This window comes from Dermacentor variabilis, chromosome 1 (assembly GCF_050947875.1).
Source record: "Dermacentor variabilis isolate Ectoservices chromosome 1, ASM5094787v1, whole genome shotgun sequence".
Taxonomy (NCBI): domain Eukaryota; kingdom Metazoa; phylum Arthropoda; class Arachnida; order Ixodida; family Ixodidae; genus Dermacentor; species Dermacentor variabilis.
In genome coordinates, this window is record NC_134568.1 from 124,443,519 (window position 1) to 124,731,876 (window position 288,358).

Sequence of the window (288,358 nt, forward strand, 5' to 3'; positions counted from 1 at the left end):
GTTCTGAACTTAACGTAACAGCGCAAACACCTAAGACGACCCACAAAAAGAAAGACACTACATACACTCAAGTGTGTGTCGTGTCCTTCTTTTTGTGGATCGTCTTAGGTGTTTGCGCTGTAGTGCGTGTCGTGTCTTTCTTTTTGTAGATCGTCTTAGGTGTTTGCGCTGTAACGTTAAGTTCCGAATTATGTACCAACTGGGCCCGAATGAAGTGTTACAGTAACATTCCAGTGACTCGCTGGCACCCGATGATGGGGTCCAGTTCGCCGCACAACCAACCAACACACTATTTGTTTTGAGAAACGAAAGCGAAGCCGGAGTTCGCTTTCTGTCATTTCTTCACACACGTTTCGCACCTCAACCGCTCTCGTTCGTCCTCAAGCAACGCCAATGCAGCCAATGCAACAACCGAAGTTCCCATTGCAAACGCCATTTTTTCGAATTAAACTATGGATTGGATCTCAACGTGCGATTCCGCGGCCGCAGCCACCATTTGGATTCAATCCAATCCACCAGACGCACCATGTGAAGCCAGTCTCGTAACCAGCGTATGATCGCTCCAAACTTCAGAACTCCCATCGCGTTCAGTGCCTAGCAGACGACGAGCTCGGTTGCACGATGATTGACAGGAGCGTGTCGTCATTTTGACGTCACTAGAAACGTGGCTGCGCCCTGCGACTGGTGACGTCGGCGCGGAGTAGGCCAATCGCGCGCGCCGGTAACCAAATGAATGCGCCGAACAACTATCTCCGATCGCACCCCAAGGGTGGGCAATAGCAAATACCAATTCCACAGGTTACACGTGCGAGCAAACACAGCTATCCACAGAATTTCGAGGCACGAATCAGTTTCAAGAACGTAAGCTTGCAAACTAGTTTTACTGCAATAAACACGCAGACACTTCGTAATTCTACCCTTTCTTTAAATAGCAAGAACTGACGAGACAAGGACAACTTCTGATTTGAAATCTCTGGTGATAACTAGGTTTCTGTGCTTAATAGAATATCTGCCGAACAAGATTCAAACATAGGAACGCAGGTGATAATGCTAATGAAATAGACTGCAGAGTTTTTACACAAAAATTGACAAAGGAGCCTCCAGGCATTCGAGTTTTCGTCACTGGGTTTTCCTGGGCAGATGCCGCTTTGAAATGGCAGTTACCTCGCCAGTGGTCTGGTTAAAGACGCAAATTTGGTTCTTTATGCCAAGCTTGTCAAACCGACGCTTGAATTTCTCGTCGGGCGCTTGTTCAGTAAAAGCAAAATCTGAGTGTCTTCCTAATAAATTGCATCCTGGGCAAAAAATGCTCTTGAACTAATACAGGAGCCGATTTTAATTGTTTCAGTTTAAACATATCTTTAAGTATGTTGCTTTTGTCCTGATTAGCCGAGTGTGGTCTGGATTTTGCTCCCCTATCCTATGGATACGTTCAGTTTCTCCCATTGCCATTTCTAAATTTTCAGATACAAACTCTGTTAAAATACCTTCCGTGTCCTCCCATGTCTGTGAGTATTTCTCAGCAATTCGTTCAATTCAATTCACAAAACTTTATTAGTGTCCTGAAGCCCGGTCTTTTCAGACCGAGGCGGGCCGCGTCCACGTCGGCACCGCCTGCCGAACCTTATGGCGTTAAAAATGAGGTTATTTCGACGCAATCTGTTATTAAGGTCGTTATCTACTGTGCTTTACTGCTCCAATTACTTTTATTCTATTATTAAATTATGGAGTTTTACGTGCCAAAACCACTTTCTGATTATGAGGCATGCCGTTGTGGAGGACTCCGGAAATTTTGACCACCTGGGATTCTTTAACGTTCACCTAAATCTAAGTACATGGGTGTTTTCGCATTTCGACTCCATCGAAAAGCGGCCGCCGGGGCCGGGATTCAATCCCGCGACCTCGTTCTCAGCAGCCCAACACCATAGCCACTGAGCAATCGCGGCGGGTTACTTTTATTCTACACTTTTCCGTTCGTCCTAGGTGTCCTTAAGCATCTGAACTACCCTGGTCAGTGCCGGAGGTTCCTTTCATTTTAAAAAAATAGAAGTACTTTGCACGTCTTTCACCTTCCCTAGGATGTCTTCTTGAATTGTTTCGCTAAATGCAACCCTATGTCTGAGAACAGTTCGAATCTAGTGCACATTGCCAGAGTCAGGATTCATTTCCATGTCCCCTGCGCAGAGTAGCGTTGTGTTGCACAAAATTCAGAAAACACAAAATAACAAAAGATATATCCATCCTGCCACGCAGTATTTGACAGTGAGCGTAGCGGAGCGCGGCAACACCGCGGGGTATATGTTCGCTTTACTTTGCTGCTTCTCGCAAAAACGGCCTACCCGAAAGCGATACCTGTTAAGGTCTACAGCTTTACAGATGCACACAGTTGGGATTTGCCAACGAACAAATGAAGTATAGACTTTGCGCTAGTAATGCAAACTCACCCAGAACGTGACAATACACAGTTGGGGCGCTATAACCTAAAGCTATATTCCAAATGTTTCAATTTCAATACTGCAATCAGCCCTCCGCGATTGGTCAAAGACTTTTTTGGGCCACCCCCCCTTCACCTCTCAATCACGCGACGTCACGGAAACCGCGTTGGCTCCCCATCTGATATGGCGTGCTCACACTGATTGTGCATGACTGGGCTGAACAAAAGAAAAGTGGGTATTTCTGATTCGACGTCTTTTCGCTAGTAGATCTCGGCTATTGGTCAAAAGATTTAGGGCTGCACCTACTTCACCTGCGTGTCACGAGACGTCAGAAAAGCGCGAAAATTCACCGCGTCAAAGTGACGAGTACGAGTTAAAGATGCATCAGTATGCCGAATAAAACTGAATTTCTTCTGAATAGCCGCAGGCTGCCCCGTTCCGAAATGAATAAAAGATGGCTGCCGCCGATCGCTCAGGCACTGGCTACTCGCACGGGCCGGAGAGCGTGGATTTATTTGCGTGTAACAAACATTTTGCGTGACCGTGTAACGTTTTCGAGCCCTTTTGGCACGTTTACGACCTCGTTCTGCCAACTCTTCTTTGCTCAGGGTCCGTTTTAGCGTCATTCTTAAGCTTCCGTTGCATGCCCCGCGATTGTCGACGAGCCACCACAAGCTAAGTAAGGGAAAGGGGACCAATCGCAGACGCCGGCACCACCCTCTTCATCCGGCTATCGATTTTCAGTGCAGTGGCTCGGCCCCATCGAATCCCTCTCCACTTGAGCGTGCTCCTCACGTCTTGTGAGCCAATTAGATAAGACAAGCCGCTCGGTGTAGACAATGTTATTCGTTTTTCAAGCAAACAAAAGTGACCTCCTATGAATGAGGAAAGCGTTTGATTGGTCTGTTGAGACAACCCTATGGGTGACCGCCCGATGCTTGCGTCGGCGGTTACGCAAATTTGACGTCAGGAGATTGGAATAAAAATATATTGGAATAGTTTTACGTTATATGGCCCTAGATTTCGTGGCCTATGCATGTATTGCTAAATTATGCGTTACTGTGCCTTGGCCGTGCTAGTCATCCATAGAAAAATAGACATGTTGTTCAGTCATCTATGTTGGATGTGCATTCTTTATCAAAAAAGTGAACTGCTTTCCAAACATCTCAGACTGAGTCATTCATTCCAATCGTATGCATTTTTGCAATCTTAAGAAACGTGTACAGGAGCGTGTGTGCAAACGCGCTCACATGTAAGCAGTTGCAGAATTCAAGCTTACAGAAGCAAACATAACGTTTAGTGTAGCGTTCATGGTCGCGGATATTGAAAAAATCTATCATTCGCGCTACACAGCACGAAACCACAACGACCTTACCACTTTCGGTTGTAGCGCATTTCATTTTATTTTGTGTTACAGAGCATTAGTAGTCCTCTTGACACATATATAGCAACGGTTACAACAAGCAAGCAGCCATTTTCTAAGCAAGCGCGAGCTTCTATGAAAGTTTATTTACGTACCTTGCACTTACAGCCAAGGCAAACATCAGCAATCAGCCATGCCGTAATGAATGAGCCTGTTGCCTGACGATAACCACAGTAGCGCGCCGACACCGTGTGTGCCCTGCGCTTAGCAGGAAAGCCACCTGGGAGTTTGCCAGAGCGTCTTGCATTTCCCCAAGACACCGCATTCTGAGATCCCAAGCTCCAGTTTCGTGTTGTAATCCGCTTGAGTCAAGACGCAGACATCCGAGAACGCAACGTTACAGCGAAGCTGTCTATGGCTAGGATATGGAGAAAAAAATGTGTCCGAGATGTTGACAAAAAGACATGATCATGTTATCACTAGCCTGGTGATAGTGAAGAAAGGGTCAAAGCTCAATGGCACATACCCCTGAGGGATCGGGGTCCTGTAATGCACCCTTGGACAACACATGCTTTGGCGCTGCTTGGCGTTGGCCGGTGATGGTTCTCGAGGTGAACAGTGGTGGCTGCGGATGCTGCACAGTGAAGTGCTGGCGGACCAACTCAGGGCTGTCCAGAGGGCCCGTGTGACGGCAGAGGGGCTCGGCCTCTCTGTACCGATGTGGGAGTGGCACGCATCAATCCCAAACTGATCCCTCAGGACCTAAATAAAGTTCTTCATATCATGCCATACCCTTGTCACACGAGGCAACCAAAGAGGTTCCAGGCACAAGGGTAAAGATCATATGTTTTTTTGAAAAAACGTTTTGTACAACTTTTTTAAAAAGGACTGTTAAAAAATTCTAGGCGCCAACCGCGCAAACGTGCTAGTGCCACTGGTCACGCGTTCGTCGTCGTCCGTGACGTCTCCAAACGTCAGTGTATATGTATAAAGAAAAAAAAGAATAAAAATCAGAACATTAAAAAATAAAAAATAAAGCAAATGAAAGAATTTAGAAAGAAAAATACGAAAATAGACAAATAAAACACTGAACAAACAAAGAAGTTATGTTTTTGTGCCTTTATTGAACCAATACAGCATAACCACCATATAGACTCTAATATTGCTATTGAGCATATCTACAGCTTCGCTGTCTTCCATTTTCACATAGTGGAAAGACTGAATTTTTGTGTTGCTTTATCGCAACCGATTATTCCTTGCTCTGAATCATACGCCCCTTAAAGCTTTACACGGTCTTGTACATTCTCTGGCGAAATATTTACGGCTTTTTACAGGCACGTCGCTCAAAATAATTCAATGTAAGTTCTTCCCAGATGAACTTGACGTGCATTGCGGCCCTTCCGGTCTATGATCGACATTAAACCCTTTCTGCTTTGTACTGTGCTTTTACACTACATTTTCTACAGTCAAGATCCAATTGCTGAGGTATCTAAGACAAAATACACCTAAATACTTCAATATCAAGAAAAGCAGGACATTAGCCAAATCTACAGGTGAAGGCGAAACTACGCGCACACATATGCCCGTAGACTTTCGTGTGCACCTAGTGCAGATGGCCGCTCAATTGCAATATTTATCCGGGACCTTCATCAGGAAGATCTTGAGGTCAGCCTTCCCATTTAATATGCGCGCTGGTAAGCCTGTAAGAGAAAAGTTGGACTAGTAAGGGCAACGGCGTGTTTCAGCGGTTACATTATTAAAGTTGTAAATCCATGGTAATTGAACCCGAAAATTGCGTGAGCCATGTATACGGTGCAGATCACCATGCGCTGTTAAATATTCCAAGTTTGGACCCCTGCACATATATTAAGTGTCAAAAGCGTAGTGCTTGCATGTGGCTCAGCACAAGCTGTCCTTGTTATATTATCACTGAGAAAAAAAATTTCTTTACCAGTACTTTTAATTTTGTTTCAAAAAAGGGGTACTCTTAGTTTCATTCTGACCTTCAGCACACTTTCTGAAACATATGCAACAATTATTGCGCAGTTTCATTTATAACCATTGGTTAGGTCAGAAAGTTTCTGAAGCAATAATTTAGGCACTTGAATCCGAACTGACGGACGCGTGTCGTTTCTTTTTCCGGTGAGCGTTATGAATTCACCGGCTAACTACTGTGTTAAAGTTATAGCTTGGTTCTCTATTGACACGTCTACTTGTTTATCTTTCTCCGGTGACTGCTTTTCCCCAGCTAACAAATGTTAAACATTACCGCTCACCACAGGACACGACTGCGTGTATCGGAAGTTTCTTGGATGTTATCGATGGCGGTATTCGTTGTCTGTTGTCATCGAGCCTTGTGTAATCTAATTCTGTGCGCCACGAGAATTATGTAGTACTTTCTGGAAGACTCGCAGACTACAGAAATTACTCTGGAACCCTCGACGACTCATGCATAAGCCGACGCGCTTGACCTGTTGGTCAGTTTTCGACGATCGCCTACTACGTTCACCGCTAGCGTTGCGCTTCGAGTGTCACCGGCTTCTAAGGGCACAAGTTCGCCCAGTAAAGAGTTAGTTTCGTCAATCAGTTTTGCTACTCTTTTCTTGAACGTCATTACAACGTGACACACCTACACGCATCGGAACTTCCCTGAATGTTGTCGCCGATTCCACAGCGAAAAAGGCTTGCTTAATCAGATTGCGTACGTGACACGAATATTGGTGCCCATTCTGTAACGCATACGTGCACCAGCCACTACGCTGCAGTACAGTCTATGCATAATTAAATAGCCGACGCACTTGACCCGTACATCAGATTTCGACGCCTAACGACTGTGCTCGACGCTACCATTGCGCTTCGAGTGTTGCTTGTATTTCATTTCATTTCATTTCAGTTCATTACCTTCAATACCTGAAGGAGTTGCAGAAGGGAGTGGGGAAAAAAATACGTAATTGGTGTCATTGTTGGCGGCTAGTACATACAATAAAATGGTCGACAGCGGATTTAAATGCAAAAACACTTGCAATGGCGACGACGGAGGTGGGCAGGGTGTACCATTCCCTCGATGTCTTCGGCAAGAATGAATCGGAAAATAAGTTAGCATGGCAAAAAGGGGATTTCAACTTTATGACGGTGATTAGCACAAGATAAATAAGACGGTTCATTAAGAAGTTCATTTTTCAGATGTGGATTATGAAAAGTCTTATAAAATAAGGATAAACAAAGCACTTTCTTGCGCAGAGAAAGGTTAGGAAGTTTCAAAATGTGTTTCATTGACGATACACTTGAAAAGCGGGAATAACTTGAGAGACTGAAACGCACGCTACGGTTTTGTGCTGATTCTAATTGATTATTCATAAATTCTTTACTGAGATCCCACAAAGCGAATGCATATTCAAGCTTAGACCTTACGTGTGTTTTGTACAATGTTAATTTAAGAGATCATGGTGCCCTTGAAAAGTTGCGGCGTTAGAAACCTAACGGGCGATTAGCATTGTTAAGGACGTAGTTAACATGGGTTTGCCAAGAAAGGTTAGCAGTCAGGTGAACGCCTTAATATTTATACGTGGTAACCTCGTCTAGTAAAGAGCCATCAATGTGATAAAGAGGAGGGTTACAAGTAGAAGCTTTTCGGGAGATTCTCATTACTTTACACTTTTTAATGTTCAAATGCATTTGCCATGCGTTGCACTAGTTAGTTATAGCGTCGAGGTCAGATTGAAGTGCTGCAAGGTCAGTGTCAGATGATATTATGCGATGAATTACGCAGTCATCAGCGTATAGCCTGATTGATGATTGAACTACATTAGCCAGGTCGCTAATGTAGGCTAAAAATAAAAGTGGGCCGATGGCAGAACCCTGCGGCACACCGTAACTGGGCAGAAAGAGGAATCAAAATTGTTAGCTGTCACAAACTCGTTCTTTTAGGAAGAAAATTTTCAGTCCAGGCAAAAATGTTAGGATCGATGTTTAATTTACTTAACTTTAAACGAAGTAGAGGGTGAGAGACAAGGTCAAACGCTTTCTGAAAATCCAGGAATATGCAGTCGACAAAACACCCATTGTCAAGAGCAGCGAAACGATCATTCGTCAAGCAAATTAGTTGCGTCTCACACGAAAATGATTTGCCAAACTCATGCTATTTTCTCGTAAAATATACACTAGACTCGTAGAAATTAACTAAACATGAGTAAACAATACGTCCTAATAGTTTGCAAAGAATGCTAGTTAATGATATACGACTGTAATTATATGGTGAATTGACGTCACCAGACTTGAAATGCGGTACCACCTTGCCCATGCACCTTCCAATCGCCAGGTAACTGGGCAGAAGCGACAGACTGTGAAAAAAGTTCTGTTAATATAATATAGGAGTACATTGCAGTGTTCTTCAAAAATTTTGTGTTGATACTGTTCCTTCCGCATGACGAAGACAATATCAAGTTTTTCAAGAATCTCTAAGCGCAGGATCGATCGGTGGGTAATCCATTTTACAATACGCCGATGTCGCTTGGGAAACAGCTGACATTTGGGGAAAAGACATTACGAACGTTTCGTTTAACAAGGAACAACATTGCCAAAGTGGAACAGGGACATCGTTATTATTCTTTAATGAGGTTGTACTGTCTTTAGAAGCACTAATTATGTTCCAAAACTTCTTATGATTTTCTATAAGTAATGATGGGCGAGTTTTATTGAAAAAACACCCTTCGCTTCACATGCTGCATTTTTAAATGCTAAAAATGCGAGATGGTACTTATTCCACAACTCAGTTGTTCGATCGCTTAGCTTTGTGAAACATGCGCTTTTTTTTATTGAGAAGGCGTTTTACAGAAGTATTGAACCATGCCGAACTATGTCCGCAAGCAATAATAGGCAATGACACACATTTATTAGTCAGATACTTCACTTTATTTTTAAACAAATGCCAATTATACTAAATGGTTTGTTCAGAAAAATTAGGCATGTAGTCATCAATGGAACGTGATAGTTCCTCGTTAATCGAAACGAAATCAGCTTTAGAATAATCCCGTATATATATTTCATTTTCTTAGGAACTCGCTTAATGTTGCCCTCTAGCATAACGTTTATGAAACAATGGTCCCTTAAGCCAGCCAACATGTTAAGAGAGGTAACAACATCGTGGAAATTAGTGAGGACGAGGTCAAGTACGTTGGCACTTGTAGACGTCGTTCGGGTTAGCTCAGTTATTAGTTGTACAAAGTTAAAGTCATAACATAGATTCACAAAATCCTCTTCTAAACCAGCAGTAACTGAGGGTATTGGATACATACCATACCACATTAATTTAGGGAGATTAAAATCCCCCATTAGAAATATCGGCGAGTGAGGGTACCTGAGTATAATGCTATTCAATGCGTCGTAAAGCTCAGAACAAAAAGATGAAGGTGCGGTTGGTGAGTGGTCATGTCATAATGACTGATGAGGCACAAACGATCATGTCATGGTGACTGACGCGAATACACGCGCCCACTAACTAAAGTGCTAACGACAGGAACGTGAAAGGAGTGAAAGTTATCACACATCGATTAGGACGCCACCTCCTGCTCTATCACTGCGGTCACATCGGTAAAAATTGAAATACTTTTCACATTCAAATATTTCAGCGTTTGATATCGTTCAAGGAAACATTTCCGTTAGTATGACGAGATCAGCCTTGCACGTGTCAATAAATGATGATAGATCATCATGCTTGTTGACAACGCTACGTATGTTCGAAAAAAGAAGTGCAATTTCGCCTTTCCTCACCTAAGAACGAGAAATAGCTTCATCTGTGAGCCGACGTTCAAGCGTTGACGTCACTAGATTGCGCAAGATTACCTGTGACTCAGCCCAGGACTCGGATTGTGTAATCCAGCCCATAGAAGATTAGGTTTTCGCGCCGGAATCGGTCTTGAAACTCGTATAAGCGTGGATTAATGACAGTAGTTGCGGTGCGCACAGCAGTTGACACTAAATCGGAGTTAATGACTGCAGCACAAACTTCTGAAACAGCCGTTTTCTCTGCGACGGTGATAATACCATCATTAATGTCGGTTATTTGCTTTTCTAAATTCAATTGAATTTCTTTCGCTTAGTTAAGTTGTGATAGAACCTCGGCGTGATTTCTGTCAATTTCTGGGCAAAGTTGACAGAGTGAAACGCAGATTTGTGACGCACAGTTATCGCACCGTCTAGTTCTTCACCTTCACTACAACGTGACAATAGTAACGATTCGAGAAACAAAACGAAAATTGGAAGAAAATGTTGTGCATGTAACGGTGTAACCTATTCTCTCTCTCGCCGACTTAAATTGGAGAAAAAGCTAGAAGCCTTGCCAGTCAGTCAAGGCATGCGAGCGCATGGCCAAACAGTAGCATTCCGTATAAGCTTGTTGATCCGTGGTCGTGTCCCCCACTGGTGAGAACGGAAGACGTTTAAGTATAGACGTAGTTTGGAAGTCCGCGTTGGAAGAAGTATTCCTTTGGATGACAGCCGCTCGCGTTCTTTTTTTTTTATTTTATTGTGATAGCAACGGACAGTTGAGGCGCGCTTACGCAGTCGTGCTGACACGGTATAGCAAATAATTAGTGGCCCCATGTGCGCGCGGCGGGTTTTGCCCAGTCGGCTCTGCGGAGGAGCCAGGGCAGTGTCCTGTCTCGGCATGAGCGTTATAAGCGCCCTTACACTTTTCTGCTGAGTAGTTGTGCATACCAGACCATGGTGCATACATCGGTCTGAGCAGAACGGACCATAAACGTCACGCTAAACCTTCATCAAAATTTATGGAGGTTTACGTTCGAAAACCACACTCTGATTATGCGTCACGCCATAGTGAGGGTCGCCGGAATAATAATGTGCTCCGAAATCTAATTACACGGGTGGATTCGTCTGTCGCCTCAATCGAAATGCGGCTGCCGTGTCCGGGATTTGATCCCGTGATCTCGTGCTCAGCAGCCCAACATCATAGCGACTAAGCAGCCACCCCCCCCCCCCCCAAGCGGGTGCTAAAACTTTATTCCTTTCAATGCGCGCTGAAAAACACCTCGTGCACAAACAAGGTGCTACACCTGCAACGCCGTTGCCGGCGCTCCCCTTAAGGGCAGCGCAGCGCTCCAGCAGCGTTCTAGCAACCCTAGTACAGCGGCTGGAGCGCTGTGTCTGATGTGCAATAGCAGTGGCCTCGCATGCTGCATCGCACTAACATGCCGTCTCCGCGTATTGTTAGATTTCCCAACGAGGAGTTCAAGCGCAACGCTTAAAACTGATTTCAATGCTTCGCCATTCGGACGGAAGTGCCAATTTTGTCAAGGACGAGATTCATGACGCATTTTCAAGCTTAACGGAGTGGTAAGCACGAGACGGTCGTTTCAGGAAAAGCCCGACGTTTGTGAGCAGGCGCGAGTAAAATCGGGTGCGAGAGCTAAAATATGGCGGATTTTGCTCCTTGAATATCCCACTTCGCCTAGGTATACTACAGAGAAGTTTCCTTGCTCCTTTTGCATGCGTTTGTCCATAGGCGTGCCGGCATAGCGAAGTGAGGTCGCGTGTCTGTGTGTTGATGCCGTGCGTCGCCTGCAACCTGTCCTCGTACGTCTCCTTGGATGTTGCTCGCGCAGTGCGATGGAGTGCACATTAATTAGCGGGATTGCGCGCGCTGGCCCTGCCCATGTGCGAGTTTGTTTACGCTCTGACGCTGGCTCCTGGCGCGATGAACCATGTGAAGCATAATTTTTGGTGCGACGAGCCACGCGAATTATGCTAATGAGCGGCCATGTGCAAATTGCCGCGAGACTGGCCGCTCGAGGCATTTTGCCTGTATTCGCGGGCTTCTTTCACGCTAGGTGAAACACGTTTATGTAACACGTATTCAGCAACACAAAGCTCTGTCGGGAGTTTTCCATGTTGCTCTACAATTTTCTCATTGACACTTTTAATCTAATTATAATACTTGAGAAGTTGATCAAATAATTAGGAATAATTATGCAATTAAGCGGAATGCAAAAAATAATCTGGGTGTCTCTAAGCGACGGCAAACAACCTTAGCTTGGTTCTGTCCAGCTACATGGCATTTTCGCATTATTAAATCTTGGTGTATGATGCTTGGGACACCCTGTATAATGCCGATGTAGTTATGCTAGAGCCCCGGTACTACTCAAGCAACTTCAATTACCTATAGAAATTCAGGAACAAATGCTGCCTTCTTTTCATAATTTAGAAACACTAAGCTGAACGCATTTTCATTTCGTTGGACAATAAAGGCACATGCAATTAAGGTACTCTTAATTAAGGCACTGAAGCGCACGACCTTTGGTGGGAGTCGAACCCTCGACTTTTGGTGTTAATTATGGCGAAGATTATTATTATACATTTCATAGGGCCGCTCAAACGCACGACCTTTGGTGGGAATTGAGCCTTCGACCATACGAAGTAACAACGGACTCTAATGAGAATGTGAAATAATTTAATGTCTCGTGAATGCGTAGGCTTTCGCCTTCATCCTCTTTAGCGTGGGCTAACGTGACTTTCAACGCTTTTGTCTCGGCATCATCTTCAAGTTCTTGCTCTAGGGTTATGTCAATTCGGCTTGTATAGCCAGGCAGCCCGCCCTCGAAGGACGACTGCATAAAATTTTGCCGAGAAAATGGAGAGTACAGAGGGTGAAGGAGCTTTTATGGTTGGTTTTATTTTTGATACAATGGGACCGAACGCCAAAACAAGCTGCATGTTCTTTTTCTTTTTTTTGCTGAGAACAGATACTACGATAAATATATCGAAAGGTTTAAAGAGAGGAAGGTGCAGGACTCCATGGTGCGCTTCATTCTCCCGGCAAGACTCAAACACACCTCATCTGTTGAAGAGCGATGCGCAGCTCTGCCAATTTCTCAGCCCGCGTGCACCTTCACATTCAAGCGACAAGAGCTAATTCTTTTCCGGTTGCGGACCCTGACGTCGATAGAGAGACTAGGTGACGCATTAAACGGGGCTTTCGAGGCCAGTTTTTCCGGACCACCTGGAGTAAGAACATTATCAATAATGTCCGCTTTGTTGTTGTTATTGTTGTTGTTTCTTTTTTTTCTTTTTTTTTGTAATCCGCAGAAGGTCGTACCTTACGTCAGACCCAGAGTTAAGCAAGTCGATGTTGCTTCTGTCAGCAATAAACCATGGACAAGCAGCTGGAGGGTGTGTTGTAATCGTTTAACTGCGGCCTTATACCTAAGCAGGTAGTAGTGCTTAGTTCGTTCGCTTTGCGCCCAAAGACCCGCGTCCCCTAGTTCCGGAAGACGTTTTATATACTGACTTAGTGATATTCGATGCCAAAGGGACAATTGCAGGGATCTAGCCGCTGGGAGTGAACAACCTTAGCCTGCCAGAATCCGCAATACAACCCAAACACCTACTGGGATGGCGCGCTCCCACCGAAGATCGTGAACTCGAGTACTCGTAACTTCGTCGTCTTTGGAAGTTTCAATTTCTTGCCCCACGCCTAAGTTCACGAGCGCTGATGAACCTACATGGACCGTTGCCACGGTTATCCGATGGCTGGCCTCATGGTGAAGGCTCTTTATTTGACGTCACGTTGAGCGTGAACCCGCTGTCATTCTGGCCAGCGTCCACAGCGGATATGGTTGAAGGGTGTCTTCAAGAAGCACTACGGCTCCACTCTTGACTTCAGAAGGTGACTTTCAAATGAGACTATCATAGTTTTTGATCCTGTACTTTCCCCCATTGCCTCAAAAAGTCTTCGAGGCTGCCTCCTTCTGTAATTTGCTCACGTCTTACAATGAAATTCACATCAGCTCAGATGACTTGGGGCTTAAAAAATGGGAGAAGCCTAGGAGGCTGTGAGGAACTGCGCTGGTGTAACTGGTTCCTGATCTGCGACATTGCTGCACAACATTGTAGCTGACCAGTGCTACAATTTTCGTTGCAGCGCTGGCAACTTCACCTTTTGTCAGACTATTCAGTTCGACTTTCTTCTTCAAGGCTAATTGAACAGACCTGACTAGGCCTCATAGATTCCTCCCCATCACGTTGTCCTATCAGTCATAAATTTCCATAATTTTTTAAAGCATTTACAACTTGTCCAAACTGAACAGTGTTCCATATCACGAGTAGCTCCATGTTACAGCGCTTGAAGGTGAGGGCATTGTAAGTGTATACTGAGAAATCTTATTCATGACATAGAATGAAGAAACGCGCGTAAAAAGCTGAGTGGAGACATAAGTTCGACTAACTATATTTGAATAGCCGTGATCACCGCGCATGTGAAGGGTGTACATGTAGGCCTTCTTGAACGATCGTGCAGTCCTGATGAATAAAGGCAACGCTAACCACTGGAAATGCTTCGGCCTCATTTAGGCGATGTGGTGGCAAACATAGGGTTAGTTCAATAAATGGTTTGCCGTGGTGCCAACGGCACACTGCGCATTCACTGATTCATTTTACTTACTTTGTTGCGTCTGTTTCAGCTGGTAGCTGAGACTCATTAGTATCAGTGACTACCTCATTTAGTCAGTTATGTTACTAACTCCATCGTTACCAACTGCAGTTATACCAAGGTAGCAAACGGTGGGACACTAGGTAGTACCTACTACGACTTTTTTTTAAGAGTGTTGTTCTTAGAAGTTGTACCACTCCTATCTGAAGACGAGCGGCGCCAGCCCTAGCTACATTCTGGAAACATAGTCGTGTGTTTCCAGGTTTTAGTTCAGATGGGCCGAGCTCGACCTCGTAGGACTGGTACAAATTCTCACGACAAGCCTGGTTCCTGCTTGGTAGTGAAAGGGTTAAATCACGCCCGCACAACAGGCAGTGGTTCCCTAAGGAGCACAAACTACTACTTGCAGAAAGCACTGATGTGAATCAACTTAATGCAATCCTGAGAGACGAATGCAGTGCAATACTCGGAAGATGCAATGCCTGACGAAAAATTACTTTATTCAGCATGTCCGCGCGTTTCGTATACTGTACGGTGCAGAGATGATAACTACGAAAGCCTGAAAAATTTGGAATCTCGAACTAAGCCTTACAGTGAAAAGGAGAAATTAGGTGAGCAAAATCTAGTGCGACATTGAAACGAGACAATAGTAATCTTACGTTTGGTCATCACTAGATTCCTGTGTTCACATATGCTAGGGTTCCTCACTCGTTTGGGCTCACCAGAGGCGTTGGTAGAGTTTGCTAAAGAACTGTTTCTTTGTTAGGTTATCGAGTCTGACATGCGTTTGCCCTTGCCAAATGCGTATGCAGTGTTAGCCTGACAACTGAGCCCTCTTCGCGTTATCGTGTTTTCGTCAATAGCGATGATCCGGACTGTTCTCTACAGCTAATATTGTCTTAGACACTGTTTTTAGACTGCTGCTGTCAGTGCTTTATATGGTGTGAGGGCCGAGGCTAAGGGCTTGCCGGGATTCTTAATGGACAGCGCAAACAAGCTGAAAGAGAATATTGCACTTTTCCTTTACACTAATGATTATATAACTGCTTCGCTGCGACTCACTTCGGGAAATACTTGGGCGGTATTTCCCGATCGCCAGATAACCTCCGGAAACGACCAGACGTCTAAGTAATGTGTCAACGATTTCTTGCCTGTTTCATAGAAGTTGCTTTCTTGTGCATTTGCTTCATACATACATATACATATACATATACATATACATATACATATACATATACATATACATATACATATACATATACATATACATATACATATACATATACATATATATATATATATATATATATATATATATATATATATATATATATATATGCTTGATATTCCTTGATATTTCACTCTAACGCCAGCTTTCTCAGCACACTTGCTCATTCGGTGTCTATTCTGAGCAGTGCTAACATGATTTCTTTATTTTTCTCAACTAAAGAATCATTGCGAATTTAATATTTTTTTTGGGCTGCAACCGCCAAAGCGTTCCTATCGACGGGGAGTGCAGTGAACAGCCACAGAGCAAACCACTGGCTGGTTCCTTCTCGCACACAATTGGCACCAGCGCATTCGCTTTGGCTATAATGCGAGAAAATTCAGTATGCTTCCCCAAAAGCCAGTTACCTGCAATTGGCACATCAGGAAGCGCAAAGCGATATTTTCTGCCCCTTCGCAACAGCTACCCGACCTAGTGGTCCTCAGCAAATTTCTCTTTACCTCTTTCCCTATTGTCAGCCTCTTTGTAAGGCTTCCTGGCTATATATTTAACGTTCTAAAATTTAGCAGTAATAGAAGGTCATTCGAACAGTGTTGTCTTTTGGCAAGAATCTGCTGGTCTCGATAAGAAAGCTGAAAACCATTTGGTGGTAAATGCTTTCCACCATTGTCCGGCCACCTGCTCTAATATTATGTGGAACATCATGATTGCCTTGCTATCTGCTCCTACGAATAGTTGTAGCATAAGAACCTTTTTGCGAATGCCTGTCCACATCCTTAGAAAAGCTAGTTCCCCTGTAGAAAAAAAAGAGTGCGTCACCAAAGTTCTGCGTGAATATGCGAGCAGCGAAGAAATCTGAACTCCACGCAAGCGAAGGACTTCTCTGTGCTTAAACTCACGGAAGCGAACAGGCTCATAAGACTTCCAGAAAGCTAAGCGCGTGAGATTGCAACAGCGTCCGCTGTAACACGCCGGCGCTGAAAGGGCTCTTGTATATACGTCTTGCTTTTTTTTTTTTCATCACAGTGATTGATAACTTCTTCATATTTCCGACATTTCCATCTATTTTCGTATACACTTTCACCATCCTTGAGTAGAGAGACGTGAGATGTAGCCGTGGTCGAAACCGTAGCCACTTCCCCTTCCTCGGAGGTGTCCCTCTCCAAACACACGCGTATGCCAAAAGTCTTACGGCATATTCTTGAACTCCGGTCGTATTTCGTCACAGGCTGGACAAACATAGCGCCAACTTTCTTTTTGTTTCACTTAGTTTACGCACCTTAGGTGATGCATACGCTGGCAGGAAACGGCTGCGTTTCCCGCGCCCCCTGCGGCGAAACAGCGGCGGATTATATCGCGCTATAGAATCGTGTTCCCACCCTGCCCTTCCGAAAACACAATGACATTAGCCAACTAAGATGTGCAGCTGTCGATGGATCGGCATGCACTAATGTGCGAGTGACATTATCCAGGTCTTCATCGAGTCACTACAGATGTATATTTTGCCAGGGAAACATAACGAAAGTGAATGATGCTTAAGCCCTGGAGCATTGAGCTATGCTCCTTGAAACGGGCTGTGCCTGATTCTGTAAAGAATAGCGTGATGTCGCTGCGATTTAACTGTTCATTCATTTCGCGGCTGCAACACATTATGCAACAGCAAAGCACTCGATTTATGAATACGAAAGGAGGCTTGCCCTGCAGGGGTCTCCTATGGACCTAGCATATCTTGTTTTATTTCTTTAGAATCTCTCTCTCTCTCTCTCTCTCTCTCTCTCATAGATATATATATATATATATATATATATATATATATGCGTATTTGTGTGTGTGCTAATGCGCGATAATCATTACTAACTAATTAGCTGTGGATACAGTCGACTGGTTCGTACCTCCCTTCTACTAAGTTTGCAGCGATGCAGAGCCCTTTCGACACTGCATACACCGAAATCATGCCCAAACCTAACGCTCCCTCCTTGGAGAGCAAACGGAGGAGGCGCGTGACCAGAATTCTGCCCGATCACGGTCGCACTCCCAGCTCGAAGGTGACAGCGCCTCCGAGAGTTCGGAGCTGAAGTGTGGCCCTCTGAAGGAACCAGGCGGATGTGCTCCTAGCGCTCGATTTCGACTTGCCGGACACAAACAGCGCCACAAGAGTCACCTGTTAATCTTTTGCGAAAAATGCGTTGCTTTCAGGTACGCAAAACGTTCTTGTAAAGACGTTTTTACTACTTATTGGAATGGCGAACATTGTTGTACCGCGTTACTTGTGGTTAGGAAGAAAGCTTCAACGAGGTGTTGCTTGACTGCCCGTCCTCTAACGATCAAAGGCTTGCCCTCGCACCACGTCAGTTAGAAGACATCACTACAGAGGAGACGGTAACTGCACACTGTTGTGTCATGGGTCCTTGAAGCACAAAGCTGCAATAACGTTAGTGTTTTTTATTCACTTGTCTATATGACCGCTTATGAGTGAACGGCGAACATATGAGCGTACATGTTTGCGTGTGCGCGCGGCTGGCCGTCTCGCCTTATTCGAATATTTTGTTGCCATTATTTTTATGTGTTCGTTTCTCTTTTTCCGTTTTGTCTTTTTTTCCCGATGAGCTAGACAACTGGGCTAAGCTTGGTTATCCACCCTAAACCCCCCCCCCCCTTTCGCTTACCTGATATTTCTTTCTCCCTCTGTAGACTGCATAGGTCGAAAATTTCAATGCATTTGTAGCGCACAACGGTAGTCGCATCACTAATCTACCTTACTGATTTCATGAGAGTATTTATTCTATTGAAGCAGAAAAGAAATAGTAAAGATCCAGGGCCCGTATTCACAAAACGTTGTTACGCGAAAAGTGTTTGTGCTAACCAATAGTGATGTAGGACATATTATTAGCAAAGGCGATCAGCCAAATAAACACAGCACTTACTAACGAAAAGCTTTGTGAATTTAGCCCAGGTTCTTCTTCCTCACGAGTGTACGGGTGTTACTTCTCCACTTGGGCATCCGAGACTCACCGCCAGCGACGGTCTACGCAAATGAGGGGTACTCCAGCTAAGGATGATGGCGATAGGTTCGCTGGAGGCTTCGGATGTATGGTAGCAGACACAGATGAAATATGAAGAAATCTTTTATTTACAAATTTTTACAAAAATCAGCCAGAAATATAAGGCGGAACTGGAGCACATAAGGCGACCATGTATCGGCAAAGCCGATGGTGCATGCCATCGCAAGTTGAGTCCAGAACGCTTGGTCGGGGCAATGGGGCCAAGTTTTCTATCCCTCGCTGCCCCGTCCCAAACATTCACAGCCCAATAACCACCGGGTGGTTTTGAGTAGCGTCCGCTGGCACACCAATCACCAATCCTGTACAATGATCGCCATGTGACTGGTCCTCCGGTTATTCAAGCATTGGGCTTCGTCTACGCTCGCTTACGCTTACCTCAGTTCCAGGTGTTTGTTCCTCTCCCAAAAACAACATAAAAAAGATGCAACAAGGGAGAGAGTCACAAACGCATAGGAATCGTACCCCGTGCAAAACCACATAGCCCAACACGATGGACACGAAAAAATACTAACAAACAGGTTAGTTTGTTAGTATTTCTAACATGTTTACTACGCATGTTTCTGTTCCGCGTGGAATTCCGGGCCCTCATGCCTGACGGGTACACAGACTACGTGTGGCGTCGCTATCACGCGCAGGTACTTGCAGATCATTGGACTGGCGTACTCCACGGACTGTTCAGCGTGTGGCGTTGGTGAGACTATAGACCGTATGCTCGTGGTGTGGCCTGCGTACGCGAAAGGCTGACCCTGGCGGCTACCTTGAGGCATTTAGACAGCATACCACTATCGGAGGATCTCCTGCTAGGCGCAAGGCCGGAGAGTTGGTAGACTATAGAGGAGGCAGTGCGTGCTTTTTCACGTTTCTTAGGCGACACGGGCCTGGACTCGTGCTTGTCATGCTAGCACTTATGCGATGTGTTTTTTCATCTCGTTTCTCCCATCATCATCCCCATTGTGACCCTCTTTCTTTCTCTTCTTCCCCTTCCCTCGAGCAGAGTAACAGGCCAGATACTCCACTTTCCAGCTGACCTCTCTGCCTTTTCCAGTTAATAAACTTCTAGAAAACAGGCAGCACCTGCTAGCTTAGGCGCCATGGGGATAGACCTATGCTATGTTGCCCCGTCCGCCGCTCGCAACCGTGTACACCCTTGGGAGATACCGATAGCGTAGTAGCGTAGTAATCGCGGAGCATAAACTCAAGCTATCAGTGAGACAATTTAGGCTCACGTACACTTATCAAGTAACCTAAAAGGTTATGAATGCTAGCTAGTTGGTACGAATCCATGGGTGAAAAAAGAGCGCAACATAAGCAAGGACAAGGGAGGAACACTGGACGAACACTGACTGCCAACTATACTAGGGTTTATTGTGCGCATGCACAAATGTACCTTTAAGTAAACACTCTCTCTGAAAAGGGTTCCTAAAACGGTCAATTGGCCACGGTCTCAGAAACGGCCGGCTATAACGGTTACAATGGGAACGGCGCGCGCAGTGAACAATAGTAGGGCGTTCACGCGTTCCGAGTCGATGAGCCGCCTGGCCCACGCACATCAGGAGCCAGCAGCGGTCACGGACATCTTAGCTTTCGCTGTCAGAATGACCGCATGAGACAGACGTGGCGAAGCACTGATATTCGCTCTTCTTGATGCCAGCTTTGCGCCCTAATGGGCGATAATCACGTCGTCATGCCTCCCCCCCCCCCCTTGTTTGCTCCGTGCCAGCCGGCTAGCATGTACATCTGGTTAACGGTAATCGCTTTCGTCCTGCTTGACCCCAGCTGAAAGCGCGCCGCCACCATGATGTGCACCCGTCGCCAACAACCAATAATCCCATTGTTTTTTGCTCGTTCAGCAAGGGCCGTCGGCCACATACCGCCAGCCGTCTCTTTACCCTTCCTTTGCAGCCGTTTCTTCGATGGGGCCGAAAGGGAGCAAAAGGCGGCTTTCAAGCTTCCAGAGCTAAAATGAAAGAAATCACTCGCGCTTTGCAGCAGCAGACTTCCAGAAAAGTTGACTATTTTTTTTGTTATCTTAGTAATAACTACGCACTCACTGCGACAGTGCAGAGTCACAGCGCCATCGAACAGCCACACGCACTGAATAATGACGAAAATGAACACCGGACAAACCAAAATAAAACTAAGCTAAATCCTGGCCTCATACATAGGCGCATACTTTCGCCGTCGGCTGCCTTTTCCTTTCTTTCGTGTTCTCCGTGTGACAGGTGGCTAATAGATTTATTTTCTAGCATATCCTAAGTGAGGGACATGCTCTGTGGAGCGTAGAGATTCAGAGGCAAATTTATTCCACGTGCCTGAGTCTAACCCAAATATGGCCTGTTATGGAAAAAAATGTATGCAACGCTCTACCTTCGGGTGGCTTTGTATAAGTATTATAGGCGGGGCAGTCTTTCTTCGAAGCTTTTTTTGTACCTTCCAACTAAATTAACAAGGCTGCAGGCATAAAGAGCAGAGCGTCTTCATTAAAAGGAACCGCTGTTCTCCCCCCGCCCCCAAGCGAACTCGATAGGCCCCTCTGAGAAGTTACGTAAAAAAAGTTATAACGCATGCTTCTGATGGCGTAGTTTACATTTTTGATGTGCTGGCCAATAATTTATTCAAGGAAAACTTGGCAGCTCCAGAAAAGGTTGAACGCGACGTCCTTATGCAGTATAAAGATTGCCCTTGTTATATCTCGAAGGATGACTGCCGAAAATTAATTAAGTATGTTATCAGAAGGAAACGCTAACATCTTTTTTTTACTATCGGTGAGCCATCTTACCTCACAAGGACAAAAGTTGAGAGCAAGCGAAAATAATGATACCTTGCTATTTATCCCATAATATTACCTCTAATGAAAACCATTTTTGGCGCAGGCTCTACGAGCATAAGGAAATACGCATCGAAGGTACTACGTAAACGAATGTTATTGATGTTGAAGGTCGATAAATATGCCGCACTTCAAGAAAGAAGGTTCGCCGTCAATCAATGTAAGCAAATAATGGTTTACATTTATATTGAACACATATCATATCCCTCTTTCAATCGGCAAACGTGAGGCCTAATATTTGTTGTATGCCTCTCGCAATCGCAATAAAAGGAGTTACTTGATGCCGCGTTAATGACCTGACATGTATATGTATTCTCTTCCTCCTGTGCATGCTTTGGAGTCCCAGGTTCAAAAAGAATTTCAGTAGTGTGACAACTGCCCCTACAATCACGCCTCCTCTCCCCCCCCCCCCCCCGGCCCCCGACAGAAAACCAGCAGTTAAGCGACCCGTTGGAAGAACCTTTCCTGTGCCACTCAACAAAAGCGTCACATTTCTTTCGCTTTGCTGTGAACAACATACAAGTGGCCTTCACGCGTGTAGAGAACCGTAGCTTCGTATGATAACTCGGCGAAAGTCGAGTTGCAGGCAAGAAACAAGATTTCTCCTGCTCGCCTGTTGGCGAGTCCTTTTTTTCATGCTTGCTGGCCTGGGTGACATTTCTACTTAATTTCTTCCCTCATCATCGTGATTTCTACGGTTCCAATTCAGCATTGTGAGAAGCATTGTTTTTCTCGGGGCTGAAGCTTGCGGAAAAGCTTTCCATTGGAAGTTGCAAGTGTTTTTAGATTTTTTTACCACTACTAGTATCGTCCACATTGACAAAAAAAATTCGCGAGATGACGGTTTTGATGGGAAAGTGTTGGTTAACGTATACCGTAGCTCATCAATGCATGCTCCTTTAAAGTCGAGAACTTGAGAGAACCCCTGCATTGAACGCAATAACAGTGATACGGTGTTGCATTTGGCTCTTACAATCATTGCAAATAACCACCACCGTGCAAGCAATTGCACAAAGTGTTTTCTATTTATCAGAATCAGAATAAGTTTTTATTGAGATGATTAGAAAGATTACAAGATGTCAATATACAGAAGGAGGTCCCGAAGTCAAAGACCGCAATGGGACCTCCTTTACAAAGTAAACGTAATAAAACACAAATTACAACAGTTTCAACAAATCTTTAACATGGAAGAATTACAGGTTTTCATATGAACAGCATGACTGAGGAATTACATGTGCATAAATGTCATGAAAAAAAAGCGCTGTAACATAATCTCGTTGACAACTGATAAAGTTACAGCGTAAGTGACGTGACGAACACAGTATAGTTTGCTAACTCGAATGTATATACTAGGCAGAAACAGAAACCTAATGGTATGACAATAAAAATGGAATGAAGGCACCCTAAAGAATGGTTGTGAGTATGAACTAGGCATCATTATTCGACAGAATGTAATCTTTTAGTTCGTGAATTTTAAGTGTTTTTATATCTAATGGTAGTGTGTTCCAGAATGCGATATATGAAAAATGGACGCTCTGTTTGCCAAAATTATTATGTATTTTGGGCAAAATGAAGTTCCTATGTATTGCAAACCTGGTAATATTAGTATTTATTACAGAATATTGTGGTCTGAAGTTATCACATCGTGTGTAATTGATTTGACTGAACAAAAAGGCACCTAGGTTATGTTTAACGAGTCGTGTGACTGAAAGAAAATTATTAGTTCGTAAAAGATATGAGGCGTGGTTGTTATACCGACTAAATGTAATTATCCTAATAACCTGATTCGGTAGGATTTGCAAAGAGTTTAAATGGATTACGTAAGTGTAACATAACCCATCAAGTAATGCAATAGTTAAAGCGGTAATTAATAAATGAAAAGCTTAATGATAGTAATATATGATGGTTAAATATGTTTCGTGCTTTTAGAAGTACCCTAATCCCGTAGGTAATCTTCTGTTTTACTTTGGTTAAGCGTTCAATAAATTCAAGATTTCTGTATACTTCTATACCAACATAATTACATGAAAAACTTGCAGGGATAGGACGTGCACCAAGAAAAATAGGAGGAATGGAGTGAAGTGTTCGTTGGTGGGAAGTGAATACAAGAAAATTTGTGTTCAACGGATCTGTGGCTGGTTAGTATGGAACCACTCCAGCAGTATATGTAAATCACCACTAAGGTTAGATACTAAGGTTGAAAGACATTTATCGGAGTTCATGATAGTAGTATTATCTGCATAAAGTATACATTTCGAAGAAGAGAGGCTTATCATAAGAATAAAAGCGGACCCAGTATGGAACCCTGGGGCACACCAGTATTAGTGAACATGGTTTTAGAATGAACGCCTGAAATAGTTGCTACCTGCATTCTGTCTGTTAAGTAATTTTGTAGTAACAGAAGTGCTGGGCCGGTAATTCCTAATGATTGAAGCTTACAAAATAAGATGTGATGATTTATTTTCTCAAACGCTTTGCTTCAATCTACAAATACTGAAGCTTCATAATTGCCTTCATCGATAGAGAGTTTTAATTGATCGGTTATAGCAACAAGAGCAAGTTCGGTCGAGTAACCCGAGCGAAAGCCGTATTGGAATGGTGAGAGAATGTTAAATTCTGTAAGGTAATTAGTTAAACGTTCTTCTATAAGCTTTTCAATTACCTTGCTAAAAAAAGTTCAAACATAGATGGGGCGATAATCGAAAATTAAAGAGCGGTCACCTTTCTTAAAGATTGGGGTGATCTTGCCTTGTTTTAGTTCCTGTGGGAAACTGCCTGATTTAATCATGATGTTGATTATGTCTGCAAGGACATCAGTTATTAAGGGGGCAAATAATTTTATATGGGAAAGGTGTAATTTATCGATGCCGGTGCCGGTTATTTTCATGTTTTTATAATGTTTACAACTTCCTGGGATGTAGTTGGAGATAAAAATAAAGACTGTGGCAGGCGCTGGGGCACGGGATATTCATGCGCAGGTCTCTGTAGTTCGCTGTTGAAGAAGAAATCAGCAAACGCGTCAGCTATTTCTTTGGCGGTCTTGTACACTTTACCCTGAAAAGCAATTTCTCTTATAGTTTCACGATTATTTGCCCTATTTAAGAAGGAGGTAACAATTTCCCATTTCTCTTTTACGTTTTTACCGCATTCCAAAATTTTTCTTTCGTACCATGTTTTTTTTTTAGCTTTTTTCAATGTGGCAGAAAGTGGGTTAGAAAAGTTCTTGTACCGAATGGCTAAATTCTTGTTAAATGGTTGTCGCTTGCTTTTCTTTGAAATATTATCCTTCTTGGGGAAGAAGAACGCCTGCAGGTCACCAACGCAGCATCGAGCTCTTCGAGTGAAAAGAGCCCGTTCATTTCTGGTACACGTGCCTCAGGGATGTCATTCAATGCTGCGTCAGTAATGATGGCCACGGACCCAGCAACCCGTGCACAGAACTCTTCAGCCACTTGAAGTTCCGAGCGGAGTTGGTAGAGGGCCAGAGCAGCAAAGGGCTTCCTTTGATGCGGAGATGAGCGGAGGCCCCTAACCGTTCGCCATATGTGCGAGAGCGATTTTCGGGGATCAAGCGGCTGACAAAGTTTTCCATCGCTTGTCTTCCAATTTATCCATACGACGCTGGATTTTCTTCTGTATGCGTCGTGAAGCCCTCAGATCCAAGACGCACTTCGTACGCCGATACCTCCTCTCCGCCTGTCGGCGTGCCGCACGCAGCCTCTCCAGTTCCATATCCAAGTCTGTTCGCCTTGCTGACCTTGTGAGCGAGCAGATGGATGTCTTCAATGCCTCTGCGATTGCATCTTCGATAGTGTGTGGAAGGCCTTCCCGACATGCGTTATCCATATCCTTCTTAAACTTTGTCCAATCAACTGTACGCAAGACAGTAGAGGAACGTTGCTCAACTCCTCTAATCTTTATGTATGTTGGAATATGGTCGCTTCCATGCGTTTCAATGTCCGTAAACCAGTGGATGCTCGGGGCAAAGCGCCGTGACACCAAAGTTACGTCCAAGCAGCTGCTATTGGCGGCGAGGAGTTACGGAGTCGCCATCTATCGGAAGTGCCTCGCTGGCGTAGTATGAGGGATCACGCGGCGCGCTCCTCATAGGTTTTGCTGTCAGCGCTCACTCAAAACACCACGCGCGAGCTCTCCTGGACATTTCTGGAAGTACTTTCGAAACGAGAGAAGTTGTTTAGTGTCTAAATAATAATCTTCGGCAAACTGAAAGCACACAATCGTTTACAGACTCTATCTCTTTACCGAATACGTACAGCGAACGCCCCTGCGCGCGGTCGCCACGATGGAGTCTCCCGAACCGGCTTCTTGCGTGAAAGGTAGGTAAGCGCTGAGAGCAAACTATGTGAAATATGTTCTTATAGTGTTTGTATAACTAAATGGAGCGTAATAGAAAGAAGCCTCAATGCAGCGATCGCGCAGATTCGCAGCGATCGACTGCACGTCTGCATGCTTGTCCGCGCACTGTTTCGCTTTCTCCGCGCGCGCGTTCTCGCACCGTGCCATGAGCTTTAGGCCGCAGAACATGAGCATTTGACAGTATACAAGCAACCACTGTTGCGTGGGAGCTATCAGAGCTGTTCAAAAATAACTTCATTGTAGAGACTTCGACGCCTACAGGGACTATGATGTGCTTTTGCGACGATTCAATCTTTTTTTTTTTCTTCTAAATTCTTTGACTTTTCAATATTATTTTTCGAGTTGCGTCGCACTGTATGTTTATCGGTGTTCTCAGCGTGCAATTTCCCGCTGCTCCTTTTTTGTAATCCAGTGCATTAATTCATAACGCAAACATGACCATATATGCCATGCCTTTTTTAAATGTGCTTCTTAGCGCTGCCTTTCCACTCCACTGAACTTGCCAGTATCTACAGCATCGACAAGTTGATAGACCAAACCGACATAACATAAGTCGTGCAGCAGACTCGGGCGAGCGTCTCATTGCGCGTTTTCAGAACATCGCAGACCGGGTGCCGTAGCAGAAATCTTCCTCGCGTCGGTGCTTGCTGCATAACCGAGTTGTAGCCGATGACTGTTTGCCGGTTTTATGTTTCGCGAGCCAAGCTTCACGCAGCTTCTTGTCCTACGGCTACGTGTGAATAAGGCTGACACCGGCCTCCGTTACGTGCGTCCGGCCCTGCGGCACCGAGCAGTAGCCTACCATGTTGCGCGCCTTCAAAGGCAGCCACTCCCTATTGTAGGGCTTTCAAGCGTTGTAAAGGAGACACTCGAAGCGGGAAAATTTCGCCACTAAATGAGGACCGCAGCGTACGAGGGAATTCAAACTCGTTTTCAGCTCGCTTCGGCGCTCCCGAAGCAGCCGACGCGGCCGCTATGTCCACGTGATCCCTCCTAGCACGTCACGCCGACGGTGGCGCCAGCTTTTCCAGTGGTGGAGCTCGAGGCCAATAGGTCGTGCCTCGCAAAAACGTAGGGCTGCCGTCATTCACACAGCACAAATCATGGTCGGCAGCAAAGGAGGCGAGACTCCTGCCTTTGGAATCAATTTTAGTGCTTCCCCATAGCTGGTGATGCGCGTTGAAGTCACCTGTGATAATCTAGGGGCCATTGTTCTTCAGTAATATTTTCTTGAGTCGTTCGCCGACAAAATGACCCGCTGGGGATATGTAGGCTCCAATTAGTGTGAATGACACATCCTTCTTTTGGATATTCAGGCAAACATATTGGTTGTCGTCATGAGGCTCTACCGCATTAGCGACATATATAAAGTCCGTGAGGATGTAGATGATTACTTTCGTGCTCGCACCGCATGTGGACGAGACGAAAGATTCGTAACCGGACAGTCTGAGTGGAGTTGGTGTATTTGGTTCGCAAATGACCACTATGGGAAAGCGATTTGTAATAAATTGGTAAAGGACCTGATGGCATCACGTATGCTGCCCTATGCCACCTTGGACATGACGCACGTGATGAGCTGCTCAGCTACTACAATGAGTCTTAGCAGAACGGCGCCATTCCTAGACAATGGAAAACGAGCCGCTTGATCCCCATTCTGAAACCTGGAAAGTCTCCGCTTGAGCTTTCATCATATCGTCCGATTGCGCTTTCGAGCTGCGTCGGTAAAGTGATGGAAAGAATGATTCTTGCCCGCTTGGAATGGTACCTAGAGCGATTCAACATCTATCCGGACGCCATGACAGGCTTTCGTCGAGGTCGCTCGTCCATTGACAACGTCATTGACATCGTAACCTGGGTCCAAAATCAAAAAATCCTCAAGCGCCTATCAGTGGCACTTTTTCTAGATATAAAAAGAGCATACGACAACGTCGCCCATGAGGCCATACTGAACTCACTTGAGGCTGTTGGAGTTGGTGGCCGGATGTATCAATGGATTCGGGACTATTTGACTGAGAGGTGCTTTTTCTTACAGACTGAAGACGGCCCAACTTCGGAACATTACACCTGCCGTGGTGTGCCGCAGGGTGGGGTGTTGAGCCCCATTCTGTTCAACCTCGTCTTGGTAGGACTAGCGGAGTACCTACCGCAGTCAGTTCACGTCTCAAATATACGCCGACGACATTTGCATCTGGGCTTCTGCGGTGACTCGCCCTCAGGTACGAGCCAGGCTTCAGCGGGCCGCAACCATGACGGCGTCTTATCTCCGAGAACAAGGCCTCAGCGTATCTACTGAAAAGTGCGCATTGGTTGGCTTTACGCGCAAAGAAATGACATCGTATCCTGTTTCAATCAATGGTCAAGCTGTATCCTATGCTAAGACACCTCACTTTCTGGGTGTAATCATTGACCGCAACCTCTCGAGGAGCCCCCACTGCGTGTATCTAAAGAAGAAATTAGTTGCCATTGCCCAGGTCTTTAAATTTCTCTGCGAGAAAAACTGGGGTACACGAGTCCGTTCTATGATGCAGCTCTACAGGGTACTGTTTCTCGGACTCCTACGTTATAGTCTACCATTGTTGTCAAATGCTTGCAAGACGAACTTTCGCGCTTTGGAGAGCATGCAAGGTCAAGCCCTACGCACGTGTTTAGGGCTGCCTCGGTGCACGTCAACAGCCGCAACAATTGCCATTGCTGGGAACCATATGACCCAGACACACGTAGCTGTCGACTCTCTCAGAGCGCACATTCGCCATCTGTCAAGGATCCCCGACCATCATTTGGCCTCCCTACCAGCCGAGACACCTCAAGCGACCTTTTCAAGAGTTATTAACGCTCATAAAGAGTGCATACCGTCATATTTTACACCGGCGACGAAGCCTTCATCTCCCCTGTGGTGCCTACGACAGCCTCAAGTGAATTTTGCTATTCCTGGAATTACAAAAAAAGTCCGATCATCCATCGCCAGCTCTGAAGCAACTTATGCTCCTATACTGCTCCAGACGTATCAGGACCACATACACATATATACCGATGGTTCGACCTCCCATACCAGCTCAACTGCCGCATTCGTCGTTCCAGCCAAGAAGGTTATAGTTAAATTCAAATTGTAGCATACGACTACATCTACATCGGCAGAGCTTGCAGCTCTCCATGCCGCTATGATGTACGTCAGCGAAGAGCCAGCAGAGAAATGGGTCGTATTTTGTGACTCTAAGGCAGCCCTTCACAGCATCAAGTCTGCATTACGTCACAGAACTTACGAGCAGATGACATCTGACATCAGGGAAGCGCACCACCATGCTCTGGAAAGAGGGCACACCATCATATTTCAATGGATTCCTGCTCACTGTGGTATCGTTAGCAACAACCTAGCTGACAAGGCTGCCCGGTCTGCCCACGAAGATGCCCAGACGCGTTCAATACCTTTGGCGAGGTCGGATGCTGCCAGGGAACTTCGCCTACACGCACGCAAAAAGTCGCAAGATCTCTGGAGTTCAAGTGCCTACAATTGCCGATTATATAAACTGGACCCCACGCTACGGCTACAACTGCCATCTAGCCTTTCCCGAGATGAAGCAACCTTGCTGTACCGCTTGTGGCTGGGAGTAGCGTTCACGAACTCATACTCTTATCGTTTGGTAATGGCCGAGAGCCCGATGTGCGATTCCTGTGGGTGCGAGGAGACCATCGAGCACTTATTGTGTACCTGCCCCCGCTACGATGTACAACACCTCTCTCTGCGGGAAACTTTAGGCCGGCTGGACTTAAGACCGTTCAACGAGTCAAAGATACTCGGACCGTGGCCACAACCGTCACTGGCACGAAAAGCGAATCATGGATTAGTGCAATACTTGAAGTGCACCGGCTTACGAGACCGTTTATAGTGTCCCTGTGCATAGTGTCCCACCCACACGCACTCAGTGCTCACTTTCTACCCTTTTCCTCTTTCTATTCCCCCTTCCCCCACCCCCAGTGTAGGGTAGCAAACCGGATGCTCTTCTGGTTGACCTCCCTGCCTTTCCCATCCTTGCTTTTTTTCTCTCTCTTATCCTTGCGCATTAAAGCTAGGAGCTTATCTGTTATTCATGGATTCTGAGGCGATGTGAATTTCTTTTTGCATTTAACTTGATGGGAATGGCCGTCCAAACAGGACTTAAGTATGGAGATTGCTGTCTCTTAGCATCACGATATCACACGAGTAAACTTTCCCCTTCTGGGTTCTATACTGATACGTCTAAAAATGTAGACGACCAATTGCGAATTCACCTACTTATTTGGCTACGCTGAATTACTGCTCCTAGCTTCATTTCAGCAGTGAATATTAGGGTGTAATCTAACCTACTACAGACTGCAGAATGAAGAAGCCGCTTGGCTGCGTAAAAGTACTTATGTTGTCCACATATAGCTTGCGCGTATCAGTCACGGAAACATCTTACTCAGCACAAACAGTCCACTACCGGCCTTTGAAGAAATTATTAGGGGAAATAAGCTTTGGAACGCGTTTTACAAGTTATTTTGCTTTGGCGTGCTCTCCTAAAGCATATGTACACCAAGCGGACCCGTTTTGCGGAATGGGCGCGCCCATTCCATTCCAATTACATTCGGGGGAATGAGAACTTGCCGCCATTCCATTCCTTTCAATTCCTGGGAATGCAAAAACTTAGCCCATTCCCACTCCGGGAATGGCAGGGCAGTTCAATGCTCTTCATGTAATTCCACAGTGTAGGAAAGGTATCTTGGTAGTTTTATCGAGTTACCGATGAATGCATCCCTAAGCTGATGTCATCAGACGCGTTAGGAACAGCAAAGTTACGCCAAACACGTTACGATGGTCGAGGGATAGTAGCCTGGGGACATATCTCGTGCTGTACAACCACCCTACTACATCCCATAGGGGCAGTTCTCCCGCTACCTATAGTATTTGCATTGTCAGCATGTTTTAACGGCTTGTAATGTTTTAATATTGTTCAAGCTTAAATTTTTTTAAATTCTAAAATGGCTACATAACGTATTTTTGCTTAGGTGTCCTCGTGATTTTTAAATGCTGCAATAAAGGTCCCAAGCAGTGGAAGGTGCAAAAAGAAGCTTTATTTTGGGTTTATTCATCGAAATTTTGCAACGAAATGTCATGAGCTATAAATGGGCACTTCGCCGTTTAGTTTTGAAAACCCAAAATGCAAATGAGCGCTGCTTCAACGGTTAGTTCTAAAAACAAAAAAAGTGAGATAGACTAATTGCCTTCTACCTAACTATGTGTTGCGCTTCACAAACATGAGTTGCTCGAAAGAGGTGCTTGACAGCCAATTTCGCTTCGCTGTCATAATCAAGGAGCCGAAAACACACGTTCCACGTCAGCTGACGTCGCACTTACAGTGAAAACTGCCCTTGTGACGCGGGAAAGCGAGGGAAAGCGGCTAGCGTTCACTTTCCAATAGGTCAGGGGCTTAATCGTGTCTGCGCAAGTTCCCTCTGTAAGGTAAAGAGAAATTTCCCCTGCAGTGGATCCGGGCATATTCTCTTGGTGGGCATTTTCATTTTGCCTGATGTTTTTAAACATCAGTCTACTTGGCCCTGCTTCAGAGCTTGCATTCGCGACGATGCTGGCGCTGTCCTGCCCTAATAAAATAGGCCCCCTCCCCAGCCAAGCAGAACGCATCGGCTCGGCTGTTGCAGCTGAACTCCAAGAAGACTTAAACGTGGTTCTACGTCCGCATGCTTACGAACCGATTCTCTGGGCTACGCTGTAGGCTTTTAGCCGCCTCTTTGCAAAGAAGAGTGCCTTTGCTTAAGATTCTCGCAAGAGGAACATCGATATTTCGCAACTCGGGAAGCAAAAGCCAGGCTGTCTCGTGCCTTTTCTGCAGCAACTCCGTGACTTCTAGAGGGGAGAGAAGCTCAATAAAGTCTGTCGTCAGCCCCAGTTCATGTTTAGACAGTTTAGCCTGCTGAATGACTCGAAAAAGTGGTAACGAGCTTTCTCATCATTCGCGGCTGTGAGTTCCATTTCGTCGCGTTGTGAGATTCCAAATGCAGACCGGCCACATTACACACTTCTTCCGTGTCGGCGGTGCTCTTGAGTAAAGATGCAACGATGGCGCCGCATTTTTGTACGAATTCCTCGGCATTTGTCTCCTAAAATAAAGCGAGGACGACAAGTGGTGCATATTGCCACTGCAAGTACAGGTAACGCAAACGGCAAATATGCAGTGCAATAGAGTTTCCGAAAGAGAATGATGACATATGTAATCGTACGGTATTGCACTCGACGACACACTGACACTGTTCAAGACGGCATTAGAGAAAATAAAGTCGGGACATACACAGCCGTTTTCTCCAGCCCTACGATAAATTGAGTGCCCACTAATGCATAGGCTGCACCTTCATGTTCTTTAGGAATAAATGTCGTGCACATAGTGCCATCGCTATGGCACTATTCCAATAAAAATTCAAATAAACATACTAGCAGAAGAGTGCCGCCTCGCTGACTGGTTTTATGTGCCAGGCAATTGTGTTCACGAGCAGAGCGATTTGTAGTGGAAGGAGTGGCGTACACACCATTTCATTTTCCCGGGCCGGGGGATGTAATAAAAAAAATAAAGGAGAGAGATATCACGAAAGGAGAAAAATAGCAAGGAGCACAAAATACAATAAGATAAAAATAGCTTGAACAAGGAACCAACCAAATCTAAATATTTTAAAACGTAACTTCCGGACACCGTGGGCGTTCTTTACATGATGTGGCAGTTTTGTTTTTGTTTCCCTTTAGGGGTATTTCAGAATGGTTAATTGACGTGGTGAGAACAGACCTCGAAGTCGTGTAAGCTTGGTGCCTGGCCTGCAGTAGAAAAATGATCCACAGCCATTATTTGATGGGAACCACAGTTCGTGACCTCGGCAACGGCAGCAAATGCACCACGAATCCCCAAGATGAAACAGCGAAGCACGCTCGAAAATTCGGCTGAACATGAGCTGGGGGCTCTTGCATAATAAAGCTTTAAATCATCGAAACTGTTATAAGCACAGTTGTCTGCCCTTATTTTTGAAACTGCAATTATTATATCCATACATTTTTTGCCCGTGCATTCATAGCAAATTATTTAACAAAACTTGGCCCAAACAATTGTTCATGAAAATAGTAATACATGAACGACGTATAAATGCACATAAGATGAAACCAATATGTAATTTAATAGCCCATCCCTGCCGAATGGCGTCTTTTACGGCAAGCTGCAGGTTGTGGGTGGTGCAGCCAAATCAAAATTGCTCGAACTGGTGGAACTGACCTAAAAGCTCCTTGGTTAAGCGTTCCGGGCAGCGTTTCTACAATTGCTAGTAGGCAGAGTGGGGCGTGGCGCTTTTCACGGCGCTCGACGTTTCTGTGCAGGCGCGAGCAAGAGCGGGTGTGAGAGAGAAAATTTTGGGGCCTTTGCTCCTTGAATATGTGAGTTTATCTAGGCACAACGGAGGAGGTTTCTTAACGCGTGTTGTATGCGTTTGTCCCCTAGGCATGCCGGCCTCGCGGAGTGCGCTGCAGTTTGTTTACGCTCCGCCGCTGGCTGCCCGCGCGGTGAGGCAGTGGGCACGTACACCGCATTTGGTGATCGCTGTGTCTGAAGGGGCAAGGTTCTGACTGGTGTTGTATAAGTTGTGGGTCGCTTTTTAGTCGCGACGATAGATTGCATTTTTTACAAGCACTGCTCCAGGAGGGCACATGTAACCGGCCAACGGAGGCCTCGGGAGAGCACCTGAGGTTATATTAAAGCAGGCGGCGCAGGATCTCCGGGGCACCCAAGAGGTAGCGGGGGGATCAAAGCTGGAAGCAGGGTGGCCCGTGGGTTGGGGTCACGGAGGCCGAAGCGTACCAGGGGGTGCTCGCATAAAAAATTGGCTGTCCGCTATCGCGGACAGCCGACCTTATACTTCCCTGGCACGCGCAGGCCTCTGCGAGCCCCAACCCACGAACCAGTCCGGGTTCTAGCTTTGATGTCCCCGTTGTCACTTTCGTGTCCTGGAGGCGCCGCCAATAAGGCGAAATAATGACACGTTGTTTTAATTGGTAAAAAACACGATTGAATAAACATAATTGCGTCGAGCCGCCAACTTGCGATACTAAGTTTTGCACTACCACGGCCCGTGACTTCTGCCGGCCCGCCTAGGCACAAACGCATACAACAGGCGCTAAGAAACTCCGCCGTATTGCCTAGACAGAGTCGCATATTCAAGGAGCAAAAGTCCCCACATTTCCTCTCTCGCACCCACTCTTACTCGCGCATGCGCGCAAAAGTCCGTCGTCTCCGCAAGTGTCACGCGCCTCTTTACCTACTAGCAATTGGAAATACGCTTCTGGACAGTCGTCGAAATTGTCATCATCATCGTACTCTTCAGCTTGCCACCTGGTAAATGCAAATGCCTTGGCCATGATGAAGTGTTATGTCACCACGCGAAGGACCTGGAAAATGAAATAAAAACAGTAAACGGAGGCGAAATTGTACGAAAATACATATTTCGCCTTTTCAACGATGTTCCACTGCAGCAACATTGTGTCATACTCGGGGCGGATCTGAGCAGCTGTGTGGCTCTCCGGCAGGCGAGTGAAACTGAGGAGCCGTGAAGTCGCCGTCCGCGAATGTTGATGCGGTGGGCGAGGCTGTACAGCGTTTGCAGGAGTGTCCCCTATGACCTCCTTATAGAGGCCACACAGCCGTCCCATGTGTGATGCTGGCCGGGAGCGTAGGCGGGTCAGGAGTGCTTGACCATCTGCGGCATGGTGTAGGCGATCAATGTGTCGTAGCCCCTGTTGTAGAAAGAGTAATGACAGGGGCAAGGCACCTGCCTCAGCTAAAGTGGCGGCCACCACCTTCACATCTTCGTCGATGGATCCGTGATACCGGAGACTGGCTCATCCACAGCAGCCTGCGTTGCACCGGCCCTACGAAAGAGCAAGATGTGCTGTCTCCCGGGGCACGCAAGTTCTACCGCAGCAGAGTTAGCAGGACTCCACCTTGCTGTGGACCTACTTGCAGAGGAGCTACCAGCGACCCCGGCAGCCATCTTCTGCGACTCCAAGGCGGCGATGTTCTGCCTGCAGAACCCTGACAGGGCTAGCCTTGGGGTAGCGCTACTCTCCTCAAGACTGACGGCCCTTCAGGACGCAGGATGCTCAGTATCTTTGCATTGGCTACCGGCACACGTGGGGATCCCGGGCAATGAAGAGGCGGACACTCTGGCAAAAAGTGCCCACCATTCAAGCATCCCCCTCAGCCCTGCTGTAACGGCCGCAGACTTCTCGAGGCACAGGCTGCGCCGGCACATCATCGCCTGCCATCCGGACAAACGGGTATCCCTGGGCCGGCCTCCACGGCCTCTTCCACAGCACGGCCTCCTACGAAGGGATGCCTCGTTGCTGCTCCGACTGCGAGTTGGCTGCTACTGGACGGCAGCCCGCCGGCACCGCCTTGGGAAAGCCACCTCGCCAGCCTGTGACTCCTGTGGGGAACCAGAAACTCTGGAACATCTCCTGCTGGCCTGCCCGGCTCACCTGCAGCACCGCGGTCGACTTCTGCAAGAGTTCCACCGCCTGGGGCTCCCATGTTCACGACAGCAAGATATCCTCTTCCCCTGTCGTAATCAGCTACCAGCCTTCCTAAGTATCGTCGAGTACCTCGACTCGTCGGGGCTCTCGGCGAGACTATAGGACATTTCTACAAAGACGGATGGCCTAACGGCCATCCCACCATCTCGGGCTTCCTGATCGGCCACTACTTCGCTTCCATCTCTACGACCCTCTACCTTTCTCCCTCCTACCCTCTCTCTCTTTTAACCCCATCGCCGCCACCCTGCTGGCGCTGAGCCGTGCTCCCGCATGGGTTGCAGAAAATAGCGCTAACCTTTTCTCCTTCCCCTCAAGAACCACTTCTCACTCTCTCCGCGAATGTTGCTTCGACAGCCAGGAAACCTCTGTACACGGCGACGTCCACACTTCTAGAGCGATAAAGACGTACTCCCCTCCCACCAAAGACAATATTTAGGTCTGCAGCGCTGATACTTTCTCGGGATGGAACTTCTCTCTGATGTCATCCCGCGATGGCAACTTGTAGCTCGGGGCGGCGACCTGCATTTGAAAGAATACAAATCAGTTACTTTGTTGAAAGGCCGGCTTATAATATTGTCAAACTTACCGTTACGAATTTTTGAATCCCTCCCTCTCAACAACACGAAAGGGCTCCATGTCAGCGCAGATCATGTTGATTCTGGCGTCGCCAAGAGCAGCCTTTCGATGAAGAGGCACACAGCTACACCCAGTGGTTAAGGCTAACGTTACTTTCCGCTGGCTTGCCAGCCCTTTCTCTTCTTGCGTGTACTCACTTTCGTGCTTTCTCTTTAGGTTCCGAATCAAATTAGATGAAACTCCGATTACAGAATGCATACTTTCGAAGCAAACATGCAGCGTGCAGCTTGTTTGTTTCCTTCACAAGTAATGTTTTTTTTTAATTTCCAATGTGCATGTTAGCAGGCTTACTTCGTGCATGAGCCGCTGGGCACAAGAGCTAGTGTGGCCGTGCGTTATCGAAGCGCTTTTTCTTTGCAACAGAACAGAGCTCTGTAGCACACAGCGAACGTGGGTTTTATTCGGCGCGTATCGTCGCATCGGGTCTCGGGGAAGCACCGCCGTGGCCGCAGTTACGCGGGCTCTCCTGCTTCGGCTGGCTTCCCGCCGAACCAGTGCTTTCAAAAGCTTATCCTCTCTCTCTCTCTCTCTCTCTCTCTCTCTCTCTCTCTCTCTCTCTCTCTCTCTCTGTATGAAGGGAGTGGGCGCACAGTTCATCGTACGACGGTGCGCCGCGTTGACCTGCAGAGCTTCGTCGACAGCGTTTCGGGAAAAGGTGTCCGTGTGTCTAAACAGGGGGGACAGTATTGCAGAAAGTTTGGGCGGCGGGGGGACTGTGTTCACCGGTATCGTTGTGCTTTGAGTGTAACTTGATCTTGTAGGCACAGGTCCACCCAATAAAAAGTTGGTCAAACGATTGACAGTGTTGCTGCTGCGTTTCTTGACCGTCAGTACTACGTGACAATATATTTTGTTTATCTTTACAAAATCAACTAGTGCCAACTATATTTAGTCCGTACCAAGTTAAAGCTTATCCTTTATCAAACGTTTATAGACACCTGTTTCAAACTTGGTTTCAACTCCCAAACATTAAAATATGGTCCTACAAAAGTCGATAACTGTGTTTCAACCTTTTTTAAGCGCCCTGCAAAAATTTTGAATATTATATTAATCCATGAAAATCCCTGCATCCAAAGAGATGTGTCGATTACAGGCTAAAGTTATGAACTATTAATCGCTAATCGCATAAAACAATTAATTGACCACCGCTACTCTCGTTTGGAGCCCTGATAATACACCTGTCATATTCTGCCACCATTCTTTGGGTGAGGCCTTTGACACCTGTCTCCTCTGGTATTTTCTAGAAAGCTGGAGCAAGCGAGGTGCCGAGAGATACGAACCAGGTTAGCAAAGGGTAGTTCGCATTAATGTTGGCGAGCTGTCCTAAATAACACTTGGTTTCCCGCTGAAAAACTGCTAGAGAGAGAGAGAGAGAGAGCAAATGATAAAGGAAAGATAGGGAGGTTAACCAGGACTGAGCCCGGTTGGCTACCCTACACTGGGGAAAGGGAAAAGGGGTTAGAGGTTAAAAAAACAATATGGAGAGAGGGTGCGTCTCGTAGTTTAACCCTCTTCTCGCATCCTTGCACACCGTGCACTTTGACGGGCAGGCGACAAGAGTGACGTCAGTTTTAGAGCACACAGACTTCAGCGCCGTTCAGCACACCGCAGCATGGTCCGCGTAGACGGTCCACGGTCCACTTCCAACACGAGCGCTATATAGGACCGAAGCTCTTCCTTTATTCTAAGAACATAATTTCTTTCCGCCAAAGCTTGACGACCTGAAATATTAAAACAGAGAAATACGCAAGATTTATAGCGTACAAAGCTGGCATGCATCGAGAATGATTCGGTCGGGGCAACAAAACGAAGAAAAAAACAACAAGGCGAGGGAAGCGGGAAACTAAAGCCTTTCTTCCCGTACGTTTTCGCTGGCCTTCTTATGTATAATTCAATCCACATCTCGAGTTCCCCGTGTCACTGTGACAGCTGCGCTCGGTTTGTTTTCCGTCCAAATCAGGCGGTTGCATTGCGCGTTCGGGGCTCCCATGCCGAGAGCTCGGCTCTACTTCTGTTTGTTTTCATGCAAATCTGCAGTTTATATCTCGCTTTCCCTTCAGTGGCTGGGAACCTGGCAAATCCAGTGGAGGTTTCGCCGCTTTCGCTTTCTTCCAGGAAGGCGGTGATGGCGCGTGTACTAGCGCTGTGCTCCAAGAGTGCCTGGCCGTTCGATTGTCTTGGAAACTGCGCCTCTCCCGAGAAAAGATGCAGAGAATCAATATTCTTTAATAGCACAAAAACAACAACAAAGCCGCGCTTGAATTCTCCATTCGTTCTCAGACATAGTATTTGCCGTCAGCGTTCCAGCAAACAACTCTACTCAATAGCGGGTGCTTCACGCTGCAGCGGTGTCATTGAGCAGGATCTATCAACAGATTCTTCACGCAACTGTACTTATTGCTATTACTGTTGTTGTAAGTAAGTGTCTCTTTAGTCTTCTGTTAGCTGTCCGCCTCGGTGAACGTGTTCTTGTGGGTCACACGCCTTTGTCGTTATCGTCACATTATTATTTTGAATTTTCATTCATGCTTTTCTTGTATTTTTTTTGCTTTGCGCTCTGAATACTATCGGCAGCCTACAGATAAATGCGCATTATGCCCCTCCAGTTCGCGTTCCTGAGTATTATCGTTGTTTTCTGCTGTTTTGGTTCATGGCTTGCTCCAAATAAAACTTTATTACAGTGTAACCTGATGGGGTCCTTCTATATCCTAAATCCGTCGATAAGTTTGTCTTTTTTTTTATTTGACGATGGTGAGCTTGAAATTCAACTGCTCCAGTCCACAACATCTGCAGGCTTGGAGTGACGCTTGACACCGGCAAAAGATGCCGAGAGCGAGTGGTGCTATACTAATCCAGGTACAACCAAATTAGGAAGGTCCACTAAGCTTCAACAAAGACATTTCCTCACGAGAACAGGAACTAGCCTCCCTGGTGCAATATTGGGCCACTACTTCCCGAATGATTCCTACAATTAACCCATTTCCCCAATTAACCCAGCTACCTTAATTCTACACAAGAAAAGAAGGAAGATACCTATAAAGAAAGGGGTCAGCCAGGGAGACACAATCTCTCCAATTCTATTCACTGCGTGCTTGGAAGAAGTATTCAAGCTATTAAACTGCCAAGGCTTAGGAGTAAGGATCGACGGCGAATATCTCGGCAACCTTCTGTTTGCCGATGACATTGTTCTATTCAGCAACAATGCAGGAGAATTACAACAGACGATTGAGGACCTTAACAGAGAGAGTGTGAGAGTAGGGTTGAAGATTAATATGCAGAAGGCAAAGATAATGACGAATAGCCGGGCAACGGAACAAGAGTTCAAGATCGCCAGTGAACCTCTAGGGTCTGTGAAGGAGTACGTTTACCTAGGTCAATTAATCATAGGGAACCCTGATCATGAGAAGGAAATTCATAGAAGAATAAAAATGCGTTGGATCGCATACGGCAGACATTGTCAGCTTCTGACTGGAAGCTTACCATTATCATTGAAAAGGAAGGTGTACAATCAGTGCATTTTGCCCGTGCTCACATATGGGGCAGAGACTTGGAGACTGACAAAGAATCTTGAGAACAAGTGAAGGATCGCGCAAAGAGCTGTAGAATGAAGATTGCTAGGCATAACGTTAAGAGAAAGAAAGACAGCGGTTTGCATCACAGAGCAAACGGGTATAGACGATATTCTAATTGACGTTAGGAGAAACAAATGGAGCTGGGCAGGTCATGTAATGCGCCGGTTAGATAACCGTTGGACCATTAGGGTTACAGAATGGGTTCCAAGAGGAGGGAAATGCAGTCGAGGACGGCAGAAGACAAGATGTAGCGATGAAATTAGGAAATTCGCGGGTGCTAGTTGGAATCGGTTGGCGCAGGACAGTGGTAATTGGAGATCGCAGGGAGAGGCCTTCGTCCTGAAGTTGACATAAAGCAGGCTGATGACGCTGATGACGAACCTGACGGATCAGCAATTTTCAGCAATCTTCAGCAATCTCTTATTAACATTCATTTTGAGCCTGTCCATGAGCCTGCTGAGCTTGAGGTCACGAGTTCCATCTCGGCTGCGGCAGCCACATTTCCATGACGGTGAAATGCAAAAAGGCTCGCACACTACAGTGTGCCTCAATCATATCGTGCTTTTGACAGGTAAAGCCCCATAATTTGATTGTTTTTCAACGTCACTCGGCTAGCGTAATCCCTAACACAGTCGTTGCGAATCGCTACCACAACCACTGCCAATTTACGCAGATGACATCTGCGTCTTGACTGGCCTTCAGGTGAGACTCGCAGGCAGGTACGCGCAATATTACAAAAGGCGGCAATGTTGACGTCTGCCTATCTTAAGAGACGAGGTCTCACTATGGGAATAGAAATTGCGCGTTAATCGGCTTCACGCCAAAATGGATGCCATCATGCCCGCTATCTCAAAATGGCCAGCGTTTTTTGTACAAACGAAACCAATTTTTAGACCTCATTGTCGGCCGCGACCTTCTTTATGATCTTCCTACTGGAGGAAGAACCTTATCTCGGCCAATCAACTATTTAAAGTCGTTGCTGGAAAAACATGACGATCATTGATTTGGTCTATGCCCCAACTCGCCGTGGTTGCTCAGTGGCTATGGTGTTGGGCTGCTGAGCACGAGGTCGCGGGATCGAATCCCGGCCACGGCGGCCGCATTTCGATGGGGGCGAAATGCGAAAAACACCCGTGTGCTTAGATTTAGGTGCACGTTAAAGAACCCCAGGTGGTCAAAATTTCCGGAGTCCTCCACTACGGCGTGCCTCATAATCAGAAAGTGGTTTTGGCACGTAAAACTCCAAATATTATTATTATTATTATTATGCCCCAACTGTACAAAGTGCTCTTCATGGGTTCCTCGCGGTAGAGCATTCAGGCGCTAACTATGCAAGCCCAGGCTTTGAAAGCCTGTCTAGGTCTTCGGCGATGCGCCTCAATAGCCTAAACAATTGTCATTGCCAGGGATCGTGCCATCATTGCGTATACAGGGTGTCCGATTTATCACGCACCTAGATTTCAAAATATACAGATGTCACGTAGCCGGACAGCACCAAGGTAATGATGCTTGCCGTCGCTTGGAGATAGATACTCAGGTTATTTTTGCATTCCGCCTAATTACATAATTATTCTGAAATAATTATTCATCTGCTTCAGTATTATACCTAGATTAGAAGTGTCAATGTTAAAATTGTAGAATGACATGGAACACTTCTCATACAGCTTTCTGTTGCTTACTACGTGCTAGATAAAAGTGTTTTTCCGAGCGTGAAAGAAGCCTGCGAATACACGCAATATTGCTGTGCGACTGGCCGCTCCAGGCACCGCCGCCGTGCACGTTCTATCTTCGAGGCAATCTGCGGCGGGTTCGAAGGCTAGCCGACCTGAGCTATGTGATGGCTTCATCTGCGCTGTGTTCTCGAACGCATGGTTCACGATGAAACAAGAGGCAGCACAAAGGGGAATTTGCTCGCCGCTGCTACCGCTCTTTATCAGTGCAGACGTTCTGAGAGCGAGTGCCCACCGTCATCGAGTGAGAAGTGTTCATATTTGCCTGTGCGCGCGTCCACGATACTTGTTCATTTGGTTAGTATGCGAATGCTTACAACAGTTTACACAGCCAATAAAACTAATTGCCTTACTGCATAGAGCTGCCCAATAATTTGCGCAATCAATGCTTTGCTTATCGGGTGAAATTGTGACATTGTTTTATTTTTAAACAAGCCTTTTGTATCCACTGTTTGATGCATACTCCAACTGAACTCACATTTATAAAGATGGCTAGATGGCCCTTACCAGTTCCACTGGTGAGGTGACTAGTCCGTCGACACGGACTTGCAAGAAGTTAACGCTTAGCCACGTCACAACACCGACAGGGACCCAGCTTGTCACCCTCCATAGCACAGCCCTTTATAGGAATTCGCAGTCATGAAACCTATGTGCTATATTCTGCGATTCAAAGACAGCTTTATGATCTCTACTGTCAGCTCTGCGTCGTGGCAAACACGAACAAATTGTGTCAGAAGTTAGGTTACACTAACACCAATCAGTGCACAGATACCACGAGTACTATTTCAGTGGCTACCGAGGAACTGCAACGTCAATGGCAATTAAAGTGCCAACAAAGCTTTCCGTAAAGCAAACTGAGAAAGCGAAAGCATTTCAATTACATTCTCGACAACGGATGCAGCGCGGCACCTCAACAGCCTTGCCCGTACACAGCGAAGTTCCCTAATCGGCGCCTGTATGCCATAGAACCATAAATGAACTTACAACTTTTACCCGCTTTTACTCGACCGTAAGAAACTTTACTATATCTTCTGCGAGTAGGCGTATCTTTTCTGAACGTCTATTTATTTCTCATTCAAATGGAGTTCACTGCCAAATGAACCACACGCTGTGTTGAAGAAACCTTGAAGCATCTCCTGTGTTATAGCCCATCACACAAAGATGAGAAGCTTACCCTTCAGACAGCTTTAGAGCCTTTAGATCACAGGCCTTTTCTTTATTTTCGAAGAGATGTTGGAATCGTGGCCTCGTGCGTTTGCTATGTGCAAAGCCGTAAAAGCGCTGTTGCATTTGCCGAAATGTACCAGGCTATATGACCACTTGGGATGACCTGAATAATTTTTATTATATAAATTATGGGGTTTTACGCGCCAAAACCACGATTTGATTATGAGGCACACCGTAGTGGGGGAGTCTGGAAATTTGGAGCGCCTGGGGTTCTTTCACGAGCACCTTAAATCTAAGTTCACGGTTGTTTTCGCATTTCGACCCCACCGAAATGCAGCCGCCGTAGCCGGGATACGATCCCGCGACCTCATGCTTAAGAGCCCAACACTATAGTCACTAAGCAACCACGGCGGGCGACCTGAACAATGAAGGCTTCATTTCGTGTGTGTTCGTGCATACCGTGAATTGCTCTCCTTCTTTCATCTTTCAGTCCTTCTCCTCCAGTGCCGTAGCCAACCAGACTCAGCAGCCTGGTTAACCACCCTGTCTTTGCCTTATCACTTCTATTTGTCTTTCCTAATTTGCCAAAACTATTCTACAGCCTTCCACTACAGTGTCTCTAATAGCCCTGGTGTGTTGCTGTGAGACAGTAGCCCCCGAATATACGCAAAATGAAAGAAGCCCGCGAATACACGCAAAGTTTCTCGAGCGGCCAGTCGCGCGGCATTTTTGCGTACATTTGCGGGCTTCTTTCGCACTCGGAAAAACACTTTTAAGTACACGTATTGAGGAACAGAAAGCTGTATTATGTGTTTTTCATGTTGCTCTACACTTTTCTCATTGACACTTTTAATCTAACTTTAATATTTCAGAAGTTAATTAAATAATTAGGACTAATTATCTAATTAGGCGGAATGAAAAAAAAATAGTTTGAGTAACTCCAAGCGATGACAAAGAACATCACCTTTGTTCTGTGCAGTTACGTGGCGTTTGCATATTTCAAAACTCTGCCTAAAGTTAGCTGGGTACATGCGTACAATAAGCGCCTTTCGCTTGCTTCCTTCGTGCATGACTGCGGCTGCGCTGCCACTACTTCTGTTACAGTGTCTACAGTCGCCTACAAAGCGGATCACGACTCCTTTTCACGTAATAGTAATAATAATAATAAGAAAATATTATAATTTAGGAGTAACGTCACAGGTTGGGAAGTTTTAGAGCACAGTTAGACATAACATTATTTGAGGTGCGCATATCGTCCTAGAGAAACTGGAACGTATAACAGCACTTAAGGCGACGACAGGTTACACCACACACTATACCGAATCCCGACACATGCTCGTGTACACTGAGTTCCGAACGTACGCAAGGTCATCATATGTGTTCCAATACCAACAAGAGTACAGAAAAAGAAAATACGCAAATTTATTAATTAATTTATTTATTTATTTAGTTAGTTAGTCAGTCAGTCAGTCAGTCAGTCAGTCAGTCAGTCAGTCAGTCAGTCAGTCAGTCAGTCAGTTAGTTAGTTAGTTAGTTAGTTAGTTAGTTAGTTAGTTAGTTAGTTAGTTAGTTAGTTAGTTAGTTAGTTAGTTAGTTAGTTAGTTACTCTCAGGGACACTAGGGCGTAAGAGAGAGGAGTGATTACACTTGAATAACGCAGAAATGGCGGTCTTGAAAGAAGAGCCGGTGGGATTGCTGGCGATGGAGGCGGGGAGGTGCTTCCAGTCAAAGGCAGTCACCGGTATGAAGGAATTCGCGCACTAGTGTGTGCAGCAGCTGGGCACATGGTCTTTCAGGTTGCAATCAATGCGGAAGGAAATGAACAAAGGGGCAGCGACAAGTTCAAGGCCTGGAGTGCGATAAAAGATTTTATGAAAGAGGCACAGGGGAGCCCCTTTCCGTAAGACAGGTAGTTGGAGAGAACGTTTGATTGCTGACGCTTTTGCGTTGCGGGCGTAGTTGCGCACAATAAAACGAACGCATCGATTTTGAATTGATTGATGGGAAGACGATAGGGTAGAGCAGGGTCCCAAATGCATGAGCTATATTCGAGTTTTCACGTGACGAGAGTTTTGTAGAGAGTTAGTTTTAAAGAGATCGGATCAGAGGAGAAATTACGGCGAATGAAACCGAGGCTACAAGTAGCGTTACTATTTACGTAATCAATGTGCACTTTCCTTGCGAGGCTATTCGTAATATGGATACCAAGGTATATTTATACGAGTCAACTGAATCTAGGGGTACACTGTGAAGCACATACGGGTTAAGACTCGAGAGGCCACCTGAGTGCGATATTCTGATAGACTTGCACAATATTCAGCGTCATTAGCCATTTAGAACACCAATGCGAGACATAGTTAAGATCGGTTTGAAGGAAGACGTTTTCGTCGGGGTTGGTTATTTCGCGGTAAGTAACACAGTCATCAGCATATAATCTGGCAGTTGACGAGACTTCATCAGACAAATCATTAATAAAAGTAACAAATAGCATTGGTCCCAAGACCGAGCCATGTGGTGCTCCGGACGTGACAGAACAAACGAGTGAATTACAGTCATTAGCAGAGGCAAACTGCGTGCGAGAGGTTAGAAAACTTTCGATCCATTTTAGCACATTTGAGTCGATGATAAGTTGTGCTAGCTTTAATAGAAGAAAGCGCTGCGAGACACTGTCGCAAGCTTTCCGGAAGTCATGATAAATGCAGTTAGTAAAAGAGCAATGGTCTCTGAACATTGTCTCTAAGGAACAGTTCTAGCGAAGGAAACTTTTTATGATTACTCGACTTGTCACTTCGTTTTGTTTCGGGGCATTGTTCCTACGTCCTTGTCAGCGATTCAGCTCGTCCGTCACGTGTATACGTGTATGTAATGTAATAAGATGGCACCATTAGGAGTGAAGCAATGCAGTAGGCCTTGAAACAATATATATATATATATATACTTTAACCTTATGCACTACGCTTTCAGTAGCAGACATCAGCGAAAAATTTGCATGGCGAGATTGTCGAGACTGGCGACGATGTTGATTAGTGACGGCATTTAGCTAATGGGGATCCTCCTGCCTCTCTTCTTTCTTTCTCTCTCCCTATCTCTGTCTTTCCCTCCCTTGGCTCTAATGTCTTTTCCACGTGGCTTCGTAATTTCATGTTTCCTTAAGTTCTCCTAAGACCCCTCCTTAATGATCGTACACGAACATTTACTCTATTAGGTTCACTGCCTCTAATGCGCTCTCTAACACAATATGGCTTCACTGCGCGCCTGAAAAGCAGCGGCACGAAAGTGTTTTTTTTCTAGAATTCAGTTCAGAAATGTTTTTACTCGTTTCCCTACTTTTATGGATTGTTTTTGACCGGCAAAAGCACGTTCCCATTCTCCATTTTGCTCTTTCCCATATGCTAATTAGCTGACGGTACAGAAATGCAGCAGGCTGTAAGGTGCAGCTGCAGGACGGTGAGGATAACGACGTCATATGGATGGCACAACGAAAGGGCAAAAACGCAGAAAATGCAGCGGAACGCGCCGGGACACCCGTTCAAAAGTTCAATGAATGCATGTGAGATGGCGCCCTATCAATTATTGCAGGATGACAGCACACTAAAACAGCGCACCTCCTTCGATGTGCTTCGATTATTTTTCACGTGAACCGATTAATGTTTGTGCTGAAAACGATCATTCCTTCGCTGTCGAGAGAAACGGAGTTATAAGAGTCCTTTATCATTATTACAGCGTTATAAAATAGCTCAACCATCAAGGTGAATGCATGCCGTTCTGCTACTGAGCGTTAGTTAGCTGGTTTGGTTACCGGCGATGGTTACCAGTAAACGTAATGCAGCCACGGTGGGGATAGAATGGAGAAAAGCTTCTTTAACAGACATTATGTGCACGTTAACAGAACCTCCAGGTGGTCCAAGTTATTCCGCAGCCCTCCACTACTGGCATGAAAGCCCTTGGGCTTCTTTCGAACGTTAAACGCCATGAATTAGTCAATAAGTATGGCAATATATACAACTCCAGTAGGACAACGAACCTGGCTCGTACTGCTTTTAATTGTCACCACGTGTAAAATCAGAATCTTGCCTGCCTTCACAGAATTCTAGAAAAAAAAAACAACGAAAGAACTCTTGTTCATATTTCTTGTGTTACTCTAGCCAACGGTATATCCGACGCACCTGTTAATAATTGTTAAAGATACGTTATATGAATATGGTTAATTTTTACGCATGTAGAACGTTCATCATAAAGGGGGCTACTTTCGAAGTGTTTCATACCAAGATACGTCAGATGTCCCGCTCAACTTAGAGCTACAGTCAAGAGCAAACGTTTTCGGATTTATGAATTCCCGAAAAAGTTGGGTTTTCTTTTCACTTCGCTACTGACGAGAAAAATTAGACGAGCAATAACGCGGTCACAGTATATATATACGTGGGGAGTATCCTCTACAACCTTTAAATATCGACAGTAACTTAACTATCCTTACGTGGTTTGAAGGTTAAAGCATTAGTACATGTCTAAGTTGTCATCTTAAATTAAAACTTCGCCTTAATCGAATTTAATCCACCTTAATCTAATTTGTATTGACCTTAATCCGCATTAATCCACCCTAATCCATTTTAAATCACCTTAAGCCACCTTAATGCACTTTAAATCACCTTAATCCTTGTTTAATTCACCTTAATCCAATTTTGGGAGTGAGCCACGCTGTCCATCCGACGCCGTGGCTGCTTACCGTGGGATTTCGCAGTTCGAGCAGCAGCAGGTTCAGCACCGGGAACGTGACGTCATCACTTGGCCACGTGTTTTAGAGCGCAGCTCTTTGGCGTCCGTTCCTGGGTTTCGCGTCGTCGTCGGCGTCGTCGTCGGCGTCGTCGTCGGCCTCGTAACCAGCTCCGCCCCCCTTTCATCCCCCCAGCGCTAGCAGCGACCGACTGATACCGCTGGATGCCGCTGACGCCGCTAGAGAGTCAAGATAACGTGACTGCATAGAACACCGTCGCCGCCATGCAGAAAGAGGAGGAAAGGGTCCCCCCCCCCCTGTTCTTGTGTGGCGGATAGCTGGGGTTGACTCACTATCGCCGTCAGCGGCATCAGTCAGTCGCTGCTATCTCTTCCCTCCTCCCTTTATCGTGTTGTCCGCTTGCTGCGCGCGCTTCTGCCCCCATCGTTTGCCGCTGGGTGTTCACGCCGCCCCCCTCCGCTTCCGCTTACTGCTGGTTGCTCTCGACGGCGGCGATGAGCCTCCGCTTCGGCGGCGCGAACTGCAGGGTCTTCTCGGCGGCGGCGATGAGCTTCTGCTTCAGCCTCGCTTACTGCTGGTTGCTCTCGACGGCGGCGATGAGCCTCCGCTTCGGCGGCGCGAACGGCAGGGTCTTCTCGGCGGCGGCGCTTAGCCTCTGCTTCCCCCACGGCTGTGACAACCTCGCGAGGCACTTGTATAGATCTCGTCTTTGAGAATCAAGCATTGGTGTACCAAGTCGAACATATATCAGTCTATTTCTCCGACCACAAAGCTTCCTTCATGACTGTCAAGAACTGTTAGTGGAGTCTTTGTTAAAGGAATACGTGTGAAAAATAAAAAAAAATTATGTGATAGCGCATACATGTGTTGCTCGATTTCTTTGCCTCAATCTATCCAAAAGGTGAAACAGCTTATTTGCTGCGCTCAAATTTCGCATTAGGAAGTAACGTAATCGTCGGTAATTTTTTTTTTCTTGCCATTCGATGTTAACGCCGGACGCTCGCAGGATTTTCTACTTCATGGGACAACAAGGGTTTCGCCTTAAAAGGAAGACGGATGCACTGAGTGCTATGAAACTTCGCTTTATGCCGGAAGCTCTGCTTTAGCACCTTTGCAGTATGGGGTATCGCAAGTATCAGTTTACTTTTTGAATAAGGATGACGGGCGGGCCTCCCAAACAGGTCCCGTTTATGTCTAAGTAAATAGGGGGACACATATATGTACAATTAAAACTCTATCTAACGGAAGCTGATTTTAAGAAGTTCCCGATCTAACGAAGAAATTTTAACTCCATGGCAGATGCCCATAGGGTTCAATGTTTTCACCAACCCGAATTAACGAAACTAACTTGGCCGAACTCGATTTAACTAAGGTTTTTCTGCAATAAATGAATAAAAAAGATGTGATTTCTAATTTTGACACAGGCAGGTTTTTTTTCGAGCGTGCGCTCTAAAGCTATTGCGTTAAAACACCTAGGTGCCCTAGTTACGGCCCTAGCTTTATTTTCAGGAGGCTGCACGCCGCGGACTCAACACTGCCTCGGTAGGGGCGGCGGCGGTTGCTTTCGTTATTTCATAGTTTAGGCGAGAGATGGCAGGATTAGCGGCAAATACAATACCGCGGTAGCTTTTGCGTGTCTCTATTCCGAAAAATTCCTTTGTAGATTTCACGAACTTCCCGATTTAACAAAATAATTCGAGCATGGTCATCACTTCGTTAAATCTAGTTGCAACTGTATTATGCTTATGGTGCACTACATTGCAAGATATTCTGTCGTACGAGACCGCAAGAAGCAAAACGCAATATATGGACTCGATTCATGGAGTGAGATGGTATTCGAATCAGTCGTGACTTAGTGCTCTGGGTAGGCCCGCACTGAGCCTCTGCAGCTTGTACTCTTATATGGTCATCGTACGACGGCGTTCGACTGCCTGTACCGGCATCGTAATGTTGGGTGCTGACTGTATATTCGTTGTACTGCTGAGCTTGAGGTCGCGGGCTCGATCCTGGCTGCGGCGGCCGCATACCGATAGAGGCTGAATGCAAAAATGCTCGTGTACCGTGCACTGGGTGCGCGTTAAAGAACTCCAGGTAGTCAAAACCAGTCCGGAGTCCCCTACTGGCGTGCCTCATAATCAGATTGTGGTTTTGGCAAGTAAGACCCCAAAATCTCAGCTTTTTTTTCTTCTTCTTTTTTCTTTTTTTTTCAATTACTGCATATCGTGCTCTATCAGATAATGCATGTCGACAGAGGCCGGTAGAGGAAACTGCTAATTCGAGGCTTAACCACTAAACACTAACACTAAACCACTAAACAGGAACATTTTCTTCCGCCTGCTTCGCGCACTTTTGAGGCTAACGTCCTCGTAATGGTAACGGCGGATGGCCCCCGGAATGATTCGAACGCCATGTTATTACTGCAAAACAAACACTGCCTAGATGCGACATCTGTAGGTGAAACCGACGTGAGTTGTAGTTTACTTTATTTTATTTTATTTTACAAGTACTGCCAGCCTTGTTACCAGGCAGGAGTGGGCATTTGGAACAAAACAAAAGCATGAAATAAGATCAAACAAGATTGCAGACACTGAACAAGAATCTGCATAAAAAACAGCATAAAAGAAACCTTTTCACAATCATGATTTGACGGGTAAAGACGAGGGACGAACGCTATGGTTCATTCAACAAAATGCGGAAAGAAGGGATAAAACCGTTGGACAGTCAACAGTTGTGGCAGGTAATGCGTTCCATTTGGAAATCATGCGCGGGAAAAAGGAATTTTTAAATGCGTTGGTCCTGCAGGAAAAATCTCTAACCTTTTTATTGTGATAGGAGCGCGTGCAGCAGTGGCTAGCCGGTAGAATATATAATCTTTTATCTATTCCTAATTAAGTGTTATAAAGTAAGAAGAAAAATTTCATTCTTTCCCGGTAACGCCTTATTGCATAGGTTTTCCAGTTCTGCAGCTTTAAGAGATGATGGGGATGGTGCGCCAGCTGTACGAATTGAAAATATACCTGGCTGACTTTCATTGGACTTTCTCAATTTTAGTGATGTTGGTTTGTGTGTGCAGACCTCAAGCAATCGCAGTGTATTCTAGAATGGGTCGGATGAATGTTTTATACGCTAAAAGTTTTATTTCAAGTGAAGCGTTTCCTATTGATCCCCTTTGAAAGCCTAGTCGCTTCATTGCATTATTATTAATGTATGTTACATGTTTATTCCACCTAACATCTGGTGTTATTACTACTCCCAAGTATTTGTACGTAGACGCGACTGATAAAGACTGGTTTTAATGCTATAAGTAGGGGTTAATGGATTCTTTTTGCGAGTAATGGTCATTGCAACAGTCTTTGCTAGGTTAATAGTCATTCAGAGGTAATAGTTGGGGCGCGCGGCTGATCAAACGATTGCAAAGAGGGGCCAGGTGTGTCGTATGACCCGTCGTTCTGTAAAGCGCTCTTTGTCACACGGAGGCATCTAACAACATAGATGAATGAGTGGTTTCCTGACGCCAGCGCGCTTCCTCAGCATGTTGCGTCTTTTCTTGGGCGAGCGCCGCACCTTACGCAGCCTGGTGTGCTCATAAAAAATGAACGACTGTTGTGTAGCGAAGTCCTACTTCCCACGGCTGCTTTCGTGAGAAAAAGTGAGAAAATTATTATTTCATCTTTTGTGCCTCATGACGCTCAAGTATAAGAAGGTCTCCTGTTCGCAACAGGGGAGTCTTGCGCAAGGCGAGATACCGTACCGTTATATGTATACCATCTGACACAAATCCACTTCAGCGATGGGTGTAAACGCGTCCGTGTTGCATTTGTTTCTGAGAGGATATTCAGCCGTGAGCGTGTCAAAATGCAGAGACTAAGGAGAAGGGACGAAACGCAACGCTACAGCACCGAACCTATTATAGGTATAGCACTGCTCAGCAGTACGTCGCTAGCGACAGAGACCTTCCTCGCACCGCTTGTTTTGTCGCTAACACCTGGATCCCCCCCTCACACCTTTCTTTAATGCGAATCATTCATTGCCTCACGCTAAACGCGTTGAGGGACCAAATGGAGGGCCTGCGTTCGGACATCAATCTGCTAACCACTCCTTCCTACACTTTAGTGCTTTGAGCTGCATTCATGCCATGAACTTAGATCAACTTCCCCAAATCGCTATCCTAGGTCGGCAGGTAGGTAGGTATTTGCTGCCTCGCCACAATTCCGACCTCATGTAATAAAAATAACTTCGTGACCGACGGCGGAAGCGATCTTTCTACTGCTGCCTTCGAGCATAGCAGCCTCTGATCACCGTACCCCGTTCCATAGATAGCCGTCAACGCTGTGGAAGCTACGCAGAAAGTTCGGTAAAGAAAAGTTATCACTCCGCACGTTCCGTCTACGTTTCGCTGGGCGTTCCGTCCACAATTCGCAATGCGCCAACAGCATTCGCTTGCGCGAGCTTGCATGTGACGCTCCTCGCGACGGGTTTCAAATAAAGAACCGGAAAAGAATGAAAAAAAAAATAAAACTGATCTAAGACAACGTTTTAGCAGCCGGAAACCACAGTGTGTTTGTTTCTAAGGATTTAAACTTGTTTCATTCAATAGTGAGCCTATATAAAAAACAGTTGGGCACAATTGCGGTCAGAAAACATCGAGCTATGTCCAAGTGCGAACGAAGCCACTGTAAGAAGTATCTCCAGCCTCCACAGCATTCACTGCGATGTATGAAACACAGTATAGGTCACAATCGCACTGATACTGCTCTCGTGCCAAAACAGACTAGGGCCAAAACAATAAAATCCTCCTTACCTCAGTAACGAAGCCTTCAGTGCTTTGAGACCACCTTATATCACTCTGAAAGCTTCCTTACAGAGGGGCCCTCGGTGAAGGCTTCCTCGGTGCTTCCTTAGCGTAAGGTCGCTCCGTAGCTACCTTCGTGCGTCTTTACGCTGCTCCTAGCCCTGAACGAGCGCGTCACCTCAGTGCTGGCGCACGTGATGTTCACTAGCGCATGCGCGCTGTCGCCCACCTACGGAGAAGCTCGAGCGTTCGTTTCAGTCGCACGTTCGGCGTGAGTTAGGCATGAGTGGCGTCTCGCAACGCCGGCGTGCTAGTGTTCCTGGAACATATGAAGTTTCGTGCACGACTGCGCTGATTTCTGGCGTTGAGTAAATAAAACTGGAAGAAAGCGTCCACGCGTCTCCATATTAGCGATTCAATTTAAAGATTATGCGACCATCCTTGTTTCTTTTTATTGAATAAAGTCGTTCGTATAAAGCTTATAAGAGATGCTCTCGAATCCAGGCGTATACGGCAACCGTTACTTACGGGAAGACGGGCGAATGGAGCGTTCTCAGTATGCTTGCTTCCTCTATCGGTCCTTCGCTGTAAGGAGGCCTCACGTAACGTTACGAATAGGTCGACGGAAAGGAACGTTTCATTGTTTGGGCCTAGCTGTTTCATAAGTTTTGCGTGTCTGTCACGTGCTAGTTTCCCGTGTTCTTTCCTCTTGACAGCTGGCGCTTTCAGACGCTGCGTTAGACTGCACCCGTCTCTGGCATCGGTCCACATTCCCCAGTACTTTCTTCGTCGCAGCTAACGCTGCGTAGAAGCTGTGCCTGCGACGCTGCACCGTCTTCATGAACGGTCCAGGTAGAACCGGTTTTAATGTTTCATCGTCCTCTTTACACCACATGCCATAGGCATACATACGATTATATATCACGTAGTCGCCGATGTCGGCACAGTCCATGTTTCTCTCGCCTGCGCTCGTGCAGTACCTATATGTGAAACCCAACAATCGGCATGTCGTAAGCTCGCGTCGAACGGCGTACGGTTTGGGTATCGTGGTCGCGGAGACTGGCGTCGCACAGACGGTCGCGCTATTAGAGTACGCCGCCGGTGCGCCTCCAAAACGGGTAGCATGGCCTACTCTACCCGGGCGTCACACGGAGGCTCAGCGTACCCACGCCGTCGTCCGTATACCTTCTCGACGAGAGTTGCTTGCCTGGTGAAGAGTACGAGGTCGCTAGGTTGGAGGAACGGAACAGGAGGATTATTTACATAGGAGAATTAGAGACAACTTATTTACAGGTAAAGTCATACTCGTACTGGCAGAAAAACAGAGCCCAATACATGTTAACTCCTAGCACTCAGCTACATCCTGCAAGCTCACCACATAATGACAGAGCAGGCCGAATCATTCTGGGAGCACACTGCACACGTGCACTCAAGATGTCACTTAAGCACCCTTAGTCTTCCCTCGATGACTTGCTAGGGAAACAGGTACTGTCCCAATGAACCAATCCGCTGGGCCGTTATCAGCGCAAAACACCGCCTTCGAGTAGGAGAAGGTCCACACAAAGCCCACCCGCCGCCCCTGAACTGATCGCGGAAAGGGAGAAGCAAGTACACCGGAAAACAAACATTGTTTCACCGACGACCAGAAGTAATTAAATGGCACAATCTCGCCAGATAAGTCCGGAATTAAGGACATCTACTAGTGCGGAGAAGCCGACCCTTGGGCAATGTGGTCGACGTAACTCTATGGGGAGCATCTCTTTCTTTAATTTATTGCTGAGGTATGCCTCATTTTTCGCGATTCACACTTTAGGCACCTTATCCCGACAACGGCCACACGGTGTATGTCGAGTGTAATTTAATTCCGCTGTTTAGATTTTTTTACTTGGGCACTTTTGTAGGCTTGTTTAAGTTACATGGGGTTATTTAAAATTCCAATCGCAATGGAGCGAAAACTCATCCGCTAATTGCACTTTAGTGCCCCATACTGTATATCTCTCTATATATGTAGGTCTAGTTTCGCTTTATTCCGCTGGCTGATTTTTTTTTTCTGGGGCACATTTCTTTGGTGACTATGCAGCGAAGCATCTCTACAAGGGCAAAAGATTTCTCCGTCGTTGAATTGATCGGAAAGGGCTCGTGGACTGTGTTAATAATGGACTCGAATGTGCAGCTGGGATGGACATTCGCACTCGGACGTATAAGGAAAGATGATAATGTCAGATTCTGCAAGAAGAAGCGGACCAAATGACTTTATGGAGTGACATCCAAGCATTGAACGCAGCTGCGCACGCCACTTTTTCTCAAGTTTAGGCGCATGGTAAAATGCTTTATTTGGTATTTAGGAAACTTAGGTATTTCATATTTAGAAAGATCTACTATTAGAAAAATTTGTGACACAAAAGGACATCACCAAATAGTTGACTTTTTACGCGTGCTTAGTTGATAGCGCAATGTGCCGACAATGGCAAGCTTTGAATATTATCAGTGCTGAAAAAATTCAAAGGGAAAACTCATGATCTATAGAATGCGTGACGGAACGAAATAAAGGGGAAGCGAAACTCCCCGTGTTATAGTGAAAATCTGCAGCTTCGTCTGGTTTAATAAAGGATGTCTTTAGTTTTTAATAGTTTGGAAATATAACTAAAAACACATGTGCCTCTTGAGTGAGGTAACACACAAACTGTCATAAAACTCACGTCCAAAACGGAGAACATGCTCCGGCTGATCCTCAGGGTGACGAACCGCAGAGGAGGGCTCAGCGAGAGCAATCTCATCAGACTTTACCACGCCTTCCTCATGAGTCACGTAAATTACGTAGCCTCGGCGCTAAAATGGACCACGAGAGACGCGGCCAAAATAGAGACACTGATGCGCAAGAGCGTCAAAAGGGTGCTAGGTCTTCCGATCACAAGCACGGAGCAGCTCGATCGGTTAGGGGTCCACAATTCACTATCAGAAATCATCGAAGCGCAGACCAAGGCACAGGTCGTGCGGCTGTCGACCACCAGGGCCGGCAGGCGCATCCTAGAAGAAGCAGGGATAAATGCCGAGGCAGAGTGCAACGCACACAAGATTGCGCTCAGCGCTGCGGTAAGGGGCACTTTCAAGGTAGAACCGCTTCCGAGAAACGTCCACCCGCAATTCAACGAGGGGCGCCGAAAGGCGAGGGCCCGAGCACTGCTGAAATCGACCGCCAACTGCCCGGGCCTGGCGGCATTTGTAGACGCGGCCCAGTATGGGCGCAGCGACCGGTACGCGGCCGTCTCGGTACGCTGGGATGGCACGATAATTAACGCAGCATCGGTCAAGGGGGTAACGTCCGAAGTGGCCGAACAGGTAGCAATAGCCATGGCAATGAGAGACCCCGAACGTCCTTACGTCTACACAGATTCGCGATCGGCGGCAAGAGCATTCGCCGCGGGCTCGATATCCCGGGAAGCGGCGGCCGTCCTCGGCAGCGAGGGAGCCGCGGGTCAGCACATCGTCAAATGGTTTCCGGCCCACATGGGGGCCGACGTGCACCCCGAATTTCCCAACGCCAACGAGCTGGCGCACGGACGCGCGCGAGGACTCACGCACCGCGGCGATCGTGGCGAGCGGGGTGGCGGGGAGGGAGGGGAGCACCGAGACCCGCTGCTCACCTTTAACGAAATAACAACACACTATGAGCTGTCGAGGAGGACCTTCCCACTCCCCCACGCTAAACTCACTAGACCACAGTCATCGATATTCAGAATGCTTCAGACAGGGTCGTTCCCCTCGAGAGGCAGACTGAGCCGTTATTCACCAGAAGTACAGCCGCAATGTCCGGATTGTGGCGAATCTTACTGCTCGCTAGAGCACATGCTCTGGCAATGCTCCGCGTTAAGCGGCACCGTGTTCACTAAAGAAGAAGACTGGGTGGACGCCCTGCAAAGCGACGACCACCAGACCCAGCTCCGGGCCGTCCAGAGGGCTCACGAAAGGGCGGAGGCTCACGGGCTTCCCGTCCCAACGTGGGTGCGGCCCGCGACCCCTGCCGCCCACTAAAGCAAGAGTGGGTGGGGAGGGGTTCCTCAGGACACATTAAAGTTATTTCCTCCTCCTCTTGAGTGTAGGAAAATCTCGCACGTTATACGCGAAGGTTAGGTTCGGAAGCTTTGAGAGAGTGAAGCCACAACTGGTGAACTACACCGGGCCAATTGTGATAGTGCCTGCTGTTAGGCACACGTCTGCTTAACTGCGCAAACACGCCACCGCTTCACAATACTTCTCGCACCACCGCCTTGTCGGGCATAATTCCTTTCGCAAGGTATCTGTTGCAATGTCCTCGTAGCGCAACAAAACAATGGTTGGAGAGTCAGTCGGACACAACTAACTTGATTCCGGACTTTTAAATGCTGTAGCACCAAAACGGCTGAAAATATTAAGAACATATATAATGAGTTTGTTTCCCCACAAACAAGTTCATGCTGTGGGGAAACAAACTTCGAGTTTACGGCAGCGTTTTCTGCAGACAATGTTTTATTATTATGATAGCAACTATATGGACACTCCAGGCATATCTCCGCCGACGCCATCGGCGTCATTTTCTCTGTATGTTCCGTGTTAAGTCCAAGTGCGATAACATCACCGCCGGGCCCCGTATGCTGCCGGTGCGAGTGAAAGAGTGCGAGGTTGAGCCAAGAAGGCTGGTGGCTTAATCTCGGAGGTTATAAAAAAGGGCGCACAACAACACCTCAAGCAAGCACACCTCGGTGTGTATTTTGTGCACTGCACACACAAACAGCAGTGGTGCACGCATGGTAACGTTTAACATCGACTCACCACTCACGCATTGCACTAAATGCTGAAGAAATTAAACATTCACCGTCACCATCCCCGTGAATTACCATCAATCAAAGCAAACAGCACAGAAAACTTCCTTTACATTGATTCCCACATCATTTTATTGCGATATCGATTATATGGACACCCCAGGTGCATTTCCGCCGTCGTCGTCAACGTGATGTTCCGTATAAAGTTCAAGTGGGAGAACATCGTAGTCCCGTGCTGTGTGCTGTGGGGGAAGGCGAAAACGTGCGAGGGTGAGCAGAGAATGCTGGCTCGATCTCGCGCGCGCAAGGAAGGAAGGCGGAGAGGGAGCCTGCCGTCTTCCATCTCGCACAAAGTGGCAGGGAAAGTTGGGGACGTTTTACTTCGGCGGCGGCTTCGTATGGCGCGGCTGAATGTGGCCCCGATCTTGAAAGCGACCTGCATTGGGTACAAAGTCTAGGTGCGCCGACGGCTTGGGCCCTATAACGTAAAAATACTCCACTCTGTTCGTATTCCGATCTCCTGACGTAACCGCCAACGCAACTATGGGGTAGTGACTTGCAGCGTTGTTTGAGAGGTCCAACAAAACGCTCTTCCCTTTTATGGGAGGTCACTTTTGTTTGCTTTCGAACGAACAGCTTTACCTTACATGACATAGAGGGTGTCCCACATAGCTTGAGCCGAGAAATTAAATATGAAAGGCGTGTAGGAAGCGAATTGAACCGAATGCATACTATTCGCATCGCCTATATTAACTCGGACAATTTCTTGTTTTCCCCCGTAACTCACTAATTAAGTTTTCTTACCCAAATTTTTCATTATTGGCTGAGGATCCCAAGTATGATACGCAGATTTGTAGAACACCTTCAGAAACTGCTAATCGACTTGTTTCCTCTACGATGCGTCTCACGTACTCCTTTTATATGGGTTACAAAAGAAGCCCGCGAAATATGAAAAAAGCCACGTGACGGAGCGCTTGTGAAGTGGTATCTCAAGCGGGCGTTCGGTGAACAAGGTCTGATGACGGCGAAAATGCATGCTGCTGGCCGGGCACTGCCGATGAGATAAAGAACGCTCTGCCGCTTCCTCATCGCCAGTCACTATGCAGCCAACCTTGTTCACTGAACGCATGCTTGAGAGCACCACCATACCACTGCGCAAACGCTCTGTCACATGACGTTTCAATGACTTTGGTTAAAACACGTTGGCGGGCTAGTTGGTTAGAATCCATCATAGAATGTATAAGCACGAAAGAACGAGCACGTAGAAAGAAACAGATACACAGAGACTGCATTTCGCTTTCAACGGTAGATTTTATTTTCGCACGCATCGATAAATATATACCGTACGAGCGGAAACAAACGTGACAGCAAAAAAGAACATTCAGTAGTGCATTTAGATTAACCGTACACGTGTGCAAGGCATGGTGTATGTGTATCTTTCTCTATCTATCTATGTATCTATCTATGTGTATCTGTGTGTGTGTAACGCTGTCTCTGTGTATCTGTTTCTTTCCACGCCCTCGTTCAGTCGCGCTTATACACTCTATCCCGTTTTTCATATTTCGCGGGTTTTCTTTGCAACCCGGAGAAAAGAGACTACGTGAGGCATATCGTAAAGGAAAGAACTCGATCGGTAGTTTCTGAAGGTGCTCTACAAATCTGATGATCATACTTGGAGTCCTCAGTCAATAATTAAATCATTGGGTAATCAAACTTAATTGGGGAGTTATGGGGAAAACAAAAAATTGCCTGAGTTACTATAAACTATTGCGAATAGTATGCGTCCGGTTCAATGCGCTTGCGAAGCGCCTTTCATTTTTAAATTGTTGGCTCAAGTTATGTGGGACACCCAGTATATTTCTTATGTCATTGGCTGACCGAAGTCGAGGAGCACGCAGAATTGGAGGCGGTAAGGTTGGACCGGGGCTAGCGCAGTGAAAATAAATAACTTGATCAAGAAGGTGGTGCCGGCCGTCTGTGATTGGCCTGCTTCTTCCTGCTTAGCTTTCGGTGTCTGGTAGAGAATAGCGGGGGCGTGCCACAGAGAGGTAACAATGCAGCTAAACGTAATCCTCAGCGAAGGAAATTTGGCACAGCGGTCTCGTTTACGGGCCGAAAGGGCTCGATAACGATATAATGCCGCGCGAAAATGTTTATTATAGGCAAATAAATCATTCTCCCTGGCAGCTCCGATTACCCAGTGCCAGAGCGAACAGAGAACACCCAACTTCTTATCGTTCAGCAACGGGACAGTCTCCGGCTATTCCGAAAAAAAATATTCACTTCTGATCGGCGTAATATTGCATCTTTGATACGTATAGGCCACTTTCACGCGGTGAGTGTTCGCGGTTTCTGGACGTCAAGTGACAGACAGGCGAAGCGGGCACAGCCCGAAACTTGCGACCAAGAGCGGAGGGCTGATGGTAAAAAGGCGTAGAATAGGAAAATGTTATTTCTTTGTTATTTGGTCTCATTATGTATAATTAGTGCTTACACTTCATATAAAATGAGTAGCTTTCGCGGTTTTCTTTACGTCGCGTGACATAGAAGTGAAGTTGGGCTATTGTGGAGGCCTCCCAGGCAAAAAATCCGTCAGAGCTGTCTTGTTGGACAGGTAGAATTTTTAAAGGTCAGTCAGGAATTTCTACTGGCACACCCAAATACCATCAAGATTCTTCACGGTCACTCCAGAATTTCTACTGGCACCTTCCCAACACCATCAGAACTCTTGATGGTCGTTCAAGAAATTCTACTGGCACTTAGACATCACCATAGGACTCTTGACGGTCATTCAAGAACTTCTACGGGCACATTGCCATTACCATTAGGACTCTTAACAGTCCATCAAGACGTTCTACGGGCGGCTTCCGAACATCCTTAGGACCAACAGAGTCAAATGAAGATGGCGCCTGCTCTGCATGTAAAGCGGTGGTCGGGCTTGACACGGATCCGATGGGCGAAAAATTTCGACGTCAACGGTCGGCCAACTCGCCGGCAGAAAGCCTCTTTGAAATACGAGTTTGCCACATAGCCAGACGAGCACGCCGACGCAACCGACGTTTGGGTGTCGCCGCAGTTCGGCCTTCGAGCCGATGGATACCTGCATGCAGATCCGGCTGTCGGTCGATCGGCCGGTCGCCGTGCGATCGGCCTCCGTGCTTGGCGAAAACACCGCGCTGACAGCGGCTTTTCCGCAGCGCCTTCGCCTTTATGCCTATTCAGGCTTGCTCAATATTGCGCAAGGCATTACTTCGAAGCTAACATACACAAACTTCAGTCCTGGCAGCCGATGTCGATCCTCTTCAGCTGAAGTGTAAGCCAGCATGCTCAACGAGTTCGTACGCTATAGCTGTACTGGCAGATCTGAATTGAGGGTTACGCCATTCGGTAGAATTTGACTGTTCTGTATATTTCAGTTTTGTTTCCGACGAGCTAAAATCAAGCCACTCTTCGCATGATGTGCACACAGGAAGCGGCGACACGGCAGGCTATGCCAATACCGGTCAATAATGCCGCTCCCGAAGTATACGTAGCGATCGGCGGCTGTTCCCTTAAAGAAGTATTTGGCTCATAAGATGGTTAGATGTCTGAACGTATTGTAGCCAAGGGTTTGACGGGAAGCCGCCATGGCCAAGTAAACTGTTTGCAGATATATAGTAGAAACAGTATGGAATAGTTTTACGTTAAAGCGCCCCTGGTGTCTTCGTGTGCAATGTGTCCGTGCCGCTTACTCTACACTACGAGGGAAATGGGAGGCACTGCTGTCCAGATCGGCCCTCGACGACCAGCTCAAGCTGATCCAGAGAACTGAGAAGATGGCAAGAGCCAGCGGAAGCCTGGACTAGGAACCCCGAACATTAGCGATTATTCTGATTGTTCTTTCCATAAAGCTTAACTATCCTATCCTAAGCACGTTGAACCTATAGAAGCAACACGAAGGACAATCGGTTCGCTGCTGCTGCCGCTCTCCCTCACGCCAGCGTTTTGACAGCAAATGTCCGCTTTGATCGAGGGAGACGCGTTCGTGTGTTATTGTGTGATCGTAACAGCGTGCTGGTTAATTTGGTCAGTAAGCGAATGTTCACAGCAGCTTATGCACCTGAAAGCCGACCAACCTTTGCGCAGCTGTTAAATAATTCGCTGTCGCAATCAGTGGTTCGCCTGTCGCGCGAAACTGTTGTTACTATTATTATTATTATTATTATTATTATTATTATTATTATTATTATTATTATTATTATTATTATTATTATTATTATTATTATTAATACTTCCGCTCAAGCCAGGCGCCGTACACACGCTAGTTTTGAATACAGGATTTTCAATCTGACTGCCAATGAGTGCGGATAATTTTTTTTTCGAGCAAATGAGGCGGAGCGCGTCCTTTCCTGAAAGCAGCTGGGTGTCTGCCACTGCAGATACGGTGGCATAGAGAAGCTCAAAAACTGGTTTTCTCTTTGCTGGCGCAAATAAACACACAGAAAGAGAATTTTGGGTGGTGGGTTCATTGCCTGTTGGGAAAATGGATATTTTCTTTCGCGCACGCCTTAGCGTTAGGAGTGCATCACAAGTACAAGTGCCCAAAGAATGTTGCCTTCAGGTAGTGTGCGCTCCTTTCCGTCTCCTGCTGTTTTCTTCCTTTTTGTTTTGCGCAGCGTCTCGGTACATTACCATACCGTAACTGTCTCGTTCGATGGAAGCACTTAAACTTTTTTTTTTTTTGCAGCAGGTAAAGCCATCTGCTTTGAGCGTTCCTGGAAGTAGTCCCCTTCCAAGGTGATCAACGAGCTCAATGCTACTTCATTTTTCTTTTCTTTTTGTTAAACGTGCGATACGTAAATTCAGTGCGCGAAGGCGAGCACTAAAAGCTTTTGCACTGTTGTCGTTTTTGTTCAAAGTTACATTTTGTTTATGCGAATACCTGCAGCGCAACAAGGGCATTGTAGCAGGAGGGCACTACAGAGATACATTAGTACAGGAGGGACTGACTTCGGAAAGAAAATATACCATATACAAAAAGCTCAAATAAAAAAAGAGTGAGACTAACATCAGCAGGAAAACATACGCATGCAATGGCAACCGAGAAAACAGCTAAGCGAAAAGATAAGTTATTGCAACAGGCTAACCATAGAAGAAGACACAAGTTCAAAAGTGGAACAGGCTAATATGGAGCTATGAAAAATTTTACAATAAGAAAGATTTAAACTCGGAACAGGTATTACATTGATTAGTGCTCTTGGGGAGCCTATTGCATAGAGCTGAACCGTACGGGAAAAATTTATTGCGGAAAGCTTCAGTGCGACAGTGCAATTCAAGAACTTTATAATCATGATCGCATCAGTGAGCGACAAAGTGGGGAGGCAAAATGTACAGATCTTTGTCTATTCCGGTGACACCAGGGTATATCTAGAAAATCAGTTGCAGTTTTGCAGTCATTCGACGATGCGCGAGTGATTTCCAGCCGATATTTTCTTTAATTACTGAGACCCTGCTCCGAAAGGCATAAGTGCCAGAAACAAACCTGGCAGCACGGTTTTGAATTCGCTCGAGTTTTTCAACAAGGTACGAGGTTTAAGGGTCCCACGCTTCACAACCGTATTCAAAAATTGGACGCACATTGGTAACGTAAAGTTGTTCCCTTACATTTATAAGCGCCTGATAAAAATGACGTCTAATGAGGTTAAGAGTTCTGGATGACTTTAAAGCGAGATATTCGATATATCTATTCCACTCTAAATTTTCTGGAAAAACGACGCCAAGATATTTAAATGCTAAACCATTTCAAGAGGGAGGCCGTCCAAGTTATACAGTGATCTCACCCGCAGACGCTTTCGGGTAAATGACATGAACTCACATTTTGAACTCCTCAAAGACATGTCCCATTTTCGGCACCAGGCATGAAATCTGTTGAAGTTCCTTCTGTAAGCCGGAGACATCTTCTATGTTTTGCACATTTCTATAAACCACAATATCATCTGCATATAAACACGCTTCGCATCCATGGCCCTCCGCAATATCATTTATGTAAATTAAAGATAACCGCCCCATAACTGAACCTCGTGGTACACTGAGGTTACGGTGACTTGAGTTGATGAAACTTCATTTACCAGAACATGCCGAGTGCGCCCAGTTAAGTAACTACTATAATCCAATTCATAGGGTGTATCAAGAGGCAGGATAATTTATGTATTAGCAGTGCATGAGGAACGGTATCAAAAGCTTTCTTAAAATCCAAAAATATGGAGTCAATTTAAAATCCTGAATCGTAAGAGGAAAATAGATCATGGAAGAATTCTACTAGTTGCGCCATGCCTGGCAATCCAGGCCTAAACCCATGTGGGCAATTCGAAAAGAAATTACTGTTTTGAAGATGTTTCATCACGCCAGTGCAAATAATATGCTTAATTGTCTTACAGCTTGCGCAAGTCAGAGATATGGGCCTGTAGTATTGCACCGAATGTTTAGGACCGCCTTTATGACTTGGAACCATATTAGCTACCTTCAACTGGGCAGGCAGTGAACTGCTGTGCAATGATTTATTAAATAACACAACTAGGAAGTGGGCTATTGTTCCAGAACAAGCTCTTATTACATGAGACCGTTTACAGTCATGACCACAAGCTGCTTTCGCTGTTACGTTAGTAAGCAGCTTAAGGACACCACTGTACGTGACAGTAACCATAGGCGCTCTCTCACAGGGCATTTCACGTATTTCAGGTAAGTCAGTGGTGTAAGCAGAAGACGGATTTAAAATCGGGATTCAAACAGCAAGCCTTCTCGTAACAGTTGTACCACGGTATTCCCACCAACTACTAAATTAGGGATTGTGGTCCTCTCCTTACTATTCGCTTTCACAAATTTCCAAAATTCTTTAGGATATTCTTTTAACTTCGTGCCATGCGTATATATATAACTTTGTTTAGATACATTGATCTCTTATTTAATGTTTTTTGGCCATTTCTCGCGATGTTTTAAAGATCGACTGCTTGCGATTCACTATGTATATAGCGTACAGTCGACGTTTCTTACTACTAAGTGCTCTAATTTCCTCATTCACCCATGGTTTGTCATTTCGGTGTCTGCTTGGTAAAAGTTTTGACGGAACAAGTTCTTCTAATAAAGCAAGTAGTTTATCTCTAAAAAGAATCCAAGCTTCATCTATATTCAGAGCCCGGCTAAGATAACAAAATTGAGGGAAAGAACAAGAAAGTTCTCGTGATAAAGACATGTAGTCACCTCGATCATAAAAAAAAACATACCTTTCTAGGGTAATTGCAGACTGCTTTAGTGAAAGCCTGTGTGCACATGGCAACGACGCAATCATGATCACTGATACCAGGGATGGCTGATGCAGTATAAACGAGCGACTCTGCGCCAGCAAAAAGCAAGTCTAACGTTTAAGTACAAAAGCAGTCTCGTCTTGTGCTCTCGGGCAGGAATTGCGTCAGGTCGCTGGTTCTAATTAACTCAGAATATGCTATAGATAGGGCAGCAGTGCCTGTAAACACAGGTTTTCCATTGTCCCAGCTAACGGCTGGCATATTAAAGTCTCTACCAAGTATATAGTCAAAATTTGTGGTAGTTAGAAAGTTTGATATTTCATTAAAAGATTCAGGATTAGATTAGTTAAGAGGCCGGTAAAAGGACCCAATAGCAAAGTAGGTGCCATTGTTCAGTTTAACCTTGCACCATACAGATTCATAATGTAAGGAAGTTACCAGTTGACAACTTACAAGCGATTCACTAACGAGCAAAAAAACAGCCCCACTATGTGTGTTTCTATCACATCTATAAACTTCATAGCCAGACCGAAAATCTTCAATATTAGTGATTTATTCATGTAGCCAAGATTTAGTTCCAATAAGAAACTGCGAATGAACAGAGGGGATCAAAGCAGCAGTCGTCTACTTCATTTTTTTTTTAAGCTTCGACAGTTAAGAAGCAGGATACGAAGTGGAAAACTACCTGAATAATTGTAGTTTGCTCTCTCACGCAAGGGTATAGGTTTCGAAGAATGTTTGTCGCGTAGCTATCTCTTGATTTCCTTTACGGTGCCTTCTCTGCTATCTTGAAGGTGAAAAATTTAGTGCAAAACCCAGGACAACCCACAAAGAAAGGACAAGACAAGCACTGGCGCTGACTAATGACCGATTTATTTTTCTTGCGAGAACGCATATAAATGCCCTTCACCCCTAGACCACGCATGCGTGCACAACAAAAGACACAGAAAGTCACGTCACACTAAAGCCAGCTACCGAAGACGTGCGCGCAGGAAGTTATATTTGGCTGAGTATAGGGACACGGAAATATGACTTATACAGTCATCCGCTTTTTCCTTTATGTGGAAAGCCTCCAAGGCCAGCCGCGCATGTTCATTTGTGCTTCTGCCGAGAATCGACGTCCCATCAAATCGCGGTTTACAATTGCAGCAAGAATTAAGATGGCCAACAAGGTGTGCCGCTTTGTCTGCATTATTAATTACTTTTTGCTCATGTTCCCCTAAGTCGCTCATTGATTCACCACCCTGTCTGCCCGATGTAAGTCTTTCCACATGAGAGAGGGAAAGCATAAACCGCACCGGTGTAACATGGGATGTAGGATATCCCATGCTTGATTTGGCACCCTCGCTTGCTTTCACCGCAAGTACGACGCCGAAAACGCCTGGAGGACACCATGCCTGCTAGCAACTCTCTTGAGTTGATTAGTGGCCTTATGAAGATAAGGCACCACCACGGGTCTGAACGTTTCACGTTCAACGGTCGCCCTCTTTTCGCTTTTTCTTTTCTGAATCAGGGCCTCGACAACTGCAGTCAGGAGTAGCATAGGGAAACCTGCTGCCAAAAGTCGGCGCATCTGATGATCAAAACTATGCTGCATTTTATGCACACACGATTTTTTGAGAGCCGATTCCATACAAAAGATCGCAATTCCTCGTTTTAAAACTTTGGAATGAGCCGACTTAAACGCCAAGAGCTCCTTTGCTATCATAGAAGAAAATTTTGTTGGCCATGTGAAGTTTGTCAAAGCGCAGTTTTAATTAGTAATTCGTGGATTCAGCATATTCGGAAAGTTTGGAGCGCGCTCGTCTGGGAGCAGGGTCATAATCCTGGCGAATGCTGTAATCCTTATCCTTCAACTTTGATCCATGGGATAAAAGCTTATCTGTAACTTTGGACCTGCAGTATTTAGTAATGACTGGTCGCTTCTTATCTTCACGGAATTAGCCAAGCCTGTGGGCACGTTCAATGTCTTCAGCTGTAATAGTCTGGTCGAGCTGACCTTTGAAAAACGTTATAGAATTTTTCTTAGATTCATTCGAGTTTTCGTTTTCACTGTCAGAAAGACCAAACACTATCAGGCTAGTTTTAAGCGATATGTTGTGTGCATCGACAAGGAATACTTCTACATAGACCAGTCTACGCGGAGTACCTGAAGAGCCTTATTTCACAGAAAGCAAATCAATTTTAACAACATTGTCTGTGCTCTGAAGTTCCTGTACCGAGATAGCAAGGGTGGCCTGATGCTTCTTAACCTCCTCAAGTTCAGTAAAAAATCGTGTCTGACCTTCCTCTAGCCTGCGGACAATCGCATAAATACTTTCAATCAAAGCATTTTTATGAGTTGTCAGAATCCTGGCCAGGACCAGGGTTTAACTCAACATCTCCCGAAAGGAGTAAACGCAATGCTGTAAAAGCACGTGTGGCTAGAGCATACAAACTTATACATTTTTTCACACACTCAAATAAGCTGTTGGGGCATGTGACTCGCGTGACTCCACTCTCGTGTGGTCGTGACATGGATTGCCAGGGTATGGAATGCCAGCGCTACAACTTTATTTTCCCGCTTAAGAACTAACCCCTCGCCTGTCAAATAAGAGTGATTACCTGACCACAAGGAAGACAAGCTTGCTTTGTGCTTTTGAAAGCGGATAGCGTCAAACTGCTTTCTGTCTTTTTTGGATCTCAGCACGTGTTGTTTTTCTAACCCACGCTGCGCTAGAAAAAGTTGGCGGAGTATTTTTTTTCTGGTTACAATAAGCTTTCTGTATAAAAGTTGTTAAAATTTTTATCAGGACTTACCTTTTCCCTCAATTCGAACTGTGTGGTGGCGTTGTGTAGAGCTTCGGAAAAAAAAAAGCACGGTTAAACGCGATAGCCAATATCTGATTGAAGTAAATGAGATGCATGTACTCTCGTTAAATGCTAAAATGTTTTTGCGTGGCACGACACCTTTTACACTCCCTAATATTTTTCATTTTCCTGGCACATGAAAGATTAGTGCTCACAAAATCAAGGCTCAATGCAGTAAGTGCGGCATTGATTTACTTTTTCTGTGCCATTTTCGCTACTAAGCTTGAAAATGCCGCTAGTCATACATAATACAGCATAGCGACGAGGCACAACTGCACGTGACGTGGTCTTATCCTTGCAAGAAATTCGCTATCGAGTCAAATCATGAAGCCAACAACACCTAAATGATATCCATGTCACACTAAAGGAATGAGGCAAAACCCAGGAGGACACAATAAGTTCGAAAATCTTATTATTAACAGGTGATTCAAGGGTGACACAAGGCGAAAAACGCTGCATATGACGGCGTGCATACGACTAAGCGATCAATAGAATAATACAACTTTGTCAACTAAGAACGAAAACGCAGACACTGAAGTAAAGTTTTATTACAGGAACACATTTTCAGCATTGCTCGCACCAACTTAATCCTTGAAGCGTGTGCATATTTGCGGCGGTGTATATTTGTATTATTGTTGCTTCGTCCGTTTTGGTTATTAGCCTTCGTAACACCGAGTACCACGAGGATTCAGTCACCGGAATAGCTTTTTGTTGATTTATTACACCATCCTATATTCGTTCGAGGAGAAATATAGCGGCGGGATGTATACACGCGCTAAAAATTTTTTTCAAGATAGGATTATATAAAGTGACATCCAAACCAAACAATATTTGAATTGGAGGAACAAAACACAGAGCGCTCACGAAACAGTAGCATATAGTAGTTACAATGAGCCCAAAATAAACAGATAATGAAATTAAAGCCGCGCAAGATTGTTACACTAAGAAAAGAAGGTAGCGGAACAGCGCGTGAATATGAGAGGAACATTTATTGTTCCTTTCCCTGTCATTGTTCCATAATGGCTCTGTTATTGTTACACTCGCTGCATCGTTCCGTTATATGAGGGGAGAGTGAGACATCGGACAGCACAAAGGATGATGCTCCTTGACACGTGACCTAGGCCCCGGTACTGGGTGACACCACTGCAGGTCCTTGCGCCCGATGAGAAAATAATTTATTGTGGCCACCATCACCTTCCTTGGGTTTCGAAGTCTCGTGACGAGCTCGGGTCTAAAGGAACGAATTGTATGCATGCGATCTCGTGATACCTCCTTTTTTTAGGCGACAGCCCGCACTCCAATTTTCGTTGCAACAGCATGATACATACGGGCTCTGACAAAGCGGAGAAAACAAAGACACGAACCTTTCTGTAGTCCTGCAGATGCGTAATTTTTTCAGTATCCAGCACTTCAGTATATTTCATAAATCACGACTTCTGACTTGCAGAAGATTTAAAACTTGCACAATGAAATACCTTGCCGGCAACGAAGAACTCGACCATAGTGGGCTAAAAAAAGCTGAAGACCTTTCAAAAATGTGTCTACCGAACATATGAAGAAATTTTTTTCATATCCTTTTTAAGTACTTTTTACGCTTTTGCGATAACAAGAAGCGAGAAATTCTGAAAAATTCGGAACTACTCCGAACAGGGATCCTGCGCCGAAAATTTGTGTTTTTTGTGGGCTAGTCACGGTCATGGCAACAGTGCAAGTATCTGTCCCCAATTGAAAGCATGTGTGCCATTCGAAGGTGAATGTTTTGTTTCTCTTTCCTTTTTGCAACCCGCCGTGGTTGCTCAGTGGCTATGTTGTTGGGCTGCTGAGCACGAGGTCGTGGGATTGAATCCCGGCCACGGCGGCCGCACTTCGATGGGCGTAGAAATTGAAAACGCCCGTGTACTTAGGTTTAGGTGCACGTTAAAGAACTCCATGTGGTCGAAATTTCTGGAGTCCTCCACTACGGCGTGCCTCATAATCAGAAAGTGGTTTTGGCACGTAAAACACCATAATTTAATTTTTTTTCTTTTTGCTGACACTGACAGCGCACGACCATTACCTTCCCTCGCGCCATTGGCTCGAGTTAACAGTGCGCTCGTGCGTATTATTTGCGTTAAGTGCCATAATTGTTCTTCGGGAAAATATCCCCCTGTTTGGAGAGGTGTTCAAGAGTTCTTTATTTATTTATTTTTTCAAGAGTTCAAGAGTTCTTTATTTGCATAATAATAAGGTTACAAATGGGGATTATACATACATACAGAGGGAGATCCCATAGCCAAGAGACTGTACAGGGGACCTCCCATTACAAATGAGTAGGATATATAAATACAAAGCAGCTTTATGAAAACACAAAAGACACCATATTAAGTTAGTCACTAGCTTACGCTGTAAAATATTTAACGACACAAAGCACTTATTAATAAAATGATAACGATCAAATTGTTATATTGAGTGCAAAAATTTACGAAGGTTTGATTTGAATGTGTAAAAGTGAGAGGATATCTTAGTATGACACGGTAATAAGTTCCAAAGTAGTGTTGCTGAAAAATGAGTAGTAAATTTACCATAATTAGTTCTAGGTTTTGGTAGTAAATAGCTGTTGGTAGAAGCGAAACGGGTAGACGTGGAATATGGATACTGGCTGGTAGTAATTATAGGGAATGGAAGCTTTCCGTTAACAGATTTATAAACAAGTATTCCAAGTGAGTATTTATTTAGTTTCTGTAACGATAAAATGCCGTTAGATCTGAGTAATGGAGATCCTTCCGATGTGTAGCTGCTACGTGTTATGATGCGAATTGCTTGATTTTGGGTATGCTGTAGTGGAGATAAATGTGTGGGATACGTGTTTCCCCATGATGATATGCAATAATTAATATGCGTGTCAATAAAAGCCTAGTAGAGGGAGTTGAGTGTCTTCATATTAAAGAAATTGCGAACTTTAATTAATATTCCAATTCCATAGGCTGCCTTCTTTGTTAAGGATAAAACATGCTCGTCAAATTTTAGGTGTTTATCTAATATGACGCCAAGAAACAGTACACTATCAGTAGGATAAAGTGCACTGGAAGCAAAGGTTAGCGATGGATACACTGAGATATGTTTTTGTTTAGCTGAGAAGATCACGAAGTTAGATTTGGCAATATTAATGTGTAGTCTGTTTAGTTGGCACCAGGTTACAATATTTGCCGCGTCGTGATTAAGCTTACACATCAATGAATCAAGACTTTTGTCTGAGGAGAAGATGGTAGTGTCGTCAGCGTAAAGGATACAGTCAGAGGACTTTAGGTCCTTTGGGAGGTCATTAATGTATATTAAAAACAAGAGAGGCCCTAATATAGATCCTTGTGGTACACCAATGTTAGTTGTTTTAGGGTGCGAGTAAGTGCTGGAGATTGATACAGCGTATTCTCTATCTTTCAAATAGTTACGTAGTAATTGCAGTGCCGGGCCAGTTATACCAATAGAGTCTAATTTAGCAAAAAGGATGTTATGAACAAGTGAATCGAATGCTTTAGAAAGGTCAATAAATAATGCGCCAGCGAAATTTCCAGTGTCAATTGCCTGCCGAATCTTGTCTGTTAGAAATATTAATGCCAAATCAGTTGAGTAACCTTCCCGAAACCCAAATTGATTTGGTGATAGGATGCAAAATTTTGATAAATAGCTTGATAAGCGTGTTACGATTAGTTTTTCGATAATTTTACTGAAGAATGAAAGTATAGCTATGGGGCGGTAATTAGCTGTTAGACGCTTATCTCCCTTCTTGAATACAGGGATTATTTTGGCTTTCTTCAAAGAACTTTGATAGATTCCTGTTTTAAAGATAAGGTTCACTATGTGACAGAATATATCAGATATTAGGTACACTATCGTTTTTATGAGAGATGGGCTGAAGTTATCGCGACCAGGTCTTGTATTTTTTAGACTGGAAATGACTTTGACTATGTCTTCAGGGGTTGCTGGATGAAGGAAAAAGCTATGTGGCACACGGGGGTAAGCCTCGGTGAATGAATCTTCGCACTCTTCATTATCAGCACAGAAGGAATTAATGAAGGAGTTTTTGCAATGTCCAAGGGATTATCAAAGAGAAGATCCCCCGATTGTATCACAGTTATTTCAGAATTATGATTCGACCAACCTAAAAAATAGTTTAATACTTTCCATTGCTTTCTGACATCATTACCTGCAGACTTAATTTCATTTTCATAATACGTCGTTTTAGCCTGTTTGAGTAGTTTTCCTAGTAAGTTAGAATATTTATTATACCATTCGTGAAGTGCTGTGTTAAATGGCTGTTTCTTTGTTTTTTTGTAAAGGTTATCTTTCTTCCTTAAGCAATTTAGCAAACTAGTGGATAACCATGGGTTACGAGGAGCTGAAAACGTTTTTTTACAGTTCATTAGTACCGTGGAATCTGAAATAGCATTAGAAATTATTTGTGAGAATGTATTATAGGCAGTTTCAGGGTAATCACATGCCATTACTGGGGACCAGTCTGCAGCGGCAATTAATTTAATAAAAATTGACCAATTAAACTTCTTTCTGGTGAAGCTTGCATCGGTAGTGCCAGCAGTAGAAGTTAAGCGCACGAATGTTGGGTAATGATCGGTTATTGAAGCTTCGAGAACACCACAGTCAGGGTTAGTAAGAAGATTGGATACTATGTGGTCGATAAGCGTGCCCTGTTTATCTGTGGGACAACGAGTTGGAAGAGTAATTAGGTTTTCATATCCGAACCCATTGAGGCAGCTAACGTAATCATTAGGTAATGTGTTGGATGTATCTAAAAGGTTAATATTAATATCGCCCATGATAATGACATTTTTCTGTTCGAATGTTAAATTATGTAGCAAATTACCTAGGGCTAAGCAAAACGCGCTTCCAGATGATGAGGGTGAACGATAGATGCAGCCAACTATTAGGTTTTTCTTATCTTGTGAAAAGAATGTATCATCAAATTCGACCCAGACAGATTCACAGTTCGCCACGTTGAGTGTCAAGTCAGATCGCCTGTGAAAACGCAACTCTGAGGACACAAAAATAGCAGCCCCACCATGATTACTTTTATCACGGTGGCAGTATTCGGCTGAGTACGAGGGAAAGCAATACAAGTTATTGTGGGATGCGGAGAGCCAGGTTTCACTAACGCAAATAACAGAGAAATTATGACGGGTAGATGATAAAAAATTTGTGATGCCATCCATGTTTTTTTGCAGACTTCGCGCCTTGAAATGGATTAGTGAACGGCAGTGCGATGAAAAATAAGCCTCAAGTTTTTCAGGTAAAAAGTACGTAGCCGTTGGACAGAATTTAAAAATTTAAAGTTGGAAGGCTTATGCAAAGTTAGGTAATGATAGATAGATCAGAATCAGAAGCGATGCGAAATACCCGACTATCGGGAGATTTCCGCACTTTGATGTGACAGTTTTCCGTCCAGATGAACTGCCAACCCTTTTCCTTCTTTAAGGCAAGCGTCCTGGAGAACAAACGCTTATTGTCTGACGATAGATGCTCATTGATGAATATCGCCTGCGAGTGCTCTCCTGAAAACCCTATACTTCGGGTATTCAGTCGGGCCTTTCGCGCCTTCTTCATGAATTCAGTTTTTTTTTTTTTTTGATCGAGAGCAAAACCGCACGATTATATTCTTTTGACCAGACTTTGCTGGTACGCGATGAACTGTGTCGACATCTGTGGCTGAGACTGTGCAGTTGATTTTGTCGGTGATGGCAGTCAGGATTGCGGTACAATCCTCCCCCTGGGTACAGGGCACCCCCTTTATTTCTAAGTTATTTAATCTTGAGTATTGCTCAAGGTCAGTCACTTTCCTATGAAGGGCGTCGTTTTCTGCTTTCAGAACGCGGTTTGCCGCAGATAACTCAAGCTGTTGAGATCGGGTTGACTCGACTACTTCGTTTAGAAGCTTTAGGCTGTCGTCCATGCGACCAACTTCAGTTCTCATTGCACCGACGTCTAATCCTGTGTCCTGAAGCTTAGTTTTTATGCTAATAACAAGCCGGTCTACTAATTCATTCAACCGATGTTTGAATATAGCTTCTAGCTCGTCCATTCGCTTACAAAGTTCAGAATTTGTCCGCATTACGAGGACGGCTAAATAGTGAACACAATGTGAGCACAAAAGCAGAGAAAAACGATAGCAGCAACAACAGTAGCAGCAGCAGTTGCAGGACTTGAGAAATTCTAAAAAAATATCGAGAGTAATCAAAGCAACCGACCTGTGAAACCAAGGAAGTTTGCTTAGATGCGTGCTTGAGAATGCAACTGCTGCTGCTACAATAGTGATGCTCTCGTCGGGACGGCTTTTATGGCAGGAATCCGGACTGCGTAGAGTGCAGCTTGGGGGTGGTTTCAGCGGAGTGCGCGCCGAGATCAGCAGGGTAGTCAGTGCCGCGCAGGCACGTGTACGATGCAAGGATGACCAGCCAGGTAGTCACCGCAGCTATCCAAGGGACAGCCGATGCAGCTAGCCTGTGAAACCAAGGAAGTTTGCTTAGATGCGTGCTTGAGAATGCAACTGCTGCTGCTACAACGATGCGATACAGCGATGCGCAGCAGACCCACATGTCTGCATCGACTGGACCCCTGTCTTCAACTTCGTACTCCACATGGACTATCCCGACCCAAGACAACGATTCTTTACTGACGGTAGCTTAGTGTCGCTTTTACAAAATCATTTCCTTTCCGCGTTAAAAGGGAAGACAGTGCTGCGTGTGACCACTGCGGCAACTAGGAAGCTATCAAACGCGTTATTTGCCATTGTCCCCGAGATATTGAACAGTCGGCGTTTGCGAAGTACAAAGTATTTCAAGCTAAAACAGATTAAAGATTGCGTTAAACCAAAACTGACCACGCGCCGTGGTCGCTTAGTGGCTATGGTGTTGTGCTGCTAAGCCCGAGGTCGCGGGATCGAATCGCGGCCACGGCGGCCGCACTTCGATGGGGGCGAAAAGCGAAAACACCCGTGTACTTTAATCTAAGTACACGTTAAAGAACCCCAGGTGATCGAAATTTCCGGAGTCCCCCACTACGGCGTGCCTCATAATCAGATAGTGGTTTTGGAACGCAAAACCCGATAATTTAAATCAAAGCACACTGAAAACAAAGCTGTAATTTCATTGCAGGCGCCGTATGACATTTCGGAATTACCAACGGAGCCCTCAAAACACTCCTGCAAGCGGGAAGTGCAATGATTGCTGCTTTAAGAAAATGGCTCACCAACACTGCCAAAGATTTTCCACACGTATACAGAAGATTTTTTACGTTTAGTATTAATTCATACAAGAATGTTTTTGCGTTCAGAAGTGCTCATTTGAGAGCATCAATGGCAATCAGTGGCGCGCTGAACGCCGCCAGCGCAACAGTAAAGCTGGATACACACGAAAGTCCATGCTGTAACGTTTCTATGTGTGCCAGTGAGAAATTTGTTCTTTTGGGGACTCTGGACAAACACGGCGAAGCTGTGTGAGATTACATAGTCGTAGTGCACAGCAAAATGTTGAGTGCCCTAAAGTGCACAGGTACAAATTAACGGAGTGTCCGCTAGATTCCTCTGTCTTGGGGAAAGTACGATGTAGCACGTACTATCCTATGCTTAAGTTGTAGGAAAAAGAGAGACAGTTTCTAATGAAAGTTGGAGAGAGGGGCAGAAAAAGTAAGGAGGAGAAATGAAAGGCAGGGAGGTTAACGAGGACCGAGCCCGGTCAGCACCCTCTAGAGAACTTAAGGCCTTCTGGTCGTACCCTTCCCCCTTGAGCTACGTCATGCAAGAGAAATCTACATAGAAGTTCCGTGCAGCGTGCTGCGAAGGTACGAGCGGCGTACCTGTGTTGAAACTGAAACGCGGAAGTTATACAATTGTTAATCCCGACTATTCGGAGAAAACCGAGGGACGACGGCGGCGACAACAATTCGATTAGTTCCAGGAGCCCTGCCACTCCTTGAATAGCTTCGGGGTTAAACAAGTCCCGGCATGCTCGGCCATACTGTTGCATGCTTCCGAACGCACATTTTTTCTAGACCTGACCAGTGCATGTAGTCTGAACACTTGTGCTGTGCTTGCGATTGTGTGCACCGCGAGTCTTCATTGCCCAGGAATGTGCAGGGTCATGCCAAGATATGCCTAATAAGTGCTGCGTGCCCAATTGCAGGAGCAATTACATGTAGAAATCGGGGCTGAAAAATCATGTCTTCAAGTTTCCGCAAGATGAAGCCCAGAGTGCCTGGGTTAGGGCGATACCACATGCAGACTTCGTTGTATCACCACACTCCAGGGTAAGGTGTTCAGAACTTCTTTAAATAGTTACTTTCGAAAGATACGGGAAAGTTAGTTGCTCAATTACAGAAAGTGCCTGTACAGAAGTTTTTTTTTTTATTGAAGAACTACTGCTGCAAGATGAATGACAAAATATTGGATGTCAGTGCTAAGGCAACGAAGAGAAAAACTGAAACTCTGAGCAATAAGGCAGCTGTTTTCTTGTAAATAGCTGCACGAATGTTTCATATCCCCTTTCTAAACTTATTTGAGTTGTTGTAAATTAGTGGACTGCGGTAATTAGTGCGTCGAAAGCGAATTTATTCGTTTAAGCATACTCTAGATTGGAATAAGTACATGTGTCCCCAATAAGATTGTTCATACGCAATTGTGAAGCTGAATGCGTTACATTCATCATTGCCGCGCCATAAAAACCATAAGTACAAAAATACGAAAGAAAAAGTTGTTATGGATTCAATTTATTTGAAGCAATAGGTATGAAGTATGGGGTATAATAAATAATAATAATAATTCACGAAAAACGTACATTACAAAGACGACAAAGCGCAACGCTGTAAAGAGTTGCTGGCATCAGTACCTGCACAAGCGTTACAAAGCTGTTTTGTATCTGTGCCCCTAAATAAATGCTTCGTAAGGTGTCTGCTGCTCATTCCGCAGTTTCGACTGAAGAAAAAGTGTGGAGTGGTCAATGGAAGCATACTGCTGCTAGGTGAACAAAGCCGCGATCCTTTCATTCAACCCGTATGCCCAAGCGCGCCGCCGGCCTCTTCTCCGTGACGTCACTCGCCGAGCACTCAGGCCTTCTTGTCTAGGGGGCGTTGGCCCGGTTGGGAGCCCTGCACTGGGGGAAAGGGAAAGGAGACGAAGATATTGAGAGAAGAGGAAGTTCACTGTTGATGTCACCGACGTATAGTGAAAATTCTCAGCGCTGTGTCACAAACGGCCGCTAAGTCTTGTTGCCTTCAGAAATCGTAGCAGTGCTCGTGTGGCCTTCTGCAGCTGTGATGTGCGAGATCACGGCCTATCGATTTTGCCTAACGAGAAATGTTTTCCGTTTAGTTAGTTTAGAATGGTTCGGAATGTCTTACAGTTATTCGCCACAATAGAATGACAGCTGGAAGTGTTTGCCTATCTGACGGGCATGGCATGCTAGTGTGGGTGTTGGGTGAAAAATACAATATACACCGGGATGAAACAAACATACAAACGGCACATACAAACATAGACATGCACACACATTCAACTTGCTTGTGAAGTCTTATTAAGGCCCGTAGTTCTAAAAAAACTATTTTAGGCGCAAAATGCACTGCTATTTAATAGAATAAGACCGCATAGATGATGGCTTTCGTCCAGTTCCAAAACAGGCTGATGTATCCAACTATTTCATAAAAGCGTCATTATATTCTAACACTTCGAGCAAGACGGACGCGACAGTACCTCGTTCGCAAAGCCCCCAGAGAAAGAGCTCATATGTGTTGAAAACATGGCCAGATGTTAGATCTTGTAAAATGTGCCTTATCATGAATTTGTTTATTACCGATTGTGTCTTGCGCTTATGTGATGACTGGTGTGTCTTCTTTACTGTTTTTACATCAATTGTTAGATTTCATTCATATGCGTAGTACTGATGTCGTATTGTTTATTTATTTTTTATCCAGTCGTTTGTTCCCCTGCGTACGTTAGAACTGCGGTGTTATAATGGCATGTAGCCTTTATACACATGGCGGTGTTTTCCAAAGTAAAATGATAGCGCACTGTGCATCTTTTACTTATGTATTTGCTCTTCAGTCACATTAACGAAAAGCCAATGCAGTTTCCCACTCCTGTTCAAATTACCTTGTTCTACTTGTCGTAGGACGCAAACAGAGCTGTTGAATAGATCTCTGTGGTATCCACAATGAAGCCTTTGTTTGCTCTTATAACACATGCCTTCTGCCCAGAGTATCTACACGCACGTGAACAAAACGAACTAATGTTTCGTAAAATCACATGCTGACGTGGCTATTCTTCTTTCTTGTTGCTGAAGGCGCATAGGGGCTGCTACAAACCGACGTCACAAGAAAAAAACAATGACAACACCATTGGGACGTCAGAGGAGTTTGGTACGTGGTTTCTCGGTATTGCCATTCAGTTTTGATCGAGGGACTATACTCGGCTAGGAACGAGTGCTACGATCATTTAGATTTCTCATTTCTGTGTGCAAAGAAAAAGAACGAAAAAATGAAAGAACGAAAGCAACAAAAAAAAAAAGAATAAAATGTAAAAAATCGGTAGGTGTTGATCACGGTGTACACTTTCTTTCGACTACACTTGTTTCTTTTTCTTTCAGGCATGCTGTGAATTCAACTATGGAATCTCGCGGGCTACTTTGATCAAAATGGCCTAAATCTTACGCAGGATAAAACAGGTGGTTCTTCCTACAGTTTATGCCCCTTGGTACAATTGAGCGATTAGTTCTGGAGTGACGTCCTTTCACTTCCCGTTGCCGTGTTCTCGAGGAAATCACTGCCACTCACGAAGAGCTTTCGTTGTGCCTTTCTTTTTAATGATTATTGAACAGCCAATATAATGGTTGCGCATCAGCGAAGGAGGGAGCACAATCAACGGAAGTAGTTGTGATGGATGGCGGGGCCTTAATTTCACTGCTCCCATAGCTACTACCTTGATTTGTCTCCTGCTCGAAAGCTCCATTTTCATAAACGTGCTATCTGGGAAAAGTAGGAATAGGCGAATAATTTTTTAAAACTACAATCACTTAGCTCTAGGCTGTTTTTAAAGACGCGTTGACCTTCATTCTTATTTTACTCTGCTGTGACCATACTGATCCATCAGGTACCCGCATATATAACAGCGGCGCGAGTTCGCTTCTTAAATTAGAAATTAGAAAAGCTCTCGAATCTGAGCCGTATATGTAACACCAGTCATTCATGCTCGCCTCTAAAAAATGCGCTTTCTTACGTGTGTTCGGCTGCGGTACGGTGATGACCGCTTACTTTTCCGAACTTCTTTGGGTGAGGAGGCGACGGAGGGAGGTGGCGAAAGTTATTTCACGACAAAATACACACTTATAGTTGAGAACGAAAGATTTCGAATGATTGCGACGTTCAGGGAAGAGTAAAATCAGATTAGATTCAGCCTAGTCTACAAACTACGTTTCTTTTTTCTTTCTTTGTTCGTGGGTCATGTAGGAAGTTCGTCTGCTTTCAATGAACAAAAGAAAAAGAACTAAACACATCATTACCATGAAAATAGAAATTAAATACCCCGGATATGCTTTTGCTAAAAATGGGTGCCGTAAATAAATTTCTACGCGGAACGCCACACTTATATTTCAGTCCTCTAAGTGACGCGGTCTGCTTCGATCGGAGTGACATCTGGCTGTGACGACGGTGTTATTTCTTCCGTCTTTTGAAAGCTTCCGTTTTTTCTTTTAAATAATTTCGCCTGGTTTACTCCGTCAAAACGAAACCACGTTCAAAACAGAGCGACGCCCCAAAGGCGACGGTGGTCAGGCGCCAGCTTCTCTCCCATTATTTGTGATTCGTTCCGCTTCTGCTTTCCCGCGATCCTTCTGTCCTACTTTAATCTGTTTTGGTGCTTTTCTGTAGAATGGCCTTCGATGTGGGATTTGGGCGTCTGAAGAAGTGCGTGTCGTTCCGTTCGGGCCTTCATGTAAAGGGCAACCGGCAGCTGTTGCGAGACATCTTCACCAAAAGCAATATTGCAGCACAAAGACATTTTTTTCGGCTCACGGCTGCATTCGTTCTGAGGCGAACGAAGCGACACGTCGACATCCCGAAGCGATGCCGGATAAAACGGCTGACGCAATGCTACGCAATTGGCCCACGCAAGGCGGGTAAACCGCCTTGCATGTCAACCTTGTCGATGTTGAAGAAATTACGCATCTGTTATAGATACAAGAAGAAAATTTCGCCCTCTATTCGGGCAATACAACGTCAACGAAAACACTGAAAGCCAATACAAGGACTTTATCTGATTTCTGGGCCTTTACCAGGCAGGATATTGCCTGCCAGGAGCTCGAAATCCTGTCCAAGGAACAGCGCAATCGACCATGACTCCTCTAGGGCTGCACCAAGTCCAGAAGCTGAGAGCTCCGATGTCATGCATTCTGTCGCGCCGACCTTGGCATCGGAAATAATGCAGTCGTGCGAACAGGCGAGAGCAATAGGCTTGGCTTTCATGCACGCCGGCGTCACTTTTCACGGCGTGGGCAGTCAGCGTACTATAGGATCGCTAACTTGACCTCCCACTACAAATTTTCGGTCGTTCGTGTCCTGCACTATCGTTCCTGCAGGATGCACTGGCGCGCCGACTGAAGATTGGCGCGTTTGCGATGCTGCGCGCAATGTTGCGCGTGGCCTTGCACTGCGCAGCGTGTGGTAAACCCTCGACGAGTTGATTCGTCTGCGCTGATGAAAACTATGTTAATACAGCAATTCACTTCTGCGTCGGTCACCCTCTGCTCGGCGGCACAGTTTTTCGGCCTTGGTTACCCTCCCCCTTCCCCTGCCCGTCCCTTCGCAGTTAGCTGCTTTCTGTATTAAGTTGCCATAATTTTCATAATGTGTTAATGGGAGATGGTTCATCGTACAGTGTTGCCAACGGTAGAGATTGGCCCCTTCATTTAGAGTTTTTTTTTTTTGCCACTATTTTGTGAAGATATAGGGAGGTTGACGCTAGCCGTCTTGTGGTAAAATGCAGGGACATTCTCATTGCTTCGTATTTCAGCAGGAATAAGAGCGACTGATTATTTTTGGAATGATCACCACTTATCCGAAATAAACGTTTGGTACATGAAATAACTGCGAGTTTGATTCGTTTTCACATTTGATGAAAATAAATATTTTTTGTGAGCACTTCCGCACTGATATTTTCTTTGCCGCACTAGAACCCCGCTAAATTGGAAAATTTTCTCCGACCTCAATAATTTGCAGACAAACACGTGCAACAACTTGGGTGCGAAAAGTGAAATCCACTTTTGATTGCAGCAGAAAGCGTTTAAATGTGGATGTCGGACAAAATCTTAGTCTGCACTTCAAACGCGTGCATAAAAACTTGAAAAGCAGGGACATATGCACTTCTAATTGCTCCATGAATATTTGATTGGTTTCTTTTAGTAAACTAGATATTTCCCGATATGCATTGTCATTCATTGTCAAAACTTAAAGAAGGTTGCTAGAATGCCGAAGGAACAATTACTTCTCATTTTCAAAGCTTTCCCCGCGTTGCAAAATGGCCTTATAATAAATGACCCAGGAAGTGAAAACGCATGCCTTGTTTTATGTTGCTCCACTCATAAGCGCTAACTGCGCTTGCCCGGCTAGTGTGCGCGATAACCAGAACAGTGCTGGCAACGCAACCATGCACACTGATGAGCAGAAAGTTATCCATGAATCATTACGATTTTGCAAGGGAATCGCATCAATACGCACCCTTCTCCGAAAAACGTCGTCGTTACACGACCTTTATTTAGCCATGTTCACACACGCACCTTGTGTGAACGTTTAAGCGATTCCACATCCATCTTCAGCCCTCTGTCGTTTCAGCTGGGAACACTTTCACAATTGTAAAGCGGCATTACGAAATAGGTGACGTAAATTTAAGTGGCAGGAGTTAGCGGGTGGAAGCACATGCTTTCTGAGAACAAGCCCCAGGTAACACCATTAGTACGCAATGTTCGCACGAAGAAGCCATTAAACAACCACCATAGTGCTAATGGATATATTTTGGCATCTCTTACCGTGCAAACAATGTCTGTCATTTTTCACCGGTAAGACACAAAGAACTCACTGAGCATGGACAAACGGCGGGATCCTCATACTTTCTCACGTCTTTATTACCGTATACATTCGTGTAACGGCCGCATTTTTTTTTTTTTTGCGATTAGGACGCTGGTTTTGTTGACATCTCCACCTTTTTTCTTCTTGCTTTTTCTCAAAAAGTGAAGTGAGGCTCTTGCAGGGTGATGAGCCATTTTGGTCCAATTTTTCCGGATGTGCATAATCACCGTTATCGTTTTTGTAACAAAAAAGCGAACGCTGTCGTCTTCAAAATTGTTCATTTGTTCACGCGCGCGCCACACACGTTGTGCCCTTCTAGTTTTCACTGATTTCGTTGTCGGCACTGCTCAGCTCTAATTCGGCAGCCCAGCACGCCATCCATGTCGTTAGACATGCCTATAAATTTGCTGAAGCTTTTATTAACAATTCCCCAAGATCCTGCACGTCACACGCTCAGAATGCAAGAGCAGACAAGATTTCTTTTTTCTTTCTTTCTGAGCTGCCAAGCTGAGGGGCTGGCTCATACTCAAGTGCGACCCTTACACGAGTGTATGCGCTATAGCCCTGCCACCTATTCGTTTGATGCATGACAAGACAGATGAACCTGTCGGCCTAATGATCCCAAATTTCTTAACGGTTACAAGCAGTATGTAAGGTTGGGCTAAGGAAGTTACCGCAACGGCTATTGCTATTTATACTTCGATTGGCGTTATCATTAGGTAGGCAAAAAAAGGTGCTGTTCTTTTTATTGAAAGTGACATCACGGGGAATCGGCAATGATGTGTACTTTCACAAACCTTTATGACCGCGACGAGAGAGTATAAAACTACTAAGGCTTTCCGCTGATAAAAACAAGACCATGCAGCGCGAGTATACTGTGTCAACGTCACTTTTAAGAGCAGGCAGCTGTGACTATGTGTAGCTGGGGCTACGTGGTGGTGACCGAAATTGAACTCAAATCACTGCCGTCGAGGTATATAGAGGACGGGACTGGCGGATGGAGCTATATACAGGGTGTTCCAGCTAACTTTAGCCAAAGTTTAGAATACGCGGATGCAACGTAGCTGAACAGAACCAAGATAATGTTGTTTGCCGTCGCTTGAAGATGCTCAAATTATTTTCTTTCAGTCCGCCTAAATTGATAATTAGCGTTAATTAATAATAAACTTCTCAAATACTATAATTAGGTGAAAAATGTTAATGAGAAAATTGTAGAGTGACAGGGAAAACTCCCGATACAGTTTTGTGTTGCTCGATACGTGCTACATAAAAGTTTTTTTCCGAGAATGAAAGAAGTCCGCGATTTCACGCAAAATTGACGCGCGACTGGCCACTCGAGGCCCTTTTGCGCGTATTCGTGGTGTGCAGTGTGTCGACAAATCATTTATCAGGTTATAGGTAGGCCTGCTTCCGCGGCCTTACATAGACTGCCAGCTGACGCACTGTGCAGACTGGGACAGCCCTGCCTTCATCCTCCCCCAGACAGGATCTGTTACGCTTAAGTCAGCGCCACTCCAGTCTCCGTCAGTCACGCAAAGTCAACAGTGCGATTATGTGTCGAGTGCCATTAAATCAGATCAAGTACGTATGCGCCCAGTGCTTCACGAGAAATCGTTCTTGGCACATTTACAGCTGTCCTCCCATTTGAGACCAGGTCTATAACTGGTCGTAACGAATATTTCTCGGACGCCAGAACCAATGCTTCCACGAGCAGCATTTTCTGCTGCTACTTTTATCCTCTTTTTAAGAGAGACGCTAGTTCACTGACCTCCAACACAGCAGATAATGCCCCCCCCCCCCTCTTGTCGTCCAGGCGCCTTCCAGGAAAAAAAGAACCTACATTGACACGTCAACCGGTTGACACACGACGCTACCTCACGTTCCTCCACCGACGTTGAATAGCACAACTTTCTTTTCAGTTATACTCCCTCGCCGCTAACACACCCTTGATCGTTGGCTCGCCCACCCGCCTTGCCCCCTCTCCCCTTTAGAAGAGCCGTATCTATATACAGGGTGTCCCAGCTAACTTTAGCCAGTTGGTTATGATACTCGGGTTCCTCATGAATACTTTTCGAATGCTCTTAAATAACCTGCTCATTCCGTCAGGACCAAGCGCAAGTGCTGGATGCTCTCAGTTCAGTACTTGCAAGTCTTCAGTGAGCATCATGGCTCAGCCGCAGAATTCTATTCGCACTCAAGTAAAAAGGCTGGTCTTTACCTTAACAATCTACTGCCACGTACTGCAACGTACTGCTGCCGACCACCGGCTCCTTGGTTTTTAAAAGGTGACTTCAACGTGCACCACCAGCTATGGGGAAGCACCAAGATTAGCTTCAGACAGCAGAATGACGGCAGCCTAACGTATCGGCAGAGCACTTGCTTGGAATTTCCAGGCGCTTTCCTGCGTGCACACAGTGTTCCCTCTATCCCGCTTTCCTCTTCCTGTTCCCCCTTTCCCTTCCCTCAGTGTAGGGTAGCAAACCAGACGCTCGTCTGGTTGACCTCCCTGCATTTCCTCTCTTTGCTCTTTCTCTCTCTCTCTCTCTCTAGCCAGAGTTTTAAATATGTGCCAATGCCACGTAGCTGGACAAACAAAGGTAATTTCATTTTCCGTCGTTTGGAGATATTACAATGTTTTTCTCATTCCGCCTAATTAAATAATTAGTCCTGATTAATTAATTAACTTCTCACTTATTGTAATTAGATGAAAAGTGACAATGAGAAAATTGTAGAGCAACATGAAAAACTCCGGATACAGCTTTCTGATGCTCAATACCTTCTACATAAAAGTTTTTCCGAGCATGAAAGAAGCCCGCAAACGCACGCAAAATTGTCGCGCGACTGGCCACTCAAGGCACTTCGCGTGTATTCGCGGGCTTCTTTCTTGCTCGGAAAAACACTTTTACGTAGCACGTATTTAGGGGCAGAAAGCTACAGAGAAGGCTCAAGGAGTGACCGAAAATCAACGCCAACCACTTCGGCGAAAGCGAGCGCCCTCCCAATGCGCTCCACAACACCACACCAAACTCCATGAAAACAAACGCTCTAACCCCGTCTGTGCTCTCAACAGCACAATTATGGTTATTGTACTAAACGCGAAACAGGCACCCGATAAAGAGCCCGGGATACAGACCTCTACAAATAGTGCTCTCAAAGAAGACACATTCAAAGAGAATTTACAGCTAAAGAATAGTTTGTAAAGCAATTCCTAACAGTCATTCAGGCAGGCCAGGCACAGCTGAGGCGATCGAAGAAAGTTTATATTTTGCCCTGTATCACTCCGAGTGAAATTCTGTCATTTGGTTTGCAATGATAGCCCATTCGAGTGGCTGCGGTAGGCTCTTGAGTGATCCAGAAGCTTATTTTAATCGGTGACACTAACATTACGATAACCTTCACTCAAGTGTGGGTCGTAAGTGATTATCAATCAACCTCAATGTGCTAAAATAACTGAAGAGACAAGAGTATACATGATAACGTAGCATTAAAACTTTTAACTTCTAGGATAAGCTCTCGGATACGCATAGGCTGCAGCTTAAAAGGCTCTGCTAAGTCCGTCAGCATTTGTATGCCGCTTCCGAAATGGTTCTGTGATAATGGGTGCGAATTTCATTGGGGCCTTCCACTTGTCGTTAGATTTACCAACTCGCTGACATGCGTCGCGTGACTGAACAAATGTTTCAACCTCTTTCCAGCATCCTGGCCAATAGAAATCTTGCGCTAGCCTAGCCTTTGTCTTCTTCATACCGAGGGGACCCGCCCAAGCATTCCCATGCGCCAACTCTAAAAGCTGTGGTCGGTATTTTTCTGGCAGGAGTAGTTAGTTGTATTTCCGACCCTTGGAATCCTGATATCTCCAGTACTTGAGGCCTGACCTAGTGTAGAACGAGAGGTTCTTTCGGGTCACTCCTTCATTCACATTAGCCTGCAGCACAGTTAGCGAAGGGTCACTTTTCTGTGCCGCGATAAACGCCTCTCGTTCAACCCTACTAAGCTGCTCCCAGCAAAAGGATGCGGGACTAAGCAGTGAACCTTCTACTTCAGCCCTAGGCGCCCCGTTTTCCCAAGTCTCCAAAGGCTCCTCACCCACTGTCACTGATCCGGTAATTGATCCATCACAAGTCTGAGTCCTCTGCTTTTCATCAGTCGTATCGCCTGGCATAGGCTGCCGCTGTGAGGATGTTACATTGTCAATTTCCTCGTCTGAAGATGAGCTTTCACGTTTCTTTGAGAGGGCGCGTGAACGCGATCGCGTTAATGCCATGCAATCGAGACTGGCAGAGAACGACCGGCCCGCCTTTCCTAAAAGCTGCTCCGATTTGTTCGAAAAAAGATATGAAAAGTGTTCGGGTAAACTTGGACTCACGGCTGCCTCCGTTTGCAACCTTCCAAAAGCGCCCTCGAAGGTTACCCTGGCAACTGGCAAGCACGCGCTCTGCTCTTCTGAGACTTGTCTGATCCAGGCGCATTTCCCTGTATAGTCCCCGGGAGAAACACAGGACGGATGAGTAACATCCATGGTGGCGGCAGAATCGCGAAGTGCCTTGCGCATTTTCCAAAACGTTTGCCACGACACCCTGCATATATGGCTCGAGCAGGCTCAGAATTTCGTCTGACTGGATAATGCTGGCGAACGCGATTCGCTCCTTGCAATTTGAGGAAATATGGCCTTCCTTGTGGCAACAGAAGCAGATAATTGGTCTCCGGACCACGAACGCGCGCTCTACGTTTGACTTAGCTTTAGCTGCCCCAGCCGACTGGGCCGTCTCTGCTAGCCCTTCCCTCGCCACCTCAACCTTAGTCGATACTCCTTTGCTGAACTCGTCGCTCGTAGATGATTTCTTATTAGCCAGAATTGGGTTGCGAGGGGAAAACCACTTTACAAAATAGTCCTTTTTTTGTAGCCTATCTTCCTGCATAGGTTTTTCTTGGAAGTTTCGGTACGTGTAATATTACTCCACGAGCTGCGCTGCCTTCTCTGGGTCTACCTCTGGGAGCCTGTCCTGCAGCCATAGACTAACTTCTTCTGGAAGAACTCGGTAAAACTGCTCCAGTGCTATGCATTCAAGCACCTTGTCGTGGTTGCCATCCACTTCTGCACTTTTGAGCCATTCTTTTAAATGAGACTTTAACTCGTACGCGAACTCAGTCTGCGACTCGCTGCCCCGTTTTGCCTGTCTAAACCGCTGTCGAAATGTTTCGGCAGAAAGGCGGTATTTGCGAAGAAGCGCAGCTTTTACCTTTCCATAGTTCTCGTAGTCTTCTGTAGACAAGCGTTTCAGAACTTCCGCGGCCTCTCCAGCAGATACGCCCGGAAAGCAACCATAACCGCAATTAGCACAAATATGATAATTTTATCATGATATACGGTGCGTTTAAAACACCTGCAACTTTAAACTGGTCACGAGTACGTTCCTCCTAAAACAAACATATATTCTTACCAAGTTTGATCTGTAGTGGCTCAATATTTCCAAAGTTACGTACCGCTCAAAACCCAGTAGAGCACCAAAATGCATCGCGGGAAACATCAGCTCAGCTGCAATGGGATGCCCAAACGGGCACCAGGGGGCGCACGCGCTCAAGGAGCCCCGCACGGTCAAGACGCCGCACGCCGTCGAAGGGCAGAAGCCGCTCCAGATCACGTGAAGTGCAAGTGCGCTTCGAAGAAGGAGGGCAGACGCCTGGCGACAAGACGACATCTGGAATAGCCTAGGCCGACAAAGTGAAAGGTACTGTGAGGGCTGCAGAGAGCGGTGCTGGACGGCCGGTCGGAGATAATGATGCCAGGATAGAACAGCTAATTAAAGAAGTAACATATCTGAAAAAGGCAAATGAAGAACTCACTAAGCAGGTTGTAGAACTTCGCAAGAACTCGCAGACTAGCTCCAAAAAAGTAACAATAGCCAAACCGGTGAATAATGACAACAATCAGGATGAAGAAAACACACCAGCCCCAAAGCGGGCAATAAGCCCAGTAGAAACAACAGTGTGCTCTGCTTTGGAAGAGATCAAGGAAGCGATTAAACAACTTAGAGATGCCATAGATAAAACTACCTTCAAAGTTGAGAAGTTATGGAAATGGAGACTGATGGCTGAAAAGAGGCTTACCCAAGTAGAAGCGCAAGGCGAGGACGACGAATACCTACTCTCAGAAGCAGAAAGCGTCAGATCGCTCCCTGGCGCGTCGGGGGGTTCTACGAAGCGTACTCTAGCGGGTAGAAGTAATGCTGGTTCCGTAAGCAATGGCTAGCAGGGGGAGCTTTACCGTGTGGCAATGGAATTGCCGAGGATTTTATCACAAAAAAGCACCTCGCATGCAGTTAATAAAAACCTCTCCATACAAACCGAAAATAATTATGCTGCAGGAAACCTTGGCGGATGAGATCAGCCTATCCGGATACAAAGTGACATGCAGGGGCAAAGAGCCGGGTAGGGGGCTAGCCACGCTCGTAGATAAGAAAACACCATACATAGAACACGATTTGCGCATTGGACTAAACAAATTAGAATACTTACTTGTGGAAATAATTTTGAAAAGGAATAGAAGCAAACCGCAAAGCCTCTTTTTGTCTCAATGTTTATAGCAGCCCTAGCGACATGATACAGAGTTTCAGCGCACTTCTTAATAAGGCTATGGCTGTCACTAAGCACGCTCCACTCATTATTGGAGGGGATTTCAACGCGCCACATCAAACCTGGGGATATCGCTGGAATACTAAGAAAGGGGATGGACTCTGGCACCTAGCTACAGATCTTAATCTCTCCCTCATTACAGACCCAGCTTATCCCACTAGGTGTGGTACATCTACATGCAGGGACTCCATCCCAGACCTTACTTTTGTATCAAATTTAGCGAACACTCGCTGGAATAACTCCAATATTGATTTGCGTAGTGATCATTACATATTACAATTTCTATTGGAAACACCCAGTAATTAGATAAAGCACCTTAACTACATTGACTGGGATCTTTTTCGGAAAGCAAAGTAAAGCAGAGCTGAGACAGAGACAGGACAAAAGAAAACACTCCAAACTTGGACCACTCAGCTCAGGGAAGATGTAAAGGCGGCAACCAAGGATATTACCACAGAGGAGGATATCGAAATCATGGACAGTAGGCTGGCGCACTTGATTGAAGCCAAACAATCTATGTTAAAGAGATGGAAAACTCAACGGCTGAACAGGAGACTCAGGAAGCGCATAGCATTGTTGAATAGGGAGATGGAAGAACACTCCAGAAATTTACAGAAACAACAATGGGATGGAGCTTTGTAATTCCATAGATGGTCGAATCAAACGTGGTGGAAATTGGAACTTACTTAGACATTTGCTTCATGAGAACGACACGAAATCTAATAGGAGAACAGCAGTAGCACGACTCGTCCATCGTGAGAGACAGGACACAACGGAGGAGGACATTCTGGATCGGCTTGCAGCTAAGTAGTTACCATTTAAGGATAGCAATGAGAGTACAGACCAGCCTGAATATACAGGAGAAGACTGTGAGCCTATGGATCAAGACTTCTCAGAAAGCGAAGTTCGCGCAGCCCTATACGACCTCAACAGTAGATCCGCTGCTGGTCCAGATGGCATTTCCAATAGGCTGTTGAAAAATCTGGACGATGACTCTATAAAATATTTAACAGAGTATTTCGACGAACTCTGAAAAAACGGTGATTATCCGAAGGAATGGAGAATTGCTAACACAATTCTTATTCCCAAACCAAGCAAGCAACTCAATCTAGATAACCTAGGACCCATATCGTTCACATCATGTCTGGGCAAAACCATGGAGCGTGTCATACTCAATAGACTGACTAAGTATGTAGAAAACAGAAATATTTTTCCGCATAACTTATCGGTTTCCGTCCTGGACTTTCGACTAAAGATGCAATGCTTTTAACCAAACATCACCTTATTCTTGCTAGCCCGCTACATACGAGAGCTCTCCTAGGCCTAGATGTAGAAAAGGCCTTTGATCGCATCAAGCACAGGGCCATATTGGATATCTTCTCGGAGATGGGATTGCGTAAGCCATTGCACAATATAGTCAAAGCCTTTCTCGGGGGCCGTTCTGCTTGTCTCAGGTTAGGCGAACTCCAATCGACAACCCTGGAACTTGGGAATCGTGGGACACCACAAGAGTCTGTCCTATCTCCCATGTTATTTAATTTGGCAATGTCAAAAGTGTCTCGAGGTCTCGCGCAGATTGAGGGTGTCCACTTTGCAATATATGCCGATGATGTAAAAATCTGGAGTGCCGAAGGTAATAAGGGACAAACAGAGACCAAACTACAAGAAAGCATTTATGTGGTGGAAACAACACTTGAGGGTATGGGACTGAACTGCTCTGCTAAACAATCAGAACTATTGGTACTACGGAGCAGTAAGCGTGGGTGCAAGCCGAACGGATATATCCCAGAGGAAGAACCCCGCATTGACATATACGCCAAGAATGGAGAACCAATCAGGCAGGAAGAGACTGTTAGAGTGCTAGGACTTCTGCAAGCGAATGGATCTAATTGCAGGATGATACAACATAAACCTAACAAGTCAGAAGAAGTCATTAGGCTTCTGCGTAGAATTACCAACAAGCACAAGGGGCTAGGAGAAGACAGTGCCATAAGATTGGTACATGCATTCGCCTTTTGCCACTTCTTACGTGGCAGGCATGCTACAATGGACACAGGCTGATAAGAACAAGCTAAACACTTTAATCGGACCACTTATAAAAACTGCACTAGGACTTCCCATCAGCACGGCCAATGACAGCTTATCGCGCCTAGGGTTGCATAACACACTAGAAGAGATAGCTGAGGCTCAACAGGTGGCCCACTAGGAGAGACTAATGGGGACACGAGCTGGGAGGGCGCTACTTGAAGAAATTGGCGTAGAAATTAACAACCACACCAACGGAGAAGAATTATTAAACGAATTGCAAGCGGGACTACGAGAAACAATAAGGACGACCCCGTTCCCTAGGAACATGCACCCGACACACAACCTCGAGAGACGGAAGGCAATGGCGAAGGCACTCCTTCAAGACATAGATCAACATAAGCAGCAGGCGGTGTTCGTTGACACTGCCTGGCTTAAAATAAGGATGCGTATACCTCCGTTGTGGTAGACACTCAAGGTAACATACGGGATGCCATCACCGTCTATACCTAGGACCCAACAGTAGTAGAACAAGTAGCAATCGCCTTAGCCATCCGGGCTAATCGGTGGACACATATTTACAGCGACTCTAGAACAGCCATGCGTAACTTTACTAACGCATATGTGACACGGATAGCAACAAGGTTACTAGAGAAGGTCAACAGTGAGAGGATCGAAATCCGCTGGTTTCCTGCACATCTGGGGGTGGTGGACGGAACTCGGAGAAACCTCAATGAGGTGGCAAATGAAGCAGCACGAGGACTTTCTAGCCGTGCTCTTAAAGACCGAGCAACTTACACTTCACCCGGGGAACACAGCGATCGATTATTAACATATAACGAAATCACGAAGCACTATTATTTAGGCAGAAGGGAATACCAAATGCTACACGGTAAGCTTTGCAGAGCCCAAGCGGTCACATTACATTTGCTACAGACAAGGGCATACCCAGGTCCAGATTTTATTAACAGGATCGATCCGGAGAGGTAAACTCGAACCAATTGTATTAAGTGCAATGGCATGATTACTCTTGACCACATGCTTTGGCAGTGCCCCGCGGTCTTCACAGACTGTGTCAAGGAACAAGAATGGTGGCGGCAAACGCTACACAGTGAATCACTCTCTGACCAATTACGGGCAGTCCAGAAGGCCCGCGATGTGGCTTTAGGGCTCGGCCTGACAGCCCCAACGTGGGAGCGGCCCGCGTCAACCTAGGGTTGACCTTCAGGACCCAATAAAGTTATTCATACCATACCATACCAAATTTGTCTTTCTACGTAAGCGCGATTAACTAAATTTGCTCAATTACAGAAAACGTGCTTTATTACAGCAAAGCGGCTGATATCTTTTGCAAATTTCATTGTTCTACGTCCAATGGTTGTCTCGATAAATTTGTCGGAATTCGAAGCAGATGTGTGGCGCAAACTTAGTCCGCCGCGCCTATAGTCGCAGGAAGAGCTTAGATATAAAATTAAAGGCACGCACAAAGTACAACACCGTTATACGTGCATGCTGAGAATCGCGGGCTGCACTAGGTCTGACCTGTGCCGTCTAGCGTGATTACAATGACAAGAATCGGAAACATTCGGAGACGAGAAACCCTAGCAAAATTTGCTTTGGGGCTCATTTAATAATAGATGACGTTACTTCTCAACTGTACGTGCGTTCTCGAGAAATTTCTTTTTGTCAACTTTGCTCAAGCACTTCGGCTTTAAGGTCGTTCCCTCGGCAAACAGCAAGAACGATAGCGAACAATAGTTGGGGGCTTAAACAAGGGAGACCTCCAATCAAATTTGGTCAAATGGGTCATACGAGCAATATTTTTTTCTTGAAATGCCTGAGGATTCGGGAAATTTTAGTATGCAGAGAGCTGCAGAAAGGGCTCACATACGAAAAGATTTTAGTTTTAAAATCGTACCACCACGCTCCTATGCTGTCAACAAGCAGTGTATTGGTATACTTTTCTGCTAATGGAAAGACGCAAAAGGACTCTAGTTGTGTTGCGTTTGTCGCTCGCAAGAAACACTATATGTAAATAGAAGGAATGGCGCACGGCGTCCGGTGTTTCGCAAACTTCGGCGGGGGAAGTTTTGATTTTAGCACTGTCACGTTGTTTGAATACTGTTATGATCGACCTGTATTCCACCTCTCAAGTGTCGAAAACATTCCAGCGTGCTTTCCCATGTCGAGGTAATTGCCCTCGTCCCCGAAAAGGCTGTTATGATCGGCCTGGGTTCGACCTCTGAAATGTGGGAAACATTCCAGTGTGTTTTCTCATGTCGAGATAACTGGCCTCATCCCCGAAAAAGCGTCACCCATCTACGCCTTGAGCAGACACAAAGGGGAGGGCCCAAAGAGAAGACATGAAGGGAAATATATATATAAATACAAATTACGGACAAAGCGATGCATACACCATAAACAAAGCAGTTCCGCCAAGGAAGTCTATTAAGTCCACTTCTCTTCAATGCCGCAATAGCAAGTTTACCAGCAGTACTTCCAGCAGACATAAACCTATCTATGTATGCTGATGACGTTTGCATATGGACATCGAACAAGTCTCTAGAAGTTGTCAAGCATCTGCGGCAGGAAGCTTTGAACCCAATAGGTGATTATTTAAGAGAACGGGGCATCAAGATATGCCAAATCAGCGGTTCTGTCTTTCACAAGAAAAAGGTTAGAAATTTTGGTCTTTCAACGGAAGGCCATGAGATCGAGCTGTTCGGAAACAGCAGACCATCAACTTCGATGGACTCATCATTTGACCGCTCTGGAGGACCAAATTAGTTGTGTTTTTAATGTTCTCCGCAGAATCGCAGGCACGAAGTGGGGTGGAACAACTGCATCCCTGCTTCACGTCCACTCACCACTTGTGCGTCAGAAAATTACTTACTCCGCCGCTATATTGCACAAATTATCCGCGACGTCCCACCATCGGCTACAGCTGTTGCAGGCTCGGAGTTTACGAGTGTGCCAAGGAGTCCCGCAAGCTCACCTCACTATTGAGTCACCTCACTATTGCAGAAGCGTGGGAACCACATTTCACGGTGATTCGCAGCATGGAAACATGCAGACATTTCTTCAGAATTTCTACTCAGCATTCTGCACACCCCCGTCTCTCTCCGATAGAGAACCGTCCGGGCGCACAGATACACGCCATGTTTAACGAGCACAAATCACGACTCCCACGATCACTTTTTTGGCAACCAGAGCACTGCTCCCGCCATGGCTTCTGCAAGCGCCCAAAATGGAAACGTCAATTGAAGGGCTTAATTATAGAAGCGACGTTTCCACATTAGCAGCGATACAATTAGCCTTACATCACCTATTTGACAAGTACCAGGAATCTATTCACGTCAACACGGACGGTTCTGTAATCAAAGAAAGTGCGACTGCGGCTGATGTTATACCATCCTTACAGGTAGAGTACGCCTGTCGACTAGGACGCACGTCGTCACTAACAATAGCGGAATTAGTGGCGATTCTCCAAGCCACTCATTTTATCAAAAGATATGAGACACCAACAAAATGGATAATTTGCGCGGACTCCCTATCGGCTTTATCATGTCTTGAAAATATTAATGACAGCCAACCACCCGCACGAATAACGCTGTGCTCAGGCTAATGAAAGGAAACATGAAAAGATGTTACAGTGGGTCCCGGGCCATATTGGTATAGCAGGCAACGAACTGGCGAACTCATTGGCAAAATCGGCCCAAAATGACGCAGAAATTCAACTCATCCCTTTATCACCAATGGACACAAAACGGATATTGAGAGTACCAAAGAAAGACTTGTGTATGTCAACATGGTTTAATGAAAACACTAAGGAATCAATTCTTTACGAAGTGGACCGTCAACTCAAATACCAGCTGGATGTACAACTTTCTAAAAGTGCTGAGAGACCAAATCATCGACTGCGCCTTGGGACAGCATACACCAAACGTTTCCTATATCGCCCAACACCACAGCCACCAAGCAATCACGGCGTTTTTTTTTTTCAACATAGAACTTCATAATTTTTTGTTCATAAGTTTCCCAGTCTTCATTAGCATGATTTTCCAAACCAATGACGATGGTGACATGAAAACTATGACCACTGCTTTTCTTTTTTCGCGAAGGGGCGGCAGGCATCCCAACCTGGTCTGATTCCTCATCGGCAAGATGTGGTACAGGGTCTTTCGTAACATCAACTGTTATGAGCAAAGGACTGGTGAATGTAGGCCAGTGCCGAAGGCGGTGCAGTCGTGCAGTCTAACACAGTGTGTCATTGCGTCAGCTGCGACGAGGCAATTAAGACAGGAGAAACTGGCATGCTCCGGCTCGTGACGCAAGCTGTGAACGGTGGTAAGTCTGCCTATTTCTCCTCCTCCTCCTCCTCTCTAACCGAATGGCAAGTGGCACGTGCTCTCAACATGACGCGTGCCCCGTTAGTCTGAAAGATTCAGTTGGGATGATGCGTGCAGTCGCGGCCCTAGTGGTTATATGCAGTTGGGTTATTAAACACCGATGTTCCATGCCAACAATGAATACTAGATTTGTTTTAAAAACGAAGTGTTTCTTGGCGACTTACTCGCAGAATTCTGTGTGGGGTATGTGTGTTTTTAAACTATTTCGTGGGTGCCGCGCAAATAGTCGCGCGACGCTTTTTTTGTTTTGCAGGCTTTCTGCAGGCTTGGAAAAAAACTTATTTCGTTCCATGTATTGAGCAACAGAAAGCAGGATCGATACTCTTTCAGGATAGTCTACAATTTCTCCATTGTCAATTTTGTTCTAGAATATAATGTTTGAGCAGCTGATTTATTAATGACAACTAATCACATAATTGCGCGGGATACCGAAAAAAAAATTGTCTCACATCTCCAAGCGACGTTAAACATGATATTGGTTCGGCCAGCTACGTGGCACTTGCATAATATTAAGTTTTGACGCAAGTTACGTGGGACAGATCATAGATCTTAGACCGCATGCTCACCCCCCAACGCGCTCAAGAAGACTGTCTTTCGTCGACGTCCACGACACGCTGAATCGCCACACGTGGCAGACGGCTGCCTTCGCCAAGCAACGATTGCATATTTCTGAATTCTTGTGATGGAAGAAGAAAGAAAATCTCAATAAAAAAATTAGTCGACCAACTGGCATTGACGTTTCCTTGATGGATATCTCCCGCCACGAGCTTCGACGCGAACACACGACTGCTCTCACAGCTCGTAAGTTCCAGAACGATGACACCACAGGCACACTTGAGCGCCTCGCTGATAGCAGCAGCATGGACACTGCAAGCTGTGACTTGCTGCTGGTTTCTGTAATTGTTATTGTTGGTACTGTATTGATGGCTAGCTGTTTTTATAGTTATGCGTGACGTAATTATACTCTGCGACTATAGTTACCCATGCCCGAAATGTCATGGCACGAATTATTTGCGCTGACGTTGTAGTTATGTCAAATACATTTATTGCGTGCGCCTTGATCATGCCAGCAACAAGCGACAACCAGCACCCTATAGAACACGCATATGTGCTGTGGACGGCGGAGAGCTTTGCGCCATGATATACCACGGCTGCGCAGTTCGAGACACGGCGCCGACGCTCGCGCTATTCTGTGGACAGAAGGACTAGCTGAGTTGACTTTAGTGGGGAAAAAAAGGGGCGTGAGCTAACACCGTTTCATACTGGATAGGCAACACTGCTGAAGTTATGCAAGCGAAGAAATTAAATTCTGGAGTTTTGCGTGCCAGAACCACGACCTGATTAGACGGCACACCGTATTGTGGGAGTCTGGATTAATTTTGACCACCTAGGGTTCCTTGACGTCCACCCAATGCACGGCACACGGACGTTATACATTTCGCCCCCATAGAAATCCGACCGCAGTGGCTGGGATTTGTCCCACGACCTCGTGCTTAGCAGCGCAACACCAAAGCCACTATAAGCAACCACGGCGGGTAGTTATGCAAGTAGTGCAGCAATACAAGTCAAGCTCCGAGGGGGGCGCACTGATTTGCATGTGCGTGTGGATGCGCGCGCGCGTGTTTGTGTGTATATTTGTTTTTCAGCCTAACAAGAAAGTGGCAACTCCAGATCTGGAGAGATACTGAAATTACTTTTTGCTCACCTGAGCGTACGCGCATGTCTGGGTCCCCAAGAAACACGAGAGCATTCACCTCTGCACACGACGCCCAAAGTATATTGTCACTGTAGTTCGTTGTGTGTGCATTTGCGTGTGCGTGTTTGTTTGTTTTTCAGTGTATAAAGAACCCAAACGTCATTCCCCATAAAGGCAAGCTAGAAAAACGTGTTCATCTTTACTTCCGTCCATGGTGACATTGAAGAATATACATTCGTACCAAACAAACAATGAAATGTTAGTACTGTTAAATTAATAAGTGTAGTAGTTATATATTATTCCTTTGTTTATTAATACTTGTTTTTCTGAACTACCCAAACCTGACACATCACTCAAACGTGTATTTTTTCTTTTAAAGCGAAGCTGTTAGCGTCTCGTTGGTCGGCGTTTTTCGTGTCGTCGTCCGTGGGCAAAAATGTGGGCCAATCTCGGAGCTTGTGTAATACCGGGCCGACCCACGGCAGAGGTGAAGCAGGCTTCAAGCACTCAGTAAAGTGAAGCGAAAAGTGCGCACATTCTTTGGAGTCACGCATACAACATACAGAACAGCATTCGTTTCAATAAAGAACAAGTTTAAATCACGCATCCGAACCATATAATTGATGATAAGGCGCTCCTGATCACAATGCGAAGCACATAGCGCTTCGCTGTTGAGAAGCTGCCGCGGTGAAGGCAGCTTTCAACATGGGGCGTGACGTCACTAACCTTTCGTATATAAAAGAACCAGCCTAACAACAGACTCCGTTGTAGTTGCAGCACCGCTGTGGGTATGGCATTGTATGAAAAACTTTATTCAGATCGTTCAGGTCACGCTAGATTCCTAGCCGGAAGCGGGCCGCTCCCACGTAGGCAGCCACAGTTAGGACTTCTGAGGAGCAGCGTGAATGTGAGCAGCTTCAAAGGGAAACAGAAACGGCAATACAACGAGCGGCTGCGTGCTGTCAACATTACCATTACTCCCATTACTGCCATTACACTAAATTGCCATTACTATCATTACTCTAAAGCAACAAGGGATCGCCTACCCCCCCCCCCCCCTCAGTAGTTGTAGCGATAGTTTTCAACAGCTTCGCAGGAGATTCACTTTCGCGGCACTGGGTTGGCGAGTTTGTTTGTTTTTCTTTTGTTTTTGATTTATTCCAGTGTCTAGCATAATTAAGCGACCGTAGATCGGCCCCTAGCCATTACCGTGCTGAGACGACAGAACGCATCACGCGCTTTGAAAATCCAGCATTTATTCGCTCCACTTCTCCAGTCTTACGATTCTCTCGTTTTGCTTTTGGGGGTGTGTAAAACCAGCAACGCACATTCTTAGATGTTTCGCAATAAGAAAAATAGAAAAAAATAAAGAAAGAAGAAAACATTTTGAGGTTCAGAAGCGTCAATGGTGTCTGTCTATCCTTACCGAAAGCTGCATTCATATTCGTGCTGCAAACAGAAAAATAAATAAAGAAATAGATGTATTTTTCAGGAAATAAAAAATAGAGCAAAGAAAATCCCTGTAGATAAATATGGAACCCAGAATGCAATACCTTGAAGTCGTCCCTGTTGCCAACTTTTCTTTGCTGTCTTCCACGTGCCGAAACGACTGAACGTAGAAATTGTCAGCACCTATTCTTTGTTACGCCATCGGCGCTCTTTAACTGCTGCACGCAACTGTCTCGAAGCTCCCGCTAATTCCGCTAGTCGCCGACGTTTAATGACCGGTGAATGACGACCGCACCACTTTAGTCAGCACTTGAGTGCTGCTTCATTGCATCGCCCGCGAACTGTTTCCTTAAGCGAAACTCAACACTTTGGCGTCTTGATTGGGAAGCTGCTCGGCCTGCAGAATCATGCCGCTCCATAAATAATCTAGAAGTTTTCAAATGCGAGCGCGTTTTCATTTTCACTGCAGGCCTCATCGTTTGACGTCTGCGAGGAAATATGTTTAGAATCTCGCTTCGACTTCAGGCTGTCGGCCTGATACACTGACATATAAGCGCGAGAGCGAGCCACCAAAGGCGCTATATACCGGGGAATCTATACGTGCTTCTAATTGAAGCAGATCCTTTCTCTCTTAATTTTTTAATGTTTGTTCTTTCACCACGGCGGATACTACACAGCAGAGTCACCCTCACAGTCCGTTAGATAAATTATTTAGACTGCTTATTACCTTTTTAATTACTGGTTTTAAAGCGAACGTAGCAAAGGTAGTACTGGAGGAGGACGGCACACCAGACAAGAGCAATTTACGCGATTTTAAAAGCGTCATTCGTCGTCGAGAAACGGGTCAACGAAAATTCATCCTTGCCCGCTTCGACACCACAATCGATCGTATGAAGAGCCCCAGAAATATAGCGCACATGATGCTTCCCGCCTCGTTTGGTTTCGTTTCGTCAGCAAGTTGAACCCAGTCGGCGCCTTTTATCGTTTTGTCTCATATCTCGGTGGCCTATCTTCGCTTGCTGTACAAACGCGCCACGACGAATTGGATGCCTCATCAGGACATCACAGCGAGCTGCTCTACATCATGACAGCGTCGAAAATAACGTGGGAAGTGTTTTCAGCACTGTTTGTGCACTCTGTTTCGGAACCGCAGCGAAACAAAGCGAGTTTTTGACGTGGACGGTTTCAACAACGGTTGAGTGACGAACAGTAGCTCAACAAGGAATGTCGTTAAGCCAACGTTTCGACGAGGAAACTTGTCTTCGTCTGGACCCTGTAGACACGCGTTGTAGACGCTCGAAGTACCTGGCGATAACAATTCCTCATGTGGAAACGTTGGCTTCAGCGACATGCATTGTTCAACTACTGCTCATCACTTCAAGCCTCCATCTTTCTGGAAACTTCTGTCTTGTTTCAACAATGATTGGTGCTTTTAAAATCACATACATTAATTTTTTTCTTGTGCGGCCATCACCTCCAATGCTATAACATTTCAGTGCTGACTGTAAAACAAGTACGCAATTATAAAGATAATTATCGAACCCACTATGATGGCTACTCGACCATCTAGTGTACGCGCGTGCTTAAAGAACGAATAGCAAAAAAAGCATGGTGGCTGTGGTGTCAGAACAAAAAGTCACCGACAGCTTTCGTCGGTCGGAAAGGTGACGTCACCTTCATCGTCATCATCAACGTCTGCGTCGTCCTATTTCACGCGACTGCGAGACAAAGACCTCTCCCAGAGCAGAGATATTTAAATAACCTCGCATTGAGTCGGTCGAACCTTCCAAGGGCACGGCACCGCGTCTGAGATGATGAATTCACACAAGCTGCTCTTGCAGGCTACCTGTTCCTGGGTGCTTTACTGTGGCCTGCTGAGTTCATGTCCACGGGATTCTGGATTTCTGTCTCTGCCATGGCCAGATGCCGCGCCACCGGTACCGATTTCGGACGGATTCAGGTACCGCGTCTGGCAACAAGGCACGGCTACGTTCTGGGGCCGAATCTTATAACGGTTCGGTTGGGGAACCGTTCGTTTGGCCTCACCTGATTGGCCAAAATTTTGGTTACGTCACAGGTCGTCAGAGGCAGCGAGGCGGTATCGCAATTTATGAATACGTCACGCATCTGTCAATCATCTTCAAAGCGAATCGGTCATAGGAACCGGCGAAAGGGTAGTCCGCTTTGGGTTCCGTTGCTGTGGCTTGGCTGTTGGCTTGCGACCCTGGCCGCGCGCGCCGGTCGCGCGACCCCGGAGACACGGGGCCCTCGCGCGCGCGTGCGTTGGTTACTGCGGAGGCTATTCGTCGTCTGCTTGGCGTTGCTCTTTCGGTGTCGACCACGGCTGGGAGTGCGATACGCGTTCGAAGAAGTGACGGATAATGAGTTGCACCGCCCTTGCCAGCTTTCTATGTAGACCTTTTGCAGGCTACGCTATTAAATGGAGGAGACTCGGCTCCAAGCATACCAGTGGTCATTCCACGCAGCGGGAGGAATATTGCGCGCTGCGGTTCATCGCCACCGGCCTGCAGCTCCCACAGGTCGGTCGGACGCGAATAATTTATCGGAATTGCCTAGATCTCTGCTGCCGACACTGTCCACAAAGTTGCTCTCGCAATTACTGTGTTGGCCGTAGAATGGGCTGGGTCAGCTTTCCCGTGACCTCCGCTTCAAAGCCAATGCCAAGCAGATATTTGCCTGATGAGATCGAATTCCCAGTGCTATCGCCAGCGTCAATGGCTCGCAGATCGCCGTTCAGCAATCAGAAGAGTTCAACCTAGGCTGGTCCAGCGCTTATTTCGTTAGGCTGGTAAAACTATATAGTCAGGACGAGAAGATATTGTGGAGATCTCTTATTTGGTTGCCTTTTTTTCTCTAGTTCCAGGAGTGCCGCACTTTGTTCCTCAATTTCACGGCACAGCACGCACCGTCAGCACCGCACTCTTCGATTTTACTTCGCGCAGGCAATGCAGGGCCCGTATATCGTAATGTTCGATTTCAAGTTCCATTGCTTCTATCACGCGATGCGCCGTGGAGCAGATCGCAGGGATAGCGGCAGCGTGGCGGCGAGCGAGTCATTTCCGAGCCGATGACGAAGGGCGAAAAAAGAAGAAAAATTGATATAGTCGGCTAGTAAAGGTGTCCCTTAGAACCAGTTCACGGTTTTGTGGCGCTAGCTACTTAAGAAGGGCTGGCAGTGCGTTCCTGTCGCGTCCATCGTGCGAGCTCCTGGTAGCAGGCGACATAGCGCTGCGCTCTGCCAACTCATTTACGCTTCCGATACCGCCTGCCGGCTGAGAATGAAAAAGAATGACATTATTAAATTACTTCTGCATTGCGTAAACGCGCTGCACCCCACGTTTATACTTCAGAATTTGGCGTAGAATATTTAATTTATATTTTACATTTATTTAGCAAGCAGAAACATTCTGCAATTCCTTGATTAGCTCCTCGTGTAATGACGTACACTTCAGATGTGGCACCCTCTCATCTATTGGTCGCGTCCTCCCCTACTCCCACCGGCTTGGGAGAGGCACATCTAGTGACGTAGGCGGCGAAATGAACGTTTCGTATTCCGAAGTGTTATAAGATTCGGCCCCCAGGCTTCACTACCGGCGGCGGATATAAAAGCCATCGAGACATCGGCGGCTTCGGCCACGGCACCGCATCTGAGATCATTAATTCACACAAGCTGCTCTTGCAGGTTAGTTACCTCTCTGGTGCTTCATGTGTAAAGACCAGCGATTGCTATACTTGTTAAAGGTGTCGTGCCCTGTCGATCTGCTAGATGTACTGAAACGAGCGCTGGCTACTTCATCTGATTTATGTTGTGTATTGCTGGCATTGTTGCTCATGCTTTCTGGTGATTAGCCCAATTCTGGTCGAATGACCAAGGCTGAGGCCGAGGCTTCTGTTAGCGTCGTTGATAGAATTTCTAAACTGGAGGAAGGGCATGCAGCATTCGTTGTTGAACTCAAAACCGCTAAAGATGGGGAGGCTGCTGCGTTAGCAAAAGTAACCAAGCTTGAGCAAGGCAATGTTTTACTACATGCTGAACTAAAAAGTGCTAAAGACGAGCTATAGCAGCCGCTAAGGGCGAAATCGAAGTTCTTAACGCAAGGGTAACGCCACTAGAAGTAAGCGCTCCGTCGGAGCGCTCGGGCGATTCAGCCACGGGAGCCAATCTTCTGCATGTTGTTTCTAATCAGCTCGTAACAATCACCTCTAGGTGCGATGAGACGGAGAACAGGCTGCGACGCTCTAACTTGCTTTTCTTTGGTATTCAAGATGACTCAGAAGATGATCTAGCAGCATCGGAGATGAAAATAATAAGGTTTTGGGCAGAAAATCTGAAAATAAACACAGCTGGCACACAGTTTGAACGTGTACATGGACTAGGCAAATACAATGCAGACAAGCACCGGCCCCTCAAAGCAAATTTCACATTTTTTTTAAGAGAAAGAACAGGTTCTTGCAGCTTCACGTAAGCTTAAAGGCTCATCATGTTTCATACGCGAAGACTTCTCGTTTACCACTCGCTAAGCCAGAAGAAAACTGATAGAGTTTGCTAAGACGCAAAACAAGCCGTACAGGTTATCTGTTGTTGCGTATCTGTACAGCGACATATGTATATGATATTGCTACACAAACTGTTGTGCGGTGGAATAAATAGCATGAGAGGCGCACGTGCACTCAAGACCGTCAAGAATCGCGATCTTTTACCATTATAACACCAATATTACTATCGTTTACTAACATCCGAAGCCTAATATCAAAGCATGAAACGGTTTCTTCCGTCCTCGAAGATGCCGATTCTGACATAGTCATTCTCACCGAAACCTCGCCGCATCCAGATATTTCTGATGATGAAATTTTTTCCCTCGCCAGCACTTACAATATCTACCGGCATGACCGCCTTGAGAGGCGAAGTGGTGGCGTCATCCTTCCGATGAAAAAAATCATTACATCTGATTACGTTAACTCGATCAAACTCGAATCTCGAGATCGTTTGAGCCGCCTACCTAACCCGTTCCACGAAAGTACTCATTGGTGCGTTACCGTCCTCCTGATTCACACCAAACCTTTGTCACCAACCTTCGCAACAGTATTGCTGCTGCAATTAAGGCCTGCCCAACGGATATAATTTATCCATTAGGGGATGTTAATTTTCCACACATCGACTGCGCAAAGCTAACCTCTACTTGTCCAGTGTCATTAGAATTCATTAGTTTAACCCTAGACTTCAACTTCACCCAGACTGTCAACCAACCCACTCGCGGTCCCAACATCTTAGATTTTGTACTGACAACTAACCCTGAAACAGTTCAGCAAATAACATACTTGGATGGTTTTAGTGACCATAATCTACTCCAATTAACCCTTAATATTCCGTTATCATATAAGATTATAGTAAAAAAACAATTCGAAACTATAATAAGGGTGACTACACTACCATTAATGCTGACCTAGATTTTTTTTCAACAATGCATTTGTTCCTTCCTTTTACAGTAGAACGGTCGAGGAAAACTGAATCGAGAAAAATTACGTTCATTAATAAACCAGTACGTCCAGTAATCACAATATCCAATGATAAATCGAACCCATGGTTCACCTGTTTCCTTCGGCGGCTTCGAAACAAAAAGAAACGCTTATACAGTAGTGCTAAACGATTGGACACTCCATCGGCTTGCGAAAAATACAATCAGTGTTTAAAAAACTACAACTCCGCTTTATCCGCTGCTAAAGATAAATATTTTTCACATGACCTTCCATCTCTTCTCAAATCCAACCCTAAAAAGTTCTGGCAGATTATCTTTCCGAACCGCGACACTAATCACATTTTTTACATGATAGCGACCACGTACCCCTTTCAGACAATGAGTGTCCTTAATTCTTCAACGCATATTTTTCATCTATATTTAGTACCGAAGATCCCTCCACCCTACCTGATGTTCCCGATTTGGCCTGTCAGCAGATGGCGCCCATCGACATTACTATCGACGGCATTGTATCTCTTCTAAACAATCTTAAGTTATCTAATTCTTATGGCGTCGATGAGATTAATTCCAAACTACTAAAGAACACCATTATAACTTCTAGCAAAATATTATATCACCATCCTCAGACACTCACTAACTTCAAGAGTGCTCCCGTCAGATTGAAAGAGTGCGAAAGTAGTTCTCATATACAAAAACGGTGACAGGTACTAACCAGATAACTACCGGTCAATTTCACTCACGTGTATTTGTTGTAAAATGCTCTACCATATAATTGCTTCTCACATATACAACCATCTGGAATCAAACAACTTTTTTTGTCTAATCAGCATGGGTTCAGGAAGGGTTTGTCATGCGAGACACAGCTTTTAGAATTCACGAATGACCTGCATTTAGACATGGACCCTAATGTACAGGTTGATAGCATATTCCTTGACTTTTCCAAGGCATTTGATCGTGTAGCCCATTGCCGCCTGATTTCAAAGTTAAACGCACTAAGATTGGATTCACTGGCACTAACCTGGCTCCGGAACTTTTTTTTTTATTGAAGTGAATGTTAGGAGAGGTTGGCGCCTTTATGTGGTGGCACCGGCTACTCCTTGTCACTTGGCTGACGAAACAAATTTGCGCAAAAAGGGAGAATAGCGACACTAAATATAACACTCAGTAGAACACCGGATCAATAAAAGATATACAGTCCAACAGTACATGAGTCGCAAAGTTCTGTGTATGAGTTCAGTCCACGTACGTATATAAGAAGTCCGATGTTTTGAACAGCCAAAACACACAACAACACTTGTAAGACACTCCAAGTACAGGACAGAATTATACGTATTGCGTAAAAGTTGCGATCACCACATAAACCAACTACGCACCACGAACAACGTTTATGTCACTCATTTAGCGTATTCGGATCATCCAATACTTAATATTTCCCCAAAATGTTGGTCTCCTCTAAAAACTTTTTCAGAGCAAGAAGCGCTCTTTTTTGAAGGCCCGCAGTTGGCCATGGGCCCAGTATCTTTTTTAGAGTGAATGGTCTTCTGTCTAATATAAACAAATTAGCTCGCAGTACCGTTCTTTGTGTATCGTATTTCGAGCACTCGAGAAGATGATGCACATCTTCGTCTGGATGGCCACAAGAACACTGCGGACTAGAGACACGTTTTATTCTGTACAAGAAGTGTCTCGTAAATGCAGTACCAAGACGCAGCCGGTGTACCAAAGTTTCAAATTTTCTGTTGTCTCTTAGAGTTTCCGGCATTGATATGTTTATACATGGGTCTATTCAGTATAACTCCGAGTTCTTAGTTTGCTGGTCAAACCAGGTAGTTTTGCTGAGACGACAAGAAATCTGTCTCAGGATCAGACGGACTTCACTACGCAATAGGGGAAGATTGGTTGTCTCTGCGTTATTGTGCGCTCGATTCGCAGCTGCGTCCGCTGCAGTATTACCAGGAATATTGCAGTGCCCAGGAATCCACTGAAATGCAATTACGTGGTTCATTGCGCTTGCTTTTGTAAGTTCTTTGAGCGTCTCATACAATATCGAAGTGTTCAAAGAATTTTTCTTATTGCTCTGTAGTAATGTGAGAGCGGCTTGCGAATCGCTAAAGATAACCCATTTTTGCGAATGTTTTTCTAAAGTTATGAAACGCAAAGCACACAGGATTGCAAATAGTTCTGCCATGGTGGAAGATGTCTCCCGGGATAATTTAAATGTTTGCTCTAGCGCTAAATGTGGAATGACGAATGCGGAAGTCGAGGAATTTTTATGACACGAACCATCTGTATATACGTGGATGTACTGGGGATATAATGAGTAAATTTGGTAGAGTGCCAGTTGCTGTACGGCTACTATGAACATGTCTCTCTTAGATATAATCCCGTCAACCGATAACTCTATTTTAGGGTATGTTAACATCCAGGGAGGGTAACTAACATCCACTTTGCATAATTCAAATCTTGGTAATAATGCTTTATGTTCTCGAACAACATCGTGAATTTTGCTTTTGTTTCTTTCGGTGAGCGCGAGGTTTAATGGATGCTTCTCGTGTTGGGTTAAGATGCGATAAATATGTCGGCATGTTTCAACCGTTCGTATGACTGGAAATGGGGGGGCGACGAGCTTCAGCAATTACTAAAGAACTCGAGGTAGCCTGCGGAACCCCAAGACACACTCGCAGCCCCCTTGCTAGTAAACGTTGAAGACGTTCCTCAGAAGTTTGCGATAAACCATGGAGAATAGGTGCCGATACGCAATTTTTTGTTTTATGAGTGCGTTATGAATTTGTAGTAGCGAAGAGACTGATCCCCCCCACGTTCTGCCTGCGAGTCGCCGAAGTACGTTTATTACTGCATTGGTCTGTTTTTCAATTGCGCGGATGTGTGAAGCCCATGTAAGTTGGCGGTCAAGAATAACTCCAAGAAATTTATGCTCTTTCACAAACATCAAAGCTTCCCGTTAAGCCTAAGTTGGAAATTAATCAACTGTCGTCTAGGGAAAGGAAGTACGGCTGTCTTTGCGTATGAAAGACTCATGCCTCTTTCTTTTAAAAAGGTGTCGATACTATCAAGGCCCTCTTGCAGCGTTGTTTGAACGTCTTGTATATTAGAACCAGAGGCCCATATGCAGATGTCATCTGCGTACAGAGAATACCGTAGACCAGACGGGAGCTTTTGTGGCAAGGCTGCCATGACACAATTGAATAAAAACGGACTGAGAACACTGCCCTGCGGAACGCCCTGCGTGATGCTGTGATAATTACTTTCTCCTTCTATTTTTTCCATAAATATTTTTCTATCTTTCAAGAAGTTTCACACCCATCGCAGCGTTCGACCGTGTAGGCCAAGCTCTAGCATACCAGCAAGGACGTGTATGTGACTTACAGTGTCGAATGCTCTTTGAATGTCTAAGAATACTGCTACTGTCACTTTTCCGCAAACTAGTTAGTGTTCAACGCATGTGGCAATGTCCAATACTGCATCCATTGTACACGGATTTTGTCGAAAACCGATCATGTGGTCGGAAAACACATTTGTGTGTTCACACCACCATTGCAGTCGACTGTCTATCATCTTCTCCATTAGTTTGGAAAAACAGCTTGTGAGACTGACGGGTCGGTAGGAGTCAAGACAAAGTGGAGCCTTTCGTGGTTTTAGCACTAGAATTACCCGAGCTAATTTCCATGAATCCGGAAGAGTCTCTCTTCTCCAGATATCATTAAATATCTCCAAAAGAGTAATTCCTCCTACTGGACCTAGGTTCTTTAACATCACATACGTAACACCATCTGGGCCTGCGGTTGTCTTTGTACGGCATGACGAAAGAGCACTTTTCAATTCATTTAAACTAAACTCACAATCAAGTTGTGGATGTTGTGACATAAAGCACGCACGAAGCTTCTGTTCTGCTAGTGTTGTCGAACTTGCAAATTGTAGGCAAGTAAACGGAATTCCTGGTCTGGATATAAGTTGACAAAATTCGTCAGCAACAGATGTTTCCGGAGTGCTTCGAGCTACGGCAAGGGCTCGAAAGGGATGGCTCTGGGTAACTGGACCACTAAAAGATCGGAGAACGGCCCATATTCTGGGAACTGGAGTAAACGGAGACAACGACGCGCAGTATTCTCGCCATTTTCTTGTACCTAATTTTTGTAAGCGTCTGCGCGAAGTTGACTGAACTTTCTGTGCCATTTTGTAGTCGTCCAGCTTTCCACTGCGGCGGTAAGCCCGTTCTGCGCGCCTTCTAATTGCTGTTAGGCATTCATATTCGCCGTCGACTGCAGCGTATTCATTTGGAACAATGACTTGCTTTGTGCAGTTCTTGTAGGACTCACACAATGTATTTGCAAAACTTTGAAAGTTCGGATTTTCACCCAATGAATTACTTAAATGGTGCCGAAAACTTTGCCAATTAACATACTTTTAGTAGCGGCGGGTCCCTGCACTCCGTATGAGACGATGTTTGACCAGGATCGAAAAATGATCACTACCGTGCGTTTCTATGTCCGTTGACCATTCAACACCATCAAGAAGGTCTTGGGCGCAGAGCGTAACATCTATACAGCTTGAGTAACGAAACCCCCGCAAGAACGTTAGAGAGCTGTCATTTAACACAATCAGATTACTTTTTTTTATGGCAGACTCTATAATGCTTCCACGGGAATCATTATATTCACTGCCCCAGATGACGTTATGTGCGTTGAAGTCCCCACAAACCAGCACATGTGAGTTTGCGGTACCAAACACATTCACCAAGCTATCTAGTGATATTTTGCTAGAACATTGTAGATAAATACTGATCACTGTGACGCTTGTATTTCTAAAAGATATCTTGCATGATACGAACTCCGGTATATTTAAATCGCTCGACTGTATTAAATAGGACGGCAGGTCTTTTCTAACGCATAACATCGCTCTGCTACTTCCAGCAATGCGCGATGATTTATATATAACATAGTTCGAAAGACGAAAGTCATCTCGTACGCGTGCTTCCTGTATGCATAAAACAGGAAAGTTATGTTGAGCTAGTAGTTTGCGAAAATCAGCTGACTTATTTCGAAGGCTATTAGCATTCCACTGAAATATGAAAACATTGTTATAACGATTATTCATTGTAAGCCTGCAGTGGAGCTGTTGGTGGTTGTGGAAGCACCAACGATTCCATAGAAAGCAGTGCTTTTACCTCTGGAAGGTTGTTTGCGTGTGGAATGGCACTGAGAATTGCACGCAGAGCTGTGAATAGCACGGGCAGGATCATCTGTGCCACGGGTAAAGACGCGTAATCACCAAACGCCGCTGAAGCTCCATGTGTGCTCGAAGCAGGTCGCTGAAGAGCTGACTGAGATGGTCGCTGGGATGACAGGTGTGGTTGAGGCGAATGTTGAGGTAGTCGCTCAGATGTTAGGTGAGGCTGCTGTGTCAATGGTACAGGGCGTTGTTTAGAAGGTCGGCTAAGTTCACTCGAAGCCTGGGCAAGATGAGTAGTGTTCTCTGGAGGTGGATCGTGTCGCTCGCTGCCAGAATGTTGTCGACCTGAGTGCTTTAGAGCTGCAGAATAGTTCATATTGACCACTTGCTCTTTCTCTTTGTTGGCAGTTGGAGGCGCGCATCTTACAGCATCAAGGTTGGGTGGGGGCGCATTACGAGGAGGCAGCCTTCCGTATTTCGACTCATGTCTGCGCAACCTTGAGGCAGCTCTGCTCTGAGGGCACCCGGAGAAGGAAGCTGTATGGTTTCCGCCACAGTTGGCACACTTTGGCTGACACACAGACTTGCACTCTGAATGGTCGTGGTCTTCTGAGCATATCTTGCAGCGACGTGGACTGCGGCAGTTCTTCGATAGATGTCCAAATCTCTGGCAGTTGTAGCATCTCAGAGCAGGGCCGTGATATTCTTCTACGGGATGACTCGTGAAACCTAGATGCACTCGTTGCGGCATTGGTTTATCTTCTCTGAAATGCAGAATGACAGATCTCAGAGGGCGTGATTCTACCGCTCCATCTTCTTGGCGATTGTAGCGTGCCTGACGACGGGCAGATGTCACGCCAAAGTCCTTCAGGAAGTCAACCAGTTGTTCTTCTGTATACTCAACTGGCACATAGCGTATCTTGCCGACATTCTTGGTATAAGATGCCGGAATGAATGGTTTCACTCCCAAACCAGCCACTTCGCTCATCGACAGAAGATGTCTCGCAGATGAGACTGAAGTAACGTTGACAGCGAAACTTCCATCTCTGTTCACGCGGAATGACTGTACTTTTTCCTTTGCCGCGGAGACAATTTCCGACGCAGCGCGGTTTGGATTCACTTGCCAGAAATTGCGCCCTTCCTGTGAGGGTCGAAACACAACTGGAATTCCCTCAGGCCGCTTCTTTTTATACGATACCAAGGAGAACGGCGTGTCATCGCAGTCTATGTCTTCATCTTCACTTAGCTCATAGGTAGATGTCTTGTCGTCGTCAACCCGTGGTTTCTTGGCTTCACTTTCGCTTGTCTCAGCCATATTCACTGAAGGTGCACTGGAAGGTAGGGCAGCGTTGAAAACTAGTGTCGCCGGCTTGATGACATTTGGCGCGTGGTGTGGCACTTCCGAGTGCGGCGCCGATTCTGCGGCACTCATGCGCCTAGGAATGCGCTGTCGGACATATGGCTCGTGCCGGTGTTCTTTGCCACCCACCGCCGTGGCAGGCGTAGATGGGCTGCGGAGCGCAGCAAAACCACGCGATACTGTGCGCGATCTCCAGCACACAGGTATCCCACGGGATGTCCGTTCTCTCTGGACAACAGCGAAGTCTCGACACAGCACTAATTCCTGAAGAAAACAGAAAACAATATCTCACCGAAGAAGCAGCGACCGCTCGGAGGGACTTCTTCTTCTTCTTCCTTTCTAATCACAGACGATTTAGAATCGTTGACAATCTTTCTTCGCCCCTTTCGTATGTCACTTCCGGCGTGCCACAAGGTAGCGTTCTTGGACCGCTACTATTCTTAATATACATTAACGATCTTCCTAATAACTTAGCATCCTGAGTGCGAATATTCGCAGACGACTGCATTATTTACCGCCCTATAACCAGCCCCGATGACCACCTCACCTGGACCATCAGGTCGCACCATTCCTTTCCTGGACCCATCACGTTAATACTATATGTGCTAATGCTTCAAAATCAGTGGGGCACTTAGGCCGAAACCTATGTAATTCACCCGCCAACATCCGCAAGCTAGGTTATCAGACGTTTGTTCGCTCCCAGCTCGAATTTGCCTCTCCAATCTGGTCACCCCATCACAACTTAATCAGCTTATTAGAATCAGTTCAAAATAGGGCCGCCAGGTTTATCTCAAGTAGCTACACCTACAATTCAAGCATCTCACAAATAAAACTTGATATTTCACTTCAGCCACTAAGTGCTCGACGTGATTTATGCAGCAAAATGTGCCCACAAACATATCGCGGCATGTTTGCAGCGACACACGCCCTACGCTCTTTCACATATCGTGGGGGTGCGGGGGCAAACCTCAACGCTTAAAGACGCCTAGCACGTCATTTGAGCGGTGGGAGGTACAGCTGACCGGTGATACCCTGGCGGGACAAGAAGCTCTCGTCCAGCAAGTACGTCGAGCAGCCTAATATGTGCAAAACCGACCCTGTTATTTTTGCACAATGCTTTAAGGCTTGTAGAAGATGTGTATACATTTTCCACTGTCTATTAATAATGTATGTCTATTATGTTATATGCCCTATACACTATTTCAATCCTTCTGTAACGCCGCCCTTACCCAATGCCTCATACGAGGCCTGTAAGGACAGGTTAAATAAAATAAAGGCATGCGGTGTGAACTGGAACTTAGATAATTTAATTTGCACGTGTAGATGTTTTACAACCTCCAGGGCTCGACTCTCTTGATGAACGCTTCAGACAACACTTAGACATCTGCTACGGGACGTTCTTTAGCCATGGCAATGTCCGCAATCTCAACTGCGTCCCACTAAAGCGCTTATGGCATTCCTGCGGGATACAGGACTCAATTAGACTGTAAATAACTTGTGCGTGCATGCGTGCGTGCGTGCGTACGTGTGGGTGTTGTGGCGGGTGGGTGGATGGCTGTGTGAGTGCGTTTGCGCACGTGCTTTGTTTTCGTTTTTATTTCCCTCCCTTTATTTCATTTCTCCCTATCTTACCTGAAATACCATATTCCAGTAGAGGATCGTTATAGTGAAGTAGTCGGAACTGAAAAAAAAATATTCCCTATAGCCGTAGTTCACCACTTACTATTTTTCTCACTACAGTAAAATTTTCCTAATTACAGTAGGTTGACTCTCAATCAAAAGATCACATAGTTCATCTTTACTGAAACGCATATTCGTGCGGATTCTGCCACCGTATCCCTGATAAGAAAGCTCGGTGAACACCCTTATAAGAAATTAAGGCAACCTGTTTACGTATAAATTGTTGTAGTTACTGAAACGGCGCGTTTAAACCAAGGTACATATTATCCATGGATACTCAGGAATTCATATTAAAGCGAATAGTTTTCTACCGCTTTTTTACCCGTTTTCATGTTAGCTTGTTTTCGTGGCCTGCGATTGGTGGTCGGGCTTTCAGCGCCGATGCAGAGGCGCCGATGCTAAGGTCATGTGCTCAACCCAACAGAGTTGTAAGGCGTATTCTTCACCGAATGCCAACAGCAAACGTTGTAAGAGTTGAGGAGGACTTTGGGATGAAAACTGGAGGTGTATTTACATTATGTACAGTTGGAGTAGAAAGAAATTAACAGTCATAAAGTCATTACGGGCCGGCAGCAACTCGGACGCTGCGGCCCGTGGCAAGAAGCTCGAAAGAGATGAATGAAGGAATGCTGTAGGAATGCTACCGATCTCTGGCTTTTAAGCCCTTCGGTGTCTCGAAGTCACGTCACGTTCGGCCAATCGGCGAGCCCGCTCAGGTGACGCCATTTTCGGCCAAACGGCGAGCCCGCTCAGTTGTCGTCATTTTCGGCCAATGGTAGGCGCCCGTGCGATTGTGTCACACCCGGCGGAGAGGGTCGCTCCTGGGGCCCCAGTTTTCCGAGGACTTACTTCTCTCTGCGGTATTGCCTTCCCGGCTTGCAATGCGCCGTCACAATAGGCGGATGGGGGCGATGCTGCCAGGGTTTCACGGTGCATTACAGCCGTCTTGCTTCGGGACCCACTTTACCTGGAACAGTGCCAGGCTCTCGCTTCACTTTCGGGAAGAGTCAAGCAGCGAATAGCTCCACTTGCGGCACAAGAGGTGGGGGACGCCAACTCGTTTGCACGTGCCGCGCCTCGGGAATGTGGTATACGTGCTTCTGCGCCCCTTAATTAGCTGTAGCGCGATTCGATGGGGTCTGGTGAACTCGAAGGAGGCTCAGGAAAAGGTCCCGTATCTGACAACGTATAAGACTAAAGAACTTTCAATGCGGATGTAATTTCACCAGCCTATGATTTCTACATATCGTATTTGCAATGGTAAAATAAATATATTAAATGTTATTAAACTTTCACGGCTAGTGTGTAGGTTGAGAAAATAGGGAATGGGTGAGAATTAGCTGGCTGAGCTCGGCCCCATTTTCGCCATGCCTCTGTAACATCGTCTGTTAAGCGTAACAGAGTTGTGCGTGCGCATGGCCGGGCCTGCCGGCACGTGCTGTCGCGTGACAGCCTTGCGTATGTCCGAAGGTTTGGATGCTGCGGTGGAGATCGCGGGCTGGACTGCCCACCTTCTGTCCCGCTGCGCCCTCTCTGTTCTGCACGGAAATGCGCAATGAAACAACAAACGGTACCTAAATGTCCTCACGGCAAGAAGCACACGCCTTCAAGCGCATCCTTCCTGTAATAAAGAATATATTTTTCTAGAAGCTTCCGGCGATTCGCTCACATTGACATTCATCATCGATAGTTTCTGCATAATTTTTCTTGACCTTCTTTTTTTCAGTATTGTAGTTTTTCGTGTCTCTTTTTCTGTTTTCGTTTCTGTTAAATTGTATTAAAGTGTATTTTTTCTTTGTATGTCTGTTTCTTCACAAGGCCAATAAGAAAATACACGGATACCTATGAAAGTGTAATCGAAACCGGCGTTTCTTTTCACTGCAGCTGCTCGTTCACTATAATTTGGTTCTACTGTATCATTCTACTTTTTCCTGCCAGTCTCTCTCTCCCGTCTATATACGCACACATTTCCTAATCTCACGTTACTGAAAGCCAGCCATGCAAACGCGCACACGCAAGTAGGAACGAAAAGAACAACACAATGCAATAACGCAATACAAAGGGCGTTTGCGATGTCCTTTTCATTCCCTCTTATGTTGACGTTTCCGCGGCTGCCTTAGACGGACAGACATGCCTACCAAGTTTCAGTCGTTCTTTCCTGATCTTGTCGCACTGCGTAATCCTCTGCCGTCCTCAACTGCGTTTTCTTTCCCTTAGTACCGATTCTGTAACTCAGATAGAGCGCCGGGTAGTTGACCTGAAAAGTATGTGACTTGTCCGAGCGCGCACATTTTTTTTTGCCCCTTTTTTTTTACCTTAGCCATACTGTCTGACGTAATAGTTCTGCGGAAACCCGCAAGGTAGAGGAGATAACTAATCAATAAAGGGAAAATGAGACATCCACCCAATCGTAGCAATTACTACAAAGGAAGCCCATACGGATTCCTCGAAAGAAAAGCCTCTCAGTTGAAGTTTTTTTTTCTTCTTTCAACTGCGAGGCTTTTCTTTCGAGGAATCCGTATGGGTTTTCTTTGTAGCAATTGCTCCAATTGGGTGGATGTCTCATTTTTTCTTTATTAACTATGTCACGTAACAGCGTTAAAAGTCTGAACTGCCGTTCTTTATTTCTGTCTCCCGTAACTCCATAGCACTGACGCTTGATAGCGGAGCACTTAGCTATGAGCAATGTACACACATTGCTGCAGGATGCGTATATACTGATTACGTGCCTTGACAGCACGACCGCACCTATACTGCTACGATGGGCCGTGCGTGGCGTTCTGTTTAACGGCGCGTACGCGCGAACTTGTCGCAACGCACAAGAAGAGCGTCGGCCTGCTAGGAGTAATAGCGAGCACTTAACGTGAATGAATGGGTTATGTTAGTGGCACGAAAGAAAACCTTCCCACAGCCGTTTATTTATAACGTGGGTGTTGAATTATAAACTTAGTGAACTGGGCCATTACGTCCTATCTAATTTCTTGAGAAAGGAACAACAAAAAAGAACGGTTGCGAAGAGGAATTGGGCGAAAACCCGGGTAGGTGGAGGAAGAAAACAAGCAATAAATTAAGCTGAAACGCTAAAAGTGATACGAATAAAGCGGGCTGGAAAAAAGACAGAGAGAGAGAGAGAGACCTGGCACGACCCCGCTTCGTCTTCTCAGAAAACCACACCGGATAGCAGAATCAATTTTGACAAATATATAAAAAACTATTAATAAATAAAGAAAAATATGGCGCACGGGGGGAGGGGGTGGGGGGAGAGAATAAATAAAACTGCTGCACGCTTTATGAGTTCAGTCAATTTCCCTCTACATTCCACTCTATTTATGCAATAATATTAGATAGGACACTCGCCGGCCTTCGTCCTTGGGGTGAACGCAAAAAAAAAAGAGAAAAAGAAAGACGAGCTGATCCAGAGAATGCTATCGCACTAAAGTCGCTCAGGTGCACACCATGAGACCCAGTGAGGTATATTTCTTTCTTCTGTTTTTTTTTTTACTTTTCTTTTATTACACTGCAATGCGGGCTACCCTATAGAAATGTTCGTGCTGCTGTTGATTTTTTTTTCGCCGCTTTATTTTCCTCTCCGTGACATGGATATTGTTGTCAAGTGTCCACTGAGATCGCTCAATGCGGAATTCCGGTTCTCAGTGTGACGTCACTAGAATTTAACCAGATTAACTGGAAGACATCTCCGGTTAGCTACCTGTGGCGACGCGCTCTCTGCAACATTTCTGCCCAGCCTCCGCCTCGTCGTCGTCCACCCCGACGAAGCAGGGCTGCGTGCTGCACCCCGTGGCCGATAAGCAACACCGCCACCGCTGCATCACCGCCCACCGCCGGTGACAGGGAAGATACAAAAAGCAGGCTGCGGGTTGCTTGAAGAATACACTTGCTAACCGGATGCGTCAAGCGCCGGTCTGATCACCTGCTATACTGCTGTGGATGCAATAAACTGCCGTCATTTTTCCAGTGTGGGCTGTTGCGTTGACTGGGGAACGAATCCCAACATAGAGAAAGAACAGCGGTTTAGAACAGCGGCTTGGGTACGTGCGACACCACGTACCCGAGCACACGAGGGTTGGACCCTCCCGCGGCTTAGCCGTGTCCGGGGAAAAGGGGATCCTGGGGGTTGAGCCGATGCCGGGTGTTCGGACCTTAAGGCCCCCCGGCGGAGGCAACACACCTCTTTGGCTTCTGCTTCACGTAGACGGCACCCCCGGACTGACCCATCCGGAGGAAATCGGCAGTCGCCTTTTCCTGTCCCCCTCTTCAATATATTTTCTTTCCTATCTTCTTTCTTTTACTGTCCTATCATCTCTTCTCTTCCGTCACTTCCTAATTTCCTAGGGTGGCTAGGGTTAACCTTGTGTATGTGCCCTCCCTTGGGTATAATATATTAGGTTGTAGTGGCAATGTACGGCTGGCGCCTGCAGCCTTACGCGTTAAGTTCTGCAGCGTTCCCATGTTGGGATCCGTGGTGGGTGGCCGCCATTGCTGCCGAAAACAAACCGAAATATCATGGGAACACCCGCATTTCCCCGCCTACTTGATCGTCACCCTCAGAAGAGGGGACGCACCGAAGACTTCAGCACATGTTTGACCCGCACAAAAGAGACCTACCCGAAATACCATGTTGTACACAGCGAGAACGCTGCAAAACAGGCCAGACTCATCTCACCATTCATAGTTTTCAAATCTTTGACCGAAGCCTTAGGGTCAGGTTATAAGGTGACAAAAATGGCAAGCGGAGACCTTCTCCTTGAGATCCCTCAAAAAAAATCAGTACGAGAAGCTAGGCAGTCTGGTCACATTTGGTAACATACCAGTCGTGTCAGAGGCAGACCTTCAGGATTTGACAGAAGCTGAACTCCTGGAAGGGTGGAAAGATCAAAATGTGACTGATGTAAAGCGAATTATCCTTAGACGCGACAACAAAGAAATTCCGACCAAACACCTCGTCTTAACATTTGCATCAAGCGTCCTTCCGGAAACCATTGAAACAGGATACATTAGGCTAACAGTCCAACCATATATTCTAAACCCTAGACGTTGTTTCCAATGCCAAAGGTTCGGCCATGGCTCGCAGAGCTGCCGTGGCCAAATAACTTGTGCAAAGTGTGCAGTCCAGGGCCGCCCCTCCGACAACTGCAGTGGCACACCTCACTGTGTGAACTGCAGTGGTGACCATCCAGCCTACTCACGCACCTGTCCGAACTGGAAGAAGGAAAAAGAAATAATCAGCCTCAAAGTCCAAGAAAACATTTCGCTTAAGGAAGCCCGTAAGAGGTGCTCACCTTTCCACAGCACACCTTATGCTGATGCGGCGCGTCGGGGAGCAGCGTCGCAGCGGCCATTGCCAAGTGCCCTGCCCGCGTGCAGCGAGCAGGTACCTTTGGCTCCTGCCCCCAGGGTGGAAGTAGGTCAGCCTACTACATCCAACCAGCAAACAGGCCAGCCTACCCTTGGGTTGCCGGCCCCACAAGAGTTATCTGCGGCAACCTGCGCTGCACGCAGCGATCCCGCAGGACCGATAGCGGCCCCGAAGGTGGGCGCAGCCGAGGCTGCCTCAACCTCCCCGGCCCCTTACAGCGCTGGCAACAGCCGGCGCAGCCAAATCCCACAGGGAGCCCCATCGACCTCCGGGCTGGTGGGCGCAGTGGTCTTGCCTTCCGAGGTTACACTCTCTCGAAAAACCTCTCGCTCGCAAGAGCGCGTGTCCGGCGCCTCACAAGAGGCAATGGACGCAACACCTATCCTCACGGCGCACCAAACGCCTAAGGAGCGGCGAGGCTCCCTCGAACGCTCCAGAAAAGGCAAAACCCCGGTTACAGGGCCTCGAAAGAGCTCTGTAATCTAATGCATCACATCCGTTTCCGCACACACAGCACCTATTTACTTCTAATATGGATACACAAATTATTCAATGGAACGTCAGAGGTCTCCTTAGAAACCTTGATGATATACAAGAACTGATTCACCAACACAATCCAAAAGTGCTGTGTTTACAGGAAACACACTTAAAACCAAAACACACAAATTTTCTTCGACAGCACGTTACTTTTCGCAAAGATCGCGACGATGCTATCGCATCATCGGGTGGTGTCGCCATTGTAATTCAAAAAAGCATAGCTTGTCAACGTTTACAGCTACGAGCGGCCCTCGAAGCAGTGGCGGTTCGAGTTGTCCTGCTAAACAAACTCATGACTATTTGTTAGCTTTACATAGCCCCACAATACAAATTAAACAAACCAGAATTTAAGTCCTTCATAGATGAATTGTCAGAACTTTATGTTGTTCTTGGCGATTTCAATGCACACAGCAGCTTGTGGGGAGACTCTCGTATCGATGCGCGAAGTCGTCTAGTTGAACAGTTCCTTTTTTCTTCCGGAGCGTGCCTTCTCAATATGAAAGGACCGACATACTACTCTCTTGCAAACAGAACCTTTTCGTCAATAGATCTTAGTATAGTTTCCGCGTGTATACTGCCCGAACTCGAATGGGAAGTTACAAGCAATCCTTACGGGAGCGATCACTTCCCTGTACTGCTAAGAACATCTAAATAAAATGAATTTCCTCCACAAGCTCCTAGGTGGAACATAGATACAGCCGACTGGGAGAAATTTCGAACTCTCACTAGCATCTCATGGGCTGATATGTCTTCGTTAGAAATTGATGCTGCTGTGGAGTATTTTACAGCGTTCATAATAGATGCCGCATCTAAATGCATATCTGAAGGAAGTGGCTCGGCATGCAGACGGCGCATCCCGAGGTCGAACGACGAATGTAGAATCGCTCGTAAGAAACAGAACAAAGCGTGGGGGCTGCTACGCGCTTGCCCCACTGCAGAGAATCTTATCAACTTTAAGAAAGTAAGATCCCAAGACAGGAGAACCCGCAGGCAGGCCAGAATAGAAAGTTGGCAGCTTTTTATCGAGTATTAATTCGTTTACAGATGAGGCCAAAGTCTGGAACAGGGTAAATAGAATTAGAGGTCGACCAACGTATTCACTCCCTCTGGTAAATACACAGGGTGATACACTGCTTGATCAGGCAGACTCACTTGGGGAGCACTTTGAGGGCGTGTCAAGTTCCACGAATTATTCAAAACCATTTCTCAAATATAAACAAATAGAAGAATGTAAGTCACTCATAAGAAAGTGTCGGCAGAATGAACCGTTCAACCGTCCTTTTAGTATTGCAGAGTTGCGAGCTGCCTTGAGCGCATGCAAGAACTCTGCACCAGGATCTGATAGGATCATGTATGAAAGGCTCAAAAACTTACACAATGATACGCAAGTTACACTACTTAGACTTTTCAACACTATCTGGGATGCAGGGTACCTTCCAACCGCATGGAAAGAAGCCATTGTGGTCCCTGTTTTGAAACAAGGCAAGGGCCCTTCCTCAGTGGCAAGTTACCGACCAATAGCCCTCACAAGTTGCATTTGTAAGTTATTTGAAAAAATGGTAAATACGTGACTCATCCATTTCCTTGAAATGAGCAAAATGCTTGATCCCTATCAGTGCGGCTTCCGAGAAGGACGCTCCACAAACGATCTTCTGGTAGGTGTTGAAGGAAATATTCGTGACGCATTTGTACACAAACAGTTTTTCTTGTCCATATTCCTCGACATGGAGAAGGCGAATGACACAACGTGGTGCTACGGCATCTTGAGAGATTTGTCAGAAATGGGCATTGATGGTAATATGCTAAACATAATAAAAAGCTACTTGTCCAATCGTACATTCCGCGTAAAAGTCGGCAATGTACGGTCACGTCCTTTCACACAAGAAACGGGTGTTCCCCAAGGAGGCGTGCTCAGTTGCACACTCTTCTTTGTTAGGATGACAACACTCCGTGCTTCCTTACCACCCGCCACTTTGTATTCTGTCTACGTGGACGACATTCAAATGGGTTTCAAATCCTGTAACCTCGCAGTGTGCGAGAGACAGGTACAGCATGGTTTGAAGAAGGTGTCCCAGTGGGCAGAGAAAAAATGGATTTAAAATCAATCTTCACAAGAGTTCTTGTGTTCTGTTTACAAGAAAGAGAGGCCTGGTTCCGGATCTTTGCTTAGAACTGTGTGGACAACAGATACCTGTAAACAAAGAACACAAATTTCCAGGTGTTATACTTGACAATAGACTCACTTCTATCCCACACATTAAACGTCTTAAAGAAAAATGTCTGAAAACAAGGAACCTACTGAAACTTCTATCGCAGACTACGTGGGGTAGTGACAGGACGTGCTTAATGAATCTCTATAAGAGCCTGATTGGGTCACGATTAGATTATGGTGCCGTGTTCTATCATTCTGCCACCCCGAGCGCGCTAAAGATGCTAGATCCGGTCCACCATCTAGGAATCCGCTTAACCACGGGCGCTTTCAGAACAAGTCCCATTGAAAGTTTATACGTAGAATCAAATGAGTGGTCACTTCACCCGCAGAGAACACACATCAGCCAAACATATTTTCTGAAAGTGCACTCTAATCCTCAACATCCGTGTTCTAATAGCGTTAACGATATGACATATGCTACAATCTTTCGCAATCGACCCTCCGTAAGACAACCTTTCTCGCTGCGTGTGAGGGAGCTTAGTCATGAAATGCATGTCCCACTCCTCGAGCTTCGCCTAATGCATTCAGCCTAGCTGCTACCTCCTTGGGAGTGGCAGCTTATACAATGCGATAAATCTTTCACTCAAGTGACAAAGCACGCTCCAGAGATTGAAATCCAAATGCATTTCCTGGAACTCCAGTACAAGTACGCCTGCACCGAGTTCTACACAGACGCATCGAAGACACGCGAGGGGGTGTCCTATGCAGCCGTCGGTCCATCCTTCTCGGAATCTGACGTACTGCATCCGGAAACTAGTATCCTTACGGCTGAGGCCTACGCACTGCTGTCGGCCGTAAAGCATATAAATAAATCAAAACTCCAGAATTCAGTTATATATACGGACTCCCTTAGTGTTGTGAAGGCCTTGATGTCTTTCTGTAACCACAAAAATCCGGTAATTAATGAACTCTACTCCGTACTGTGTAAAGCATATATATCTAACCAACATGTGATTATATGCTGGGTGCCTGGACATAGGGGCATTGAGGGAAACGTTCTAGCGGACCAGATGGCCACATCAATTTCATTGCATGCAGTTAATCCTACTGCTTCGGTCCCTGTCACAGACCTGAAGCCTTTCTTAAGAAGGAAACTTCGAAACCACGGGCAACGTATGTGGGACGCAGAAGTAAATAACAAACTGCACGTGATAAAGCCACAGTTAGGTTATTGGCCCTCCGTAACAAAATCGCGGCGAACAGATGTCCTATTCTGTCGCCTCAGAATAGGACACACATTTGGCACGCATAACTTTTTACTCACTGAAAATGATCCTCCAACCTGCGGTAGATGCGGGGAGAGGATGACTGTCCTCCACGTCCTCCTGGAGTGTCGGGCAGCCGAATCTGAGAGAAGGAAACATTTTTCCCTAGCATACCGGCAGCACATCCCCCTACATCCCGTAATGCTACTCGGCCCAGAACCTTTATTTGACACCAACGCAGTCCTAAGTTTTCTGAAAGATGTCTTGCATGTTGTTAGCCCCACATGTTCGTAGCGGGTCCTCTCTTCAGAGGATGCCGCTGTGATAGCTCTTTCGTATAGCACATGCCTCTAGGCCCTTGTGTTTCAAGGGCTCTGGCGAGGCAGCAGTGCTCCAAGTAATTTTACCATCTCATATATTTTCTATTTTGCATCATTCTTCTACGATGGATTTTAATGTTCATAGTATTCGTCATTAGTCATCGCCATAATTTTATAGCACGTAGATTTTACGCACTTTACAGCGACTATTTTTAGGCCCCTTTACAGCCAAGTCACATCTTCTTCACAGAACTCATCATTCCACCGCGAAATCACTAGCACTGTCTTGGTGCTCTTTGGCCATATCTGGCCCTTGCGCCACTAAACCACACACATTCATTCAAGATCGAATGCTGCGTAAATTTCAACTCTCGTTACGATGGCCAGTGCGCGCGTTTGCATGAAACGAGGGGCAATAATAACACAATAAAAGTTATAACCGAATGCGTCCTCATGACGTCACAGGCAGAATTATTACAGCCAGCAGTGGGGAAGAACGCTGCTGCCAGAACTGCAAAAAAGAAAAAAAAATTGGAGGACGCTTAAGCTTCGCCTTCAAGAGTGGAACGCGACAGCGTTCCCATCGACCCGCCAAGGGGTGTAAGACAATGCGCTACGGCGTAGGGATCACTTACGAGGCGCCCCGCATCGGACTTTGCGGCCACCTATCACACGGAGAGCGTCGAGCAACGCAGCGTTCGGCGCGGCAACGAAACGTGCGCCTGAGCAAACGGAACGAACCAAAGAACTCGGTGTCTCGGAGGGGGAAACGATCTACGCCAGCCAAACGTCGTGATCGGCACGGGCAGAGAGATAGATAGATAGTGATCTAAAGAAAGGAACGGCGCTTGATTCTGCAACCCGCGTGGGAGCACGGCGAAGCGTCGTCAGGGGAGAGGGAGTCGGAGCCGCGACGCGCCTGGCACCGGTCCGCGCACAGCCCCAATGCGCGCATGGCGCGCCACCTGTCGGGGCAGCGCCGTACATTGACAGGAGGGGGTCTTCTGTGTTTGCCGCAAGATGGCTCTGCGTGTGCGGTAAGCGCAGAAGAAATGTAGCGGAAACTTACTTCGCTACTCGTGTAAATGCGACTTCTGTAAGTTACATGCTCATAATTACCGATATAGACCGCAGTATAACTTTCTACGGCACGTTTTTAAGGCAGCACCGCGTTCACTAGAAGCGCGTTTGTACCGATTTCAAGCGTCGAACTCGTGGCTGAGTGGTAGCGTCTCCGTCTCACACTCCGGAGACCCTGGTTCGATTCCCACCCAGCCCATCTTCGAAGTTGCTTTTTATTTATGAAGTGCCTGCCGTGATTTATCGCTCACGGCCAACGCCGCGGACGCCGACGCCGACACCGACGCCGACGACACCGGCTTTTCTGCGACACGAGCTCCTTAACGCTATCGCGTTAAAAGACGTGCACAGGCCCGCAGTGAACAGCGAAACGCATGCACAGCTATGAGTAGAGCTAGGCGAGCCGCACGAATCATATCGCATGCCTGCGTATCTGCTCGAGACGTCTGTGTCCGGCGGGGATGCTGCCATTTACCCAAGAACTGACCCCTGTGTATTATCACAAATTTAGGGTTCCGACAATTTGAGCTTAAAATATTGGTTTTAGATCTTTTGGCGTCGATACTAGTTCCTGCAGGTGAATTGAGTTTCCGTAGACGGAAGGAACTTTGGGCTGTTATAGCTGAAATTTCTTAGTCTCACGTGCAGAACTGCATAGAAGGTGCTTCTATGTGGCGTCGGAAAATAGGCATGATCCAGGCAGACAAGTTTTCAGTAACTACATGAGCAAAAAGGAAAAAAAGATAAAGATAGCCATCCCCGAAATCTTATGCGGCTCTCACAGAAGACGGAAAGTGATAGCTCAGGAATATTTGTACATTTACATTAGGCGGTCTCAACGACATGCCCAAGAAGCTTTGGGCTATATTGGCATTCAGGGCCTTCACTGTATCGAAAATAATGCGAAATATATTAACAAACTAAATGAAAGGTAAATAAAAGCCAGTGTGCCATTTAGGAATGTTAAACCCCATTATTTAACAGCTATTTCTGAAATGCACATGAGTCCTCTAACCTGACCTGATATTAATGTACGCATAGTAATGTATTAACAGTGCAATTGCTGACGTAGACAAGAAGGTGACGACTTCCAACTACTTCATATATATATATATATATATATATATATATATATATATATATATATATATATATATATATATATATATATATATATACACTTCAAACAACATGAAAAACTGATACGCGACGACATGTGATGAACCCTGTCAGAAGAAGTTTATTGACTGGAAAAGGCCGAGATTTCGGCCGGAAAATGAAGTAATCAACCCTGTAAGGCAATAAAAAAAACTAAAGGCAAAAGCTAAAAAGATTAGATATCCGTTTAAGAAAGCTGAAGCCCCTGCGTGTTGAAGTTTCTACAGCGAACAAGGAACAGGCAGCTGAAAAGAAAAAGCTAGCCGTTGTGGTGTATATTCCCAGCATATCGCATGGGCTAATAGAGATAGGCGAACGCGTTAACATGCCCAAAATGTTCTCCGCTCCGGAGAAATTGATGAAACTGTGCGACGGTAAACATAATCATGCCGGAAAGGTTAGCAGCTGCCGCACGAAACATCGTGCGTACTGTGTGCGGATGCGCTGCGAGTGTGGTGATTAAAATCCCTCTGACATGCAGAAAATACTATGTTGGGCAATGTGGCCGCCGCTTGAACGACCGGTTGCGCAAGTACATGACAATAACACAAGGCAGAGTTTAGAGGGACATTTGGCCACGTATTGCCAGCGGTGTGGTTGGGAATCCGAGTCTTCGTACTGCTCTATCGTTGGCAAGTTGTAGAAACAGACTCACAAGGAAAAGACTAAAAGCTGCTGAGATGTCGAGTTGTGCCACGTTATGCGTCCGTGTTCCCTCACTTTCTTTATATAGCAAGGAGCTACAATTTTTTAATGTTACACGTGCAGGCCATACAGATCTTTCTGGGTTTTTACCTTTTCCATTCTGTTTACCAAACTTAATTGATTACGTGTCTTTGACGCGTCAGTTTTTCATGTGGTTGCCATTATAGAGGATGTTGATATTTAAGATATACAAAATTTTTTAAATATCGCCTGTGGCGGATAGCGTAATTATTGGCCTTGAGCTGGAATATTCAAAGAGGCAGACACTATTAGCACGAGAAATCGAAACACATATTCAACTAATTAACAAAAGTTAACTAAAACCCTTTCTAATTCATTAATTTACGGCACATAATGCAATTCACAAATTGTATCCGGTGAGTTTGCAAGATATGTACGCTTGAAATAAATTTCCGGCGTGACGCCAGTTCCGAGATCCATATTACTTCCCAAATTGTGGGCGAAATACATGGGCGTTCCAGTTACTTTCGTGCTTGAATGCGTAAAACAGTGCCTTGGTAAGAAAGTAAGTGAAACAACAGAGCATTTTTACGGCGAGTTTGATGGCGCATATCTGCAAGCTTGTTTCATTCTTTCATTTCATTCCAAATGGATACGCCTCGCAAACTCACCGGCCACAATTCTTAAATTTCGATATGTCCCGTAAGGTAAATAATTAAGAAGTTAGTTGGTTATCCTTTTTAATTAGTTGAATATGTGTTTCGCTTTCTCGTGTAGTGTCCGCCTTTCTGAGAAATCCAATTCAAGGGCTACAACTAGGTTATGGGCAACAGGCGATTTTTAACATTTTTATCAATCTTAAAAATGATCAGCCCCTATATACTCTAAGGCATTTGGAAGTCAGCGCCCGTCCTGTCACATTTCTTGTCGTCACTGGTAATTGCTCTGTTAATCTGTTATATGTCTTACGGACTAGTCCGAACCAGCACGCTCCTTAATTAATTGAAAGTTAAGGACGATGCCATGTAAAAGTAGAACAGAAACATTTAAAAAAATAAAATTTTCGATGTTTACATAGCACAGCTTCAGTTTTCCTTTCTTCAAGTTGTACGCTGGCAACCCACTGCCCCAGAACATGTTGAAGCATCCGCCGTGCTTGCTTAGTGGAGGCTGCTAAGCACGAGGTCGCAGGATCGAATCCCAGCCACGGCGGCCGCATTTCGATGGGAACGAAATGCGAAAATACCCGTGTATTTAGGTGCAAGATAAAGAACCCCAAGTGGTCCAAATTTCCGGAGTCCCCCCTACGGAGTGCCTCATAATCATATCTTGAAAGAGCGTAGGTTAGGGCGAGTTGGTATTCCATAACTGAGGTTTTTAGCGCACGAAAAGGAACGAGAGACAGAGGCAAGACGCTAGGTCTGTGTCCGCGTCTTGCCTCGTGTCTCTCGTTCCTTTTCGTGCGCTAAAAAACCTCAGTCATAATCATATCGTTCTTTTGGCACGTAAAACTCTGTAACTTAATTTTAATATGTTCAACCACTTGAAAGACACTACCTCCATCACACGCCAGTTATTACGTACGTAATGACGTTATCCGCACATTCTCAAAGGCAATGACGTCTCGCTGTTTATTGCCAGCAGTTAAATCACACATGGTATGTGCGTTTATTCCATTCCCGCTCCAGAAGCTTTTCGCAAGCGTTATGGCGGTTGCGCAATGTCTACCTGCAACGCCACGCTACTTTCAACGAAACGAAGCTTGGCAATTTGTAGAACCGGAAACGAATGATAGAAAAACAAACTGCGACTTGATTTTTACTCGGCGTCAGTTTATCTGTTCTTGCAGATGGCAATCGCTTGTGTTAAAGAAAGACAAAGAAAACGAAACGCATATTTCTGCATGATACTCCTTGAAAAATGAGCTGGTTGTATAAAAAAAAGAACATTATCACCTCAGGCCTCGGGCGAAAGTGACCACTTTCCAATTTTGTTACTCGAAGCTCTGGTTACATCTTATCTCGCCGCGGCGAACGTTGGTACACTGACCTTAGATAACAAAAAAAAACGTAGTCGGAAAGAGTTTTTCATAAGAATTGAAAGCAAGCATCAAAATTTATTAGTCGTGGCTGAGCAAGAACCAGCCCGTGTGTTTCCACGCCGCTCTGCTCTCGGCTGCTCCTGAGAGGGAAGGAGCAGGATTTATGGAAATGCGACAGCTGCATGCTTTTTACACTGACACGGCTACATTTCTTATATTTATGCCAGTAAAATTAGTCGATTGGCTTTCTTCCTTAGGCTGTTACTCCAATTAATTATCCCTGAGGGAGAAAGAAAAGGAGGAAGGGAAAATATGGCACTTTCGCACTGACGCCGCACAAGGAACACTACAAAGACACGAAGAACTCAGCACGTGCGCCTTACATAAATTTCATAATATCCTTTGGAAATTAGGACGTAAGGAAGTAAATAAGATTGTTGCGCAAGTGTAGAAGCTGCAGTTTGCTTTCATTTGTTGGCTTGTACTTTAAGGCGTGCAAGTAAAGTTGGCCGGTCACAAAGGTCGCGATGCGGGAGCGTTGCTTATTAGATTGGCGCACTTCTTCGTCTATTTCTTTCTTTTTCTGCTGGTTTTCATTTCACGCGCGTGCCAACTCGCTTAGCACCGGCAGACGTGGCGGTTTCGCGGCTCGTATTTGTATAATGGCATGTGCAGTCCCTCACCGCTACCCCCCCCCCCATTCCGCCCATTAGCTTTTCCCAAATAAAACAAACTTGACTTTATCGGTGGCAAGTCTGAAGGACAGCATTGCCAGCTGCGGCCATGTACCCGGTGAATGCAGGTCAAGCCAACTTCTCTGCATAGCTTACAAGCGACGGTTCTCCATACCTTTCCGGCGGTTTCGCTGTCACGCTTTAGAACCGATGCCATGTGCCTCCTCCTCGCCCATCGCATGCACAGGGGAGAGACGTGGAGCCTGCGCTGGCCTCGAACCAGAGACAGGCACGAGAAAACGCATATTAAATGTCACGTTGAAGAACAATAACTTAAGCTGCGTGGGCAAATTTCACTTATGGAATGTCATAAAATGTCACTTATATACCGGGAACGGGTGTTTGGTTCGCGACCGGCCCTTTTACGCATTTGACGCATTGACACTTGCCGAAGCGTGCCGACGCATGCCAGTGGTTGGGCCTTAAGAGGAAGCTTTAGCTCGGGTGCGCCTATCTAAATACATTTAAAAGGAGAATTCGTTTTTCTCGGCAACCACTGCACCAAACTTCACGAAGTTTGTTGCATTTAAAAGAAAAACTTAAAATCCAGTGAATGTTGGTTTTAATTTCTGATTTAGGTCGTCAATGGTGAAGTCATTCCAATGTCGAGGTCAATGTCAACGTCGTCAACTGGCGAAATCGAAAATTTTCAGAAAGCGAAACTATCAAGTTTACAACACTGTAAATCTGCAACCAAAAACGATACCACAGTTTTTTTTTTTTTAGATATGGGGTTTTACGTGGCAAAACCACTTTCTGATTATGACGCACGCCGTGGTGGAAGACTCCTGAAATTTTACCACCTGGGGTTCTTTAACGTGCACCTAAATCTAAGTACCGCGGGTGTTTTCGCATTTCGACCCCATCGAAATGCGGCCACCGTGACCGGGATTCGATCCCGCGACCTCGTGCTCAGCAGTCCAACCCCATAGCCACTGAGCAACCACGGCGGGCAATACCACAGTTTTGTGACTCGCATTTAATAGCACATTTAAAGCGGACAAAATTCATGTATTACGCTTTGAATCTCAAAAAAAAACATTTATAGTATATACAGCTTTTGCAGAACACTTGTAAATAAGGTAACAAATTCACGTAAGATGTAAACTCACATATCGAATTTGTCCGCTTTCAGTGATCTAATGGATACCGTTTACAGAACCGCGATATATGCTCTTGATGCAGAGCTAGTAATTTGTAAACTTCGGGCTTTTATTTCTTTCAACAATTTTGTTACAAAATTGTTGTAACAAAATTCAGGCCCTAAATCGAAATTCCGCTTCCAACAGTCACTAGAATCTAACTTTTTCTCTCAACTGCAACAAATTTCATTGAAATCGGTGCAGGGGTTATTTGAGAAAAATGATTTTGCGTTTTACATGTATTTGAATAGGCCGCGCCGGAGTTTGGCCCGAGCTAAAGCTTCCTCTTAAGTTAAAAGCTCGCTCCACGGAAAGCGAGTGTAGGCCGGCATGTTCAGTTTCGCGCTCTTTGCTTGCTGTGTGCTTGTGCAGCGCGGTTTTTTCACGAATTGCACCGTTCGTGCATCGTGCTATGGTTCACAAATACTTCAAAGCAAGTCCTGCAAAAGATTCCTAAACGCAACAGGTGAGCGTGCAGTTTGGCTCCTGGTTTTCACTTGCGCTAATTAATGTGCGCAGACACACATAGCTTTTATGCAGTGAGGCAGCTTGTAACTTTGCAAATATGCCTGATTTTAGAAGAGCACGCTGTTGCAGTGCTACTGTTATTCCAATAAGCAGCGAATATAAAACATTTGAGACTAGTTTCCTTCACTTCTGTTCATTTTCTGAGCGTGTATCGAACCACATTCTATGAAAATGTTGGTTTTCGGAAGCGAAGTCAATAATATGAGGCAAATATCTGGTGTGTTGTAAGTGCAGTTGATGTTTTGTATGTTCTGGCACGTGCTGGCATGATCGCAGCAATGGACAAGACTGCGTGCATGCAAACACACAAAGAGCGCACGCCACAGCACGCGCGAGTACACAAACAATGCCAATACGCGGCGTAAAGCGCGCGCGATAAAAAAAAAAAAAAACCAAGACGTGCCACGTTTAGGCAAAAAGCAAAAGGGAAGGAGCTATTAAAAAAATTTGTTTAATGGTATAAAAATTTTAGGAACACTTGACTGGATAGAAACAAAAGAAACGTTGTGACGCCTCGCCGTGAAGAAGCGAGCTACCCTCGCCGCAGCAGAAACTCCCTGCCATTGACTCAATCAGCGCCCACAAGAGACGATCCCCTCCTGCGTTCTCCCGCATCGAACAGGAGGGCCTATGTGACCTGTATGCCACGGCTGTTATACTAAGAGCGAATTAAGCTTTCCTTGCCTGTTCTCCAGAGTTTTTGCTATATTTATGGATATATACGGGAGGGGAGATTTGTTATATCGCTAACATAATGTTTAATGATCACTCGGGGCATGAAGCGAAATTCTACTGCAGAGCTGCGCATCATTTGCACGAGAATTAAAAATGAATATTTGACTAATTAGCCCTTTTACGACGGCGTCCATTTTTTTTCAGAACTCAGGATTTCTTTTGCGTGGTATAAGTAAATAAGGTACTTAGAAGTAGTTCACAGATACTTTCACTTTTATACCACCAGCCACTTATTTTTAAAAAAGTTGGACGTGTTTTTCCCACAGACCTTCCATGGTATGAGTCAAAAAATACGTGTAGCCACTTCCCTCCCTTCTTTTATTATATGGTATTTAGGAGATGTTGTCGCCTTTAATTGGGGGGCGCCGGCTACTCCTTTTCACGTAGAGATTTAAAAAAAAAGGAATGAATCATAACAAAGAAAGTGAAATCATAACACAAATTCCGGTAACATACAGGTACACTAATGAATGAGAAGAAAAGGGGTTAAACGAGGGGCCTGATTTTTATTAATCATATCATGAGAAGCCAACACAGACACCAAGGACAGCACAAGGGAAATTGCTTGTATTTACTAATTGAATTAAAGAAATGATAGATAATTGGAAATGAAAGTGGACGAAAAAATAACTTGCCGCAGGTGAGGAATGATCCCAACTCTTCGTCGATGAAAAAACAACTTGCCGCGAGTGAGGAACGATCCCACGTCTTCGCGTAATGCGAAGGCGTGGGATCGTTCCTCACCTGCGGCAAGTTGTTTTTTCATCCACATTAATTTGAAAGTGTGAAAGCTTATTTAACATAGAGAACGTACACAATTGCAAAATACACACTTTTGGGACCCAAGAAAAATGTTAAAGGGTCCCTACCGATTATTATTAGGAAAAAACACTTCTATGGCAGCTGCTTTCTTATACTGTAAAATCACATAAATCTTGTATTGGTTAAATAAGTAAAACAAGAAAATACAGTACTAGGGAAAATGTCACAAATGAGGCACAACTTCTTAAAGAATTTTTTTTTACATCATCAAAAACGTCGGCACAGGAAAAGTGAGGACATGTGCAAGCATGCGCAGTGTTACGCATTGTCAATAAGTGACTGGTTTAATTGTTTAAGAAATGTATGCAATCTTCTTAGAGTGGTTAGGTTACTATCAAGCCTATTCCAAACTGAGGTCCCTGTAAAATGTAGTGTAGAGCGACCGTAGTTAGTATTTACCTTAAGCAATAAAAAACGACGAGATGCGTTCCCAACATTGCGAAGTGAAGGATGCAGCGAGACTGTTGCCAAGGCTAGTTTTTGATTAATTATTGAAGTATGACGGAGGCGATGTTGTATGTTGTGAAGTCCTAGATGTTCAGGGTTTTAAACAAATCTTCAATCTTAATATGCGTATTCTGAAGCGCTATAATGCGAAGAGCTCTTTTCTGAAATGTAAACACCGGTGACACATAAGTTTTGTATGTGCGATCCCAGATCGCTGAGCAGTAATTAATGTGAGTGAACAAATGCATAGTAAAAATTGATAAGTATGTGGGCAAGGAAATAGTTTCGACATTTCGACAGCACATGCAAGCCATATGAAGCCTTATGAACTCAGTGGCTAGTTGGTCAGTGGCTATAGTGTTATGCTGCTGAGCACTAGGTCACGGGATCGAATCCCAACCACGGCGGCCGCATTTCGATGGGGGCTAAATGCGAAAACACCCGCGTACTTAGATTTAGGTGCACGTTACAGAACCCCAGGTGGTCGAAATTTCCGGAGTCCTCCACTACGGCGTGCCTCATTATCAGAAAGTAGTTTTGGCAAGTAAAACCCCATAATTTAATTTCTTTAACTACGGAACGCACATGAAAGCGGAATTTTAAACGGTTATCAATAATAAAGCCACGAGATCTTGTCTGACTAGATTGTTTTATAGGATATTTACTGTAATGGACCTCTGAATGAATACTTGTTTTCCTTTTTTTCAGAGTGAAATAAGATAAAAACTGTCTTCATTCGGTTAAGGTGAAGGGAATTCAGTGCAGACCAACGGTGCAAAATTTGTAATTCGCAGTTGAGGTTAATAATCAGGTTGCATTCCTCATGATCAGCTATTATCGTTAGTATAGTCTGCATAGAGTACAGGGATAGCACACACAAGCTGCGAAGGGAAGTCATTTATATAGAGTAAAAAAATAAAGCTCCGATATGGACCCCTGTAGAACGCCGAGGTTGATAAGGCTGCTGTTGGACTGAAAATGGCCTAGTTGAACAATTTGTTGCCGATTTTCTATGTGACTGCGAATTAACGTCAAAGTTATTTCATTAATTCCGTAACGAAATAATTTATCACTGAACACGAAATGATTGAGAGAATCGAAAGCTTTCACAAAATCTATGAACAGTTCCGCGACTAGATAACCACTGTCTATTGATTTTCTAATTAAGTCTGTAGATGTTGAGACTGCAGTTTTCGTGGAAAGGCGGTTTCTAAAACCGAATTGCTGCTGGGAAAGAATGTTGTGCTTGTGTAAGTAGTCATTAAGGCGCTTCGACAATATCTTTTCAGGTATTTTGCTGAAGAACGGTAGCACTGAAATTGAACGGTAGTTTTCTATACTATACTTGTCCTTTGAGTTGTAAAGTGGCAACACCTTGGCAATTTTCATTCATTCTAGAAACACACCCATGACAAATATAGTTTTGACGATATGCGCGAGAACTGGCGACACGATATCAGTTACAAGTCTAACGACATGCGCCGAAACATTGTCAATTCCAGAGGCTGTGATTCGCAAATTAGAAATAACTAAAGCCACCTCAAGCTCACCTGCAGGGCAAAAATAGAAAGAAGCATTTGTACGAGGAACGAACAATGGCACGATTCTTTGCGGTGAAAACGAATTGCCTATCTTTAATTTGTAGGCCAAGGCGCGGTTCCAGGGCCGCCCATTTGATGACGCGAATATTGTTGTATTTTCGCTTGTATGAGCTGTTTCCGAAATCTCTCAGGCTCAGGCTTTGGTTACATGAAATGCCTATTATTTATTTCATAATATTTGAAATGATGGCAAATTTCGTCCCTGGCTTTTCCGCACGATTCGATTTCCAAACGAATGGGCAGAAATAACACGATGAAATTATTAGATAAAAATACACTGATGCAATGCAATCATTCCTTAATGATGAACAAATAACCAATCCTGAGCAGTTGCTCCCAATATCTATCTGGTAAAACTTGTGTCATGAGTCCGAGGTGGCGTCAACCCAAATATTCGTTTTTGTGTTCTTTGGTGACTTGTATCAAATTTACGCTCACGATGAGACTTCCCTTTAGAATATTTCCGATATGCAACCTACTAGAGTAATTTGTGATAACGTTTCTTTCAAGCGTCCGTTTTACGTATCACACAAAATTTTAACGTGGCGCCCATGCTATAATAATTAAATACGACATACAGAGTTTATATCAAAGGATTATTTATGTGCTGTCATCGGCACCCCCATTTGAAGCGTGCGTGCTTATACACAGTAGTTACGTGCATTATTCACATTCTTATGCATTTCCTGTGCAGCGCACAATAACGCCTTTGTGTTTTTAGTACTGTGGCATTTTGCGCAACACGCTCCATAATATACCCGGTAGTGCGCTCGATAAAACAGTCACCTGACTACTTGCCTTCATTGTTTTCTTTTTCTTGCTAATTTGCTTCATGTCCTCCTTCACTGAGACATTATTTTCGTTTCTCAATGTAGTGGAATCCTGAAAGCACTGTGGCTTATGTCTTGATGCATAATGGGTCCCCAAACGACGTTAACGGCATATACGTGCCCTCGGGTCCAAGCCTTGAAACGAGCACAGCCAGCCGCACGTGCACTGCATTTCAAACATGCGTGTGTGGTTCGGTGACGCGCGTTCCGACATATTTCAACTTGCAGCAACGAAGAGAAAGCGCCCATTGACGCCTGCGGCAACCTACAGCTGGAGTGGCCAGCTCTAAGTTTTCTTGTACTCTGGTATCTTGGTTTACGAACGCTTCTACATGTTCACGAACAATTTGGATCGCGAATGGCACCATTCGTAAGATTTTACCTCAGTTCACAAACTTCCTAACAGGCTCTCGGAGAAAGCTCGTGCGTCTCTTGGATGATGTCACTTACTTATTGCTAAATAAAAACAACTTCATTAAAAAAATATTACCTTAATATTTATTTTTACGCTCAATGTATAAGTTATGTATTTTAGGTACCAGTTGAAGAAAAAGTTTTCAATTAATAGCACTACAAAATTTGAAAGAACCCCTGTCGCCAGAATGTGTCACTAAACGTGACGCTGAAGAATCTGATGGGAGGTAGCGGAGGAAATTGTGTTCATGGTGTAGGGTCTGGATGTCGCTCATGGAGACATGGATGAACTTCTTGATACGGAGGATTACAGGGAGGCTATAGTAGCGGTGCCATAATATCTATTCCGAAAATCATTTTAATGAGTACCATGACTTCATTAAGATGCACCATCCCAACATAACGGTAACAAAGTGTTGGATCTGATGAACGACAACGTTATGTTTAATTTTGGGAGGTTTGTGCAACTCCGGACAAAAAAGGCCGTATTGAAGGGTTTCCTTATTTCTTTGTTTCCAGGCTGAGCTTGCAACTAAGATACAAAGAGCGGAGGGCACCCCTGATGGAGATTCCCACCATGTTCTTCACGAGAGTGACTATACCTTCACAAAATTTCCGGCTGAACCCATTTCAGGATGACTATCAACATTAATACGATTAGCATACAAGCAATGTATGGCATGCCATATTGCTGAAGACACCTTCATTTAGAATGTGTACAACGACACACTTCCCTCGGGCTTCACCGCTGCATCTAAACCATTGATACCTCCTTGGTGTCTTATCAGCCCCACAGCCCATCTCAGCGTACCAGGAATCGAGAAAAAGTCTGAGCTGTCGTCGCCTGTGCTGAAACAACTGTCTCTGCTTCTTCTGCACGAGAAGTACGCCGACAGTGTACATAGTTATACTGATGGTTCCACAAACATCCAGTGTTCGTGCGGTGCACTGGTCGCCCCAGCAAGAGCTATTACCATCAGCTTTAGGACTGACCACCCAACGACATCGACATCTGCGGAACTAGCTGCTCTTCACGCTGCATTTTGTTTCGTCAGTCGGGAACCACCTCGACAATGGTCAATCTTCAGTGACTCAAAGGCAGCCCTACAATCTGTGCTATCAGCTCTGCGTCGCGGGCCATTCGAACAGCTCGTGTTCGATATTAGATGCCTACTCCATACATCACATGAGAAAGGACATCACGTGACGTTTCAATGGCTCCCAAGTCACTGCGGCGTCATAGGAAATGGAGAGGCCGATAAAGCCGCTCGGGCACCTCTTGAAGACACACAGGAAGAGGCCATACCACTTTCATGGTCCGACGCAGCCAGCAGACTTCGAGTGCTTGCACGGGAGATCACGCTCTCTCTATGGTGCACACCAAGCAGCCAGACCAACCGGAGCAATCGTCAATACGACCTTTTTGATGTATCTCTGTATGCCAACTGGACTCCGTCGAAGTGAGGCCACCCTGCATTATCGCTTATGGCTAGGGGTGGCCTTCACGAAATCTTACTCCTTCCGCATTGGAATGGCCGACAACGTTCTCTGCAATGCCTGTCTTTGCGAAGAGACGCTGGCACACATACTGTGTGACTCTCCTGAATATAATGTTCAGAGACAGTTCCTGGCGTCCGTTCTAGTGCACCTTGACAATAGACCATTGTCAGTTGCAACTATTTTCACATATCGCCGACAGAAGACATCGCAGCTGAAGGCGACGAAAGGACTACTTCGGTTTATGAAGGGGACAGGCTTGGACAAGCGGCTGTGGCAGTGATGTCACGTACCGCACAAGAGTGACAGACTGTAACTAACGATGCGTGAGCCGTGTTATGTGCTCTCTCTATCTGTTCTCCCCATCTTTCGTCCCCCCCCATCCCGCTCCCATGTGTAGGGTAGCAAACCGGTTAAGCTAAACTGGTTAACCTCCCTGCCTTTCCTTCTCCACTTTTTCCTTCCTTCCTTCACTTAGAATCTGTAGTGGTCCTTTTAGGATTTCCATTACGGTGGGCTATCAGCGACGTACACTTTCTCCAACTTTGCTGCGACACTCGTTCGCCAGCGTCGGCCATGACCATGACGACGCGACAACACGACACGACCCTATGTCGATGACGCAGGGACGACGATAGAATGAAGAAGAAGAAGGAATGACGTCAATAGAACAACAACGAATGCAGTATGGCAACGACGCCAAGACGACAATGAGAGGGCAAATTTGAAATGATCACGATGACTGCGTGAGGACAATAGGATGACGACAATGGTATGACGAGAATTGGATGATGAGGCTGGAAGGACGACTGTGGAATGACCACGACGAGATCACAATGACGGTATGACGCGTGCATGACGACGACTGTACGACGGCGACGCAATGGTAACGATGGCATGAAAACGGCGACATGATCACAATGAAATGATGACAGCATAATCACGATGTAATGACGAATAATGAATGACGCCGATGGTAAGACCACAGTGTGACGATGACGGCAGGACGAGAGTGAATGACGAAGCTCGAATGACGACAATGAAACTGCCACGAGCATATGCCTATTGCCCAAACTGGTAGACAACTTTGTTCCCTAGGTCGACGTAATAGAAGACATGATAGATAGAATCGAAGTGCCCGAAGTAGGCAAAGAATCCTAATCAAATTAATAACTGCCTGCTACCCATCTACCCATCTGTCCCTCCCACAAGGAATGTGTGAATGCTCTCTCTTCATACGATAGCTTTACTTCTGGGTAAAGAACTGAGCAGTAAAGTGGTTTTCATATTGTTGCGCGTAAATAAATTTAGTTTATGTCCCTAGAGTATGAAAGGATTAACCACAACTTTGTGTTTACTTTTGTGTACATATGTTACAGGACCTTGTGTTGCTGTGTTTCTGAGTTCGCTTTCAGTTTTAGTATGGCATTAGCGGACTTATGTTACTGAAATTTGTGTTATTATGATTTTATTATTGTTTTCTTATGATTTCTTGTTTTTTTTTTAAATCCCTATGTGAAAAGGAATAGCCAGCACCAATCAAATGCGACATCTCCTAAATATCATATGGTAAATAAATAAAAAAAACACATTCACATCGTTTCCTTTGGGAAACTCTGCTTCGGTTCACTACCAAATCGGTTCGCTACTAGCGTCACCGAGCTAATTTAAGTTCGGGAACCGAAGTACCGCTGTATCTATATTCTCACTGTGCAGTGAGGGTTAAGTAGGGGTTTAAAGGAATGCGCTTCCCGCGACTCCATTTCGGTTAGGATGAGAAGTTTTAGATAAGCAATTGTAGTGAAGGCGCATTATTCGATCAAAGTTCACGTGCTCAATAGTGGAGCAAATAACAGCGCCATCCCTGTCTGTTTCGATTCATAGCAAATCAATGGAATTCCTTTAATTATCTACTTACTAATTTCATCACTTAGGGTAGCAATGGTGACCTTTATAAATGTCTTATACACATTTATTTGCACCGTTTCGCGAAATGTACTTTCTAACCTTCGGCAGCGGTGTCCACAGCCTAGGTCAGATGTCCGTCCTGCAGCATGGGCCAGCGCAATAACCGGTTGGTCTTTACAGAAATACTCAATCGAATACAAAATATGTCACTCAGCAGTGCAGTTGCCCTAGAAATAACACCCGTGTGGACAACAGGTTCTCTTGCGCAAGTGCACTAGACCAGCGACGTGCAACATTGAATGCCATCTCGCGTGAAGTATGTCGTGGGATTCGATCCATTTGCGAAATATGATAATACCTGATAGCAGGTACCTGATGAGTACCTGATAGCACAGTACGTGTTGGATTACGTGGGCACCTAACAAGACTACACTGGAGCTGCATAGGATAGGATAGCAATAAACTTTATTCGTCCTGTGGTTATTGCTGTTGGTGTCCGGGGCTAGGCTGCCAGGGGTCCATCGCCCGAGGAAAATCTTCCGAGATCCTTGGCAACGACCCTGGCCCGCTGGACAGCCCACTCCTAGTCTTCGGGTGCCTCGCTGTGGAGGGCGGTTTGCCATCTCTCAGCGAGGCGCCCCGCTTCAGAGTCCTGCTGTTGTCTTCCCCCTTCCTCCTGGTCCTTTTTCCTCATGGCGTTGACATTCCCAAAGCACATGGGCCATATCGGCCCGTTCATGCTCGCATCACGGGCAGCCGGGCGAAGGGTGCACCGCGGTCCACAGGCGGTGCTGGTGGTAGGGGTTGGTGAAAGTGCCCGTCTGCAACCGTCTCAGGTCGACCACCTGGGACCTGTCCAGCCGCCCGTGGGGTTGTGGATATTCGTTATTTCCTATAGTCACCAAGCACTTCTTGGTACGTTGCCGGAAACTCCTCGAAATCGCAGTCGGCATCCCCGTGATCCCCCACTCCGTCCGCCGCGATTTCGGTTGTGTTGGTAACGACAGCGGCGGCGCCTAACGGAGTGGCCATCGCCGTCGCTCCTCCGCTGGGGTCCCGCACAACAACGGCAGCGGCTGCCCTCTGGGTGACCGCGTCGCGGCGGGTAAGCTGCCTCGCGCTGCAGGTGCGCGTTTGTTCGACAAGCCAGAGAATGAAGATGACAGCTTCGCCTTTTAATCAAATGGCCCATTATTGCGCACTAAAATCCTTCATGGATTCCGCTGTAGCATCTCACTGAATATTGTATACGGCTTGATGAGGCAGATATTGAAGGTGCCGAATATCTTTGCCTTATCTTCCAAATATCCAAATATGCAATAAACGCAAGAATGAATGAAAATTGCACAAAATATACTGACATGTAAATTGAACTATGATGCAGCCGAGTTGATGTCCTATTATTTATATTGTTACCGGCGTGCCTCATAATCATATCGTGGTTTTGGCACGTAAAATCCCACCGTATAATAAAATATCGTTAACACCTTCTGATAATCGTACTAGTTTTCTTTCTGTATATTGGTTAAACAGAGCTACCGCGAAGACTTAGTCCGCTTGACATTGAATTAAGAGACGTGCCGATAAACTCTGGTCGAATATCATAAAAATCAACTGTATGCGAGCAAACTACCTCATGTCATAGTACTATTGCTAACATAAAAGACTGAGGGCAGAATAGGAAAGGTCATGCAAGCCGTCCGTTAGGCATACAATCGCAACAAGTGTTGGTAACGCTTATATGCCCTTATTTGTCGACAACTGATATGGTTTCAGAGGGAAAGAGAAAGCAAAGAGAGGAAAAGCAAGCTTCCAGTTTGTTACCATACTGAACGTAAGGAGAAAGATAATAGAAAGAGGAAAAGGAGGATAGCGTGAACACTAGGTGCACGCGGGAAAATGCACGGGAATATAAATGGTTGCACAGGATGGCGCACATCAAGATCTTCACTTGGGCATGAATAGCTCTTTTTGCGCCAGCGGCGAACGTAGCGACGGTCCGAGTATATTTGATTCAGAAAATTGTCTCCAGTCGAGCCAGTTTGAGTTGCCCGGAGGGAGAGGCTTTGGACGTCGCAGCCAGGACAGATACACAAAAGGTGCTCACTGGTTTCCTCGCACATGCAGGAATAACAAGTCGGGCTGTCGGCCATTCCAATACGGCAAGAGTTAGCGTTCGTAAAGGCCACTCCCCGACATAAGCGGTGTAGCAACGTTGTTTCACAGCGTGAGAGACTTAATGGCACTTCTAGTCGTAGCGAGGGGTCCCGCTTACGCAGTCGGCAATCGGGGGCGGCATGCGAAAATAATAACGAAAACAATAACGAACTTAAGAACGCGTTCCAGTGCGCACTAGACGTTGTCTAGGGAACATATAAGAACGCGTTCTTAGATTCGTTATTAGTTTCGTTATTAAATGTTCGTGCAAGCCGCCCCGGAGACACTCGCACTCCGGATAACTTGAGCCTTCTTGCGGGCAAGCAGACGAAGTTCCCTGGCAGCGTCCGTTCTTGCCAAAGGAAATGGGAGTGTCTGGGAGCCTTCGGTGGGAAGACCGCGCGGCTTTGTCAGCAAGAACGACAGAAATCTGAGCTAGTTGGCAAGGATTCATAATGCAAAAAGAAAAGTGCATGCAGACACGGACACAAGAGAAGAGATGTGGACAACACAAACGCCGACCTAATGCCGACCAACACAAACAACACGAACGCCGACCGAATTGTGGCGCCAAGTTAGGTCGGCGTTCGTGTTGTCCACTTCTCTTGTGTCCGTGTCTGCGCGCCTTTCCCTCTTTTGCATTTGTCAGCAAAATCGTTGCAGACGATTAGCCTCAGGTCGCTGAAAGATTATGTTGTGTCCTATTTCTAGGGCGTGACGGTGTATATACTAAATGTCGGATACTATCTGCTCGTATGTTCTGTGATGTAAATTCAACTTGATACTGTGAAGAGCTGCCTTAGAGTCACAAAACATGGCTTATATCTCTGATTGTTAGTAGGTGACGTAGTTCAAAGTTCGGCCGCAGTAGATGTCGTTATGTGTGAAACCTCAAAATTAATTGAGACCTTTCTTGATTATTATTGAAACGATTTATTAGGATAGCTTTTCGCCTTTATGGCGTCACCGATTACTCCTTGTCACTTAGCAAAGGAAACAAATATGCGCAAATACAGTAAGTAATGTCACAAAATATGACACTCACTAGAACACCGGGTGCATAAACACAAAATAGTCCAACAGCACATGAACCACATTGTTTTGTGCGTGAGATCAGTACACATATGAGCATATAAAGCCGAATATTTTGACTGCCCAAAACACAGAACACAAGTATTTACACATAGCGTAAAAAACACCATCACCACAGAAATCAATTTTGAAACCATTTATATCACTTATTTAGCTTATTAGGACAAACTGAAATTGAATATTTCCCGGAAATGTTTATGTCTTCGAAAAACTGTTTGAAAGCAAGAAATAATCCTTCCTGAAGGCCCACTGTTGGCCATGGACCAAGTATAATTTTCACAGTGAATGGTCTTCTGCCTAAAAGAAATAAGTTTGCTTCGCAGAAAATATTAAAGCTACTGCTGATCTGGTTGAAGATGTCAAACCGTCTGTGAAAATATCTAAGTGGTCTCGGTATGTCCAGTACAGCAATTGCAGAGTCAGTTAATCCAGAGCCAAGGAAGAATGATTGGCCTCCTTTGTAATTCCGAGAATAGCTATGTTCAATTGAGATTGTCATAGCCCCCACCTCGACACCGACAAGAATTGTGATCGCGAGAGACAATAGATACAGACGCATCTAGCTGTTGACCCCCTCAGAGAGCACATTCGCAATCTTTCGACAAGGTTTCAGCGAAAGTGCACAAGGTGACGGTATACACTCTTCATGAGCGCTAATCACTCAAGGTCACTTGAGGTCTCTCTGCTGGCATGAAAGCTAAGTGATGGTCGGGGATTGTCGAAAGATTGTGAATGTGCGCTCTGAGGGAGTCAACAGCTAGATGGGTCTGTATCTATTGTCTCTCGCGATCACAATTCTTGTCGGTGTCGAGTGTGAGTAGATACTCTCCCGAGTGTGAGTAGTCTTGCGTGCATTTGACAAGACCGGGACATTGTAATATAGGAGTTCCGGGAAGAGTGCCTTGTACAGCTGCAGCATAAATTGCACTGGTGTATACTCAAGTTTCGCCGCAGAGGAACTCGAACATAGCAGCAATGTAAGAAGCTGTATTGGAGAAATTTGGGTTAATTTTGACCACTTGGGGCTCTCTAGCGTACACTCAAACTCAGTAAACTCTAGAGACTTTGCATTCCTCCCACAACGAGTACACGGCCGCAGCCGGTAACTGAACCCCGGATCTCATGCTCGGCTGCACAATGCCATAACTGCGTAACCACCGAGGCGAGTGTTATCATTTGTGAAAAAATGGGAGTACCCAGACTCGTTGCTCGTACTCACCTTATAGCAGTGATATAGGTTACATGCCAAGTATATTACATACCAAGTACGTGTTACATACGAAGTATGCGTGACAGTCACTCGTGACGAGTTCTGGTGCGCCAGCCCCATTTTTTGCGGATGAGCGCTTTACACGGAAGCATCAAGCAACCCTGATTTGTTCTGTAACACGCTTTTTATCTATTGAATCCTACGACGATCTCGTGATTACGAGAGTATGTGTGGACTAGCACGTAGATGCTCTTGAGACGAGATCATAATCAAGCGCACTTTCTGGCGAAGATTGGATAGTTAGCAAAGAATTAACCGACATTAAGCTATAGAAACACGAATCAAGAATACATTCAATGTACTCCAGGCAGTGATAATAATTCTACTGACTTAAGGCTAGAATACAGGTGACACCCATGTAGGAATGTTCTGGCCCCAGGTGAAAAACCTGTAGGTTTCAAAGTGACCTTAAAATTAAAAGCACCGCAAATAGCTATACACACGAAATGAAAACTGGCTTTACTTGCACTAGTTCCGATGTAATTTATATTCTTGAATGTTCCCTGTTTAATAAACAATATATCGGCGAAACGGTACTATCAATGAACGTGAGGTTAAACGGATATCGCGCGAACACAGCTAAAAAGCTTCCCAAAGCCCTCGCCTAGCATTTCAACCAACCAGATCATAACTTTGATGAACTGAAACTGTAGATCCTACACTCCAATTTTCGTTCTGCGCGTGTCAGAAAATAGAGAGGATCATAACTCATCCATAAGTTCAAGACATTGCACCCCATAGGCATAAGTGCTTCAAAGTCAGCTTTAGAATATATTTGCTATGCTAAATTTCAAACTATGGACAACAACGCCTAGTTATTTTAATTTCTATTTCTAATATTTCTAATCGACGAGAAGAAAGGGGGTTAACCGAGGGGCCCGACTTTTATTAGTCATATCATAAGAAACCAACAAACATTGACACCAAGGACAACATAGGGGAAATTACCCCTCTGTTGTCCTTGGTGTCAGTGTTTGTTGGCTTCTTATGATATTTCTAATCGAGTTGCTCACTTCTTTCTTTCCAATTCCTTTCTTTCGCTCTTTTATTTGTATATTTATTCATTTTTTCCCACGAGCAGCATTCTGTGCCACTATATTTATTCTTTCACACACACGATGGTTCACTGACCTCCAACCGAGCGGATAATCCCCTCCCTCCCACCCCCCATCCCGTCCCATCCAGGCCCCTTCCACTGAAAAAAAGGAAATTACAGTGACACGCCAACCAGCTTGCACACAATGGTGTCTCACGTTTCTCCACCGACGTTGAATAGCAGACTTTTCTTTTCAGTTATACATCCTCACCGCTAACACCCCCTAGTTCGTTTCCTCGCCCACCCGCCTTGTCCCCTGTCTCCTTTAGAAGAACCGTACCTATATATACTGCGCCGAGGAAAGCAGATGTCGCCTTGAATAAGACAAATCCACTTTTCGAAACGTTGACTCCAGTTCTCAACGGGTTCTCGTTTTGCTCATCGTCTTGAATTTACATCTCCCATCTTCCACAAGTTTTCCCTGGAACTCTCACTGTTTGTCCTTTAATAGCCGTCTTTGTAGCTTGCGACACCTATGGCCCAAATTTTGTAACCTTACGCAGCCTAGCAAGGAAACCTTCATGCAGTTACGACACGCTGCTTCAATTCTGAACGGCTTCCTATTGAGACGCCCTTAATAATGACACCCTTGCGCTTGGTTCCGAAGGTAGCCCTGAAGCCACCTTCATGCCTCCTTTCCTCCTGAAGGAGCGCTTCTCCTCCATACTACTTTTCGTTGCTTGTTATACGATTAGATTTTTCTGCGTCATTTCTTTGTCGGCGGCTCAATGCTGCTGTTAGAGTTCGTCACCGTCCGTTTGAGTACATGGCTTGTTACGTCATATGCAGGGTGTCCCAGCTAACTTTAGCCCGAGTTTAAAATGTGCGAATGCCACGTAGCTAGACAGAACCAAGGTAATGTTGTGTGCCGTCGCTTGGGTACACTCAACTTATTTTATACATTCCGCCTAATTTGATAATTAGTCTTACTTAATTAATCAAGTTCTCAACTATTATAGTTAGATGAAAAGTGTCAATGAGAAAATTCTAGAGCGACATGAAAAACTCCCGATACAGAGAGAGAGACAGAGGAAAGGGGAAAGGCAGGGAGGTCAATGAGAGGGGAAGATCCGGTTTGCTACCCTACGCTGGGGAGAGAGGGGAGGGGGAAGTAAAGTGATAACAAAGTAGAGATAAAGAAAGAAAGGAGCGTAGACATACAATCACAGTCTGTCACTGTCGCCACATACTACCACCGCACAGCACAGTAGCACTTGCAGCACTATCAACATCTGTTCAGGCTACAGCCGCTTGTCCAATTCTGTCGCCCTTAAAAGCCGCAACAGTGCCCTCGTCGCCCTCTGCTGCGATGGCTTCTGATGACGGCATTTTAAAATAAGTTCCTCTGTTAGAGGTATTCGGCCAAAGCGCGCTATCGCGATTGCGAGTGATCGTTTCGTAAATTATAGCGAGGACAGTCACAGACAAGGTGTTGAAGAGTCTCCTCGTTACCACAGTCATCACACAAGGCGTCGTCGGCCCATCCGATTCGGAAAGCAAAAGACTTGGTGAAAGCCACCCCTAGCCATATTCGACAAAGCAGGGTAGCTTCGCGACGGCACAGTCCAGCTAGAATGCAAAGGCGTAGAGAGGAGTCAAGATTGTGGAGTCGGTTGTTTTGAAAACTTCCTGCGTTCCACAAGGAGAACGTGATATCACGGCTGAGCATTCTAAGTTTTCTAGGGGCATCTGTCCTTGAAAATGGCATCGGCTCCTCTTCGTCCCCTTGAAGAGCCGACTGAGCAGCGTTATCGGCGTGATCGTTCCCTATGACTCCGCAGTGACTTGGAAGCCACTGAAATTTCACGTGGTGTCCTTTCTCAGTCAAGGTATAGATTAGTTCTCTAATCTCGAATACCAGTTGTTCGCGTGGTCCGCGCCGCAGGGCTGATAGCAAAGATTGCAGTGCTGCCTTCGAGTCACTGAATATTGACCATTTTCGAGGTTGTTCTTGGCCGACGAGACGAAGTGCAGCGCGAAGAGCTGCAAGTTCCGCAGCCATCGGTGTCGTTGGGTCACATGTCTTGAAACTGATGGTGGTGGCTTTCGCTGGGAAGACCACGGCTCCAGAGGAACACTGGAGAGTTGCCGATTTATCAGTGTAAATATGTACGTGTTCGGCATACCTCTCGTGCAAAAGAAGCAGAGTTAGTTGTTTAAGAGCAGGTGATGACAGCTCAGATTTTTTCCTGATTCCTGGTTCGGTGAAGTGCACTGCGGGTCGAGCCAAACACCATGGAGGAATCGATTGCTTAGTTGCTAGGGTGAAGCCTGATGGAAGGCAGGTGTAATACTCCGAAATCGTAGTACAACATGTTGCCTGCGGCCTTTCTGACGGTAGTGTTGCCAGATGGTGGGAACGGGCATGGGCAACGTGCCTAATGTGCACTCTGAACACTTCCACCGCAATGCGTGTTTGTATACGTTGGTCCCGGGCAATCGCAATATTCGCTGCTGTCGATGTGCATTTTGACAAACCAAGACAAACCCTGAGAGCCCGAGCTTGAATAGCCTCTAGAGCCCGAAGATTTGTCTGGCAAGTGTTGGTCAGTACGGGCAAACTATATCTCAAGAAGCCCAAAAAAAGAGCCCTGTACAATTCCAACATTGCATGCACTGACATTCCCCAAGTCTTTCCAGCCAGAAACTTGAAGAGCTGGGAGATTGCTGTCAGACGCTGTTTCAAGTATGTCACGTGTGGGCTCCATGAGAGATATTTATCAATGATTATGCCAAGAAATTTGTGTCTTCTCATAAGAAATTATCTGGTCATTTATTGAGATGGCGTAGGGTGTCATTGGTTTGCGAGTGAACGCCATCAGTGCACATTTGTCTGACGAGATTTCAAGACCTTGGTTGCGGAGGTATATAGCTGTTAGAGTAGCAGCTTTTTGGAGTCTTGCACGTATCCGAGGACGTGTCACACTTGAGGTCCATATACATATGTCGTCTGCGTACATTGATATCTTGATCGCTGCTGGCAGATGATCAACGCGACCAATGAGCGTGAGGTTAAATAGGGTAGGGTTTAGTACACCGCCTTGAGGAGCACCTGGGTAGGTGTAGTGTCGTGCGGTTTTACCATCACCGGTACAGACAAAGAACGATCTCATAAAAAGGTAATGAGAAATCTATTGAAAAACTCGACCACCTAGGCCAACCATCTCAAGAGCATCGAGGATAGCCTCGTGAGATACGTTATCGTATGCCCCCTTGACATCCAAGAACAAAGCTGCAGATAATCTTTTGTGTAACTTTTGATGCTGGACGTACGTAGCCAGATCAACAACACTGTCTACTGAAGAGCGATCTCGACGAAAACCAGCCATGCAATTTAGTAACGTGTTGTAGTGTTCCAGGTACCACTCCAAGCGGGCAAGGATCATCTTTTCCATTATCTTTCCCACACAGCTGGCCAGCGCTATTGGGCGGTATGAGGTGAGTTCAAGTGGGGACTTGCCTTGCTTCAGGAGAGGGACCACGTCGCTTGTGTTCCATTCCTCGGGAACCATGCCATCCTGCCAAGATAAGTTCTAGAGATGTAACAGTTCTCTCCGTGCGCCATCACTCAGGTTGTTCAAGGCGCGATAGGATATTCCATCTGGTCCCGCGGATGAAGAACGCCTGCATAGAGCAAGAGCCGCTTTTAGTTCCTCCATTATGAAAAGAAGATCCATGCGACAGTCGCGTGAAACAGGGATGTGACGGGAGGCTGGAAAGCCTGGACCGGTTGCTTGGTCAGCGATCCTGGCACAAAAGTCTTCAGCAACATCAGCCTCTAGCTGCTACTGGAAGAGCGCCAGCGCTTTGAATGGGAAGCGTCGTTCAGGGAGGGAACGTAGACCGCGTATGGTTCTCCAGATGTGGGAAAGTGGCTCCCGATACAGCTTTCTGTTGCTCAATACGTGCTGCATAAAAGTGTTTTTCCGAGCGTAAAAGATGCCCGCGATTACGCGCAAAGTGCCTCGAGCGGCCAGTCGCGTGGGAATTTTGCGTGCATTTGCGGGCTCCTTAATTTTCCCGTTCGAAAAAACACTTATGTAGTACGTATTGACCAACAGAAAGCTGTATTGGGAGTTCTTCATGTCGATCTAGAATTTTCTCATCGACACTTTTCACCTAATTATAATATTTGATTAGTTAATTAATCAATTCAGGCTAATTATCTAATTAGGGGGAATGAAAAAAAATTGAGTATCTCCAAGCGACGGCAAAAAACATTACCTTGGTTCTATCCAGCTGAGTGGCATTCGGATATTTTTTTTAAATTCTGGCTTAAGTTAGCTGGGACACGATGTATACGCATACGGGTTAGAAGTAATACGGAGCCAGCTGCTCGAGAATTTTTACATGCGTTGGCATCGCATGTATAGACTTTGCGATAGTCTCACTTTGTGAAACGCGTATAGTAACCGCACTCAAATGCGGGATGAATGAAAGCGCACTCGTTTACGTCTCTCAGAAAATCAGTGGGCTTGTATTCAGCCGCAAATGTAGGTTAGACAACTTGTGAGTAACTTTGTAGCATCGGCATTATGCTCGGTGTCACAGGTTGCGTCTTTCCAACCTGAGCGCCCAAATGATTCATATATGAAACTGTCAGCACAAATGTGGATGTGATCGATGCACAGACGTCACGTTCACTATAGCGTCTGCACGTAGGTGATAAATGTTTATGGCGCTTTCAGAGCTCTAAGGAAAAAGAAACTCTTGAGGAAAGAACAAATCACGACAGGACAGGAAGGAGGCTGATCTTCAACTAATTTGAGTACATGAAACAAAAAAGGCGCAATTCGCGTGGGAACGCAGAGAAGGGTATAATCATGCCACATGAGTTCCACCATTGTTTACTTCTTTACGCGACAGAGCTGTACAGCTGTGGCGCCTCTTTGCCGACTCTGGTAGCCTTAGAAAGAGCACGGTCGTCCCCCAGCAGTCACACCTGTGATAGCACTGCGCGTATACGTTGGTGTTTGGGTAACAGCCATCGTCTGTTTGGATAACAGCCAGCCATGCCCCGCAGTGGTAGACCGGCGGCTATGGCGGGGCGTGGTTACTGGCTACTGCTGAACGCGAGGTCGTGAGTTCGATCTCGGACACAGCGACCGCATTCTGATGGGGGCAGAATGCGAAAATGCTCGTTTAGCGTACGCGTTAAAGTATTCCAAGTGGCCAAAATTGTTCCGTGGCCCTCCACTACGGCGTACCTCGTAATCAGATCCTGGTCGCGGCGCGTAAAACCCAAGAATTTGATTTTATTTATAGGCGTGATCGCCTTCGAAATCGGTTGTGGGACGTGGTACTCACGCATATCGTAAAACCAGCAAAATGGCAGCCGCTGCGTCGGAAATGCCAGCACAAGCTAACCGGAATACTGAGCCTGTTAGAGAAGGCTGGTCGAAGTGGGTCAGCTGGGAACGCTATTCCCGGTCATCCGCGTAACATGCTGCGATGTTAAGGCATAGGTATCAGAAGCACTGGAGCAAGAAGAAAAAACATACAGATAGGACTGAAAGAAGGAAGCAAGCGTCTCCATATCACGCAAATAGCCTTCGTGCCGTCATCCTCCGCCCTTTTGACGGTGATGGAGCAGCCGTTAGGGAAATAAAGCTACGAGGCAGCGTTGTGCGCGCACAAAGCTAACGGTTAAGGGGAGAGGGGTATCAGGGTTCCCGGGGTCGTGACGACGTTGCGACGCGAGCTAAGTTCCCGCTCTGTCGGATAGCTGCGGCTCCGTGGAGGATAAAATATTTTGTCCACATCAATGTTATGGCAAGTACTTTTCATGTTTTTGTTTCTTTCGGCGCATTCTAGCTTTATGATTACTCGCAACCCACCATGGTCTGTTTTCTTTACACAGCAATATGAAACGCTGAAACACTTCCGAGCAATTATAAACTAACGAAAAGTAAAAATAAATAAAATATGCAGATCCAGCGAATATGTTGCAATCTATATGAAGCGAATTCGGTTTATTAAAGCGGTTAATTAATGCCTTACAACCAACGACGATGCGTACAATTTTGTTTACTTTCATATTGTGCAATGATTAGAGAGCGAGAGAAATGGAGAAAGAAGGAAAGGGAGGGAGGTTAACCAGATGGACGTCCGTTTGGTGTCCTGCACGGGGGAGAGGAGACGGGGAATTAAAAGAAGAAAGGAGAAAAATGATTAGAGAACGAGAGAAATAGAGAAAGAAGGAAAGGGAGGGAGGTTAACCAGATGGACGTCCGTTTTGTGTCCTGCACGGGGGAGAGGAGACGGGGTATTAAAAGAAGAAAGGAGAAGGAAAGAGATAGTTCACTCGTACCGTAGTAAGCGCAAGCGACTTTTCAAGCCCATTGGTTTTAGAAAAATGAAGAGAGCACGCATGGCTACCTGGGTTACGAGGCCAAGCACCCAGAACCTACCTTTGTAAAGGGTTGGTCGTCCAGTTTAATCTCATAGAATATTTATGTTTATCTACCACAAAGGTCACAAGTTTTGTGTCATGCAATTTTAATCTTTATGCACTGCATTCATCGTTAACAAGCTATGCCGAAACGCAAATCTAAATTCAGGCGGTTGCACAGCGTGAGACGTTCAACAGAGCTGCTTGTTGGCCTAGTTGGTGCTTGCTAAAAGGCATGTTTTTTGCTGCAATTGAACACTCACAAAAGGAAGACACATAAGTAGATTAGTAGAAGTAGATTTCAAACAGCACGTGAGCAGATGGAAGCCTACTATATGAAAAAAGAAAGGTACAAATTGCACAAGTGATACATCTATCGTGCTCTATAGATCGGAAACTAGATTGTTTAACCGCTGGGTTACGTAGATCCGTGAACAGCCAGCACATGCGTGAATATATATATATATATATATATATATATATATATATATATATATATATATATATATTCTTGGGTCACAGCCCAAAATAAATCAGTTGGAAGTGCCACCCGTGTTGTCTTTATGTGTCTTCCTTTGTGAGTGTTCAATTGCGGCAACAAACATGTCTTTTAGTGAGACGTATAAGAAGCCATGTCACAAGCTCGATGGCGGTTTATGTTGCTTGTTGAGGGAATAAGGGTGATGACAGGTATATAGACCAACGAGCCGATCATACTTAATCTCAGTTGAATGTTTTCCCCTTAGTAACGTCTTGGCTGCCTGCAAAAATGAACCGAGCCTCTTTAATCATGTCTGGACTAAAAGCGAAGTGAAGCGCAACAGCAAGGCGAAATGTGAATAATTGGTCTTTGTTTAATAATATTCGATCACATTCGGGCGGACTGTGAAAAGAACATAAAAAATGATGAGATAGCTCGTCCGGGATTCGAACCCGGTACCTTCGGCACTCTAAGCCTGAATCATACCGCAAGACCAACCATCCGAACACACCTTTCGCTTCATTTCCATGATTACAAAGTACAACAGTGGAACCAACAAAAAAATGCGAAAAGCGCCAAACAGTAGCTTGTTGACGTGCCACAACTAAAAACACTTGAATGACACTAGGTCATTAAGTACAGGATACCACGTTGGCTATTCATCTTGGAATTGGTACATATCTCGGATATAGGCAATGCTAGCAATGAAGTTTTCTCTTACCGATTTTACGATAAGCTCTACACGCCTGACAGCCATTCTTCTTTTCCAAATACTACGCAGGCTTAATACCATGAACATGTCGTAGGGCACACGCCCGCCATTGGTTACCGCAAGAAAATAAATTCTCTACGGTGTGAGGGGCAAATCCTTTTTCAGCGTTCTCTGGAGAACGTCCTAACGAAATATCGAATCTAAACAGTCCAGGAATGTATGTGTTACTGCTTCTTGCTTGCGGCATAAAATACAGTCAACTGACCAGGAAACAAATAAGATCTTCTCCTGCAGCCCAGGTTTGACTGCGAGCGTACCACTGTGAAGATGAAAAACGAAAGTTTTCACAGACGATCGAACTGGCATTCTTTTTACTTTTTTTAAGACGTCCTTAACCGGGCCATCAGAAAGCATGTCTCGATATAATAGTATTGGAAGTATGACATCACGATCTTTATACAATCGTTTCTTTGATATTATGATGAGATAATCAAACGAGACACGAACTTTAATAATTTTGAAAGCGCCTACGACTTCGCGTAAATACCCGAACAGATCGCTTCCTACAAGGCCAGACAATGACACAATAAACTCAGGGAGAGCATTCGGCAGTCTGACTTGAAGCACTAAACTCTAAAAGGGGTCATGCTAGTCTCGCAAGAAAATGGACCGTGAGACAATCAGCCTCGGAAAAACACGAGTTAAGCCAAGCCCTCCTCTTTTCTGGGAATGAAACAAGTTTAGACGACTCGTGCGCTCCCATGTTGAATTTCATACAAATGTTGCAAGAATTCTATGAAATTTCTGGGCACTAGCTTGTGACATAGCGACCTGCATCACATACCAAATTCGCCCAACAAGGAACGTATTGCAAATCGTTGACCTGGTAAATACGGACAAATTTTTCTGCCCCATTTGGTAGTTTTATGGCGCATTCTAACCTCTTCTTTTCAATATTCTGAAGGCTCATCATGCCAGTTTAGTGGGGCTCCTAGATATTTTTCAGGCGACACTGTCCACTGTAAGTTTTCAAGAACGTTGCGCTTCTCATCCCAGCTGCCGTGCCAAAATTCAGCACACTTTTCCCAGTTAAGAAAGCTTCCAGGCTCTTTGTAATACGTTCTACCTTGTTTAACAGTTTCGCGAACACTTTCTTTATTCCCACAAAAGACGGCGACATCATCTGCATACGAGAGAATTTTGACTTCACTCGCCATTAAACGGCGACCCCGTATTTTCAAACTCTTTATAACTTTTAAGCAAAAAAGCAAAAAATCAAGTAAATTTGGAAGAGAAACCTCGAAACCGGGCATCCGTCTTTTATGCTTCTACAAGTAAATTTGGAAGAGAAACCTCGAAGCCCGGCATCCTTCTTTTATGCTTCTACATATATCAATGTTGCCAGAGAGTTGTTTATGTGCTATTAGGTTCGTGCTACACCCTTCGTAAGACAGTTTTAATCATTCTGATGTAATGTTTCCAACCTTCACGTGCTCTAGAATAGAAAAAAGCACACTGTGCACAAGATGGTCGAATGCCTTCTCTAAGTCTAGTTGCATCATAGCAACTCTGCCCTCCCAAGCATGGCAGCACTCAAGAATACTCCTTGCTACATGTATGTTATTAAGTGTCCGCCCGCCTCCTATGCCACTACTTTGGTGTGGGCCTACTATTGATGTCATCACTGACTAACCTTCTTGCTAAAACCTTCATGAATATCTTATAATCTGCATTAAACAAACATATGGGGCGATACGACCTTACTAAGAGCAGCTTTACAGGGTCATCGCTTTTCGGAATCAGCACGGCATGGTTTTCTTTTGGAAAGAAGGGGGCATGTATTTTACTTTTACTAGAACGCGGTGTAAGATTGCTGCTAGTTCATGCTTAAATGCTTTATAGAAAGCCGTGCCTAGGCCATCGGGTCCGCACGCCTTTCCTGGTTCTAGTTCATCAAGTGTAGTTTCGATGTCGCTCAACGTAATCGGTTCCTCGAGGCCTGTCTTTACGTCATTATCTAGTCTCGGCATTAAAGGCAAGTATTTCCTATCAAAGCCAGCTTACACTGGTCCTTTGCCGCTTAACAACTCTCGGTAGTGTTCGGCGAAGGCACGCTGTATTTTACCACTATCGCTACTACGCACGTTGCCATATTCGATTTCTTTTATTTCATTTTGTGATGCGTATCTTTTCATTCAGCTGAATGCCGGCCTTTTTATTCATTTTATTTATTGATTGATACCTCAAGGATCCCAATAGGACATTACATGAGGAGTGGGAACGTAAAAGGCGGAAATGATGATGATGAAATTAGAAGTATGAGTCGGAACAGTCGATGACAGATCTAAAGCGCGCTGTATCGCGTCTGAGTGCAGTTCGTCTGGGAAGGCCATTCCAGTCTCGGGCAGTTCGGACGAAGAATGACTGCAGGAACGTAGCCGTGCGGGCTTGTGGTGGGATTACCGAGTTCGGATGGCCTGTTCGACGAACACGATGAGCCAGCTGAACCAACTGGCTGTCAGGAGGTATGGAATGAAAAAACCTGTGATAGAGGCATAGGCGAGAGATGCGACGACGAGAGGCAAGAGGCGGTAGGTCTAGTTTAGATTTTATTAATGAAACGCTAGTGTGATATGAGTAATCTGAAAGAACACATTTATAAGCACCGTTCTGAACAGATTCAAGGGCTTTAGTGAGATTAGTTTGGTAAGGGTCAAAGATAGCACATGCATATTCATGTTTTTGTCACACGAGCTTTTTATAGGCAACTGATTTCACGGGTGGTTGTGTGCCATGAAGAGATTACGGCGAAGATAACCAAGAATTTTGTTAGCTGAATTAAGTATGTGGCTTACGTGATTTGTCCAAGAAATTCTTGGAGAGGTGAATTCCTAAGTACTTGAAGGAGTCGGTGGTAGATATAGTACAGTTGTTAATCTTGTAGGCTGGCGGGATGCCGACGATGGAGTGAAATGTGTACAGTCTTACTAATGTTCAGGGACATGAGCCATATAGCACACAAGTCTTGAACATGAAAGAGATCCTCCGGAAGGGAAGAGACGTCAGCGACGTTATTGATAGGGTGGTATAGGACACAATCATCAGCGAAAAGACGTGTTACAGAGGTTGCAGTGAATGGCAGGTCATTATTGTAGAATAAAAATAGGAGTGGCCCAAGAACAGTGCCCTGAGGTACACCAGACAGAACAGAGGAAACGAAACATGTAAAGTTGTTAGCATATACAAACTGTTTTCGGTTAGTTAAAAAACACTGGATCTAGTTAAGAAAAAGTGGGTGGATGTTTAGACGTGATAATCTTAGCAAAAGACGAGAATGTGGAACCTTACCGAAAGCCTTTTCGAAATCTAAAAACAGGGCGTCAGTTGGAATGTTACAGTCGAAGTTTAATGAATATCATGAACAAATAAAGCTAACTGCGTTTCGTATGAGTGATCTTTCCTGAAGCCATATTGATTAGGGTGAAAGAACTTCACTGAAGTTAGGAAGTTAGCAACATGAGAGTATATGACCTGTTCCATGATTTTGGAGCATACGCTAGTGAGTGAAATGGGACAGTAGTTACCTGGGGAAGACCGATCACCTTTCTTGAGGGCTATAATGACCTTCCCTATTTTCGAATCTATCGGAACAGTGACTCTGTCAAGTGATTGCTGAAAAATGATACAGAGGATCGAACTACGGACATACTTCGTATTGTTTAACACTTTGGCATTAATAGCGTCGATCCCATAGGATGATGGGCACTTCAGGCAATCTATGACATTAACGATGCTTTCTGGCCTAAAATTAATACCTTCCATTGGTGGAAAATCGAAAAATGGTAAACCTGGAAGTTCATTGGCAGGTTATTTTGTAAACATTGAACAAAATGCAACGTTAGAGGCATCAAGAACATTTGAGTCAGAAATGGGAGAGCCAGAATTATCACATAGAGAAAGAGAGCCAATATTTTCAGGTTTGATCGTTTTCCAAAAACTCCGCGGGTTAGCGTGCAACATCCAAGGTCGATCCAAATAGGTCGCGAAGCTTCGGGAGAAAAGCGGTTCAGTACAGATTGTCACCGACATCAGCAAGGGGGGTTATGGGAGCAGCGATTGAAGCGCGACTATGTTTGGAGGGAACAAACATTGGGAAAGAAAAAAGCGTTTTTTTTTTAATTCAAGCGAGACACAGTTAGATTCATTCAACAAAAATAAAATTCCTGGTCAATTTTATATATTCTTGACGAGTTAACAAAATACAATTTTATTCAATTTTAATATTATTAATAAATGCATTTATTTTCGGGGCCCATCGTTACAGGGGGCGTTGATTGACGCCACTATCACTCGCAATGCAATGCACGTCTTGAAATGCGCAGAAAGGCGCACTCGTAAAGTTCGCCGGTTGAAATACGCCCCCCTCGCAGTTTGTGCTTTCTTGCTTGTCTATGTTTGTCTGAATTTGGTGACGCGGGTAGCTTCATCGCTTCTTAATCTGTTCAGTCAAAAGTAGTGAGTTACGACCGCCCGATAATTGTGTAGTTGTTCTCGTACGACAGCGCCGGCCCACGAGCTTGGCGTCCGACGATAGGATCAGCACTCTACACCTAAAGCTTTTGTCGGCCTCCGAAGAAAGTATGTTCTGTGCAGGGGTGCGATTTCGGCAACCGTACGGCTGGCTTTTCCTGCATCGCTTTCCGCGCTGAAAGCTCGAAACGCCCATCAAGTCGAATGGCGGGGCATTTGAATATATAGCTCCAAAAGCAGGCCAACAAAAGAAATTTCGCGCCTTCGAAAACAAAATGACGTCACTTCTGCTTTTAACGGACAAGTCGTCACACCAATTTTTCTTCCGCCGGAAGTGTTCCCACCACATACAGATGGCGCTAAGCCCCATGAACCGCTGATGGACCGCCATGTTTTGAACGTATGGGCTCCTATGGGAGCTTCGCTACCAGGTACATTTACCTTGCAACATCTTTGGGACGGTAGTAGAAAATAAATTACATTTTGTTTATGTTTTTAATTAATTATATTCTTTTGTGCCTTCGTTATATTTTTCTCAGGCAGAAGGAGAACCTGAACATTTGGCTACGCAAAATACTCGTTTTTTTCTTATTGTTTAAGCGCCTTAAATTAGTATTGTACAAGGGGGAACGCACGCTTTCATTTATCATGATAGTCGGATTGTAGAGACTTATTAAACGCAGCATTTCTGTTTTGCAAAGTGCCCAGTTACTCTCGGTCGACTACTGATGATACGTAAGGGCAAGTTCCCCATGAAAGACAGAAGGTTCACGATTAATACTTGAATAATCGGCTTTATCATATAGTGTTAGTACTTTCTTTGATATTTTACTTTTGAGTATATTCCAAGGAAACGTGGCATGGATGATGGTGTGATCGCTACGACCACTGACGTACGTAATCATTCCAAATCATTTCTAGAGGTGTTCTTACATTTACAAAAGAGCACTTAAGTTGGCGATGCGTAGCAATAGCCACAGCGCCACCACAGGTTCCATCTCACCTGTCTTTGCGATAAATGTCAGACTATGGTAGATCAGGAAGGATTTCGCAATGAAGTATTGTAGTAGTTAACCATGTTTCCGTTAGTCCTACAATGTTACTGGACAGTGGGCCTTGTGGGTGTTTCGCCCAGCCACAAATGATCCGCACGCGCACGTATCCCTCCTATATCTCTTGTCATTAATGATTTCACGCTCATTTTTTTTTTACGTTCTCTATCTCTGTTGACAACTCTCCTGGCTGTGAACATTCTATCGACAACAATATGTTAAACTTACTTCGCAAATCGTTTTTTTCTTTTAATTTTTCATCGTAGCATAATATAGAGGGCCTCGCAATGTCTCTTATTTTAAATTCCTGTTTAAACTCTTCCAACATCGCTATAAACCCTCCGGATTAGCAAGCAAGCATCTCTCGTATACATTGTTTTACAAACACGAGAAAGGTTGCGTCGTCCAGACGCTTGACGTTGAATTTCCGCAAGTCCCAGTTAAAACGTCGGTTTTCTTTTGTCGAGCGAGAACATAACTGTAGTCGGGTACAACTTTAAAAAAAAAAAGAAGTGGTACCCGCCGTGGTTGCTCAGTGGCTATGGTGTTGGGCTGCTGAGCACGAGGTCGCGGGATCGAATCCCGGCCACGGCGGCCGCATTTCGATGGGGGCGAAATGCGAAAACACCCGTGTGCTTAGATTTAGGTGCACGTTAAAGAACCCCAGGTGGTCAAAATTTCCGGAGTCCTCCACTACGGCGTGCCTCATAATCAGAAAGTGGTTTTGGCACGTAAAACCCCAAATATTAATTAATTAGAAAAAGGGGCGTTTACTCCTTGAAGGCGGATGCACACGAGCCTCCACCAATGGGCGCGCATTCTAGACTGACGTCACGAGCCGGACGACTGCAGACCCCGCCGATAGAGAAGATGGCCGCCCGCGCTTCGAACTGGGCCGAGTCGCGTCAGTCGTGCGCGTCTGCCCCTGGTCAGAGTGAATATCCAAACTGTTTGCGGTGGACATGCCGGAAATATAATTGCGACGTTACGATGCACCATTTGTGCCGCGTGCGTTTAACCTGAGCCGTGATTCGTGACGAAAGATTGCAGCGAGCATCGCTGACGCTACGCTACGTGAACTGGCGGCACTGCAGGCTTGCAAAAAAAAAACGTTAAAAGGAATGAAAGAAAGAACTATCACATTCATGAAATTAATATTGTGGAAACACAAAACCAAGAAGATAAATCGTATGCTATTTAAAACCTAGAGTATTTATTGAAAACGATGAATCAATCCTTTCTATATCTTTCCCTCCTCGATCGCATTCTTGCCCCAGGTTTGTGATGGTTTCCATAAATGCACTGTTTTTAAATTACTTCTTAAATAGCAATTGATTCCTTTTAAGCTCGGAAAACGAGCAGTAAATGCGCCATGTACATGCGAACCAGCGCTAAAGCCACGCAGAGCTGCTCTTTCTACTTATGTCCCTTGCAACCAAGCTAAGAAGCAGAGCACACGCAGCGTTGTAGAAGACACGGGGTTATTTTTTTCTCGCGATCCGGCATGTGCTGTAGCATTACAATCACGAGGGCTCTACCAAACCAGTCATCAAATTCAAAAGTCTTTATTTATACAGAGAATTACGCGTTTTAGCAGCGCGGTTTCTTGAGCGGGACTATTTTAGCCGCGGAGGCAATCGGCTATCGCTATTGGGTCGTCTGGGCGGGGCCTCCCCTTTTCTCTAAAGTTTTACCCGACTATAGACTATGGTCGCTGAGTAATACGCACCTCACGTCATAGCTTGTGCACAAAGTAACCAGCCTCGCTGATACATATGCTCGATCTCATCTCGCGTGACTGCCCCGCTGGAAATGGGTAAACACAGTCTGCTTTCCACTGCAAAGCACTGCACCAACATCTTAATTCACACTCACCACCAATTTGAGCTTCACCACCGACTCATCCAGAGTGCACAATAATTTCTAAAGATTTCGGCAAAAACAAAATGCAGCCGCTGGAATTGCCGACAGCATGGGAAATGCACGCACTGTACCGCGCTCTAAATGGTTCAACCATTCGGTCTATCCGTTCTCCACTTTCAATTTTTGATTCCTGTAGAGCGACCATGTCCAAATCATTTTCTTGAACTACCCGGCTGATCTGGCACTGCAACCTTTTGGCGCTGAGGCCTCGGACATAAAGCGCACCAATGCGTAGCGTTATGTGAGATTCTGAAGGCATTTCTTTTTCTTGAAAAAAAAACCGGTCTAATAGGTCAATAAAACCCCTACATTTTGCCGTTTCGCATAACGCGCAAAATTCCTTTCCTGGGCAAAAGCGGTCGAACTATCCAAACGTACTCTGGAGCCCGTCCCTCACCTCGAAGTAAAGGCATAGCAGAGCAACGACCTCGTTATTGTGCAGGCGCCTTCGGTACCGTCGGGTTGAGATCCGGCGGAACGTTAGGCTTTGGCTTGAAAGAAGGACGGCGGTATGGTGTTTCATTTTTGGGGGGCTCCGGTAACCTTCTCGCTGCCACCTTCGTCGCCTTCGAAAACTTGCGCATGGGCCGCTTCGCAGACGAGCTACTCGGGACGTCCAGATTTTGGTGGTCCTTACTCGGCGTGGCCGGACTGATATCAGACACGTCTTTGACAGCGAACGTTGGCGTAGCGGTCAACACTTTCAACACTTTTCACATTTCTTCTCTCGGAAGTTTCAACAGCTGTCCACGTAGGTTCGCTGTCCTTGACTGCCTCAGCCTCTGCTGCGTCCACCTGGCCCATGATGTGCTCTGCGGGGCCGTCGCGGCTTCTTTGGCTTGCTACGCTTGAGTAAGTTTTAGCGCACTGACTGTCATCATGTCCAAACCGCCGACAATGCTTACACCGTGGAACGCGGCACTTTCGGCCAATGTGCCCTTTTCGCTGACACCGCAGGCAAAGCTACGGTCCTCCCGGTACCACCACAAGGGCCGTAATACCAGACACTTGTAGCTGGTATGGCAGGTCGTCCAAAGTCACGCCAGCCTTCAGCTGCAAACTAATCGTCCGTGTCGAGGAGCCCCTATCGCCGAGTCCTAGCAGACGCCATTGCTCTCTGCAAGTATCCGTCGCCTTCTCATACGGTGCAAGAGCAGCGCACACGTCTTCATCATTTTTGTAGTAAAGCAGCCAATAGAAACATAGCCGGACAGTATGGGCGCTCGCATCTATCACGAGGCATCGGTGACTCTTGACAGCCACGTTAGTGACTGCGAGCGACTTTTTCATTCCTTCCGCACTCTTGAAGGTTACCGCCAACACGTGGTTCATCTGAAACGTCCCCAAAGTAACCACACCTCAGGGAGCAGTTCCAGACGATCCAAAGTGTCTCGGAAGTCATACGCTCGAAAATGCCGGGATTTCACGCTGCCGTTGAGGAAAGCATTACTTAAAACATACCAGCCTGATATATGTGGCAAAATAATGTCATAGTGCACCTTGTGCACCTGTCCTGTTAGTGCAGCCCTTCTGGGACGCATTCGCCGCTCCAAGGAAGCTCAACACTACATGACGATGCACTACAGTGGCTGGAAGTGGAATGTAGAGCTGAATACAATTTCAATTGCATGTTTTCACCTTAGTAATATATCTTGGCCGCCTGCAACAATTAACCATGAGCGCCTTTGATCAAGTCTGGACTAAAAGCGAAAGGAAGCAAAACAGTAAAGACAAATGTTAATAATTAGCCTTTTTTAATAATATTCGACCACATGACGGCGCATTGTGAAAAGGAACATAAAAAAGGCATCAGTGCGCTCATCTGGGATTTTAAGCCGGGACCTCTCGCATCCTAAGAGAGAATCGTACCCCTAGACCAACTAGCCTTTTTCCTTATTACCGCCTTGGCAACGTACAAAGCGAGACATTTTAACAATACATAACTGCCACGATAAAAGTATCTGCCATTGGGTAGCTGACACGGCGGCTAAAAACGCTTGAAGTTCACAAGCTCAGTCATCACACTGAGCCATGTTGGTTTTTCGTTTTGCAAACTATACTGACACGTGTACCTATCTTTATCGGGCGACCACGTTTCGCCGTTTAACAACTGTAATCGCACAGCGAGGGACGCGCCTGCATGTATCCGACGTTTCTGGAAAGTTATCGATGCTTCTACCCGGCTGTCTGTTGTCGCCGAACCTTGTGTTATTTGATTTCATCGCGTAACGCGAATGGTGTAGAACTTTGTGGAAAGCACGCGGGTCCGAACGATTAGTCTGGAACATTCGACGACTGCTCTATAAAAGCCGACGCGCTTGACCCGCTGATCAGATTTCCGACGATCGCCGACTCTGTTCGCCGCTTTCGTTGTGCTATAAGTGTAGCCTGTTTTGTGGGCACAGGTTCGCCCAATAAAATCTAGTTTTGCCTTTCACAGTATTGCTACTGTGTTCTTAACGTCACCACCACGTGACATCTGGTGGAGGTGCTTGTGCGTTCATGTACCGAACGCCCCTGCAAAGCCGCGATCCAAGCCCGAAGCCCGAGGACAGAACCAACATCGCCCAAGACCAGCGTGCTAGCCGCAGACTGCAAGGACTGCGCCCAGAGCACGGACTTCTACCTGAGACGACAAAGAAGATCGTGTTCAAGACAACCCCAATGGCTGCCCCAGCGTCCCCCGTTATCCTACAACAACCTCGGGACCCACCAACCTTCCATGGAGCAGCGACTGAAGACCCGGAATCATGGCTGGAGACCTACGAACGAATCGCAACATTCAACAACTGGGACTCCGACGAGAAGCTGCGGCATGTCTACTTCGCCTTAGAATGCACCGCCAGAACTTGGTTTGAGAACAGGGAATCGACCTTGACAACGTGGGACCTGTTCCGTACCGGCTTCCTACGCACCTTTACAAGCGTCGTGCGCAAGGAAAGGGCTGAAGCTATGCTGGACGCCCGAGTGCAGCTGCCAAACGAGAACGTCGCCATCTTTACGGAAGAAATGAGCCGTTTGTTCCGCCACGCCGACCCGGATATGGCCGAGGAGAAGAAAGTCCGCTTACTGATGCGTGGTGTAAAGGAGGAACTTTTCGCCGGGATGGTAAGAAGCCCACCGAAGACTGTCGAAGAGTTTCTTCGTGAGGCGACGAACATTGAGAAGACACTCGAGATCCGGAACCGGCAATTCGATCGCCGCACGAACTATACAAACTACGCCGGGGTTCAATCACTGGCCACCGACGACCTACGCGAGACTATCCGAGCTGTCGTGCGGGAGGAGCTACAAAAGCTGTTCCCATCATCACAGCCTCAAGTGGCTTCGATTGCCGACGCCGTGCGTGAGGAGCTCCAACAACAGCTTGGAGTAGCCCCTGAATCGCCGCAGCTTGAGCCGCAAGCGATGACCTACGCCGCCGTCGCGCGCCGTCAAGGTCCCCCTCCTCGACCGCGCCAGGGCCCTGTCACGCCGCAGTTCCGTCGTCCGCCGCCGCCGCAGCCAGCACGACCACCCGTCGTCCAGCGCACCTACGCGAGGAAGACGGACATTTGGCGCGCTCCTGACCACCGCCCGCTCTGCTACCACTGCGGAGAAGCGGGTCACGTCTACCGACGATGTCCATACCGGGAGATGGGACTGCGAGGTTTCGCCGTGAACGCTCCGCGCCCGCAGCAAGGTGAACGCCCTCGCGATATCGCCGACTACCTCGCCGCTACTCAGTGGAGCTCTCGACGACCGTCGCGTTCGCCATCACCAGGCAGCTACCTGTCGCCGCAGCGCCGACCATACACTGGCCCAGCCCGGGGCCGGTCAGCGAGCCCATATACAGAAAACTAAAGGTAGCAACCGATGGAGGTGCGGTTGCTGTTCGTGGAACTGACGAAGATCCTCCGCCGCCGACGAAGACGCCGAAGAAACCATCTCGACGACATAATAACGACACGCCGCCGTCCCGAGGAAGTCAGGAAGCCAAGACTACACCGACGAAAGACCACTTGACGATGCGACGTACCAGCTTCAGTTCAACACGACGCAGCCGTGATCCGACGCCAAGACCCAACTGCAATGCAAGACAAAGAACCACCGACCTCGACGTGCTTCTAGACGGCAACGCAGTCACCGCCTTAGTCGACACAGGCGCCGATTACTCAGTCATGAGTGGACACATCGCCGTCCAGTTAAAGAAGGTTAAGACTGCATGGGAAGGCCCTCAAATTCGGACCGCTGGAGGACACCTGATTACGCCGACAGGAATGTGCACGGCAACAATTAGCATTCACGACCGCACTTACCCTGTCACCTTCGTTATCCTCCAACAGTGTTCACGAGACGTCATTCTCGGCATGGACTTCCTCAACCAACACGGCGTAGTCATCGACCTGAAGTCGAAGTCCATAACGCTGTCGGAAGATCATGCGATACCGCCGGAGAGCCCTCATAGTCACCCCGCCTTGAGTGTGCTCGAACATCAAGTGAGCATCCCGCCTCGCTCCAGCATTGTTATTTCGGTCGGCACCGAAACACTCGTTGACGTAGAAGGCGTCATCGAAGGTGACCAACGTCTACTGCTAGACCGTGAAATTTGCGTCGCAAGAGGGATCGCTCGACTGCACGGAGGAAATACGAAAGTGTTGCTGACAAACTTCAGCCAGGAGTTCAAGCACATCAACAAGGGCACGACGATCGCATACATCGAGGAAATTCTGGAAAACAGCAATGCGTTTGTCCTCTCGGATTCCGCCGCATCTACCCCGACGACCTTAGTTCCCGAGCCAGACTTCTACATAAATCCAAGTCTCCCCGCAATTAAGCAACAACAGCTCAGAAGTCTACTTCGACGATACAAAGAGTGCTTTTCGACGTCATCAAGGATTCGACGAACCCCAGTCGCAAAGCATCTCATAATAACCGAAGAGGGCGCTCGACCTCTCCGCCAGAGCCCATACCGAGTTTCGACGCGAGAACGTGAAGCTATAAGGCACCAAGTCGACGAAATGCTGCGCGACGACATCATCCAGCCGTCCAAAAGCCCGTGGGCATCTCCTGTAGTCTTGGTGAAAAAAAAGGACGGAACCCTGCGTTTCTGCGTCGATTATCGTCGTCTGAACAAGATCACGAAGAAGGACGTATACCCCCTCCCACGGATAGACGACGCACTGGATCGGCTCTGCAACGCTAAATACTTCTCGTCAATGGACCTCAAGTCTGGCTATTGGCAAATAGAAGTCGACGAAAGAGATCGCGAAAAGACGGCCTTCATCACCCCAGACGGCCTCTACGAGTTCAAGGTTATGCCATTCGGACTGTGCTCGGCGCCTGCAACGTTCCAGCGCGTGATGGACACGGTTTTAGCAGGATTGAAGTGGCAGACCTGTCTCGTTTACTTGGATGACGTCGCCGTCTTCACCGGAAATTTCGACGATCACCTGAGGCGGCTTGCGACAGTACTAGAGGCCATCAAGTCATCAGGGCTCACTCTGAAGGCGGAAAAGTGCCGATTCGCTTACGATGAGCTTTTGTTTCTCGGCCACGTCATCAGCAAATCAGGAGTACGCCCCGACCCACAGAAGACAGCTGCCATCGTAAAGTTCCCGCAGCCAACCGACAAGAAGGCAGTGCGCAGATTCCTTGGCATGTGTGCCTACTATAGGCGCTTTGTCAAGGACTTTGTCAAGGACTTTGTCAAGGACGCGGAACCGCTAACACATCTAACCAAATGTGATGTGGAGTTCAAGTGGGAAACGCCGCAGGCCAAGGCATTTCAAGAACTCAAACGACGCATGCAGTCGCCGCCGGTACTTGCACACTTCGACGAGGACGCCGATACCGAAATCCACACTGACGCCAGTAGCCTAGGCCTCGGTGCCGTCCTAGTTCAGAGGAAAAAAGGACTTGAACGGGTGATATCGTATGCTAGCCGGTCGCTGTCAAAAGCGGAAAGCAATTATTCTACGACTGAAAAGGAATGCCTCGCCATCATTTGGGCTACAGCTAAATTCCGCCCTAACCTCTATGGCAGGCCATTCAAAGTCGTCAGCGACCACCACGCGTTGTGTTGGCTAGCTAACTTAAAGGACCCTTCAGGACGGCTGGCGCGGTGGAGCCTCAGACTACAAGAATATGACGTCACGGTAATATACAAGTCCGGAAGAAAACACTCCGACCCCGACTGCTTATCACGCGCCCCCATCGATCCCCCGCCGCAAGAGGACGAGGACGACGACGCCTTCCTTGGGATAATAAGCGCGGAAGACTTCACTAAACAGCAACGAGCAGACCCGGAGCTAAAAGGCCTCGTCGAGTATTTGGAAGGGAACACCGAGGTTGTCCCTAGGGCATTTAAGCGCGGGTGTTCTTCGTTCACGCTACAAAACAACCTACTCGTGAAGAAGAACTTCTCACCAGTCCGCGCCAGCTACCTTCTTGTTGTACCCTCAGCGCTGCGTCCAGAAATACTGCACGCCCTACACGACGATCCAACCGCTGGGCACCTGGGGTTCTCCCGGATGCTGTCGAGAATACAGGAAAGGTATTACTGGCCGCGTCTGACCGCCGACGTCGCCCGTTACGTCAAGACATGCCGAGACTGTCAACGACGCAAGACACCACCGACAAGGCCAGCAGGATTACTACAGCCGATCGAACCTCCTCGCCGACCATTCCAGCAGATTGGGATGGATTTGTTGGGGCCGTTTCCGATGTCAACATCCGGGAATAAGTGGATCGTCGTGGCGACGGACTATCTCACCCGCTTTGCTGAAACTAAAGCTCTACCAAAAGGCAGCGCAGCCGAAGTGGCGAAATTTTTCGTCGAGAACATCCTGCTGCGACATGGTGCTCCAGAAGTCCTCATCACCGACAGAGGAACGGCTTTTACAGCAGAGCTCACCCAGGCCATTCTACAGTTAGCCAGACAAGCCACAGGAGGACAACTGCCTACCATCCGCAGACGAATGGTCTCACGGAGCGCCTGAACAAGACCCTCGCCGACATGCTAGCAATGTACGTCGACGTCGAGCACAAGACGTGGGACGCGGTCCTGCCGTATGTAACCTTCGCTTACAACACGGCAGTGCAAGAAACAACACAGAACACACCGTTTAAGCTGGTTTACGGCAGGATCCCGACAACGACGCTCGACGCCATGCTGCCCCACGTCACTGACGAAGAGAATGTTGACGTCGCTAGCTATCTGCAGCGCGCCGAAGAAGCCCGACAGCTCGCCCGCCTACGGATCAAGAACCAACAGAGGACCGACAGCCGACACTACAACCTCCGACGACGCTTCGTCGAGTACCAGCCCGGCGACCGTGTTTGGGTTTGGACACCTATACGCCGACGAGGTCTGAGTGAGAAACTATTGCACCGCTATTTCGGACCCTACAAGGTCATTCGACGTATTGGCGCACTGGACTATGAGGTCGTGCCAGACAGAATTTCGCATTCACAGCGGCGCCGCGCACGATCTGAAGTGGTCCACGTGGTGCGTCTGAAGCCCTTTTACGGACGCTGACGAACTTCCTTATTTTATTGTTTTCTTTGCTACGGGTGTTTTTCTTTATTACTTTCGTTTGTATGCAGCATCGGCTCGATGCTTCTTTAAGAGGGGGGTATTGACACGTGTACCTATCTTTATCGGGCGACCACGTTTCGCCGTTTAACAACTGTAATCGCACAGCGAGGGACGCGCCTGCATGTATCCGACGTTTCTGGAAAGTTATCGATGCTTCTACCCGGCTGTCTGTTGTCGCCGAACCTTGTGTTATTTGATTTCATCGCGTAACGCGAATGGTGTAGAACTTTGTGGAAGGCACGCGGGTCCGAACGATTAGTCTGGAACATTCGACGACTGCTCTACAAAAGCCGACGCGCTTGACCCGCTGATCAGATTTCCGACGATCGCCGACTGTGTTCGCCGCTTTCGTTGTGCTATAAGTGTAGCCTGTTTTGTGGGCACAGGTTCGCCCAATAAAATCTAGTTTTGCCTTTCACAGTATTGCTACTGTGTTCTTAACGTCACCACCACGTGACAATACAATTCCTTAATATAACAAATGTTTTCGATGAAGTATTATTGGCCTTAGTGAGATTAGAATAACTGATGAGGCTTATATATTGCTGAATAACGGCCATGTCCTCTGCTACAGAGGTCTCCTAGATAAGAAGCAATACGGGGTAGGATTCCTAATCCATAAGGAAACAGCGGGCAACGTTGACGAATTCTACAGCATTAATGAGAGGGTAGCTGTAGTCGTAATCAAACTTAATAAGAGGTATAGATTAAAGGTAGTACAAGCCTGCGCTCCAACATCCAGCCACGATGATGAGGAAGTAGATCAGTTTTATGAAGATGTTGAATTGCGATGAGAAAAGTGCAAACTCAGTGTAGTCTAGTAATTGACGACTTCAATGCAAAAGTGGGGAAAAGGCAGGCTGCTGAACAAGCAATTAGCAACTACGGCGTCGATTCTAGGAACGCTAGAGGAGAGGGGCTGGTAGAATTCGCAGAAAGGAATAAGCATCGAATAATGAACACCTTTTTCAGCAAGCGTAGCAACAGAAGGTGGACCTGGAATAGCCTCAATGGTGAAACAAGAATTGAAATTGACTTCATACTTTCTGCTGATCCGAGCATAGTGCAAGATGTAGAAGTGATAGCTACGGTAAAATGCAGTGACTGTAGATTAGTTAGGGCTAGGATTCACCTCAACTTGAAGAGAGAAAGAGCGAAATTGGTCAAGAAGAAACAGGTCAACCTAGAAGCAGTAAAGGTAAAAGCAGACCAATTCACCTGGTACTTGCAAACAAATATGCAGCCTTAGAACAGAGAGATGAAGATGACGTAGAGCTAATGAATGAAACGGTAACTAGGTTGGCTTCAGAGGCAGCAATTGAAGTGGGAGGCAACGCACTAAGGCAAGCAGTGCGCAAGCTCTCCCAAGTAACGAAGGACCTAATATAAAAACGACAAAAAATGCCAGTGTCCAACTCAAGGCATCAGATAAAATTCGCGAAACTGTCAAAACTGATCAACAAGGCGAAAATAATTGATATTCGATACAATTAGTTGAGAAATACTTTTTAATTTAACTATGGGGTTTAAAGTGCCAAAACCACTAGCTGATTATGAGGCACGCCGTACTGGAACACTCCCGAAATTTTGACCACCTGGGGTTCTTTAGCGTGCACCTAAATCTAAGTACACGGGTACTAAACTAATCTAAGTAAGAAGCCGTAAAAAATGGATGCAGCCTGAAATCCGTGAGAAAGAAACTTGGCATAGGACAAACCAATATGTATGCACTAAAAGATAAGCAGGGTGATATCATCAGCAATCTCGAAGATATAGTAAAAGCAGCGGAAGAATTCTATACTGACCTGTACAGTACCCAGAGGAGTCAGGATACCTCCATTAGCAACAGTAATGAGCAGGATATAGAAGCTCCACCTATAACTAGCGATGAGGTCAGAAGGGTCTTGCAAGACATGAAACGAGGAAGAGCGGCAGGAGAAGATGGAATAACAGTCGATTTAATCAAAGATTGAGGAGACATAATGCTTGGAAAACTGGCGGCTCTTTATACTAAGTGTCTATCGACTGCAAGGGTCCCAGAAAACTGGAAGAATGCAAACATTATACTAATCCACTAAAAAAGGAGACGTTAAAGAATTGAAAAATTATAGGCCCATTAGCTTACTCCCAGTATTATATAAAATATTTACCAAAATAATCTCCAATAGAATAAGGGCAACACTAGAATTTAGTCAACCAAAAGAACAGGCTTGCTTTAGGAAGGGATGCTCTACAATGGATCAGATCCATGTCATTAATCAGGTTACCGAGAAATCCGCAGAGTACAATAAGTATCTCTGTATGGCTTTCATAGATTACGAAAAGCCATTTTATTCAGTAGAGATACCATCAGTCATAGCGGCATTACGTAATCAAGGAGTACTGAACGCTTACGTAAATATCTTGGAAGATATCTACAGAGGTTTTACAGCTAGCTTAATTCTACACAAGAAAAGCAGGAAGATACCTATAAAGAAAGGGATCAGACAGGGTGACACAATCTCTCCAATGCTATTCACTGCGTGCTTAGAAGAATTATTCAAGCTATTAAACTGGGAAGGCTTAGGAGTAAAGATCGACGGCGAATATCTCAGCAACCTTCGGTTTGCCGATGACATTGTTCTATTCAGCAACGATGCAGATGAGTTACAACAAATGATTGAGGACCTTAACAGAGGGAGTGTAAGAGCGGGATTGAAAATTAATATGCAGAAGACAAATATAATGATAAATAGCCGGGCAAAGGAACAAGAGTACAGGATCGCCAGTAGGCCTCTAGAGTCTGTGAAGGAGTACATTTACCTAGGTCAATTATTCACAGGGAACCCTGATCATTAGAAGGAAATTCACAGAAGAATAAAAGTGGGTTGGATCGCATACGGTAGACATTGCTAGCTACTGACTAGAAGCTTACCATTATCCTTGAAAGGGAAGGTGTACAATTACAATCAGTGCACTTTACCAGTGCTCACTTATGGAACGGAGACAGAGACTGACAAAGAAGCTTGAAAACAAGTGAAGGGCCGCGAAAAGAGCTGTATAACGAAGACAGCTAGGCATAACGTTAAGAGACAGAAAGACAGCGGTTTGGATCACAGAGCAAACGGGTATATACGATATTCTAATTGGCATTAAAAGAAAAAATGGAGCTGGGCAGGTCATGTAATGCGCAGGTTAGACAACCGTTGGACCATTATGGTTACAGAATGGGTACCAAGAGAATGGAAACGCAATCGAGGACTACAGAAGACTAGGTGGAGCGATGAAATTAGGAAATACGCGGGCGCTAGTTGGAATGGGTTGGCGCAGGGCAGGGGTAATTGGAGATCGCAGGGCGAGGCCTTCGTCCTGCAGTGGACATAAAACAGAATGATGATGATGATGATTCTCTAACAGACTACAGGTTTGGTACATCATTTCTTACGGCCATTCCAGTTTTCCATAAATTATGCAAGGACAACAGCATGAACATGTCATATGGTACACTGTCTTCATTTGGAGTAGGCAAGAAACGAATCCCGTATGGCGTAATCAGCAAGTTCTTTAGGGATCCCTGTAAAACATCCCAATGGAATACCGCATTCTAGTAGTCAAGAAAAATGTGTGCCAATTTTTGGGGTGCCTGGCATAGTAAACACTTGGTACTCCAAAGCACAAAAAGTCCTTTATCTTCTAGTCATGGTTTGGCCAGTAAGGTATTCGTGTGGAGCTGAAGAAAGAAGGAGGTCAATGATGGACGTACTTGAATTCGTTTTACTCTTTTTAGCACGTTCGTTTCAGGTCCAATGCAGAACATCGAGCGATACTATGGTATCGGCAACATTGCACCTATCAGGTCCTTATATAAGAGTTTTAGTGGTACCCGATTTAGGTATTCCATGGAAAACCGAACCTTCATCCGTCGAAAAGCCCAGACTGCTTCCTTTAGGAAACCCAGGACTCTGCATTGACTACACTGATGAGGCGATACAATTAATTATGGTATAACTTCCCTCAATCTTACCTGAAACGTAGTTAACAAAAATGGGTCCTTTTGTTTCCGCAAATAAACAAACCTAGAAACAATCTGCGATATGAACTACCGTGCAAGACCTAGTCCTCCACTTCTAACGGTACGACACAAATACTGCCTGCACATACGCAACTTTCTTTTAGTTACTTTGTTACTTACTTTGTTTGGTACTTTGTTGGTTTGTCTTGCGCTTTTGCGAATTTCAGTGCTTAAACAATGTTGTATTTACTGGTGTATTGTTTTGATGTTGCTGAATATGTTTCCATTGGGAGCACCTGTATTTTAACCCCCCTATGATAATGCCGTGCAGGCTATGTAGGTATACCGAATACATAAACAAACAAATTGGTACGACTGGGGCGTTCCCAGCTTGAACCCAATACAAAGACTGCAAGTACTCTGTGTAATCGTAAAAAATTTTGGCACGGCCAAACAGGTTGCAGACCGCCGCGCGAGCAAACATTGAGAAATTGCAGCCCCCCATTTAAGTGTACGCTCACGAATCCTATCAGCTTCGACATTCCAGTAATCCACTGTATCGTGGTAATGCTCAAGCGGCACCCCGAGATATTTTTCCATCGTGACGGTACACTGGATATTTACAAACGTACTTGGAGGGTCTTCCCAGTTGCCGATCCATACTGCCAGACATTTATCAAAGTTCATAGCACTTCCGGTCATTCTGCAGCACGATAACGCTTCTGCGACCGCGATTTCAACACTTTCTTTATCCCGACAGAACAACGCGATGTCGCCCGCATATGCAAGCACTTTCACTTCTGCGGACTGTACTCCTACTCCAATATTGTATTTTCATTCTTGACCTTCCTACAAAGCGGTTCTAGGTATATTGCAAATAAAAGAAGGTGCAAACCACACCCCTGGCGCACGGATGACCGGACGCTAAAGCTTTTGGTAACCTGTTTGTTTATTACGAGACTGGCGGTACAGTTTTGATAGCACGTCTTTACCCCATCCAAGAACAATTACCTTACATTTACATGTTCTAGAATACAGAAAAGAATTTTATGGGCCATGTGATCGAAAGCCTTCTGCATGTCCAACTGTAACTTGTCTCTGTGTTCACCTAGGTCGTCACAGTATTCTGATATGCCTCTGGCAATATGAATGTTTGTGATGCTCAGAGGCCACTCAAGACGCTTTTTAATATCTTCCTCTAATTGCAGCAGGTTTGACAAAAAGTCCCTCTTGAATTCTTCTGGGATGTCTTTAACCATCCCGAATTATTTGCGATAATGATCAAGACACGCCTGTTCAATTTTTTGAGGTTGCCTCGTGATCTCGTTCTCGTTTCGAATCATTTTGATTTCATTTCGGCTCGCGTACGCCTTTTCATCAGATAAGGCTCGTTTTGTCGGTGTCTCACCTAGCCAAACCCTTTCAGCTCGTGCCCTTATAACTGCTCCTTTGAACTTCTCTTCTTCGATAAGCTCAAGCTGGCTTTTCAGTTCTTTTATTTCTTTTGTTCGGCACCCAGGATTCACGCTTTCCACGGTGTACAAAAAATCGAGCTCGTGTTGCATTTCATTTTCTTTTTCCTTTCATTAAATTTCTCTTTAGTGGCTTCTTCTATAGCGCTGATCTTGATTTCTTGTTTAACGTTCTCCCATAATTCCAGCACGTTGCCATTTTCGGTCTCGATCAAATTATCTAACTTTTCTTTCACGCTTTCCACAAGAGGATTCGGTCATTAATAGCCCATCGTTAAACTTCCACAACTTCCAGTTATATCTCGAGTTTCTTTCTTTAGTACCTACACTAAATGTCACAAGGCTGTGATGGCTGAACGAAACGTGTTTCACACTATAGCTACCGCACATCGGAACAAGCTCCAGTGCGACATACCCTCTATCTAGCCTTGCGTGACTTTGCCCTTGAAAATGTGTGAATGCAGGCGTGCCGGTAGTACGCAAGAAATGACCGACGTCATCCAGATTAGATTCTTGCACTAGTGTGTTTAAAAGTAAAGCACTTTTGTCACGCACTGGAAGGTTTTTCACTCGATCGGCCGCGAAACATACACAATAAAATATCCTAGCAATACAACTTTCCTGTCACACTCTAAATGCTGACTTACTCTCTCAAAGAAAGGCACACGCTCGTTTTCGATGTTGGGGGCGTAGACACATATCACGCGCCAACCTACGCCCAAAAAAGAAAAATCCACAAAAACCAGTCTCCCACTTTTACAAGAAAAAACCCCTTCTTCTCTAATTCCCAGGATGTTTCTAATGAAGGTAGCTCACCCCGCAGAAGTCCCAACAGCATGTGATACACAAACAATGTATCTATTGCGGAACTGCAGCACCATGCGATCCGTCTGTTCATCGCTTTCTATCTTTGTCTCCTGCACCGCTGCTATATCAACATCTGTTTCCAGCAAAAGCCGGCTAAGCTGGTATTGCCGCTTTCTGGCACAGAGACCGCGAACATTTATGGTAGCAAAACAAAATGCAGTGTTTTCAGCCATTGTTATGTTTTATGAAGGAGGAGGAGGAGGAGGAGGAGGAGGAAAAAACTTTATTCTTGTCCTGTACAAGGTGTTGCCACCCGCCTGGCTAGTCCCATGTTGGGACCGGGAGGTCAAGCCTCCTAGCCCTATCACGGGCCTACTGGACAGCCAGGACTTGAGGGATATGATCTGGAGATCTTATCATTCCTAAAAACCGATTTCGGGAAATGCCAGGGCCGAGCGACCCACACTCCCAGAGCATATGTTCAAGCGTGCATATCTCCTTTTTGCATGCTTTGCATATAATATTCATGTCTGCAATGTCATACCATTCCTTTATTTGTGCAAGTGAATAATAAGACTCTGTTTGTAATTGCCTAAGTGTAACTGCTTGTGCTCTGTTTAGTCTATAGTGAGGGGGTGGAAACTCCCTCCTTCCCATGTAGTAATGTTTTGTAATTTCATTGTATGTAATGAGGGTATCTCTCTGTAAGTTCTCCAATCCAGCAGAATCAAAACCATATGTAGAAGCGGCCCGGTCTGTAAGGTCGCGGGCGACGCTGTTGGCCGATTCATTTGGATTGACAGGAATACCATCAAGTGAACCAAGGTGCGCCGGGAACCAATAAATGAAACGCGTAACATTTGTTTGCCTGTTGTTAATTATTTTCGCAGCCTGTGGGGCAATTTTTCCCCTATTGAAAGCTCTAATAGCTGTTTTTGAGTCGCTATAAATTTCTGTAAATCTATCGTCTGTTAGTGCCAATGCAATGGCAACTTGTTCAGCGACTTCAGGTTTGCTAGTGTAGACCGTGGCGCAGTTGGTGCAATTGCCCTGATGATCCCCTACTGCCGCCGCGAACTTAGTTCGATCGTTGTAAGCAGCCGAATCAACAAAGCAGGCTCCTCTGCCCCCTTTATCCATTTTCTTGATTAACGCCCTGGCTCGCGCAACTCTCCTGTTGATGTTATGTTTTGGGTGCATATTCCTGGGTAGCGGTGCGACAATTATGTTGTCTGCGAATTCTTGATTAACTTTAGTGTACTGTGCTGGATCCGTAATCGGGTTGATCATAATCTTGTCCAGGATTGATCTTCCCGTGCTGGTTGTAGATAGTCTCGCTATTTGTGATGTTTCTTGAGCCTCCGCGATCTCCATGGTCGTGTTGTGTATTCCTAACTTGAGCAATTTTGCAGTGCTGGTTCGAATTGGGAGCCCCAATGCGCTTTTAACAACTTTCTTGATCGCTGCGTCAAGCTTCTTGAGTTGAACCTGCGTCCAGTTGTACATGGCAGCGGCGTATGAAATATGACAGAGCACGAAAGAGTTGATTAACCTGATGAGGTTATCTTCTTTCATGCCCTTGTGTCTTCCTGCCAGGCGTCTGATCATCCTGCACGCGTTATCAGTTTTAAGGGTGATTTTCTTGACCTCCGTATGGTTTCCACCGTTTGCGTCAATGAAAAAGCCCAGTACCCTGATCACGTTGACTCTGGGTATATTGGCACCATTTTCTGTATGTAGGTGTATATTGCTTTCCGATAGAGGTTTCCAGCCCTTAGGCCTGCCCCCTTTTTCACGTCTATAAAGTAGCAACTCCGATTTATGTGGGGAGCACCTGAGTCCAGTGGGTCTCAGGTATTCTTCCACCGTCTTGATCGCTTCAGTCAGTGCGTCCTGTATCTGCCCTTCACTGCCACCAGCACACCATACAGTGAGATCATCAGCATAAATGGTATGGTCAATGCCCTTAATGTTGCCCAGCTTTCTGGACAGACCAATCATGCACAGGTTGAAAAGGACGGGAGAGATCACCGATCCTTGGGGGGTTCCTCGATCTCCGAGCTGAACCACTTCCGAGTTTGTGTCTCCGACCGTTATCATCGCCGTGCGTGCTTCAAGAAAGGATTTGATGTATTTAAACATCCTCAACCCGAGTCCAATGTCTTCTATTGTTTTGAGGATGTACTCATGCTTGATGCTGTCGAACGCTTTTTCCAAGTCTAATCCCAGTATGGCCTTAGTATTTCTAGAATATCCGTCGAGTATGTGGTGTTTAATTTGCTTCATGGCATCCTGCGTGGAAAGTGCGGACCTAAAACCCAGCATGTTGTGGGTGTATATATTATTATCCTCTAAGTGGTCCTTTAGCCTGTTAAGGATTGCGTGTTCAGCGACCTTCCCCACGCATGATGTAAGTGATATTGGCCTTAAGTTGTCCAAGCTTGGAGGTTTACCCGGTTTCGGTATTAGTATAACTTGTGAAGTTTTCCATTCTTCTGGCACTTCGCCTGAGATCCATGCTTCATTGATGAAGTCTGTCAGCGATTCAATTGACGGCTCATCGAGATTGCTAAGTGATCTGTTTGTTACTCCATCAGGACCGGGGGCTGACTTTCGATTTAGTTCACTTAACACCCTCCGGATTTCGGATGTGCTGAAGGGTTGGTCGAGTTCAGGTTGAGCGGCTCCCCTGTATTCTGATTGAAGTGGCTGGTCCTGCTCATTTCTAACTGGTAGGTATTTGTCAATTAGCTGTTTGGTTACTGTTTCGATGGGCTGATCCTTAAGGGCTATGTGTATAGCTCGGGCAAGGCTGTGTCTCTGGTTGGATTTAGTGCCTTTTTCATCCAGCAGATGCTTGATCAAGTTCCACGCCTTGCCGTTCCTTATTTGCCCATCGATTGACTCACAAAACTCGTCCCACTGTTGCTGGCAGAGGGTGTTACAGTATTGTTCGATTTGTTTATTAAGTTCTGCGATTCTTTTTCTCAGTCTACGATTTAGTCTTTGGGCCCGCCACCTTCGGGTTATGGCTTCATTGGCTTCTATTAAGTGGGCAAGTTTCGAGTCCATTGCCTCTACATTAGTGTCTGTAACAATTCTTTTGGACGCTGTTTTAATGTCCCTTCTGATGCCCTCACACCAGTCTCTGAGATTGAGTTTGGTGGTTTCTTTTCCGCTTTGGGCTCTTAACTTACGAAAAAGGTCCCAATCTACGACCTCGAATTCTCGAGTTCGGCCTTTCTCTACTTCCAGTGTGACTTCTATTACGTAATGATCGCTGCCAAAATTCATGTTTGTGTTAGTCCATGAAACATGCTCTGTGTTCTTAATGAACGTAAGGTCAGGTGTGGTGTCTCTGCAGGCAGAATTGCCAACCCTTGTAGGATGTGCCTTATACGTGATTAAGACCAGGTCTAGCTCATCCGCGTGGTTCCACAGATTCCTGCCCTTGGCATTCGTCGTAACGTAGCCCCATAGCTCGTGGGCTGCATTGAAGTCTCCCAATATAATGAGAGGTCTACTTCCAGCTAGATTAGTAGCCTTTTCGAATAATCTCTTGAAGTGTTGTTTCTGGTGTTTCGGATTGCTGTAGATGTTGAGTACGAATAAGCTATTGTTCCTTTGATTTTTATGTGAAGTTGGTACTACAACCTCAACCATGAGGTACTCTAGGTTTATGTCTACGATGCCTAATTCATGTGGGATGTATGTAAGCTGCTTATTTACAAGCACGTATAGGCCCCTACCGAAGGTTTGACATTCTATGGCTCTGTCTCCAGTGAGCGTGACATATCCATATCCTGTCTCTTGAAGTGCGATAATATCCGGTTTAGACTGAAGTGACCTAAGGTATTGCTGGATGATGTTACGTTTGTTATTGTACCCCCCGCAATTCCACTGCCATATTCGAAATTCCTTCTTATTATGAGCCATATTGTATATTCATCTCCCCCACCTGGGGAGGTAGTGTAGCTCTGAGGAATGACGACCCGCATTGTTCCCTTACGTCCATTGACATAGTCATCATTTCCAGGGTTTTGATTCGTTCGCCAAAAGCTTTCAGTCCCTCCTTAGGGTCATTCAGTGCCGTCTGTATTTGGCCTACATTCATTGTTAACTGTGAGACACTGTCCATAAGCATCTGCATGTTGTCTTTGAAAGACGCCAGCGCTTGTTTGACTTCCTCCATCTGTGTTTCAGTGTTCTTGAGCTTACTTTCAACAGCCCTACGCTTGGCTGACATGGGTCCCTCACCAGCAGGCGCGGGGACTGGGGCTTCCTTGCGTGTATTAGTGCTATCTTTGTTTTCTGCTTGTTTAGCCTCGCTTAAGAGTTTCCTTATTGCCGTCATCTCTCTAATCATGTTCTGATTCATTTCCTTTAGTTCTGCATTCTCTTTCTTGAGTCTTTCTATTTCACGATCCTTACTTTGCTCTGGGGGTGGGTCACAAAGCATGGCACTTACCGGATCGGTACGCGCGTCGTCGGCCCAGATAAGTCTTGTCTTATTGGTGTCCCGGTGAGGAGGCGTCTTGTCCGCTATGGCTGTTCCCTTGACTTTGTCGGCCCACGTGGATCCGTTGCTTCCTTCCCCGGGGTTCGATGCAGCCTGTTGACTCCGATGTCTTGATCCGGATGGCGCCCTGGAATGGGATCTGGATCTGGGTCGGGAACTGGACACGCTTCTTCCCCTGGAGCGCGAGCGACTGCGGGACCTGGACCTACCACGGGACCTTGATCTTGGCTGCGGGTCGTTATTGTCCTTGTTGATGTTGGTTACTAGTGCTCTTTCATTTCTCCGTTTTCTGACCACGTATGGAGTTGTATAGCGCTGCTTACACATTTTGTCCGCCGTTGGGTGTGGGCCACCGCACAGTTAACACCTGGGTTGGCACTGATGTTTGTCAGACGGATTCACTGCACCACAGCCTCGGCATATTCTCTCTTGCGGAGACGGGCACACGTCAGCTCTGTGACCGAGCCGACCGCAAGCGTAGCATACGTCGACTTGTTTCCTGTATAGTGAGCACCTTACAAGGACCGGGCCGTATCTGACGAAATTCGGAACCTTGTGTCCATCAAAGGCGATGATCACCGTACCGGTATTCTTGATTCTTTTAACGGCGAGAGCCAAAGGGTTTCTTGAGTTTACTATGTTCTTCTCCAGCTCCGTCGGGCCATCTGATAAGTCAACGTTCCTTATCACTCCCTTGCACGTGTTGTGAGGTGCAGCCTCATATGCATTGATCTCGAAGCTGCATCCATCCAGGTTAATTGACCTTATTCTCACATATTTCTCAGCATTCTCTCGTTGAGGCGTACTGGCCACAATTATGTTTTGGTTGACGTTCGGGCATATGATGTCTGATGCAATGTGGTCCGAGCTTAGACCAGCTGCTTCAACGATGGTTTTACCTATCTTGGTGGAGCCAATCTTGCTTATATTGAGGCCGCCGCGTGGTCGGAGTATGATTTTAAAGTGTTCTTTCGGCAAGTATGGCATTCGGGACGCCCTGGCGACCCTGTTCTTGACTCGACTGCCGTTCTCGTATGTTCTAGGCGACGTAGCCATATGAGGCCTAGCTCCAGTTGAATTGCCGCTAACAAACGAACAAACGAACCGCGTGGTACCTACCTCATGCATATGGGGTCAAAGCTACCTTGGCATCTTGCACGAACCTTCCGTAGCTGCCATGGCAGCCTTCGGAAGGCACAATTTATGTCCCTGTCCCTTCAGTTTGGCTTGGTCTCTTAGTAGACTAGAAGAGACGCCGCGAGGAGCACGCTCTCGTGACTACGTCGGCGGCGTCTCTGCCGCCTCCCAGTCCGGAGGTATATTCGGCCGCGGTCTCAGCAGTGACCACCGAATAATCGCCGCCTTTTGCGGCATTCCTTCAGAGTTCCTTACAGCCAGGGCCTCATGTTCGTCCAGCGTAGCGTCGTGGCCGCGCTTGGAGACTGTGGCGCCACTTGTTCCCTCACTCACTTCCTTGACTGCCGGCTCCTCGGGTGACGGCGACTGCGCTGAGGCGCCCTGCACTTTCACGGCACCGCTGGCGTCGCCCGCTGTGTCGGTATCTTTGGGCTTTCGTTGTTGACACTTTAGTATTCGAGCTTGTCGGGTGGTGCTAACGTTGCCACATCACGTCGCTCGAGCTTCAGCGTTGCATCGCTTGCGGCTTCTTCAGCGTCAGCCTCATCCATGACGAGTTTTGTGGTGTGCTCTCCTCCGACCGAGCCTCCAACAATTGCGCACGTCTTCACGCACTCAGTTTCTTCGTGTCTAAAAGAACGGCAGAGCGTGAGGCGAGGAACTCGGCACTCACGTCGGATATCACCTTTGCTGTGACACCACAGGCACAGTGGCGCTTTCTAGGCGTGACTAGAAGGGACATGTCACCGGCGATGCGAAGCTGGTGTGGAAGGTCGTCTACCATTGAAGCCATCATGTAGCTTGAGGCGAACGAGACGCGTCGTCGACCCCTTGTCTTGGATTCCTTGAACTCTTCCCTTTTCCTTCAAGACCTCGGTGATTGTCCCAAACGGAGCAAGCGCCACACGCACATCTTCGTTGGCTACATTAAACAGAAGCCAACGAAGTTTCAGATGCACATTCTGGTTTGTGGGATCTATGACCAATGTTGACCCTTCACCTTTACTTCGCCACAAGCCACATCTTTCTTCGTGCCTTCCATGCTCTTGAAGGTCAGCGCCAATACGTGGCTCATCTGATATGCCCCTAACGATATCAACTTGGGGAGCAATGCCCGATGTGCCAACATATTCCGGAAATATTCCACTCGGTAAAGCCTCGACCGGACATCCGCATGCAAAAATAAAATGTTCAAAACACTAAGACCTGAAGGCAGCATAGGGAAAGTAACTTCATATCCCTCGGCATCCATTTCGTCGATCCTGTTACTGCGGCTGCTCGCAGCCGGAACCACCACTCCTTGGGAGCACATGATAGGCACGTCCATACCCTTCGGTGGCCGGGAGTGGAATGATACCAACGAGCCGAACGCACTTAATCTCAGTTACATGCTTTCAGCTTAGTAACATATACTGACTGCCTGCAAAAATGAAGAACCACGGGCGTCTTTGATCACGTGTGGACTAAAAGCGAAAGGAAGCTAAAGAGCAAAGACAAATGTGAATAATTGGCTTTTTTTTCGTAATGTTCGATCACACTCCGGCGTACTGTGAAAAGGAGCATAAAAAAGAGATAAGTGAGCTCGCCCGCGATTTGAACCCGAGACTTCTCGCACCCTAAGCAAGAATCATACCCCAAGACCAACGAGCCGAACACTTTTTTTTTTTTATTTCCAGACAATCGACAAATACATCAATACACACTGCTGCCACCATCTGACAATGTTCACTTTCCCACCGCTGCGCTTGCAGCTTGCGGTTGAGATTACAAAACTATCATTTTGGCAAGGGCATCCATCAATAACAACAGTTCATCGTCATACGCTAACTTCTGAAACACTTCCCGTAGTTTACTGATATTTGCAGCAAAATAGGAGTTTACTGTTCTCACTTTTATATCACAATTCCTTACAGTTATGCAGTTTCTCCAGATACCGTGAAGGTCGAGAAGAAAGAACATGTCATAACGTATACTGTCTTGTACTGTGGCTAGGTAACGAATACCATGCGCTGTTAACGGCAATTCTTTTTTAATAATTCTTTGCATAATATCCCAAAAGAAGACCGCACTCCAACAGTCTAGAAAAACGTGTTCTATAGTTTCTGGTTTCTTGCAAATCAAACAGTTAGCCCCCCATGGCAAATAGTCCCCTCTTTCTTCTAGCCATGTTTTCACAGGCAAGGTATTAGTATGTAGTTTAAAAAAGAATGTTTTCACTCCCCCTGGTACAATCATTCATTTCACACGTTTTAGCACAGTTTTCCCTTGGCCTTCGCGGTACATTAATCGGTATAATGGTTCTGGGAACATAATATCTATTAAATAACCTTATCCTCTTACGACTAACTGTAGCCAAAGATTCTATGGAAAAGTGGTGGTTTCAAAATCTAAATGCTACGACCACCTCACGTAAGAATTTACTCGTTGCGTAACACCCACCCTGCCTCACCGAGACATCAAAGTTAGGTAAGACATTGCTCAATCGGACTTGAATAACTGTTCGCAAGAAAGGATTTGTCGTGTCTCGTAAGAATAAAAATCTACAAACCAGTTGCTTTAAGTATAAATTCCGTAATGACAAGCCCCCTGGCACAACTTGTGCAAAAATTGTTCCTGCTTGTTCTTTCATATTCAGACTGCCACACAAAAACAGCAAATACTCTATGGAATTTCTTATAGTTGAATCGGGAACAACTCAGGACTCGCATGAGATACCACAGCTTGCTCACCAAGAAGATTCTGCAGATAGCCGCACGTGCGCATATAGAGAGGTTACGTCCGGTCCACTTATCAGTTTGAGCTTTTAATTTCTGCACTTTGCCATTCCATAAATCTTTAGTGTCTCGATGTGTGCCTAACGGTACACCAAAATAAATCCCAGGCCTGAGCTTCCACTGCATACCTTCAAAAACACGCGGCGTTGTTTGCCACCAGCCATGCCACAAGCCGACACACATATTCAGGTTTATATTGCTGACCGTCATGTCACAAAACTCACGCATAATTGTCATGGTAGCTAGAACACTCTCCTTATCAGCACAGAAAACAACATCATCAGCGTAAGCTAATAAACTCACCTCACACACTTTTAGGCTGAATCCTCGCACATCCGGACTATTAATAATTCTTTTACAGAAAGCCTCTAGATATATTGCGAACAAAAAAGGTGACAGGGGGCACCCCTGACGAACATAGGAACGCACTTCAATCCTTTCAGTTAGCTTATGGTTGACAATCAGGTTAGGTGCATTTATTGTATGCCATTTTAACTCCCTTTGTTATCCGTGATCCAACCCCGACATAACCAAGAATTGTCAACAGGAGATTGTGACATACTCTGTCGAATGCCTTTTGTAGATCAATTTGTAACATAGCGACTTTCCTAAAACGTGCTAGGACGATCGTTCGAGTTATTGATACTGGGCTGATAAGAGCGTCGTCTTTCTGAAGGGGGCCATTGGAAGAGCTCTGTTGGAGGACATTGCACATTACGCGAAAGGGGGCAATAATCGACATTATACTCATTTTCAAGGCAATAGCCATTCAAGGTTAGACAGAGCTTATCTTTCGCAAGAAATCGCCACACTGTGTGATGATTACAAGGTGCTGAACATACCATTTAGTGACAATTGTTTAGTAGCCTTCACGATAGGGAAAAAGATCACCGCGAAACCTAGAATGAAATGGGAAACATGAAAATTAAACGCGAAACTCTTAAAGGACGACCAATTTCTTGAAAATGTACGCACAGAAATTGCTAAAGCAAATAATTACTGTGAAAAAGGGTGGGGTGAGCGATGGTAGCGATTTAAAGAAGTCATAAAAATGAGCGCCATAGAGCGAGCAGTAGAAATACGTTTTGAAGAGCGCCAAGAGGAAAATAACCTTAAACAAATGCTTCATGAGTTGGTGGATGCTGAAACTGCCACGCCAGGCACCTTTATGGAAGAAATAAGGGAAACAAAGCATAATATTGAGGGTATCGATACGGAAAAATACCGTGGCGTACTTATTCGCGCAAGGATGGGAAATATCTTGGATGATCAAAAATCCAACAAAGCGTTCTTTGGGACCTGAGAAAAAGTATGCGAGGAGAAACGAAATAGTTGAGATTGAATACAAAGGGAAAATATCTAGAGATGCCGAAGAAATCAATTATGCGTTTACGGAATATTACAGGGAACTCGAAGTGTAGAATACCAAGCAAGACTGGGTATGAAAGCCATTTTCTAACCACTCTACCTAGCTTAGACGCCGAAGAAACAGAGAGATTATCAGAAGATATCACAGCAAAGGAGATCGAAGTGGCCATTGAAGACCTTAACCCTGGAAAATCGCCAGGACCTGATGGCTTAACAGCAGTTTTTTACAAAGCCTTTTGCTCGAAGATAGCCATCGTATTAGAACGTGTTTTTGTGGAGGCATATCAAAAAGGTCGTCTGCCACGGTCCTCTAAAAGGGCGTATACATTCTTGATACCAAAAAGCTATGACGCGAATAAACTTAACAAAGTAACAGGCTACAGGCCAATTACGCTGAGAAACGTAGATTATAAAGTTTTAATGAACATATTTGCGCGGAGACTACAAGGGGTTGTTGGTGCTTTAGAAGGACCGCATCAGAAAGCGGGATAAGAGGGAGGTCTATATTTACTAATATCTACGTGGCTCGCAGCATTTTTGAAACTTGTGATGCCAATGAGCCGAGCACACCATATTTTTTTTCTTTATTGCCACATTTAAAAAAAACATCCGCTAGCCTGCGTAAGGCCAGTTTTGTTTGTTTATGCATTTTCAACTGTGTAAGGGCATCCAATATTTGAAGTACTTCCCCTTCAGCGCCTTGGTGTTTCAACGCATGTCTGAGTTTCATGACATTCTCAACAAAATGAGCATTAACAGATCGTGCTTGGGGATCAGTATTTTGGAAATCCATACGTGACCGCCATATGCTACGAAGACCGAGAGGCATAAATGCAAAGTGAGGGACGCCATTTCCTTGAACAAAGAAAAATTCCATGCGCATTTATTCGAATATCCTTCTGCAGTCTCCTTTGAAGGGCATCCCAGTAGAAAACAGCGTTCCAACAATCAATGACAACATGTTCCACTGTCTCTGGTTTCCTGCACGACGCACAATTACCTCCCCGCGGCACAAACATACCTCGTCGTTCGAGCCAAGTTTTTAGCTGTCAGTATGCCCATGTGAAGTTTAAACAAAAACGTTTTGACTCCTGCAGGTACTAACATGTTTTTGACATGTTTCAGAACATCATTTCCTAATTTTGTCTGATAAATCCATCCATATATGGAGACCGGAAAGACGGTGCCTACCAGATCCCTTAGGAGGCGCTTCCTGGGCACATTTCTTAATTACTCCACAGAAAACCTGCTGATGAGAAACTTGTCGGATAGGTAGAAACAGGTAGAAACAACTTTGCATAGGTAAAAGGGTACTGGAGGAGACGACAAATTCTGGTATGGCTCCTATTAAAATTACATGAATGTATGTACGGATAAAAGATCTTTCTGATATCTTAAGAACAAAAACCTGCTGGTCATCGGTTTTCAGAACAAGTGACTTAAGTCATGAGAACAAGTGACTTAATCCCCCTTCGTGGACCTTACGCAAAAAAATTAGTTTGCGATGTTCGCTCGTACTTGGAATTCCAGGCAAATGTGGCAAAAGCTCTGTGAAATTGCTGGATTGGTTCTTGTGCAATACAGTACTTGGAGGACATACCATATTTTAATTACTAAGAAAACGTTTCATATGGTGGCTCCCGCAAACATTGATAAATCTCGCACCATCAAGCCTAAAGTTTTTGTTTGCATTTCATCAGTTCTCTGCGTCCAAAACTGCGTATTTTCTCTATACCTATCTTGCGGGATACCCAGGTATGTGTTGGGTACTGTGCTCCACAGCATATGCTCAAAAACAGCTGGCTACTGAAGCCACGCACCAAGCCATAATCCCCAACTCTTGTGCCTGTTCAACAGGCCACCAGTTTGGTCACAGAAACTTTGCTTGATCTGTAGTGCACTGCCCCGCTTTTCCTGTCGGTGCATATGATTGCAACATCATCCGCGTAGGCCAGGACTCGTACTTCACAGGACTACAGCCTAAAGCTTTCTAATCGAACAGTGTTATTTATTTTTCTACATAGCGGTTCTAAATACAAAACAAAAACAATGGTGATATAGCACATCCCTGCCGTACAGAACAATGAACATCAATGCGCTAAGTTCGCCATTCACAGCCCGGCTAGTTGTGTAGTTTTGATATGTCATTCGAACTCCTTCACATAATATAGAACCCAAGCCAACATGCTCCAATATTCCAAATACGATCTCATGACACACCCTGTGAAATGCTTTTGAAAAATCCACTTCTATCATGTCTGCTCTTTCTAAATGAGCGTCACAGTATTCCAGAATGCTCCTTGACATGTGAATATATTTAAATTGCTTCTGCCTTTAATCCCGCAAGTCTGATGCGGGCCTACTATATATGCTTATACACCTTGCAACCTAGCAGCCAAAACTTTCATAAGTATTTGCAGTCCACATTTGTTAGCGTTATCGGCCTGTAGCCTTGTACCAACCGAAGCTCAGCTTCGTCAATAGACTTCGGAATCAGCACCGTATGTGCTCGTGCGAACGAGTGGGTAATCGCTCTCTTTGGAAAGCTTCAGTAAATACTTGCTGCAGGATCAGTGCAAATGGCCGCTAAAAAGCCTTGTAGAAGGCAGCTGTTAAACCGTCTAGACCATGCAATTTTCCGTTATTGAGATCCTCTATAGCCCTCTCCACTTCCTTGACATTGATGTCTCTTTCTAATGAGGTGGTTTGATCGTTGTCTAATTGTGGCACTTCATGTAAGAAATCTCTGTGAAGGTTTGGAAGGCTTCTGATATGCAAAGTGATTTCTGTAGTAATCCAGAAAGGATAGCTTAGTTCCATTTTCATCTCGAGATACAGTGCCTGCGTATTCTATTTTCGCTATTTCGTTGCCTCGAGCACAAATCTTCTCGTCTGAGAGGGCACGTTTTGTTCCCGTCTCACCTACAAGAAGAGTCTCGGATCTAGCACGAACAATTGCACCTTTGTATTTTTCTAGCTGTATATTGTCTCTATTTCTTTTACTTTGTTTATGCACAACCCAGGATTACTTGCGTCTTCTTGAACCAAAGTTTTCAGATGAGACCGCAAGCATCTTTCTTCCATGCGCATTAAAAACTTCAACTGACTTTCTGTTGCTTTCATCTTAATGTTCCGTTTAAAGTTATCTCATTCATCAAATTCGCGTTGCTTCTGCTGATGAACCAAACATTTGACTTTACTCTTCAGGTTGTTGAGAAACTTCCCATCCTTGAGCAGATTTGCATTAAACTTCCAAAGGTCCTCTTCAATTTTTCTTTTCTTTTTGTACCCTATCTCAAAGATGAGCAAAGTGTGGTCACTAAATGATACGTGTTTAACAACACAATTTTCAGAATATTAAGCCAGTTACTTCGAAAACACTCGATTGAAATTACATGCATTCACCTTAGTAATATCTTGGCGGCCCGCAAGAATGAACCATGAGCGTCTTTGATCATGTCTGGACTAAAAGAGAAAGCAAGCAAAATAGCAAAGGCAAATGTGAATAATTGGCCTCTTTTAATATTATTCTATCACATTCTGGCGCACTGTCAAAAGGAACATGAAAAAGCATGAGTGGGCTCGTCCGGGACTTTAACCTGGGTCCTCTCCCGCTCTAAGCGAGAATCATACCCCTAGACATCCAACAAAACTACAGCTGAAGCTAAATTTTCTTTCTTAATAGAGTGACCGCATAAGTAATACTTTTATTTACTGCGCATCCCCTACTAGGACAGCGAGGATTGTATTTTGTGCCTTCTCGCCTTCTCGGGACGCCCTGTAGTAGACGACGCACGGGATTCGCAATATTACACACCCGCGTTGCGGAGAACGCTTGACGCTGGGCAGTTCCCGCCCTAACAAATGTCAGCTTGCGTAACTTGCATCATGCCCAGTTTCTTGGGTCCACTTTGTCTGTTTTCGAAAACACAATCGGATTGCTACATTTAACCTGCGGGCGAGGGAGATGTCCAGATGAAGTATTATAATCAGCCGACTGGTGTGCCTTACGGCCTGAAATCGTTGGATTATCATATGATGGAACTATTTGATCGCTATTTGGAGATACGATGGAGGCGAAATGCGAAAACACCCGTGTACTTAGATTTAGGTGCACGTTAAGGATCCCCAGGTGGTCGAAATTTCCGGAGTCCTCCACTATGGCGTGCCTCATAATCAGAAAGTGGTTTTGGCACGTAAAACCCCATAATTTAATTTTTTTTATTTAGAGATAGCCTATGAAGCATTGCAGTCTCAGTATCTTATCAATATCAAAAACCTAATCAAATTTCTTAGAGGTATAGCTGTCAAATGTCAACGAGTAAGCATGACTTATCGTAGATATGTTCGTAAAAATAATCTTGGTGAAACGTGCAGAGCAATTTCAATACCAATAGAACATGACTGGAATTTTTTCTAAAGGCATGTGTCACTTCTGACTTTGACGATTTCATTTCCAGGCTGTCTCTAAATAAGAACTATACTATTACTAGTTTCTCGGTAGGATAAAAAACAGCAGACATTTCGTATTTCGGATTTCGAAAACATGAGGGCCAATTTTGGGTGACGTGTACCGAATATTCGCACTGTGTAGGTTGCTTATGCGCTCTGAAAACATTTACTGATTATAGTCGCTTTCTCCCTATCCTTATGAGTTATACATGGCATTTAGTTGCTTTCCCCTGGTATCCTCGGGAAAATATGCGGGGCACGGTGTTTAAATTTATTCGAAATGCCAAGCCATGTTCTGAATGACGAGCGATATATGTTTGTTCTGTGTAGGTTCGTGACTGCCTTTGTAGAAAGTTACTCATTGAAGCATTCCACGGTGTCATACTGCCGCTGATCTAAATATTTCCCCGACTCCGAAAACAACAGCACAAGAGAAAGTTGACATTCCATGAAAATAGAGAAAATTTTAAACGCAATGCGTTGCGAAACTTTCACTTTCCTTCCTTAAGTGCAAGTGTTGCAGATCATTACTAAACCACCGTTTTTCCATGTGTTTTCGTGCATTATAGGAGATTCGTAGTTTGTTTCTCCGGTGTTCTCGGTGAACTAAACAAGGCATCGTGTTTATATCAGGGGAATATTCGGGGTGTGGTATGCGTAATGTGTAGGCAATCTTCGAAATGGGTGGCTTGAATGCACATTTTCCAGCAGAATACATATGCATTGATGCATAGCGTTATTAGTCTTTTACGAGCGGTGTAAAACTTAGACAGCCGCGCTAGAATAATTACAACTAAAACTGAGGTCAAATTTTACGAACATAAGAGGAAGAATACCCCAAGGTTATGTTCGATGGTAAATGCGTGCTTATCAAATACAGCGTTAAAGAATTGTAAGCAAGTGTTTGAAAAAAACACGCTGCTGCTTTTAGCTTTCCAATGTCCCAAGAGAACTCTCCGTTTCCGATGTATTAAATTTCAAGGAATGTGCAGCATTTAAGTGCAAAGTTAAGGTTTCTGGCCTATTTAGAAGTATTACGAATAATTACTGAACCCTCGTTTTCTTTCTGTTTGTTTTTTAATCCGTGTTATGTTAAGTTCTCCTGGTTTCCTCATAGAACTAAAAGAGGCAGCTTCCTTATGCTCGGTGACTGTAACGACAAGTTAATGGGTGAAGTGTAGGTGACGTTCAAAATACATGGGTAATTGGGGCTTTCGCAATAAATTACGTATCCAAGCACTCTACATTGTTATGAGCGTGTCTAACGAGCGGGGAAGAATTGAGCCCGTGGCCCTGGAAAAACTATAAAAACCACCAGGACCAAATTTCGTGAATTGATGTTAGGCTATGGAAACTCTCTGAGCGAGGTATGCCTGTATGAAACACGGCTTTTGTAAAAAGAACTTCTTATTCAAGTGTTAAAGCGTATGATATGGCCGCTATCAGCTATATGCTTCCAAGTATACCGACATAGCTGTAGGTTACAACAGGTTTATGGTTTATATTTTGAGGAAAAAGGAGGAGAGTCATGGTAAGTGCCGTGTGCGACAAAATTTTTATGTTTCTGGTACATTTAGTAGCGTTGCAAATGATTACTGAGCCGTTGTTTTTATTTCCCTGTTTTCAGGCGTCATAACACGTTCCGACTGCGTTTCAGTGAAGTCCTCTGTGAACTAAAGAAGATATGTTGTTTATAATTGGCGAAAACAAAATGTGCGTTATGGGCAATATGCAGGTAAACTTCAAAGACAGGAAACAAATTATGTCATTTGTAGTAAATTACGCATGAGAGAGATCCTGAACTCTATGAATGTGTCTTGCGAACAGAAAATTTCTCCCGCCGTTGACCTGGGAGGACTGTGAACTCAACCGATATCAAATCTCGCAGAAATTGAGGGGGGGGGGGGGCAGCAGGCAGGGAGGGAGGACACCATGTTAAACGTTTTGGCGAAGTAACATGTGTGTCGACGAATTACTGGCTTCTTTGAAAATTCCCAACAAGTGTTCCAAAGCATTACATGCGGGCGAGGTTTCAAAGCGAAGTTATATATATATGGACAACTTTCTCAATTATGCAATATAGTTCCAAGAAACTGAAACCTTTATTGCAACTGTTCGAAAGAAACAGCTTCGCTGGAACTTGGGTTGTAATTCTGCCAAGGTAGCGCACATCTGCTGTCTTTTTTTTTCTTGTGAATACTGCAAGTAGTTTATGTTACTTGTAACTCGTTGGGTACAACCTCAACTACACTATTACCTTAATTAGCGATACATTTATGCTGTTGACTCAAAGATCAAGTACAATTCTTTGTTTCATTATTAAAATTGTTTGTAGCAAATGCACATGTTTTATGTATGCGCACTGCTTTTACTTGGCGGAATCCGGGGCCTCTGTGTGGCACTCACTGCCTTTTGGCCCTGTGTCACCGTGATAGTCTCAAGAGATAAATGCACATGCAAATAATTTTGCGGGCCCCCATGGTACACCGTGTGATTGATAAATAGCTTTATGTCTGTTAAATACACGTATAACTGACAGACGCATTCACAGGTGCTTTCTCTAATTGTACTAGTAATTCGATATATATATATATATATATATATATATATATATATATATATAGGACGTGCCAGTCGAAGTGACTGAAAACTTACTTGGTTTTCGAATCGCCGATGACGGCACAATTTGGTAAGCTGCGCGGGAATTTCCTGTAGATCTGTTTCCCTGTAGCAGGAGCCATGAGTAGTAGTACGCAAAGAGAGTTCAGTCACTTTGAGTTCGAGAACAAGCATTATGTGTAACTCAGCGGAACAGCCATGGGAATGAAGATGGCGCCAAAGTACGCAAATATCTTTATGGCATTGTTATAAATCCCCTTCCTCGCAAATTCGGCCATGACACCAATATTTTTCAAGCGATTCCTGGATGATATTTTCTTTGTGTGGACCGACAGTGAACAAGGTCTCTTGCACTTCATTTCCAATTTCAATTTTTTACGCCCGTCAATTTGCTTTACGTACCAGTTTTCCCAAGACACTGTTCACTTCCTCGACCTCCCTTTGTCACTGACTGCGGTCGCATTTCCACGTCCCTATACAAAAAGCCAACCGATCGTCAGCAATATCTGCATTTCTATAGTAGCCCCCCCCCCCTCCCAACCACATTGCAAAACAAGCATCCCCTACTCCCAGGCTCCCAGATACAGAGGAATCTGTGCCGAATCTGCACAATTTGAGAGACACGCGGAGGAACTGAAATCAGCTCTTGTACGTCAAAAATACCCTCCAGAAGTAGTTCAAAAATTGAACGCGCCTGCAGCTTAGATCGAGCACATATAATGGGAGAAATGGTGAGTAATATCAATACCCAATCTGATCCGAACTTGGTCCTCACATACACTGCTGGTGGTCCATGGGTAAATGTCATTCTCAACCGCCATTTTAACATCATAAAAACAGAGTATCCGGCTCCCTACTATGTTGGAGCGGCGGCCTCATTTCGTATATAGAAAAAACAAAAATTTAAGGGATTTGTTAGTGAGGGCGAGGACACAGAAGCCCAACGCGCACAAGCGTTGTCGACGGTGTGGGAAACATCGTTGCAAGGCATGTTGTCACATGACAACAAAAGAGACAGCTCAGGCGTCGAACTCGTCCTTCGTATATAAAATTAACGAAAATCTTGACTGTGACTCCACTAACGTCGAGTACAAAATTCGATGCGAGGTGCGTAAGCAGGAATATATGGGACAAACAAAGACCCCTATTTCGCCTGCGGTTCAACAATCACTGCACGCATGTGAAAAGCCTCCCGAATTTACCCTGCTTCAGGCATGTTCGACTCCCAGATCACTCTTTTGAACGCGTGAGCGTCGTTCTCTTGCAGTCTGTTTTCCAACACACCCGTGCACGCGAGCAGAGAGGATCTTTTGCATCCGTAAATTTGGTACGTACGCTAAAGAAATTAATGAGGGTCCGGGGCGGCGGACGTGCCTCCGAGATATGCAGTAAGAGTGCATGGGGAGCGCGAATACATGTTCTATACTCGAAAATTGAGACGCTGGCAACTGCGTGCTGCTTCCACCGCGTGCGCCACAAGGGCGCGAGCGAAAACCCAATAAATCCAGTTTCCTCCGCCTTGCCACTCAAGCAGTCATTCTGAGTGAGTTATTGCCCCTTCTGGGAATCTGCACGAGCTGGACGTGGTGTCAGTTGACCGGTAAACGTTCGAAAACTTCACCACACGGAGGCTCCTTAACTCGGCTCCCTAAAACTAAGCCCGGGGACGTAGTCGCTTTGCGAACCCCGCGTATATATTCTTTCTGGAATTTTTTTCCGCTCCTCAGCTGGAGCACAAAGTTGCCGGAACGGACCTCCGTGCCTTGTATATGTGGATTGCGTCACTGTGTTACTTTCTAGAAGTTGCGGCTCTTCTGTCTTCCATCCGGACCCCTTCTCTATTGTGCCCCCGCCGACCTATTCAATTTGCCCTCCCTACCGCTACAACGGCGGCACGTGCACTGGTGCTGCGCAGCCACAGTTTTCTCGTTCCTTGCCTCATATCAATGGGAACCTATCTTCCGCTACTCTCCACCACTTCGTTCTGCGACTTATGTCTCCCTCCTCCTCCCCATTTTTTTCTTTCCTTTTTCACTGGACTTCTTGCCCTACATATATGGGACTCCGTCTTCCTTTTGGCCTGCATCGTTGCCGATAAGGCAGCTGTAAGTCTGCCAAAGCGCCGAGAAAATGTCAATCACTGTCACAACTGTCCCTACGGTTTCATGTATCTGAGAACGTCCGGGTACCGGGTCAGCTGCCTACACTGTCAGTGCCGAACTGCCATTTTCTTGTGAACCCTGATGAAGATGGGTGCCCCAGTCGAAATTGTTGAAATGAAATACTTGTTCTGTTTGCTTTCTGTTCTGTTGTTCTATTTGCTCAAGTTCTATATATATATATATATATATATATATATATATATATATATATATATATATATATATATATATATATATATATATATATATATATAACTTCATATATATAACGAGAGATGGAGAGATTGAGAGAGGGGTCAGATGGTGTTCGGTTTACCTCCCAACTCGAGAAATAGTTGGTACGCCACTGAAAAACTATGTGAGCGTCTTTGATCAAGTCTGGACTAAAAGCTAAAGGAAGCAAAACAGCAAAGACAAATGTGAATAATTGGCCTTTGTTCAATAATATTCGGCCTCATTTTGGCGGACTGTGAAAAGGAACATAAAAAAAATGAGCGGGCTCGTCTGAGATTTGGGCCCGGGACCTCTCACATCCTAAGCGAGAATCATATGCCTTGGCCAACGAACTTTTTTTTTTATTGCCGGTCTTTCGCAAATTCCGATAATCACAAAACAGAACAATCTTTGTTAAAAACGATCGCTCAACTTCTGCGGACGCAGATATGCTAAAATTATCTCATCGCCAATAATAATTGCACACGTGGCAACCACTCTGGGATGCATTCCAGCAACTTTTGTTCATCAACAAAGTTCCTTATGCTTTCTTTCAAATACTGAGAAGTCGCTCTTGCATCGTGATCAGCGTGCGGTACTGCCATTCTGCATTTCTACATGATATGCAGGGCCACCAGTATGATCATGTCGAATGGGGTACCGTCATCACATTCTATTGTCTAGAAGCGAATCCCATATGGGAGAATTCTTTTTTGATTGTGCGCTGGAGCACATTCCAGAGTAAAACAGCATCCCAACAATGCAGGAATACATGCCCGATTCTCTCCGCCTTTCTGAATATTATACAATGAGTGCACCAGGGAATAAAGAAACCTCTTTCAGCCAGTCACGGTTTGACAGTCAGCGTTCCGGTGTGCAAATTTAAAAAGAAAGTCTTAACACCTGACGGTTCTAGCATCGCCTTAACGCGCTTTAAAACATTGTGCCCACGACCTGCACTGTAAAGGGACCGATATAAAGGCACGGGAAGAACTGCATCACAAAGGTCCTTGTACATTTTTTTTCCCCGGTTGACTTCACTCAGGTATTGAAGTTAAAACCAGGCTGAGAAAAACCTGCAAGAAACCACAACTTCACGAAAGAAAACCATAAACACCACCGGGCAAACTGCCAGCTTAGACAGCCATATTGGGCAAGTGTTTGTTCAGGCGAAGTTGACTGACAGTGTAGTGTGTATAGGAACGGGATCTGTACGTCCCTGAAGAAAAACAAACCGATTGACTAGCTGTCTCAAAAACAAATGGGACAAACCATGTCCTTCATTTCGAACTCCGAGAAATAAATTGGTGCGAATTGATCTTTGCCAAGACGATGCCCCCACGAACACTGCGAACACCCAGTGAATTTTTTGGATGTTTACCCATGAGCAATGCAAGAATTGGAGGATATAGCAAAGTTTCCTCACTTAATATAAGTTGCAAACTGTGGCTCTAGAAAACAAGGAGCAATTCCAGCCATTCCACTTATTTACTCTGTCCCGCCGTTTATCCACTGCACTCTTCTAGTATGATTCGCTGTCTTTGTAGCACTGAAGGGGAACACCTAAGTATTTAACCGGAGTCGTAAGGAAATTCATGTCGGCAAAAGTGTCTGGGGCCCGCAGCCAATCCCTGTGCTAGAATCCCAGGCGCTCGCCCCAGTTTACCGCGCTGCTGCTCGCGCACAAAAACTTTTAACAGATTTGATAGCCTGCGTTATACTGTCTGAATCAGTGCAAAACACGACAATATCGTCCGCATAAGTCAACAGGCAGACTTCAGCCTCATGCAGTTTAAACCTGCGGGAACAATCATTCTCTACGACACTCAAACAAAACGACTATCTATATGCAAAACCACAGTGTCGAGAGAGGGCAACCCTGACGCACCGAACGCTTGACTTGGATGCGCGCTCCGACTATCTTGTTGACAGCGTTGAGCAGTGCCATGGCAACCTCCTCTCTAATTATTCTACCGAAATTCACAATATCTAGGATGCACCAAAGAATTTCATGAGGCATCCTGTCGAACGCTTTCTCAAGATCAATGTGGAGCATTGCCACTCATGCACTCATTGTATTGCAACATTCGAGTATACTCCGTGCTACGTGTATATTCGAGAAAATAGTTCGGCCTTTAATGCCACACGTTTGAAGCGGCCCCACGAGCTTCGTAATTAATGTCTATAGCCTCTTAACTAAGATTTTCATTATCTTATTGTCTCCATTAGTGATACAAATTGGGCGGTAAGAAGTTAGTCTGCGCAATGCAACGCTATCTTTTGATTTCGATATAAGAACAGTGTGGAAAGATGAGACGGACGGGGGTAATCCTTTGAGCTCAGACCATCAGAGCCCGGGGACTACCCCGGATGCATATCTTCAAAAGCACTTTTCACTTCCTCTTGTGAAATACGTACCTCCAGTATTTCTTTCTACTGTCGCCTAGCCTTGGCATCAACGATAAAAAGTCCTCCTTAAAACGATCAGTGTCAACTGAGCAGTCTGCGGAAAAACCACTGTAGTGCTCGGAGAAAGCGCGCTCAATATCTTCTGCTGCGTCGCTGACTTTCCCATCTTCAATTTCCGCTATCTGATGGCGCCCCGCATGCCACTTTTCTCAGCCCAACGCTGTTTTTGACGGTGCTACTCCCATTATCAGCTCTTCAACTTTTGCCCGCACCAGAGCACCGCGGTATCGTTCGATATGGAACTTCTATTTTACGCTTCAATGCGCGAATAACGTCCATGAATATGCCGGGCATCCTGTATTCTTCACTGATCAATTTTTCCAGGTTCCTACGCGTCTGTTTTTCTTCCGTTCCTTTTACTCTGCATATAGCACTCGCGCGCTCTAATGCTTTGATTTAAACCGCCTGCTTGAACTTCTCCCATTTTTCTCCGCATGTCATGTTACCCACAGCATTCATTTCTTCAATTTGCTTCATTACGACCGCCGTAAACATTTCATCACTTAGTAATTTCGAATTCAATTTCCAAAGTCGCCACTCGAAGTCCTTTTTCTTTTCTTTCGTGCTTGCTACTAAAATGCTGACCAAGCAGGGATCACTAAATGAAATGGTGGTCACATGGTACTCCTTGAAAAAAGGGTATCAAATCAAAGCTCACATGCGCTCTGTCAAGACGGGTGTGGTTGGCTGCCTGAAAGTGGGCGTACTGTGTAGTCCTCCCACCACCAAGATATACAGCCAAGTCTTCCAAGCCAATGTTCCTTATTATCTCGCTTACGGTAACGATGCTTTCATCCTGGTACGGTCGAGCGCTACTTTTCTCATGGGCTGAAAGAACTCAGTGGAAATTACCGGCAATAGTGAGGAGCGTAGTACACTGGGTATATTGTTTTAGCTGTTCGAAAAACCTGCGCATTTCCTTTGCAACAGTCGGCGCATACAAACAAATTACACGCCATTCCTATGACCATAACAAAACATCACATACAATAAGCCGACCTGAAGGGCATGACCTCACAGCTTCTATACTTACTCCAAGACTGTCGGACGTACAAAGAACAGCCCGAATAAGTTCCCACAGCATGGCACACTATATCACAGTATCGCGCTAAAAATTGGCGCACCATGCCCCCGGGTTCCTCGTCGCCCTCGACTTTCGCCTCCTGTACTGCTAGAATGCCCAAGTCAAATTCGCTAACCAGTGGGTACAGTTAACTCTGCTTCCTCCTGGAGGCAAATCCGCGTGCGTTTAAAGTGGCCACGCGAGTTGACTTATCCATTAACATCATTGCAAGGAGGTGAAAACCCGGGGACATGACGCTTACCTCAGAATTGCACTTTTTTCCAGAGTGCCTTGTCACAGTGCAGTCCTCACGGTGGCAAAGGCGACGCGTCCGCCTTCTAGCGCTCCATCGAAGTGTTCGACCGTAGCCGAAAGGGAGGACGTCGCAGGGGAGTCGTTTTGGCAGGCGAGCCGCCTGCCGTTGTGACAGCACTAGGCCCATTCTCCTTTTCGCCAGCGTCGTCGGGCTGCTTTGCAGTCACACTGGCACTGTCGCTATCAATCACTGTCATCGGCGCTGGATCGGCGTGAGTCTCTACGGTTCCGCCGGAACAAGTGTTGCCGGTACTACTTGCATCAACCTTTTCGCTTCGGCCTTCTAGGACTTCAAGCAGAAGGCCGGCTTCAGGCTTACCTGTTGCTTCAAGAAGGGCGTTCTGTTGCATGTTCGGCGTGCCATCTTGGGTAGACGGGTTTAGAATTGATCCTGCTGTTTCCTTTGAGTTTGCCACATCTATGAGGTGATCCAATGCGTCGTTAACGTGGACTGGTCGTACCACGCTGGCGTACGTCTTTGGGCAATCCGCGTCATCGTGGTTGAAGCGGTAACAAAGAGTGCAGCGCGGCACTTTACAGTCACGATGTATGTGCACGGTGCTCTTGCAACGGAGACATAGCGGAGCGCGGCCCGCAACAACAACGAGAGTCAGCTGTCCGGCTATCTTGACAAGATCTAAAATGTCGTCGTATTTGACGTCGCCATGCAATTTCAGTCCCACTGAGCTAGTCGTCGAGCCCTTTTCAGTGACACCTTAGGCCCGCCACTTCTCCCGCGTGACATCCAACACTATCCCGTAGGGTATCAAGGCCAGACGAACGTCTTCATCGGTCACGCTGTGCAGCAACCAATGTAGCTTTAAGCGAACCTCCCGGTTATTTGAATCGATGAGCAAGCAGGGGCCACCCTTTACCGTCACGTCGACGGCAGAGAGCACTCTCTGAGCAGTGACAGCACTTGTCGTTGTCACGGCCCAAACGTGGTTCATATGATACGCCCCCAACGCCAAAATGTCGGGGAGCGCACCAAGATTGGCCAAAGTGTCCCGGTAGTCTTCGACACTGTAGGGACGGGCTCTTGTGTCGGCGTGCATGAAAATGGTGTTCGCAACAATGCATCTGCATGGCAGATTGGGCAAAATAACCTGATAATCATCCGCACTACAAACAAAAAACATGTTACCGCGGCCCACATGGGTCGCAAACAGCGCTCCGTGGGAGCCAGCCATCCAGCGACTGCTTCGCTCGAAAGGCGGAAGTGGAATTAGACCAACGAGCCGAACGCACTTAATCTCAATTGCATGTTTTCACCTCAGTAATATGTCTTGGTTGCCTGCAAAAGTGAACCATGAACGTCTTTGATCACGTCCATACAAGAAGCAAAACAGCGAAGACAAATATGAATAATTGGCCTTGAAGACAAATATGAATAATTGAAATAATATTCAAACACATTCTGGTGGACTGTGAAAAGGAACATAAAAGGTGAGTGCGCCCGTCCGGGATTTGAACGCGGGACCTCTCCCACCTTAAGCGAGAATCATGCGCGTGCACCACAGGCTGTGCAACGCTAATAACATGAACATGCCGTAAGGCACTCCTCCTTCGTTTTCCGTTGGGAGAAAACGGATGCCATAGGGTGTTATCGGCAAGTCTTTCTCTATAGTTCGCTGCAGAATATCCCAGTGAAACAAGGCGTCCCAGCAGTCTATGAATATGTGTTCAATTGTTTCTTGCTTATGACATATTAAACAGTCTAGAGACCAGAGAATAAAAATGCCTCTTTCCTGAAGCTATGGTTTTGCTGGTAGTGTATTGGAATGTAGTTGAAAAAAGAAAGACTTTGCCGATGGCCTGACAGGCATACGTTTTACCCTTTTCAGCACATTTATTTCAGTACCTAAACTGAACATCGATCTGTACAGCAGTACTGGCAGTACTGCATCAATTAAATCTTTATAGAGACGTTATTTAGGAACGTGACTGAGGTATTCCATCGAAAAGCGTACGTTCAGAAACCAAAATGCCCATGTCACTTCTTTCAGGAATCCGCTCATAGGGCCACTGTTTACTACACAACTAGATATAATGAATTCAGGAAGAGCCGTACCTAGTCTCAGTTGCATAACATTAATGAGGAAAGGGTCTTTTTGGTCTCTAAGAAACGCAAAACGAAACACTATCTGTTTCAAGAACAGATGTGCCAGTCCAAGTCCTCCTGTTTTGACGGATCGAAATAGATTTGTTCGACTGGTTCGCTCCCACTTTGACCCCCATACGTACACTGCCAGTACCCTATGCAAACTCTGCACGTGCAATCTAGTCTTAGACAATGCTTGCAATACATAGCACACTTTTGCAACGGCGAACAGGTTGCAGACCGTCGCGCGGGCAAACGTTGAAAGACTACGGCCACCCCATTTAACTGTTTTTTCTTGCACTTCCTTTGTTTCGTGTTCCCAGATTTCCGCAGTCTCCTTGTAGTGCTCAAGCGGCACCCCAAGATACTTTGTCGGCGCAAAGTTCCACTTCGCATTCACAAAAATAGGTGGGGTGTTTTCCCATGTTCCATGCCAGATTCGTAGGCACTTATCAAAGTTTATGACGCTACCCGTCATTTTACGTCCATTACCTCGTCGCGACACTTTCCTTATCGCTACAGAACAAAGCAATATTATCCGCATATGTTAGCAGTTTTACTTCCGCTGACTGTAAACGAAAACCTATAGCACTGTTGTTATACTTTTCCTGCAGAATGGCTCAAGGTATAACGCAAATAATAAAGGACTTAAAGGGCACCCCTGGCACACACTTGAGGTGTCGGGCAGCTGAGCACGAGATCGCGGGATCGAATCCCGGCCACGGCGGCCGCATTTCGATGGGGGCGAAATGCGACGACACCCGTGTGCTTAGATTTAGGTGCACGTTAAAGAACCCCAGGTGGTCGAAATTTCCGGAGTCCTCCACTACGGCGTGCCTCATAATCAAAAAGTGGTTTTGGCACGTAAAACCCCATAATTTTTTGGCACACACTTGAGCGTACGTAAAGCTCTCACCTAACTCCTTATTTATTATAAGATAAGCGGTACACTTAGCATAACACATCCTAACTCCATCTAAAAGCACCAAACCAACATTTACATAATCAAGAACTGCGAAAAGGATATTGTGGGATACACGATCAAACGCTTTTTGTAGGTCAAGCTGCAGCATTGCTACATGCTCGCCCCACGCATCGCAACATTCTAGAATGGTTCGTGCAACATGAATGTTTGTGTAGATTGATCTACCTTTGATTCCGCATGTCTGATGCGGTCCTACAATTCGTGTTATAACTCGCTGTAGCCTCCTTGCCAAGATTTTAGTAAATATTTTATAATCAACGTTAGTGAATGCTATTGGGTGGTAAGACTCTACTGATAGCAATTTCCCTGAGTCTTCCGTTTTGGGAATGAGTGCTATATGCGACCGGCCAAAGGACGGGGGTGCATATCATCGTTTATAAGCTTCAGCAATTACCTGATGCAAAACTACGCTCACATCTTTTTTGAAGGCCTTATAGAATGCCGCTCCCAACCCGTCAGGTCCAGGAGACGTCCCTCGAGCTAAATTGTCAATGGCCTCTTCAACTTCTTTCTGGCTGATCGGTTCTTCCAGACATTCGCGGTCAACATCATCTAGTTTTGTCATGTTGGCAAGGAACTCTCGTTCGAACTCTTCCGGAACATCGCAACTTCTTCGAAATAATTCGTTATAGTGCTCTAAAAACGCTCTCTCTCTTTTTGCTTGTTCGTCAGTGACTTCATTCTTATAACTTATTTTCCGAATTACGTTTTGCCCAGCGTAAGCCTTTTCATCTGCAAAGGCTCGCTTTGTGGGCGTTTCGCCGAGCCATAGCTTTTCGGCTCTTGCTCGGATAACCGTTCCTCTGCACTTATCTTCGTCGATAAGCTCCATTTGGCTTCTAAGTTCATTGATCTGCTTTGTGGACGTGCCAGGCCTATCGGCTTCCACTCTGTACATAAAATCCAATTCTCGTTGTATTTCTTTCTTTTTCTTTCTCGTATTTCATTATACTCGCTTCTTCTATTGCACAAATATTTATTTCTTCTTTAAAACGTTCCCACCGTTCTATCACGTCATATGTCTCGCCAATAGCTGTTCTAACTTTTCCTTTACGCACTCTACAATTGATTCATTATGCAGCAGCTTGTCATTAAATACCCACAATTTCCAATTAAAGTGTGAGGCCTCTTTGAGCGTCCCAAGCGTGACTAACACCAAACAATGGTCACTGAATTACGCATGTTTAACGGCATAACTATGGCACGCCGCTACTAACTGCAGTGAAACGTATACCCTATCCAGTCTCGCGTGGCTAGCACGCTGGTAGTGTGTAAACACTGGTTGCGACCCATTAGATAATATATTTCCTATATCTTCTAGATTATGACCTTGCACGATTGCAATCAAGCGTGAGGCACTCTTATCCCTTAGTGGGAGATTTTTCACTCGATCAGCTACTAAGCGAACACAATTAAAATATCCAAGCATAATTATTTGTCTTTCACATATCAGGTACTGCTCGAGCCGTTCAAAAAACACGTCTCGTTCATTTTCGGCGTACGGCGCATATAGGCAGATTATTTGCCAGCAAGACTCTAACATAAGAAAATCCACTATAACAAGTCTACCGCTTGCGCACACAAGCACAGTCTCAACAACTATTCCCAAATTGTTTCTAATGAAAATGGCACATCCGCCTGACGTGCCGAAAGCGTGAGAAACACAAACATCGTTCCTTGCTCGGAAAGGCAGCACCACGCGGTCAGTTTGTTCCTCGCTATCTATTTTCGTCTCTTGTACAGCTACTACGTCCAAGTCGTTGTCCAAGAAAAGGCGATTGAGCTGGTATTGTTTCTTTCTAGCATTCAAGCCTCGAACATTGATAGTCGCAATTCTTAGTGCTGTGTTGAGATTTCTCGCCATATATTAAAATTCCATCTACGCCATGGTGCATACCTCGTGAGCACAGGCACACCAGAAAACTCGCAGCTTATTTCCGAGAAGCAAACCTGTTCCCGATGCCTGCAGTCCAGGAGCTTCGGCTTGGGTTGCGCGGCAAAACACTCCACTCATTTTCCTTATTCGATAGTTGATGTGCGTCGACATAGTCCCTAGGGAACCACAGAGCGTCAAAGCTCGCGGCTACGTTGACGGATTCAACACTGCTTTTCTGTCTGGTGGAACATTGGGCTTGGGCTTCAATGACGCGCGTCGAGTCAACACCGTTTTCGTTGGTGGTTCCACAGCTCCAACGACGTCTTGTCTGTCCGCCTCGTCCGTTGTAGCTTCGCGTCCTCGTTTGCCGACAGCGCCTCCGGTGGATTGTACCGTGACGTCCATGCTTTCCGAGCGTTGGCTCGCTGGTTCCTTTGAAGGTTCACCGTATTCTGCGCGCACACTTGTCTTTTTAGGCCCGTCCCTCACGTCGGGCTTTTCTACAAGGCTATGGCCTCCTTGCTGTTCGTTTTCTTGCGGATACGAGGGCGTATCTACTGGTCGCATCTCCTTTTGAGTCACTTGACTCGACGTTCCTGCAGCTTCTTCCGCTTCGGCTTCGTCCATGACGAGCTCTGCTGTGTCAGTTTTTCCAACTGGTCCTGTTACACTTGCGTAAGTCTTCACACACGAACTCTCGTCATGCCCAAAACGACGGCACCAAGCACATCGAGGGACACGGCAGTCGCGTCGTATATGTCCCGCGGTGTGACACCGCAAGCACACTGGTGCTCTTCCTGGTGCAATTAGCAACGCCAGTTCCTCATCAACACGAAGCTGATGTGGGAGTTCGTCAACCTTGACGCCTGCATGGAGCTCAATGCTCACCGTCCGCGTCGTCGTGCTTTCCTCGTGGATGCCATTCACACGCCCCATTCACACGCCCCTAGTGCAGCACGTACATCTTCATCGGGAACATTGAAAAGCAGCCAGTGCAACTTCAGGCGCAGGGCTTGGTTCGCCGGGTCAACTACAACGCAGCGGCGACCCTTCACCTTCATTTCACCGATGATCAGAGCCTTCTTCACGCCTTCCGCGTTCTTGAAGGTGACGGCCCATACGTGACTCATCTGGTACGCCCCCAAGTTTAGCACCTCAGGGAGCAATGCCAGACGGTCCAACGTAACCCTGAAGTCTTCAACTCGATAAGGCCTGGCCTGAATATCGGCACGTAAAAATATGGTATTCAAAACTGTGCGACCTGTAGGCAATGTAGGCAAGATGACCTCGTAATCTTAATGTTCAGCAGGCGCCGCATTCCTCTTACCGCGGCTATTCATTGCCGCAAACACCGCCCCATCGGAGCACATGATAACCACGTCCGCTCTCTTGGACAGACGGAAGTGGAATCAATCATACCCCTAGAACAGCGAGCTTTTTCTATATTGCCGGAAATTTCCCGTAGCAAACAAAAAGGGTATCATTTTTTTAACAAAGAACGCAATACATAATTATACACATAAATGCACTTTCGAGCTTGCGCGCATACATATTGTACGGTAAGACAGATGGTGGCTGGCCATGCCTTCTTTAAGATTGTTTTCATCTTGCGAGGGGCTCAATCGTCTTCAGCCAATCCGGAGGGGATTATTGATCTTTAATTATATCAGTCAACTTGGAAACACCATCCCGGAAAAGAAGTCGTGCAGGTCGGCTGTCAGGCTGACAAAAAAAACGGCCATTCGATCCCGCTATAAACAGTGGAGGCCATTAGCACAATTAAGTCCAAAGGCAGCCCATCCTCATTTTTTACCGTCAAAAATCTCCCTACACCAGCGAGCCTTGATCTCAATTACGTGCTTTCACCTTAGTAATATATCTTGACTGCCTGCAAAAGTGAACCATCAGTGTCTTTGATCCCGTCTGGACTGAAATCGAAAGGAAGCAAAACAGCGAAAACAAATGTGAATAATTGCCCTTTAATATTGTTCGATCACATTCCGGCGGGCTGCAAAATTAAACACGAAGAAATATGAGTGGGCTCGTCCGGGATTCGAACCCGGAACCTCTCGCACCCTAAGCGAGAACCATACCCCTAGAGCAACGAACCACCACGCTTCTTCACGATTACGTGCTTTCACCTTAGTAATATATCTTGGCTGCCTACAAAAGTGAACCATCAGTGTCTTTGATCCCGTCTGGACTGAAATCGAAAGGAAGCAAAACAGCAAAGACAAATGTGAATAATTTCCCATTAATATTATTCGATCACATTCCGGCGGGCTGCAAAATTAAATACGAAGAAATATGAGTGGGCTCGTCCGGGATTCGAACCCGGGACCTCTCGCACCCTAAGCGAGAAGCATACCCCTAGACTAACGAGCCACCACCCCTCATATCGATTACGTGCTTTCACCTTAGTAATATATATTGGCTGCCTACAAAAGTGATTTGGCAAGGCGCAGAAGACCAGGACTCGAGAAGAACACAAACGACAGGACCGGGCCACTGGCAAGCTGAGACGGCGATCAGGTTGACGCACAAAATGGCAGGATCGGTGCGAAAGCTTTGTTGCGCCTTGCCAAACTATTTCAAGCATGAACCAACTAGCCCAAGCAAGAATTTTACTTGAGCATATTTCTTCTACATTGGGCCCTTTCTTTCAAACCTGTCGTTTGTGTTCTTCTTCTCGAGTCCTGGTCTTCTGCGCCTTGCCAAATTACTTCAAGCATGAACCAAATAGCCCAAGCAAGAGTTTTACTTGAGCATATTTCTTCTACATTGGGCCCTTTCTTTTAAGCTGTCGTTTGTGTTCTTCTTCTCGAGTCCTGGTCTTCTGCGCCTTACCAAACTACTTCAAGCATGAACCAACTAGCCCAAACAAGAGTTTTACTTGAGCGTATTTCTTCTGCATTGGGCCCTTTCTTTCAATCTTGTCGTTTGTGTTCTTCTCGAGTCCTGGTCTTCTGCGCCTTGCCAAACTACTTCAAGCATGAACCAACTAGCCCAAGCAAGAGTTTTACTACAAAAGTAAACCATGAATGTGTTTGATCCCGTCTCGACTAAAAGCGAGCGGAAGCAAAACAGCGAAGACAAATGTGAATAATTGCCCTTTAATATTGTTCGATCACATTCCGGCGGGCTGCACAAATAAACATGAAAAAGCATGAGTGGGCTCGTCCGGGATTTGAACCCGGGACCTCTCGCAGCCTAAGCGAGAATCATACCCCTAGACCAACGAGCCACCACTCTTTGACTCGATTACGTGCTTTCACCTTAGTAACATTTCTTGGCTGCCTACAAAAGTGAACCATGAATGTGTTTGATCCCGTCTGGACTAAAAGCGAGCGGAAGCAAAACGGCGAAGACAAATGCGAATAATTGCCCTTTCTTTAATATTATTCGATCACATTCCGGTGGGCTGTAAAAATGAACATGAAGAAATATGACTGGGCTCGTCCGGGATTTCAACCTGGGACCTCTTGCACCCTAAGCGAGAATGATACCTCTAGGCCAACGAGCCGAATATGCTTTCCTTTTTTTCATACTTTTATTCAGAAAAAGGCAAGTGCATACGGGAAACCAGCGTTGGTCTGCTTGACCAGTGCGGTTGATTAAAATTTATTCATTTTAAAACGAAGTCTTCAAGTGCGGAAAGCCAGTCTGGTTGCTCGGCTAAAGTGTAATAGACCTGGCACTTGTAGGTTATGTTCGCTATAAAGTTTTCTCTTGCTGACTTTGCTTTGGGCTCGGCGTACCTGACTGCCATTCTTGTGATCCAAAGGCTATGTAGCCCCAGTATTACAAACATGTTAAAGGGAAAGCTATTTTCATTCTGTACGGAGATATCGGATTCCGCATGCTGTTATCGGTAAATCTTTCTTCGGGGTCCGTTGCATGACATCCAAAAGGAAGACTGGATCGCAACAATTAATGAATGTGTGTTTGATTGCTTCGGGTTTCTTACACAAGATCCAGTTGCTTAAAATTAAATTATGGGGTTTTACGTGCCAAAACAACTTTCTGATTATGAGGCACGCCGTAGTGGAGGACTCCGGAAATTTGAACTACCTGGGGTTCTTTAACGTGCGCCTAAATCTAAGTACACGGCTGTTTTCGCATTTCGCCCCCATCGAAATGCGGCCGCCGTGGCCGGGATTCGATCCCGCGACCTTGTGCTCAGCAGCCCAACACCATAGCCACTGAGCAACCACGGCGGGTAAGATGCAGTTGGTCGTCCAAGGTACAAATATTCGTTTTTCATCGAGCCACATTTTTACAGGGAGTGTGTTTGTGTGTCATTTTAAAAAGAATGTTTTAACAGCTCCTCTAACAGTCACTCTTCTATCTCTTTAAAGCATCTTGCCCCGAGCCTCCATTGTTTAGCGATCTGTATAACGGGACTGGCAACATGACATCGATTAAATCGTTATATAGTTTCTTCCTCGGTACAAGGCTCACTTACTCGAATGAGAAGCGTGTTTTAAGTATCCTAAATCACGTCACAAACGCTCTGAAGTAATCTTTTACGCCAGCATCCATTGTAGTCGCACTAGACATAACAAATTCAGGCAATACATTCTTAAAGCGCATCTGCGTCATTTCTCTCTAGAACGGGTCTCTCTGGTCCTGCATGAACATAAAATGCGACACAATTTGCCGGATAAAGAGATGGCAGAGACCGAGGCCACCGGTCTTTCACAAAGCGAAAGAGATCAGTGCGGCTGACTCTCTCCCAGTTGGAGCCCCAAATGAAAACCTCAAATATTCGGTCCAGTTTTCGCACATAGACGCGTGACAGTGACAAAAACTGCAACACCCATAGCATACTTTGGCAATAAAGCACGCACTGGCCCGAGAAAACATCGATTATTCTCGGCCTTGTCATCCTCCAACTTTTTCCTTCACCCTTGGCGTCACGTCATCCCAGTATTCCGCTGGTTGGTTATAACGCTCGAGAGGCAAGCCTAAATACGTTGAACGACTTCTTGCCCACGTAATGCTCGCAAATGTGTCTGACTTAACGTCCCATATTCCGTTCCAGAAACCGACACATTTTTCTCAGTTTATCGCGCAACCTGTCTGTTTGCAAAAATCTTTGGGGACGCTTATGGCCTCTTCTGTGCTTTTGCGGTCAGTGCAAGAAAACGCCTGCGTTGTCAGCGTAGCCAAGAATTTTCTCGTGATGCGTCTGAAGCCTGAAACCATGTACCTTCTCATTATTAATAAGACTGAGGCAGACGAGTTAAAGATAAAGAGCGAAAAGCAATGATGACAACGCCCATACTTGTATAAATGGCCGGACGTCAGTACTCTGGGTGTGGTTCTCGTGAACTATAATGTATACAGTACAATCATTATACGCCATGTTTAAACATTCTGATAACACTTTCCCAACATTGATATGCTGAAGCACAGAAGAAAAAGACATCGTGTGCGGTCGAAAGCCTTAGCGAGATCGAGTTGTAACATAGCAACTCGTCCCGAGATGGCATCGCAATATTACAGAACACTGCGGGGTATGCAGATTTGTACATATCGAACGCCCTTTCATTCCACAGGTCCGGTGCGATCCACTGAGAAGCACAATAACACTTTTCAAACGTTTGGCTCAAATTTTTCCATAAATATTATAGTGCACATTTGTAAGAATTATTGAGAGATAGGCCTTTACAGATCAAAGGCTTGTTAGATTATCCATCTTAGGCATTAAAACCATATGAGCAGCGCAAAAGGAAGGTGGTAACTTTTTTCTCACAGGCCGTGCTAATAACCTTATGCAAAATTGGGCTGATTTCCTCGATGAACATTTTTTAAAAGGCTACTCCTATTCCATCTGGCCCAGGTGCTTTTCTTGGAGCCCATTCTTTAATGCCACTTCTCACTTCCTCTATAGTGACTGGCTGTTTAAATCGCGTTTAGCTTCATTAAGCGTAGGCAATAAGATTATATAAAAGATTATATATACATATAAGAAAATCGAGTTAGCAATGGAGCTCTTTTTCATTACTTTTTAGCTTTTGACTAATGCTTCCCCTTTGAATCGAAATGAACTTGACATCGTTCTTAAAATTTGCCCACTCAGCTGCTCACCCATGTGGTTCCGTGGATGCTATTCATTCAATTCAACGCTTCGTAAACTTTTCATCCTGTAAAAGTTTCATATTGAATTTCCATAAAGCCCAATTAACACGGCTCTTTCTCAAGTTGCTTTCTAATGTAGCTATTACAAGGCTATGGCCACCAAATGACACATGTTTCACTTCATCGTGGCCACAATCTCTGGCAAGATCAATTGTAACATATATCATATCCAGCCTAGCACAGCTTCCACGCTGGTAATGGGTATAGGTAGGGCTATTCCCTCTTAACAATAAATAACCGAGGTCTTCTAAATAATATTCCTGGAGGAGTGAAACAAGCACTCGTGAACTTTTATATCGTACAACGGTGTTCTTGGCTCGATCTTCAGCCAAACATACACAATTAAAATCACCAAGCACAATTAAGTATTTATCGCTTTTTAAAAATTGTTCTAAGTCTTCAAACAACACAACACGCTCATAATCGACGTTTGGTGCATATATACAGATAACACGCCATTCCCTTGCGCAGTACGAAAAGTCAAGAACAAGCAACATTCCCGCCTCTCACGCAACTACTTTTTCACCTTCGATGCCTACGTTATTCCTTATATAAAGTGCACAACCTCCGGATGTGAGTATCGCGTGGCTAACACAAACATTGAAGTACCTTCGAAAAGTTTCCACCATGCGCTCCGTCTTCTCCTCACTTTCTATTTTTGTTTCTTGCACAGCTACTATATACTGTGTTTCAGCGAACACTTCCAAAAATATTTAAAAGTTGCCTGTGGCTGATATTACAATTCTAGTTCATGAGCTGCTCTACTCGAAGCGGCAGGCAATACTTCCACAAGAATTGAGATGCAAAATATGCTAACTAATAAAAACTCACTCATTAAGTTTTTAACTTATTACGTTATGGCCCATATTACAATTTACAAATTCTAGCCGTGGAGCTCATAGGGCGGATCCATTTGGAACGAATTTTCAAGATGACATCAGTTTCGAGATATAAATTCCCGAACTCTTCGGAGAAATGCATTGGCGTTCCAGTTAATTTGTTAACAAAACGTCTTTTCATGCCCTGAAGTACACAAGTAACTGGAACGCCAATGCATTTCTCCGCAAAGTTCGGGAATATATATCTCAAAAGTGGTGTCGTTCTGACAATTCGTTCGAAGTGGATCCGCCAAGCGAAGTCCACTGATAGAATTTGTAAATTCCAATATGCGTCATAACATAATTACCTAGAAAGTTAATTAGTCAATTCTTTTTAATTAGCCGATTTTGCATTTCAATTTTTCGAGCAAGTATTGGCCGCCACTTCGAGAGAATCTTTATTGTCGGTGTCGCTAAAAGCTGCTGAGGTAGCGTTCTCGTCGGCAGCTTAGTTGCCTTTTATGCCACTGTGGCCAGGCACCCAACAAACGATGACTTCTTAGGGCTCGCACTACACTCAGTGAGTCCGTAAACGCAATAGCCCCTGTGAAATTTGTTTGTTTAATGTGTTTAACTGTAGAGAGGATCGCGTATGCTTCCGCCGTAAAAATACTGGTATATGGATTCAGTGCGCCGGATATCAAAAACGATGGTCCTAGAGCTGCGTAAGCAACACCATGAGAGGAATTCGAAACATCTGTATAAAATTCATCACAGGAACACTTCTCCTTAAGCCCAAGGAAATGCGAATGTATATGTATCTCAGATGCTCGTTTTGAAATTTCTAAGAAAGAGACGTCACACTCGATAGTCTTCCACTCCCAATGTGGTGAAAGACGGACCGGAGCCATTAGGACGTTCTCTAAAAGACGGACGCATGTTTCTTCTGATAGTGCTTCCACCCGGAAGAACAGAGGAGGCCTAGTGGCTGGGCGATTATGGGACAGCCTAGCCGTGGACAAGTCTTGAATAATTTAATGGCGTGGATAATCTACAGCTGATTTTACCTTCAAGGCATACGAAAAGCTTAGATATGTCCTTTGGAAGTATAGAGACCATTCGTTAGATTGAACGTAAAGGATTTGCACAGGGCTAGTCCTGAAGGCACCTGTAGCAAGGCGGATGTCTAAGTGGTAGATAGGGTCTATAGTTTTAAGAACACTAGGCGTAGCAGAGTTATAGAGTACTGCTCCGTAGTCAAGGCGTGATAATATTAGACTTTTCTGCAAGCTCATAAGACATCTCCTGTCGCTTCTCCAGGTTGTGCGTGACAAGAGATAGTAGGTTCGTAGTCTTAAGGCATTTTACTTTAAGATACCTTAGGTGTGGGATAAAAGTTAAGTTGCAGTCTAAGATCATACCTAAACATTTGTGTTCACGGATCACAGATAGGCGTTCTCCATTGAGATCTATTACCGGGTCCGCCAGTATAGCTCACTTGCTAGAGAACAAAACGCACGTACTTTTTTGAGGGTTCAGTTTAAAACCGTTTTTGTCGTCCCACTTAGACAAGTTATTTAAGCCAAGCTGTACTTGTTGCTCGCAGATACTTAGATTACATGATTTGTAACATATTTGGATGTCATCCAGATATACAGAATAAAATATAGTACGCGGTATGACAATGTGGAGCGAATTCATTTTGACAATAAGAAGAGTGCAGCTCAGCGCACCACCTTGTGGAACACCAACCTCTTGCGTAAAAGGACGAGACAGAACGTTGCCAACCATGGCACGGAACGTGGGATGGAGAGGTAACTCTGAATCACATTCAGCAAGTTGCCTCGGACTCCCCTTCCAGACAGATCACGGAGGATTCCAAAGCGACAAATTGTGTCGTGCGCCTTTTACATATCTAAAAATACTGACAAAAAACTGTTTGTGGACAAAAGCTTCACGAATTTGTGTCGCAGTACGTGTAAAATGGTCAGTGGTGGATCGACCCTCGCGAAATCCGCACTAGTATGGGTCAAGCAGTTTGTTTGATTCTAGAAAATGTAGTAGGCGTAGGTTTATCATTTCCTCGAAGAGTTTGCAGAGACAGCTTGTTAGTGCTATAGGCCGGTAACTCGAAACAGACGACGGATCCTTGCCCTCTTTCAGAATAGGAATTTTAATGGCCCCTTTCCAGGCAGGCGGGATCTCGCCGGAAGACCATACAGCATTGCAGAGGGAAAGTAGGGCTTTTTGTGTTTCAAAGGGTATATGCTTCAAGATTTCATATATTATACGGTATTATACAGCATAGGCCCTTAACGTTCTCTATGCTGTATCCCCAAGCCCCGTGTGGCGCGTTAAAATCGCCGACCACGACTAGCGCCTGTTTGTGCGCTACGCTCAGCGCTTTGCGGAAGAGTGGGCCGAATTTGGGCTTGTGTCGGGGTGGACTGTATATGTTAAGAATAAATGGACTTCCCTCTTCTTTATGGGACGGGATTATTTCAGTCAGGACGTGGTCTATCGCGAATACCGGTATCGTGCTCGACAGCCGAGGGGTTTCTGTGTATCAGCGTCGTGACAGTTGCCTTCTCGCCGGAGCCACTGTAAGATTTATACCCTGATAATTTTGCCATCCCCCGGTCTCCTGAAGGGCGGCGACATCTGGCGTCTCCTTACTTGCTACGAACTGCTGCAGGTTTCCTCGCTTGCGACGATACCCGCGGCAGTTCCATTGCCAAAACGCGTATTGGTTACGCGGCACCATGTTGATTTATCTGTTCTTCCCCGGTGGCCTTGCTATTTTCTACCACATTCGGTCTGCTATACGGTTTGCTTCTAACCGGCCCTGCGCCGGCCGGTTGAATATCCTTTGGTGTGCTTTCTAGTGCCGCTACTCTATTCTCTAATCCATCGAATTGTTGTTTAATCTCTACATGCATGCTTGTGATTTGTTGCTGTAACCCATCTAACATTCATTTAAACGTCCCCATAACCTCGCGGATTGCAAACGCACTCTTTTCTTCAACCGTTTCTTGCGCCCTCCGTTTGTGTGGTGGTGCTTCCCCGTTCGCTTGTGTGGGAACGGGTGTTAGAGCTCGACTAGGCGGCGACGTCGTACTGGAGGAGGGTGTGTTGCCATTCTTTTTTTGTAGCTGAAGCGTCGCGTTTTCTGCCCTAAGCTGATTGAGCTCATCTTTAAGCGTTGCATTCTCTCGGATAATCTGTTTTAACATGTTTCTAATCTGTGTCATGTCAGGTCTTCTTTTTTTTCTTTTTTGCGAATACACCGCGCAACTTTATGTGAGCGCAGGTGACCCAGCAGAACTTTATGTGCCCACATGTCTTTAGACTATCTGTTGATACAAAAGAAGGTCCCTACGACACAATCCTTGGCGTCCGTGAAGTGTGATACATCCATCGGCCGTTAGTTATGCAGCGGACCACCACACTTGCTTATTGCAAAAAAATTTATTAGCTATAATAATTCATGACTGGGTTCCCCTAGACATGAAAATGTAGATATTTTATTGGTGAGTCTGCAGACTCTAACAATTAACGATAGCCGCCGGATAACTATCTAGTATGTTTTGTTTTGTGCTTGACGGGCGAGAAATACTTATAGTTTGTGTGATTGTTTGCATCAAATCAATAGTTTTCACCTTGCTTATCTCATAAGTTTCTAGAATGTCTCCACGAGTTCACTGAGAAAGCCTCTTCAGTGAGCCAAATAGCCAGTTCGGGAACGTGTGCGCACCGATCGTTGTACGACGGAAAAATGGGAGCGTAATGAGCTCTGCTGACCGCCTACGTTCTGGTTATCAGATTTTCGCCAGATTCAAGCGGTGATCTTTATATTTTATAGCCGGATTGTGGCTTCGCACGAGCTTTGGGAGGACTTAACTGCGAAGCATGAAGCGTTGGAGTTCAATATCCTTGGCTGCCGCCATATTACCATCAGCTGTCGTGGACTAATTTGGTATCTACCGAAAACCAGAGAAAACCAGTCGTCTAGTCGCACATTATGAGGCGGAAGTCCAGCAACTGTGGTGCAAGACCCGTGGCATATAAAGACCAACACAAACTTCCAGCGAGCACTGAGCTAGATGAGTTACTATGGGAGACCCAAGCTCGGCGAGGTGACGCCACTGGGCGCTACTGGGCCCTAGGCTCACTGGGAAAATTTTCAGAGTACCGCTAAGGTATGCATCATGTCGGAAACATTGGGTGGTGGCGGTCATATTCCTTCCAGGTCACCGACGCACTGCTGGTATGCGTAGGGTAACAGACGGAGTTTTTCGCGCCTTGATCTCGTGTTCCGTTCGGCAGAACTGAAGCGCAGCTCTTAGGCGCCCATTCCTGCATTGAGCGTCGGCCTCGGCGTAGGCATAACCGGCAGAAGGAACGAGCGGGGCGCTGTGAGGGATCAAATGCGGCGATAGGGAAGCGAACGCGAGAAAGGAAGCGGAAAAGGAGGCTACAGCGGAAGCATAAGGAGGACAGAGGAGGATGAGAGCATGGCGAAAGGGCGAGGAGGAAAACGTAGTGCCGCACGAGATGGGCTCCATAGCAGCAAGCACGGAGGAAGGAAAAAGACAGCGGGGAGCATACCGCAACGCGATTGAAGCCAACCTGGTGGCCCAACACGCAATAATCACGTCAAAGTGCGCGGTTGGTTTTAGTGTTCCCGCTCTGTAGGTAGAGCCACGGCAAGGCAGCCGAACAAACGCGCACCGAATAAAAGCTACTGGCATAGCTAATGAGAACCAAACGTCTCAGCAAATCTCGATGCTTCCTCCGTGATCTCGACGAAAGAGTTTACGTGTTGGGCCACCACCGTGGCTTCACGGAGCGTTCGCTTGCCAAGGCTGACTGCGGGATGTAATGCTCCCTCCTATATTTTTCCTTCCTCCATGGCGGTGAGCCGCTGCGAGATGGCGCCATAGTAGCGCGTCGTCACCCGGTCACCGATGACGTCATTACTAAGCCATGCTATATGGAAACAAAGCGCTGGCGTGCCACATATGGAAACAAAGCGCTGGCGTGGATAGTGTTGCCAGGTTTGGCTATATGTAGCCAAACTGCGCTACAAAATATATTTTTGGCGTCGACTTGGGCGAGATGGCTACGTGGCTATATTTGGGCTACTGAAAATCTGTGGCTTGGCTTTGTTTGGGCTATAAGTGGCGCCTTAATTCTCACTCCAGAGGTGAGTCCCATCGAGTAGAAACAAATCTCGAAGGCTATGTTTTAACTGGCTGAGCCGGCAGCGCGGCTGTGCGTGTGTGCGCGAAATTCCTTCCTTCCCCCTCAGTGCATCGTTCGCTGAGGGGATGGCTTTTATCCTTGACGCACTTAAATTTACACCGCGCTTCACCATGCTAGCATTTACGCCAGCAACGTCGTCTCATCATCATCATCATCATCATCATCATCATCATCATCATCAGCCTGGTTACGCCCACTGCAGGGCAAAGGCCTCTCCCATACTTCTCCAACAACACCGGTCATGTACTAATTGTGGCCATGCCATGCCTGCAAACTTCTTAATCTCATCCGCCCACCTAACTTTCTGCCGCCCCCTGCTACGCTTCCCTTCCCTTGGGATCCAGTCCGTAACCCTTAATGACCATCGGTTATCTTCCCTCCTCATTACATGTCCTGCCCATGCCCATTTCTTTTTCTTGATTTCAACTAAGATGTCATTAACTCGCGTTTGTTCCCTCACCCAATCTGCTCTTTTCTTATCCCTTAACGTTACACCTATCATTCTTCTTTCTATAGCTCGTTGCGTCGTCCTCAATTTGAGTAGAACCCGTTTCGTAAGCCTCCAGGTTTCTGCCCCGTAGGTGAGTACTGGTAAGACACAGCTATTATATACTTTTCTCTTGAGGGATAATGGCAACCTGCTGTTCATGATCTGAGAATGCCTGCCAAACGCACCCCAGCCCATTCTTGTTCTTCTGATTATTTCCTTCTCATGATCCGGATCCGCCGTCACTACCTGCCCTAAGTAGATGTATTCCCTTACGACTTCCAGTGCCTCGCTGTCTATTGTAAATTGCTGTTGTCTTCCGAGACTGTTAAGCATTACTTTAGTTTTCTGCAGATTAATTTTTAGACCCACTCTTCTGCTTTGCCTCTCCAGGTCAGTGAGCATGCATTGCAATTGGTCCCCTGAGTTACTAAGCACGGCAATATCATCAGCGAATCGCAAGTTACTAAGGTATTCTCCATTAACTTTTATCCCCAATTCTTGCCAATCCAGGTCTCTGAATACCTCCTGTAAACACGCTGTGAATAGCATTGGAGATATCGTATCTCCCTGCCTGACGCCTTTCTTTATTGGGATTTTGTTGCTTGCTTTATAGAGGACTACGGTGGCTGTGGAGCCGCTATAGATATCTTTCAGTATTTTTACATACGGCTCGTCTACACCCTGATTCCGTAATGCCTCTATGACTGCTGAGGTTTCGACAGAATCAAACACTTTCTCGTAATCAATGAAAGCTATATATAAGGGTTGGTTATATTCCGCACATTTCTCTATCACCTGATTGATAGTGTGAATATGATCTATTGTTGAGTAGCCTTTACGGAATCCTGCCTGGTCCTTTGCTTGACAGAAGTCTAAGGTGTTCCTGATTCTATTTGCGATTACCTTAGTAAATAGTTTGTAGGCAACGGACAGTAAGCTGATCGGTCTATAATTTTTCAAGTCTTTGGCGTCCCCTTTCTTATGGATTAGGATTATGTTAGCGTTCTTCCAAGATTCCGGTACGCTTGAGGTCATGAGGCATTGCGTATACAGGGTGGCCAGTTTCTCTAGAACAATCTGTCCACCATCCTTCAACAAATCTGTTGTTACCTGATCCTCCCCAGCTGCCTTCCCCCTTTGCATATCTCCCAAGGCTTTCTTTACTTCTTCCGGCGTTACCTTTGGGATTTCGAATTCCTCTGGACTAATTTCTCTTCCATTATCGTCGAGGGTGCCACTGGTACTGTATAAATCTCTATAGAAATCCTCAGCCACTTCAACTATCTCATCCATATTAGTAATGATATTGCCGGCTTTGTCTCTTAACGCATACATCTGATTCTTTCCAATTCCTAGTTTCTTCTTCACTGTTTTTAGGCTTCCTCAACGTCGTCTCATCTTCGTCTTATCCCAACACCCAATCCCCGGGCATCGGGATGAGTCTGGGAGTGGAGAGTTTTTCACAGTACACTGTACTAACATGGCTATGCTCCGAAACCGAGAGCAATGGAGTCGGGGGGTCGTGGCGCCAGCATGAAAGAAGGGAAACAAGGGTAGATGACACGCTCCACTGTGTCCATGGCGAAAGCGTCTGGTTGAAGTGTGGCACAGGGCACAGCTTTGTACCTACTCTGGGTTTCTTACGGTAAGCTTTATTGCTATTTTCCTTTGCGTGCGAGATGAACTTTAACGCGATAGCGTTAGGGGCCCCGTGTCACAGAAAATCCGGCGTGTGAGAAAAATGATCCCGAACCACGTAGGCCCTTCGGCTGGCGCTTATGCGTTGCTGCAATAATTGAATTTCTCAAAGTAAAACGCGCCAGGAAATTCGTAAAGTACGACTTACACTCAACCTGCAGACATGGTAGCTTCTAATTGTAATTGGTATATACGAGAAAACATATGTTTATTACGCGGAACCTCGAACACAAACACTTTTACGAGCTGCCGTTCGACGTCTTATTAGGAGTGTGGTTTGGGCTAGTCGGTTTTCCATGAGACTTTGTGGTGCAGTGCTAAGCGGCACAGGGGACACAGAAAAAAACAAGGACAAGCGGTTACTGCCACGTAGGAGCGGCGCGCCCCGCTCGGTCCCTTGCAACACCATCCAGACGGCACTCGCCTCCGCGGCACCTGCCGTGAGGGTGGGATGACAAAAAAACAACCAGAAAGTTCGCTTTCGTGCATATCGCTCGCCTCCAGCGTTTGCAGGTAAACATTATGGTTACATAAGCTGCAGTTGTCGGGAAGCGTGGGAAGCATTGATCAGGGATCTTTGAATGACATCGCGTTCCAATTTTAAAGGTGAAGATTAAACGGACTGAGACGCAATTTTCATGCTACCTATATTTTAATCAATGGAAAGCTTACCGGTTGGAGTGTCTAATCAACAAGTGGTAGCGCGGAACACGCCATGGATCATTTTTTATCAGAATTTTTTATCTCCAGTGCGGATCTAGTCGTTCACTGAAAGCTTGCTGAAAGCGGTGGTAGGTCAGCGCGGTAGTGATTATACGCCGCCATTAGTGGGAGGCAGACAAGTGCGGCCGTAACTGTGAGGAAGTATTTTGTCCAGCAATTCAACGTTTCTGCGCTTCATGTTTTCCGAAGAGTTAAGCATTTCTGAGGTAACAGCTACGTGTTTTCATTTTTTTCTGTCCAATTGCTTTGGTATTTAACTGCTTCCCTACCATGGGGAAAATAGGTGTATTTTGCAGGTTACGCCAGATTTTTTTTTCTGACGGAAATGCTGCACTAAATATTTTACGTAACACATAAACAAAAAGCAGAATGAAAGCACTTTTCACGCATAAAGGTTTTATTGACGAGATGTATGTCATAAAAAAGACAATACGCCAGAATCAAGATTGTGGGATAAAATTGAACAAAATTTGTAAACACACGCTTCTGTCTACTGAGAAAAATATGAATAAAGGGAAAATCAGACATCCACCCGTCCGTAGCAATTGCTACAAAGGAAACCCATACTGGTTCCTCGAAAGAAGAGCCTAACAGTTGAAGAAAAATTCGTCCTGGTCCAGGACTCGAACCCGCGACCACCGCCTTTCCAGGGTAGCCGCTCTACCATCTGAGCTAACCAGGCGACTATCAGAAGGCAGGGCGAAGTCGAATTTGTCGACAACACGAAGCAAAGGCAAGAGTTAGACGTAGTAGTTCTGCGGAAACCCGCAAGGTGGAGATAAGTAATGAATAAAGGGAAAATCAGACATCCACCCGTTCGTAGCAATTGCTACAAAGGAAACCCATACGGGTTCCTCGAAAGAAAAGCCTCATAGTTGAAGAAAAATTCGTCCTAAATTCAGAGTGCGAACTACTGGGACACAAGCAAAGGCACAAAAGAAGACAGGGCACGGCGCTACTTGCAACTGAAAGTTCATTCGGAAGGTTAGAGACTATATAAACCCGACATGTCCTATGTCATCAAACGTCATCAAACGACATAAGAGCACAAAAAAAACAGTCCCAGTAGTTCACGCTCTGAATTTAGCCATGCTTCCATACCAACTCGGCCATTTTTTCACTTTTGATCTCTTCCGTTGACAATCATCGTGTATGGTTTCGATAAAGCTTTTATTTATTTGAAAGTGCGTGGTTGTCATTTCCTTACACATTGATTACAGGAATAAGCCATTTTAATAACATAATCTGTTTTGTAAACATGTTAACAGAGCTAGATTCACTCGAGGCGTAAGCGTATTTTTTCATATGGGCATAAGTAAGTGTGTGCACGCATGTAAATTTAATACGTATTTTTGCTCCTTTCATAACATCCGATTGCAGTGCATTTGCACATTTGGTACTCTGTTCTGGAAGATCGTTTTGTTGTTGACGTTTGCAGTGCGTAAACAGGGGTGCTTATTTTTTCAAGCAAACCTCTCTATATTCTTATCAAACGGGCTCCTTCCAGTGCAGATGGCCCTTTATATCTATCAGATAATTAGCAAGAAAAAGGAAGAGTGCTTTATATGGATGTCTAGGGTGCAGAAAACCTGATATGAAAAACATATGTGAAATCTGCAATCATAACATTCTCTGCAGAGTGTACGAACGAACGAACGAACGAACGAACGAACGAACGAACGAACGAACGAACGAACGAACGAACGAACGAACGAACGAACGAACGAACGAACGAACGAACGAACGAACGAACGAACGAACGAACGAACGAACGAACGAACGAACGAACGAACGAACGAACGAACGAACGAACGAACGAACGAACGAACGAACGAACGAACGAACGAACGAACGAACGAACGAACGAACGAACGAACGAACGAACGAACGAACGAACGAACGAACGAACGAACGAACGAACGAACGAACGAACGAACGAACGAACGAACGAACGAACGAACGAACGAACGAACGAACGAACGAACGAACGAACGAACGAACGAACGAACGAACGAACGAACGAACGAACGAACGAACGAACGAACGAACGAACGAACGAACGAACGAACGAACGAACGAACGAACGAACGAACGAACGAACGAACGAACGAACGAACGAACGAACGAACGAACGAACGAACGAACGAACGAACGAACGAACGAACGAACGAACGAACGAACGAACGAACGAACGAACGAACGAACGAACGAACGAACGAACGAACGAACGAACGAACGAACGAACGAACGAACGAACGAACGAACGAACGAACGAACGAACGAACGAACGAACGAACGAACGAACGAACGAACGAACGAACGAACGAACGAACGAACGAACGAACGAACGAACGAACGAACGAACGAACGAACGAACGAACGAACGAACGAACGAACGAACGAACGAACGAACGAACGAACGAACGAACGAACGAACGAACGAACGAACGAACGAACGAACGAACGAACGAACGAACGAACGAACGAACGAACGAACGAACGAACGAACGAACGAACGAACGAACGAACGAACGAACGAACGAACGAACGAACGAACGAACGAACGAACGAACGAACGAACGAACGAACGAACGAACGAACGAACGAACGAACGAACGAACGAACGAACGAACGAACGAACGAACGAACGAACGAACGAACGAACGAACGAACGAACGAACGAACGAACGAACGAACGAACGAACGAACGAACGAACGAACGAACGAACGAACGAACGAACGAACGAACGAACGAACGAACGAACGAACGAACGAACGAACGAACGAACGAACGAACGAACGAACGAACGAACGAACGAACGAACGAACGAACGAACGAACGAACGAACGAACGAACGAACGAACGAACGAACGAACGAACGAACGAACGAACGAACGAACGAACGAACGAACGAACGAACGAACGAACGAACGAACGAACGAACGAACGAACGAACGAACGAACGAACGAACGAACGAACGAACGAACGAACGAACGAACGAACGAACGAACGAACGAACGAACGAACGAACGAACGAACGAACGAACGAACGAACGAACGAACGAACGAACGAACGAACGAACGAACGAACGAACGAACGAACGAACGAACGAACGAACGAACGAACGAACGAACGAACGAACGAACGAACGAACGAACGAACGAACGAACGAACGAACGAACGAACGAACGAACGAACGAACGAACGAACGAACGAACGAACGAACGAACGAACGAACGAACGAACGAACGAACGAACGAACGAACGAACGAACGAACGAACGAACGAACGAACGAACGAACGAACGAACGAACGAACGAACGAACGAACGAACGAACGAACGAACGAACGAACGAACGAACGAACGAACGAACGAACGAACGAACGAACGAACGAACGAACGAACGAACGAACGAACGAACGAACGAACGAACGAACGAACGAACGAACGAACGAACGAACGAACGAACGAACGAACGAACGAACGAACGAACGAACGAACGAACGAACGAACGAACGAACGAACGAACGAACGAACGAACGAACGAACGAACGAACGAACGAACGAACGAACGAACGAACGAACGAACGAACGAACGAACGAACGAACGAACGAACGAACGAACGAACGAACGAACGAACGAACGAACGAACGAACGAACGAACGAACGAACGAACGAACGAACGAACGAACGAACGAACGAACGAACGAACGAACGAACGAACGAACGAACGAACGAACGAACGAACGAACGAACGAACGAACGAACGAACGAACGAACGAACGAACGAACGAACGAACGAACGAACGAACGAACGAACGAACGAACGAACGAACGAACGAACGAACGAACGAACGAACGAACGAACGAACGAACGAACGAACGAACGAACGAACGAACGAACGAACGAACGAACGAACGAACGAACGAACGAACGAACGAACGAACGAACGAACGAACGAACGAACGAACGAACGAACGAACGAACGAACGAACGAACGAACGAACGAACGAACGAACGAACGAACGAACGAACGAACGAACGAACGAACGAACGAACGAACGAACGAACGAACGAACGAACGAACGAACGAACGAACGAACGAACGAACGAACGAACGAACGAACGAACGAACGAACGAACGAACGAACGAACGAACGAACGAACGAACGAACGAACGAACGAACGAACGAACGAACGAACGAACGAACGAACGAACGAACGAACGAACGAACGAACGAACGAACGAACGAACGAACGAACGAACGAACGAACGAACGAACGAACGAACGAACGAACGAACGAACGAACGAACGAACGAACGAACGAACGAACGAACGAACGAACGAACGAACGAACGAACGAACGAACGAACGAACGAACGAACGAACGAACGAACGAACGAACGAACGAACGAACGAACGAACGAACGAACGAACGAACGAACGAACGAACGAACGAAACGAAACGAAACGAAACGAAACGAAACGAAACGAAACGAAACGAAACGAAACGAAACGAAACGGAACGGAACGGAACGGAACGGAACGGAACGGAACGGAACGGAACGGAACGGAACGGACGGACGGACGGACGGACGGACGGACGGACGGACGGACGGACGGACGGACGGGCGAGCGAGCGAGCGAGCGAGCGAACGGACGGACGGACGAACGAACGAACGAACGAACGAACGAACGAACGAAACGGAACGGAACGGAACGGAACGGAACGGAACGGAACGGACGGACGGACGGACGGACGGACGGACGGACGGACGAACGAACGAACGAACGAACGAACGAACGAACGAACTGACGAACGAACGAACGAACGAACGAACAAGTGCGCGATAGTCCCCTTACCCCTCCCATCCCCCACCCCGCGCCTCCCCGCAACTCCGTTGAGCGAGATCGCATGCTCGTACCGTCGGCGCTTTCGCTTTGAAAGTCCTACCACTCACCATAAGCCACCGCCGACCACCCATCACCGACAACCACGATAACAGGCACCACGTAGAACGACTTCCCTGGTCGTCCTTCGCGCATGGAATGCAATAAAATGTTTTTCCAGACTCCGTTACGTTGCTATGCCCGAAGGCGCAGCGACCAGGCATGATGGTGAAGTAATTTCTGGCGCCTCTGTTTGCAAGAGTTGAATGAAGCTGAAAAGGGGCTGCTAAATGTCCGTCCACGCTACATGTTCAACTTGCGCGCACCGTAACGCTTGGAATTGATATGGCGGTGGGAGGTCACGTGCCACAAGCGACCCAATCACGGCGGCAGCGATGCGCAGAAAACAAATACGATACTCTGACATTTTTCCAGTGACTGTACTTGGTGTGCAAGCATTGACTGACGGCTTAGTTGGCTCATTATCAGAGAAAAAGCAGCGCATCAAGACGGGACACAAGGCAAGAACCACACACAAATAGCGTTAACAACTGAGTGTTTATTATCTTGCTGCGCCTGATGCACAGAGCACTAAGGCAGTACCAACAAGACCATACAAAGAAATCACACAAGGGACAAAAAGAAAAAGAAGGAAAAAATTGAGCAGCCATTCCATCCTGTGGAGGTGCTTGACCAGCGAAGCTGCTATGGGGGTATAATTATGTTGGCATAGGGTTTTGTTGGTAGGTAACTATACATGTAATTATGTATATGTGACTTATGCGAAATACAAATAAATATCAGGCGCGCATTACGTCAATGCACTACGTCATACATACACGTCATACATACACGTCTCGCTTACGTATCGTGCTGAAGGGCTTTTACGACGCCGCTCTAAAGACGCAGGTGTTGTCGACGCAGCTGCGATGTGGCGCTGTTTAGACGCAAGTAGCCGTTAAACCGAGCCTCCACGCGAGCAAGGATACGCGTTCACCGGGGCGCAGTCTACAGGAGTGCACGAAACAAAACACGCTTGTGCGTAATTTGCGATTGAGCATACTTCCTAGTGCATTAGCTGAAGGAAACTTGCAAGCGGACGAACACGGGGTTCTCTGTTTTCACCCCGTAGAGGCCCTTGTATTGCCAGCAGACGGGGATTTCACAATATCTACAACTTCACTGCGCACTACGTAATTACAGAAACTAAATCAAACTCGGTGTAACGTTAGAGTCGTCTTAGCGGCTGATTGTCATATAAGCTGTTTCGGAATAGTTTGGATAAAACAAGAGTTACAGTCGTTTCCTGTAACTATACTCCCTCCGTAGATGTCAGTGTATTGACAGCTGACGGGAATTCGGTGACGCTTACAACTTCACTGTGAACGAACTAATTACGACAAGCACATTAAACTCGGCGTAGTGATAGAGCCGGCTTAGCCTCCAATTTCAGTACAATTTTTTCCAAGATACCTACGTTAGATAGAGTGCTACAAAGCATTCGCGAGAAAGTTGGCTTTGCCGCAAGGCGTTTTCTGTTCGCCGCCCCGATTTTTCCAGAGGGTAGCCATAGACAGCTTCGCTGTAAAAACTTTGCGCCCAACGCATTCTTGTTACAGCTACTGCAATGCAACAGCTGCATGAAGAACAGCAGCTATAGTGAGAGAAACGAGAAGACAGCGCCGCGAGAAGCGCGTTTGCTTCGCGTACAAAGCGAGCGCCGACGCAAAAGGCGACCGTCGTTGTAACTTTTGGCCGTAAGGGCGGCGACCGTTGATGCTGTAGCGCCGCCACCAAATTTCAGCTTGTCTTTCCTATATTCTCCTGCAGACACAGTCACGAGCTTAACGGGTAGGGCGACTTCACTTTCTTGCGATGCGGAGGGCACAGTAATGAATTGAAATCGGGGGTTTTACGTGCCAAAACCACGATTTGATTATGAGGCACGCCGTATACGGTGGGGGACTCCGATTAATTTTGACCACCAGGGGATCTTTAACGTGCCCGTAATGCATGAGACACGAGTGTTGTTGCATTTCGCCCGCATCGAAATGCGGCCGCCGCGACCGGCATTCGATAACGCGACCTCGTGGTTAGCAACGCTACACAAAAGCCGCTAATCCACCGCGGCGGGTGCGGAGGAGACAGTAGCATCGGAGCAAGTATAGAACTAACTGGTAAACAGAAAATGGGGGGAAATATTTCCCGTCATGACGTTCATCGACAATGACGACAAGGTTATTGGGATGTGAGGCATTGAATCTGTCTGACGTATGCAGCATGCTACATATCCCCTCGGTGTCGTTGGTTTTACCTAGGCCTTACCTCGCAAGCTCTCCAAAGGTGTCATATTTCTTTAGTTTTTGTTCACTTTTTGTAAGCTTTCGATATGACAAAATGGTTACCCGCTCGTCTGTGCAGTCTTGCTGCATGATTATTGTTCTTGTCCTATCTTTATGTATTAAGAGGCGCCGGTGCACCAATACATCAGTATCCCGAGAACCTGAGGGACTTCCACTTTCCTTTGCCTGGCCGTTTTCTGTCTGGCGAGCCACCTCCATGCAGCGAAACGTAGCTCGAGTGTGAAGTGTCGACATTACGAAACCACGCAACCGTAGCTTGCTAATGACCTTTCAAGTGGTGTCAATGTCGCCCTTATTGCTTGGAGTTTCCAAAGGTAACAAGCTGGCGTTGCGTTACGCTAGTAATAGAGGGTCACAAACTACACACGGGTGCTCGTTAAAACACTACACAAAATGATGTTGGCACTGTTACAATAACCCGTATTTGTACTTCCATGGTTGCCAAGCAGATGCGGTTGTAAGGACCCCATCTTCTCAGCATATGTGACCCTTACAACTACACAGATTCAATTTCGCAATTGCAACACGCGTCGTAAAATGAGTAATGTCAAAGGTTATTTAGCGAATTAGTTTATTTAACCACCTGGACAACGCAATTTGTCCTGCAAGTAATGCCTGCCTCTTTGAGTAATCCGCCAGGGCCGGCCGAATGGCGCTATATGGTCGATTAAACTTTGAAGAAAGAAATCTGTTAGATCTAAAAATAGCGCACTAAGAACATTGTATACAACACGGTCATGGTATTATGGCATGATTGTCGAATTACGAAATAATTATTCATTTGCTAACACTTTCAAGCGCGGAACTCTCACCATCAGCAAATATATATTTAAGTTTCATTTCTCCACAACTCTTCAGCATACCATTGTCCATTCCAAAAAGAAGGAAAAAGGACAACACGGAAACAAAGAAACTTTACGCGTTTCTTCGCGTGTAAGAAGCGAATGCCATATAACGCGGCGCGAGCCGCAAGAGCGTGAAATGCAGTTGCCCAACGCGAACGTAAAAACGCCACATACCCGCTGTATAGAACGAAATCGCAAAATCCCGTTTCACAATGAGAAAGTGTGAAATCTAATTTTGTTGTAAGAACGCAACCAGCATCTCCACACTGACAGAGTCTGTTACTTAAACATATGAGGCTGCACAATGCGCAATTTCAGCTGTGCGGAAATTTTATTTAAATCAACTAACGATTATGAGATGATCCACAATCCTATTGGCATGTTGAGCAGGAAGACCATGTCAATGCTGGGGCGACGACGGGTGAATTTCTCTGGATCAATGAAGAGCTTACGTCCGAGTTGCTGCGTGTCTTTTGCGAGAGAGGCATGACACAGGCTCTTTAACGCAAACTCGGGAGGTTTGCCCGACGACAACGCTCCATACCATCGCCTTCTAAAAAAGAAAATAGAAAGCTTACGGCCTCGAAGGCGCGAATGATGTGTAACGGTCCTATAGCGTGTCTTGCCCGAAGCAATTCGTCCTTCCAAATGTCCATATTGCAGGCGCCTGTATGTAACATAAATGGGTTGGTTGATTTGTGCTAAACGAAAGTTTCTTTCACCAGCTTCCGCCATTAACATATTTTTTCATCTTATAAATCCCGCTGTCTACGACAGATTTAGCAAGGTTGCTCCGCATATTTGCACGCAGGTACACCACATTGGAGTGGAATGAACGACGTTGCATGAATGCTCGATTATATACCCTCGATCCAATCTTGTGCCTTCGACTTCCACCAAGACATCGCCGAAGAATCCAGACTCTTCTGTAGGCTATTGTTGGCCGTCGCGCTTGCCAATGCCTACGCGTCCGGCATAGCAATATCCGACACCGCAGCATGTGGCCATTGCGGGGACGAGGAAACAATCCGCCATGTTCTGTGCCAATACCTGCAGTACATAGTGCAGAAACAATCGATTTGCGTCGTCATAAACCAGCTGGACGATCGGCCTCTGTCGGAAGAAAAAATTCTATATCGACGGGACTCAACATCGCATCAGAAGGCCGTGCAAGCGCTACTGTGCTTCTTAATACCCATCGGCCTCTGTGAACGCCTCCAATAAGAGTATCCTTCCTGTTACTTTTTTTTATTATTCTCTCGCTGCCCCTCCGTTCTCATTCCAAACACTATTCCTCCCACGCTAGTGCAGGGTAGCAATCCGGAAACTCTCATCTGGTTAACTTCCCCTGCTTTCCCTTTCTTTCTCTTCATCCAAGTTGTATTCGGTTGACTACGTAGGTGAATCGATTTAACACACGGTTGACTGCGTATGGGGAAAGTTCAGGAAAATAAAAAAAAATCGGCAGAACTCATCTCATGGTGACTGTCTACGGTATTGCGTTTACATTAAATCAATAAAGTGACACTTCGTATTGCCACCATCGAAACTAGTTATGAGGCGAGTGCTGCAGCGGGACTCCACTTTCGCGCTTCCGTCAGAACATTCAGCACCATCTAGCGGCGCCACCGCGAAGCCTAGGGTAGCCTCTGAAATGCCTGGAACGTCGGTGCGTGCAAACGCTGAGAAACGCGTCATGCGGCAACCAGGTTCCTCTCTCTCGCTTCTTTCTGGATACGCGGCGCCATCTAGTGGCGATGCCGAGAAGTCCGTGCATGGCCTCCGAGACGAGAAGTGTGGCACGGCAGTGCGTGCGAACACTGAGATTTGTTCTCTCGCTTGCCACACATCCTGTGGCATATACTCAGTGACCCAAGTTGGAGAGAGGTTCGTTAAAGATCGGCACAAACTTAGTACATTCATGGCACAGCTAGCTAAAGCGTGGGCGTGAAAGACGTTCATTGAAAGAGAGAGAGAAAGAGACAGAAATAGAAGACAGGAAAGGCAGGGAGGTTAACCAGACGCACGTGCGGTTTGCTACCCTGCACTGGGGGAAGGGGTATGGGGACGAAGAGAGAGAGAGAGGAGATAGAGAAGACACAGTTTCGCGCACAGGCGTTCATTGAAAAGCGCCACATACCCATTGCATTTGTGGCTCAACCTGCTAATGCGTAGGGTTGCTATTCTTGAGGAACCCTTGTGACGTGGGTTTAATTACAGCCATGCATCGGATAATCTTAAAGGCTCTTTTCTGTCATTCTAGAGCAGCGCATCCCCAGTGTCACGTACCTAGTTACCCAAGTTGGCGTCAAAGACGTTTATTGAAGAGCAGCACCGACCTACTTGCACATACCCAGTGACCCAAACTGGTATCAAAATGTTCATTAAAGACCAGCGCAAACCGAGTCGCAAACACCCACTGTTCTGGGTCGGTGTCACAGAGTCTCTTCGAACAGTGATACCTACCCAGTCCCGCATCTACAATGACCCATGTCAAACCGACATCACGCGCGAGCGGCCGCCATGAACGCATTGTGCAGGTTGTCCCACATAACTTGAGCCAAGAATTTAAAAATGAAAGGCGCGTCGGAAGCGAGTTGAACCCAACGCATATTCACAATAGCCTATAGTAACTCAGACATTTATGTTTTGTTTTCCTCATAACTCACTAGTTAATTAAGTTTAGTTATTCAACTTTTTGATTATTGTCTGAGGACCCCAAGTATGATACGCAGATTTGTGGAGCACCTTCAGAAACCCCCGATCGAGTTGTTTCCTTTACCATATGTCTCACGTAGTTGTTTTTTTCCCCGGGTTCAAAGAAAGCCCGCGAAATATGAAAAAAACCACGTGACGGAGCGTTTGCGCAGTGGTATTGTGCTGCTCTCAAGCGTGCGTTCGGTGAACACAGTCGGCCGCATCGTGACTGGCGACGAGGAAGCAGCAGGGTGCTCTTTATCTTATCGGCAGCGCTCCGCAAGCACCATGTATTTTCGCCGTCATTCGACGGGAGCCCACTTTGTTCACCGAACCCACGCTTGAGAGCAGCCCGATACCAATGCGCAGACGCTCCGTCACGTGACTTTTTTAATATTTTGCGGGCTTCTTTGCAACCCGGAAAAAAGGACTACGTGAGATTTATCATAAAGGAAACAACTCGATCGGTAGTTTCTGAAGGTGCTCTACCAATCTGCGTATCATACTTGGGGTCCTCAGCCAATAATTAAAAAGTTGGGTAATTAAACTTAATGAGTGAGTTACAGCGAAAACAAGAAATTGTCTGAGTTACTATAGGCAATTGTGAATAGTATGCGTTCGGTTCGGTTCGTTTCCGACGCGCCTTTCATTTTTGCATTCCTGGCTCAAGTTATGTAGGACACCCTGTATCATGGCGGCGACCTTAATAAAAATGTCACTATCTACTATGCTAACATATGGACACAGTCAAATCTCAATTTACTTAAACCAGATTTTAGAAAACTTTTCTCAATTTGCTTTTGATTTGCTGACACCTATCCATAGAGCCTAGTCCATTGAAAATCTGGCAACAACGAAGTAAACTACCATTATCACCTGATCTGATGAAGCTTTAAGGAAAGATATCAGTAAATGAACATCTCACAGGCAGCCTGTCGTGTTCAAGATGCATTTATTCTGCCACTGCCATCGATTTCAGTCGGAAAGACGAACATTATCTATCGCATTGCGACGACTGGACGATCAGCCGTAGCCCGTGCAGCTGCTACTTGAAGACCGTCCCCATCGCTCGTTGGCCTACAAAGCTGTGAAGGCACATTTGTCTTTCTTGAGGGTGACTGGCCAATGTGAACGCCTTTGACTTAGGCCCTCCGCGTGCGTGCGCGATCTCACCGCAGCTTTCTTCCCCCTTCCCTCCCTCTTTCTCTTTATATTCCCTCTTTCCCGTCCCTCACAGTATGGTAGCCAACGAGACGCATTTCTGGTTAACATCCCTGCCTTCTCTCTTTCTTTCCTCCTCCTCCTCCTTCAAGTTGCATCGGAGTTAATTTACGTGCTGCAACAGCAAAACATTTACTATGTGGGTTCGAGAGGGGCAGTTTCCCTATTACGAAATATCCACTGAGGTGTCTCGGAATTGAAAGCTTAGCGTCGGGGATTGCGCCTATCACATTAGAATTCATAATGTAACCGCGCAAACGACAACGGGTGTCATTCTAATGTCGACCACCAAGTATAGCCCGCTTTTCTCTGTTACATGTGGCTTATCACAGCTGATTTGAAACGCGGGTGGTATCTTCAGTGGACTTTTAGGTGGCTATTTCTGAAGTAACAGTCCACGCAGTGAATATTTACATTTCAAAAATTGAGAAAAGCAAAATTCAGTTTTGAATAACTACTATGTACCACATACGAGTGTTTTAAGCGTTTTCTGTTTAACTAAACAATTCTGCAGGGTTCGTCCGAGTATTCAAAGCGAGGATTTCTTGCGTATGCTAGTGGGTTGGTTGGTTATCTCGGCGGATATATTTCCGCATATACCAGCTGCTCAAAATTAAGCTTTATGATTTTCTTAAAATTAGGCACTGGGAGGCACGCGAAGAGCACCTGTGCAAATAAGTTATGTGGCCAGGGGGACACAAAGTGAGATTATCATTATCGCTGTCCACAACCCAATTAACTAAAATTGAATAATTCACTTTCTGCTGACTGCAGTAAGTGGGTATCTTTGTATTGAAAAGTTAGAGGCAGTCGTGTTTCTACACAGCATCAGTTGGAAGAATTCTTCTAGCGTGTCTGTGCTCCGAGATATCCGACTGCAAATTTTAATTCTCGCTCGCATGATTACGCACGCAAGAGAGTTAGGATCGTCGCAAAGCTCCTCCCTGATGTGACGCGACTGTTGCGGGCGGCGTTTAGTCTGACAACAGGGCGGAGGAATAAGTAAAGATGGTAACTGTTCCCCTTCCCCTCTGGGCTGGCGAAATCAAGATATGACAGTGCGGTGTGCCGTGCAGTTGTTGCTCTTGATTTCAATAAAACTCACAATACCTGGAAATCAGCAGACACTTTATTTGCGCAGCTCTTCTGCCGGGCGCTGCCCTCCGGCTTCTACGCTCGCGCCATTATCTCGGCATGACAGCTGCCGCCATCGTTGCAGGCTGCGCGGTCGCATTCTACGACAGCGGTTCCGGGTTCTCCGAATTTTTATTTCTCCAGCCAAGCGGGGAAGGGAGACAGTTGTCATCTTTGCCAATGTCTCCGCCGCGTCGTCAGACTAAACGCCGCAAGCAACAGCTGCGTCACATCAGGGAGGAGCTTTGCGACGATCCTGGCTCTCTCACATGCGTAATCATGCGAGCGACAATTAAAATTTGGAGTCGGATTTCTCGGAGCAGAGACACGCTAGAAGAATTCTTCCAACTGATACTGTGTAGAAACACGACTGCCTTTAAGTTTTCAGTACAAACATGCCCACTTAGTGCAGTAAACAAAAAGTTAATTATTCAATTTAATTAATTGGGCTGCTGACAGCGATAATTATCGCCTCACTTTGTGTTCCCCGGACCATATAACTTATTTGCGCAGGTGGTATTCGCGTGCTTCCCAGCGCCTAACTTTAAGAAAATCATGAAGCTTAATTTTGAACACCCTGTATGTATATACGAAGGTTATATGTGCGCCATATGCAAGAACCAGCAAAAAGGCGTCTATACCCTTCTAACAATACGCCTTCTAATAAAGTTAGTCACGAGATCAGCGCTGTCCTGAGTGTTTCCTGCCTTCTGTCTTTGTCGTCTTGCGCTGCCCCTTGAAGTGATTCTTTTATTCTATACCCTCTGTGTGTTAACCGACGAAATCGTGCCTGCAATAAGCATAACACTGCTCTGCGAAGAAATGAATTACTACGTAAAACCTGCCAATATTATTATCGGCTGACAGGTATACATCTCTAAGGCACCGACCTCTTTATGGAATAGAGCATTTTATTCAGAGGATATTTTTATTATTATTTACTTGGATTCTATCTGATTTGTTTCATTTTGGATACGTCACTCGGCGTGTACCCATTCTTGATCGATCCTCCATAATAAGGGAAGGGCGAAAATGTGACACAAGAGATGCCTAATCCTTAAATGCAGCTAGATGAATGTCTCGCATGCACTTCTCATTGCCATTGTGCCCTCTACAAGCACCACGCATCGCCTTCGTCCTCGCAACATCATTCCGTTCGCACTGTGCATCCGTCTGTTTGGTGTTTGCATTTCGGCACTGCATGTAAGCCGTGTAGTGCGTAAACATACAATTTGCATGAGATTACCGTTCTGAAAAAATTGTGCTGGATAAATGCGAGCATTGCATGAGGTCACGTGGGGTCGCATGTTGCATAGAGTGAGCGTAAACTCAATAATGGCCAACGATTAAACTGTTTAGGATTTATTTAGGGCCGCTTGACTAGATCTTCGCTTGAGATAGATTCTAACACGTGCTTTGGATCTGCAATCTTTTTAATGGAACTTTAGTTGTATATGGTACACCTTCATTGATTGGTTTATTCAAATCTGGGACTCAACGAGACTCTCTAGTGGACAACAGCGGATTATTGTTGACCACCAGGGGTTCTCTAACTTGCCCCTAAGTCTAGGTACACGATCATTTTTGCATTCACCCCTATCGAAACGGGACCTCCGTGTCCTGTTATCGGACCAGCGACTTCGTGCTCAGCAGCAGAACGTTATAGCCACTTTTCCACCTCGACGTTCCCAGGACACCTCTTTAATTTGTGAAATTGAATATGTTCCAGAGTTAAGGCCGTCCAGAAGAAATCTTAATGCTGGTACCAATCTCGAGACGTCCATCACAAAAATCTGCTACAAAATCTGGACAGCTGTGCATTTCCTACTGCATTCTAACATTGTTACCAATTACAGCAGAACTTAATGCTTACACCTGTGTCTTGGTGGGGTGTAGGCGGTTATAAAAAGTTAATCTGTCTTTTCCTACGGGCTTTTGCGTAGGTCGGTTGGTTGCGGCGTTTCTGGCCTCGATGGCCCGGTTCGAAGACTCAGCGTTCGCACTATAATGTGCAGTCGAAGACAGCTATGTGCTAACAAAAGCTGTCGCTCAATAAAGAAAAATACATGTCCAGTGGTGGGATTTTAATCTGCGTCCCCACTTGCAGCAGCCCTATATTCGACTCATTAGGCCACAGACGGTTGTTTTTTCATGGTGTTATTACAGTGCGTAAAGTGGCATGAACAGGTAACGCTCCGAAACACTGCCAACACTCCCAAAGTTGATAATAACACAAACTTAATAACCCTGATAATGACAGACGCAATGAATGAATGATACCGTCCCCAGGTATGCATACTAGTAACATTCACAGTGTCAGGCCCTATAGCACGTACTCAAGGACGCCCACGAAAAACGCTGTTGATATTTCCCGGGAATTACTTATAGCATTATTTTTTAATCAGGGGCTTTTTTAAGAGCCAAAACCATTATATGATTGTGAGGCACAATGTAGTCGGGGACTCCAAAATAATTTTGACCAATTGGGGTTCTTTGACGTGCACCTAAAGCTAACTACAATTTTCGTTTTCGTTTTGTTTTTTGAACTTCGCCGCCATCGAAATGCGGCCGCAGGGGCCGGGATCAAACCCATGGCCTCTAGTTCAGCAGTGCAACACCATAGACACTCAGGGACCAGGACGGGTATAAAAATATATTTTTCACTAGAAGTTTGACAAGGGTAAGCGCTCCCCTACATGGGGTACCTGTCCAGTCTACGGTCACGTATAGTAAACATGCGTGGTAAAATGCATAGTAAAACGCATTCATGAAGAAATGATCGGTTCTGCGTTGTAGTCCAGTATACGTATTTTCAGCCATTTGTGCAGTCCCATAAGAAAGAAAGAACCGTAGCAAACGGTGCAGCGTCACATGAACTTGGTAACAGGCATGGTACAGTGTGTGGTTTGATACTGAAGTCTTTCTTACGAGTTCACGGAAGGTTACCGCAGACGCCGCAAGCGCATGCATGCTATGACCGAAAACAACCTTACCAATCCTTTCCTCGCGCAAACAATGCTTTGAGACCCTTGACGTGTGGCTCGCGTCCATCGCAACAATCTAGTTACAAAAGTGAGAGCCCGCGCCAGTTTCCTCCCTGATCCCCGTGGTATCTAGCGATTTGAGACGCTTGGTGACATTGCACCACATTCGGGATCGGGCCAGGTTGACGGAAGCAAGGACGCGCCCGCCGTTGCGTGTCATGTAACACTGCTGTACACGACCAAAAACGAGACAAATTTGCCACGAAATTCACGTGTTGCGCCTGCACCGTGTAATAGCGTGCCTGCGCCGGGTAATAGCCGCACAAACCGACGATGCTTGAAATAAAACACACAGAAAAGCGCAGTGTGGTACAAAATAATACAGCCTTTGCTTATACTTTCACGATCAACTTTGACTGGTTTCTGGACATATTATTTCCCCTCGCACCTGGCACAGCAAGCATCTACGTTGACATAGACAGAGTAGGTGCTTTGCTTTGGGGCCTTCTCTTACAAGTAGAGAACGAGGAAACTGACATGGCAACTACTGTATTATACTCCTTCCTGCTTTTAAAAGGTGCGCATCTCACTTTTTTTGTATGTGTACTTTAGTTGCTGCCTCACGCTCGTTCATCACGCTCGTTTTAGAGAAACCTTGGGGCGATTTCTAGCCGGTTCTGCATCAGCTTTATATTTGCAATCAATTTCGTCAAAGAATATGCCTTGAGTTCATCATACGTCATCATGCCTCCGGCAGTCGACGCCGTCGTCATCACGTCTGTTGTTGTTGTTGTTGTTGTTGTGTTTTTAATTGCTAATGCGTGTAGCCGTCTTCATCGTTGATGTTATCGTTGTCCTGTCATTAAAGGAGTATTGACACGACATTTCCGACTTATCATTTTTTGAATTAAGGGAAGGTCCTGGTCCTCAAAACCCTGGAAAAAATTATGGTAACAATTCATCATCATCATTAGCCTGGTTACGCCCACTGCAGGGCAAAAGCCTCTCCCACACTTCTCCAACTACCCCGGTCATGTACTAATTGTGGCCATGTTGTCCCTGCAAACTTCTTGATGTCATCCGCCCACCTAACTTTCTGCCGCCCCCTGCTATGCTTCCCTTCCCTTGGAATCCAGTCTGTAACCCTTAATGACCATCGGTTATCTTCCCTCCTCATTACATGTCCTGCCCATGCCCCCATTTCTTTTTCTTGATTTCAACTATGATGTCATTAACTCGCGTTTGTTCCCTCACCCAATCAGCTCTTTTCTTATCCCTTAACGTTACACCCATCATTCTTCTTTCCATAGTTCGTTGCGTCGTCCTCAATTTAAGTAGAACCCTTTTCGTAAGCCTCTAAAAGAATTAAATTATGGGGTTTTACGTGCCAGAACCACTTTCTGATTATGAGGCACGCCGTAGTGGAGGACTCCGGAAATTCTGACCACCTGGGATTCTTTAATAGTGCACCTAAATCTAAGTACACGGGTGTTTTCGCATTTCGCCCCCATCGAAATGCGGCCGCCGTGGCCGCGATTCGATCCCGCGACCTCGTGCTCAGCAGCCTAACACCATAGCCACTGAGCAACCACGGCGGGTGCGCAAGCCTCTAGGTTTCTGCCACGTATAGGTGAGTACTGGTAAGACACAGCTATTATACACTTTTCTCTTGAGGGATAATGGCAACCTGCTGTCCGTGATATGAGAATGCCTGCCAAACGCACCCCAGCCCATTCTTATTCTTCTGATTATTTCTGTCTCATGATCCGCATCTGCCGTCACTACCTGCCCTAAGTAGATGTATTCCCTTACCACTTCCAGTGCCTCGCTACCTATTGTTTATTGCTGTTCTCTTCCGAGGCTGTTAAACATTACTTTAGTTTTCTGCAGATTAATTTTTAGGCCCACCTTTCCGCTTTGCCTCCGCAGGTCAGTGAGCATGCATTGCAATTGGTCTCCTGAGTTACTAAGCAAGTCAATATCATCAGCAAATCGTAAAATACTAAGGTATTTATTCTCCATCAACTTTCATCCCCAATTCTTCCCACTGCAGGTCTCTGAATACGTCCTGTAAACACGCTGTTAATAGCATTGGAGAGATCGTATCTCCCTGTCTGACGCCTTTCTTTATTGGGATTTTGTTGCTGTCTTTATGGAGGACTACGGTGGCTTTGCAGCCGCTATAGATATCTTTCAGTATGTTTACATATGGCTCGTCTACACCCTGATTCCGTAATTCCACCATGACTGCTGAGCTTCCTACTGAATCGAACGCTTTTTCGTAATCAATGAAAGCTATATATAAGGGTTCGTTATATTCCGCACATTTCTCTATCACCTGATTGATAGTGTGAATATGGTCTATTGTTGAGTAGCCTTTACGGAATCCTGCCTGGTCCTTTGGTTGACAGAAGTCTAAGGTGTTCCTGATTCTATTTTCGACTACCTTAGTAAATACTTTGTAGGCAACAGACAGTAAGCTGATCGGTCTATAATTTTTCAAGTCTTTGGGGTCCCCTTTCTTATGGATTAGGATTATGTTAGCGTTCTTCCAAGATTCCGGTACCCTCGAGGTCATGAGGCATGGTGTATATAGGGTGGCCAGTCTCTCTAGAACAATGTTCCCACCATCTTTCAACAAATCTGCTGTTACCTGATCCTCCCCAGCTGCCTTCCCCCTTTGCATAGCTCCCAAGGCGTTCTTTACTTCTTCCGGCGTTACTTGTGGGATGTCAAATTCCTCTAGACTATTCCCTCTCTCATTATCGCCGTGGGTGCTACTGGTACCATATAAATCTCTATAGAACTCCTCAGCCACTTGAACTATCTCATCCATATTAGTAATCATATTGCCGGCTTTGTCTCTTAACGCATATATCTGATTCTTGCCTATTCCTAGTTTCTTCTTCACTGCTTTTAGGCTTCCTCCGTTCCTGAGAGCATCTTCAATTCTATCCATACTATAGCTCCTTATGTCAGCTTTCTTACGCTTGTTCAGCTCAGTCGGTTGGTCCTGAGGCCCCAGGTTACATTGAAGCGCCATAGCTCCTGTCCAGAGCCTCGTAGTTACGTGGAAAGAGACTGATGTTGTCCGCGATGGTAGATTTTTGCTGATTCCGAGTGGTTGGAAGGCATACTTTCTTGGAAAAAGTGGCCGCCCATCGATGAGAGCGAACTCGAGCGCCTCTTGAGACTAAGAAAAGCTTAAGCAGGTGCGATCGCGGCATGCTTAACGTGGGAAGCTAGCCCGAGTAACTATCCCAAGGACTGCTGCGCACGAGAGCGAAATACCTTTGTGTAAAGATAACAACCCTAATAAGACTACTTTCGAAAAGTGAACGGCCCAGAGGGCTGTACTATATACGAGGGCTATGACTGATAGTTTTCTATATATTTTATTTATTTATTGCAATACCCTAAAGGCCCAATGCGGGCATTACATAGGGGGGGGGGGGGGGGGATTCATCAAAGAAAACTTATAGATGTACAACACTGGTTATAAATGGCTGAAGACAGAAATAAACGATTTAAGAAGCCAGGTACAAGTTATTAAGAAAAAAAATGGCTAGGAACAGGAACTGGAAAATTGCACATGTAGCAAATTCCACAAGAAAAGAAGAGCACCTTCAGAAGTTGCAAAACATGGCATCTAACATTTCACGGAACGATACGGCCGGCACGCACAAAAGAAAGAAAGGAAAAAACAACGACGCACATCATCTTACGTTGGAATTGTCTAAGTATGACCAAAGAGGTGTTTGAAATGATGAGGTTTCAGCGATAGCCGCAATGCTAGAAGGAAGCGAATTCCACTCTTCGATAGCCAGGACCAAAGGTGAGTATTTGAATCGTTCTGTTCGAGCGAAAATGGGTTTAGTCTTCTTCATATGATCTACACGAGCCGATTTGTGCGGCGCCTGGAGAAGATGTGAACTTGCAAATGGTGTGTTATTGTGGTAGAGAGTGTGGAAAAAGGATAAACGGCTGAATTTTCTGCGCATGACCAGAGGCGGGAGATGGAGCGATATTTTCAGTGATGTTACACTTTGATACCGAGAGTGACGGGAAAGGATGAATCGTGCAGCCTTGTTTTGTATAGATTCTAACATGTTAATAAGATCGGTATAATGAGGGTTCCAGATCACTGACGCGTATTCTATCACAGGCCTGATTAGCATGTTGAATGCGTGAAGTTTTTTATCCAGGTTGGCTTGGTGTAGTCGGTGTTTAAGAAGACCAAGTTTTTTAAGGCTTTAATAGTAATCAGTTCTATATGAGTGCTCCAGGATAAATTAGAGGTAAAATTTACGCCGAGGTATTTTACCGACGCTGCAGTTTCTATGATGGTATTATTAACTGTGTAGGCATTAGGACTTGTGTTAGCAGCGGAAGTAAACTTGAGATGTTTAGTTTTGTCTGCGTTAATAACCATTTGCCACCTGGCGCACCAATGAGTTAGTTCATCAAGGTCAGTCTGGAGAGCAATGATGTCGCAAGGGCTTGATATTGCTCGGTAAATTACGCAGTCGTGTGCAAATAGCCGTATTGTTGATGTTATGTTCGACGTAATGTCATTAATATATATTAAGAAAAGCAGTGGACCCAGTACCGAACCCTGGGGTACTCCTCAAGCAACACCTGTACGTCTTGATAAGAAGCTCCCTAACTTAACTGACTGAAAGTGGTTTGTTAGAAATGCGTTGATCCACTGCGTAGTACGTTGGTCCAGCTGCAGGTTGCGTATCTTTATCATCAGGTGGTTATGAGGCACGCGATCAAAGGCTTTAGAGAAATCAATAAAGATGGAGTCAATGTAGAAGGACGAGTCGATTGCTTGATGAAGGTCCGTTACTAACTCAAATAACTGCGTCTGACACGATAAATGTTTGCGGAAGCCATGTTGGTTGTTATGAAGCAAGTTGTTCTGGTTAATATGAGTCATAATGTTAGTGTATAATATGTGTTCGAGTACCTTGCAACATATCGATGTTAGTGAAATTTGCCTGTAATTATTAGGAACGGATCTGTCACCAGATTTAAATACCGGCATTACATAAGCGGTTCTCCAATCTTCTGGCACACATGTCGTATCGAGTGACTGTTGGAAAATGAGAAATAGCAGGAAAGCTGTGTGTTGGCAGGTAATCTTTAAGAGTTTCGCGTTGATACCATCGGGTCCTGGGCTAGTGTGGTGAGGTAGGTGTTCAATTGCACGAGCCACGCCAAGCGCAGATATGTGAATGGGTGAAAATAGAATCTGTATATCGGCCTCAGGAAGCAGCAGTGGATTGTAAATCGGTAATTCGTTCGTAAAAACTTGTGAGAAGTGTCTATTGAATTGTTCTGCACACTGTTCGATAGGTAGAGTGCTGCCGTGGGCGTCCAAAAGAACAGGAACCGTACTAGCGGTTTTAGGATTAACAGTGTTCCAGAATTTCTTAGGGTTGGTTTTTATCAAACTAGGAAGCGTAAAATTAAAATATTTGTTTTTGGCTTCAGAAATTAGTTTTTCAGCTATTTTGGAAATGCTTTTATAGTTTTCCCAGTCTGTAGCTTCCTTTGATCGAACCGTTTTACTAAATGCTCTTTTTTTCCTATTTAGTGCCCTGTTGACATCTATGGTGAACCAAGGATCGTTGGTACGCGTACTTATCATTAGTTTTGGCACGCAGGAATCTTCAATTTCTTTGAGTTTGTCACGAAACAACTTCCAATTTTCATTAGTCGTACGGTTATGAAAATTGGCCTGAAAGCTATTTGTGAAAGTTTCCAGCAACAGGTTCATTTTTTCAACATCCGCACGTGCGTAGTTGTAGACAAGCCTCCTGGTTTTTGTTTTGTCGGTCCGTGGGAGTAAAAGAGAACAGTGCACAACTTTGTGGTCACTTATTTCTTCCAAGACGTGAATGTCTGAGAGCTCAGGATGGGTTGTGTATATATATATATATATATATATATATATATATATTCTCATTTGTGGGATCGAATGCGAGCGCTGTTGCTTTGTTTCTGCGTGTAGTAGTTAAGAGAAGGAGTTTAAGGGAGGAGAAACAAAAAAGGAATGGAAAATTACTGAAGCATAATTGCAGCGCCGTGGTTATAAAGCCCACCCGCGGTAGAGAAACGCAAGGAGATATAAACGTGCGTGGCCATGGTACGCACGCGAGAAAGTGCCTTAATGAATTTAGAGACTTGAGAAAAAGTTTCGCTAACAACTGATAGCATGGCAATCAGAATTAGAATTAGAGCGCCCTAAATAATTTGCAGTGTTACTTTTCCTACGAACCAGCTTCCGTTTCTTTGCGGGAGTTATACGAGTCGTGGCGTCATGACGCACATACTGCGATCACGAGGGAACTGGATGGGGGCGTTGGAACTGGGGGCGTTGGAGCGCGATGTTTTGGCACTCTCTCAGGCTTGCTCAGCTTTTGCCACATCGGGCCGCGCAGTTAAAAGTTGCATAGCAGGTTCCTGAGCGAGCCAGTACGATTGTCCAAACGTAGCGGTCTCCTGCACCCACGTGACCACCTGCGTCATGACATTACGACTGGCACACCTTCTTATAAACGAAACGGAAACTGATCGTAAAAAAAAGCTGTCACAAGAAGTTATTTATACCTTATGACAACTTTCTGTGGCATCAGGGCCAAGGCTACGAAACTGAAGCACGCTTGATTTACTGCGCCTCAAGATGTAGTCCCCTAATGAAAATATCTGTAGGCCATTCAGGGTAAATGAAAATTTACGAGCGACTGTTTGTTTTTATGCAATGTATTTATTATTTAATCAATAAAAATGTTGTGGAGTAGAACGAATTCCCTTTTACGCCCTTTTCCGTGTTTTTCCGGAGTCCGTAGCTCTTTTCAATGAAAGACATGACCTCTGCACAGCTCTCAATCAGTTAGAAAACAGTTCACCTTGAACAAGATCTTGGGACCATGGTCTCGCATATCGCAGCTAGAAAAGGCCACAAAAGCGCTGCTGCGCGATATTTGAACGCTACCGGATTGAGTCAGCGTCTGTGATCCGGTCTGAGGGATCGAACGATATCCGTAGTGGACTTTCTCTTATTCTTTTAATCTCTCCGTCCCCTTTCCCCTTTCCCAGTGTAGAGTAGCCAACCGGGCTCAGTCCTGGTTAACCTCCCTACCTTTCATTTATAATTTGCTGTCTCTCTCTCTCTCTCTTTCTCTCTCGTAGTTCTTTTCCATCACCTCCAAACAAAGATGGCGTCCCCCGGTTGCAGCTCGTCGACGTCGCCTACGGACGAAAGAGAGCCGCATGTCGGAAGGTCAGCGAGCTCACTGATGTTAGCGAACACAGTGTCTTCTGGATTAAGCTCTACGTAAACAATGGCACCCACAAGTCACCGAATCGCGAGCGCCTGCGTCCAACAGCCGTAAAGGATGGATGAACTTTGTTGTGGTCTTTTAGGGCGCGTGTTAGCACGCAGCGGGCCGCTCCCACGTCGTCCCAGCCGCAAATGCCCATGCGAAAACCTGAACGACAGGACTGCAACTTGATGACAGCTTCTCCCTTGCAGCTCTACGAAGAAAAGTGCATCAGTACTTTCTGCGAAATGAAATTCCGACAGCTGCAAAACTCGCTCAAGATGTGGCCAGAGACAGTGACATGAACATGCCTAAAATGAGCGTGCTAACAATGCAAAGAATGCTTAATGATATCGGCTTTTCCTTTCGCAAGCTTTCGCAAACATTGCCCTCGAGAAGCAACAGACGCGAAGCGCGTTTGGCTGCAATTACGTGGAATCATGGAGGACGTGCCGTCACGTCCAGCCCAATACTCTTCTGTGAGAAAACGGTAGCGTCCAACCTTTCGGTGCTCGCGATCGAAGCAAACACGAGGGTTCTTGCCTGTCAGTTCTGTGCGTGCATTATTTCAGCCGAGCACACATTAAAGTGGAAGTCACAAACGCCGCTGTTTTTTGCAGCCTCACGTCGTGCATCATCGCATTTCGACGGTAGCAATGTCACTCACGGCACTTACCTGGCCAGCTTTTTTATGATGATGCATTGAGCGATATGCCTTGGTTGTTGGGTAACCTGAACGAGCGGCCCCTGAGCATTATTTCGTCATATTAGTTGAACGGTACCGATTGTCACATTGCCTCTCCTATCTTGCGAAAATGCGGAATTTGTAGCTGATGACATGCTTCAATTAATTTTTATTGTTTCTTTGTTCTTGAAACCAATATACTACCTTGACGAAACTTGGGTCAATTCCGGCTCCTCAAAGGAGAAAGTATGGGAGGACGTGAACGTCACGACACGACAAGATGCTTTTCGGCAAGGTTTGACAACAGGACAACAAAAGCGGCATAGGTGGCAGGCTGATCCTGTTGCACGCCAGTAGCGAGGAAGGCTTCTTGCATGCTGCGTGCCAAGAAAATGGATTGGTCGCACTTCGAGAAATGGTTCAATGAGCAGCTTTTGCCTAACATCAAACCGCGCAGTGTAATAGTAATGGACAATGCCCCTTACCATAGGTTTCGCCTCGAGAAAGGTTCAAACGTCGTCAGAAGTCTTGGCTCACAGAGAAGAACGTCGCATTTTTCCAGGACCAATTAAAGGCAGAGTTATTGGAGCTAGTGGACCAAAACAAAAAGATGTTTCCGCCTATCGCATGGATGTTGTCGCTAAGGCTGCCGGTCATGAAGTCGTCAGGCTTCCTCCATATCATTGCGAGTTCAATTCTATCGATCTGATATGGAGCCAGGTGATTGGGTAAGTCGCTGCTAACAGTACCACATTGACCCTTGCCGATGTCGAGAAATGGCTGCATGAAAGCATCAATCTTGGTGACAGCAGACAAGTGGCTTCGGGCATGCGCTCATGTTCAGAAAATCTAAAAGGAGTTCTGGCAACGTGATGGCCTAATTAACGAAAGCCTCGACCAGCTTCTAACGTCACTCGAATAGAATTCGATCAGCGAGAGTGATACGGGCGTGACAGTGACATGAGCTGAGTGGAAGAGCTCACGTAAATGTGAACACAGTCGCAGAAGCCACCGCAACATTGTGTTGCGCACTTATGTATAGACCGTTTCATCGGGTGAGGAGGATAGGAAGCGCGGAGAGCCTTTCCTCCTTTCTGGCTTGGGCGATCCGGCGCGGCGCTGCTTGAAAGTATTGCTGTCGCGTGCTGCGGAGCGATTTTGAGATGTTTTAGATGGTATTTTGTGAAATTTACGCCGTTTCCGTTCATATAAGGGCGTCAGGGAAGCCTTTCGGTGCATCGGTAACTACAGTAGGCGGAAATATCTTTTGGGAGCGCAGAAATGTGACGCGTTTTATAAGCCGCGGTGTACGCACATTATCAGTCGCGGTGTGTGTATGTGTTGTGAACTATTTTACTTATATCGGTTTTAATTCAACAAAGAAACCCGGTGTCTCTGTATTAGCAGCATGAAATGGTAAATCTGCTCAATATCTGATCGCTTGGCGTAGGGAGCAAAGCATAAACATAAGAGCGCGTGCTCGTGCACGGCCAACCTAAGGCAACCACGAAACATCTAAGCGGCAGGCGCTATCAAATATTTGTGATGCACCGGCATCGTTCTCGCGCATTTCAAGTCTAGTAGGCTTCAAATTACCACATGTCTACGCTAGCCTTCCTGCATGAGGCCGATGGCGCTGCTCAACACAGCGATCACTGCGGTTTGTGAACCAGCAGGGTACATATGTAAGCTGTGCGTTTCGGCATTGCCTTTTTTGCCTGCATACAGCCATAATATATGAAGGATCGCATAAAAAGAATGCGATGCCTATTTCTGAGGACAAAATTTCCGTAATGCGTGTGAATGCGTCGTAGTGAACGGAACAAACACAACCGAAAAAGAAATTCGGTTATAATCCTCTTTCTCGAAAAAGCAAAATAAAACGGGCTAACGCCGCAATAGGGCCTCGCATGGTCACGCCGCACAACGTTTATAAATATACAACCGCTGATGCGGTATGCTTGGACCATGCGGTATATAGAACAAAGATATATGTAATCCAGCACTTACCACTGCTTAGGACGCTCGCGCAGTTCGTAAACAGTCCCTTTGCTGGACAAGCGTAATTCAGACTGTAAGGTATGCTGCTATCACTTGCCAAAACTATTTTATTCAGGTGCGGAAACCTCACCCATCGAACCAAGTAGTCACGCAATGTAACCTGCAGCGAACAGTTTGAACGCTTGCCAAAGTATAACATCACATCTCCTATCGTAGCAGAACGGTACCCACGATCACGCTGTTATGATCGTCGCGTATGTTTCCGCAGCTTAGAAATAGAGGATAATACTGCACTAAGGTCACATTAGTGACTGGAACATTCAGAAATACACAATTCATCTCCGAGGCTGATTGCAGACTCGAATATGCGCGCACACATCGCTTTGCGTGTTCTGTCCACCTCAACGCCAGCAGAAATTCCGGCCATGATGCCTTAAACCACTTCAGCACGTCTCACAGAACCGTTTACTACGTAGAAGACGCACGTCATACTAAACAGACCACACGACCGCGAAAACAAACGCCAGAAACTGCCGCCAAGCGTATACCTGCCATGCAAAAGACCGCTTTCACCCAAGCCAGTATGGCGCTGCTCATAGGCGGCGCCACTGCGTTCGCAATATGGCGGCGCCTACGAAAAAACGGTCTGTATGTCACGCGCTTTTATTAATCCCGCGGCATTGTAATCGCTAAATTCTGAAGTTCTACGCGTTAAAGACACAATATGATGAGGCACGGTGTAGTTTAGAATTCAACATTTTACACCGGTCTGTGTTATTGAATCTTCGTCTAAATGCGAGGGCGACTCAGAAAGTCTTTGTCACTATATTTTATTAGCCAAAATAAGGTACATACAGGTAATTACAAATATCCGCACTAATCTGCATACTTTACAGAATTTTTCCACATAGTCCCCACACCGGTTCAGAGATTTCTCCCATTGCAGCACTAAATTTGAGACGCCGCTGTGGTAGAATTCGTCCAGCTGAGTGTATAACCACCGTCAGACGGCTGTGTTTCCTTCACGGTTGCACGTGAATCACAACACCACCACCTCACGCTTCTCAAAGCGAGACACCTTTCCCCCTACGTGGGCTGCTTTTCCCTGTGGATTTCGATGGGCGTTTGTCCCTTGCTCCATAGGAAACGAATCATACTTCGTCGTTCGCACGCGGTGGTTGTGTGAAGCACAACCGCCATCTTCAACAACTGACAGCAGCACCGTGCCGCCGAGTTCCCGGCAGGTAAGGCTGGGCCGGTCCAAGAAAGGTCCACCGCTGGGAATATATACGTTGACTTCGCATTCACAGCAGTAATTTGGCTCAAAAAATAGAGGCAGAGGCTTTCGGACTAGCCCTCGTAAAAGTGTATTGGTGCATTTTTATTTTACCCACAGCAAAATATGCCGAAATTCGTTGGAAATAAAGTGTTTAAGTAGAGAGGTTTACTATAGTTGTGCAGCGAAACATCGCATGGCATGTCGTTGCGCCGTATTGCAATACAGTCTGCGTACACACACACACACACACACACACACACACACACACACACACACACACACATATATATATATATATATATATATATATATATATATATATATATATATATATATATATATATATATATATATATATATATATATATACACATACCAGCAAAGCGCCTAATCGGAGATGTTATTGAAAAATGACATACATACTAATTTTTGCAGCCGAGGTTAACTGAAAATCTAGTATTTCATTGCCGCATCCCTAAATTGTTTGATTACCCACAAATTATACCTATCTCTCTCTCTCTCTCTCTCTCTCTCTCTCTCTCTCTCTCTCTCTATCTATCTATCTATCTATCTATCTATATATATATATATATATATATATATATATATATATATATATATATATATATATATATATATATATATATCCGGTCTCTTGAAATTGGTTCCGGTTCCGGTCTCTTGAAATCCAGACCGGAACCCCGGGCCAAACTGTCGGTCTGCTTGGCTTTGTAACACATGGGCATAGGCTCCGCCCACGTAGCCTTGGCCGTGCTGCCACAAAGCTCTCGCCAGGTGTAAGGCGCTCAGAGTCCTGCCAGTATTTTTTCTAGGGTTTCGGCGTCCAGGACCTTGATTTATTGCAAGAAAGAATCAAAACTTTAAAATGTAATGCAAGTACTCCTTCAATTACGGCGCGCACTTAAATGATCTAAAACTGACGTTTCTTCCTTACGCTCTGCAGTCTGCGAACTGAAGTGCGACGCACGAGCGAACAGGATGGGCGCGTTTCCGAGGTCGTAAACTGATAGTCGCTGTAAAAGGGGCGCACAGCACTTAGTCTCTTCTTGGGAGCACTGAGCGAGAGAAATACGACTCCTTGCATCGCCAAAAGAAATAAATATTCATAGAGTGGGAATCCAAAAATGTCATCTTTGTTTTTGTGTTTTTCTGTGTGTGTGTGATGCGTGTGCTTTTGTGCTTGTGTGTGTGTGGTGTGTGTGTGTGTGTGTGTGTGTGTGTGTGTGTGTGTGTGTGTGTGTGTGTGTGTGTGTGTGTGTGTGTGTGTGTGTGTGTGTGTGTGTGTGTGTGTGTGTGTGTGTGTGTGTGTGTGTGTGTGTGTGTGTGTGTGTGTGTGTGTGTGTGTGTGTGTGTGTGTGTGTGTGTGTGTGTGTGTGTGTGTGTGTGTGTGTGTGTGTGCGTGTTTCACTCTGCGTCTTGTTCACTCCTCACTGCCATCAGAGCACCGTTCTCAAGGGACACTACAAAACACGGGTCTTTGAGCAATAAAGCAGTAGTTTCAGTCCAGCGCCTGTGTATGTCCTTTCTATGTGTACCAGTACATGTCAGATGTAAGTGCGCTCCTTATATATCACCAACTTGCCCATCAGTATCTTTTTAGTACATAGACAACTTGTGTCCCAGGGTATGGTGCCTGAACAGACAACTTGAGCACTTCGTATGCGCAATGGAGTGTGTGTCAATTCCCCAGAGTGATGGTGCCAAAGTGCGACAAGGGGTATGAAGCTTCAAGTACATTTAGATGTGCGTCGTACTCATCTATACCTACGCCTCTCATCAACACTCTTCCCTCGACAAGCGTTCGTCCTCATGAGACAGACAGCTACAGCTACAGGTGACGAGGCGTTCCTCGTGTCATCAGCTATTGCTGGTACCTCGTCACTTAAACAAGCTTCAGTTCATTTAGAGTCCAAGGTTGCGTTGGATCTACATGCCGTCATTTTATTTCTACATTGAGGCATAGACAAGTTAGCAAAGTTTAGAGGGTAGACCTTTTTATCATCACGTGTAATTACGGCACTTAGTCGTAACGTCTTTGTTGCGTTATAGCTGAATTTCGGACAGGATTAAAACAGATCTATAACACCGTAGGAAAGTTACAAATGAGTGCCGTGGATATGCATGCAAGGGCTGCGCTCCACGTTGCAAATTGAAAGTTGTTAAAATTCAAGCGGCTTTCTGAAACATCTTTTTTCAGCCCATTCAGTTAAGCTAGTGCACTGCAATAAAATTAGGCAGATTGTCGCAGGGCAATGTCCAACTATTCATGGTTATGGTGCTGGATGGAGCATCGTACCGGGAGAAATTAGGATTCCATTTGTGGTTGGTTACCTGCTGTGACACCCTTTCGAATAAGTGATTTTCGTACGCACTCTTAACGCGACATCGGGGTACTGAACCATTATTGTAATACGTTGAATTGTAGTATTGGAATCAAGTGTTCTGTCCACGCAAAATACTCTGTAATATTTTTTTTAATCTGATTTGGCCACTTGTAGCACACCTTCAACTATAAGCATGAACTTACAATTTCGTTATTTCTTTGGAAATGTACGCCTCAATTGCACACCAGACTCAAACTCAAGAGGAACATTCAGCGCGGGTGCTCCTATCTAAACACATGTAAAACAAGAATTCCTTTTTCTCGGCAACCACTGCTCCAAATTCGGCGAAGTTTGTTGCATTTAAAAGAAATATTTTAAATCTAGTGACTGTTGTTTCGAATTTTTTATTAACGTCGTGAATTTTTTATTTAAAAAATGGCAACAATCGATGTTCAGGAAACGAAACTATCAAGTTCACTACTCTGTAACTTAGCAATAAAAAGGGATATCACAACTGTGTGAATTGCATCTAACAGTATATTTAAAGCGGACGAAATTTATATGTTACACATGAATGTAAAAAAAAATTAGTAATATGGAAATACGGCTTTTACAGAACCCTTGTACACAACGTAACCAATTCACGTAAGATATAAAATGAGACATCAAATTTTTCCGTTTTTAGTGGTCTAGTGGATGCCGCTTACAGATCCGCGATATCTGTTCTTGACGGAGAGCTATTATTTTGTAAACTTCGTGATTGTATTTTTTTTTACTTTCGAATTTTCCAATTTTTTTTACAAAGTTCAGGCCATAAATCGAAGTTCCGCTTCCAACAGTCACTATAATGTAACTTTCGCGCCCAAATGCAACAAATTTAATTAATCTTGGGTACTAGGCGCGAACACATACAGAAACAAGGAAGGAGACGGGACAGATCGACGGACAGAGCGACGGGGCGGGAGGCGCTCTGTCCCGTCTCCTTCCTTGTTTCTGTGTGTGTTCGCGCCTAGTACCCAAAATGAATTGTTACCAACTCGCCCAACAAGACGACATCTTTAATTTCATTGAAATCGGTCCAGGGGTTATCTCAGAAAAAATGTTTTTGCGTTTTACATGTATTTCAATAGGCGGCGTCGGAGTTGGGCCCGATCTAAAGCTTCCTCTTAAGCGGCGCCGTTAGCAACATCTCCGAGCGAACATATCGGAAGTGAAGATGTTTCGGGAAGCGAGTTGGTCATTTTTGCAGTTAAAGTGTCTGCTTGACAAATTCTATACCGAAGAAATAGCTTTTAATCCAGCTCATGTCGTTGTTGCTGCCCAGGTGGAAAGCGCTGATTCGTATAGCCAAAGAGCTTCCGTTATCACTACTGAAATAAAAATTATTGCACGTCATGGTTAAATATATGTGTCCTCATTGTGGGGAAAGTAAATTAAGGTGTATTCGCCGGATCTTTCATACCTCCATGGATGTGATCCGCAGGTACGCCGGTGACTCGCGACTTCGGAGGCCGTCGTTTCCACAAGTGGTCGTGGTGGAGGCTTCCGATTGGCCACAAAGAACAACACTGGTAAATAATCTCGGCAGTAAGTTATAACTGCCAAACAGTGCGACTTAGGAACTTTCCCCTCCATGGCCTGCCATTTCTTTAAGGTATTTTATAATTTTGAACAAAGTAACAAGCTTTCATCAAAGCACACACTTTTACTGCAATAAAACTTGAGCGCTTTATATTTAGAATAAATTAATAAAGCGCAAAAAAAAGATGGGAAGGACAGGGAACACCACAGGTGCTCCTGTTTCGCCCGGGTCTTTTTTCTGCGTCCTTTTATTTTATTTCGCATAATGAACCGACTGGCCCAACACGTCTTTTCCAGCATGTTATATTTGACAATGCAATATCCCACAGTGAGCTACCACACAGCCATGCGCGGATACCCCTTAGCACCCTAGTAGAATGGGCTTCAGGAATAAAGCAGAAGCTTCAACATAATGGTCTGTATCCACATAGCTGTTTGCACGCTAAAGCGGTTCGTAAGAGCTCGCCAACTGCGACAACCCACATATTATCGAAGGCGGCCGGCCAAAGGCCCGTGTAAAAACTCGACTAGTGGCAGTCATCCTCCTGGCATACAAAGCTTTATGGGCCAGTTGCCTGGTTCTAAGCTGACGTACTGCGCTTTGTGGATTTAGTCCCACGGTTTGTGGAAGAGGCGCGGGAAAAATAGATTTGTCCAAGCGATGGCCCAATGCCCTTATTCACATCGCAGCTTGGCCCATATTCACGGAGGCGTTGGTAAGAACAGGAGATCGTCAATATGATGCCGGGAGCCTAGTCAGTCGGCTCAAACCAGCTTTTTGTCCTGCTATTAATTTCTATACTGTACTGTAGAATAAATAATCTTACAGACTTCGATTATTAGCCAGAATAGTCGACCAATGGCAAGCATTTCTAAGAAACAAGAGTTTTCTGAGCTACTTCTCTGCTAGCGAAGTTCGTAAGATGTGGGCTTGTAGCCAATTCTGAAAACAAGCATATTTTAGAAGCAGCCCCTATTTGGCTGGCCGATGACGAAAACTTCTGTGAATACAGCTACCAGGGCCCACATTCATAAAACATTGCTTACACTAGAGCTACACTAAACAGGCGCCCGCTTGTATTATTATTAGCCAATTATTGACGAACGCTACAAATTAGGCACAAATAGTTCTTACGAACGAAATGCCTTGTGTACCCGTCCCGAGAACCCACCTTAACAAAGTAGAGTTCTTTGTTGAGTGGCTCTTAAGAACAGGTACCGACAAGTACTACTAGCCAACATATTAACGATCGAAGGTGGATGAACAGTTATGCCAACGAAAAGCTTTGTGAATTTGACTCCCGGTTTGCAAAGCTCTTTGTTCAGAAGAACGCTAAGCAAATTCCTACTAATGGTGCCAGCGAACGGACGATTGGGAAGTCATGGGTAACCAAAAGCCGTTCATATACTCACAAGTCTTGGAAATTGAGACACGTGTTCAAAACACCTCCTTTACGTAAAGTAATTTTTCTTGGTATAGACCAGGAACTCATGGTCGCTGTTGACTTGATAACGAGGTGATCGCCCAGGCAATGGCCAGTTGCGGACAGCACATATGTAAAAGAAGTTTTGCGAATGCAGACCCAGGTGTGGCGATACAAGAAATAAAAAGTTAATCCTACTCCCCGGTTTGCCCTTTGTTTGAATTCCCGAAAACGTAGTTCGCGAAAAAAAATAGCATATAACAAAATAAACTAGCATCCTTAAAGTGGCGTCGCCGCCGACGTTCCGCAAACTCAGCCTTCAGTACAGCATTCATCACACAGAATAGTTGTACATAGTTGCTGAAATCAAGGCCACATTCTACAGTGTCTGATGTAGATTGAAGTATCATTATCGCAGGCGGAAATCAGTTGTTTAATTAATCCATTACACTCTAAGAAACAAAAGCTTCCGCAGTAAACCTCTAAAATCTAAGCGGGTAGGCTCGTGTTCAAGAAGTAGTTAGTAAACAAGACCAGTTTGTAAGAACAGGCGTTCGCCAATCTTGACATACGATTTGTGAAATTGGCCAGTCAAAAAGAAATACGTCTTGCCCAAAAAAAAACTTTGTCAATTTGGCCCGTGTTACAAGAGTACAAGCACATGAAAAAATAGCGTTTTCATGGAAAGTCAGGGTTTTCTGGCTGATTGTTTACACAGGTAAGGCTCAGTTATGTTAACTTTTTCATCTCAGGAAAGTGATCACGAGCAGCAAAGACGCCTATGTTTAACTGTAGTTCAAGTCAGCGTGTCATTGTCTCTCCATGTGAATACTGATTTAATGTTATCTCCTTATTATCGATGGTGTCCTTCACGCTAATATATGCCGGAGAAGTGATAGCGGCCTTTCCGGTGCTGCAGTAATGACAATGGGGGTACTTACTGTTGTCGAAAAATGAAACGTGAGTGGGTCGGTAAGAAGACAAAGCGGAATTGGGGATAGTAATGCTAGTAACCCCGCTCCGTGTCTCTGTATGAACTTGGGCAAGGCAACAACGAAAAGAAAAATGCAAAAATATTTCCTACGTCTCGACTAGCGGGTGGCCTCTATAATGAGCCTTCAGTGACAAACGGGCCACTTATGCCTTTTAAGCAGGGGCTGCAGATATCACCGTAGGAGTTGCTGAGACAATTTCGTCATATTAGCTCTCGTGACTCAAAGCATATCTATACGCGCTGCCCAAGAAGTATATAACTGAACGCTGTGTCTCTTTGAGATCATTCTTGATAAAGGACGGTCACCGTGCGAAAGGTCCGATGACATATTTAGCTCGATATTAATTGAGTCTCTGGATATAGAAACCAAGAAACGTCGTTTTCCCTTCATTAATATCCATCAACCAAAGCATTTCGGTCTTTATGAGCGCATTATAACTTTACCGCTCGCGCTTGATTTCGCCATGGCAGCAAAGTTCTCCATAATCGTGATATTTGGCTCAGTAAACAAAATCTTTCGCTACAACTTTCAAATCCAAATGCCTGTGTTTACCTGCTGCGACGTAATTCTTAACATCAACATTTCCTGTACAATAAATCTCGACACCTACTGCATGCATCCAAAAACCCGAAAGTAATCAAGCAAACTGAACTATCATAAGAAGCACAGAAACAACCAGCAATAGTATGTGTACTGCTGATTGCACGGAGTGCCGCTTTACATATGGAATGTACAACCACAGTTACAGATGCTGCAATGTAATTTCTAACATTAAAATGCTCTATACAATGACACTCGACACTTACTGTAGGCAACCAAAGGGCGGAAACAAAGAAAGCAAGCAAACTCAGCTATGAAAAGAAGCACACTAACAAGAAGCAATATGGTATATCTATCGTGTGTTGCATGGAATGCCGCTTCACTAATGTCTATGTACAGCACAGCTACAGATTTTCTTTATCAGTACGTCTGTCCCATAGTTGCTTGTCTCTTACACAGAATACGTCATTTTGGGAATGTGTAGAAGGCCAGTTGTTTGCACAATCTGGACCTGAGTTCTTGCGCAGTCAATTACTGCACCGTTGGTAGAAAGCTTGCTCGCGTGTCTTGTTATTCTCGGTTCGCAGCTGCGTTGTTACGCTTGGCACACAGTTTACACCAAGCAGAGGCTCAAGGCTTCGTACAGTGCTTTGTAGTCGCTCGTAGCCTCGAAATCATCACTTTCCACGCACCAAATTAGGACGGTAGAAGTGAGCTCCACTGACGAAGTCGTCGCGGGGCCAGTGCTGACACCGTCAGGCTCTCGAGCAACGACATATGTCCGGCCTGGGTTTAGCCACAATGAACGACTCCCTGCGTAGCTGTATCATGCGCAGGCTGGACGTTAGGGTGTCTGTCTTCGTGACGAGGAGAGAGCGCCGGCGCATGCTCTTGGTGCTGCGAGGTCGGCAGCGAAGCATATTCTGCAGGGCCTCTTTGACCTCGAACATGCGTGCCGCGTAAATGAACGGGTCTACGAGGCCCTTGGAGATGATGAGTGCATTGGTCAGAATGCCGAGAGTCATGCGCGTCCGCATAGGCAGGTCGTAGATTGGCAAAGCGCAGTCAGTGCAGGTTAGGACGATGAATGCAACGGCAGGCATCCAGCCGACAAGGTACGTGCCCAGGATCCAGAGCGTCGTGTAGGCAGCTTTGACATTGCGGTTTAGCTGCCGAGCCGATGGGAAGCTGACCAGGCCCGCCCGGTGGCGCCGTATGATGACAAAGATGTGAGAGTAAATGAACGTCATGACGGCCAACGGTGACGAGAAAAGCGCAAGCAGCGTGAGGCTGAAGGCGCGGCCACGCACGAAGTCCACCTGGACGCAGCCGGGCGACTGAAGCCCCTGGCCGGGAACCGAGGCGAAGTAGACGAGGAACACGAGCACGGGAAGTGCCCACAGCACGGCGATGGCCAGCTCCGAAGATTGCCGTGTGACCATGGCGGCATAGTGGAGGGGCCGCAGGATGCCTACGTAATGGTTCACGGCGAGCGCAAGCAGATGGAACGCGGACGCCAGCAGGCCCGACAGGCGAAATACCTCGAGGACGAGCACTATGCAGTGCGCCTGGGAACCCAGCGAGACGCCGTACACGGGCAGGTAGCTGTTGAGGACCAAGCCGGTGGCCAGCAGCAGGGCCGAGTAGGCGTCGGCGAATGTCAGGGAGAGGCTGAAGCAGAGCGTGGGTGACACCGGCCGCCGCAGCCAGCGCAGCGAGAGCAGCACGCCCGCGTTGAAGACGAACGCCAGCGAGCAGCCGACAAGAAGCACGGGCACGGCGATAGCGTACACAGCGCGCTGGTCCTCGCCAAACGACCAGCGCGGGACCGAGCCGTTGCTCTCCATAGCCTGGCCACGAGTGGTCGGTCGGTCGGAGCTCTGTGAACCCAGTCGTCGGTGTGAGCGGGCGGCGGCGCTCGCGTCTTCGAAACCGTGACGTCGGGTTCGCGCTCGCGCGGGCGCCCGCGGCGGGTTGGGTGGTGACCGGCGCCCCGTGTGCGCTGCGCTCTGTCGCACTCAGCCGTTTGTGGAACGAAAGGCGCGGCCTCGACACGTATACCATTGTTTTTGAAAAGCAGCACCTGGCTTAATTCACCAATTAGCCGCGATTTTTTGGGCCCATCAGCGCCCTGTCACACCTTGTTACCGGCACCAGCCTCGCAACTGCACCAGCCTTCGCAGCTTTACGTGCCCTGTTAATACGCTCAGCTACATATTTTACGACATGCCCTCGCAAGACATGAGCCTCGATCCAGAAGACAAATTATCCGTGCTCTTCGTCCCTGGAGGTTTAATTTTTACGCCCTGTTTGCTATTGAAATATTACGACGCTGTGTAACTGACCAAATACCCCACAATGCATTGTTTATATAACACTCATTCCCCGTAAAAGCAGGTATGAAGAAAATGATCAAGAAGTGTGAGCGGAAATTGTGACGTCGCCAGGCCGTTTTTTTCTCGAAACTGTTAATTGAAGTATATCAACGCTATGCAGCTCACTGAGTAGTCCTTACCCTTCTTGAATAAAAGAATTTATTTACTCATCCCTTCGTTGGTTCAACCATTGACATCTGTACGACGTGTTACTGCACCGTTCCAACCCACGGGACGAAGATACAGCGGTAAAGTGTTGCGTCAAGGATCGCGGACGATGATTTTCCGCAGCTGTATATGTCAGTTTATGTAACCGAAAGCTGAATCCACGGTGGCCTTTACTCAGCATAACGTCGGGATCCTCCGCTGACTAGCAGGAAACACGCATGTATATTACGTCGGTCGGTAGTTACTGGAAGTGGATATAATCACAGGGCCGTCGTAATGCGATCGAGGCATTACGCTAAAAGGTCACATGTCCTGAATTTCCGGAAGGCATGCGGAAGTGCCACATACACGATAAGTCTTGTTTCTGCAATGACTGCGTTTCGCGCACGGAGCGAGTCAGAAAACCTCGCGATTAGACGTAAGCTTCTCATTTACCAACCGAGGTAGAGAGGTCCTTTACTCCATGGTCTGGTAAAATAAATGTGAAAACATCAAAAAAAATGAAAGCTCAATTATTGCGGATACTTTATCCTCCTGTCTGAGAGCTTGTCCTACACGAACAACAGTGTCCCTAGTTTGTGTCCAGCTCTTATATTGTCCATAATTGTCATTTAGTAACCGTTTCTCTCGCAAGGAAATGTCTCATGAAAAGAGTAATTATCTTACACACAAAAAAAAACATTTTACTTGTAGAACACGGTGATGCGTGCTATAATAATTAGTCTATTAGCATCATATAGCATTTCGCGATACCGGTGTCAAAAGCTGTCAAAAGCTGTCAAAACTTCGTCATGAGACCTTGCCACTATAGCTACTCTGTTTCCTTGTTCAGGTTCCTATTCCCCACGCATGATGCAAACTACATTAATAATCGTGCCAACTTCTCTGCCTTTCCCTTTGCTATTTTGCCTCTTTCTCTATCTTGGTAGCACCAGTCAACATTCCGATTCAAAAAGGAGGCGCATAAGGTCCGTCAGTACATCCAATTTTTCGATGCATCGATGACACCGAGGTCGCGGGATCGAATGCCGGCCACGGCGGCCGCATTTTGATGGGGGCGAAATGCGAAAGCACCCTTGTACTTAGATTTAGGTGCACGTTAAAGAACCCCGGGGGGTCGAAATTTCCGGAGTCCCCCACTACGGCGTTCCTCATAATCAGAAAGTGGTTTTGGCACGTAAAACCCCATAATTAGTTTTTTTCTTTAAGTTTTCGCAGTGAGCCTGACGATAAACATCGCTTAGTTTATGCATTTAATTCCAGCTATATGGCTCGGTATCTCGTCGCTGACTCACCGCAGTTAAATTAAATCAGGGGTTTTACGTGCGAAAACTACGATATGATTATGAGGCACACCTCAGTGGGAAATTTAGAGTGATTTTGACCTCCTGGCGGTCTTTACCGTGCACTTCAGCACACGAAATGTCGGCTTCAGCAGAGCGAAATGTGTCCGCTGCGGTCGCGATTGAACTCGAGACTTCGAGCTCAGCAGCGCAATGTCATTGCGACTAATTAAGCTACCCGGGCGATTCTCCCCGAAGCTGGAGTTTCCTTTCGGCAATAGGTTATGGTGGCTAAGCTTCGTGCATTTACATACAGAGTGCTCCTTGCTTGCGCCACGATAAGCTACAATACAGCTGCAATACTTGACAGTAGCTATCTAGTACAGCTGGAAGTAAACGCTGGTATAATTCGACAATTCTTTTTCTTTGATTTTATTCCTTAGTTATCCACTGCTGACGATCCAACGATTCCTGTGTTAATGTGCACGGAACGCCTGTTGGACCGCTGACGAAGCGTTCAAAAAATTAGAATTTGAAATAGTACATTTACAGGCCAAGGTCTCCATGTCAGCCAACAGCCAACAGTGCCTCCATGAACGCAAATTTTCTCCTTTTATATCAGCTAAATAATAAGGGGATGTATAATGCTAGCATATGCACAAAGCTATACTACTCCGAAGACGACGATAACTGTAGTAGAAGCACTATATTTCAGTATACCAGCCGTCCAGTCGCAATAACCAACATATCGTAATGGGAACACGAAGTGCGTAATCAAAGAAAAAGATGAGAGATGAATTTTGCTGCAACTTCTGATCATCATCATCATGCTATTTATGTCATACTCATCATCATCAACCTGCTTTATGTCCACTGATAGACGAAGGCTTATCGCCGAGATATCTAATTACCCATGCATTCCGCCAGCTGACACTATCCTATGCCTGTAAACTTATTTTATCACACCACCTCACATGACAAATTATTTTATTTATTAGGGCGAAAGCATTAGACGGCTCATAGGACGAAAAATCCGGTGTCCAGCTTTACGCCATCCGGCGTTATGGTACCAAAGTTCATAAGGAGTCGAACCCCCGACCTTTGGTGGGAGTCTAACCCACTATTTGTGGTATTAAATAGGACGAATTTAATTAAGATCCATGACCTTTGGAAGGAGTCGAACCCATGACCTTTGTGTTAATTAGGGCGAATTGGGCCATCATTCTTTAAGAAGACGTGAAGCCAAGGGGAAGAAGAAGCGCAAGCCCGACCTGTGGTGTTAAGGCTAAATTAACTAAGGCACAGTTCACATATAGTAAATAAGGCACTAAAACCCACGACATTTGGTGGGAACCAAACCCACAGAGAGTTTTCCATGGAGTTTTCCAGGGGGGTATAAACCCCCCTGGAAGACTGCATTCTCACACACTATTTACGGAACGCAAAGGCTTAGCTACACATTACCAAGCACTCTTAACGCATATGAGCAGCAAGACATTGAAATAAAAACACTAAACCCCACCAATATAGTTAGCTTGTTTTTGCAACTGCGCATTCCTTAAATTGTATTGCTTTATATCATTGTTTTCACTAAGCATAGAAGTACGATGCCAATTTGTCTTCTCTTGCTTTATCATATGCAAAAATGATCCTATATGTACTATTTTTCGTACTGGTGTATAATAATTATTTGCTTTCGCTTGTGTATTGACCCTGTCAGTTTAATTATTCACTTTTTACTTGTATAATTCCCTTTTTGCTTGTATATTTACCATGTCATTGCTCCTACAAGGTGGACGGTGCTTAGTCAAGCTGCAGTATCCGCAGCTTTTTCGCCGTCTCCCCTTTTTCACAGATGTTTTTGTTTGGCGAAAATAAAACACTGACTGAATGACTGACTTGGTGATATGGGCGAACCGGCCATATCTCCCAGTTCGATTCCATTTGCCATCGCGAACGTCGAGAGACGAACCCCCGACCTTTGGCTGGAGTCGAACCCACGACCTTTGGTGTTAATTAAGGGGAAGTTAATTAAGGCACTCGAACCATTCGTACCCGCCGTGGTTGCTCAGTAGCTATGGTGTTGGGCTGTTGAGCACGAGGTCGCGGGATCGAATCCCGCCCACGGCGGCCGCATTTCGATGGGGGATGAAATGCGAAAACACCCGTGTACTTAGATTTTAGGTGTACGTTAAAGAAGCCCAGGTGGTCCAAATTTCCGGAGTCCCCCACTACGACGTGGCGCATAATCAGATCGTGGTTTTGGCACGTAAAACCCCATATTCTTTTTTTCGAACCGGTCCAACCCCCGATCTTTGGTTGGAGTCGAATCCATAACCTCTGGTGTTAATTAAAGAGAAGTTAATTAAGGCACTCGAATTAGTCGAACATCCCGACCTTTGGCCGGACTTAAGCAATCAACCTTTGGTGGTAATTTAGGGGAAGTTTACTTAGGCAGTCGAGCCACTCTAACCCCCGACCTTTGGTTGGAGTGGAACGCACAACCTTTGGTGGGAAAAAACAATAGGATGTATCAACGCATTAGAATGAAAATGTGAAGTAATGGAATGAATTTCTCGTGAGCGGGCAAGCTTTCCCCTTCACCCTCTTTAGCGTATGCTAAGGTGACTCGACTTTTACTTAAAGGGGGCCCTGAAACAGTTTTTTATCGAAGGTGAGAAATGCATTTGAAGCTAAAATAGACTATTTCAGAAATACTTTGCAGCAAGTACTTGAATGCGTTCAGCAGAAGCAGAGCTATTGGCAATCAAAGATAACCTTTGATACCCTTTGCGGTGCTTCCAGTCCTTCTTCAATGCCTTGCACTGCGAAGGCTACAGCGTAGTGGGGCGTGGCTACAACGCTCCGTTTACCGAACGTCACCGTGGAGCGCAATTCAAATTTGATTTTGGAAGTTCATGTAGATGCCACTATTTCCTCTTTTGGCACCTCATGCACCAGAAGCCTAACACGGTTGACTTCAGAGAGCCACAAATAGGCTCAGCAAGCGGGCTCGCCGCAGTGCCTCGTGGTATGCAACTATACTGCTTATGCCCAGCATTTGCTTTGTGCACGACTCAGCTGTAGTGCGCTCTCGCGCTCATGTACTCCAGTCTGGCCGTGCTACGCGGTGCTGACCGGCTTTGCCTTGCACCAACTTGACCGACGCATAGTAGCCACGTCCACTTGCGTCCAACGCTGGAGGAGTGGCAACGGAGGAATGGCTCATCCAGTAGTAGTGGGTGTGCGAATACAATCCCATTGGGACGCCGTTTCTCACTTTGTAAACATGGTCTTCTTTTTTTTTCTGATGGACACTGCACTCACGTGCTTCTATAATCCCAAAGAAACAGTAACGTAGGGTTGCTTCGTTTCCGAAATTGAGGACTGTTGCGGAGGCTCTGTTGCGATACGGAAATAGGCAGAATAGAGGCTATACTGCAATGTACGCAAATGTTAGGCGGAACCTGCGCGGCCTATACTCTAAAGGTCCAAGACCTGCACGGGCGGTGAACTCCGGAATGTTTAACTACGACAAAGTTAGGTATTTCCAGAAACGCTTTTCCGACGGTGTTTATAACTTTCTCATTCGTAAATTTAGAGAAATTAAACTTCGCGGCCAATGTCATTAAACACTGTCGCACGATCGCACAACTTAGGACGAGGCATCTCGTGCTAGAGTTCGGCAGGCAAGATCTGCCTGCACGTGCACGTGGCACACTCGACTACTTATAAAGCGCTCGCCTGCCTCAAGTTGCAGAGAATACTGTGCTGTCAATTTCTGCTTTTCCTTTCTCGACGGGGTGTCGAGGACTACTGAGTCCGCCCGAGACCGCAAGACCCCCGTCCTTTTCACTAAGGCCCGACTTATGATCGATGTACCGTGCTTCAGTGGGATACAACTACTACTTATCACAATGAGAATCGACTTGTTTATCACCCCCAACGACCCAAGATGGTTATTGAGGAGAATGTCATCAACCGTAAGCCCTATGCGTTAGCATTGAAGTGTCACAGGACATGTCTCGATTTTGTCATTGACACCGCCACTCGCTAGGAGCACTACATCTGAGCGCAGTTCGGCACTGACAGCTACCCGTCAGTATCATTGTCCTCAACGGCGCCGCCCTTCACCATCGCAGCGGATGAGCTAGTATCCGTCATCAACGGAGGTGAGGTCGTTGGATGGGTCAGCTCCTACTACGAGGCTTGAAATGACAGTTCATTGACGACACATCCCCGATGTCTTTAGTTAACACAGTGCAACTGTCTGTAATGAGTCTTGCTTTCAAAGACTTCCTCGACCGCAACGTATGTTCTCTGGGAAGGGGGGGGAGGCGGGGTTTCGTGGTTTCGCGGTTTAGATAGAGAGTGGCTTCACTCCCTTGGCGTTTGTGGGATCAATGTTTTTGGTCTCTAAAATTGCTTAAATTAGAGTTTACTAGTTCTTCAATTATTTTTGCGTGATGTGATTCTCGTCACCGATTTTCTTTAAGAACGTGTTAACTAGGTGCACTGCTGTACCATTGAAACATATGTGGCCCGCGTAAATACACTCCTGCTTTCTGAAGAACCCTCATGTGGCCATTACAAGGACATAAGTGTGCTCGATGAAGTGCCGGTATCGCCATGGTCACAACGCACCTGTTGCTGGCACTACTCTTCTGATGTTGCCACTTAAGCTAAAATGAGCGAAAGCTTTAGTTCGGCCGGCACGCCGATTCCGAGATAGCAGATGGAACTTCCGTAATACATTAAACTCTGGAGTTTTAAGTGCCGAACCACGATAGTATTATGAAGCATGGGGTAGTCGGCAACTCCGAGTTAATTTTGACCATCTGGGGTTCTTTAACGTGAACCCAACGCATGGTACACGGGCGTTTTCTTGCACTTCGCTCTCATCGAAACGTTGTCGCCACGGTGGGGATCTGATCCCGCGCGCTCGGGTTTAGCAGCGCAACGCCAAAGCCACTACGCCACCACGGCGGGTACTTATGTAATAGCAGTGCGGGAACGCAGGCCCTGTTCCTTCTTGCTCTCACGCTTAGTGGCTAACTGATCCATGTACGGAAACCTCGGGAAAAGGACAGACTGGGAAAAAATTTACCGCCCTTCCACTACTGTGAAGCGGGGTGCAACCGAAACATCCACACATGGGTAGAACTTTCATCAAGATTCTCAGGCACCATTTGCTCGCGGGCTTTCGTTGTTCGGGGTAGACTCCGAGACAACGTAGTCGACGACCTTCTGCTTCACGTACCCTCAGCTCGGGATCCTCGGCTCTTCGTTGTCGTAACGGCTCGGCTTCGCACTCCCTCATGGCGACGTCGACATGTTGACGACAAGCGCCCTTCCTCGAGCGAATTCCCGGCTGCGTTCATCACTGCTCTTTTGCCGAACGCATGAGGCGCGGCCGACCCATCGCAGCTGCGATAGTGTTCTGACGCGCAAAACACTCGCTCCTCTCACGTTACCTAGACACGACTCCTATTGGAAGAGAGAATGACGTCAGCAGCGTGGTGGCGCAGCAGAATGCTCCGTTCAACAGGTCTATTGCTTGCTATATATTTATAAATATATATATATATATATATATATATATATATATATATATATATATATATATATATATATATATATATATATATATATATATGTATGTGTGTGTGAAGGAAGAAAGAGTACGACGTACGTTGAATTAGCACAGTATATTTCACTGACGTTCGACAGTCAAATATACTACAGATTACAGATACTACAGAGTACAGATGTACTACGTACTACGTACGTACATCTGTACTCTCTTTTTCTGCATTTTGCTACCGGGGCCAGTGTGATTTCCTCAGCCACAAATATATATATATATATATATATATATATATATATATATATATATATATATATATATATATATATATCGCTGCACCTGCGCCTCTCAGAGCTGAACGTGTTAGTTTTTTTCGCATTACATTGCCGGCGCAGGGATAGCGTATACAAGCTGCGCTTGAATGTGCCTGGGCATGGGTACCACTAAAACAAGAAGCAAAACACCTCCCTTCAGCTCGGCGTGATAAGCTGTAGATGAAATAAAATACTTTTATTGTCAAAGGTAAATGGTACAACAATATTGTGATCGCGCATATGGATCGTTAGCCCATTCGGCTGGTAATTGATCCATCACATAAAAATGTTCTAAACAGACGAAAGTGAAAGGCGAATGAAAAGCCCCACAAATCACAAAAATATTTCATAAAAAAAGCGTATACATGGATAGTGAATACACAAGATAAAATAGATAATTCCAATATATGTAATATGTAAACAAGGTAACGGATAGGTTACATGCGGTGTACATTGACCTCTAATGTTAATGACACAAATAATTTTGTGGCCTTATGTGTTTTTTTTAAAGCGGCTGTAAAATTCCGGCTATGCCTAATCCACATCGGTATCTCATTGCATGTTTTGGAGCCAGCAAAAATCATCATACGACGGCCGTATACATTACTGGCTTCTGACAAATTTAAATTCATGACGAAAAGTGAAGGTTAGTGCATGCTATGTTGTGAATTAGGACTGCAGTTTTATAATTACGAGCGGGAATTAATGGCATAGTGCTCAAATATTTAAAGATTGCAGCAGATGGAGCAGTTGTGGGTAAAAAGGTCATAATTCTTATTGCTCTCTTCTTCGAAGTGCTTCCAGCTGCGTAATGCTACGGGTAAGTGTGACCCCACGATTCTCCACACTAGGTCATATGGCAGTGAAACATTCTAAAATATATTAATCGCAGTACTTCTTTAGTGAAATGTCCTCGAGCTTTAATTAATGCAAAACAACCTACGGTCAACGTTTCGCATAGGTGTTCGATGTGGGATACCCGATGAAAAGCCGAGTCCAGTGTAGGCAACCATTGCACAGTGGCAACCCGTTGCGCAGCTTGTCGTAGCAAGCCCACCTCCGACTGCACATGCGCACTCTGGAAAAATAAAAATGAAAAGGCCCGCCTCATTTTAGAGCCCTCCCTGATCAGTAAATGCGGTGACAGGTGCGTCAGCCAGGCATCACTTGCGCTACGATGCAAAGAAGAACGCTTTTTTTATATATATCTAACCGTTAAATAATTCCACTATCTTGTGTTACCGGTCTTCTGCCGTGTTTCTCTCTTTGGTGTAGGGTAAGGGATGGTGTGCGGGTGTTTACGTGCGTGAGCTTAATATCTATATAGTTTTTTATAAGAAAAAAATACTTTTAGTCGTGAGTCAGCTCTCGTGTCACGTCTTTCTTCTTTGTCCCCTTTGATTTGCTCGCACTGTAAGTACTAATTGAGTCAAGTGTCCCTCCAAAATATTCATATGCATCGACGGGTTCCTTAGCTACTCCACTAGGGCACATACTGCAGTTATTTGGGACAAGTTTGCGATTTGAGGCGAAAACAAGAAATTTTGTTTTGTGTGTATTTATGGCTAATTTACTGCTGGCAAACCACTTGATTGTGTTATTGAAGTCCTCGTCCGCGAGAACTTCTGCTGCTTCTATTGAGCGGTGCGTTATTAGCGGGACAGTGTCATCCGCATAGAGTACAGCCTTTGAATGCGAAGGACAGTCAAAGATACGAAGGATAATCATTAACAAACAAGGAAAAGAGATCCCAGTATATACGGAATCCTGCGGGACTCCAGCTATATCACGTGTTTAATATCATATTTTGTTTCTGTTATTCGTGTGTATTGTCTACGATTACTCAGATAACTTCTAAAACGCCAATTTGTCATCCCACGGATTCCATAATGCTTAAGTTTACGCAAGAGTATTTCGTGGTCAACAGAATCGAATGCTTTTTCTTATTACAGTAAATATGCCCAGACAAATTTCGTTACACTTCAATGCATCGTTAATGATTTCTGAGACTGACGCAACAGCTGTAGACGTGGAATGGTTGTTCCGAAAACCACGTTGGTATTTTGTTAGGATACTGTATTTTTCGAGGAATTCAGTCATTCTCTTAGCTATAAGTGGTCCGAAAGGCGTATTTATGCAGGAGAATACACTAATTGATAGGCAGATTAGATAGATCGTATTGATCAGTAGTTTTTATGTTAGTACTACTCTTTCAAGCTTTCAGTGGTTTCTATAAATCGCTGTAGAAAAAGACTGATTAAATATGTTCGCCAGTGGGTGACATGTATTTTCGGTGTTGTCTTTTATTAGCCCAACAGTTATTTCATCGTGACCATGCAACCGCCTTGTTTGTTGCCATATCTTTGGCAGTCTTCATTACTTCAGTTGAAGTAATCTCTCGGAACACGAATGTGTTATCATGTATTATTGGCAGAATAGAAGAATAATCAACATTAATAGTTGTCAAAAGATATTGGCCTAGACTGAGAAATAAATCATACAACTTATTTTCAAGGTCGGCTTTGCTTTATTTGAGAATACACAGATCAGCGAGAATAGCACGCTCTTCGGATAGCTTAATAACGAAATTAATTGATCGCCGGACTTCCCTCGACTTGCCCTTTGCTTGGATTATTAGGCTGCTATAATATTCTATCTTTTGTTTGCGCATAAGCGAGAGTGATGGATTGCTCGTTATTTTGTACTGTTCATTGCTGTAGGTGTTTCCGCGATTTTGTTTCATCTCTACTTTGTTATCACTTTACCTCCCACTCCTCTCTCTCGCCAGCGTTGGGTAGGGAACCGGATCTTCCCCTCTGGTTAAACTCCCTGCCTTTCCCTTTCCTTTCTCTCTCTCTCTCTCTCTCTCTTGTTTCATCTTACACCGCCAGTGCTTCTTGAGCCTAATTACCTTTAAGATGTCATTCGTCATCCACGGATATATGAGTTGACAGGTAAGCGTCTCTGCGCGAGATACATATTTTTTTCGGGAAGCTGGCCGACTGCAATTTTACAATGAAATTTTCATATGCCACGTTTATATTACTATTATGTAACAGGGAAAAATCCGCTGGCTGGATAGCACGGTTGCTACATAACATCTGGAGAACACTTCGCAGACAGATGGTGAATATTGGCTGCGATCTTCAATTAGATAATCTGAATCACCAGGGTTTACTTCTCAAATCGATCTCGTTCGCGAGCAGCGTTAAAGAGGAACACACGTTCCGTCTAGATCCGACATTTATACTTCCTATTGGATGTAAATCACTTCTTGTCAATTTTTAACTTGCTCACGGCATTACATCGGACCGGAATCAATACTGGTCGGGGCATCGGCAGGGCGTCCCACAGATGCACCAATAGGCAATATAACACCTATGACACGAAAACATCCCGTCAAATGGTTTGTTAGTACATCGGCTAGCTGGTGGCTGTTTTCATCAAAAGCACAACCGACCGCCTGAGTGCACGCCTCCCAGTTCGGCTGTTCCCATGGAAAGAAACTGTGTCAAAATTCGCCTCATGCGGGTGTTGTATGTACGAGTTAATGTCTCAGGAGTGCGCAGTGTAATTTAGCGTAGATGAAGTGCTACACATGGTTCAGGCTTCAACGTTACTGCCATAGTTGTCGGGTGACACAACAGCGCGACATTAACATAACACGAACACCGAAGATTTGCACAAGTTTCAGTATCTGCCTCCATTTAGGATGAGTAATCCCCTTTCTTCCTAGTGTGTCCCAGCTAACTGTTAGCCAAGCTGCTCAAACAAAAAGAACATTAAGGAATAATAATGCAAGATACGATTTTAAGGCCTACAGTGTTCAGTATTCAGACCTCTGACGACCAAACGGTATGCGTCTGCTCTTTTATGGCGCGCTGTGCTCTTGTCTGCGATCGATTGAGTCGCGGCAGCGCAAGGATGTATATTCCGGCGTGGACACACGAGGCCAGCATGCGGGATGTTTCAATACAACGGGGGAAAATACATCCTTCGCTAGGACAAACAGGTAAAGGATCACTAAAGAGAAAAATTATTTGAGCTGTATTAGCAAGTTACTCTTCCACAATACCAAAACCAAAGACCCCTTTACCGTGAGAAGCGACTTGGTTAGTCAGAAAATACGCAAAAGTCGAAAACGGGTGGCCACGCCACCTTGAAGTTTGTCGCATCCGCTCGCAGTGATGCCACAGACTTCTACGGCGTCTGCTGGAACCTATAGTTAATTTTTTGTCCGTAAATTTAGACCATACTGTATAAGTTAATGCAGTCAAAAGCTCATTGACAAGTTTCAAAAACATTTACTAATGCTCAACAGCCCAAGTACTAAAAGTTACTTTGAAATTCGTGACGCCAGACTGACGTACTGGTGCTCGGGTTTCGGCGTGAAAATTTGAAAACAAAAAATTCCGGCTTAACCCATCTCCCGATGACTGTCGGCGGTAATGCGCTAGTATTCAATCAATATAGCCACACAACGTATTTCAATCGTGAAAACTAGGTACTTATGAGGCGTCTGCTCAAGCGAGACTGAACTTTCGCGCCTCCCAAATAACAATCGGCACCATCTAGCGCGAAGATTATGCGTGGCCTCCAAAGCGCATGGCGCGCCGCTGGGTGCAAACGCTGAGAAGCGCGCCATGCGGCAACCAAGCTCCTCTTTCGCGCTATCCATTCGCCCACGGACCACCCAGGGACTCAGGTAGGTGGGAAAACAGTTACAGATATACATAGATAGACACATAGATACAAACATACATACATACTAGCTGTTGCGACACTGGCTTGAACCTCGACCGGCGTTACTAATGGGTAGCGTGGCGTTGTTGGCAGGCCGCAGGAGTCTGGGAGACCACGGCGACCAAGCAGGGGCGAGACGATTGCTAGTACAAGACTTGCGCTATTTATTCCATGGCGACAAAGTAGGAAAGAAAGGAAAGAATGCAAAAAGATACATTGCGGGGACGCTTAAATAGGCCCGCTAAAATCGTAGGCGGGATTTTGCTAACGCCAACGTCACATTGTACGTACTGAGTCCGCTCGGGGATTGGCGGCTGCTCCATCTCTCCTAGGTGATGTTGCAGGGGCGTGCCTCCGCTGACGGTAACCCGTGGATCCCGTTTGGTTAGAGGAAGTTGGGCCTACCCTCGACTCGCACAATTTGCGAAAGCCCCTCCCCCCCTTTCCCGCCTGTCCCGCACACACACAGAAGGGCACGTAATCACATGCGGGGCGCGCGCCAGCCAGACCGCGGACCACCTGAGACACCCATAGGAATTTGAGATCTACTCTACGCTTTCCGATTAGGCGTGGTTTTTCGATAATCCTATTTGCTCTGGGTGCTTCGCGCCAATCTTCACAGCATCGACAATCCTCTTTTCACTGGGTGCTTCACGCCAATCGTAACAATACATAGATAGCCCCCGGAAAGTGCTTGAAGTACCCATAGAATGCTAATGCCTTGAAAGAAACTTTGACCTTCTATTTCTCTTTCAGTAAAGAACATCTTGCCGCACAATTAAAAAAATAAAGTTCTGAAAATACTTTATTATTCTAGAATGATATGGTGCTTCTCCTTAGCATACCTTTGCGAGTTCAAAGCAGGATTTACGGTTTCAGCCCTCCTTTTCTTTCCGTTACTTCGACAGCATCATCTTCGGACCGCTTCCTCGGTGCACGCCCCTCCCTCGCCCTAAGGTGAAGAAAAAATATTCCCCACCGCCGCACTGGGACTCGGACTCCTTCCTCTGCGACAATGTGGCATTTACTGGCCGGACCCGCTAAGCCCTTCGTTATCGCGCAGCTTTGTCGCCCGGTAATTTGCGCGGGTTTTTCGCCACGCCACCCAGACTCGGAGGGGCTGCGCCCGTGCAAGGTATTTCGGAGGCCACAAGTGGCAATACTGTAGGCGACGCCCCGCAAAGAGGCAAATGGGCAAAGGGGCACTGTGCCATTACACTGACAAACAATGAATCTTGTTCCACTGTCCACTGTCGGAGTGCGTTCAGAGGCGCAGGAGTCCCAGAGCCAGCTGACTATTTTTTTCTTCAGCGTTGAAATCACATCAGAATTGCCTAGGTTTCTGTCTTTCAGAGTTCGCATCACTGCACGTCGTCTTACAACGAAAGGAAAACTCATGGATGAATACTACTTGCTGTGTGCAAAATGCTAGGCAAAATAGGATGGCAAGGGCAAAGAAAACAAAGATGAGGAGACCAACCAGACGTGCGTCTGGTTTGCACACAGGGGGCCCAAAGTGTAAGATTATAAGAATAAATACGCGGAGAAAGCGACGGAGCACCATCTGCGCGCACGCGTAAGACATACAGACTGTCACTTGGCCCAATCAATTTCAGAGCATGTAGCGATGCCCAAGCTGCTTCCTGAGATTGCGACGCACCATCTCACGGTAGTCCGAGTACTGCGGTAGCTCTCTTACCCACCATTACGGTTCCTGTAAGCATTCTCTTTCAAGTCCTTAGCATATCTTGCTATTTTCGTTCATCTTTATGAAATACCTGAAGGCGCGAATGGAAATTCGGTCCCTCGAGCACATACTTGAACTTTCGAATTCAAAGAATTTCGAAAGAAATCGTTTCAGTGGTTGCCTCCGGATGAGATTAATGCGTTCCTCGTGTATTTGAATGGACAAAATGGATTTGGACGAGAGTAAAAATTTCTCCTTAGGTGACAAGCGTATGTGATATGCAAATCACAGAGCGGGTAGCGCGCGGAGTGGTGCAGACAAGCCGAGAGCGGGCCACTGGAAAGCAGTGCGCGAAAATAGGTTCACGGGAACGTTTTGGCGTGCAGCCTATGTCCCCTTCGGTGTTCGGAGGGGTTTCTGTCGCCTCGCATCGGTGGGCTACTTTCACGATTGTTAAGTTTTCTTTTATTCCAAGGTCCTCTTAATCTCGAGAACACTGACTTCTAAAATGTTCATCAGTTCCGCAAGTGTGCCGTACCTTTTCATTCTGGCAGGGACAGTTTCGACATTCGATTACGGATGCGCAAGGGGTAAAATTCCGTGAATGGCAAATAAAAAAAGTGCGTATAAACGCGTCGTAAAGACGCGAAACCCGTGAGTCATTTAAATTTGTTCACATTTGCAATACCGTCTATACGGTGGCCACATTTCGATTGGGGCAAAATGCAAAAACATCCTTCAACCGGGTACTGGGTGCTCACCAAACAGCCCTAGGCAGACACAATTACTCCGGTTTCCCCTCACTACAGAGTGCTTCATAATTATGTCGTGCTTCTGCCACGCAAAAGATCAGAATTTAATTTATGTTTAACTGACAGGAAAAGAAAGCACTAAAATCGGCGACGCGTAAACTCGCGTATTGTTTTCTAAATTTAGTGGCTGTTTCTGGGTACTAACGTTTACCCCAATCAAAAAATTACGTCTTCAACATAGCGAAGGCACGTGGGCCCACCTGTTCGCTTCCCCCCCCCCCCAGAGAGAGATATATATACTGTAACTTTAATAAGAAGTTACTAACCTAGCTGCCGGCTTGGCATGCTACTAGATGTGTTCACTTGCTGAAATAAAATGTCCCGCATGGCCCGTCCGCCAATATGACGCGAAAGTTTTCAACCTACTGCCCCCCCTTTAAAGCATTCTTATGTGTACTTCATGCAGCTGCAACCTCATTGAACCTACTTCTGAAGCATGGCGCCGTGTCAGTGCGTCTATTTTCTCAACCTGCAGAAACAGATCCCGCGTATTTTATGCGTACTTTTAAAGCGAAACCATTACGTGCCCCATTGAGCAAGAATCCATCGCAGTCGGCGTGACCTAAAGATGGTACCAAAAATGGCCGACGCCGCAAATAATAAAAACACGTCCAAAAATGTTTGGGTTGACGTCAATTTTCACAGGGAAGTTGCAGTAAACAAAGTAAATCAATAGCTTTGTAAAGAAAATTCGAACCCGGACCTCCGGGCTGCAAAACGAACAGGCTTTCCCGACGGCATGGCGGCTCCACGGTTCTGGCTGACTAAAGGTGTGGCCTAGTGCGTGCGTCATCGGGCATGTGACGGCGCAGCCAATGAAGAGGAGGGGACCCCACGTCATGAGTGTATAGCATGAGCACGTTCATGGCGTTCGGAGGCCTACAAATGGTACAATGTTCTTGCATACTCACACTTAAGCAGACTTAAGTGTCTCTACCGGCTGATTTCTTCATTAAGCACCAATTTTTGGGAATGGGCTTCCATTTCCTTCCAAGAGCGCGTGTACAAGACTGCTGAAATTCTTCATAGCCACAGCTTTTCAAGCCATAGCTTTCAAAGCACAGTCACAATATTCAGCCAAAATATAGATACAACAACGTCAATTTCAGTTAACACCATTGCCCGCACTAGCGTCTAGTAGTCATGCGCTAGTACATGTAGTTTTGCGATAAATAAAACTTGATAGTTCCTTTCCGCGAAGGTTCGTTCTTTATTCACCGTGTTGGCGAATAAACTCACCGTTACATTTCGTTCGTTCGTTCGTTTTATTAGGTATGCATTTACTCACATGGGAGATCACGCAAGCAGTTTACACCTGCTATATACATTGTGTATACGACTTCTATTGTGTCACCCATGCTAATAAAGTTCAAATAAGTGATTGTAATGAATGACTTATATCACCGCTTTCGTCATTCAGTGAAATAACTACTCTTACCCCTGTATTCACTGTCGCCCCTTGACTCGACCCTCCAATCGAAGTGCTCCTTGACGGTAGTTTTTCATTTCACAAATCACCCCAGCACTCGAAACGCGCCTTGACTTAAAAAAAGCTCGAGCGTTTTACTCGAGCATCTCAAGCTAGACCTGCAGCTACCATGAATCGTTCCTTGAGTGCAGTTAGTGCGTAAACATGGTTGCCGTGTGATCTGTTGCTAACCTCGTCGTCTTTTTCCCGATGAACGCCAGTTGCCTCCGCAGTCTTTCTTTGGTTAGCGATGCTGCGCATTTCGTAGGGAATCGTTTTACGGACCGGTGCAATCCTCTGGAGCGTTTGTGCAACGGAGTAATTCTACTGGGCGCCGAGACGGATCGGCCGTCTTGTCAAGAATACCGCCAGCTAGTGCAGTGATGTATCGTCTTATTCCGTGCATGAGCCAGTTGATGACCTGCATATGGGTATTCTTTGTGCGATTCCTCCAAAACTACTATTGGTGCCAGTGCATTCACGTGTTTCCCATGGCTGATCGTACAAAGCCACATCTATTTCAAGCACGGCGCGATACATTACAACAGCGGCGGACTTCGAATCACTGAAAAGAAAACAACTGAGAATATTCATACGACTTAGAGCGTGTATTGCCTGTGTTTTCGATTTCTGTGCGAGCGCTAGCATTTGCCCCCCCCCCCTGAGCAGTTTGTACTGGGGTGAATAGTCACCGAAGTAATACAAGGACGGCGAAGCTCACCGCAGCAAGGCGAGCTTCTCTATGAACGAGCAGGTGCGTTCACTTTAATATTGGTAATTTTGCTTGACTTCGTGCAGCCAGTGGTCTCGAGAAAAGAAAAACTGTACTGTAATTATGTGTGGTAAGTGAGCAAATGGTGGCCTTTAAAGTCATAAGCAATAATTGCGTGAGCAATGCTTCAAAATACTCATTTCAATTAACTCATCACGCTTATGAACATCCGGGCCCAACAAGAAGCTAACTAACCACGAAATAGATTTCAGAATTGTATCCGCATGTACAGACTGGTGAATGGATTTTTTTTATTTCAGCACTAAACACACAATAACAATACAACAGTGTACATATTTTGTACTTCACATTAATTTTACTGTGAAAAAAAAAGCTGTAGCGGTCACATAGCTCCTAATACCGAGAGTGCTAGCAATAAGACTTGGCGGCAGCGGCGGCAGGAAGGAACCATGCTAAACTGCGACTCTGCTTTTTGCAGCTTCATCTACTCTGCCGCATCGCTGCCTTCACTGAAACAGTCTGAGCGGTGCCTGGGACCCATATGAGCAGAATCGTCACACCGCACCAAATCACTGAGCTGCTCCAAGCCACCTGTGGCGCTTCAGGCCGACGACCGGCAAGATAAAAGGTGGACAGCGCTGACCATCCCACACTTGGCGGCAGCGGCGGCAGGAAGGAACCACGCTAAACTGCGACTCTGTTTTTGCAGGTTGGTGTTTCCTCTCGAGGTTGGTTTTTGAACATATGTTTGCTGCCGCTGAGGCCACCCTGAAGCCTGTTTCACATGTTGCGATTTTCGTCGCACCGGAAGTGCGATTTCCGTCGTTTGCGATGAAAATCGCCATGGGAGTGCCGACCCCCCGATTTTCGGCTGCGACCAACCAGTTGGTCGCACAGTCGCACCGTCGCACCGATCGCTGCGATCTTCCGTCGAAATTGCGCGGAGAGCTATCATGGAGCTATTTCACCGGTTTGTTTTGGAAAATGGTGTCTCGCACAACAAGCGCAATGCGCGGAGAGCTGGATTGCCGAATTTGGTACGTACGCGAAGGGAGAATAAAAAAACTTGTGCCGCAGATTCCATTCTCCCATTTCTGCGCATTCGGTGACACGCTACGCGGCAAATGAAGTGGATTTTCACGTCTCGTACACCTTCGCGAGTTGCCACGACACGACATGGCCTTTTGGAGTCTTCACAATTTTGTTTTGTTGAATAGCATACAGCTTAACACAGCAGCATAAATTTCAACCTCGGCAAAATAATTTCAATCTCGGCAAGGGCAAATGACAAGACAGCAAAGTACCCGAAGTTTCAACGCTGTGCTGAACGCGGTATCGTTCAGTTGCATCATCTTGTCGGTTTTCAAGCGTGAATTTTCCGATGCATCTTGAAATGTTATCTTACCTCACTTACTAAATTTGACAGAGCAAAAGTGTAGACTATCGTAATAAATTTCCTACGATAGCATTAAATCCGTGGCTTGAGTAAACAGCGTCGTTAATTTGTTTTCGAATATTACATGCACGTTAAGTTGCACCTGTTCTCTGGATATTTTTTTTTTCTTGCACAGAAACCAATAAATATTGAATAGGTTATGGACTTTGTATCCTTACTGCACCTGTATTAACATTTGGTTTGAAAGGTAATTACCTCTACAGCTCGTAAATTAAGTAAATTATTCGCTTGCTATAGTGGCACAGTGACAACGTACCCACCTGCACCGTCATGTAAAACTCGTGCAACAATGCGAAAAGCAGGCAAACAGCCTGTTCTTTTGGGGATAGAACAGTAGAAAACGACACGTTAAAGAAAAGTAAATGAGAACTATGTAGTGAAGTCAGCCCTTGCATTCCTTTCTGTGAAACTGAATCTTTTAAGTACAAGCAGTTCTTGCACGTTCACAGCTGATCAAGTGTGCAGAAACATTCGTGCCTTACATGTTTCTGATAACAGTTTGTAATAAGTTTGTTATCACATATATTAGTGTGTAAACCAATATAACGATATCCGCTGTGATTACTATCTTTATAAGTTATGAAATCCCATGCCACTCGCAAGAACATATCCCCCGGAGATCTTAAAACGAATTTCTGCATTTTAACTATAAACAATATGTTGTGTAGTTAATAAATGACCACAAACTGTTTTTTGCTATGACATGCTTATTGCAAGTTTTACCTACATACAGGCAAGAAAAAGAATCTACCTACAAAAATGTTGTTCTTCAATTTATTCACCTGCCACTGTGGCTATAGCATTCTGCTGGTAACACAAGGCGAGGGGTTAAATTGCCACCCATGGAAGCCGCATTTCGATGGAAGTAATAGGTAAAAAAAGCTCTTACACTTAGATTTAGTTTATCGTCTTTTATTGAACTCTTAATCTTCCAAATCCTATTGCATAAGGGGGGCATGCTTATGCATAATCTAACACCAATCGAACGCGAAGGGCACAATTGTAAAACAACCATCTTTCGTGATAATTCGAGTGTGTAAACATTCATTGCATCAATATGTACTGTTCAACGGCACTGCACAAATAAGCATAATAAAAAATGAAATTATGTGGTTTTACGTGCCAAAACCACTTTCTGATTATGAGGCACGCCGTAGTGGAGGGCTCCGGAATTTCGGCTACCTCGTATCCAGCTTTTCTGGACATGAGGGTTTAGTTCGCGTGAGTGCCACCACGTGGCGTACTAACCTTAAACTTTTCAAACTTCCCGCGGTGACGCGTGATGACGTCAACCAAACAAAATAAAGAAAAAATAAAGGCTATCCCTGCGCATTGAACTTCGCCACAATGCTTGTCCCGCCGGTGTTATCAGTGTTCTTGATCAAGCGTATTCGCTCGTCGCCTAGAAATTACTCGTCATCCTAAAAGCGTTTAGTCGCGACGAGCAATGGTTGATTCTGGGCTTTTGATGCGGTTCTTTCTTTTCTTTTTTTTTCTTTTCCTTTTCTTTTTTTCATTCTACGGAGTAAAGAAGCTAGCCTAATCGTCAGAAGTACTTCGGGGCAGCCTTTCTTCAGTCGGCATACATTGTTAACGTCCGAACATCGCACAGCGCCTACTAGAGACGCCGTCGTGGACGGATTTTGATTTTCCACTATCGAATTCGTTAAGGTGCACAAAATTATTTCACTAGCGACATTGCAATGCGCACACATGGGCCACCGCCGCAGCTGCAAATCTAGATGTGCTTAAGCATTAAGACATATGCATGGATAAGTTGGTCTTTCACCTTAACACAAAAGTCACGATACAAGAGTTGAGCAAACTGTCCCTGTGTCGTCGCAGGCTGTGAGACCGGGCTAGTTGGTATTCCATGATAAAGTGACTAGCGCAAGAGTGGACCCGGGACACTAGAGGCGACAAGGATAAGCGCGCAAACATCCAACTGGGCGCTTGTCCTTGTAGCGTCTTTAGTGTTCCCTGTCCACTCTTGCACTAGTCACTTCAGTTTGTGTCGTTGTCCGTTAGCACGCTATAGCCGAAGCTGTTCGCAATATTACGTCTCCATTTACTGGCCACCAGGCCAGGTACACCATTGGGTACGACATATACAGTACTTGCAGTTAGTTTCCAAAGTAGTCTCCTATGGCGGTTGTCCACGTGCGTGAAGCAAGAACGATATTTAAAATTATTGTGCAGTAATATATGCGGGATTTTGTGTGTTCTCCCCATTCTCTACCATGTTGCCGTTCCGCCTTTATTATATAGCCGCAATGTAGACTAGCAGCTATCGAACGCCATAAAGGCTATCCACATAATCAAAGACCTCGCGCACAACTCCTGACGCTTAATTGTACTCAAGAGTTGTGCGACTGCCCAGGACATCCTTAACGAATGTTACATAACACATTATGAGGTTTTACTTGCCAAAACCACGATTTCATTAGGAGGCACACCGTAGTGCAGGATTCGAGAATAATTTAGACCACTTGGGATTTTTTAACGTGTGCCTAGCCCTAAGTACGCGGGTTTTCGCATTTCACACCCATTGAAATACCGCTGCCGTGGTTGGGATTCGATCTCGAGACCTCGTGATTAGCAGCCGAACCCAATAAAAGCTAAGCAACTACGGAGGGGAAGGAATGTTGGCAGTAGGAGAAAGGTGACAGCCGGAAGGTGAGACAATTTGTTCCAATCCTCATTACGCGAAAATCGGTACCATCTGTTTTGTCGAAGAATGACACCGTAGAATGCACTGTATTCAATGAGTGAAAAAATTATGCGAATCCTATGTATGTGCGAATCGATGTAAGCAAAGCTTTCTGCGTTTGATGTCATTGTCATGCGTAATCTCCACAGAGTACGCAGGCACTCTCTAATGAAATGCTGTCAATGTTTGCCTTTTTACGCCTGCCATTGTGATGCAAATAAACGGGCGCCTTCAACTCTTTTTCTCAGAAAGAAACGCTGAATGAAATGCTGACGTGATCCTAAAGAAGATCAACAAGCGCCGAAGTGCTCGATCTTACGACGCCCATATTCGTAAGCTTATATTCGTGATATTTTTTTTGGGGGGGGGGGTTGTGCTCTTGTACCCTAGAAATGTCCTTCGGACGTCTCTGACGTGCTCGGTTTTATTCTCAAGTACGCAATGAAAACTCTCATCACTGCAAGTTCATGATGTATTGGTGGCAGGCCACCATGGCGTGTCGCGCAAGTATGACCACGCTGATTCGTTTGGGTTGACATATACTATTTTGTGCGTCATACTTCCCCACATTCATTTTTCAAACTATGCCAGAGCTCGAAAAGGGCGGCCAACTCACTACGTCCCTTTCCTCTGTTTACTTCCGCAAAATGTGTGTTTATCGCTGTGGTTACCAAATACGCCCAGCGGTATGCTACGACACAAGCCTTTCTGGCGGCTGAGCAACTGAAGTCGCAGGCTTTATTCAACATGGCGTCGACGTTCTATATGGCTATCCTCAATTACTTTTCGCGGACTTCGCTCACCGCCTTCTCTCCAGTGTCATTTCTTACGCTACTAGCTCCTGCTAGACACAACACAAACACGCAACGACCTTAATGAAGTATCAATTACACGCTAATTGACACACTGTCGACGTATATTTCCGCTGAGCACCAGGATGGGAGCGTTGTCCTGTCTATGGTGACATTATCCGTCTACAGCCTCGCTCAACAACACCGCTCGTTACTCATCACGTTTTTTTTTTGTCGGCAAGAGTATAGTGTATTTCCTCCGAATGTGCTTTCGGCTTTAGACGTGACCTTGCACGCCCGCTTATTCTGTTACGTTGACGGCGACCGTTGTCGTCAGGATGCCGCCTCATTCTGAGCTTCGCAGTCACCAGAGACCACAGAAAGCTGTCTTCACAAACAAACCACCGAGATTCGAGCCCATCTCCCAAATGCTCCATCTTGCATTTGGGAAATGGGCACGCTAACCATTACGCTACCACCTGCCTCCACCAATTTCTGTTTATCTATCTGCCTGGAGCAATTGCCGGACTTGTTCGCCAGGCTAAACCCGCCTGCTGCTACAATTCACCACCACCACCACCACCACCATCCCACTTCACGTTTTTGCCGTAGACGCAGGCAGAATGGATGCAGAAACGAAAAAAAAGTAAAGATTGCTTGAGCGGCCAGCTGACACATGACCTTAACTTTGGCAGGTTATTCTCAGTGGAGCGCATGTAGGCTTGCGGCTGTGTGCAGATTGTGGGTCGCCTCAGCTTTATTGTAAATTTGCTTTCACCGACTCTTTTCAGCTAGAACTCAAATGCCGGACAAAAATGATACCTACCGTTGAATATTTTTTTCTTGGTTTCAACCAAAAACGCTGATTTACACAAATAGTGATCTTTTTAAGAAATGGCATAAGGATACTACATTTCGGGTCATGTCGTTGTGTCAGTACGGGCCGGCACCACGTATCGACGAAAGGGCATCACAATGCCGATGCACGCGGCAGGTTACTGGATGAAGAAATCAGGAAGCGACTGTTTTTCAGTTCTCGCAACACATTGTAACAGACACGAAAGGCACGGACAAGAAGAGAAAAAGAGAGGACGAAGAAAACGAGGAGTTAGAGAGGCCGGGCTGCGCTACGATCAAGCTACCATCATCGTCCAATTCTCCTGTAAATAAAACCATTTCTTCGCAACTCCTCGTAACAGTTGTGGTGAAAGGTGCTGCGTAATCGACACCCGAAGACGGAGGCTGAACCACAAGTTCTTCGACGGAGCCGTCGCATTGCTGGACTCCCACCGAATCTACCGGAGTTGAATATGTCCCACGACGCAGACGAACAGCGGCCCATTCCGACTGCTGCCCCAAGCTCTGCTCTGCAACTGAGAGATGCGCGTCCCTTCGCGGGAAGATCGGACGAAGACGTCGAGGAATGGCTCATCCATTATCACCGGGTGAGTGCCGCCAACAGGTGGAACAGCGCTTCTCAGCTTTCGAACGTCGTGTTCTTTCTGACCGATACTTCATTGGTGTGGTTCGACAACCACGAGGAAACATTCACAACATGGGGAAGATCTGTTTCGGAAATCAAAGAGCGATTCGGTGACTCCGCGACGAAAAAGAAAAGGGCAGAACAGACGCTACTGCAACGTGCGCAAGTACCAGGCGAAACCTGCACGACCTACATTGAGGCAGTAATAAAGCTGTGTAGGATGGTGGACTCTGGAATGTCCGAGGAAGACAAAGTCGGGCACATCCTAAAAGGAATTGCCGAGGATGTTTACAATTTCCTCATTGCAAAAGACAGCCTGGCTTCCGTCGCTTACATCATTCGGCACTGTCGTACTTTCGAGCAACTAAAGACGAGGCGCATAACGCCGAAGTTTGGCAGGCTAGCCAATGTAACGACAGTTGCAAGCGTGGACAGCAACCAGCCCCTTGATCTTGAATCAACGATCCGACAAATAGTTCGGGAAGAACTCAGCCTGCACGCGCAAGTGACATATCCAGGCACTCGTAGCTTCCGCCTACCACCAGATTTTGAGCCAAACGTGGCATCCTTCTCCCCGTATCCTGCGGCAAGGGGCACTGAGGATTATGAACTCGCGCCCCGACAGCAGTCACGTCTCTACGACAGAGGCCCTACTTATGGCGCTCGGCCACAACAAGAGCAGCCCCGTTTTTACCCCCGAGGCCCTGCGACTTCTGTCAGGCCACGACAAGAACAGCACCGACCCTACTACCACGACGCGACTTATGAAAGATATAACGGATTTCAGCAAGCAGCAGAGACACGTTATCCACATGACCACGAACTTTCTCGCCGCCTGCAGCCGTCTACCATTCGTTTCGAGGTAGACGCTGTGAACCGCAACCCTCCCGTGTGCTACAACTGTCGTTCCACAGGCCATATAGTTCGGTATTGTCGCCAAGCCCGTCAATCACGTAGGACACCATCGATGTTCTTGCCACCCAGAACCCGTACTTCATATGACCTGCGGACGACCGATTTGCTTCCAAGGGATCACTTCTCACACGAGACCAGACGCAGCGATTCGCCAGCATCTGAGCAGAGTTTCACGCCTCCAAATAGCCGTCCCCGTCGCTCTGCGTCCCCTCGGCGCCGTTCTTCCTGACCGCCCCCGGGAAACTAGCATCCGCGGCCAGTGGATGTGTGGCCGCCGGACGGTCTTTGCAAGAAATACCTCTGCCTGCTGTGATGTTCAAAAACACAGTGAATGTCTCGATTGACGGAATACCGACCATGGCGTTAGTTGATACTGGGGCGACTGTGTCTGTGATGAGCCTCGCTTTGAAAAACCGGCAAGGCCACAAAGTTATGTTTTCTTGGAACGACGGTATTACCTTTCGTGGAGTAGGCGGCGAGTGGTTTCATCCCCTTGGTGTTTGTGCTGTGAGTGTTTTGTTGGCTGGGAAAGTGTTTGTGTCGGAATTCCTTGTTCTTTCTCGTTGTTCGCACGACGTTATTCTTGGTATCGATTTTCTTGACCAGTGCGGCGCTTCCGTGGACTGTGGTTGTGGCGAAATCTCATTGAACAAGTTATTTATATTAGCACATTCTGAACAAAGCTTGGGTAGTGAAGACAAGGACACAGACACAGTCAGTGTTCTTGATGAAGTGATTGTACCATCGTGGTGCCTGACGCCCGTTCGTGTTTCTACAACTACTGTTGATACTGATTGTGTTGACCTTGTAGTTAGGCCTCTCCGCATAAACGGTGCTAAAAATATACTTGTGCCCTGCTCTGTCGTGTGAATGACGAAAGGAGTCGCCACATTGTGGGCGCTGAACTCTTCCGCCACGCCGGTTGTCCTTCCTCGCGGTATGAAAATCGCTCTTTTCGATGAAGCCGCATGTACTTCAATAGCGGCACTAACTACGGACGTTTCTACAGCTTACTTTCCTTGCGATAATCGCCATTCTGAAGAGCTAATGCTTGGCATGATCAGCAAGGCTCTCGGTACATCGGAACGGCAAGCACTGGTACAAGTCCTTGCCAGGCATGAGGCCGAATTTGATTTCACGCATGGAGATGCACCCCTTCATTTACCGTCATACCGCGTCCTGCGCTCGTCACAGAATAGATACTGGCTCAGCACACCCCATCCGCCAGAAGCCCTACCGAGTGTCATCGTCCGAGCGCAAAGTTATTGCCGAGCAAGTCAAGGAGATGATGAACAAAAGTGTCGTTCAAGAGTAATCTAGTCCATGGGCAGCCCGAGTAATCCTGGTCCGAAAAAAAGATGGCTCCTGGAGATTATGCGTGGATTACAGACATCTAAACGCAGTGACGAAGAAGGATGTCTATCCACTACCGCGAATCGATGACGTCAGTGATTGCTTACACGCTGCTTCTTACTTCTCAACACTTGATTTGCGATTGGGGTACTGGCAAATACCTATGGACCCTGCCGACAAGGAAAAGATCGCTTTCGTGACTCCAGATGGCCTATTCGAATTTAATGTTATGCCTTTTGGCCTTTGCAATGCTCCTGCCACCTTTGAAAGATTCATGGACACAGTACTACGCGGTCTAAAGTGGGAGATATGCATGTGTTACCTCGATGATGTTGTAATCTTTGGCCGCACGTTTGAAGAACATAACGAACGCCTCAGCCTCGTTCTCGACTGCATTGAGAAAGCTGGACTGGTCCTAAACTCAAAAAAGTGTCGGTTCGACGAACGTCAAACACTGGTCCTGGGACACTTAGTCGACAAGGATGGCGTCAGACCCGATCCTCGTAAGATTGAAGCAGTGAGCTCCTTCAAGCCACCGCAGTCAACACGAGAACTCCGCTCCTTCGTTGGCCTATGTTCGTATTTTCGTCGTTTTCTTCCCCGGTTTGCCGACATCGTTTACCCGTTGACAAGTATTTTGCGACAAAATGCATCCTTCAATTGGACGCCAGAGTGTCACGCATCATTCTCTCAACCGAAGTTTATACTAACGTCAGCACTCCTCTTGCGTCACTTCGATCCATCTTGCCCGACTGAAGTTCACACTGATGCGAGGGGAATCGGGATAGGAGCGGTGCTTGTACAACGTCACAGTGGTGCAGAACAGGTTGTCGCATATGCCAGCCGTTGTCTGAGCAAACCTGAACGCAATTATACGGTCACGGAACAGGAATGCCTGGCAGCCGTTTTCGCCGTACAAAAGTTTCGATGTTATCTTTACGGTAGACCATTCAAGATTATCAACGACCATCATTCTTTATGCGGGCTGGTCGGTTTGCGTGATCCCTCAGGTCGCCTCTCACGTTAGGCGCTGCGCCTCCAGGAATACGACTTTGTGGTATCGTACAAGAGTGGCCGTCGTCACGCTGACGCAGACTGCTTCTCTCGGATTCCTCTTGCGACTACCGACTGCGATGCTGAGAATTTTGACGACTGTCTCGCTGCTGTTACTCCTACGTTCCCTGACGCGGCAGACTTTCAGCGAGAACAACGGGATGATGTTACCCTTGATCCGCTTTTTGTCGCCGCCCGTACTTCTAAAGGCAGCGGTCGCTTTACTGTCCGTGATAAATTGCTGTACAAAACTAATTACTCCGGGCATGGAGCGCGTTTTCTGCTTCTTGTCCCCGAGAGTCTCCGCTCCGAGGTTCTACGCGCCATGCATGACGATGTGACATCCGGCCATTTCGGCTTCGTACGAACGCTGCACCGCACGCAGGAGCGCTTTTACTGGCCCAAGATGTACGAAGCAACCAAGCGCTATGTCGCTATGTCGCTAGTTGTGAAACGTGCCAACGTCACAAGCGACCGACCACCGCAGCCCCGGGTCCCCTTCGGCCACTGACACCGCCCAGTACGCCGTTTGAGCAAGTAGGCATTGACCTTCTGGGTCCATTCCCGCCATCTAACAACAGGAACCGCTGGATAATTGTCTGCGTAGACCATCTTACACGGCATGCAGAAACTGCAGCCATACCGTCTTCCACCGCTGCTTGCGTGGCGGCCTTCCTTCTCCGTTCCGTGGTCCTTCGTCATGGCCCACCACGTGTCATCATCAGCGATCGTGGTCACCGTGGTCGCCAGTTCACGGCTGATGCCATTGAAGAGTTACTTCGTTTGTGCACTTCACAGTTCCGTCATTCCATGCCATATCATCCACAGACCAATGGCCTCGTTGAAAGGACAAACAGAACGCTGACTAACATGCTTGCTATGTACGTCTCCTCCAATCATAAGAACTGGGACGACGTGCTGCCCTTCATCACTTATGCATACAACACTGCGAAGCACGAAACCACGAATTATAGCCCATTTTACCTCCTGTATGCAAGGTTACTGCGAAGCCCTCTGGACACTTTCCTACCCTTCGTCTGCACAGTGATGATTCTGTATCGAAGACTTTGTGTCTCGCTGAAGAAGCGCGTCGAATAGCTCGTCTTCGTACTCTGGCCTCGCAAAGTCATTCGAAAGAGCGATACGACGACCGTCACGTACAAGTATCGCGGCAAAAAGGTGACTTATTCCTCCTTTGGACACCGCAACGCAAGCGTGGATTGTACCAAAAGTTCTTGTCACAATATTCAGGCCCATTTGTAGTTGTGGACCGCCTGAGCGAACTCACTTACGTCATAGCTCGCCTCCTGTGCAATGGTCGGCGATCAAGCAGAACTCAGCTGACTCATATTGCTCGCCTGAAGCCTTTCTACCCTGCTTGTACATCCTGACTCGCCCCACGGGCTTCGTCTGCTTGCGGGGAAATTTAACGGATACGAAAGGCACGGACAGGAAGAGAAGAAAGAGAGGACGAAGAAAACGAGGAGTTAGAGAGGCCGGGCTGCACTACGATCACGCTACCATCATCGTCCAATTCTCCTGTAAATAAAACCATTTCTTCGCAACTCATCGTAACAATATTGTACACAGCACACTAGGCAGCCACCACCATGACATTTTATTTTTGACAACTGCGACACCAAATGGCGGACTGATATACTTCCTAAAGGGGTTTAACTTTATTTTTTCATCGCAGAACCGCAAGCACAGGTTGCGTCGCGCGTATACCGCAGCCACGTACTGTGGCCGCACTCCTTTTCCTCTAACAATCTGGCCCCCGGCGGCTTCACGCGCTCCCGTAGGTGGCGGATTGGACTGTCACTCCAGAAGTTTAAATACACAACCTCTTTGCATAGAAACGATGGCATGATTGTTAACATATTGTTGGCTTGGATATGTTTGGCACGAGGCCCAAGACCCTGTCTTCTAACACGTTCTTATGTTTGCGTTCGCGTCTCTGTCTTGAAGGGACTCACACCGTGACATGCTACAATGGTGCTTGCGTTGGGCGTATGTAAGGCGAAAAACGCGGTTCTAAAATGTCTGTTCACTAACTTGTGCAGTAAACCCATGTTTATAGTATTCGCGCAGTATAGTAGTAGTATAGTAAGAGTCACGAGTATGGCATCCGTAACCGCAAGTGCCACGTTATGGTCGTAACTTGTCAGGACAGCGTAGATGTAATCCACAGACCCTGCCACTAAGGAATACGTGGCTAGGCATGGCTGATGAATAAGTAATTGCGAAGGTTGGTTTTCAGTAAAGGTTTGTTACCAAGAACAGTGGGAGCTTATACTGCCGCAAAGGACGGATGCTGGGCGGTGACTCCAATCATTTACTCGGCACATCACACATCTACACTGGAATTCAACTGGTTTCGCCAACTCTTGCTTATATTCTCTCGCCTCTAAGCTGCGACTTCGCCTGCCACCCAGGCCCCAGCTTTTCCTCTTTGTCCCCCGCTTCTTTCCCAGTCTGCTGAGACGTGCTTCCACTGAGTCTTGCTCCTCCTTTTTCTCAATAAATAAAGGCATTCATCCATGCATGCCTAGGTTACTGCAGAAAATAGCGTGTCTTTATCTCCATAACCACCCCGTCTCTCACCTGGACTCTCCCATCGCAAAACAAAGTTGCTGTGTTCCAAATGGCTGGGCGCCACATATACAATTTTCTAGGAAAGGCCAGTAGCACGGCGGGCAATTTTCGGTGGGTGACGAGACATTATATAGAACACCTTCTCTGCCATATCCACACTCAGTGCTCTGCTTCGTGAGCTACTATTAGCCGCTACGACGATGTACGAAATGAAAGAAACCTAGCTGAGCTGGTCGCGCGCAGCTCTTTTTGGATTCGTGATGCGTCGGTTTAAAATAATAATATTTCTTATCTAAGCCTAAATGACAGCGATATAGGCGAGGTGAGTTACGGTAGCTAGTTGGCTTGGACTAACGACGCTCTTCAAGCAGCACTTTCGTCTTATGCGTGTTTGCGAACGGGAATGAAAGACAGGAGGGTAACACGCCTTCCTGAAATGAAACATTCGGAATGACCCTTTCTTTGGTGGTTGGACATATGTCGAGGGTGCCCAATACGAACAATCTGCAAGTCTGTATTACCTTGCAAAGGGGAACTCAGATGAAACGCTGTCAAACAGATAGGCTTTTAATTATCGTAAGTAGATCTTTATTGGAATTCTTTACCATGAAGTGAAAGCCGACTAATAAGCATTTAAATTTTCTTTGTTAATAAAACATCCTGTTAGTAAAAGGTTGCTGTGCTTTACAGCCCCCTAAATTAAAACATAAGTTATGGAAAATAAATTGGTGTGGTTAATGTGTAAACGCATACGCAAGAAAAGGCCTAGTCCATTTCCTAGTATTCTCTCAATGAAGATGGAGCACCTCTATACTCTCACGTTGTAGTGGTGTGAAGAACAAAACACTTCCAAAAGAGTCAGTCACGAATGTTACTCTTTATAAGATGAGCTTGCGCTGGAAAAGAAAATAACACTCAAAGATACCGATGGCTGCGCGCAAAGTGCTTCCTCAGATTCCGATCTACGGATCAAGGCGTCGGTTCGTCAGATTGGAATGCTCGTACATCGCAGCGCAATCTCGGGTCGGCAAATGTGATGGAGAATGTACGCCAGTATTCGCTTCACGCGCGCAATCTGATAAGATAGCGCTCTTTCGCTATTGAATCCGTGCCAACATACTGGATATTAGAAACACATGCAGGCGCATCTTGAGCTAACTGATAACTTTGGAACTGTGGTTAGACGCTAAACCCCCCCCCCCTTAAAAGAAGGAATACAGTTGCTTTCAATATTAGCTGAAACATAGTGCTGGTGGTATAAAAAGGGCCCACAACACTGCACAGCGGCGCCGATTGACATACAGGAAATTCAAGAGCGAACCACTTTATAATTACTGGTATTTATCAAACCAGCATATCGTGGTTTAATGTAGCCCTGTATTCCAGGGGCCAGTTCCAACACGGGTACTGTGTCGGAGCTCATATTTCATGTCAGCATTATTTGTCACAAAATCAAAGCATTTTTTCTTCAGATATTAACATTAGACAGCCAAAATACATGCAGCGACACCATCACCTTAATATTTCAGTACTTTTCGTTCTAACGTACATATCCGTGCTGATCCATATGTTACAAAGTGCTGAAAATGTACCCAATGCTTTCCTCCAGGAAGCTGTTTTTATTCCTTATGATGCCAGGCAACCGAGTCTGATGCCACCAACGCTCAGAAACCTAGTCGGGAGCGCGCACAATGTTCTCGCACACCTTGTGGGATGTACCGTAGCGCTGAGGTGCTTCTTGTATAATGTATGAGAATCGGTTGTAAAGACAGACGTGCAAGGTTGGGTCATGTGCTTAAGCTCATGAAGTTGATTTGTGCCAAGATAACCTGTCCAAACTTTCACACTTACTTTATAAGAAGTCTACAGCACTATCAATATGCCGGCTGCTTTTAACTGCACAAAACAAAACCATTCGAACGATGCAAACAATGTTAACATCATTTTATCATTCAAGTGTTCAGATTGGTAACCTCTAGATGCGGAGTAAGTTGAGAAGTTGTTTGCGTAATTAACAAAGCTACGTAATTAAATTTTCATTAAGGGTTTTTACGTGGTTAAAGAAAATGAGCAGTTTGGAGCCCGTCCTCGAGATTAAGCAGCCAAACGAACAAATTTCGACTAAATATGCTTCTGTAAGAGCAATGCGAACAAAAATTTTCCAAGTAAACACTCTTGGAAGACGTAACTGACGCAGAAAAAGAACATCTGTGAAGTCAAAGAAAGAACAGCACTTCACGACGGGACACACACAGGGGGAACCACACACAAACTGCGCTAACATTAAGTGCTGTTCTTAATGTGATAATGAAGCAACTAGCCCGTCAGTCTTTCCTTCCAAACCTGTAAAGTCAACCTGAACACATCTAGCCTTTTGTGGTGCTGTCATCAATAGTATGGCCCCGTGAACATGTTCCCCATGGTCACATAGTTGCGTTCCATTTTTATTCACGCTGCTTTCTCGAAGGCAAGCTTTTTAAAGATTTAGTGTCAATACGGCAGTGAACGTGTGCCGCCGAAAGCTTGCTTGGTCGCAGAAGCGATGCATGACGGAATGATGGTGCAGATTTAGCGTGTCGTCGGCATCAAGACAGTGCACTGCCGCCGAGCGAAGGAAGATAACGAAAGGGAACAGCTTGGTAGCTGCTCAGGAAGCCGTGCCGATGGTGGCGGTGCCATCATGACAAAATCTGAGGCGGCGATATTGACAGCTGAGGCGATTTTTTTTCTTTTATTCTTTTATTACTTTTTTTACAACGAAGTCGTTAAGAGTATGCTTTAACTCGGGCCCAATTCCGACGTGGCCTATTCACATAAATGTAAAACGCCGAAACGATTTTCTGAGATAACCCCTGGGTCGATTTTAATAAATTTTGCTGGATTCGGGAGAGAAAGGTAAATTCTAGTGACTATTAGAAGCGCAAATTTCTATTTAGGGCTTGAATTCTGGTAAAAGATTTTCAAAAATTCAAAAGTGCGAAAAATACAGAAGCACGAAGTTTACAAATTAATAACTCCGCATCAAGAACTGATATCGCGGTTATGTAAACAGAATCCTTTAGACAATTCAAAGCGGACAAATCCAATATGCCGATTTATATCTTACGTGAAGCCGTTACGTTGTGAACAAGGGTTGTGGAAAAGCTGCATTTCCACATTACTAAATTTTTTTAGATTCGTGCGTATTATATCAATTTTGTCCGCTTTAGATGTGCTGTTAGATGCAATGTACAGAATTGTGATATCAGTTTTGATCGCCGAAAGACAGAGTTGTAAAGTTGGTTTCGTTTTCTGAAAATTTTTGATTTTTGCCAATTTTGAATAAACAAATGATGACCCAAATAAAAGATTTTAAACCAACAGTCACTAGATTTTAAGTATTTCTTTCAAGTGCAACAAACCTTGTAAAATTTGATGCAGTGGTTGTGGAGAAAAACGAGTTCTCCTTTTACATGTATTTATACAGGACCACCAGAGCTAAAGGTTCCTCTTAAGGGCTACTTTCCCCACTATCGCGTCCGCGTATAGAGCAAAATCCCGAAAATAGCATAATACCGGCCTGACCCGCAGCAGAGGTGCAGCAAACGTTCAGCTCTCCCCATACGTGGGCTGATCCCGAATGTAACGCCATGCCAGGCCGACCAGCGGCGGAGGTGAAGCAGGCATTAAGCACTCCCCATACGTGGGCCGATCCCGAAGACAGTGCAACGCGGTGCCGACATACGGCGGAGGTGCAGTTCGCCATTAAGGGGCCCACATACACAGCTTTGCGGGTCGTATTTCTTCAGAGAGTGGGAGGGCACTGAGATTTTTTACTTATCAAACATCAGGTCATCGACGGCGAAACTAGGGACACCAAAGCCGTCCTCGGGCTCCACCTAGAAAGCGCCTTCGACAAAGTTACGCACTCTGCCATCCTCGCGCAGGTATCGCATCTAAACCTAGGCGAGAGGTCGTACGAATATTTCAAAGGCATCCTCACCGGCAGATGGCGGAGCTCAGACTCGGCGACCTGAAGACGGACGAGAAGACATTAGGGAGCCAGGGCACCTCCCAAGGCTCCGTCATCTCACCCATGCTATTTATTCTTGCTATGATTCAAGTTGCCAAAAGACTACGCCAGCTTGAAGGACTGAATCACACGATATACGCGGACGACGTTACGCTGTGGGTGGACGGGGGCAGTGATGCCCGCACAAAATCCACGCCACAGACGGCAGTCGACACGATCGAAGAAAGCTTGGAAGGTACGGGACTGCGTTGCTCCCCAAGTAAGTTGGAGCTCCTGCTTTACCAACCGATCAAACCGCACAGAATCAAGAAGCAAAGGAAACACGAAAAGATCAAGATCCGCACCAGGGATGGTAACACAATACCGACGGTCAGCAAGATCCGAGTCCTGGGCATGACGATCGAAGCGCTCGGCAGGAACGGAGACACCATCACCCTCAGCATGTGTGAGGCGTCCAATTCCAGCAGACTGCTCAAGCGCGTTACCACCAAGAAGGGAGTCATGAAGGAGGAAAACTTCATCAGGCTTATACACTCCTTCGTACTCTGCCAGTGTACGTGGCAGCCTTCCACAAGTGGGTGAAAAGACATCCTAATCCGGAGGGCTTACAAGACACCCCTCGGTCTACTTGAAACTACCAACATGAAACGTCTCCTCCAGCTGGGCATACACAACACGCTCGACGAGGTCATCGAAGCGCAAAGAGCCGCTCAGTTGGAAAGATTGTCATCAACAAAGGCCGGCAGAAAGATCCTGTGCAGTCTAGGCATCGGTTATCATGAACAGCAGGGACCAAAATGCCCCGTCCCCGACCACGTACGATGAAACGCGCAGGTTGACCCCTTGCCGAAGAGCATGCATCCGGAATTCAACGAAGGCAGAAGACGCGCTATAGCCAAGGCACTAACGGACCTGCACGCGGAAGACACCGGTGCCAGATACGTGGATGCAGCCGAATATGCCGGCCGCAACTGCTTCGCGATCGCGGTGGTCGACTCCGTGCGGGCGACTGCCAGCACATCGAGCAAGCAAGTGGAGGAAGCAGAAGAAATAGCCATCGCCCTGGCCTTCGTAACCCGAGAATGCCACATGATCCTCAGCGACTCCAGACAGGCGGTGAGGAACTGCACCAAAGGAAGAATTGCCCCAACGTCGGCACGCGTCCTGCTCCGACAGGCATACCGCGACAAGAGGACTCGAATCAAGTGGTTCCCGGAGCACGCAGGACAAGCGTCGGAGAAGCATGCCAATCGCAACGAAACGGCACACGCCCGAGCGCGAGGATTAACCGACCGCCCCCAAGGCAATGGCTGCCCGCTGTGTTTCAGCGCCAAAGACCGGATGACCACCTATAACGAACTGACCAAGGCTTTCGGCTGCCCCGTAGACTTCTCCCGCCGCCCTGCAAAGGGCTCAGCAGGTCGCAGGCCGTGCTGTTCAGGTTCACGATGACGACGTAGGTCACGTCCGAAGCGCGCCTTCGCGCTTTACTGCAGGCTCAACAAACGAGAACACTTCCAAGCCCGGCGCTATTGCATAGGATGTAACCAGAATCGCACCACCATGACAAGTGCAGAGCGTGCTGCAGGGAGAAGGCCACATTCGAGCACATGCTATGAGATTGCTCCAAACATCCAAGCCAAGCTAACTCAGGACATATACCGCCGCAGCTTGAGGAAGCAACGTGGAGCGAAGACCAAGAAATACAACTACAGGCCGTCGAGCAGGTCATCGAGGCGATGGCTAGGCAGGAGCCTGGTGAGCCGGCAACGGCGAGCGGGGATCCTCGCAGAGCACCCGCTGTAAGAGTCGGCAGTCGTAGCCGTAGGGAGGACCTTGTGGCGACAGGACTAGGCGAGCAGGATTTATTTACATATTAACATTTTAAGGAAGATACATTGGCAGTTTAGCGCGACTCCCATATGGAGCCCGCAAGACTATCATACAGCAAACAGCTTACGAGCACACAGCTCACTAGTACATTTCTAGCATGACACCGAGCACTCAGCTTCCGACGACGAGCACGCTCTAGCAGCCGGTAAACGCTGCTTATAAGCTCTCCGCTCGACGTCATAGTTCGATGTCCCCGTGGACCAGCCCTTCCGGCGGAGGGCTCACAAACACGTGCCGCACACACGCACAGGGGAGAAGGGTCCGGAGCCGACGTCAGAGGGCTTCGTAGAACTCTGCTTTGTCTCGGGTGGCGCAGCCGAGTACCACATTCCTGAGTTGACCGCGCGCCACGTGGCTGCCGGTCATCCGCAGTTCTCTGAAGTGCGCCCTGTCTGGTGGGATTGGAACACGTGCTGCGGGCTGAAAGCTGGCACGTTGCCACCCCGTACGGCCATTCCTAACACCACCACGATGACGACGTAGGTCACGTCCGAAGCGCGCCTTCGCGCTTTACTGCAGGCTCAATAAACGTTTTCCCAATCTAATCCAATTACTTATCCGCGGTTGTCCTGCATGCGTGTGCAATAGAAACAAGAAGCAGGTATGCATAGAAAATCTGAGGTGGCGCCGGCGGGTCGTAGCGCAGAAGTTAGCATGTCCAGCCCCTCCGGGTACTTACATCTGCATTGACATGGGTTCGTGGTAGTGATAGCGACCACAGCTCTACTTTTTCTGCGCGCGATAGCCATTGTGGCAGCACGCGCAGAACTGGCAGAACTTTCGAAGTTAATCAACAAGCGTAAGACAGCTGACATAAGGAAATATAATATGGATAGAATTGAACATGCTCTCAGGAACGGAAGAAGCCTAAAAACAGTAAAGAAACTAGGAATTGGCAAGAACCAGATGTGTGCTTTAAGACACAAAGCCGGCAATATCATTACTAATATGGATGAGATAGTTCAAGTGGCTGAGGAGTTCTATAGAGATTTATACAGTACCAGTGGCACCCACGACGATAATGGAAGAGAAAATAGTCTAGACGAATTCGAAATCCCAAAGGTAATGCCGGAAGAAGTAAAGAAAGCCTTGGGAGATATGCAAAGGGGGAAGGCAGCTGGGGAGGACCAGGTAACAGCAGATTTGTTAAAGGATGGTGGACAGATTGTTCTAGAGAAACTGGCCACCCTGTATACGCAATGCCTCATGACCTCGAGCGTACCGGAATCTTGGAAGTACGCTAACATAATCCTAATCCATAAGAAAGCGGACGCCAAAGACTTGAAAAATTATAGACCGATCAGCTTACTGTCCGTTGCGTACAAACTATTTACTAAGGTAATTACATATAGAATCAGGAGCACCTTAGACTTCTGTCAAGAAAGGACTAGGCAGGATTCCGTAAAGGCCACTCAACAATAGATCATATTCACACTATCAATCAGGTGACAGAGAAATGTGCGGAATATAACCAACCCTTATATATAGCTTTCATTGATTACGAGAAAGCGTTTGATTCTGTCGAAACCTCAGCAGTCATGGAGGCATTACGGAATCAGGGTGTAGACGAGCCGTATGTAAAAATACTGAAAGATATCTATAGCGGCTCCACAGCCACCATAGTCCTCCATAAAGCGAGCAACAAAATCCCAATAAAGAAAGGCGTCAGGCAGGGAGATACGATATCTCCAATGCTATTCACAGCGTGTTTACAGGAGGTATTCAGAGACCTGGATTGGGAAGAATTGGGGATAAAGGTTAATGGAGAATACCTTAGTAACTTGCGATTCGCTGATGATATTGCCTTGCATAGTAACTCAGGGGACCAATTGCAATGCATGCTCACTGACCTGGAGAGGCAAAGCAGAAAAGTGGGTCTAAAAATTAATTTGCAGAAAACTAAAGTAATGCTTAACAGTCTCGGAAGAGAACAGCAATTTACAATAGGCCGCGAGGCACTGGAAGTCGTAAGGGAATACATCTACTTAGGGCAGGTATTGACGGCGGATCCGGATCATGAGACCGAAATAATCAGAAGAATAAGAATGGGCTGGGGTGCATTTGGCAGGCATTCTCAGATCATGAACAGCAGGTTGCCATTATCCCTCAAGAGAAAAGTATATAATAGCTGTGTCTTTCCAGTACTCACCTACGGCGCAGAAACCTGGAGGCTTACGAAAAGGGTTCTACTCAAATTGAGGACGACGCAACGAGCTATGGAAAGAAGAATGATAGGTGTAACGTTAAGGGATAAGAAAAGAGCAGATTGGGTGAGGGAACAAACGCGAGTTAATGACATCTTAGTTGAAATCAAGAAAAAGAAATGGGCATGGGCAGGACATGTATTGAGGAGGGAAGATAACCGATGGTCATTAAGAGGAAGCTTTAGCTCGGGCCCAACTCCGACGCGGCCTAATCAAATACATGTAAAACGCAAAAACGTTTTTATGAGATAACCCCTGGACCGATTTTGATGAAATTTGTTGCATTTCAAAGAAAAAGTTAAATTCTAGTGACTGTTTGAAGTGGAATTTCGATTTAAGGCTTGAATGTTTTTTAAACGATTCTCAAATATTTGACCGTTTGAAAAAAATAGAAGCACGAAGTTTACAAATTCATAGATCTGCATAAAGAATTTATATCGTGGTTCTGTAAACGGCATCCATTAGATCATTCAAAGCGGACAAAT

The 288,358-nt window shown here is 45.8% G+C and overlaps 1 protein-coding gene, 1 long non-coding RNA gene and 2 other non-coding genes across 4 annotated transcripts; all 4 read right to left on the reverse strand.

Annotated features, from left to right (window-relative positions):
- Nucleotides 1-67,466: 67,466 nt before the first annotated feature.
- Nucleotides 67,467-193,967, reverse strand: LOC142571958 (uncharacterized). The gene is made up of 4 exons (XR_012825984.1): nt 193,763-193,967; nt 75,877-76,017; nt 73,120-73,372; nt 67,467-68,114 (listed from the first exon to the last, which is right to left on the reverse strand). It is a non-coding gene; the product is annotated as an uncharacterized LOC142571958 (long non-coding RNA).
- Nucleotides 193,968-201,090: 7,123 nt separating this feature from the next.
- On the reverse strand, nt 201,091-201,162 carry TRNAP-AGG (transfer RNA proline (anticodon AGG)). The gene has a single exon. It is a non-coding gene; the product is annotated as a tRNA-Pro (tRNA).
- Nucleotides 201,163-201,949: 787 nt separating this feature from the next.
- TRNAP-AGG (transfer RNA proline (anticodon AGG)) lies at nt 201,950-202,021 on the reverse strand. Its single transcript has one exon. It is a non-coding gene; the product is annotated as a tRNA-Pro (tRNA).
- Nucleotides 202,022-248,332: 46,311 nt separating this feature from the next.
- On the reverse strand, nt 248,333-250,085 carry LOC142583973 (adrenocorticotropic hormone receptor-like). The gene has a single exon (XM_075694258.1). The coding sequence runs from the start codon at nt 250,083-250,085 to the stop codon at nt 248,994-248,996; it is 1,092 nt and encodes a 363-aa protein (XP_075550373.1). The 3' UTR covers nt 248,333-248,993.
- Between the last annotated feature and the right edge of the window lie 38,273 nt (nt 250,086-288,358).

Coding starts and splice junctions, on each gene's coding strand:
- LOC142583973 (XM_075694258.1), bottom strand. CDS start 250,085: ATGGAGAGCAACGGCTCGGTCCCGCGCTGGTCGTTTGGCGAGGACCAG.